Raw genomic sequence first — 281297 nt, forward strand, 5'->3', positions numbered from 1 at the left:
CCAAAACCACGCCGTAAAGACTTACAAAACAACGGCAGGATCAAAACCTCTCATCGTAGCCGGAGTAAATTACACGTTTGATTGATTAAAAGTACACACATTCGTCTGGGAGTGCGGTACGCGACGAAGCAACAATCTCAACCGACATCGGTTACCGGTGTTTCCGCTGACAGCTGTGTCGGATCGACGTACCATCCTGGTTGGCGCCTAGTGTACGGGTGCCTCTTTCTTTTTCGTCTGCTGTTTGTCTGTGGGTGTGTATGTGTGTGTGTGTAATTGATCAAATGTCGACACAAACGGGAAATAAACAAAGCTGGGACAAAATTCGAAGGAACGAGCTCCATAGCAGAGGTGCGTAAATTGCTCGAGGTGACAGCAGCGTATCTGAGGTGCTACTATACCTTCGCTTTAAAACGTCAGAAAACCAGGCCGACCCCTCGAGAGTAAGAGAGGCTGCAAAAAAACAGGAAACTCGACGCACTGAAGGCAAAACAAAGAAGAAAAAAATGTCCTCACGACATTGAGCATAACGGAAGGAAGAAAAAATCTGCTGGCGAGTGACGGTGTGAGACATCGTCACGGAACAATGACGGCAAGACGCCCGACGGCACGTCCTGAGGCTGACAACGTTGCGTAAGTAATTACAAGACATCGCACAAAATTAACCGAATATGATTTCCCTTCCATTTTTTCTCATTCGCCTCGATCTCTCTACCGAGTGCTCTCTTTTTACCGGCATCACTTCACTTGGCACCATCAACGAGCCATCATTTTTCAAGGATTTTGGCAAAAGGTACTTCGCCACAGCAAAACTTCAGACTCTCCCTCTCTGGTAGTATGCGGAGGTATGTGTCAGTGGCAGCGATGACATTTTCGGTGGGCAGAACACATGCACACAGCGTAGAGAAGAATAATTTCCGGCTTATTTAAAGTTTAGCGAGCAACTTTTTCACTTTCCGGGCGCCCTTTGGGCCCTTTTTTGCACCTCGCCGGATCTCTCCCAGACTCAGTGCTCTAGGTCCTCGCTCCTCACTCCACGCAGCACAATTCGTAAAGAAATCGTTGTCTTTTGCATCATCACACCGGGTTTTATTATTCTCGTACGTACCAGGGTAGTTGTAAACGTGTAGGAGCAGTAGGACGAAATAATTTGATCACTTCCGCCCAAGATACGTGGTACGTGCGACATTTACAGACACTCAACTATTCTCCGTCCGGAAAAATGGGAAGTCTTCGTTCCCCAACCTCGAACTTTGGCTATTTCCATGCTCTCCAATTCTTTTAAAGATTCTAAAGCAACACCTTCCAAACGCTCATCCTTGGTTGCATTCACCAGGGGAAAAAATGGCATCTGTTTTATTTACCCACACTCCATGGAAAAGGTTTTCATGTGGAGAAAGTATCTCACGCCCTCGCAGCATCCGTAATTTAGCATAATCACATTCCACGGCGTGCGACCACCGTGCCCCAAAATAAACTAATTCGTTAATTCGGTTAAGTGTGATTAACCGACGATGGTACGTCAGTTTGCCTGCGGTGTTTTACCTTAATTGAATTAATCCTCCTCCCCCAACCGACAATCCTGGTAAATGGTGGCATAATTAACGCTGCACGTACTTTCAGCGGCGGCTCAACGTTTAGGTCCTTGCGCGCAGGCAAGGTCAGGTGCCTCACCAGCGGAAGAACTCATAGCTTCCCGTTCACGGCATATGGCGTTCAGTGACACAAAACAGGTTAAAATTTTAATTAGATTCCATGCCTCGCTCGACCGTGAATTGGTGGGAAAAAGGTCTTTCCAACTACCCCGGACGCTCCCGGTGTGTGGTTGGAACGCCACTTTACATTTGCGGTTAACTGCTATATGTTTCTATGTGTATCTATGTGTGTGTTTTTGGAACCGATTACCCTCCGCAAACATCTCTGTACATCGCACGCGAAAGCAAAAGCTATTCTCACGCGTATTACAATGTTATAACAGTGTGCCTTATACCTGATGCCTCTGATAAAATCCTCCCACAGCGATAGGGGAAAGGTGCCAGACCAGACTGGAAGGTAGGAAGATAGGAAAACCCGAAGAGGAGGGCTTTGTAAAAACCACATAAAATGCTGTTAAGAGCGCGATGATGATAGGACCTTTAGGTTTTTGAATTGCTTCCTCTCGTCGGAGTCATCGGCGTCGGGGAACTCGCGCGCTGTTGATGGTGTAGGATGGAAGTGTTGGCATAACGTGAGGAACTTTGGTGAGCTGAGGTGTGCGTGTGGAGTGATTCCCAATCGCTTAATTTCAATCGTGCAGTCGTGCACACCGAACAACCCACACTCCATGAATCTGCAGATGTCTCACTCAGGAACGAGTGTTAGCGTGCCAGTTAAAACAGACCCGGTTTCTGCCACTCCGTCTCCTAACCGACCTTTCCGACAACCGTAGCCTCTGCGTACGATAATGACACTGATAAAGATGGGTATCTTTTCTCGGGCAACCTGTGCCTATGCACAGGGTAAGGTAATAAGTACCCTCTGTTACGGGGCTTGTGTCCTCGCTATCGATATCGTTACGTCCGTCATTAATTTCGATTTATTTTCTCGCCCCGTCATGCAAGTCCACACCAGACAGGCCTTGCCAGGGTTCCTCTAGGCTCTGCTCGCGTCCCGCTAATAGTCGATGAATAGTGAATCTTTATTTAATGCCTTTTTGCCTTTACTTTACGGCTTCCAGCTCCCACATTCGCTCACGGTCCTACCTCTAGCCAGGCGACTTTCTTCGCCATCCTTACCGCTGACGTTTGCTTAGCTGCCAGGATCGAACGTACCGCTTCTTCCTTTTACGTGGTTTCTTCCTTCCTTTCTTTTTTTTATTCAAACAACAAAAGGTTTGCTATTTACACCGTTTCGCATCCTTCATCTCTGCCGCATCTCAGCCTCCTTTATCGATTCTCCAACATCGGTAACACTCCCCATCGACCGTAGGCCTCCCCGTGCCGTGTTTTTTGGGCGCGACAGAATGGCGCCCTCCGGTGTAGTACTGCACGGTACTGCTGGCAGCAGGCTGTCCCTGTTTCATCACGAACGGCCACACGCTAACGCACATTTGCGAAGGTAGCTAATGTGTTTATAAATTATCGGGCTACCACTACTTATCGCAGATGACGTGGCATACTAACTCGGCAGCAAGGGAGCACTTTGAGCGCCGTTTGACGTTTGACGTTTGTCGTGCACGGGAGGGACGGTGCGAATGGGAAAGGACGAACCAACCAAAAAAAAACTGGAGTCTGAACAGCCTGATCCAAGCAGCCCGATCTTGTCAGATTTACAATGCTGAGGCGTATTTTGCGTCATACGCTTCCCGTTTGACTGCACCCTACGCCTCCAAAAATCCTTCTCCACCAAGTCATCCGCCTTGGACTGTGGGAGATATATAGATTCCCTTTTTTCTTGCTGCTTTCTCGCCCTGCCTGTTAGTCGCTTCAAGGCCGAACGAGGCCAGGTCGTTGGGTGAAAGAGATTCAGCCTAAACAGCCGGCCACAACAACAGCTTTAATGACTTTAACGAAAATGGCGTCGACACCGACGTCATGCCGTGCGGCTGTGGTCGGTTTTACGCTCGACCGGCAATCGAAACAGGATCGATTTTCGATTCACAACGCTGTCGTCGTTCCAGTGATTTTTGTTGTTTTTTTGTGCTTTCTTTGTCCTTTTTAATGTATTCTTTCACTTTCTTCAAGTTTGAGTTCGGTCGCCCATTTCTGTGTGTGTGTGTGTGTGTGTGTGTGTGGAGTTATAAGAAAATCCTTAAAAACAGTAATCGATTTGACGTTTTTGATCGAGTTTCACGCTTTGCTACACGACCCCTGAAACGGACACATCCGACTGTCGCAGTCAAGCATGCACTAGGTCAGTGGAAGTTGGAACAAGTTCTGGGCCAACTTTTAAAATGAATGACAAGCCGGAACGTCACCCAATCTACTACACCCAACTGTCCTGTCGGCGACAGTTGACTGGAAGCGCAAACGAAATTATTTAAATGAATTGATTTCTATCGGGACATTAGCTGGGATGTCGTCCCTTTACGTCACGTCATGAAACGTAAACAAATGCCAAACTTTGGGATACTAGTACAATACAAGCTTAGTTGGTAAACAAAGGCATCAATGCAAACAGACTTAACCGTTTGCGAGATGACATTTAAAGAAGTTAGTCTAGGTTTTCTGGCTGGACGCTTTAAGAATCACTAAAACTGAAACTGTACAAAGGCGCGCAAGTATTAGTTTATTAATCGTTTTGCAACAACAAAAAAAAGTTAAACCCCAAACTCCCCTTCTTCCTCACCGAGTGACCTCGCTTGTCAACACAGCGAGCGAAACAGAAACAAATGGCGTTTCTGTCCGGGCCAGAATTTCTGTCAGCTGTCAGTACACCGATAATGGTGTAGCGAAGGATTTAAGCAATTCGATTGCTTTCCCATTCCCCGAGCACTTGCGCACCAAACATCGTTCCAGTTTTGTCTTTCTTCCCTCCCAATTTCTTCCCCCCCCCCTCCGCTTGGTGGCTCTCCGACAATCTCCGGCTTTATCTCCTGCAGGTCTCCGACACAGTCCTTGGTGTATGCTGGTCCTGGGTGTGCCTGGGTTGGAAAGTTCATGGCCCCTGTTTAATTCTCTGCCAAACCTGCTCCATTATCTTCACCTCGTCCCCGTCTCTTCTCACCTGAACAATCCCTGTTGGCCTCCCACTGGCCGATGTGTTCGTGTATAGACGGGCAAAAGATTATTTTTCGTGAGATTATTTTCAATTTCTGTTTACACTCGGCATTAGCAATATGGAGCACCTGCGCAAAATTCCATCCATCCATTTATTTGCACCCGGTTCTGGCCGGCAGGGCCACACTGCGTCGGTAGACCCGCACCTTTGCCGCCCGTTTTGCCGACTAATTCGGCAGCACAGAATTGGACATCCGTAGGCACTTTGGAAACTTTTCCTCAATCATCAATTCGCTTTCATTTGTTACATTTTGTTTTTTGCTCGGTTGTCCGTGCTGTAAAGTTGGCTTTAAAATCGGAATCTGTTGAAAGTAGGTTGGGCGAAATCAATTCACAGTATTGAGTTACATTTTAAGACGGTGAACTGTACAGAACCCTCAAACACTCCCGTGATCGTAGCATACTGAGAAGTCAAAGGAAATGGACGAGGATTCTGGTAATGTGTACCGCAGTTGCAAATTTTCATTTTGATCCCGAAACAGAGCCATCATCACGTGTAATTTGTCTCCGTCTGTTGTTAAATTTACAAAGACGATAAGGGACATGTGCATAGACCAAACAAAATCCATAAAAAAGACGAACAGAATCTTTCTCCATTAGACTCGCCAGCACACACCGGGACCATTACCCGGTATGTCATCCATTTGCCAAGATTGATTTAAACGCTTATTGCCACCGCTCTTGTGCCGCGCTTCTTGAGTAGAAATGCTAATGATGATGTGCTCGTTTGACATAAAATTTCTCCACACGGTGCAACAATCTCGTTAACGCCTTTTATTGCAGCGCAACGAGCGCCGCTCGCATGCAGGGACCGAGGTTTGCCAGACAGACCGACAGGGTAGGAGATGTGCCGCAATGTGTGAGGTGGACAGGTATAGAGGTTGCAATATGCTTCCAGTCACGACCCCATTCCTCAGGGGCGGTATAAATCCTGCCCATGTGGTACTCCTTTTATGACGGGAAACCCCATTTCTGCTGACATCGACAAATCCATCATCCGCAAGCCACTTCCAACTTCCTGCACGGTGTCCCATGTACAGGACGCACAGTGCGGCGGATGTCATGGAAGTGGCTTTAGACGGTGCTTGATAAATTGGAACATTGCATAATTTGATTGGTCTATCATTGGAATTGAACATCCGCACACCAACACACATATCTTGCATACTTACTGCCATTTCTAATTCACCGACTCTATCTCCCTTCCCATATAACGACTGCTTTTCTCAATAAGATCTAATATATTGCATTGAGTGATTTGAAATCTGCAAAGGTTGCTATTTTCCGTCTGGGAGATGTACATCGGCCCGGTTTTTTTCACCCTTGGAAATATTACACCAAGATGCGGTGCACAACACCTGCTCACAGCTCGGGACTGCCATGGGCCATCCCCACGCCAACCTCATGCTCGCGAGACTCCGAGACTCTGGCGCCAGGTTGATTAATGCATGTACAGGCAGCGTGACGGAACTTTTCCAATGAAATTTACCCGCACCTACAGTGCGCCGGGCTTTTACCCGTGCCTTGTTTTGCAAATGATCGATGTTCCAACAAATAACCTTTATTAAACTGATTTCCAATTCTGTACAATCATTTAACTTCCCATTTTTCTTGCCTTTCGAGCTCAATTGAAAGCAGTGCAAGGGGTGGGAGTGTTTGCGTGAGGGCTTTTGAGTTTCAGTAGCTTTAAGGATAGGTTAACACTCGCTCGGTTTCTGTCACTGACGTGGCAGGATTCGCGAGCGTACTGCATTAGCGTACCGTTGACATTTTCTTAAGCGTCCACATCCTTTAGCCCGGTCCATCAATCAACGGTGGTTAGCGTGTCACGGGCATAACTTGACTAGGCCCTCTCCTGGTTTCTCCCAGGCCCTGCTCCTTGTCAATTTTCTACAGAATACTCGCTTGCTTAAGGTAACATTAACCTAAACGCCTTCTTCTTGTCCTACTAAAAGCCTGATCTGGAGACAAGCCAAAGTGTCTATTAAGTAGGTGTTCGGGCAGTAGCAGTTGGTTTTATAACTTTTCCACTTTTTTCTTCTTTCTACCCCTTTTCCAGCGAATGTGAACACCGGTATTGGACCTCGAGATCGTAACGAGAAGTGGTTTAATTTACGTTAATGGAGTATGCGACTGCTAGATGAGGCGACTGATGAGTTGAAATGATGCATGTCTGCGTAATTGAAGTGGTAGACATAAACGTAAGGCGCGCTCGTTCCGCTCTTAAGCTGACGCCATACAATGCGGCGAACAAACAGGATGGCGCAAGAAAAACGAAACATATCAAAATCAGCCTCACTTTCTTTGTTGCCAAATGCCAGAACCAGTCACAACAAAGGGGTATACTATCTGCTCGAGCACTGGCAAATTTATATCAAACAATCTCTTTTTCTTCGGGTTTTATTTCATGTTTAACTTCTTTGTGCTACTGAAAGAGACAAGGAAGGTACAAGGATGAGTATGCTGGGTGACACACTCAGCCACCTACGATATGTTACTTTCCTCTTAGCGTGACACATATCCTTTGAGTTGCAGATGTATCTTTGACTTTGTTTTACGCCCTATTCTACTATCAAGCAGAGAAACGTAGAAGTAGATATCGAATTATGTTCTTCCTTCAAGAGGTCACGTGGCTTTGTACCGGATTCACGTACCAAATTGGAAAGCCTGTGTCTGTTGAACTGAATTTGAAGCTCAAAAAAAATGGCACCATTTACACACCAGGCTTAAAAAAACCGAAAAGAAACGTCTCCCAACAAAGCTACATGCAAGGTACAAATGAAAACCACTGATAATGTGTGGTGAAAGAAAAAATCGTCTCCATTCCGTGACTTTTGCGCGCCAATTTCGGTAAAACATGCGATAATGCTACACGTACGATCTACTTTCAGGCGGAATCTCTTTGATGTTTCCACGCGACAGAAAGGATGCTAACAAAAGTCATCTTTAGGCTCCCAGTAGACCAGTAGACAGTTTTAGATACTTTTGCACAACCTTTCACTGTATTTGGGTGTGCGTGTGACGGTATGAAGTTGTTTTTTCCTGAGTAAAGGCAATGATCCAGTAATGCTTTCCGGATTGCGGATAAACGGGCGTTAAAACGTTTGATGTCGTTTTCGTTGGCTAATGAGATAATGCGTTGTAAAGAAAGTGTGTATGGGAGTGTTTTGTTAAAATAATCATCATAGTGTATTGTAAAAAATAGATACTCAAAACTGAACATTACTTTACATATTCTACTTAACATTACATACACTCACATGTATACTCAACGCGAAGTTGGTGTTACTGTTGTAAAATTACACTTTTATCATAGGGCGTTAAAAAAATTCTATATTAGAATCCAGCACTCTACTCAAAAAAGGATTGTAACGTACTCTGTATAAAACCTTTTCAAATAAAAAGCGCTTTATTAAAAGTCAATATAAAGAAATACTTTACTCACTTAATTATCTTTTCATAGCAAACAGCAAAAGAAATTTAAGTATCATAATTTTTTGCCCCATTCAAGCAAATGCAAAACAGCCGTTTGATGCATGCAACCGCTTTCTACCGAGATTGAATGCCAGATTCTGCCAACCTCCACGAAAATTTGAAGAGCTCTTCTGCCCCACAAAATAATCAATAACATCTGTTGGAGGACAATGCTCAAGTTCAACTGTGAATTCAAGACGCATCCTGAAGGTGCTGGAATGTCCCAAATTCGAGCAGATGCCCTGTACAAAGGTGCTCGAACTCTATCTTGCACCAAACGATTCGCTGATATCCTTGCTGTCAGGCCAAAATCCTTGTACAGTAGATCGGGAGCAAACTTGCACAAGGGAATTTTGTTTTCAAACACAATGGAATGGTTCGTATTTAACGTTGAAAGAACTGGTTGATGCAGGTTGCCGAGATGAACTTGTAGTATGTTTCAGCTCATTATCAGCTTTGCCCAAGATGAAGTGGACCATTTATTGGTAGAATTGAACTCAGTTCTTATTTTTTCTACACGGCTCAAGATTGAGTGGACAGTGTAAAGGATGAACTGATCAATTTGTGAAACATTTCAATGACTCAACATTTAGTTCTACCAGTAAATTGTCCATGTATTCTTGAGCAGTGTAGACAAATGGCAAACCATTACTAACTTATCTCACCAGCCCTGTAACACGCTCAAACATTTTCTCCTGGGTAGTGGAAATTCCTTTTTAAATCACTGTTTCAAAGCAAAGGTAATGGTCTCTTACAACAAACGTTAATTTGAAAAACGAAAAGGCAGTTTGCTCGAAATATTTCCTCGATTGGTAGTATCGCAAAATATTTCAGTCAAGAACAATTTATTGTTGACAACTTCGGAGCTCATGTGAGCTTCATCGTACGGAAGGCTCGTTCTGCTTCCAAAATGATGCGTTCTGATATGGGTATTCCTTCGAAAACTGTTCCAGACTATTGCATATGTATCGAAGGATTCCTTCCCCACACTCCTGCCAAATAATGTTGATCAAAATTTACTTGAACTTGTTGCACAACTGGTAGGGAATTTTCTCTTCTGAAACATTTCAAATATGCGCGTGAAACATTTCAAAACGGAAATATTTACTGATTGGTGAAACGGCTCCTATTCACATTACATTTTCCCTCGTTTGATATACAAATATGTTTCAAAAACAAGTTCATATGAACTGTTTTAAGGTTTTTCCACGTCTTAATAAATAAAACAATAATCCTTTAGAGCCTTTTTCCGACGATGAGACCACCACCTCTGCACCGTTGGGCCAATATCTATATATCTCGGCGCACCGTGTTTTGACAGCTGCTGAGGGCCCCAAACTGTCACAACACCAAACTCGAAAGATACCGTATCTGTCGGCCGAGTGTACGGCGTTTCGCTGGCCGTGTTATCCATCCACACTTTCTGGTGGTACTTTTCCTGTGGTTGGCGTGGTGTTGCGTTTTTCGGCCCTTTTTGTTTCTTATTCTCATTGCGCGAAACTTCTCACAGAAACTTAGCGCTCGGTAGTGCTCTAGTGGACAAGTGCGGACAAAATTTTCCAGCTGAAGGTTTTCAGTGTTTTCCCACCCACCTTCCACCACCCCCCTTCTTCCACATCCCACTTTCCACTTCTCAAATTCTGTCACACACGCTATCACCTTCCACCTCTTCTTCTTCTTCTTCTTCTTCCTCCCTTTGTGTGTGTGTCTCGTTTTGTTCTCGTACGACAAGTTCGTCGGGAAATCGTAAAGAAAGGGAACAAAAGTAAAACGGCACACTCTGTGCGTGTGTGTAGCGGGAAGAACAAGAAGAAATCTAAGCCAACACACACATTTTCGTTTCAATTAGCACGCGCACCGCCTTTCCAACCCTTATCACATTTACCTCCCTCACTGCCCCTCAAGAACCCGAAACCCACCCCCCAACCCTCTCTTCATTGCTGGGTCGATAGTTTGTTTGGTTATCTTTACCGTTAACCTTTTTACTAGTTACTTTCTTTACTGTATCTTCTCACTTGTACCGTTTGGTTGGTTTTAGAAGCTAGGCAGAGTTTGGATTCTTCGTTCCAAGCGGAACGCCGAAGGTTTTTTTTTAAAGCTAGAGTCCTTGCTACCCGCGTTTTGTCATCAACCGGAAGAGGCAGGGTGCGGTGTGGGCCGGGTGTTGTTCTCTGTATGTGTGGTGTGTGTATTCGTATTCTTTGTGCTCAAGTGTTAAGTGTACTCTACTCGTTTAATCGAAATCCCCCGAGATCTCCAATTCCGGGAGCTGTCAAAGCGATGCCGGATCGAAGATATTAGCCAAGAAAGCGGCATCCAAACTCACCAAACAACCAAGAAACAACCAACCGAATCCAAACCAAAGCAGCAACCCCCGTATCAACCCCGTGTCTCTTTATCTCTCTCATTCTCTCACTCTCTCTCTCTGTCTATCTCTATTTAACGCTGTCTCAATCGCCGTACTCCTGTACCACCTGTGTTTGATAGTAAATCCAGACATTTTGCGATTTTTTGTTGTTTTAACTTATCATTTGTGCTAGAGTGTGTGCAGTTTCCTACACTGCCGGGCATAAGTGTAGAGGGATTACACGAATCATTCATTTGCGTTAGTTTTCATTTAAAAAAATACGGAATGTGATAACTGATACCCGTCCCCACGTGTCTCTCACACACATGGTTCATAAATTGGAATTGTTCTCTACACGCTCCCATACACACGCCAACCGCAAAACACACAACCCATACCGATGCATACTAGCTAAAAGCGACACACAACACTTTGCCCTCAATCATCTTCTCTGCCATTTACCTACCTATCCCGTATGCTGTTGTACACTGTTAGCATGTTTGATGTTATGCAAAAAAAGAAGCACACTTCCGGGAACAAGCATAGAAAAATCACCAATTTGTGCAACCCTTTAAGGACATATATAAAACGCCACCCTTTCTTCTTCCCTTTCTTCTTTGGCACTACCCAAAAGAGGCCTTTTGGGGGGGGCCTGACACCATTATTGCTGGGCTTCCTTAAATAATGTTTAAGTCGTAGCTGGCAACATGGTTCCGTACGAGATTCGATATCCGGTCTAGTCGTGCGAGAAGACAGGCACCGTTATCGCCTCGGCTACCAGACCGTCCACTGCGCTTTACTGCAGAAGTAGCAACAAAAGCGTTGGTTTTTCGATGATCAGTGAGAGGGAAGACTGTGCACTGAAAAATCTGATCGAACATTCCTAATTCTTGTTAAGCAAACCCCGGGAAGCATCGCCCATTTCCGTTTTTGCAGACACATGTTGCTTCCGATCACGTTGTCCGTCCGGTTTGCTAGCAACCGGATTTTCCAAATTCAAATTTTAATTATTTTATATTTTATCTGATTACATTTACAGACCAGTAAAATCGAAACGAACGCTGGAATAGAGAGCGAGAGTGAATAAGAAAAACTCAACACCGAAGGTCAAAGAAAAGAGTTTTGTGTGTGTGTGTTTTGTTTTTGTTGTTGTTGTTACTGTTGTTACAAAAGTACAAGTATTGTTCCCCATTTTGTTCGTCTAGTTGTAAAATCTAGAGAAGAATAGGAAAGCAAAACTTCTACACGAAAAACAAAAAAAGCAAATAACAAATTATAACAAAACTAAACAGCGTCCAAGTAGCCGTCAAACGTTTGCCGGTGTCGTGTTTTGTACCGCTGCACAAGTGTTATACGAAGCAAAAACAAGGCAATATAGAGAAAAAGAAAACCCTCAAAATCACACTAGAAAAAAGAGTTAGCGCAAGATGCTTCTCAGCCGAAATAAGTAATTGTTGATTTTACTTTTCGTTTTTTTCTTAATTCTTATACTCCTTTCCCTGTTTTCTTCATCCAAGTTTTTTTTTCTTTTGTTTCACCCTACATTTGATGCAAATTTTCATTTTCTGTTTTGTTTTGTTAATATTTTGTGCATCTCGTAGGACAATTCATACCAGTGTGTTTAACCTGACCATCCCATCATCTGTAGAATCTGACAATACCGTCTGTAATGCTACTTGTTAGAGCCACACTAACACACATGAAAGCATGCGCACCTTACACGTCCTTTTCCTTCTTTCGTCCTTACGTTGCGACCATAACATAACATCAGCAACACGAATCGGAATCGCCCCGTCTTTAACGATCAAACAAGTAGTACCTCACTGACTCTTAACAACCACCACCACAATACCACCCCGAGAATAGAAATATGTGCTAATGTTAGCTTGTCGTTTAATTTGTACTCATAGTCACTTTTTTTTTGTTTTGTCAAGACAAGCTTTCGAACCCATCATTCCTTAAAGAAAATCACTAACTAACCATTCCATCACTAACTATCTGAGCCCGTTTGTTCGCTCCCTACAGAAGCAATGAAACGCAGATTTATTTTTCTTGCTATGCGAACCATCTTGCCTACATAGTTAATGTTTGTCTTATCCGCCTCCCCAGACTCGGAAGCATACGTCCGGCGAAGCATCTGAAGCTCGACAGCATGGACGCACCGGCCACGTCCGATATCGTCATCATCAATGGAAACTCTCATCCGGATCTGGCAAACCTGATTGCGAAGTATGTACCGCTGCCAAAGAAAAAACAACCAACCTCCAACGAATAGTCGCAAGTCTTCGAAGGGAATTTATCGATCAAACGGAGCATTGTGACCTTCGACGAAATCATCGCTTACTTTTGGAGCGCGTCGGCTAGGAAGTGCAGCAACATTAACATGCTTTTTCCGCTTCTTCTCCCTGCCCTTTCATGTGCTGCTTCAAGTCGACTGGGTGTGGCAAACGGTGGATGTGCGGTTTATCACAAAACGAATCGCGAAACGATGGTCGAGATTGGCGATTCCGTGCGTGGTAAAGATATCTATATTATACAGACCGGCACAAAGTGAGTTTTTTTTCTCGATTAGCATCGGAAAATGTTTGGGTTTCGGGAATGGATTCGGGATGTCGGAGACATTGAGGCTTTGCCTAGGGGATGGAGACTCTTGAAGCTCTTGGAATAAGAAGACCTTAGATTGGGATGGATTTACTGAGGTCCTTAAGATCCCTTGAATACTTTCCTCTAACGAATTATTGTCTCTCCAGGGCTAGAACGTCTTATTTGTAGTAATTAAATTTAGATTTGTGTTTTTATATCTTTGGCCGAAGATATCCCCTTTTCTTCAGACCCTTACCTTCTATTAATGGCATCCTTGATTAGATTTTATACGTAGCTGTATAGTCAGAAAGATCCTTCGACCATTCCACAACTGAAGCATGCTCCTTATAGCAAAAATCACACCATCTATTGCAATGCTTTTTTCCGGTTCGCCTTCGCAACAGAGACGTCAACAACAACATCATGGAGCTGCTCATCATGGCGTACGCGTGCAAAACCTCGTCGGCCAAATCGATCGTTGGTGTGATCCCGTATCTGCCGTACTCGAAGCAGTGCAAAATGCGCAAACGGGGCTGCATCGTGTCGAAGCTGCTGGCGAAGATGATGTGCACGTCCGGCCTATCGCACATTATCACGATGGATCTGCACCAGAAGGAAATCCAGGGCTTCTTCGACTGTCCGGTAGATAATCTGCGTGCCTCCCCGTTTCTGCTCCAATACATCCAGGAAAGCATCCCCGACTATCGCAACTCGGTGATTGTCGCGCGCAATCCGGGCTCGGCGAAAAAGGCCACCTCGTACGCGGAACGGTTGCGTCTCGGGATTGCTGTCATACACGGTGAGCAGAAGGAATCGGAAGCGGACGAGGTGGATGGGCGCAATTCGCCACCGACGTTGCCGAAGTCGCGCACGATGGACGTGTCCGGTGGGGTGCCGATCCATCCGGCAAAGGAAAAACCGCCAATCAATGTAGTGGGTGATGTCGGCGGACGGATCGCCATTATGGTGGACGACATGATCGACGATGTGCAGTCGTTTGTGGCGGCGGCTGAGGTGCTGAAGGATCGGGGCGCGTACAAGATCTACGTGCTGGCGACGCACGGACTGCTCAGCCAGGATGCGCCCCGGCTGATTGAGGACTCGGCGATCGATGTGGTGGTGGTTACGAACACGATACCGCACGAGATACAGAAGATGCAGTGCCACAAGATTAAAACGATCGATATCAGTATTCTGCTGGCGGAAGCGATTCGCCGCATACACAACAAGGAATCGATGTCGTATCTGTTCAAGAACGTCACGCTAGAGGACTAGACTCGAACACTCTCTCACACCGGCACACCACTCCCTCACGAATGCGTGCTTTTCTTCTGTTTTCACTTACCCTGGTGTCTTTACTTTATATATATAAAAAAAAATCGCATTTACACGCATTCACCGCAACCGCCCAGTGTTGCTAATCCTGCACCATAACGAAGAATTGTAAAAAAAAAGGAAACGTTAATCAGGCGTGACAGCAGGGACCAAATAACAGCAACAAGCAAACAAATGTCCATCTTCCCAACGCTTTTAACCCTGGCATATTCTTTCTTCTTTTAATTCGTCCTTTTATATTGTGCTATTATTGTTTTTAACCACCATTTCCTTTTCATCGTAACACTTGCTTAAAATATCCAAAAACAAACACACTCACACGCATGCAACAAAGCTCATGAATATGATAGTATAGTCAATATAGTGTAGCGATTTAGAAAGGTAAGGATCTTGCTTGAGGCAACGATCTATAAACAAACAAATTATTAAAAAAAGGTATCAAGAAGAATAAAAATCACAAAACCATAATACAGGAAGGGAAGGTATGTGCATAAAAAAGGGACACGACGCGCCCCAACATAGGAACAACAAAAACCTTATTGTACCAACCATTTTGTTTTCGTTCCTTTTTTTCCTTTCTTTTGTTTTTTTTTTGGTTTTCTACGGTTTAGGAAATGTAGAGTACGAAGAATGAGTAGGCACGATCTGCACTGGATCAATAAAGTACACTGAATGATTTTGGAATTTTATTCCGTCTTTTATGCGATAAAATGGCGGCGCGCACGTGTGTGTGTGTCTGTTGCCTGGTGCGCGCCCGAAATTTTGGACTAGGATTATTACACGAACCGAAAACATTAACAGCGGAAAATAAGTTTACACAATCATCCTTCTCCTTATCCCCCTCCCTCGTCACGCGTTCCCTGTTTCACTCCCATCCAATCCCCCGTCAAGGAGCCATTGAGAAAATTGTACCTTTTAGTTTTTAGCTTCATCGTAGTTTTACATTGCCGTTTCTTCAATCATTTCAGATGCGACAGGGAGTAAAATGTTCACTGTAAAATGACAGGGAGTAAAATGTGGGTGTGCGTATGAGCGTTGTGTGTGTGTGTGATTGAGTAACATTTGTTTTACGACAAATTATGTAACTGTTACGCGCAACTAAGGTTCCTCCTGGACTTTTGGTCCATAACACTTAGGCGTCATGTTGTTTCTTTCTAGTTGCTTTTTCCTTTTTTTTGTTTCTTTTTTGTATCGGAAGGTTTCAACATTTCTGTATTTATATGCATTTCACAGGGGATTTTTAAAATAGTTGTGCTCCATGGTGTGCTGATCGTTTTCGTTTCTTTTTTTTTTCCTATCGGTGATTTCCAACGATTTCCATTCCCGTGTGCCAGTCAGCTCCGACGCAGATTGAAAGAATTTGTTAGTTTGTGTGTGTGTGTGCTTTTTTTGTGTGTCTGTGATGTGTTGTTGCTGTTCGTTGTGCTGGTTTCTGGTTTTACATTTCGCAGATTACCGTCGCCAGCCGGAGGTCTGATTCGTCAGCCATGCGCATCGTAACCATTGCCTGGTTCGTGAACCGTCCGCTCGAGATCAACCGGACCGAGGTGGTGCCGCACAGGATCGTCTGGTCTAGGTCCATCCGGCCACGGCTACGTCCACAGATTGTGCTAGCACGTGTGAGCTGATAGGACGGGTCTAGTCCAACGGAACCGCCAATTTCGAGCTTATCGTCTACCCGTACACGTTCACACTGAAATCAGACAAATAGAACTATTAGTAGACATTTCAGTAGCGCATTTTCTGAGTTTAAAGCTATGAATGATGTCTTAGCAAGGGTTAAGGAAGCTTCAGGGGACAGCATAGCTAGAGTTCGCTAACTTTGCGATGGAATCCCGACCAAGCTTATCTTGTACATTGATCCTGCCAATAACTACGAGCAGTTACGCAACGATCGAATCTAGCGATAACTCTGTAAAACCCTCTTTGAACTACAGCCCCCACATAGCTACAGCAACTTACGTAACGGACGCTCTCATTGATTTCGCCTACTTCCAGAGCGATGACGGATACGACGGCCGGAAACAGTGCAGTCAGTGTACAGTTTCTACGCTGTCCATAGTTACGCAACATGTAGTACGGTGCCAAACCTTCCGCCATGATGTTGCAAGCTGCAGGAAAACAACAAAGCAAAAGACAGAGAGACATCACGGCAATTAGAGGGTATATACCTATCAGCCGAAGAAAGTTGTGTGTCCTTACGTTTTGGATTGTGATGGAATCGGGCAGACAGGACGAACGAGCCACGCTCCGGGATACGATACTGCACCAGTGCCGCGTTCTGGCTCGATCGGAACACCCATGCATTGGAGGCGGCCGAGCCGGTCTTGACGGGCCACGGTCCTCCGGTTTGTTCTGCGCAGAATTCCTGGACTCGCAGCTCGAGTGGTTTCTCGTGATCGCGCTCACCTGGGAAGTACTGCCCATTGAGCTCCCAGCCATCCACGAACGCCATCAGTCCACCGGTACGGCACTCCACGTTAACCTGCTTCATCGTAACTTCGATGGTTTGGTCCGGATTGGCGACAAAGTACACACCGCAAACGCTCGCAGCGTCCGGCAGCGTGTCCGGGTCCAGGCTACCGTTAGCAACCCCGTCCGTAGACAGTTCCGGTGACAGCTCGCCCGGTGACATCCAGTGGGCGCCATGCTTTGACGTCGATCGGACCGGCGGTAGTTTGACGAACGAAAATTCGCCCTCCTCCGACGTGACGTGCATACAGTCTGAAGCAGAGGGGGCATAATAGGAGAAAACAACAAATGTAGCGTAAAATTGTGGTATTGTCGTTAGCATTAAGCCGTAAGAAGTCAAGAGCAAGTGGAACGCTGTCATCTGCACGCGAAAACTGCTCCGTCCGCTTCAAGCTCCCTCGAGGCGCAACGCGTGTCACGCGTTCTACGAGTACACTTCAAACTTCATCCTATCCGTTGCTCCCTGGCAGGATTGCAAAGCTGTGATCGGCATGTGACGCGTACATCAACCGCCCCCCCCCCCCCCCCCCTCCACCCCTAACTCTCGCCCACGCGCACGTCTCATTTTTCGCCGGGAGAAATATTGGAATTGAAGTGCAATCGAGACAAGTGCTTTCGCAACAATTATCCCCAACCCAGGTTTGCTAAGCTTTGCTACTTACCCGTGATGAGATGTATCTTTTCTTGCGGTGCCGTCTGCTCGAGCTCAAACGATCGCCGTACTGCGTGCCAGGCCTGGAAAACAAGAGAGGAAAAAAAAACAAGCAAAAATAGGAAAATGCTTAAAATAGACGTATCACTTAACGCTCAGCGCAAAACTCTACGACCGGCAAAAAAGGGTTTCAATTACAAAAGTCATCCGTAATCCGTAACGGCAAATATAGGACAAGGACCAATAAATTGCTATCGGCCAAAGGAAGTAGGACTGTTCCCGTTCCTAAGCGCTTTGTTTTGTTAGGATTGCTCGATGTCTTTTGTCTCTGTAATGGGTCTCTACCACACAGCAACTCACTCCCACGGCAAGAAATTATCCTTTTAAGGAACACAAAATACCGCCTAGTTTCTGTTCCCAAAGGGTTCAGCCGGCATCTCCAACAAAGCCAAAATGTCAAAATTGATGGCCGAAAAGAAAAAAAAAACGAACGCTAAATGTTACTTTTAAATTAGTTTTCCCCGTCGGGTTTTTTTTTTCATTTGCCTCCCTGACGAGTAACTAATTTTGCGTCGTATGAGAAAGCTAATCTCCCATCCATCTCTCCAAACAAGGGGTCATAAAACCAATTGCGCTAGCGAAACACCCCCGGCGATACGGTCCCCGCCATAGTGAAAAAACAAAATGTGAAACAATACCACCACAACCGGAAGCGCACCGTTTTATGTTGTAATTAATTCGCGTATTTTTATTCTTCCCGTAGAATGCACAAAAGCGAAGGTAAAAATTAATTGCAAGCACCAACAGGAACCAAACCCACAGCTGGTGGAAAACAGGGCCTTTTTTCCCATTACCGGTACCGGTTGGCGAACAAAAACCCGGGGAAAAGGTGTTTAATGGCGCCTGGGCGAGCTGCGGTTCGGAAAAGTTTACACCTCTGCTTTCGGTCGCCCTGGAGCGACAACGACGCTGGACACCGGGACGATTGCGCGAAACGCGAAAATGAAACGCAAATATAACACATAATTAAATTGTGCACAAATATTCAATTTCCTGGCCAGGGTTTGCATTCTCGCGCTTTTCCGCAAGAATGCACGGCCGGGCAATGAGGCCACGGTGGTGGAAGTTCCGAAGACGGGAGGAAAATGCGAGGATCCTTTTATTGCGGTTAGCTATTTTCTGTGGTTGAGCTGAGTGGGTACTTTCCCAAGCCAGTGGAAGAGATCCTAAGCCGCACTTGAGGCTAATTTAATGTGTGTGTGTGTGTGTGTGCGTGTGTCTATCTGTGTCGCACTTTATTGCAATTTACAAAACATTGGTGGTATTAATGGGAGGAGGTGTGGATTGCTGGTGGCAGTTTTAACGGGAAGAGGGTGGTTTATTATTTTACAACTGCGAACCGCTGTAGCTTCAGATTAGGACATTACTTTCTGCCACTCTGAGCAGACTGGTTTTAATAACGGCTATGAATGAATCCTCCGAGAATTGTGCAAGGTGTACCATCAAATTGCTCTTAATATAGAGTTATAGTAGAGCAATTTTTATTCCATGCAGTGAGAGTGTTAGCATCACTAAGAGACTAAGTACGATTTACAGTGGCGTCATCTATTAGGGAGTTGCTTTATTGGGAAGACACATTTTAAAAATTCAGTGTATTTTACGTTCCTGAGTGTATGTTGACGAACATGTTATGCCTCTGTGATGTGTTGCAGCCTTGGAGCAATTGTACAGTAAAGAAATTAATTGTGTTTTCACTCTACCAAGAGGTTATCGGCCCTGGAGGTTAATGCCCAGAAGTTTTTGCCCCAAAGATGCTTGGCAGGTGATTTATTCCGAGAAGGTTTGCTCCAAAAGAGTTGAAGAACGCTACCAGCCACAACCATGCTTCGACTGACTTCGAGCTAAACTATTCATGGTAGGTAACATCGCTGTTAATTGAATTTCATTAGAGGCTTCAGGTGTGAAATTATCCAAAAGCTTTGCATTGGATAGTTGCATCCCAGATTTGGTTACGAACCTGCCACGTGTGAGCAGATAGGTAAGAGAGGTAATACTACGAACCCATGTGAAACAGTAATATGGACTGTATATTTAATTAGCCGCAGAGGACGTTTTTGACAAACGACATTAAGTTGGAAGTTTAAAGGAAGAACATCGAACAGCTATAGGTCATAGATATGGTAATTATGTAAGCTGCCAAACCATTTCTTTACGTATGGACGTCCTATCTCAGAGATATCCGAAGGCTTTTCCACGACCTGTCCGGGCGCCGGTCTTCAAACGGCAGAACCGGGGCTCAAATTCCATACAGACCGCCTTCCCCGTAAGCAGGGCTGACTACCTTGCTACGGGTAAAATTATGTCACAGAAAGCCAGATATATAAGGCTGAAACCTTTCGAGGTTGTAGTGCCAAAGGAAGGAAGCGATCTGATCGGGAAGTACTGGACCGAGGCTTTGAAGTTCCTTTTGAATGAATTGCCTACAAATATGGCCATTTCATAAGAGATATTTTACTATTTTGGAGAGCGTAACCAAAACAATTTTTTATGGCGTAATTCTACAAAAAGTGCTACTACTATAAATCAACACCATAGACCGCACGCATGATTGGACCTCGGATCAGTCGGGTAATGCTAACGGGAACCCTAAAAATTCAATTATGTAGAGAGGAACCATTTTTCAAAAGGAATTACTCATGGTACAAGTGCTCAATCTTGGCAATCCCACTGCGACCGAGCAGTCCTTTCTGAAGTACCGGTAACAAAATGCAAATGAGGTATCGAGCATTCCCCTACCGAACCCAATCCCTCCCTTCTTCCACAATTTGAATATGGGCCGACCGACCGAATTGGGATGCAAATGCAGAAAATGCCCAACTCCTACAGGCTACTGGCTAACAGAGGAGAAAAACGGTAGAAATCCTCCCCGACCCACGCACAAACCACACACACACACATGGGTACACTTGCTCTTGTGTGGAGTCATGTTGATATACTCGTCACATATGTATGCGCTCATGAAATATGCAATAAGAAGTTTGGAAGGTTAAGTGGTTCCTTTTTCGTGGTGGAAAAGGGTGCAAAGAGGTGCGAGAGGAAGGGAGAGAAAAACCAAGAGGCGAGGCGTAACACTGATGTAAGCATGCATGGGTGTGTACATATGATATGATAGGGGGTGGTATATGAGTGTGTGTGTGTGTGTATTGTGTGTGTGTACGCCCATATATGCAACAGGTGATGCAACGCGAACAATTGGCCCGGATTGTGCAGATGCAACTGTGTTGTAAAACTAGACTAGGCGCTTGAATGAAGGAAGCAGAGCCATGAAAGACATTATCCTACCTTCGCCTGGAAGCAGAGGATCAGCACCTGAAAAAACAACATCATAACTCCGCGCATCGCCATCCTTTCGCTGCTTCGGCCCCTTCCGCGCTCGCTTCCGTTCGGTGGTTGCGGTCGTTTGCTGCCGGTGAAAAGATGAAGTTGGGAAAGTGACGAGTGAACGGCGAGTTAAAAAGCAACTCAAAAATAATCATTTTTCCAGCTGAAACAGCACCACGGTGCGTGGTACAATAACACGGGCACTGTTGTGTTATGCATTACCTCGGTTGGAGTGTGCTTTTTTTAATTGACTCGGGCTAAAAGAAGTTTTTAAAGAAGTGCGCGACACTGTTATACGTTTTAAGGCTCGTTTAAGTTGAATGGCGGAAATAAAAGGAAGATTTTGTCTTAATAGCTGCATACATTTTTTTTTACTTGGCACTACAACCTCGTGAACTCTCGGCCTGCCATTTCTGGCTTTCTGCGACTTGATTTTACCCGTAGTAAAGTAGTGAGCCCTACGTACGGGGAGGCGGTCTGGATGGAATTTGAACCCCGGTCCTGCCGTGTGAAGACCGGCGCCGTTATCGTTTGGCCACCGGACCGCCCCCTGCATACATTTAGGCGACGTTATTCTTCAAAAGTTGTTAACTTTTCGCAAAAAAAAACGAACCTTTTAATGAAACGCATTGCAAATTATAAACTCGTCTTAATTTATGCAATCTGGAGTAAGTACAAAATGGAGTAAGAAAACCTCTTAAAGTTTGTTAGTTCAAGTTCTTCAAGTTGTAAAGTGGTCAGGCTAGTTGCATACATTTATGCGATATTTTTTTAAATTATTAATTTTTTTGCAAAAAAAATTGTTAAGTAAGAATTGTTTTAAAACTAGGTATTCGAAATTACCACACGCATAAATGTATGCAATCTGTCTCACAAAATCGTTTCACGAATACATTGATAACACAACTTCTAAAAATTGTTTTGAATAATAATTTTTAAGTTCCAAAGCGATTAAAAGATAAAAAAAACAACCACCAAACTTACACTGATTGTTGAATAAAATGTATGCACTTTGTTTCAGTTCAATTACAAAATCACAATGAGAGCGTCGTCAGTTAGCCACCTGGTCCTGTTTAACCACAAAGTGGTTCGTTTTTGTACTGCTGTCTTTCGTAAACCATCCCACTACTCGATCATTCTGCACGATGATCGCCGTGCATTTTGTGCATGCATACGCTCACTTACTCACTCACAAACACTCTTCAACTACCGTTTCCGGGCCAGAAAACTGTAAACAACACACAAGTTTCACCCAGATACACGCAAATTTGAAGCAAATTTTGGAGCGTTCGAGTTTGATCGAAGTTGATTGCTGACGGTGGTCTGCACACGCGACAATGGTCGTTGTTCCACTGACCGTTGGCACACAACTGGCAGGCGACTGGTGTCTTGACTGTTCACAGGGATACAACACTGGCACTCCGGCAGCCTCCGGTCGAACAGTATCAGCGAATGCGACCCAACGGCGGCGGTTGGTCCCGTTTTAAAGCGTACGAGATTTGCTCCGCTCTATGTGCGCCCTCTTCCTTCCATGCCTGGATGTGAGTCTCTTTCACGCTTTTTCAAGAAACACCAGGCGTCTCCATCGATTGCAGCATCATCATCTCTCGCAACTGGTTGCGATGCTGTGTTGTTTCCTTCTCGCGTGTGCCAGCCTTCTATTGCACTCTCTGTAAAGGGCCACATAAACCAGAAGTGCGTGTCTGAACTTTAACTTTACGTCTTTCTCTCGCACTGGGTCTCTCTTTCCTATCAACGACTCTTTTTGTAGCGTGAAAGCTCCCTGCGTGATTTCACGATTCCTCTACAGGGTTTACTAGACTTAGGGAGACTGGAAGAAGCTTCACTACAAGATAGAATATTTTATCCATAGAACACAGTTAATTATACACGGGAAAGCAGAGTCCGATCGGTAGATCACGTCATGAAAAGCAACACCAGACAACCTTTGGGAAAGAAATTATTTTATTGTAGTATCAGATGTTTTTACTCGCAAAATTAATACACTCCGTACTAATATTTTACTCTTTCCCTTAGATCTTCAAATCCGCCTTCTGCCTCCGGGAGACAACCCCTGCACTAACCAAACCCATATGGGAATGCTACAACAAGTGGATAGACCAACAAACCCTCGGATGGTTATCTAAGTGGTAAGCAACTCTTCAACGAAGCGCTACGCAAAGCACCATCACAAACCCGAATCGGCGAATCCAAAACCCGAATATCGCTTTTCGGTCATCATGCATTTTTTCTTCCTCACGATGTTCGTGTCGTTTTCTTTCTCCTCCGCTTCACGTCATACTGCCATACGCCTTACAACAACGTGATCCGATTGCCATACGGTTACCGGAAGCGAATTGGAATTGAATCAACGAAGGAACGACCCAAAGAGCGCATCTCCTTGTACAGGGTTTGCCCTGCTTCAAGGGTTTTTCGGAGGAAAACGGATCGGTGTGGGGCACAAATTGCACTTTTTACTTCTGGTGTCCTATGCTCAGTTGTTGTATGTGTGTGAATGAGCAAGAAAGTGCGAAAGGACGCGCCAGGGAAAGAGAGAGGTGAAGTGAGTTTGCAAAACTTTCACTCCAAAATGGTCGTATCACACCTTAGGGTGGATTTTTTGCCTCTTGCGGGCGAGGAAGGGAAGGGAGGGGGAAGTGAACTGTAACGGGAGGATCGCAACTCTCGGGGCACAACAATAGTCAACAGCTAGGCACGGTGAACTGAAGAGCGATAATATTACAACACTTTGCCCGATCTAATGATAAATGTTTGAGAAGGAATTTGCAATTAAACGCTCGTCCAAAGATGGCGAAGCGTCCACGGGAAGGAGAATAGGGCAGATAATAGGAGGAAAGGACAACGAAAGCTATCTCTGCATCTATGAATGTTCGTTTGTGTTTGGACGGAAATGAACTAGGTTGAAGCGCTTTCTAATGGATCCGCTACTTGTTGAGCCTGCAATAAACGGAACTGCAGGATCCTGGGCCAAGAGATGATGTTTACGAAAGAAGCGGCGGGGGGGTGGGGTGTAGAAGGGTAGCAGCAGATGTGCAAGACATTGGGCCAATTTGTTCCCGATATCGAATTGCAACTACTCAACTGTCCTCTCCTCCCAGCTTCCGACGTCCAACTCAGCTTATGATTGGTCCAACCGTTGATCCTGGGACTGTCGCCCACGTCAAAGGGAAAAACTTTCCCCTGACAAAAAAGAAGGAAATGAAACCACCATAAACACACAAACTCGATGGAAAAGTGTGATTTCCACAAATCGAACGATCGATTGTTTGGAGCCATAAGAAGAGGGGCCGAGTGTGAACGTCCGGTGACGAATGGCGGGAAAAAGGATATTTTCGGTTTTTATTACCCTGCGCAGTGAGATGTTTCTGGGATGGTGGGCGGTACGGGAGAGTCTGGGTAGCGAGGAGGATAGAGTAGAAACAATGATCAGAACCAATAAAAAGCACCAACACTCAAACTGATGAACAACGGCCACCCTGTCCATAAGCAATAAATAATCTATATTTGCGGGTTTTTCGGCAGCACAAAAACACAAAATGACACTAATGACACAAGCGAGCTATAAAAAGCGGAAGCGGAACTCAATAAATAAAACTATAACAGCTCTTGGCGGGAGGGGGAAAAATGTAACGCAACAGAAAAAATAGAAATATTAACACAGCCCGTTACTGATGTCCAAGTGAGAAGGGCAAACTGCTAGCTAGACGGCTAAAAAATGGCGCCAACGTACTGCCACTGCCGCGTGGTCCTTCCGCGTACAACGATTCAGCCCGATCGTACATCAGCGGTACGGCATGCGGATGCTGGTGGAACGGTGGCGGTGGATGGTGCGCCGGTGCGGGATAGTGATCGACGGCATGGTACAGCCCATAGTGCACACCAGCTGATGCCACCTGGCACATATATACCAGTGTGGGAAGATTGTGTTTCGGTAGCGTCGACGGATGTTGGGAAATAGAAATAAAGATCATTAACGTGGACAATCGTGTGGCGGTTCAATGAAGAAAAGGAAGTCCGTGTGTACTGCGGCTCGGGCAGATGCGACCGTCTACTACTTACAGCGCTAGCTTACCCGTTTGAGGCCGTTAATGGAGGCGAGCAGCAGGGCCAACTTTGCCATCAGGAACGCTTTGCCGCTGAGCGCGGTTAGGAACTGGAAGGCTATCGGGATGATAAACATACCGAACACCGTCACACCGAATATCATCATCGGTATCATCTGCTGCCGGCGTCGATGGCGTCCTGCAAACAATTGCCGAGATATTAGATCAGGCGCAGTGAAGTTGTAGTCTCATTACCACCGTGTCCTACCTTCATTCTCGGCTGGAGCTGTCAGTCGATGTTGCCCTCCAAAGCGTACCGCCAACACGGTTCTAGCGCTTCGCTGTCCATCTTCCTGCTCTGGGCCATTCGGGAGCGATAAATCAACTTCCAGTACGTGAGTGTCTAGCAGCCGTTTCAGTGCGCTCAGTACGGAGTTACTCCACGTGCTCCCAACGGTGCCATCTTGCTCCTGGTCGATATCATTTGTTGAAGGTGACGCCCTGCAAACAAATCGTACAACCTTTGTTTGGTACAGTTTTCTTTCCGAAACTTTTACGCTAACTTCAACTTTACTCGCTGTTGCTGCCCTCCTGCCGTTCTCCAGTGCTGCGCACAAGATGGACACCATCCAGAAGCACTATTCTTGGCGCATCCGAAAGCTGATGTACCGCGATAAGGCTCTCGTTCTTCACACAGTCCCATCGGGATACGGCAGCACGACGCAGACAGCTCCGTACCAGATCACCTGCCTCCACGGTTAACTCGTGCACTATCGAACCGGATACGCCCAGCACCGTCAGCAAGCTGACGGCGATCAGCACAAACACACGCGACCGTACGGTTGATGGTGGCATCGGTAATCGATACTACTGTGCGGAGCAATGGCCACTACTCTCTATCTGTCAGTGAAATGCCACGTTTACCGTAAGCACCGGTCGCTTTTTATATCGACTGTGCTGCCGATCGATGTGCAGTGTACCGTTTCCGGAGCGATAGTTCCGGTTGGCCGGATTTATGCTGCTTCCCACAACACCAGGTTCTCGGTCACTCTAATTGGCATGTTGGTGACTGTTGGAGTACTCTGGAATCATTGAACGGGTCAGAGCAAATGACTGGTTGTTTGACATCGTTGAGTGATTCGCTGGACATCTAAACTTAACCCTTCGCAGTCTAGCATGGGTACGCAAACGAAGAATGCACCATGTTTAGCATCGTCAGAATACTAACCATACTTTAGTGAGGGTTTAACGAAGATTTCCATCTCTAATGTCCGTAATACTTAATCATCCCTAACGTACTTGCTCGACAAAGCGTTATGAGAAGTTATAAATAACCCTGTTTGTTCATGGCGCGCTCTCAGTTCCCTGGTACGATTTGATACACACCATCAATCATCAAAGTAACCGTGTGCGTTTGAAGATACACGAAAACACCATCAAATACTCATCTACAATCAACAAGAGTGCTAATTCTTCTTCTTCATTGGCACTATAACCTCGAGAGGTCTCGGCCTGCCAATTTCTAGCTTTCTGTGACTTGATTTTATCCGTAGCAAAGTTGTCAGCTCTGCGTACAAGGAGGCGGTCTTCTGGATGGGAACAACCGGGAACTTTCAACCCCGGTCCTGCCGTGTGAAGACCGGCGCCGTTATCGCTTCGGCCACCCGACTGCCCCACAAGAGTGCTACAGTACTACAAAAATTGACAAATGAGAGCTCATGCCCTTGGTGATAGCGAAGGACCTTGAGAGTTTTCCATCCACCTTCACCTGACATGTGATGTGGGTCATTGTCATTCTTGCAATCCTAGTAAGCCAAGCCGGAATTCCGAACGAGCTCGTTGTGTCGCATACTTAGACATGGTTATCTTTCTCCAGGAATTACCGCATGGCGAAGGTATGACCAGCGGTTGACTTCCCGTATCGGAATTTTCTCTGATAGATTGCAACAATTTCTTTGGCGAATAAGACAAGAAGATTTCGTAAATTAAGTAAACTACCCAAAGCTGCAGTGTCAAAGAAAATGACGAAATACTCAATGATGAAAGCTTTTCTCTTATTAGTTATAATCATTTTATTTGTCTACTTATCGGACTATTTAGCGATGAGGTGATTCTGTTTCATTTCCCGTTTGTAGTTTTGTTGTTGCTGTTGTGTTGCTGTGTTGCTTTTGTGTGTTTTTGTCCCCACTTTCATCTCCCTCCCCTCCTTGCCCTACCTTGCCCTGTTCCGTTTCTTGGTGTACACCTACACCACCATACATCCCTGTGGGTGTCGGCGTGTGTGGGTATTCGCTTAAATGTGTCTAGAAATGCAAATGATAAACCAGAATGTGCCCGAAATAAGGTGAAATGCGGAGAAAAATTGACTTTTTATTACTACTCCTCCCAACCGACCAAATGCTCTGCCCCTGGCAAACTGTACTGTAAAACAGAACGAAATAAAAGATTCCGTTCTTTAGAAAATAAAGGCAAACTTCTTGAACCATGATAAACCGAAAAGTAGTGGAAAACAATTTAACAAACAGCCCTCCGTCCTTCCTTTCAGGGCTGGCAGGTTGCTGCTGGCTGGCACTAACACGCGTCTCCGTGGACATACTAGCTACGATTCAATCCCAGAATTGCTTCCATGGTGAGATTAAGGTGAGCGCACATGCTTTTTGAGGTGAGATAAATTCGTTTGCATCGTTAACACTAACAAACTGGTTGCAATAGTCACAGCAGTGCGTTAGCAATAGTATTCTGTAGCAGCAGCAATAGTAGTTGTGGTGCTGGTGGTTGTAGTAGTAGTAATAGTAGCAGTGGTAATAATCGTACAAGATATATTTGTTGTTCGCGGACACTGTGTTACTGTGTATAGGTATGTCTGTGTGACTTTCAGCTTGCGTATACCTCTTCCTTCGAGAAAGTTCGATATCGTAACTAGAGTAACGGCACACCACCAATCCTTGACAGTCCGGTTCCGGCCATCCACGATGGCACGATGGCCTTATCATGACGCCTGACGCTTGACCAACGGGCTGCCAAAACGAGGCAAACTCAGCCCAAACTTTGTCTCGATACCGTTCAGCATCGGTAGGGCCGCCTGATAGCCACCGATGTGGTCCGGATTGACCCGGGTCAGATCAACCTTTGCCTTCGCCACATCGGAACCGGCCGGGCGCGATCCACCGAAGTCTACGTAAAGCATGCGCTGCAGCAGCTCGTACGTCACAAGCGTTACACCAAACTGTGGCGAAGATCGGAACACTCGAGCTACGGTGATAAAGAAAGCAGCAATTAATCCATCATTCCACATTTGGTACAAGTGCATCCCTCGAAACACCTACCGACTGTTCCCTTCCAAAAGGCACGCGGACCCTCCTCGGCCATAATCTTTCTTGCCGCATCCATCACCCCACTGTAAGTGGTTTGGCCGGTTCGGGCTACCACCTGTAACCGTGTCTTGATTACGTCCGCCGGCGTCACCAACGATGCCGCCGGTATACCGGCAATCGCACCCGCCGCCAACAGTGTCAACGGATGGTTGTAGCCTTCGTCATCCGCAAACGCTGCCTTCGTATGTGCGTACATTGGGAAGTAGATGGCCGAGAACGGTACGTCACGGAGCAGACAGGCACGGGCACCCTTGTACAGCCCGAACAGACCGAGCTCGCGCACTACGCTGAGCGCCCGCACCTTGGCACCGCCCGCAATCTCACCCGCCACCTGTAGCCGAATTTTTACTATTTCCAGCGGGTTGGTGAAAATTACTTGCGATCCGCCGGCCTGTAGTGTTGTGAACAGGAAGAGATGTAAGGTGAAGCACACTTGCCGGTAACGGAAGCATTATTACTTACACATGCACCAGCAAGCACCTCGCCCCAGCGCGGAATGTTACCCTGCTTGTCCGTTAGCTTATCGCGCACGAAATCGTTCACCGTCAGCTTGATGGCTTTCTCCGGTGCGACACCCATCAACTGCGGTACCAAACCACGATACAGTCCCAGGAAGCCCTCGTGACGGATAACCTATAAACGAGCGTGCAATCGGGATAAGTTTCAGGAGCTCATCGTCGCCATTTTATAGCTACCTTTTTGCAGCAGTCCCACGAGTTCCGGTAGGCGACCTCCCCGATAAACGAACCAGTACGCTGGTTTTGCATGCGTGTCTTTACCAGATCAATTGGATAGACAGCCGTTGCACCGACAGCTGAAAAAAGGAAGAAGAAAGGCACACTTATTATATCGATCGAAGATGGGCCATGAGCTATGGAATGGTCTTACCTCCCGCAACCGAACCAAGCGTAAACCGATACGTGCTCTCGAGCATCTGGATCAGGAAAGACCGATCGGCGGGCGATTCGACCGCTTTGATTTCTGCCAACCGATGCGTTATGTTTTTAATGTAGTGTTCCGGCGCAATGTTGCTAAGATCATTATACACGATTCGTCTGTCATTTGGAGCAGGTGCGATAGAGGGAAGTAGAAAAAAGCGAAACATTAGCACATTTCGACGGATTATTCTGTACCGGCGGTTTTCGATCGGCAGACATGCTGCAGACTCTACGGTAACAAAACCATTTCTAGTCAATTTTGTGTCTAGGTTCTAAACAAGAAATTCACATTTATATGATAGTTAGTAAAAGCGCATCTACTATAATAAGCCAAAATGAAATGTCATAATAATGAGATGTTTGTGAGGAATCCCGAAGGACTTTTCATTTAATTCGTGGCGTTTTGCTCGGGACGTTTTGATGCACACATTTGAAAGATTTATATTTCATTTATCCTATACACAAAACCTTTCAGTAAACGCCACAAATTAAGTTAACGAACTAAAAAAAAACACAAATAATTGAAAAATAGAATGAACTATTTTTGATGCCCAGTGAATGAAAAAAACGTGATTAAATAAGCTGTAAAAAATATGATACAAAGCAAAACTAAAACAAACACACAACTGCAGAACAAGAACACAAGCACACAAACTAAATCCATCCAAAACCTCTCGCAGCACGATACAAAAAAGCCAGAAATCAAATCAAAATCATAATTCCATTGTTTTTGTTAATTAATTTCCTCTCATTTTTACGGATTTTTTTGTTTGTAATTGTAAATAGTGTACTAAAACAATACAGAAAGGCATTTCACTTGAAGGCACAACACGTGATTTTGTGCTTTTTTATAAAAAAAAAATTTGCTATTACAGTAAATGCGAAAGAGACAAACAGGTTTGTTCCAAATGCATAGTTTGTAATTTTTTTTAAATGTTTGTTTTCGGGTAAAAGGTTTCGGGAGGGTATTTTGCACTTGCCTATTTTTGTCTATCGTTTTGCTTTGCCGCCACCAAATGGATGTACTACACAAACACAGTTGCATGTGGTTGTCGTTAGTATATCGGGTTAGTAGTTGATTTAGAGACGGTTGACGGATTAGTTGACAGTCATAGTAGTAGTTGTGGTGGTGGTGGTGGTGGTGGTGGTGGTGGTTGTGTGTGAGTGTGTGAAGGACGTAGATTAAGCGTTTATGGTTTGTAATGATTGAGTTAGTTTCGCGGCAGGTTGTGCACGATCATAGATCAAAGAGACCGGAGAGACGGAGAGAGAGAGAGAGAGAGAGAGAGAGAGAGAGAGAGAAACGAGAGACAATAGAGATATGTATGATCATTCACCGTTTGGCAAAACAAACACACGCACTCATTTAAATAAATGTACAGGAGGAATTTACTATATAATCTCACTACATCCAATTCAATGTAACGTTCACATTGGTCGTCACGTCTTGTCGTTTTTTTTTGTTTGTTTTGTTTTGGCATTTGTTCGATCTTCAATCAGTGTGTCAGAAAGTTGGTAAGGTGTGATTTTTTTAACACAACTGGAATGTGAAAATGTATGTGTAATATCAATCTGTTTAAATGACGAAAGGCGAAAGAATTACAAGAAAACATGTAAACAAACGAAAGTGATAAACACACAAAGAACGCAATTAACGTAACAGAAGGTGAACATAAAATCACAATCACAAATTCACAGAGCAGAGAGTAGTAGTAGTAGTAGTAGTGGTAATAGTGGTAGTAGTAATAGTAGTAAAGATGATGTGTATAAATGATGTTATATACCTTTGCTATCTCTTTAACAGTGTTACCAAATGACCGAACGGTGAGTACAAGTGTGAGTGCCTGCATTACTTAACGCCTCTCAAAGTCTCAAATCAAAGGATCAACGCTTGCAAGGCATCCGCGCTTTTCGGCAACATCATTACATACATAACAGGCGCCAGGCAACACAGAACATTTTGATTTTTGTTGGTGAAAAGAACTGTCTAACAACATTGAGCGATTCAAACATATGTGCAACAATGAAACTGTGATGAAGCTAGGATAGCATAATGCAGAAAACGTAGACGACGAACACGGGCACGTTGACGAGGACGACGACGACGACGACGATCATGGGACGACGATGGGGTGAACGACGTATCATGAGAAGAGATACATAGAAATAAATATTAAGAGAGAAAGAGCGATGGACAAACAGGAAAGAACGGAAGGTTAAAAGAAAACGTGGGTAGAAAGAGGGTATTTTTAGCGAAATAGAACTGTTAAATATTTTAACCTCTAGTTCGAAAGGTTGGTTTACACAAATTTAATGTTGGAAATCACAGAACCAGTCAAGTCTTCTTGAAGGATTTAACAAGAGTTGACGTTTTCTTCTTCTTCAAAGAACCAAACTTTCGCTAACGGATAGGAGGTAAAACTGAATTAATTCATAATCTTATTCTCTTCAATCGTTCCTCTACGATTTCACTGCCGAGTGGTTTTTACAGTTATTACAGTGATTAAATAATATGCCGCCATTGTCGCTACATGGAAATATTAAACAGGAAGCAGGGGACGAAATAAGTAACCAAAAACCAAAACCACACAGTTGACACTGATAAGCACAACAACGTATTAGAAGAGACGTTCACAGGAGGAGCATGTGATGTTGATGAAAATCTTTATGTGAGGAAACGAAAAATAAAACCAAACCGGAACTTGAACAATCTGGACATTTTATGAGAAAGGTGACACGGGAATGGGCGTGTGAGGGAAGTGGACGCATTCAACATTACAACCAAGGCGGGGTAGTTTTTTTTAGGGAGGTTTCGATTTCCGGGACGGCACGTACCCACTTTGATGAATCACGCCCGTCAGCTGATACAGTATGTCAATCTCTAGCGGCGTTATCTGGCTCATCGTTTGCGCGGAATGCAACAGTTCGTCCTTGGTGATAGGTTCCGCCCGGTTGCCACTGGTCGCGTTCAGGTAAATGCGCTTGATCAGTTCCATATTGTTGAGCAGCGAGTTAAATGCCATAAAGTAGGGAAAGCTCACCCGGTGACCTTCGGTAACCTGAAAATAAAAACAACGATGAGAATAAGGTTCAATTCGCCTATGCGTCATTGTGGAAATAGTGGCAGACGACCGTACTTACCGCAATCAAATTATCGCGCACCTCGTTCGTCAGCAGGTGCTTCTTCACGTTCACCATAATGTCCTGAAAGTCGAGGGCCGAGATAAACCCGGAACCGGAGGTGTCCTTCAAGCGGAACGCCTCCATCGCACACTCCTCATGGAAGTCGTGCAAAAATTGGCTAAACTCGACGTAATTGATCACACGCTGCCGGTCCTTGCCGAAGTAAAGCTGTATGAAAGGGCCGTCCAGTTTGAACGGGATTTTAGCGTGCAGATCTGTCTTTTTGAAAACATCGACAAACTCACTGTACGTGACCGAGCCGTTACCGTTACGGTCGAACAGCTGGAACGCGGTTTTGTACAGGGCGTCCGGTGTGCAGAGCAGACCCTCGAACGCTTGAAATTCGGCGAACGAGATCAACCCATCCTTGCTGGTGTCGGCAATGCCGGCGATCAGTTTTATCGATTCCTACAAGGAGAGCGAGAGAGAGAGAAAGGAGAGATAGCTATTGGCGAACAGGGTTCTTTGGAAGGATGATCTTCTTTCTCGCCCAGCGATGATGATTGCATGGATGCCCTTGATACTGATCGCGACCGAGAAAGCGATTTGATTGAAGATTGATAGCGCAAAGTGTATATGGGAAAGGGGGGCGGTTTTGACACGACGATACAACCCAGTCACCTCATTGTACGATTGTCCAAGGAAATTCTTCACGAAGTCTTCGCTGGTCATGTACGGTTCGCCGTTGATTTGTTGGGTTGCATATTTGCCAAAGATTTCTCGCAGCTTCTCCGTGGACGCACGCTTTATATGCATCGGATTCTGTAACGAAACGGGGAAGGTGAAAAAGAGGGAAGAGAAAACTCATGAAGGCAACCATTTCATTAGACACTTGCTGTTAGTTGATAGGTGTGAATTTATATTTCTGTTCGTTCTTCCGCCCTCGGCCAACAGTACTACGCTCCGGACCGGCCGCGTTCATACGCAGAGCAGATGGGGCGATATTAGGAGAAAAACGAACACAAACAATAAATTATTGTTTTATTTTCGATGCCACTGCATTACGCAATGGACACAGTAAGGTTAGGTTATGTAAGTAAAGGTTGCCGAGGGTCATATCCCATCAGCACCACCAAAACCACTCAGGTGTGTTACACACTTTGACATCCTTTTCCTCGGTCGACTTTTCTTTGGCTGCTGCCGGATTAGTCATGATGTTGGTTGGAGGTTAGACACAGGACACACAGACACACAGAAAACACAGACGGTGGAAAATACGGGAAACGGGATACGCAAATGTTTAAAACCCGTAGGGGACAAAAATCGACGCTTTGGGGGGCAACGGTTATTCCCGGATTCTTGGCTACTATATTCCCAGCACTTCCCGAACTCTGACTTACGGACCACACACAGACCCAAAATAGGAAGAAATTCGAGTTATTACACTATCTTAAATAACTCCCACGATATTAGCAGACAAGGTTTAGCAAACCAAACGAACTTGTTGATCGCTTTTCTTGTACTTCGGAAAAGCGCTAACGTTCTTCCTCACTCTCACTTGCGCACGAGATGTGTAAAAGGGGCAAAGGGTGTGGAGCTGATCGAAAACGGACCGAGAGCGACTCGATACTTCGGTGTGCGCGCGATTTATACTGGGCGGGAAACAAGCGCATACTGTGAGAGCTGCTGGTGGAAAACTACCGAGCATGTTCGCTAAAGCGCAAGTGTTTTTACCACTGCTTAGCAAAAACTGTAAGCAAGCAGCAAAAAAAAGTGATGGGACGGGACAGCACGCTCCTAACAAACACAAGCGCTAACGCGCGCGCACTTGTGCGATCCTGTCTTGTTATTTTCCCTTTTTTCTGGGTGAGAGTGTTTTTCCTTCAAGATTCACCCGACCTGAGAAACAACTTGCGAATCGGACGTTCGGCAAATGCAACCGAACGTCCTCTTTTACGCCTGCGCCAACACCACATCACGGTCGCAGTGCGTGAACCCGTCGTCGTCCCGTCACCATCGCTGGATACTCGCTGGCCGCCACGCGCATTTGGTCTATCTTTGGGACTACTGCCACTAAGTGTGTGCAAATTGTGCGGTACCACAGTCACAGTTGCGTAAGCTAGTTGAGTGAATCAACTTGGGGATCTGCCGGCTGATTAGCCGGTTCTCCATCCAGTGTAGCCTCGCCATACCTGCAGAGAATGAAGCAGAAAGCGTGAGTTCGAGTTTTTTTTATGGTGACACAAAACTAAACAACTCATCAAACCGTGGTTCGAATCAGCAACCGGAAGAGTGTACCGTGTACACACGCACGCCTGCAAGGTGACCTGACCTATCTCTAGCGGTTTGGTAGCGTGGTTGATGGGTGGCGATAAAACTGATATCAGCACAGCTTCTCTGGACGATAAGACGGTCTTTGCTGACAGCAGCAGAAATGCGTTAGGTAATCAGTTCTTTTCAGCTTTTTCTGCCTCGGAAAACTTGGAAGCTTGGAAAACCATGTTTCATGGTGAAGATAGGGCAAAACAACCCCATTCCAAAAGGGTAAAGGTCAAATAGCTGGCTGGCTATCAGTTGAGATTAAATTAAATCGTACAGGTGCTTCTCTGGCAAGGAAGCTGAGATAGATCTAGGTCGGGCATTTCTGTATTCTTTGGCTTGATTTTACACGAAGCTAGATAGACAGCACTGGATGAGATTTGATCGGCTTTCCGGCTTGTTAGAAACTGGGACTTTTTCACTTCCCGTTCCGTCTAGTGACATACTCGGTCTATCTTTCCGGAATTAAGAAATTTAGCTAGAAAATCATTTTTCGCGTTTCCGAGTTCCAGAATCGCTGCAAAAGGAAAATGATCAGCAAACAAGCAAAAAACCACCCCGCGTGCTGGCTGCTTGCACCCTTAAAACGAGTGAATAACAACCGTCACTAACGTCATATCTGACCTTAAAGTAACCGCACCACCGGAGATAGTACGGCAAACGGCGAAGGCGAAAAAACAACAACATTCATCAGCAGACCTAAAACCCCTGTACAAGTAAAGGGCGATGCTCTGGTGCCGGGGACCCCGGGGCACGGTATCCGCCCGACTGCATCTTCAATCCTTCCAATCGATCATCGTCTGTTCCCGATTGGCGACTGTCAAAACTGTCCCATTACGGAGTACCGATGCTGTGTGATTACGGAGAGATCTTGTCTGTGGAACGCTCTGTGATTCATTGGCTATCACACTGGAGGTGTCTCCATTTCGGGTGAATCCCATCAGCAATAATCGTCCTCACTAGCGTATCCTCAACGACGCTTCTACACCTTGCCAGACAGTTGACATACACGCCGTCTCGGAAGGTCAAAGCGGATGTTTTCGTTCGCTTTTCTTTTTTCGGGCAGGATCAATACACGAACACATGTAACAACAGAATGTTACATTTCCAAAAATCCCACACCCACCCCCAGCCATTTACCTCCGTGATTGGTCGCGATTCCAGCTTCATGGTGAATATTCTCTCAGGTTTTCCCGGTCGTGCTGTTCGTCGAGCCGTGTACACGCACACACCGCACACCCGTGGTCACGTAAAAGATTGCTGTAACTCGTCTGGTGGATCTCGGGCACGGTGCTGCTATTACCAGAGAGCACCCAGAAAAGTCCCGTAATCAGTACGACCTCGACGACGATTCTGACGACGATGACGGCTGAACCCTACCCTTCTGTATGGGTGGCAGTGACGTTGGGTGGTGGACGGGTGGGTGGGTTACCGCGGCGCTGGAAGCGTTTTGTCGACGTTTTGTTGTGTTGTTTTTCTTTGATCGTTGTTAACAGGCTGTCCGCGCGGCCCGTAGCACACGGTACGGGAACCACAAACAACCGCACACACAGTGACACGCGGTTTCCGATGCACGGATGGCAATAATGATTTAATACACCACAAAAAATATACACACTTGCACGGAGGGAGACTCGCAGAGAAAATGTCGCTGTCGTTGTGGAGCGGAAAACAATCGCCAAAAACACGCACAGAACACCTACTTCCTTCCGGAATTTCTCCCGTTTTTCCCGTTCTCTCTCCCTTCGACCCTCTAACCGTTATTAGCGTGTGTGCGTATGTAGAGTGTTTTTCGATTCGTACTGGACAACACGTCCAACGTTCCGGTGGCCGTGCTAATCGCTTGCTAGAATTGAACTGCCAGCAAAACCGCCTTGTGTCAATGCCGAACAACAGTGTGCGAACTGATTAAAACCCCTTCATTAGTTTCATCTGTTTGTTTGCTTTATTGCGGGGATGAGCCGTACGGTAAGAGGAGCCGGTCAGACAAGGCAAGACGTACTCTACGTCTGGCAAACTTCACCAAACCCCCGCGTGCTGACTTGATCGGAATTAGTCGCTTCTCTATTGTTTTGCCCGTTTTGCACAATTGTTTTTATTTCTGCCCTTCTCCAGCTCCGACAACTGTCAACTGGAGAGCGTGCGTCCGCTGTCAACTGTCAAATGGCTGGAATCCTTTTTTGGGTGCAAGGATTTGCTTTTGTTAACTTGCCAGGATGAAATAGCTTTCCTGGGAAATTATCACATTACATGTAATCATTTTTATGAGCGTCGAAGCTCGGCAAAGTCCAATGGAACGTCTCGTGTTTCCACAAGACCTGAGAAAACATGGTGATTGGATGGTGTGTCACCCAGGCTACAGCCGCAGCAGCGTCATCAACTCACGGATGAGGCGCTATCAAAGGGTCATAACTGATAAAGGCGCGTGTGCATCACGCTAGCCGTTTACACTTTTTACTGACTGATTTTTTTTCTTTCGTGCTAGACCGGCGAAGCAAGCGGGCGAGGAAAAGCCTATCATGTTTACACGTATTTATATATATTTTTTAACGTGAATTACCTATACTTCAAGCGCGCGCGCTTTTACTTTTCGGTCTTATCATTTTGGACAAATACTGCGGACATACGCTCTTTGCTCACTTGCTGGGAGGGTGGTGATCCTTCGGATTCGGTTGGTGATGTTTCCGCCGCTGCTGCTATGCTATGCTATGCTATGCTGTTCACCCCGTGTAGCCTTAGCGCGTAGAAAATGACTCACAAAAACATGCTCGACGTTGTTCGCCCGGTCGTCCAAACAGACACAAAAGCAGCTCTCCTTCATTGTTCAAAACACGAAGCAAATTTTGATTCATATTTCACCCGCCTAAAGTGCTTTCCATTACAACATTCATTATTTATCACGCGTTCATGTCGCAGACAGCAAACATCATAATTTGGTTGTTCGAAGCGTGGTGCGAAACGGCATTGTGTTGATGAGAGAGTGTTTCCGTAGATGAGAGAGTGTCTGTGTAGTTTGTGCAGGTAATGGGATGGGTGTGGGGAAGGAAAACGGGTAACAGGCGCGACAATTATCAACAATTATACGTTTATAAGCATTACACACATGCACACAAACACACACACACACGTAGCAGGTAATTTGTATGTATTGGGCGGCAATCCGCTCACGTCCTTCCGTTGTGCATAACTGTGCTTTGCTTGATTTCTGCATGTACGTAAGCATAAGTACACTTATTTATCGCAGGTCAATCACTCTTGCTCCCACTGCATCGCTCAGTATGATGTGTTGCGCTTCCTTAAAAGAAAACAGAACGAAAGCATTAATTCTGGCGCTATCGATCGACCAGAGCAAATCCAAAACGGTTTGATCCTTCTGTACGCACAGTAAATAAAGCTTGACCGGTCGGATGCGGATGAAATCCCGTTTGTCGACATTGAGATATGGAATCCATCCCGTACGGTGTGAGATTAAAAAATCCAGTTCTGTGGAGAAGAAAAAACCACGCTTTCCTTTAGACTGGCGAAGAGGTAAACCACCTACACATAGCTGCAACTTACTCTCGATACTTAGGTGAGCAGACGATCGCGATTGCTTCCTCCAGCATTAGCTGATAAGAGCAGTGTGTGTGCAAATCGACGGATGAGAGAAATGCCGTCTGGGACGGGTGTGTCTGGAAAGGTGGGAAAATAACATCAATAAACCCGAACCAACCAACCAACCCGCTTCCAATCTTTTTCCTTTCCTTACATGTATCCACCCGAGCGTGATGAGATTGTGCCGATCCTGTATGACCGCAATCTCCTCCTCGTTCATCGTGTTGCAGCTGTCCGATGTGCCGCTTTGCTTTGGAAATATCACATGAGTAATGGTGAATCTGGTCTGCACCAAGCTGCCCGCCAGTATAGCGCACGTTTCCAGATTAGCAGCAGTGTTGGCGGCGGCCAGTTCGAGGAACTTGGCCATCGTATCGGTCGGTACGATAATCGACCGGAAGCCGGTCATCGCGACCGGTGCGGCGGGCAATACTGGCTTTAGCGAACGGTCGAACCGCTTGTCCTCTCCGGCAAGCAGCAGTCCCGTCCCGGGCAATCCTGTGGCCTGACTACGGTCCGTAAGGAATTCGCTCGGGTACAGCACCTGATCGATCAGCTTGGCATCGCTGTCCGAGATGAATGCAACGTGGCTCGGGGCACTCGGTGCGTACGGTCCCATCCCGGAGGTGGTCGGTTGCTGTTCCGCCGCCTTGGATGCGGCTGCCGTTGCTGCCGCAGCTGCTGCAGCAGCCGCCGCAGCCAGCTTCCGTGCTTCATCCTCCTTCTCTTCCTGTTCGGCCTGGAGCTTCAGCTGCTTTATGTACAGCTTGTACTCGGTCGTATACTTGTCCAGCAGCTTCTTGCGTATCTCTTCCGCCCGCGGCAATATCTTTTTGATCTTTTCCTTCGTCTGCTGCTTGTCCGTCGGCGGGACCGATTTGTACCCCGGATGGTCCAGTATCAGCTCGACAAAGATTGTCACGAACCGCAGATAGAAGGTGAACGCTTTCTCCAGATTACCTTCGCGCAGCGAACGGTCCGCCGTTTCGACGATCTGATTCCCGGACCGATAGTACCGATTGATGGGCATGGTCGGATCGATCGAAACCCGCTGACTGTCGGCGATGAGCTTCTGAAGCCGCTGGTGCGGTTCGATCGGTCCCATCTCCACCGAATGCGACTGCTTCACGGACATTGCTTACCCGGAGTGGCGTGTAGTCGTTGTGGCGGTGGATGGGTGACGGTTAGGTTTGCGGGGCGTTCGACGAAACTGGTCAAGCTAAATGCGTCACATCGAGGTTGCTGTGGAGAGCAAAATTGCAAGCTCCAGAATGAATGGACGAAAGAAAAAAACCAACACAAGCGCTGGTTGAGCGTATCTATTTACTTTTCTTTCCTTCTCACCTTTGGTCGATTACTCACTGGCCACAGGTGCCATCGTATGTATGTGGGAGATCCCTTGTGCAACGATTGTCAAATGCACAGCAAAAACTCAAAACAACAACAAACGGATGACAACTGAGATGTGCATGTGCGATGTAATGCCTGTTTTCACGGCACAGCAAGCGGGATTCGTGTGGTTATACCTTTAGTTCCTATTACATTAGGCGCACATTACTTAATTCTATAGCTTAGGGAGAAATTTCCCGTTTTTATGTACTCATAAAATGGTAAAGCAATGCCCTAGATTGGGGTTTTCTCCGAAAATCATTTCTCTCTCATCTCTATCAACCTTGGGCATAGGTTTACGCACCAGATGACACCACCGTCACTGACAGCCCAATTAGCTCCGTCTCACTCTCGCGCACAGCCCACAGGCGCACGGAAACGTCAAACGGTGGGTCTGGCTGTGGATGAAAGCGTACCTACACTCAATAAACAAGCCCCGCTTGTCAGCGTACTAGGTGAGATACCGTGGGCCACGGCAGTAACACGCACCCCGTTAGGCGTATGGCAGAAATTGACCGTCTTATCTCCTTATCAGTGCCCGTGTGTCCTAGATTTGTGCACCGTTCCATCATTTCGACGTAAGTATAGCGAACGGTGCCGTAGACCCGGGCCGTTTCATCCGGTTCGATCGACTTTTAGCCTCATCTTGGCTGCAGATGGTTTCGGGTTGTGGACGGATCACGGGTGCGCTGCATAACCCAGACGACACTGTACCTACCAGTCCAGTGCATCAGTGGACCAAAGCGGAAAGCGTCGGAAGGGAAGGGAAGGCAGGAAAAAGAAAACAACCACCGCTCACGCATCGCATGCGGGTGAGCGACCTGTTCTCGGGAAGGATGAATTATCCATCTATTTTTTTTTGTGTTCGGTGGAAAATGTACACTACGCTCCTATCCGCAGCACATAAAGAGAGCAAGCGTTGATTAGAACACACAGGAAGAAAAGTGCATTGCCCACAATACTGGGGGTTAATGCGTGAGCGTGTGTGCGTGTGTGTATATGCGGTGTGTGTGCGTATTTATTTTTCCATTCATCCTGCGCTACTTCAAGCATAGAGCGACGGAAATACGACGGGTGCACTATTTGCTTTCTTCTCGTACATTTACACACACATACACACACACGCACGGACGAAAGATTCATATCAATATAATCGTTTCCACACATAGCTGACGCAGCGTTTGAATCAGGAAGGGGAGGGGGGAGTGAGGAAAGGAAGGGGAAGGAGGGTGTATAGGGCTAGGAGATAGAGAACAATTGGTTTCTGTTTTCTGCACTTGCAGCATTTTCTCTATCGATATGTACAATTGAATTCTTCTAAAGACGGTACGAATTGTAAGGGGAGTCCATGTGAATGTGTGGGTGTGTGGTTGTACAAAAGGGAACAGTTTTGCGTATGTGTGCGGCAGTGTATTGTGTGTTGTTTAGCAGTTCGAACTAACTGTTTTTCTGTTTCTTGTTTCTTCCTCTCGCTTTCTCTCTCTCGCCCATTTCCGTACACTATCTTTCCTTCTCTTTCGTTCTCTCTCTCTGAACGCAGCGTATAAGAAGAGGTACACACGAGTGTATGTGTGTGTGTAGGTTCGCGTGGCTCAGTTGTGTGTGCGCTGCAGTTTGTCTCTATCGGTAGAGTGCAGGTAAAGCTTGTAGCGAACGAAAGAAAGAGACAGCAAAGCAGCGGCATCAGAAGAACAGGCCATAAGCTCCATCCTGTTCGCACTTGGACTCGCAAGGAGAAAGTGAGAAAGAGAGAGCGCGCGCACACCGAAGGAGAGAGCATCACTTATATCACGTCGCTCGTTCGCTCACTCACTCACTCACCCGTCCATCAACCGATATACGCACCATCGTAAGAGCCGTCCGTACACGGAGAGGACGCACAGAGCGCAAACACAGCTCAGCGCCGAGCAGCTAGTTGGTAGTCCCAGCATACGTACACACGGTCCGTTGCCGCGTGTGTGAGAGGAAATCCGTGTGGCGAAAAGGAACAAAAAGAAAAGCAAGTGTGCAGTGTGTGCGACCACCATTATCACCAATCAAACGTTTATCAATAATTTCAACTGAAGTCCGTATTCCACGTCGTACGGCTACGACGCATCGTCTATTGCAAGATTTACTCCATTACACATTCGACGCGGCGAAAGAAAGTGCGACGGTTTTTCCTCGGTTTGTTGTGTCTGTGTGTTTGTGTGTGTGCGCGCCAGTGTCGGTGTGTGTTTGTTGCGCAGTGTGGAAAGCTAGCGAGAACGGGACCGTCTTGAGATTGGCCGGAGGTGGCCGCTAGACTCGGCACATCGGGAACAACGGACGCCGGATCCACGGGGGTCAAGCTTGGCAAACGACACACGATGGCTTGACAACACCGGCCACCGACAAGGATATCCGGGGGCATCTTGCTACACTGCGAAGGTAAGTGCCGGTACTAAACACTGCCTACATTACGCTCTCTGTAGTGATTTGATAAAGCGTGGACGCATTTTGTTGCGTTATCACCATCGGCTGACTTCATGACACAATGGGATCGCCACGAATTGTCTAAAAAGTAAAACAGAATAACATCACTACATCGTCGCTGAGCCACCACCACCGGCCAGTGATACACCGCTGATAACGAGATACGTTCCTACGGTGTTGCCTGGATGGGAGGGCGAAAAAATATACAAAGCGCACACCACGAACGAAGAGTCGAGCGTTTCAGCGAAACGCGGTTTTGTTCATCGGTGGAGAGCCAGCAGGTTCAGGTTTCAGTAACGGTCGCGCTTCAGGAAACGGAAGCCGATACAAAAGAATAGCGAAACCTTTTTCCCCGATTTTTTTTTCTTCTATCCGGTAGGAGTACGCGACCCACGAATAGGAATGTGCCCGTGTGTATTCGATGTCATTTAACTGCAACTACGGACACGACTAGGCTATGTCGTTGAAATATGAAACATACGAGAATGATTCGTTTTTGATCTATTTATTCCTACCCTTGCCGGATGCCATTTTTGCACCAGTTTGCAGAATAAATAAATGTGAGAACAGAGGAAGTATGTCGCCGATAGATAAAATTCTACAAACGTCGGTGGAATGAGAAAGTCTACAAGTTTCACGAAAAGAAAAGTTTTACGTGTCAGCATAATAGAATAGATATCTCTGCTTCTTCTAATAAGTTCTATACTTCGGGCCTTCATACCTCGAGAGGTTTTGTGGACTGATATTACTGACTTCTTTGACTTGATTTTACCCGTAGTTGGAGAGTTAGTCCGATATCCAACCTGTCCTATCCAGGCAAAGTTGCTATCCGGTCCTGCCGCATGGAAGATCGCTACTTTTGCTTCTTCTCCAGATATCAGTACTTCTTTGGCGATATGACTTACTAGGTCGTACTGGGCATATAATTAAACTCATCGATGTCACGTAGCCTGCTAGTCAATCCTTGTTCCGTAGGATTGGATGGGATTTTATGCCTGGTCTTGTCATGTGAATGACCGAAGCTGCTACCAATTCAGCCATCTTTCACTCAAAGGCTCGAAGCCGATGGTCCCCTAGCTTACGCTATCAATTGAGATCGAGCAACCATGGTCAAACAAGGTTAGTTTATTACGTTCGAAAGACATCAAATTTATACCCAAGCTAAAAAGAGGTTGTTGATCGTGTGACCCTTCCAGATCACCGGCTATAGCCGATTCGGTTTTTTTTTCGCTCTCCCATCTGAAGAAGAGCGAATATAATAAAATCTTCAACTGCATCTGAAGCTTACGAAGCTTACGGTGGGTCTGGAAGTCATGCCCTACTGCACCTTGGCCCCAACGAACAGAACGGTCATCTCAGCAGCGGAGGATCAGCAGATCCTCAGCCGAAGCTTCCCTACTCCGCTCAACAGCGGTCATACGATCATTAGAATGTGCTGAACATACCTGAAGCGTAGAACATTTTCCAAGTAAAAGCAGCAGCAAAGGTTACAAAAGAGCGGCAAACAGTTATTTTTACGATAGCCATGGCTAAGGTGCAAGCAGATTGCCATAATACCGTTCTTGAACTTGTGGAATGCTGCTTGGACCTACACCTATGCTTCTATGAATCCGTTCTTTTGCTATTTCAACTTCTGTGATCTTGATTTATCCGCAGCTTCACATGGCGATCATTCGCATCAATCGAACAATCAGTCCAGATGCGGGTTTGCATGCATGTCTGGCGCCGATACCAGTAAATCCTAAGGGACACACCACAAAGGTGCTATAAAGCGTCTAGGAGTAATATAAACCGTAATAGCACGTTCTTACTGCACTTGGACGTAGAGCTCTGCAGGTACCAGCGGACGTCGATGTCGTCGACCATAGAAAAGACATAAAATTAATTTGACATTTAAGATTGAGTGCGCCGTTTATTGGGTTTAGTTGTGCATGTTAAATCGATGCAATTCATACTGGTCTGGTTAAAAAAAAATAAGACTTTGCAGATGAAATACGGGACCACTACTGTTACGTAAAACCACTTAAAGTCGCATTAAACGGAGCAGTAATTGGAAAATTTATGGTGCAAAATTTTCGATAATAATTTTATTTTTATCTGCTTTAGCAGCTCTTATCAATTATTCCTGGTCCTCGACCTGTCTTGACCCAACGGCGCATACCCAGCGCTAAACAGTAATTTAAATGTACGTGACGCATTGGCTAATTCAGCCAAGCGGTGTGCATTGTTGAATAGGCTGTAGGGTTTCTGCATATTGAGAGATCTCTCGCATAGCGCATACGACAAGCATATGCAAGCCTTTCCCGTAACGTTTTGCACCTTGAACATCTGGCCGAAGATAAAATATTTAATCCGATGATGTCTAGTTTTACTTGTCCGGCCAGTACATATAAAGAGCTAAACAACATTTCTGTCGGTAAATAAATTGAAACACATAAAAAGACTGGCTAACTGGCTCATCATAGACCTCACTAAGTACCTGTTCAAGGAAATTGAGCTAATAATTTTAATCCTAAGTAGAAACCTAAATTGTGCCGTTGAGGAGATTAGTTTTTAATTACCAAACTGCCAGTTCCAGTTCTGTTCGATTGGCGCCAGGTACTTGCACACTTTTATCAGTTATAGGCACGATGAAGTAACATTCTTTAAAAGGTACAGTTTGCTTTGCGAAAACAATTACCAGCGATTAAGGTGCCCTCATTCATTGCCCAGTTAACTCGTGCAAACTCGCGCGTTTAGTTTCTAGGGGGAGTCTTTGAGTCATTAGACGTCTTAGGTCTCGTCGTTCTTTTTATGATTGTTGGGTTGTACCTGTAACGGTTTGAACCAGCAGGAAAATGCATCTGCTTGGAATGGAAATGCGCACAGTTTCACAACTTACGACAAAAAAAAACATTCCCCCAAATGGCCGATGTTTCGACTTCGATCACCTAAATTCTATACCACGATTACGATTGATCCCCCTCGATAGTGTAGGGAAGCGTTGATGGATTTAGAGCGCTTGTTGGAACGTTCGCTTAACGCCTGCCCGGTTGCTTGCAGCTGAAGCGAATTACAACCTGCACCCCCGGCGCAAAGAGCAGCTGCATCATCCGGAACATTGCAACCCATAAACACAACCGTACCACGACGCTCGGTCGGAACAAACGCCTCGCGATAGATTATTTTAAAAATTTTTTTGTTTTGTGTGTGTGTGCGTGTTTTTATTTTCATGTTCCCATTTTTACAGCTGGCCATGGCACCACCATCGCCGTGTACCGTGGCATGTTAAAGTTATGCTTTTCCGATCAGGCCGACGTTGCTGCCGGATGGTAACGGAGACGGGTCCGTTCCCGTATATATAGAACTTCGCTCATCTTACGACGGTTTGTTACGTGAAGGGGCATCATCCGATTTTAACGCCGTTCACGTGTGTTCACGATGTGACTGCGGGATGGATGGGCCCACGTGCATGCAACCCCGGAACCCGTTAGAGAGAATCATAGCGAGAGGTCGTAAGGGCGGAACGAAAAATCTCGGAGCAAAAGATTCTCTAGCAACACCTTTCGCAACGGGATGGGGCGCTAGTTGGTCCGGAGGGGCCCATCGATTTCTGCTACCGGACTTGTCCACCACTGGACGCGCCGTGCGCCCGGTGGTAACGTTAATGCATTTCTTTCGCAATGCATTTAGACATCCTTTCGAATGTCGTTTCGTTATGCATTCTTTCTCTTCTATTTTTTCGTTTCTAACGGCATCCTGGCTCCATTCGATTGTACGAAATGTATTTTGAAGAAGAAGAAAAAATCGTAAGGAAATATTGCATCGACTGCAGTGAACGATCCGACGGACGGCTATTGGCACCGTGTCAGCGGGTATTTTAGATGATTGAATTTTATCTTTCCAACATTCACAACCCTGTTTTGTTGAGTAGTTACTCACCTAATCCCTAACCCTAATAAATACTCACCTGCAAAGACGGGTTCGACATTTGCATCTCACCGATATCTCCAGCAGCAGCGCACCCAATAACTATGGAAGCGAGAGGGCAGCAGTAGCAAATCTTCGTTTTGCCGTGTTCCGTCAAGCTAAATTACGTTGATAATATTTCTGCCTTGCGGAACCGGCGATAATGCAGCGCGCACGTCTCGAGCGCTATAAGTTCATCGAGGTTTTACCGTAAGATGCATCTGCGGGCGCAAGCTTTTGTACCCCTTTTCGCCGGTTCCCTTTCTGCGTACGATGGCTGCCCGGATTATGGCTGGAAAATGCTATAAAAATGTTTATTTCCTTCCGTGCTTCGCTCGTCGCAGGGAGTTTGGTTTTATGCATTCGAGAATGAATATTTCACAATAAATGCCGATGCCCCCTGGTGTGGTTTTTGTGCATGGGTTTTTCTTTATTGTTTAAGTGCATTTCATTTCATACTTGGCGCTCATCGCTTTATGGAAGCTTTTAAAAAAGGGAAGTGTTTATGGGATCTTTTCCTAAATTGAAAATGGCATTTATCGTAGGGAAGAGGTACCCGTATTGCATAAAACCTCTGGATTCTGCGAGACAATCTCATGAGTTTTTCGTGATTTGAGATTTCTAGCTTCAAGTCCTACGGGGTGTGGATAGTAGTTGCTAAAAATCCATTCAAGTTACCAATCAGCTGTTCCACTGGTAGAGGTTTGTCCTAAAAACTCTTCTGGAAGATCAGTTGGGATTTCCTTCGATCGAGGACGGGTCCATCACCGCAAAGATCCATTCCAAAAGCGCCATTCACTGCTCTTTTAAAGTGATTGTCACATGGGACGGCTTCGTCTCAGATATTAGACGGATGATATAGTCCACCTCAGACAAATTTTCACCGTTAGGACGGTTTGATTCCCCTGTGTGAAAGTTGATGCATCCTCCAGGTGTGTTGCTGTTGCAATGTACTATCACACAACGCGGCGAATCTCTGGACACCCAGAATCTGTTCCCTGTTAGACATTTTCGCCTTTCTCCAGAGGCTAGAAGATGTAATCAAGCTTTTGTCTCGCGATATTCCTTCTAAGTACATTCTCCACGTAGATGGCTAGCACCATGACTGAAGTAGAAAGCTCTTAACAATCTCAGCATCGTCCGTCGTCACAGGTGTTGAGTGCCCTCTGAGTGGAGAAATTTCCTTGATCGGTTGACAGCGATCAACACGTGCGTATCTTAGCATCGGAAAATAAAGATATAGTATATTATATATACTATATTTCGCCATATATTTTGTTTTGGTAAGGCGCAGTTTCCAATTAGCTTAGCATTGGCGTTGGGACAGCAAATAAACCAGAAGTTCTCCCGAGGTTACAATACGAAAAAGAAAAAAGTCAGGGAAATAGCATTTCTTCCGATCGCATTTCTAATCATTCCTACCATCAACTATCGCGGTTGCGCCGCGGTTGCAAATGTACAACATCCTTATTTTGTATTTATTTTCAACTAATTATTTCTTGTGCCCGCCTTATCAGCCGCATTATTAATTTCTATTGTTCCGTACTGTGGCGCATTGTAAACATTCTAATAACAATCACATTTCATGCACTCGTTTTAGGAAAACCACGCCACGCAGCCGTTGTAGCAAAAGCCGTACACAAAACATAACATCAGCAACAAAAAAATTAAGCCGTGCCGGCACAAGAAAATAGTGCAAGGTGCCTACCTGACGAGCGGCATTTCAGTCAGACGCTCACACATTCACTCACATAGACACGGGTCCATGTGGCCCAGTGGAGGCGGTGGTGGCAACGGCGAGCAGTAGAGTGCCAACCAAAGGTTAATGCGCAAACAGGCGCGGGCGCACAAGCGAGCAGCAGGCAAGAGTGTGGTGGAGTCGTGAATGCAGCAGTAGCAATAAAACTCCGATGTCGTAGAGTGCAGGAGCTTATATCGCGAAAAGCGCTCTCTAGGCAAGCATCTGGTGGAAGGTGCCGTTGAAACACGCAGCGGCTAGAGCGGTCCAAGTAAGAGAGCACATACATAAAAACGGCAGTGCACATGCAGCAGCCACATCGGTCACAGCAGCAGCAGCAGCAGCAGCAGCAGCAGTCGTCGTCGTCGCTCGGTTCAGTGTGGTTGCTACGATGCGAAAGCTAAGCCTGAGTACGGGCGCAGGTATGTCACGACAATCGAAAAGTGCGCCTCAGGCAAAGAAGGTGATGCCACCGGCCGTCCCCGACATGTACGGTAAGATCGGGATGAGCAACGGTGGTGTTGGTGGTGGTGGCGGTGGTGGTCCACCAACGGCAGTGATCTATGACACGGGTGATGGTGCTGGCCGGAATGGTGGAACGGCGGTGGTAGCTGGTACGGTCATTCTGGAGCATCATCAGCATCATCACCAGCCGACGATGGAAATATCTGGACCGGCCACAAACCAGACCGGCAGTTCAGTGGCGAGTGTGGTGGTGAGTGGAACTGGTGCAAGTGGTGGAGTAGGAGTTGGGCAGGCGGTAGTAACAGCAGCTGCACCGTCCAGCTTGATGCTACGTTGCGGCCCGGACGGTATCGTAGACTATGGTTTAGACGATCAAGGTATCGATTTGACGCAATCGCCCGGAAGGGACAGTCCGGTATCGTTGTCCGGGTCGGCCGGTTCCGGTTCGCGCCACTCGACGGCCAGCCTTGATTCGGGGCGTGCCTCTTCCTATCTTACTGGCGCTTCCAACTCGTCCAATCGCAGCGTGAGTGGTGTGGGAAGTTATGGTGTCCTTTCATCTCCCCGCTGTTCCGTTAGTTCTTGCTCGATCGGTTCCGGAAGCGGAGGTGGTCCTTCCGCGGCAGGTGGCAGTGGTGGATGTAGCCATCGGCTGAGCAACCATTCATCTAACGGTAGCCGAACCGATCACGACGTCATCTCCGAGTGGCTGATGGAAATTCACTTTCACGAGTACACCTACCTATTTCTCGATGCCGGCTACGATCTGCCGACGATCGCGCGTATGACACCCGAAGATTTGACCGCGATTGGCATCCGCAAGCCGAACCATCGCGAACGGCTGAAGCGCCACATCGACGCACTGAAACTTCCGGACGCGCTGCCCGGTTACGTGCCCGGCTCGATCGACGAATGGTTGCGGTTGCTCCGGCTGGAAGAGTACGTACAGCCGCTGTTAGCCCAAGGCTACCAAACCGTGCACGACGTGACGCAGCTCACGTGGGAAGATCTGGAAGACATCGGCATCGTGAAGCTGGGTCATCAGAAAAAGATTCTGCTCGCCATCAAGCGCGTGAAGGACATCATCAGCGGCAAGATGATGGGTCTTACGGCACCGTACGGACTGTCGCCAACGATTGCACCACGGTCGCCGGCAGCCGGACACGTACGGGCCACCCATTACGACGATCTGAGCATCGGACTGCGGTCGTCCGATTCCGCGAAACAACACCAACACAATCTGGCGGTGGCCGGCTCGTACAGTACCTTTCTGCGGCAGCAATCGGCACCACAGGCTCCACCACCACCATCGGCACTAATGAGCGGGGCCGGCGGAAGTGCTCACGTGAACGCGCACCACAACCACCACCAGATGATAACGTACCCGCACGTACACTTTGACGGTACGCAAGCGATTTATCGACGCAGCTCGTACGACGACAGTGACATAACACCGACGAACGAGAAGTCTTCCGCGCTGCTCGCACTGTCGGAGGATCACCATCACCATCATCACTTCATTGGACCGCAGCAAGGTTGGATGATACATCCGCAAACGCAACAGCAGCAACAGTTTGTCCCGCAACAGCAGCAGCTCGTTCCGCACGCACAGTCCCCATACTTCCAGGGCGGTGGTACACTCCCGCGGCAGCATCAGCGCAACGGCTATGGCGTCCGGTTGGCACTGCTCGGTGGTCCGCCGACGACCACCTCCACAGGTATACGCCCAATTGCCAAGATAGTGGCCAACAACCTGAAGCTTCCAGCGCCCGCCCTAGTGGACGGTGGTGCGACGGGTAGTGGTGGTGGTGGTGGAGGGCTGGAAGCGGGAGATGCATCAGACTCGGCCACCTATCCGGTGCCGATGCCGATGCCCCCACTGCTCGGACAGATCGAGAACGTCGAGATGGCTACGGCAGCCCTGGACGCGATGCATTTTTCCAACTACACCAGCTCGCCTTACGCCGTCCAGCATCATCACATGCACCATCACACGCTGACGCTTGTGTCGAAGGAGCCGTCCGGTACGCCGGGTGCTACGATTGCAGCTAATCCATCCGTACCTACGATCGGCCCACCACAACCGCCGCAGCAGCAACAACCACAGCCACCCATCTATCACAACACGCATCAGTCGATGCTGCTGCAGTCGCACTCTCAGCAGCAGCTACTCCATCATCACACGACGCCCTCGTCCTCGACCCAATCGACTCCATCGCCACCAACCCTAGGGCAACCACCGGTTGCACCGCATCTTTCACACGCATACGGTGGTGTGTACGCGGGCCAAACGCTGCAGACAACTGTCGAGGTGCATAAGGTGTGCGGTGGCAGTCAGCACGATAACAAATCCAACTCGAGCCTCGAATCGATCGATCAGATACCGTTTGCGAACGAGAATGCGGGCACTATCAAGCAGCGGTCCTCGCTGAACCGGATGGAACACCACTATCTGCCAGGTCCACCCACGCAACAGCATCCGCTACTGCTGCCGACCCTTTCCTCCTCCTCTTCCTCCTCTTCTTCCTCGCTGACAGGTTCGATCACGACGACGCTGGCCACGGGCTGCATACAGCAGCTGTCACCGTCGACAACACAGCCACAGGTGCAGGCAACCGCCGGTGGTGGTTCTAGCAATTCCGCTACGACGCCTGCACCAGCAGCAACCGGAGCAGTAGCACCAGCCGCAGCACCACCGGCTGCATCAGCAACCGTTGTTGCGACAACAGACGAATCGGCAGCTGTGCCAACGGCGGCAGCCTCGCAGGACATTTTCGGCACCAACGTGCTGAACGATATCGGGAGCATGCTAGCGAACCTAACCGACGAGCTCGACGCCATGCTGGAGGAGGAAAAGTGTGCTGGCATCAGTGATAATGAGTAGAGCAGGTTTGATTTTTATGTGGTTCCTCCTCGTACCGATGAGTGTGTGTTGCGTGTGTGATAAATGCGATTAAGCAGGAAAGGTGACAAAACGTCCGGTACGTGTGATAGAGAGACAGATTTATAATTGTGTCACCATGAATTTTGGGATTTAGAAAAACATTAATGGAATTTTTGCTTTTTTATTCCTTTTTTTTTTTGTCCTTAATATTCCCTTTTTTCGATCCCACTATGTGCTGACTTGTTTGTAAACACAATCGGGACTGTGGGAAAAAAGAATTCTTTCTGGTGCAAAAATTTCATTTACGCGCACATTGAACTCTGTGGCAAATGAACTGACGGTATGAAAATGAATGAATGAAAGCGGAAGGTAGCAATAGGAAGGATTTTAGCATAGTTTAGCGCACGCATTTACGTGTATGTGAAGTTTTTTTTAGTATGATTTTTACGCTATAATGAATTAATATTTCCGAATGAAATAACACTGGGTGAGAATAAGCATTTTTTTGGATATTATACGTTCGAATAGGTTGCTTTATGAATATTCTTTTTTTTTCTTTTCTTTGGTAATGCGCACGCACGATGCGATAACAGGTGTAGATGATTTTAGATCGAGAAATACTAATATCTATAAATGAAAAGCATGCGTGTTTGTGTGCCCAAAATTCCGTTTCTAGATCTAGAACAAGTAGCAAACCAGGTTGAGGTCATGGAAAGGAAAAACTGTACTAGTATTGCCAATATGTGCATGCAACCGAACCAGCATTCCCATCCGTGGTAGATAGTAATGCGATTTCTTTTCAATTTGTGCAGAAGTTTAGATAAGATAACAGCAAACACGTTAGGGCATACGAGTGCAACCTGTGTGTGTGTGTTTTTTTCCAACATTTTTTCTTATGTTGGTTGGAGATTATTCTGCATATAGGACGCGAGCTCGTACGCACACGCAACAAAAAAAGGATCTTTTTTTTCTACCGTTTTTCGAGAATGTGGAATAAAGCACGCTAAAGGACTTAAAATGATGTGTTGATAGGATGTAAACCAGGAGGCAATATTAATTTTGATTTCAATTAATTTACAGAGTTGAAAGCAAAACTGCTTACGAGGAGACATGCGAAGAAAGCGAGCCAGAGAAATAGAGAGAAAGAGAGACTAAAGCATACGGTTGGCAGAAAGCGAAAACAAACCCATATCTGTTAGGCAGAAGAGAGAGGACATACCCGGGTCGGGTCCGTCGAAACATTCATTTATTTACTATATTAATTTTAAGGATTGTGTGTGCGCGCGGATCGGTGCGTGTGCCCCAGTCTAAGAAGTTTCTCTTCTCCGGGCTAGAGTTGTTACAATGTTACTCATGAATGTTTACATCTCCTTCGTGTATTTTAATTATCTCATGCTCGTTTTAGGTGCGCACTATGGGCTAAAGCAACACACGTACTTCTCTACGTACTGGAAAATGAAACGAAACGTTAAAAAAAAACAAATAAGCTATCTAATAATATGATTGGTTCATTTTGCTTGATTTAGAACGCAAGCAAGCAGCTTATAGGGAAAGTGGCAGCTCGAATTGTTAGTTCCCGACGATATCCCCCTTTTTTATACACATACCACATACCACACCTAAACACATACCTTTAGAAAGCATATACGAGATATAGAAAAGAAACATTTGGTTTTCCCCGTTTTCCTAATCCGGAACCCGGATAATTCGGGTCCCTAGCTCCTGGGTCAACGCCGTTCGTTTATAATAAATTCTTTCCTCTTATGAGCGCTGAAGGGAACATAAGTAGTAGGTGTAGCTATATTAGTAATTGTAGTCTTTATGAAGTGGAAAGCAGAAGGAAGTAAAGGAACCTCATTTTCGGATTCGGATGAATACTACAACAGTAAGGGATGTATTAACTAGGCGTTGTAGAGACACGTATGCAGACACGGAGGAATATGGTGGTGTGTAACGATGTCCTCCACGCAAAGAAAAACAATCCCTGATTGTTTGCTGTGAAAGAGCTTTTTTCATGGCCAATCGTGTGTTTATTACGGAGGATCGCGGTGATAACGCAAACTTAAGAGTAGGTGTGTAGAGATTCTTGAAGATTCCAATTTTCCGTTATTACTAACCGCCGGCGTTCCCGTTTAATGTTAGTTTAGTTCAATTCTTTTTTCGTAAAACCTTTTATTCCATTTCCGCCCAACTCAACTGCTTTCTGGCACAAACAACCTCAGGAGGTATACAACTTCAATTCTTATCTTTTTGATTTAAAATTCGTGTAGCTGGGAGAGTTTCCCCAACAACAGTGAGACGATCGAGCAATCTGCACATAAATCCTTCAAACCTTGTAAACCTGTAGCGTAATCATTCATCCATATCTCCTCCCTCTCTCTCTCTCTCTCTCTCTCTCTCTCTCTCTCTCTCTCTTTCTCTCTCTCTTTCCCCGTCGCTTCCCTTTCTTCTCATCGATAAAGGATAAACAATAATGATAATAAACCAGGGACAGAGCAAGCTGAAAATGCTGCTTACTAATGTATCCATTCCTATAGGCACGTGGTAGTAGATAAAATAAAATCGTAACCCAGTCCAAGGTCAGGTGTGCGTTGTTATGCCATCCCCCGTTAGTAGACGCAGCAGCAGTAGAAGCATTTTCGCATCTTCTACAAGTTTTGTGTACGTGTGTACGTGTGTGTATGTGTATTGTACTGTGGTGTCCTCTCCAACAAAATTACAGATCTCGTTGATTTACAAAACAAAAACAAAAATTTGGAGCAAAAGAAGGGAACGGTACGAATAATATAGCAAAGAGATAATATGCGGTAATAGTAGAAAAAGAAAAAAGAAGCCTTTCACCGTTCCGGGAAAAACCCCGAAGAAAATCTTATAGAAAGTAATACAAAACAAAAAAAAAACGATAACACGTAAACAACAATAATTCTTCCGACATAAGAAAAGAAAAACGGAATCAACTGTGTCCTGTGCGTGTGCGTTCAGCAGTTCCCAGGATCCAGCATCCAGGGTTTCTCACAAAACTTCATGTCGAAAAAGAGGGCACAGGATGGCAGAACAGGAATGTTATAGTAGTAGAACTTTTAGAGGATATTACTCACGTATTAAGTGACGCGGTACGAACGTTAGGCAAAATATACAAACATCCCGCTCTCCCGATACAAGGCAATAGGAATAACATTGCGTTTGGTGTAAGGGAATTCTATTATGCGGGTGCCGTAAACACCTCGAAAAACAGTGACAGGAGATGATAGTAAAACATGCAAATGCAAATGCAAACTCAATTATTCCGTCGATTTTTTTAAAACAAACAATACATACATTCCTCCCGCAGCATCATCATACACCAAACTCCCATACAAGCGTAATACACTCGAGGGTGATAAAGAGACATAAAGGGAAAGAGCGATAAAGGGGGAGAGATATATACAATGTGTACTGTACAGGGAATATAGGGTACGCGAGCGTCCGGCATCCTTTACTTTTGATACGCAGAGGATCAAAACGGCTCAGGCAACGTCCCTAGTTTTAAGTTTCTCGTCTCCCCATTTCCAATAGCTTCACATGCGCAGTTTTTGTCATATTTATTCATCCACCTTCCTAGTAGGTTTTGTGTTCAATGTTTATAATTTTAAAAGCAGCCAGATGTTTTAAGGAAGGAGAGCCGATATGAAGATAGTTTCAATGTTTAAATTTTACACGTTCCCCAGCAACTGAGGAGAGATTTCACATTAGACACGACGACGAGGACGGACTTCAAAAGCACGTCCCTAGCAAGAAGATCTATTTACTTTCCCCTTTACGTTTCAGTTTAGATTTTTTTTACGCAACGAAGCATATTTTTATGTTTGATGTGTGTAACCGTATGTGTGTGAGTGTGACAAACGCGGTCGGGGTTGAATTATCTGTTTTCGTACCTTGTAATGTGTTCCTTCCAATTATTCGTTTGTGGCTCACAACGCAACAAACGCGTCCGAAGGGTTTATTTCGCCGTATCTTCATAGGGTATTATTTTCATTCCATTGTGGCAAAACGTAACGATTTATGTTTATTAAATTTTGTTTTGTCTCCATTCCTCAAAGATTTGCCTTTCGCACGAGGCAAACCAAACACCCACAAGCTTAACGGCAATGCAAAAGATGAAAATGATAATGATAAACATAAAAAAAGCGAAAAACATCAAAAGCAGCTCTGCAACCACCGGCATGGATGGAAAAGCTTCCGTTCCAGGTGGAAAAGAAATTTATTTCAAAGTGATGTTGAGTAACGGATATGCAGCTGATGTATAGGAAATGGGAAAAAATAAGCATTTCTGCAACATGAGTAAACAAAAAAAAAGCGATTGGAAGGACGATTTACACATAACAAAAGGAGGGTGAAAGCGCGGCATATTCTTCAATACAAGAAATTTCTCACATGAAGGAACAAAACGAAAAAAAAGAATAGAGAAAAGGAAAACAGTAATCATAAACACAGGAAGGTACATTAGGAAAACTTACAAAAGTGCGGGAAAAACATGAAACGAAATGAAGAGAAAAAATCGAAACACGTAGCAGCATACACAACGTAAGCAAAAGGAATATTGTAATATTAAATACATTTGAAAAGTATATATGATACAATAAAAAATGTAACAAAAAATCAAAAGAGAAAAAAAATCTGTCCCGTTTTGAACTTGTGTTTTTTTCCAACTACGAGGTAATTTTAGGTTATACTAGAGATTAGTGCATTCTACGTGCTCTTGAAGCTGAGTCATGACGTATTGAACCAAGTCCGAATTCATGAAGCTTGGACCACAGACATTTTGACTACTTGGCTTCTTGGTAGGCAGTTTGATCGACGATGCCTCTTCGATCTCTGACGGCGAGGTCCAGTCGACGAAGAATGAAGTTGTTTGATAGATGGAACCATTAGAAATTCCTCGACCCCGAGGTCTTTTCGGTGGATGTGGAGTGGTTTGAACGATGAGGCCTAGTTGACGAAAAGACCTCGGTTTTTCTACAACAAAGTCTCTTGATAGAGAGGAAATAGTATTTTACATTAATCTTTTCGGATGTGTTATTGTGTAGTGTTGATGCCTGTTCGCCGAAGGAAAAGTCTGCAGATGTTTGGAAATTATTTGAATAATTTTATTTCGAACATAATTCAACCGTTGTGCTGTTCGGTTTTGTTGTTTTTTTTTTGGTTTGTTTTGTTTTCTTTTGTTTATTTTATTCATTATTCATTATTCGGCGTTTGTGTGTGTGTGTGTGTGTGTGTGTGTGTGTGTGTGTGTGTGTGTGTGTGTGTGTGTGAGTAAGTGTTTTCATTGTTTGCTGTGTTTTATTTATTTTGTTAGTAGTTTTTGCTTCAATCATCGTTGCATCCAATCCTTTTACCTGTTTCGCTTCAACACTTTTTCTTACTTTATCTGTCTTCTGTCATTGTTTCACTGTTTCCAATTTTCCTGTTCATTTTCTTTCTTTCTCTTCTTGTGATGCTTTTCACATCGTAGATTTCTATTTCTTTTCCTGTGTATTTTTGTCAGTGTGTGTATTTGTGTGTATGTATTGTGAGTGCCTCTTTCTTTCTGTCTAACAAATCTCGCTTACAACCATTATTGAACGTTTTCAAAAAATGCAATGATTGATTTATGCTCTCTCACTATGCAATCTATGAAAAGTTGCCCACCAGCCAGCCTCCTCATCCGTCTCCCTACTCCGCTCGCCACAACACAGCCTGCTGACTGTCTCCCCTCTCCTGTTGGCACCTTCACACCTCATCGGCTTCCTTCACTCAATGTCGGGAGCGTTCCGTCCCGTCCCCCGTCTTTCTACATCGAAGGTATTCGTTTTAGTTTAACGGCTACTTGTTTTCTGCTTTTTTTTTCTTTACTTCTCTTTTATAAAATGTGTATGTATGTCGTTTTGCTTGTTTGTTTCTTTTTTTAAATTACCTTCAGATTATAGTGTTTTTTCAGTTTATTATTTTAGTTTTGCTTACTTTTTCCCCCCGTTTTTTGCGTTAATTTTCCACAACTCTCACACCGTTTGCCAGTTGCGCAATCAAAATTGTAGTTAAATAAAGTGCCAGGCATCTTCACCGGGCACAGAAGGATGTGCTGTTACGCTGCTCGCCGAGGAGTGCCACAGCGCGCGTGACTGTGGGACTCTGGGGTGGATACTGTTTTTTACAAGAATATTCAGCGTTCGTCGTTCGCGGCCCGATATTTCGTACTATTGCGTCGGATTTAAACACGGGATCCCCCATTCAAACTGCGTGTGCTCGCTAACGACGGGCCTTATACGGTAAGAAGTAATAGTATGCAAACATTCGAAACATTCGGTGTGTATGTGTTAGCCGTTAACGCCTGGATTTGAGCCAGAATTCGGTTTTCATGCCGCCATTTTGTTTTCTTATTTGGATTGGATTTTGCACGAACAATTCACTAACGTTTGTCAGAAGTTTAACTATAATAATTGGAACTGATTTATCAACTTGGTTGGTATAGGTTAGAGTTTAGTAGTGTTTGAATCTGTAGCTTGTTTGTGTGTTACAGTGTCGGGGTTGTTTAAGTGTGTGTTTTGTATGTATTTTTAATTTAAGTTTAACACGGTTGTTTTTTAGAGCCATTTATTTAGAGCAGCGACGGTCGCCATCTTACGGAGGGTGTTTGACACGCCAGCGAAAGGACCATCGTTTTGGCAAGAGCTTTGTTGTTCCAGCTAAGTTTAATTCTTCTGCCTTCTGGTAGTTTGTCAAAGTGATACGAGTTACGAAAACAAATACAACAAAAATGCTTACGTTACAGTAAGAAGCTTCCGTTAGGCATGTTTTAACTACTAGTAAACCAAAACTTTCCTTCATTGATTCTAATTTAGCTGCGTCAAATCGGTTTGGTAAAAATATAAATTATAAGTAGTTTAACTTCAGTACACTCAAATAAAATATATTTATTTTTTAATTACATCCCAAAACGAATCACTGGCGAATTTTGTGCCATATGTGTTGAAGCCTGAAAGTATGAAATTTGAGAAGGCAATGAGCCAACCCCCGGGAGAGTCAAAGCTACAGATTGTAGATTTGTAATTGTGTTGCATATTGTTAGGCGCTCGCACATCCCGTTTTCAACGCTAAAACCCATCAGTGGCTTGTAGTGAGATACTCACTTTTGCTATATTGTTGTTAGAATTACATAACTGTGAAGTGTAGAGTATTGTTAGTGTTCAAGTATGACAGTTGGCCGCGTAGTATTGGCACATCGTATCGTGTAACAGTTTTGGGTGCGCGTTTACGAAACTCTTTTAGTTGCGTGTGCATTTGGCAAATGGCAGAAACATTGGTTAATCTTTTGACTGTGTGTGTGTGTGCTGTGTATGTTTGTTAGTTTTGTGTTTGGATATACGGGTTTCGCGCTTCCTTACAGTATACGTCGCATCTTACAGTTGTTGTAAGGTTAATCAACCACATAGAGACTAATAGTCTGTTAAATAGTTGCCTGATTAAAGGAGTAACGTAAACTCTTCCAACAAGCTGCAGCTCGGGACGCTCGCTTACGATGCTAACCTTATTCGTACTAGTTAAAGAAATGAATTGACTATCGGTATCAACTAACAACTAATGAGTATAACAGTGCTGTAGAATCGTTTCTTCATTTAATCGTAGTTCCATTCCTGGGCTGTCAAACCAAACCAGTATCGGACAGTTGTAACGTTCTTATATATGAGTATAAAACATTCAGAATTTGCTATCCTTTCACCTTCGCCAAAGTATATTAAATTCAGTTTCAGCATTGTTGTGAGGGAGAGGAAGGAACAAATATTGCTAGGACACGCTTGTCGCGATTTACAACACGAATACACTGAGCGCGCTGAACCTGACTTTGGGGTCTTATAATAGTCTCGCTCTTTCTCTCCCTCTCTCACTCTCTCGTGTTCTCTCGATCACGATCTCCTTTTTGGAGTAACGCAAAGCACGGTTTCAAACCGTGCTTTAGTCTCTTGCGCGTCGTTCTGCGGTGAACTTAGTGTCCCGTGTACCGACTCTGATCTAACAAACCTAAAACAACTCGGTGTCCGATATGTGTAAGTGTGTGCGTGTGTGTATTTTATCCTCACGAAAGAGGAAAGATAGAAGCAAAGTAGGGCTGGAGTTGGAAAAGGTGGGCGGACGGGATAGAAACACAGTGGTATTGTAAGTAATTTGCACTACTCGTGATTAATTTGCTAACGGTTTGGATGAACCAGGGTCGCTAACCTTCGAATTGTTTTCCTTTCCACGACCTGCCACGACTCACTAACACCTAGGCGCGCACTTCGACGTAGAACGCCGACGGTGACGGTCACCGCCGGGGTATTCCGAACGCGTTTCTGTGTTTTAATTTATCGGATTTAGACATTTATGCTTTACTTTGTTCGTTCGTTTCTCTTTATTTATATTTATATATACTTTGGTTTAATATATACTTTTTTTTAAATGGTAATTAAAATAGCCGTGTGTGTCTTGAGTGGGCGTGAGAGTGTGTCGTGTGCCAGGTAAGGTGTGAGAAAAAGTTTGGCGTTAGAAACGTGTAGGTGTGTGAGTGAGTGTTGATGTGGTTAGTAAATTGATGTGCTAAAACAAACTCTAATCCTATGCCTTTTCCATCGTCTCGAGTCACCTCAACGAAAACTGTACGTAGTCGTGCACACATTCTCGAATCCGCTTAATCTCAAGGTTTCTTCACAAAACTAGCGAAATAGTAACGTTAGTAAAAAAAAAAACAAAAAGAAACAAAACGAGAAAAAGGCGATGGTGACGAGTGAACTTCTTTAAAGCCCGGATTAATATTATTTAACTATCAACGTAACTTACAGATCGTATCGTGTCTTTTTTTTGTTTTGTTTCGTTTTCTTATTGAAATCTCTTTTTTTCGCAAAAACTAACCCATGCGGGCGAAAAGAGCAACAATGGTAGCCAATTGGAGTTGCAACACATGTTGGCGCTTCGTTTATTGTTCATACATGTTTTGCCCTTGCAGGGAACCTCTGGCCTCTGTTAGGTTTATTGGCATGGTGGTGTCCCTTTTGTTCTGAAGTTTTGTTAATCTGTTTATTTTTAATTTTGGCCGAAGATGTTCAGCTACTGTGAATTCAAGTTCGAGCACTGCCGTGCATTCTGTTCTTTGAATGGGTAGTGTTGGGTGATTAATACGGTTTTTTTTAATAGTTTGATATCGCTTATCTGTTTTAATCTCTCTCTCTCTCTCTCTCTCTCTCTCTCTCTCTCTCTCTCTCTATCCCTCTCTCGCTCTCTTACTCACATTCTTGTTTTTGCTTTTGTTTCTTTTTTTTGCTGGAAGACCGGTTTTATTCAAACGATAGCATCCTCTCACCTTTCGATACGTGTGCGTGGGTGTGTGTAGCCGAGAGATTACTTAGCGTTGGTGTATAATTTAGTAACAACAGTAGTGCAGTTTAAATGGCTGTATGTGAGCTGGGTGCTAGTGTGTTCATGTGTGTGCACAAAGAAACATGTGATATACACTGGAAAAAGTGCCGTGTACACTGATTATCGGGAGATCGTCGGGTGAATATCGGGGAACCGCCAAGATCATCCATTCTCGCTGTTCTAGTGGTTAGTAAGTTGTTTGTTTTATACGGTCGCCAAATATCTGAACCTAGCTACAGTACGGAATGCGTCATTTTTTAGTTTGTGTTTTTAGTGTCTTTAGTGCGTGTGTGTGTGTTTGTGAATGTGTTGCGTAGTGGTTAGATAAGGGATCGGGGCGCTTAACCAACGATCGTTGCGTGTGTGGAAAAAAAGGTGAGAGAGCGGAGTCTTTTTAGTTACGCCATGATTGTTTACTTTCGTGTCGCCCTCGCTGGCCATGTTGCATGTTCGGCGATCCGACCTGTCACTCACTGACAGGCATACTTATAGTATTGTACTCGTCTATCACTACTTCGTCACACGATCGTGTGTGTGGCTGTGTCTGTGCGTGCCTCTCGCGGTGAGCCACCGGTTTAATAATGGAGAAAAATGTTTAGTGTGAGTAAGAGGTGCGGTACTGTCAAACGTGTCAAACCTTTAACGTCACGCGTGCGTTTGACAGGTGTCAGTTCTGACTCCGGAGATTTCTTCGCTGGAAGGATATATCGTCCAGGCTTCCGTTTTTGCGGTAAGTAAAGATTTCACTACACATTTTTCACGGCCTCGCCGTTCCTGTCAAGCGACCAACGATCGGGTTTCTTTTGTCTTATGTGAAGTTTCACCCGAGTGTTGGTCGGGGAATTCGGTGTTGCTTGTTTTTAGTTTTACTGATTTATTTTACTTCACTATCGTAATCTGCACCCTACCTCTTGTCACACGAATTTTAAATGCCACGACTCGCCGTCCTGGTGGCTTTTGATTATAAATATGCACTTTGTTTACTATTATTTTAGTGTTGCTTGATAGCTTTAGCTTAACGTTTAATGTCCGGTTCTGCACGGTCTTGCTATAATTGTAATACCACATGATGTGCTTATGTACTAAACTTTTGATTTAACAGTTGGCTTTTTTGCTAATGCTTCGTGTGTTTTTTTAGTTTTAATATGGTTTTTTTGCTGCTTTTGCCCGTCGCGATTTCACTAACGCCCGAGTTCGATTCCCCATAATACTACGAAACTACTCGTGGTTGTTCTCTACCATTTGATGCTTTGATCGACCCTTCGAGGTCTCGCTCACTCTCACTCACTCAACCGTTCGTCGGCCAAGCAAACAATGCTTTCGTTTCGAAACGTGGCGGCCTTAAAGGATCAAACTTTAGTTTGTTTCTTTGTTTTTGCTAGGAGTGTTTTCATCTCATGCTTTTGATTTGTTTTGTTTTTTTTAATCTGTCACACTCTGTTGATTTGACCTTTTTTTTAGGATTTTTTTAAATGTATAAAAATGTAACAACAGTTTCCGCCAGGATTTTTAAACTCTTATGTCACAGTGTCGGCGCGTGTATTTGTGATTCGCAGTATTTTTTTATGTTTTTGCTTAGTGTTCGTTCCAGATTTAGATGTTTGTTCCTTTATTATTGTGGTTTGGCTTTGATTGAAGCTCCGGCATATGGGCGGGGTGACAGCGTTGGGGGGGGGGGGGGGGTGATTTTCTAGGAGATTTGGATGGGGGGAAAGGAAAGGGTGATAAGAAAACTTGTGTGCAACACAATTTGCAGAGAGGTTCCGTTACTTTGCCATTAAATATCCGTATTACAAACATCGTTTCGATTCAAGTTGAAGATTTAAACAAGCTGTTTTTGATTGATTGTTTACTCTTCTTGACAGTGTTTTCCTTTTTGATTTTTAGTTTAGTTTTGTTTTGCTCTTAGTAAGTATGTGTTATAAATATGTGTGTGTGTGTGTGTGTTTTTTATATTTTCTTTACGTACGGTGTAACGTTTATATGTTGTATAAATATGCTTACTTTTTGCAGGTTATAGTGTGACGTTTTATTTTTGCTTTTCTGTCTTTCTTCTTCTTATTTGTAACGTTTTACGCCGGATTAGTATTTTTTGCTGTGTGAGTGTTTGTTAAAATGTATTTTTAATTAACTTCTTGTCACTTAACCACTGAGTCCGGATGAGAGAGAGAGAGAGCGTGGTGCATTGTTTTGCCGTGTGTTAAAGCTAGCCACAATTACATTTTTGTTTTGCAAAGTAGGAATCAGGAGGTGGGAGGAAGCAGGAGAGCAGGAGGGAATCGTTGCTATTTTGCAATTTGTTGTGCAATGTCGAGATTGATTGCCAAAGATCGATTAGACAGGTTAGACAGAAGGGAGTAGCGTTCAACATGTCAACGTTAAAGTGACCAGCGTTAACATTTTTTTCTGCGGCAAAACTTTGTTTAAAAGTGAGGTCAAGGATAAAGATATCCATTCCATGTTTTAAAGGGGTAAATTGTCCATTACGCGTACCACATCGTTTGTTATTGGTTTTTGTTTAAGCATGTCTTTATGCTTTTAGTTATGGCGGCACAGTTTAAGCCATCGCTTCATTTGATTCAGTTGCAATAGAAAATGGGTGTTTTGTTTTTACCATCTGCAACGATGTGCTACTTTACGGTCAGTTTTAATTAATTATTTTTATTTCTATTTTTTTTTGTTTTACTCGTTTAAGGTGAAGCCATTTTGCGTGTTTTTGCAAATTCTTTTCGAAGTAGCCATTTTGTTTTAGATTGTTACGAACAGTGTTGGTTGTTTGTTTGTCGTTTTGTTTTGCTGGTTATTTTTCAATGTATCTGATAGCCTTCTGTCAATGAATCCCTTTTTCGTGTTTTGTTTTGTTTGTTTTGTTATTTTGTTTTTTTTTGTTAGTGGTTATCACAGCATTTTTCTTTTCATCTGTCACCATTGTTCGCGCACCGGCTTTAAACTTTGCCTGAGCTGTTGTTCAAAGTCCTACCGCAAAACATTCCATCTCGCTTTCTCGCTTCCTGTCTCGCTCACAGTTACTCCATTTGACGGTTCACTACCACACACAACAGGCGCCGAAAAAGTGTTTCAAATTTGACGATTATTATCTGGGCGACGATATATTAACAAAACGTTTAGCTTAGTAACAACTACGTAAAACGTTGCGAACGTGGGACATTTTGACGTAAACTTTCGCGGCCTGGCTACGGTTTTTCGAAAATTGAGCTACTAACTGATTTCTGTCCTTTACTTTGCGGGCAATCCGATCGGGCAAAGCATTTATCCTTCCGGTGCGTCCATTATCCCTCGCCTATTTGCTATATGCAATTTCCTCCTATAACGCCTAACGCCTACTACAGCTAAACAGAAAACACAGTGAACCGATTAGTTTAAACCCGACTTGCAAGAACGTTTTGCTTGGCAGAAGAATGTATCAATTGAAAGCATTTCGTAGTTCTAGGCACTGTAAAACTGTCCAATATTGTTTTGTGTGGTGTGATGGGTTTACGTGCGGCCTACTACCACCGCACTCGTGCACACACTTCTACGGTGAGCGAATCTCACCTCCACATTTGCCTATCAACGGTTAATCAGTGCGCTGATGCTGAGGCTCGCTCACACTAGCCTGCCTTTCTGTCTATATCTCACTCGCTTTCTGTCCGTATGTCCGAAGAAAGTCGTCACGAATGGCAGTGGTCTCACCTTATCAGTTGGATGAGCCAGTGACGTTTAGCCGGTCAATCAATCAATTCTCACCATTCTATCTGATTTGTCTCGCATGTTCTCGCTCTGGCTGAGACTGTATTTGTCCCTTTTTCTTCTCAGCTTTCTCTCGCATATTACTCAGTACCTAGATATTTTTTTGCTGGCTTTTGCCTACCCATATACTGCTGTCACTCAGTTTGACGTTTCTGGAGCCTCCTGTCAGTAGTACGTAAGCTAGTTGGAAGAACCTCATAATAAAGGGGCCTGGGACCTATCGGGGGTTTGTTTTAGTACATTTTGGTAGTTTGACTAAGAGTTCCCGTCTACAGGGTGCGATTTGCTTGTTTCTATGCTATCAAGAATCGGGTTTATTCTTGTGGGTTTTTGCTAGCATCACAGTTAGCCAGCCAGCGCACGGTGGACTGGTTTATATGGGTTTGTCGAATTCGTTCTGCCTGCCGATATCAGCGGAATAATGTTTTCTGCTGCCGATCTGACACCTTCTGTTGTACCCCATCGGGGCACCAACGGATAGCTACGAGGATTGATGTATTGATAAACGGATGATTTTACTGCCCGTATTCCACGCGGTTAACTGGAGAACAACTTTGGTGAAGAATGCTCAATGAACAGCAATAGGAAACGATACACTTAACACGAACAAGTGAGATAAAACTTCTTTTACACAAAACACTCGGCTAACTGATGAAAGTTCTACACACGCTACGCTTCTGTCAGTACTGATGCTGTTACTCAGAACGGCTGTCTACGGTTCGGTAAAGTAATTCGTATTCTCCAAAAATCTATGACTAACTTAGAGAGCGAAGCGAACGCTTCAAAGCTTCTGCTTAAACTACCATATGAAGCGATATAACCAGTAACGAACAGTTTCCGAAACTCGAACCTATATTGGAACAATGCCGTAATCGCTGCTAGAATTTGGAAGCTGGATGATATCTCCTGCATGTCTGCAAATTAAAAACATGTCCTCCTAGCTATATTACGTGACTGCTGCAACACACATTCTGCCCCACGTAACCCTCATACTCGTACCAGCTTACCATGCATCGCCGTGCTGCTTACCCCATTTTGCTTTCCGGCTCTTCGTGTGCGTTCTTCTCCTAGGATCAATTAGCACAGCCTAATAGGATAGGTGGCGCCACTGTTATCGGTAGAAATGTTAATCATAGTAGTTGCAATTAGTAGAAGCATTAGTAGTTGCTCTGGTGTGTGTTTTGTTTTCGCACTCTCTTCCCATAGTATTATTAGTAGTTGACGTTAGTAGTATAAGTAGTAGTGGTAGTAGTATAAGTAGTAGTAATAGTAGTTGTATGAACCAGTAGTATTAGTAGCACTAGAAGAATTTCTTGACGGTAGTTATGGTACTCGGTGTAGTCTTCCATTCTCCGCAGCTTCGCTTCGGTAATGCGCTGTTGCGGCTATTATTGAGGTGTTGTCTTTCCGGTCTTGAAGTTGAAGCTGCCTTTCCGTTCTTCTCGCAGCCCACCCCCCCCCCCCTCCTCATCATCTGAACATAGGGACTTGGAGGATAGGAAGCTTCGGCCTCCCGTATCGACATTCTCCTTTCTACTCCTCCCTTCGCCGTCTGCCCCACGTTTTGCAGTGCAGTTTTATGTGCGATGTGTGCTTCTCTGTCATACTCCAGCATTTCTCTGTCTCGTTTGTAGTGTTGCTGCCTGGAGGTTTTAGTTTTGATCGCTTTTCCTTGCTAGCGGAGTAGTGTGATATAAAAAAGAACTCTGCATTGTCGCAGAGAGTCGCTGCTCCTCCAACATCTCAACCGTTTCGTAGTCTTCATATCCACATCGTATATCAATTATCGCAATCCGTTGTCTGCACCCTACATTGCAGTTGCGTCAGTACCTTTCTATTTTCTTACGTGTCGCTGATGAGCTTAAAATTCTTCACGAAAATGTACACATACCGTCGCAGGCGGTAATCGGCCACGTTAACCAGCTGTGCGAGACCGTAGGCGAGTGAGTGCCGTTTGCGTACCAACCACCAGCACGCCACCAGTACGCCGCAGAGCAGTACGAGCAGCAGCAGTAGTAGTGGGAGTGGGAAGCAGCAACTCTGTAGCAGCTCGTACGCGAAACCATCATTGCAACCGCCCTCGTGCTTATCGTTGTTAGTGTCCTCGTCGTCGTCGTAATCGTCACCCTGTTGTCCGTGGTGGTGCGTGCCGGGATCGATGGTGGCGGTGATGGTGGTGAAGCGGGAAGGAAGGGTGGAGGTGGTACGATCGTGCTGACCGTTAGTGCCGGTGTGCCGCCGTGCTGATGGTTGTTATGAAACGATAAAGTGCGGCGCAGAGAAAAGAACAGCCAGCGTGGCGATGATCGTGAACAGGGTGAATATGATAAGGCACAGACGATCGACTACCATGGCGGCGAACTTCCATTCGCGCGTGATTTCGCCACTCTCGTCCTCCTTGCGGAGCTGTAAAAGCATGTGTGTGTGAGAGAAGAAAAAAGACATAGATTAAGTAATGCTAAACCAAGTAGCGAGCATGGTAGTGTAGCGATAATAATCTACTATTTTCAATCGAATTGCATAACTACAGACGATATCATCTGTTGCCTTCCGTTGGCTACTTTTGATTCAAAGTATGCAATTCGAAAGTCTAATTAGTATAAAAAATAACATTGGTTATTAGTAAAGTAACAAAGTTTATTACTCTCCATGAACAAAAATCATTTCTCTTTTGTTTTGGTTTCATAACGCCTGATAGTATGCTATGATAGTGTATATTTTAGAAGCTAGTTTTAGCGTTTTTTGCGTGGATTCCTAGACAAAATTAAAATATTGCCTACTTTCAGGCTCATGAAACTAAAACAAAGCTCAGTGATGAGCATCTGTGAGAAGTAATTCATCTACAGTGACGGATAATAGAATAAGACCATCAAACTATCAAACGCAATTACAATAATTAAATTTTCTATCCCAATGTGGCAGAATGGTAAAAAGCGAATCAGAGACGATTTCCCAATTGGTCCAATATATCTTTGTTATCTCAAGATCTGAGTTTTACAAAAAAAGTAGATTCGTCAAATATCAGCACCATCGCATCCTATTGTCCACCACTGCATAATGAGCAACTTTGCTTAAAACGCTTCATACAAGAGACAAATGAAGTCTAATGACTTAAAGTCGCTAAAAACTAACCAACCAACCAGCCAACCAACCAACCGACCAACTCGTTAAACAAAAGATATGTATTAAAAGAAAACAAACCACCTGATCGGTGATGTAGCGTAGCTCCTTCAGTATCAGCGCTAGCTCGTACTCGGCGGACGAGCTGAGACAGGTATGCGAGGAAACGGTTTCGTGCAGGCGGCCACCACCAGCACTAATCGTACCGAGACCGGCAGAACGTCCGATCGTGTCGGTCGCACCGATCGGCCCTACACTACCATCCTCACCCTGACGGTACACGGTGCGGTAGTATGTGGGGTTATGTGGCAGCGTGTTGCACCGGTGATTGCACCGGAAGTCGTCGTCGATGTCCAGAACGTTGGCGAGCAGTGACTTGGAGGACCTGCAGAAAAGTCGAGTGTTAGTCATATTGACATGCGCCATAGCCTTGCGCCAAGGGCGCAAAAATACCAACCGTTCACGCATCTCCACCTCCTGGAGTTGCTTATTCTTTTCGTCCACTGTTGGACGGCATGGATGCGGGTAGGGTTCTCCCGGTCGACTCATGCGCAGGATGAACGGTAACCAGATCAGGAACACAACGCGAATCTAAAGCGAAATTACTTGTGGTTGTAAGCGAAAACGGCATTCGATGGTTGACAGTCTGCTGCTATACGTACCCATTCAGACATTTCGTGCGTGTCGGAGTTACGGTGGTGATAGTTCAGGATCAGGATCGTAGACACAACCGATGAGGCAACCATGAACATGATGCAATTGAAGTAGGTTCCTTTGTGGGGCGTGTGATATAAAATGATTTAGACAATGATGAAGTCGGAGTCGTTTGCAAATATAGTACAGACGACGTAGGCTTACCTAGGAGAGGCACTGCGTCTGATGTTGCCGGCATCGTCTCGGCGACCATGTTTAGGAAGACAGTGAGTGATAGCAGAATTGTGACACCTGCAATTTACGTGTGAGTGTGTTAATCGTAGAAAAATCTTTTCGCAAGGTCTTTTACAAGATACAGAGGAGAGTTCTTTTGTCTCCACTGAGTGTTCTTAAGAATATGTAATTTCCAAAATCCTTGAGTGTATTTTATCTGAGAACTGTTCTACTGTAACTATTACTTGGATCATTGCATACATTTAGGGGCTGCCAACTCGGCATTCGTATCATGCTGAGTAGCAAGTACATTAACGTTGTATTTTTATTTTCAATTTTCTAAAGTAAGTCCCTCCTGTCAGTCTGTCCAAAATGTCGGTAATTAAAGATGGTGGAATTTATGTTTAAAAACCGCCCCATGGCAGCCCAGTTGCATTCATTATGCAGAGAGGCTTTCAGATGGATGTTTTTTGGCGGTGTAGGATTGGGACTGGTGGCGTTAGCAATGTGTTGCAACGCGCCAAAAGATCGATCCTGGCCGGTTGCGGCAGATGAAACAACAAGCAAGAAAAGCGAACAACCACTTTCGCATTCCACAGTAGAATCCGGTCCGGTCGTCCTTCGTCCCTATGCCACTTGGCGTCAGTTTTCGGGACTGGGGGGCTTTTTTGTGTCTAGCGCCATGCGACTGATTTCCGATACTGTGGAATGCTTTGACGGTGGAAGTCCATAGGGGGGAAATTTGAAGAGTGTGTGAGAGAGAGAGAGAGAGAGAGAGAGAGAGAGAGAGAGATTGTGTGGAATGGTATGCAATTGCATTGGACATTGGGGTTATCGTTGGCAAATTGCCATCTTGAGCTCTGACACTGCCAGCATCGCCAACTCCAACAGGGACGAAAAAGCAGAACAGCCATTCAGGGTCGCCCGTAAGCAACGGGCAGAGTTTGGAGAGTATGGCTACATTGTCCCTTACACACAGACACACACACACCTAGGAACCCCAGAGGAGCGATATATTTTATCGATGGAAATGCAATTTCGGACCTAGGGACACGGGGACAGGTTTTTGGTGTTTCTTGTATAAAAAACCGGTTCAAGCGGGAGGGTCCTAGAGGTAAGAATGGGAAGCTGCCGGTTTCGCGGGACATGGTTGGTATTCATGGTGCCCGAGCGTTGTGCACATCACTGCGTTGCTATAATTTATAGCAAAGATAGCTCGTTTTTCATTGAAATATTTGTGCAAGCCGGCGAATTTCCCATGCATCCGTGCTGCGAAACACGAGGCAATGGGAATTTTTGGTTGGCTCCGAAACGAAAAGCAAATCATACGGACTTACCGTATCCAGCGTTCTGTACGCATCGGGTACGAGCACGGCGGGCAAAGATATGTCACTTGCAGGTAGTGGAAGTCTTGGGGCTACAATAATTTTCCCTCCCAGAGGCTACCAAGAAACCTTGAGATAACCATGGGCGGCGACTGTAAGGTTACTTACCGAGCGATAGTTTTTCGCCGGAATCGGGTGGAAGCGTGAAACCCAGCAGAGCCATCGAGGCGATCAACACGCACGGTACGATCAGGTTGAAGAAGTAGTAGAGCGTTTTACGGCGGATCAGTATCGCGAAGGTGATGTCGATGTACGGTTCCGGGCAGCAGTTGTAGTAGATTTCGTTCCGCTTCCCAGGCACGCCTGACAAGATTGAGTCGCGTCTCGTAAGGTTACTTACGTGTTCCAAGTGGCAACATTGGTGGTAACATCTAGCACCCTATACTAGTACAACTTACCCAGTAACTCCCATTCTCCGTTAGTGATGAAGCTGCTAATATCTCCTCCAGATTCATCCTGAAGTTGTAGATCAAGCTGGAACGATAGGACAAATCACATTACTGGAGGGTAATTTCAAGCAACAGCGAACCTCTGGCAGTCGACAGCAATTCCCTAAAAATGCGCATCAATAAATCTCTTCCCGCAAAAAACGCTTTACTGACGAAATGAGTCCCCCCCCCTCCGCCTGTCCCATAACTCAGCCCGTTCTTCTCTCCAACCGCGCGACACGTGTGCGTGCATTGAATAGATAAACGGGAGAGCTTATTAAAGCGTCAGTTGATTGTTTCCCAATCCCGTTTACATCTGTGCCAAGTTTTTAAGGCTCTAAATTCAGCAGTCCCTATATCACTGGCGGCTCAAGATTCAGAAGGGCAAAGGCAAAGAAAGAAAACTCACCGGCTCACAATGAAACCGGTTTGAGAGAGGCAGGTTTGATTGCGGTTCATTTGATTGTGTGGAATCTGATGGTATGAGGCATCACTGACATCAGTCAGATGCTTTCGGGTTCGGTGATATGGTGGAACATTTAATTAGTTTCTTCGAGTGACTAGTCTGACGTATGTAGGAAAAATAAAATTCTGCTGCCGGTGAGGTTTTCTTACCGACACGTACTTCTCTAAACCACACCGCAACCACAATCTGACTTTTGTGCCTCATAAAACACGCCTAACCTAACCTCAGATTTTTCTGTTCGTTGCTGTACATACCGATGGGAGCAACGTTCGGTGAGAGATGCTGGAGGTGAGGGTTTGCCTGTGAGTCGATTTCATGCTCGACTGATAAAATTGAATCTAAATTACTGGCACCTTGCTATGATCGATAGTCGTTAGTTATGTGTCTGACAAATCGACGTTACGTGACAGACAGACAGACAGACATCGTCTCCTTCTTCCGAAGAAAAATGGCACATGACAACAACTCGTTCGGTTTAAATACGTTAATTTCAATTAATTATTGACTCGGGTTTATCACACTTCCACCGCCACCGTCACAGAGCACCGTTTCTAGTCCGTGTTGTATTTTCCCGGAAGGATGGTTAGTGCGGCAGTCCATCCGCCACACCGGATGTTGAGAATTCCGGGGATCGGGTTTCCCCGGGCGAAGATGAATTACAAACTCCTTCCGTCCCCTGTGGATATTGCATGTAACATTGCGTTCGAGGCGCTAGTATACGTGCCGGTCCCCTAGAATACGTCCGAGCGGCGATGAGGACACGCTCGAGAAATTTAATTTGCCATGACTTAATTTAATTGATTATTTACACAATCATCGTTACACTGGACCCGGGTTTCAGTAACGCAGATGGTGATGGTGTGACGAGTGGAAAGCGAGAGGCGAAAAGTTGCTCCGAAACAATCAACCAACAATGCTAACCACACTGATACTACCGGAGCGTTGCGGAGCATTATGAGAGGCAGCAGGCTAAAGCTATCCATCAAGGTGACGTTAATATCGTCCCATCGCACCACGAGATTTCCCGCTGACGAATGTCAACTGATGAGTGGAGCAGATTTTTTTCATTCTGTTCTGTTTAGTAGCTTGATTGCGCCCCCGGTACGGCACACGCTTCTCGCAAACGGTTCCTTTAATGTCAAGCACTGTTGGAGTGTTTAATGGGTGAATGAGGCGTATCCTCTTTTGCTTTCATATTTTCAGCAAACAATAATGGAAAAAAGGCCTCCACCTGAATGTTGAGCATTTGAGCAGTCAAGTAGGCAAGCAATTAATTATTATTGTTTGTAATTTTACACAGCTTTCCTATCACGGTACAAGCTAATTTATTTGTTGATATTGGTATTCCCTTGAATTTTATAACTCTCAACGGGGACACAACGCATTTGCTCGATTTCTGTAAAGCACTTGGCGTCTCCAGCAATTGATTTTTATTTCTGGATTTTTTTTAAATTTCCAAAACATTCATTCACTAAACAAAATTAAATAGGGCAGTTCGAAATTGACTTGTGCAGTCAAGTAGGCGATCAATTAATTCTTATAATTCGTAATTTTGGCATAATTCCAAATTCTTATAATTTTTAATAAGGTTACAAATGAACCAACACATTTGTTCAATTATAAATTGTTTGTTTGTTTATAATAAAAATATTTGTTATATTATAAAGCAGCTTTAAATATTTGTTATATTATAAAGCACTAAACGCCTCCATGAGTAAAATTTGTATTTCGTCAACTACCAGGCGTCTCCATCAAAATCTTATTATATGCAATAAAACATAATTCCATCTCATTCTCTTGAACTAATTGAGTGAAAACTTATTAGCACACGCGCTGGGAATGCTTAATATAAATAATATTTGTTTAAATAATAGTTGTGATGTAATAAAAGTCTGGAGTTGCCATTTTCTTCAACCATACTTTGCGTTTCTGATTAAAAATATTATATGAGGTATAAAAATGCCCCGCATCAAAATTTCCTTAACTTCAGGCGAAAAAAAACTTGCTATAGTATCTATGACAACTCTGATGGTTGTAGGAAATGGTCAGATAATTTTGAAAATTTTCCTGTTAAAAACTTCCCGAACAAATGAAACGGATGATTTGGAGAATTGGGCCCGTAATGAGAGGCGTTTTTTTACTGTCTGACCATTTTCGTGAACTGATTTTATGTGTAAATCTCATGCAACAAGAGAATGTGACACCAGTTCGATCATCAACTACCAGGCGCCTCCACAAGTAGAATGCACTAGTAGAATGCAGTAGTTTGAAGAAACAAAAAATATTATTTTGCAATATCAGAAAAGTTTCCGAGCTGTAAAAAAATCTGTTATTATTCAGTCCAAACGGCCTGGAACATTGTTAAAATTATTAGTAATTGTTCTTGTAAAGTGATATCTGCTTCAACATATCAACTGTGCGGTTTGTTTGCTGTTTAATTTTGTTAATAGCTTACACACACACATACACATTATACGATACGTTCGGTAAAACCATTGAGTATATTTGCGGTTTTCGATTCCATTGTTGTTGAGTCTGGTCAACAGTGCTGCCCAGGCGTACACCTGTGCGCTTTGCGAGCTTAACAAATTGACATTTTGCCATGCCCGTAAGGGTCGGACCTGGTGCTAAAGGGGTCATCAGTGATGATGATGATCATCATCATCATGCGCCTCAGAAACGTATTGAATTTTCCGATAGTCGATTGAAAAGTTCGCGCAACACATTGCCCATTCTCACAGAATGGTAGAATGGTTTGTGCAATCTGCTGCTGCCGCCGCTGCTGCTACTCGACCACCACACGATGGGCACCGTTTGGGCATAAATCTCTATTATGGTTCCGCTTTTCCACTGCAATTATTGTAATATCATTTCCGCATTCGAAACGTGCACGTACATACTGCTGCTGTAGTACCAACGTCTCGTCGTTCTCCACGGGACGTTCCCTGGTTATGCGGTGGTTCAATATGTCCGCCGCGATGCAAAACCTCCATCGTCGCTACATGTGATGACGGCGAAAATATGCATACCGCGCGTCACAGTTCTGCTGCTATCCCGGTGGAAAATGGGTATAACTACCTTGGGCCTGGTTTGGGCTCTGCCATGGTGGCTGATTTTGAATCGCGCATTTTCAGACGCTCAGACACTCACACAGACACACAGGCAGAGTCCTAAGCGTGCTGTGCAATCTATTTCTAGCAGAGTCTGTGTGGGTGTGTGTGTATCTGTGTTAGTATTCAGATTAAACACGCTGAAATCAACGCCCAGAAATGCGCATCAGCTCACCACCAAAAGCATCCTTTTATGTCTGCAACCATGATGACATCGGGATGAAAATGGGATGTGACCCCAGATTTGCTCGTACGAGAGAAAGAGAGACATAGAGTGGCGTGGTTTTTGTGGAAAAATAATCAATTAGAACTTTAAATTGAATAACAACATTATAATCCCTGCCCTGGCACACGAACCCGCTGCTCCGATGTCATTCACACATACACCGGGAAGCGTGGGAATCCTAAGGGCAACAACTGCTAACTCCAAGCAATGGAAGTAGGCTCCCGCTTCCGTGTACGTGAGTGTTCTGAAATTGGATATCCATGTGGGTGTCAAGTTCCCATCTGGTCAAACGTGGTAGTACGTCGGAAGGTCCAGGTTCTTCACCGTCGCTTGCATCGCAAACGGAAGCTTCCCCGGCAGGCGTATGTCACTTGGGACGCTCGAGTGGCAATCGAGAGGATAACCGCATGCATTATTCCTAACCCGGAACGACCTTGCGAAGTTCACCATGGCGAGCTGCATGGTGCGATAATTGCAGATACAATCAACACAGACTCCTATAGCGAGTCACTCTCTCTTGTTCGCCTTTTCTCTCTATCTCTTTTTTTCCTTCTTGTCAAAAAGCGCTGCGTTCTCTACTACTATGGCACTAGAGCACTGACACTGACAGCACGCAGCGGGAAATGCTATACCGGGTCAGTGTCTGCAGTCACCGTTTGACAGGTGGCAAGTCAGCGTAACCGCGGACGCGGATACCTACCTGAAACCCGTCGTACGTCCACGAGCCGAACTTCATCTCGCAGCGCTGATCGTCGAACGGGAACCAGGTGATGTCGATTTTGCAGGTAGATTTGAAAATTCCCGGCGGTACGTACAGACAGGAACCGTTGTTCCGTACGACCACGTTGGTCGGGTACGTCCCATCGAATCCTTCGTCCGCACTGTGGAAAAGAACCAGAAGAAAGGGGAAGAAGAACGAACGGGTGGGGGGTATGATTTAATCTCGGTAGCTTTGGAATGTGTGTTCATCAACAGTGTGCTATTTCTGCAAAACGTCTGCAGCAGTACGAACGTCCATTACCCGAGGTTTTTGTGCCTTACATCTTCACATTCGGCATCGACCACATTTGAGCTTTTCGCGTAGAATTGTCTTCTCTTCAAACGGGCAACAGTAGGATGGTTGGGGTGGTGGTAGGAAGAGGTGTATGGGGGACGAAAAAAGAAGTGAATTTCCCACGACGGCGCAAAAACTACAACGACTGGTGGCAATCATACGCTTCACAAATCTTTACGCCAGTCACATCCAGTGGGTCGAATTACGAGCAATTTCATGCTTCTGGCTAAGATGTTCTCGAGGTTTGCCCTTCTGTTTTTCGACACCACGCACACATACACCGCACCGATATAAGTAAAAGAATTGCTGTGTGTGTGTGTGTGTGTGTGTGTGTTTGTGCGGTTTCTCTTCACCATTTGCCCCTGAAATGTAAATGAAACTCACTTACGCTTCACTTAAGACGTAATTACCATTACAGCCGAATGCTGCTACGTGGCCAACGCCGCCGATCACGCATCTTCCAGTCCAGCAATGTCGACCGACGAGGCACACTCTCGCATTCCTACCGGAACCCGCGTTATCCGAGTTGGCATCCCATTCAATGGAATTTTATTGCTACCGGGACGATATTTTGCTGTCGATATGGTTGTGTTCCGCGTATCCGACGCAGACGCGGAAACTCCTCCTCGGGGGAAATGGAATTCTTCAACGAAAAACTGTGACCAGTTGTAACCCCGGGCTCAGGTTTTGGTGCCGGGGCTCCGGACCACTCTCTTGCCGCGCAGTGCACAACGAAAAACCTTTCGCGTAAGATACGGCGATGGGCAACACAACAATGGTTGCACCATAAGGAGTGTGTTTAGGCTGAAGATGTACCTACACTAACCTGCGGGAGAAGGTGTGCGGCGAGTGGGAGCTGGCTGAGTGAAAGATTAGTGTAGTGCGGAAAAGCAATATACGCCTTACCGGGCGAAAGCGACACTCTCGGAGGACAATTTAGCCGGATGGAGATGGAGATCGTGTGTCCCTCCTGCCGGTTGGTCTCCTGAAGGAGATTATGGAAATGAGCTTGAACTTCGGAATTAAATTCTACGGCGAAACCTGATGTGATGCTGTCGTTGCTGTTGTAAGGTTCTCCCTGGTGACGAAGTATTCGGCAGGGTGCGGTTGCTGGCGCGATGGTGTTGCTGAGCAATTGTTTTAGATTCAGCATACATGGCAACACCGGGACCGGATCGGGGGGAGAATATTATGAAATGTTGGCTTTATAAGTTTATTTCTTCCTATTTCTGGTATCCATATTCTGACGGTGGTTCAGTATGAGAAGATAAAAAAAGTATAGCGAAGAGAAAAAATGTCCAAGGACTCCCAAAGTGAAGATATCCAATGCCGGGAGGACATTGGATAGTTGACTCGGAAATCGGCAATTTCCTGGTTTGATGTACACCGGGCCGCGTCCCGTTACATATACACGGCCTGAGGATAGCGATCCAATGTGTGCACGTTGGTCCTCGAAAAATAGCGCGAGCGCGCGCGAGATGCAAAAGGCAGGAAATTTAATTACAAAACACAAGATGAACTGCTCTAACCTATCGCTGACGCTGTTTCCCACTTCTTTCGTTTGCTCGTCTCTCGTGTATCGTTTCTTGTGGCGTGAGGACGCTACGAGAGCTGGGGGAGGGGGGGGGGAGTTGGAGAGCGGGGCGTAAGGAGGCTACGGAGTGATGACTTTAGCAAACACCCGTGTCCCCCGTCCCGAGCACGTTCTGACACACCGTACCGACTCACCGACCGTTGTGTACGATTTGCCGTATTTGTTTACCTTCAGTCAGGGTGTTTAATGATGGAAGAAGAAAATGGCGCACAAGGTGCTATAATCAGCAAATCCAATCAGAAGCTATCACGAACGGAACAATCCCGACAGAGGGCGCGCGCGTGCCTCCAGAACGGTTGAGCCAGCAGAAATTAAACACTGGCACTTCATCGACGGTGACTTTGTTTGTAGATTTGATAGGATTTTCTTCGCCATTTTGTATGCGTCCCTACCAGTATCCACGTTGGCTTTCGGTTTTAATCGGTTTTTCTTTCTGCACTTACACTTTTTCCGGTTGGTATATTGGTGAGGGAAAAGGAGGATGAAGGGGGGAGGGGGGGTTGGGGTTGGCGGTGGCGTAGAGAGAAGACGCTTTGTGATGGGTAGGTGATTAGCTGGATTGAAATGACAGTATCTTTCGCCTACCTGTTGTACATCAGGACATCCGGCTTCCAGAGGCGATGCGGTGGTATCCGTAAATCACGCACCCCACCATACTCGGACGAGTTCCATCGGACGTTCATATCGTTCCACTCCTGGAAAATGCAATTAAAAGTGAGCAAAACACTGTGTATTAGTTTTGTTGAACTTTGAGCTTGATTTGCTGATGAGCAGCAGATACCGATCCGCGCTTATGTTAGCCGCTCACAGTATCCTCGCAAAAGTGCGCAAAAAGTTTTTTTTTAAATGATAATCAAGAAAAAAGATTACGCCTAGATCGACTAGGCGACTGTTGGAGGGGAGATACCGCTTTTGGGTATGATTTATTCCTATCGAGAAGTTTGTCTGCATACTGAGCGATACTGAGTACTGAGCCAATTAGTGTGGTAGTTATTACTGCTCTGCAGGATTACTCGGCATAATCTGATGATCTGGATTTAAAATTAGTTTTGGAATGAAACTATCACTGGAAATACTGTTTCAGAATTATAATTAGCTGTATTAACGAGGGGTTTGTTTTTGTAATTGGACAGGACTAATTTAGTGTTTCAAATATAATAGTTCATAGGAACGTTGCAGGAGCTAATTGGACGCTTAGCTGCTTGTTTTTGCCTGCCAGGAGTGGCCAATCAGGAGGAGAACATTTGAATGAGGTACAACATTTCACTCGTCCGAGATTTATTCTCACGTACATCTAATCCCTAGCTTCACGGCTATTTATTTAAGGACCGTTTGAGCCACAACTAGATATTTTGGTATTAAGGCAAAAAGATATTGACACATGATGTGCAATTAAAACAAACGTCAAAAAACCAGGAAAACAAACTACTGACGTCATGGTTCGTTATTCGATCTCATCAAAAGTGGTACAGGTATTAATGCTTGACTGACGACTTTGAGGTCCATGAGCGTGGGCCAGTTATTTAGACCTGTATCAAATCCCACCAGAATCACAGGACTCTACTAACGGACTTGGAAAGCCAGCAACATATGTTCAAGAGTTCTCGAAGATGAAGTTAGGGCAACGAAAATAAGAAGTCCATTCTCTTGGAGGTGGCCAAACCTTTGTTAAGAATATCCTGGTCCTTTCTCTTCTCGGAGCTGTTCAAAGTTCCAAAAAGTCTTGACCGATCAATTTTGTCATGCAGTTTGCATAACTTCAAGGAGACCTTCCAAAGAATGCTTCTCAAGGACCGATATATCACACCAGAGTGCTAAAACGGTCATGTGAACTTAACTAAACAATTAAAAACAATTTCATCTATTACGTGTAAGCTCGTAATCGACACAGAAACATAAAACTTTCTCCAATTAGAACGAACTTTTACTCGACTTTTGCTCGATACGAGCTTTAAGAGCTCGATGCTACCATCAGTGCGGTAGCGTGAGGCGCATCGCATTTGTTTTATTTTTCCCATTGAACGGCAGACAAAAAAGTCCTCCCAACGGTACCATTCGGTAGAGATGGCGGTTTTGGTTTTCTTTTACTGTCACATCATTCACAATAAAATTTGATACCCGGAAAATCTGAAACAAGCAGCAGCCGAAGAAGAAGCCGCACGCTCGCGTGTCTTGATATTGCGTTTTTTTTCTCTCTGCTACACCAGCTAAGATGCTCTAGAGGTTGGTGAGGTGTGGAGCGGGTGAACCGGGTGGTGCTTGAAGTATATTGTTTTTTTTTGGTTCTACTGAGCAGATCCTGCAACAAAAAAAAAAAAAAAACACCACTCGAGCCGCAACAATAAACATGAATTAGATAGTGAGCGATATCAAGAAGCATGGCGAGCGAGAAGGAAACCTTTGTTGGCTTTTCGGTTCGGTGTGGTGTGTTCGGAACAATTGAACAAGTTTCGTGTACAAGTTCCGAAACGATTGAAAGAGTGGTGCTCTCACAAAACGTTACATATGAAATTTACTGACCGGTCTGGTTAGGCCCAAAATGGGGCTGTCGGTTGGGACTGGGACTTTATTTCTTCCGATTTTCGTCCGCCTTGCGCAACACGCCTACCAATTTAACCCGACCAGGACGCGGGGCAGAAACTAAAGCACAGGCACGCCATTTTGTGTCCGGGAGAAAAAAACCGTTTCTAACGAGGGAATGGGATTGTGTATTATTTTCCACTTTCACCAACCGAAATCTTTTTATTTTTTTCGTAGCTTACGATTGTGTCAAGAGCTAGAGAGTGAGAGAGAGCGAGAAAGATAGAGCAAAAAGGAAGGCTAATAAATGGATGAAATTGTATTCACTTTAACCCTTCTGCTGCCGGCAAGAAGTCCCGAGTGTCCTGAGCACCCGTTTCGCATAGTTGACCACCGGTTGACGTATTTCCGGAGTGCTTTTATTTTTGGCCTCTTTATTTCCGTTACCCAGGTCACAGCCGTCCCGAAGTTGGCAACTTTTTGACCTGAAGCGAGCGTTCCCCAGTTTAGCTTTCGATTATCGAAAAGGGATTGGAAATGAAATGTATTCTTATTACACTAGAACAAAGGACAAAATTAGCCCTCGAACCCCTGTTCTCGGTTCGGTGTCGCGAGGCAGAGGATAGTAGACGAGGACCAACTGGGGCGGGAATAATGCCTAAGTCGGTGCTGACAGGTCGACAGGGCACGTTAGGGGTAAGGAACGGGCGGGCAGTTCGACCACCAAAATCCTATCCAATAAAATTGACCGGGTCAATGGTTTCGTGGCTAGCCCCGGAATGAAGATCACGGAGGTTTTCTCTGCAGGTGTGTATGTGTGTGTGAGTCGGGAAGCTGTTGCGGTTACGAGAAGACAACGGCAATGATACGAATGATAGGGCTCGCAAGGTTGGAAACCAAAAAAGGATCCCACAAAATGGGTTGGGTGGAATTTGTTGGTTGAGTTGTAAACACAAAAAAAAAAAACAAATACAACTCCTAAACAAACGGCAAAAAAGAACCTAGTAATGATTGCTATTTCCCAACGTCGGCAATGTCCGCTTCTGGGACCGATGACTTGACGCGGCAACCGTGTTTTGTGTTTGCTTTCATTCGTGCTGAACCGGAATGAAATAAACATGATGTAATAAAATCCTGTTATAAACGTATTAAACAACGAGGCCTCAGCTGTCAACAGCAATGAGGTGGGGAGACAGTTGTTTTGTGCGAGTGATGTTGATGGGCGCGAGTGAACGAGTAAGGAGCTTTGATTCGCTTTTTGTTTTATGGTTTTTTCTTCTTTTTTTTCCTCCCCCTGTTCGGATAAACCATCAAAATGGCTCGTTCGTATAATTGAAATGATTTGATTAACTTACACATTCCCGCCTGACAGGAAGAATGAAGTAAACTAATGGCCACACAAAAAAAACGCTGCTAAAAATGCAAAGCGAGGACTTGTAGGTTGCTTTTGTTTCCCTCCAAATGATTGGTTATGTAAGCGATGGTACCGTGAGTACCGGGACCGAAATTGGAGTCCACTGATTTGACGTGTAACTGACAGCTGGGAGTTGTCAAAAAATGCGGTAAATGACGTTTCGGTGATTTTGTGTGCTGGAGAAAGAGCAATGAATACACCAGATCACTAACTGTCACACACTAGGATGTCTATTGATGTAGTGAGAGAGAGAGAGAGAGAGAGAGAGAAAGAGAGAGAGAGAGAGGGAGAGTGCGAGCTGATGCCCAGTTATTGTACTAATTTGTCCAATTCCTGGGAATGGGATGAATTCCCGCCCCAGGACACAACCGTATGTACTAGCTGTGAAACGTAAGATTTTTTGTTGTGTGTTGAGATGTTCGGGGCCAGTATCTCGTCCAACGGTGCGTGTAAATATTGAAGATTGAATCTTGCGGGTTATGGGGCGAGGGCATATCCAGCAGCATAATATGTAAACTGGATTGTGTAAAGAGACGACACAGGGGATGCCTGATAGCCTACCCGATAGCCTACCGTATAAAGTGTCATGGTAAATCCAAGCTGTCTCGTTCCCCGTTCCTTCCGTCCTCCGATCTCCCTGGTCGATGGTTAAGCGCGACCAGATCAGCACGATAACAAGCGAGAGAGGACATCTCCCCGTGCAGGAATCAGTGGTATGCAAAGATGGCTGGCATGGTGAGTGGAGGATCCCCAAACAACGAGGAGGATTTGGGATGAGAAGATATGACGGTATGATTTATGCATATTTTGGCATAAAATTTTCCCTTCACTTTCCTCGCAGGCTCCATCCTCGTCTCGCTTTCTTTTGCCGTGGCTGGGTGCCTGCTAGAGTGGCCATTGCGCCACACGACGTGGACCATTGCGAGAGTGCGCTTTGCGCTCCATTTGCTCCAGAGTTGGTGCGGTTGGAGTCTTTTGTTCTGTACCGAAAAGTCACGTCAGCCCCACGACACAGGATCGTTCCACGCTCTTCCGTGTCACTCCTTGCTCTTCTTTATATCGCTTTCTCTTTCTCTCTCTCTCTCTCTCTCTCTCTCTCTCTCTCTCTCTCGCACTGTACACCGTGTACTGTACACCGTGTTTTTCCCTGCCCATGTCTTTCGGAGTGGATGCTTGTGGACTTGCGTTTTCCACCGTACTTGTAACTCAATAAATTAAATGAACAATAAACGACGGTTCTAGACACGAACGGTTCACACTTTTCCTGGTGCTTCTCCACATTTTTCGGGGTGCAAATTCGATGGGAAGCCCGGGAGGGGAGGGGGGGGGGTGTATAATTTTCGTTTCCACAGGCGAGAACCGCTACGAAAAGCCACGTCCCGGTGTACAAGTTTTTGGGCAGCCGCATAACCTGCTCACTTCACCCGCATCACTCACTGCCTGACCCGCGCATCGAACACTACCAGTACAGTAATAGTTGGTGAGGGCTCACCGTGGGAAATTCGGTTATACACCCTTTTGTCGGACATGCCGTTCCGGGTCCGTTGGTACGTAGTAAAAACAGGTCACAACCTTTTTGCCTATCCTTTGCTCCGGAGGTCACCACAGTAGCACACTGGGATCGCTTCGTGTTACCGACGCAACTTACCAGCGGACAGGACTGCCTGATGCATCCTGGCGTAGGGAGCGCTTGAAAGATTGAAGTACTGTGTGTGAGGCTTAGCTACGAGCTTTTTTTTCTTTGCTGTTGTAAGTTTTGTTTTGCCGTTGGAAACCTTTCGGTCCTTTCCTGGGGTAGTAGATCATAATCAGCCGCGTATGGTCGGGGAGGAGACTTTTACAACATCCGGACATGTTAGTATTCCATTTCCAAGTCATGAAGGGCACCCGGTTTGTGGAAACGCACCCGCAAGAAGTTCCCGCCAAGTTCTGGAACCTCCGTTACCCGATAAAGAAAGTTCAATAGGCATAGGTACGAGTTCTAGAGTACTTAATGTAGCTCGTCTGTAAGCTCCCGGTTACGCGTAAGATGCTTACCGGTGAGAGGCTTAACAGTTGTTTTTAGTCGCAGCCGAGTTTGACTGTTTCCGTACCGTGGACTTCTGTTTCCCCTTGACAGCTCGTTTACGTCAAACGGGAAATGCGTAGCCGTCGTATCTGCTCACTGGCAGTCTTTGATGTGTTTGCCGAATGCCGATGCTTAATGTCACCCCAAGGTCAACTAGCTAATAGAGGCAGGAAAGGCTCCGGATTTTCGGAATGGGTAAACCTTTCCCTTCAGTAGGACCTACCATCAGTGTACCTTGGTGAACTTAAAATCTACACACATTATACAAAAAAAACTCCTCCGCTTCAACAGTGATAGCGTGATGAGAAGAAATGGCTGTTGTTACCCATTTTTTCCCTCGGTTTTTGTTGTGTATTCTGGCAACTAAATTTGGGGAGAGTTAATTACGTTTTTGAGTTAACGGAATAAATATATCTCGCTTAGGTCACAGGCAGGGAAGAGTGAGCTGTGCTTTTTTCCACTCCTTCTTTTGGTGTGGAATGTGGAACATCATCCAGTAAAAGAGCGGGTCGTATATCTTCATCACCATCATCCAGAACATCAGTTTCTGTCTTTCCGCGACAGGGTAGACAGGGCGTGTGGACGAATGGGAGGGTTTTGCAGCGAAAGGAGAAGAACCTAAAAATATGAGACTGAACCACGCTACTGCGATGTAAAACGTTCTGGCAGTACTGGGCTATACGCCTGTTTTTAGGGCAACTTTTGGCTGGGAAGGATTTCTGGGCTTTAATTCTTAATCCTGCCGGATTAGGTAACGGCGAGATCGCCTAACGCTGTTAGCCACGCTTGAACGATTCATTTACGAACGCTAATTACTAGGACGATTTGTGTTGAAAATTGGTTTCTGCAAAGCACTCACTGGTTCTTGGTAGTGGCTTTAGTAGCGGAAGTAAAAGTAATTGTGGGAGCTAAAGAATAGTGATAGAAAGTAGATTTAGAAGTAAAAGTAGAAGTAGAAGTAGAAGTAGAAGTAGAGGTAGAAGTAGAAGTAGAAGTAGAAGTAGAAGTAGAAGTAGAAGTAAAAGTAGAAGTAGAAGAAGAAGTAATAGTTACAGTAATAGTGAAGCTTTAGTAGCATCTTCTACCAGTTGATTGGGCTATGGCGTACGCACCATCGAAATCGGCACCCAAATGTCATCTTTGACAAATTTCGCTTTGCTTTCCTACACCCGTTCACGCATCCCCTGTTTCCCTTTAAAAACAAAATCTTTCAACCCCAAGGACCTGTACTGTTCACACGCCTACGCAACGGTGAAAAGCGATGGGAAATAAATCTAAAGTGTTCTTGGTTCGTGTGGTTATGGGAAAACGGAAGAAAAAAAGCGAAAAGGACATGACAGTCACATAAACTGAAACACAAAACAAACAAAACGTGTGGCACAAAATATTAACTCTAGTCCTTGGTTCGGAAGGATGGTTTCCACGAAGCGCCACTCGGAACACAAAATGGGAAATAATGTAAAAATTGAATTATGAATCACCGGAGAATACTTTCTGCCGTCTCACGGTGCAGTGTGTGTTTTTTTTTCTCTTTCGCCCTCGTGGACACACGCTAAGAAAGGAAATGCGTCGTCTTGCCTAAGATAACGCGATCCGCGAGCGTGTCGGTTCGTTGTATTTGTCTTTTGTCGTGCCGCTGCTTGTCCATCCTCACCCATCTCCATCTCTGGGTTGGGCTTTGGGAAATGGTGAAGTGCTACTTCCTATTGTTTTCTACCGAGCCCGGTTGGTTTCGCGTCGCTCACGAGACCGTGTGCAAATGTTTTGTGCTGTAAAAGTCGTGCAGCGTTTCGCTCAAAATACTCCAGGACCAACACTGAGCGCACTAAAAAAAAAACTCCGGTGTTAATATAGCGTCCTGACAAAGTAGTTTTGTAATGCAAATTGCATAACGCTTACGGATGAAGAGCGCTGACAACGCTTCTCCTGCCCCTGCCTGCAAAGTATGCAACCCGCGTAACAACGCGCTCTCACCTGGGTAGTTGCGCTAGCGATTGTGTAGTGTAAAAAGGTTTTATTAATTCATCTGAGCAAAAATAATAATACCGTGCGGCAGATAAGCAACGAACGATGCGGACGGTGTTGCCGATCAAAACTTTATAGCTTGGTGTACGGGCAGAAACAAAATGGACGCGCAAATACCGAGCACGACACAATGAAAGCGGAGTACCATTCCCAGGAAACAAAACTTTAATCATTAATGCTACTTGTAAAAGCAGCAACACGTTGACTGTCGAACTGGGTGAGATGAGTTGAGGGGTAAAAGGGACTTTTTTTCTTCTTCTTCTTTTGCCTTGATCTTTTTTGTCATCATACATCTCGGATGGCTGTTGAGAACTAAAGCTAGTATCCAGCTTGCTAACTCTGCTTCACTTTAAAACTTGTTTATTAAGTTTAAAAACTTGCGCTCTTAGAACTCAGGTGAACCAGGCACAAACAGGTGTCCAAATCTATAAAAAAGTCTTCGTCTCGGACATATACACAACAGATAAACAACAGCCAACAAAAAAAAACCCGATCCAGATCTTAACATAGGAAACCCAAAAAATCGAGCAACTGTCAACGGCACGCACAACACTGTAAACTGTGAAAGAAGGTAAAACTAAGAAGGCGTGAGTCACGAACCTTGGACCCGGTGACCCGGCGAATGGAACGGAGGCAACCCAGTGCAGTACACCGGTTGGTTAATCTAGCGGAACTAATACCCGGGTACACTTTTCCGGCAACCTTCCCGAACTGGTTTCCGGTTGCCAGGAGGACATCGCCTCGAGGGCTTACAAAAATCGCCGTTCCGTTTGAGTTGTCGGCAGCGTGACCGGCCAAGGTAGGGAAGGATGAGCTGGAGTTCGGAGAGAGCACAATTTTAATTTTTGAAGTAACGGTTTGCGGGACATCGCAAAAGCCCGTGGAGCCCGTGGAATTGGTTCGAGGTTCTCCGAGCATGGAATTATTCTTTTTCCAGCGAAAGTTTCCGGCATAGGGCCTGCAATTGTTCATGTTCCAGGGACGGCAAACCGGGCAAGTTGTTGAGTGCGATGGAGCGGAATCTGCGAAGCTTGATCAGGATTGGTAGTTGGATAAAGCTACACAACAACAAAAAAAAATCCCTTCTAGCGAACAAATCAACGATACGGGCTTTCGTTCCAATATCCCTTTTGCTGCCGAATGCTGCCCAAAAAGTCGGAGAACACACACACTCAAGGCACAAAAAAGAAACGCCATCCTGAGCAGGTGACATCCTGCCGTGTACCGGAAAAGGTATTATCGGACAAAAGGTATTCTTTACGATATTCGGACAAATAATTGGTACCGGGGGTTCGGTGGCCCTGTGGGAGGAATTTCTTTCGCAAAAAGCTTAAAGGATTACTGCCAGGAACCGTTGCCCACCGGTAAAGGGGACTAGAGGCCACGCGAGGTATTCACTATCGTGTCCAAAACATTCCGAAATACGGTGCGGCGCACGGAATCGTAATCTTGTGCACATTTGCTTCACTAATGGAAAACTTCCTCGCAGTGACCGTGTAGGGCTTTGTGGTGTCTTTGAAAGTACTAAAATTCTTTAAAAATGAAGAAAAATGGGCAAACACCGAAAATCCTTGATTATGTGATCCATAGGAGATACCGGCTATTGATGAAGTGCTCCATTTAATCATGGTGTGTTCTTGAACATTAGAACACGCGTGTCGGGGATGTGGTAAACATCGAAACTATTGGGCCATTTAGTACACCGAGTGCTCCTTTCTCAGCGAGAGTCCTCGAGAAGAATTCCCTTTTTTTCCTGGTGAAGGCGGCGAAAAGTGGTTGATGAATTATTCCGCCACTTTAGCACAAGTACTTGAAGCTTCGTAAACAAGCAAATCTACGGAACTTCTTACTCCGCCCCGAGCCGCCCAGGTTCAACCTGTGTAACGCGGGTTTGTGCTAAGCATCTAACACTTCTTTTGATGTTTGCCTAAGGTAGCAATCCTTCAACGGGGTTTCATCGCGGGCGTGATTACTACGAGTGCCGGCACTGACGAGCTCGGGAACCACTTCTTCACTGTGGCTCCTCATCGGGGCGCGCGCGCTTTCGTGCCCGTTTAGTGGCCAAGCGTAGCTATCCCAATCCAACTGCCGTCCAGGGAGGCAGTCGGGTGGTGCCGGATGTTCGTTGTCGTGCAAAATTAATTAATCGTTTTATTGCATTATTTATTTTACCCTTCTTTGGTTGGTGTTCCTTTCCTTCTGCGGTGTGCCCTTAGCCGGCACGCTGACATAAGAGGTGGAACTTCTAAGAAACTCCACTCGAACCACTCCACTTCACATTATTACAGCCGAGGTTAGGGTCGTGAGTGCGTGCCTTTGTGATGGTGTGTATGTGTTTTTTAATACTTTTACTGAAGGAACAGCCAACTTTTGATATCGATTTTGGGATAACGATTATCGTGCCCAATTCTCTGGAATAAGAGTTGCCGTTGCCGAATGTAAAGGACCTTGTGTGTGTTTCAAGTTTCCTTCTAGAAGGGTGAAAGGGCAGCGGCACAGCACAGCTGGCCAGCTGCCGCGGGGAGTCTAATTTAGATGAATGATACATTTTTATTCGCTGCCTGCCGAAAGCAATCATTCCACGCCTTGATTGGCAATTACGCATTCGGCAGCAGGCTGGCAGCACTGCCCGTGGTACGGATGGGTACCGGGGGCTACCGAACGACTGCGGCGATATGATGATTTATGACCGACCGACCGGTTTCTGTTTGCTCAGCTGAGCCTGCCAGTGGGGCGATGTCGATGATGGCGTTTCATCTCGCTCGCTCGCGCTATCTTCGCCCTACGGAGAAGCTAGCGCAGTATGATAGTTCCGTGATGGAGTGTAAGCCTCTGTTACTTCCCATTGCTAAGCTGCCAAGCTATAATTTATTGTAGCTCATTTTTTGTTGCGCTGTATTTCGGTTTGTTATATTCGTGGTGGGCAGCAGTTAAAAGTTTTCGCGTGAATGAACCATCAAGAAGTAGCAATTCTACTGAGCAGCGGGCTGCGACTGAATGTCAGAATATTTGGACTTTTATTGCCACTGGAACACTGGAAACCAGATGGTCCATTGAATGTTGTGCCGTGAGCGTGCATTGAAGCGTGCATGTAGAGCAAGACAGCAAATCACGGTACTTAATTATTGGTCGGATAGCCCCTGGATCAACGCTCCGGCAGCTTAGGACTCGCACATACATCAATTAAAAAAGAAAGTAACGCTCTCACCAACACCCAGACGAGTTATTTATCGTGCGTAATTACTAACAACTAAGTCCTGGTGGAAAGATGCCAACAACTTTGACTTCACTATTTGTCGGGCCGGAGCTATATCTTGTCCGCTTCGTTCAGGGCGAAGTAATCCGTTCGTCAATTTTGCTTGATAAATTAGCTTGGCTCAAGGTTTCCAGCCCAAGGAAAGACGGCATGCATGTAGTACCCCGAGAAGTGCGAGGTGATGAATCGAGGCTCCGAAAGACAGCTCCAATCAACAGCTATGGACAATCAATATCAATAAAACAAGACACCCCGTCATCCCCGCGTGAGGTACGCCCACAGCCTGCCGAGCTGTGCTCCAGCTTTTCAGACGAACTTTTCGCCGGGTATCTGTCAGCGTAGTGCTTTCGCTTTATGACAAAATCCGCACCACTCCCATCGCTCATTGTCTTGGGCCAATTATTAATGGGCCATGACTTTGGGACTTTGGGCTCCGGGCTTCACGGGAGAACGATACGGATCAGGCCCGCATCGCAGGCTCATGCCGCGAGTGTGGATGCCTCGGTCTGCACCGGGGGGGAGGTGGTTGTCTTGGAGAAGTTGTGCGAAAACCTAACCTGAAAAACCGCACGTTGTCTTGATCTCGGAGATCCCGGGTGCGCTCGTGGTGCGCTCTCGGGTGAGATATGGCACAAGCAGACGCGGTATAAGCCCGGCACACGGTCCAATTCCAGCGACGTGGCCGTACAATGGACGTGCACGTGCTTGCCGAGTCCGGTGGCAATCCAAGCCGTAGGGCAACACCAGACCTTGCGGGCCCAAGCCATACCGTGTGGTACGGTGTGCCGAAGCGCAATAATAATTGCGTTCTCTTCGAAACTCCCATCCCAGCCGCCGACGGGTACACGTACGGTATTCGAGATATGGGAAAAATGGGGCAAAACTGTGTTGGATCAGATTTCTTGCGCCTAGGCGTCTGGCTTTGATAAATCAAAGCAACGAAATAAAGCGCCATGTACCTTCCACGTCACGGTTGGCCCAAACGATACCGGATTGTTTTGTCATGACGGTAAGGAATAGCAGCATCTATCTGGCTATCTATATATAACACAAAACCAGGCTCTGATAACGACTCCATTCTTACACCACACGAGCCAGGAATGGGATTTATTTGGCGTGCGGCGCCTTGGCGTAAGATACCTCCGCAAGAAGACAGTGGCATCACATTACCGCTGATTGATTAAGTAATGATGCGGTGATGTCGATGGCTGCACAAGATACTCCAGGATGCCAGCACGCTCCACATCAACGCGTGTATGTGTTGCGGCATGCATGAAATTACTCGCAAAGTTGATTGCTGCAAATTAAAATTCCCACATTGTGTGTATCGCTCACCTGCCAGGGATTTCCTGGAGCTGTTAGCTGCAAGAAGTTTGATGCTTAGCTTGCCTGAACCAAAAGCGCAACTATTCGACACGCGAAGCCATAAAGAAAGTCGATGCTATTTCCCATGGGAACGATGAAGGCAAAGATGAACGTGTTTTCGAACAATGTTATCGCTGTTTGGAAAGTTGGCGAGATTTTGGGCGATATCGCGTGCGCTAGAATCCTCTTCCTAATCGCTTTTATTTCCCCCAAACGATCGTTCTTAGTTGTGAAGCAATTTGTCAACACTCACGCCGTCCTGATACGTTGAGTATGGCACGCGTAATGCATTACTCTAACAGTTGTAGTGCGGTTTGCATATCAACAGGGGCGGTTTTATTAATTGCGCCCAAAGTTATTCAACATTGAAACTCAACCGATTAATGCGATTTTATATTAGCAAAAAAGCGACTTTTTCAAGAGATTTTATTTAGCAACATTTAAATTCAGTAAAGTAATACGATGCAGATAAATAAAAGTACCCCCAAAATCACTTTCGCTAAGATATCAACTTCGTATCTCATTTGCATAAAATGCTTTTCACAATATCCTTCCCCCTTTTACACCGCTCGTTCGTTCGCTCGCGTTGCAAATCAACTACCCTTGGCGAAAGAAGCAGTTTCATAAAAAGCGTGTCCCGTTGATAAATTTCCTCCAAACACTATCGCACTGTGGCTACTGCTAGGTTCATTAACACAGCACGGCCAACAGTGGCAGATTTGCATAAAAGTTTTATTTCACACTTCTGGGATGACTTGAACCATCGCAGACCGCTTCATTAGTGTTGAAGCTGCGTCCGGGTCATCGACCCAGCGTTTTGTGCGCTCGGCGTAATGAATGTTGCCATCGTTTTTAAAACATTTCACTCTGCACAAGGCGAACAAATGTCACCGAACGCTACCATAAATTACATCACTAGGTGCTATAAAACGGCGAACGGCTCGCTTCGAAACCTTCGACTCGTGGCACAAGGCTCTAAGGTTTGATGATAGACGACTTGATTGAGTCTGCATTGACATTCGCTTGCCTGCCGCTCGCTTTTTTTTGTCTCCCGGTGGTTGAAAATTTTTGGTTTTGGTGACAAATGAACCACAAAGGCTATTTTATTTTGTATGGAAAGGCAAATAATACCAACATAAAGAAAAAAAACGAGAAACATGGAGCACGCGCGCAACCGACGACGGCCAAACTTTGTCGTTCTCGGTGCCGCACGGTCACCGGATGTTGTGACACCGACACCATAATGATGCGTTGTGTTGGCGGTTTTTGCTGATACCGATACCACCGATTCTAGCCGGTCGGGAAACGGCCGTCACCAGACTATCATCCCCTTTCGCGAGGACTTCCAACCGAACACCAGTACCGGGCTAATGTAAATTAATTTTTTTTCGGGGGACACAGAGTTTGGCATAACCGCGCTCTCAACACCTGGGGGCCGGCTCGTCGCCTAATGCACGCTTTTACCACGCCACGTAGCTCACACAGCCCTCTGAGGTTATGCGTATTTTATCGGATTATTTATAGCGACCTTTTTGTGTTCTTCTTCTTCTCGCTTTCCCTCTTATTTCCCATACTGCACGGCGACCCCCACTTTGTAAAGAAGGAAGCTTTAAATGGATTGGGGGTTGCTTTTTTATTTGTTTGCGAACATGATGATGTGCGCATGTGAGTGAAAAGCCCGGCTTGTTACACCTCCGATATACGCGGCGAAGCTTACACTGGTGTGTAAGAGACCGTCGTTTTGACATATAAGTTGCATAACTTTAGGCAAAAATTCTAAAAATTCTACTTCTGCGAACAAAAATACACAAAATTGTACACACTTAAATTTAAGCGGGAATATCAAGCGCCTAAAGTTAGGCAATTCATACGTCAACATTTTCCTGTTAACAGTCCCTTTCTGTTGGTTTACCTGCTTCATCTTCGTTCTTCGTTTTGGGCTCTCGTCCTTCATTTTGGGCGCAAGCTATCCATTGTCGTCGGGACAAGGTGACGAGGTGATGGACCTTTAATGGATCTATAGGAAGGCCCCATTGATGATACATCAAGGTGAAAGTGCTACCTGCTTCCTCTTTATGGGATATTCTTTCGTCGCGATCCATTGCCTGAATGCCGGTGGATCAGCGGTGGACCGAGAGGACGTGAGAACGGCGGTGGGCGATAATGTTTGCGACAGGTAATAATTTTGAATTATGGATGTGGCCACCATCACCAGCAGTAGTAGCAGCAGCAGCAGCAGCATATACCGCCGGTCACCATGACTTTTTCGGCCGGCGGCTGATGCAGTGTTGCGGTTTTTCTGGATTTTTTTTTGCAACCTCTACACACGGGATCGAACCCTAGCAGAAAATTGAGGAGGATTGTTTGAGCTAACCAACCGAAACTACCAAAATCGCCCTCCGTCAAAAAAAAAAGCGGACATATAACACTGTGCAAGCGGAAAAACGTGCTTATTTGGGAGTGTTTGAAGAACGTCGCGCGGAAAACCGGCGGCCTCCCTCTTTGACCGGAACCCGATTGCTCTGGCTGGCGTTCTATTTCACTTAACGCCTGACATCGCCACCAGTAATCGAGAGTGAGTGAGACTTCTTCCTTTGCTCGCTTGGAATTTTCTCGCGGGGATTTATCGCAACCGTCAAGCGGGAGTGTCGTCGTTTTTTTTCCTTTCACTTTCCTTACGCCGTATCTTTAAAGCGTCCAATCGAGTATTGTGCCCTTGCAGCGTGGAAAGTTTCAAGTTTTGGAGAGTTTTTTTCCGTTCGCTAAGGGTTCGCTACCATTACTTTGGGTTTTCGGGTCGGGACAGTAGTGGGTACAGTGGGTAGTGTAGATTACACAATTGACTGTTCTTCCCTTTTTTTCGTAGTTTTCCCTCTAGCTCTCCCTTTCTCTTCATGCAATTTGACCCAAATCGGGGAACTTAGGGTTTTTTTTTGTATATATTTGCTGCTTCAACACATTTTTATCTCATGCCAAAGTTATATTGCCACTGTTAATTCGTAGTGAAAATTTATGCATCTTTTCGGGCTTCACTCCGAATCAGGCTCGGTGAAAAAGTTTCATCAACCTGTCCTTTTTGTAGTTGCGTAAATGTGTGTGTGTGTGTGTGTGTGTGTGTGTGTGTGTGTGTGTGTAGGGGAACCCCCGTACTCGGGGTTCATCAAGGGAAGAACCGGCAGCAAACGGTGTTCTTCCCCCATGGGAGTGGACCCGGTCGGTAGTGTACCTCCCGAAAGAGGTTTACGGTTGAGCAAAAGGAAGGTTTAGTAGTTTTTTTCTTTTTCTTTTTTTTTGTAGCAGTCGTTTGCTGACCTCTGTGTTTTATCTCATCGGGTGGGTACGCTGGGTGAATGTGCGGGCATTTGAAATAAAACTGAAAAAATATTGGAGAGTTACTGTAGTTCATCGTAGCTTTTTTCCCCCTTGTGAGGCTCATATTGGAAAACTTTATGACGTATAAAGCGCCCTGGTGTGGTGTTAACGTGACGAAAGCGCTTAGTGAACCCGCTGAAAGGCTAGAAACAAAAGCGAGCGATTTGAAGGCCAATAAATGAATATTTGTGCAGATTGCATTCTTTTAGGCGCGATTGCTGCAAACCGCTCCCGAAAGTATGCAATGTGTAAGAAAAGTTGAGCATTTTTCAAAATTTTTAAAGCGACGTCCATGGTACATACAAAAAGGAAAGGCAAGCCAAGTATTCCATTTTCCACCTCATTTTATGATAAAGTGAAAAAATAATCTATTTATACTACTTTCGGTAAGAAAAGCTTGTATATCCATAACGTTTTGCTCGTGTTTCCCCGTTGGCTCTCCCACTGTGCACCGCTGTGCTACATCGACCGTGCCGAATGGGAAGCCTTTATTTATCTGGTACCGTCCCATCTCTGACCAATAGAGTGTTCATTGGTACCCCACCATATCCTCAACCACGGGGTGGGACGGGTTTGATGAGGCAAACGGATCCAAAAAGGGATGGTATTTTATTTAAGATTGCCCTCGCCGAAAGATCCCATCGTTTGTGATCCGGCCGGCCCAACGGTGTTTGTGTGTTCTTCGCTTTTTTTTCTTGGTACGTCGCCCTAACCTTCCTCGCGACATTCGCAGGACACTCGGTCTTCCTGGACAGCACACGGACCAGCCACTGGTCCAGTGTCAATCGGTGTGGACAAAATTGAACTGGGAGATGTTCAATTTGTTTGGATGTTCAGATTTAGATAGACTTTTTTCTACCTCTTCGTTCCTTTTCTTTCATCTTCTTTTTTTCTCACTTTTGTCAGCTCGCTCATTCAAGTTGAGACGTTTATGTGGGTGTCATCATAGCTGTGGCAGGCTGTTGAAAAGGGCGTTAAAAGGGTTTCTAATCATTTTCCTGCATGTTGTGTGCTGTTTCCGTGTCCAACGTTTTTTTTTTTTTTGTTTGCTGTCAAGGCTGCTGCCGGAGATTTTTGCGTGGTGATCCTTTTCTCTTGTTGGGGCACCTTTACACAAATGCCATGGTATCCTTCAGGTTCGGTATAAATATTTTCACATATTTTAAGTGATTTTTTTCACTAGGTTTCGGGGTGTCTCGTTCGGCTGCCATGCTCCGAGTTCTCACACCTCTTATTCAACGGTCGAATGGCACGATTTTTTTCTTTCTTTTCGATAAAGCGAACATCGAGCGACTTTTCTCAATCGGTTACGCCCGGATTGCTGCTTAAGAGGGTACGAGCGGAAACCTGAAAGCAGTCGTCACACGGTGCTTGCTGGCTCGTTTTCTCCACCTGCACCCACGTCGGAATGGCGAGAAGGGAGAAATAAGAGCCTCAAAAGATCAATCGAGAAATCAATTCTATTACAAAGATCATCGATCATTAGGGTGATATCCCTTTCCGGGTCCGTCCCATAGCGGTGCCGAAGGTGGGCGTACTTCGGTGGGCGTCGCTTGATTGGAGCGAACGAACGGAAAACCACGCCAAACAGATAAGGCAGCAGACCACCGCGCCTGAAGGCAATCCAATCGAAGGTCAATTGGAAGCCTCCAATCCTCCCCCAACCCATCGATACAGGTCAATCGTAAAAGGGCACGATTAGCCTTTTTTGTGTGCTCTGCCCCCTGTACTACTACTGTTGGATACTCGCCCCTAAAAGCCACTGTAAAGATGTCGTCACCGAGATAGGGAAGGATCTTGACTTTGGGAAGAAGAAGTTTAGTGCGGCAGCACTGCCAAGGTCAATCAGCAATTCAGCGCTTGTGACTTTTCAATGTCGAAGTCGAAACTGCAAAAAAACTTCGTAGGGAGGCATCAAACTCGCACACTCGATTGAAGATGCGAGATGTTGCGAATCGATTTCAGCGTACCTGATGCGGTAAAATGTACCTATAGAATCTTCCAGGTGGGCAAACCTGGAAACAAAATGGATAAAGCGTGAGAAACTTCAATGAGATCTCATTTAGCATGGTACAATCGACACTAAAAAGGTTCCTTCTGCCGTAATTTCCATTCAATTGGACACTCGCGGGTTTTTCGCGTAGTTGAAATAGAAGGAGCAAAAAAAACTACAGGTCCACTCCAACATTCCTGCACATTTAGCTAACGAGACCGAGGCATCAACTGATTCAAATCACCACAACAGCCGTAATGCCAATCAAAAAAAAAGCCAAAAAAAGGCGTCCCCCAGCTCGACATGCAAGCCACGCGCATTCCCGTTGAAGCACTTGTCAAGCCCATTGCATACATTCAGGCGAAATTTAATTTTTTTTTTCGCTCGTGCTAGGCTCCCATCCGTTCTTCTTTTCTTCAATGGTGATCCCTACCACTGATGTGATTGATGGCATAAACTCTGGGAACCATCGTGTACTTGACAAGCGCGCACAAAGTCAGACGCGCGAATAGCAGTAGTAGCAGTAGCAGCAGCCCGGGTCCATGAAGAACGTGGGGACATTCGGGAAAAAAATATAAACCCCAATGCCCGTACGACACACTCTCTGACGGGGTAGGTCAGATTGGGGAGAGGACGGTAGATGGCGCTGATTTATAGTCCACTTAAAGTGACAGGTCTCGTGGAATCGCGGTAACTCATCATCATAGATGGTGTGTGTGTGTGGGTACTGTGTGGTGTCCATGTGGCTTAGCTGAAGGCCGGGTGTCGTACAAAAGTGAAAACGATGTGAATACTGAAGCCATTCGCAATGAATGGGAAGCTTGGACCGTTGTACCGTACTGGCGGTGTTCAAGAATTCTTCCTCCTCAGTTTCAACTCCTTCCAAACCCGCTGGTCCTAATCTTGCCAGTCAGTCAAGGTGTGTAGAAGCGGTGGACTACCGAAGACATCCGTGTTGCCAACTAATGACCGACCAAGCTAAAGTGCACTCCATTGTGGACGTCAAGTGGGAAACACTCTGCTGCTCGTCTCGTTGCCAGCTCGTGTGAGACGATTTTTTTTATCCTCGTGTCCAAGATAAAGAAAGGAACGCCAAATCACTGTCGGGGTTTAGTTCCTTGGAAGTACTCCGGTAACTTATTTGCAAGTTTTAACGCCTGTAGTACTGCATTATGCATTTCGAACTCCCGGGCAGATACTTGAACCGGACTTTAACGACTTAACCAGCTCGACAAGTGAGGTGAGCCTAACGTGCGGTAATGTTGAGTTTTGTAGATCAGTTTTAATTGGTAATTTTAGCCAAATGAAGAAGGAAGACGTGCTCTCGGTGTGCTTTACTCACTCGCTGGGCCGTAAAAACCTGGTGCTCGAAAGAGAGCAGCTAGTAGTAACTAAATGTAGGCGCTACCTTCGAGCAGGGCAAAATGATTGCGTTTGATTGGAATCGGCACACAATCGAAATGATTGTGTCTCATAATCCACGCTGCTCGGGGCAACTCAGGATACCTCGCACAATATGATGGCAACACGAACGATCGTTACATTAGAGAAATGGCCAACTCGCACTCGCAAAAAAGGGCATCGTAAATCCGGGAAAACAACGGGTCGGCAACATAAAATGGGACGAGCGCAGTGTAGGCAGTGTGATTGCTTTATACAGCTAGCGTTGCTAGGCTACACGTAGATAGCACACACAGACCGATAGGCAGACGGTAGCAACGTAATCATCATAAACTGGACATTGTTTCCATTTTCCTCTCAGGCTCAATCAGTTCTGAAGGGCACTTCTAACCCATCCACGGAGTGGGAGGTCCCCGGACATCCATCCCATTTTGGGCAAAGGTTGAGCACAGTTTAAGAGCCTTTAAAGTGATGGCGTGTCAATGGGAGCATCATATTTTATCTCTCGTCTCCTCGAGCCCGTTTGCCCAGACACTGACGTCTAATCCACCTGTAAATCTCGACCCGTCCATCGTCAGCACAGGTTGATTAATTTCTTGTCCCGTGTGCTCTGGCCAATAGGGTCACCAATAGATAATTACTACTATTCATCAACCCGGCCGGACATCATCATCAGGCCCGTCTACACTTGTCTGTTGAAGGTGGTAGAATATCAGTAGAATACCAAGCTCTTTGTGAACAGATAGAGAGAGAAAGAGAGAGAGAGAGAGAGAGAGAGAGAGAATGTATCAAAACAGCAGAAAGTTTTTTAGCAAAAAGTTTGGCAGTATGAGGGACCTCGCAGACAAAACTGACGACTCCCCCGACTACCGAAAAAAAGTTGTCTATGGCATGGTGGTGGTACGTTGCAGGAAGCCATTGGCAGCAATTAAATGTCACCATGTCACGTCAGCAACAGCATCTGTCATTAGTGAACGGTCGATTCCGAGATTGTTTGTCCATTTGATTGCTGGACGATTGCGCTCCACACGCGTTGCCTTCCGTTTCACTGCGCGTATCTACGTGGTTGTGTGTGTTTTTGGTTGTATTTTCGCTTTCGTTACATTGATAAACATCACTGTCTTTTTTCTCCTCTTCTTCTTTTGTCTTCTTTCTTCCTTCAGAGGAGTAGAAGCAAGAGGATTGTGAGGGTGACAAAACCAATCCGACTTTTAATTGACGCACGTTGCGCGTTGGACGAACACACACACACAGATTGCCACGGGTCACGAGATCCTGGTGACTGCTGTTGATCAATGCAAACGTCAGTTACGGACATCGATCGGCACAAAGTCCGGTGTCCCGTTGCCAAGTGGATGAAATCGAAACATGATATACCCCGCGGGAGAGGGTTGGCGAGTTGGGCGGAAAGACGAGGCAGAGGTTGTTAGGGGGAAGTAATTACTGATGGAAATCAAAATGAGAAAGCAGCAGCAGGATCAATATATCCGGGTATTAGGTTTTAGTTTCTTATTAGATCGAACTCCAACGTGTAACGGTACGATAAGTGTGTCGTCGTTATTGATAATGTTACTCAAGCGATGCTTAGAAGGTGATAAGATTGGCTTAGGAACGTCTCCTTTGCCGTTGACATTAAGGAGATGTAGTGCGCCTGAATGTATGTGATTTGCATTGCAAAACTTATTAATCTGCATTTTGTATGTGGTGAGAGTAGCTATTCTGAACAAGCTTAAGAAAGCCATTTACCAATTCAATCAAGAGTATTGTAGTATAGATGCTTAAACAAAGTCTTTGAAAGATACTTTTTATCAACGTGTGGGCAACATCGTATGCAGACGTAAGCTTCAACAAACTAAGTCTGACATATCGAATTTAAATTTGCAATAAATCAAATCGAATGTCTGGAAGCAGTACTTACAGAGTTAATTTTAACGAACCAGATGCCAACAAGCGTAAGCCTTTTTTTTAGACCACCTTGGTTCTGAAACGTTGCATCAGTTTTTACATCAGGTGTAGCATGTTGCAAGCCGGAAATCTACGACCGAAAGTTATCTCAAAGAAATTATAGTAGAAATGAATGGCTCCCACGTGCGGTGACACAAATACTCTAGGCTCTAGGTAGGCATGAGAAGTTTGAAAAAACTTTCAGCACACTTAAAATATGACCGAGTCCAGTGGGAATGGTTTCGCATCCAATGCTCTACAAAAGGCGTCTGAGAGCAATATCGGAAAGAAGCTGAAGTTGTACAAGATGTAGACAAACTTGTCTTTGCATACAATCAGGCGCTGAGTAGCACCGTTTCCGAGCCTTATGGGCTGCTAATATTATGAAGAGAATGAAGATAAATATGGTAAACTCATTACGCTAGTACTTACCAACTTCAACCAAATATTCGTGATGAGGAGCTGATTTTTCTCGTCCTGTGGTAAGAAAACAAACCAAAAAGAGATGTTACGATTAAAAGCCGAACGAACTTCACCTTAAATTCTAGCTCCTGCAGCTTTCCACTTAGCTATTTAAAGCGGCAAGGGTGTTAAACGCCATTAACAAGCTTTTGACAGTTGTTGCAGCCATGTCTTCGCCGAGGTCTTCACTTAATGTAACGTCCGTTAACTTCAATTACTGCACAGACAAGGCAAGGCAGCGAAAACGATGGGATATGGTTTTTTTTGTGCAAACGAAAGAACTGACGCCCCTTCACCATTGGCCAGCTACCTTACTCCCCACGTACACCCCCCCCCCCCTTTCTTCCCCTCAAACCCATACCCGTCTATGCGCGCGTTACTTCATCGTTTGGCAAGTGCGAACGTGACTTTCGTCAACAATTTTTTAATCAAGATCAAACCGCTGAGCGAAATTTTCCGGGTGATGCCAGTCCCCTATTCCCCATGTTGCATGTCGTGACGGTAATTTGGCGTCTTTACGACACATCATCTCCCACGACATTCCGACGTTCTCGCGTGGCCGCGCGCACAAGTGTCACCGCACGCGCGCCAGGGTGCGTGCATTGTTTTTGCGTTGTGTTGGTTTTTTTTTGTTGTTGTTTTGTTGATCGTCGTTCATTGCGCTCTCGGCGATGGGTCGACAAAACCTTCGCCAGTTGTTGTCACTTGGTTCCGCTGTTCTACACTCCCTGGTGTCCTGGGTGCTTAAATATGTGCCCTACGCAGCGCGGCAAAAGCATATCCCCGGAAGGCAAACAACCACCCACCGATCCACTCGGTCCCCAATCATGCAATTCGCGGAATGTGAATTTTGAAGAAAATTTGTGCTCTTTCACTCAATCCTTCTTCTGCAGCTGCGTCCGCGAGGCGTGCGTATCCGGTTTATGGGTGCAATTTCTCAGAACGCGTTCCAGACGCGACCGGTAACATGTGGCAATAGGAGGGAGAGTTGGGAGGGTGGAGATAATGGTTAAAATGAAAAACTTTCCGAGTGCGTTGAATGCCAAAGTTTTTCGCACAGCGGCTTCTCTCGCTCTCTTTCTCACTTTCTCTCTGTCCCCGTCGGTTTATCGTTCCTTCCCACCCAGGCCAAAGCCACCACCAACAACAACAAAAAGGGTCGTGGTCTTTCGCGACTTCCCTTCGACATGGGCAAGGGCGAGGACTTTCGCCCGGAGTGTGGGGGAGTGTGAAAGGGCGAAAAGTGACGAAAAGTTTCATCATCTTCCTATTTTCCACAGCTTCCCCTATGCAGCTGCTGCTGCTGTTCCAACGGAAGAAATCACGTCCCGCATGTGTTTTTCCTGTTCCCTTTTTTGTTGGGAGCTAGAAATAAGAGTGTCGCCCTCAGAGAAGGCTGTCAGTGAGGCCGACGTACGCGTCCCGCATTTTGTTGTTAGTTGGAGGGGGGAAGAAGACCATATTTCAACCATTATTATGAGACACGGGAATGTAAAATTATCGGCACGACTTCCGCAGAACTCTCGACAGAACGACATAGGAAATTGCAACTCGCAATCCCCAACAAAACACTGCTTCGATGACGTTCGTTTAAAGATTCGAACCTACGACCGACCTCCGCCAGAAGGATGACAAACGTAACGTGCCAACTTCGACAGCAACTCGGTAAGTACATTGTTCGGAATTTTTGCACCATTCTAATGTCCTACGGCCTCGGGACACCCATGGAGAAATGACCAAGTCACTCAACGCCACCATTGCGTTCTGTGCTGGAAGTTTGGACCAGCAGCGAAGGCAAAGTTCTAGCCAACAGAATCCGATTACATTACGCCGTGACTCTGGGGTGTCTGTATGGGGATGTGATCACCACCATGACAAGCGATAGTGCAAAGTTAGGTCCTTATATCGCTAACGTTATACACTTACGGAAGCAAGGACTTTTTCTGTCGCTCCCGGTTGGGCGAAACAACAAAAAAAAAAAATGCCTCCCAGAGTTAGGAGCACAGTAATGGAGAACGCTTCCCCGGATGTGGTAGGCATCGAGCATGATGAATCGTATCCGACTAATCGGAGACCACGGGACTGCATTATGGGGGGGTCGTTTGTTTCGCCGAAGTTGGCTGCTCAGAGATCGCGTCAGGAAGCAGTTGCCCCAAGTTGGCTGGTATTTTTTTTTCTTCTGATTCCTCACCAAAGTTGGGCAGGCTGTGCTTCTACTTACCACGTCGATGATTTGCATCAAAGTCAGACCAAAGCTGAGCTGCAGCGGGTCCGACTCGTTGACGACGGGCCGCTCGAGCACGTTGTAGTTGTCGAGCAGATGGTGCAGCAACCGTTTCTCGTGGTATCCGGCGTCAATCACTGGAAGGAGAAGAGTAGGGAACATGAATAGAGAAAGGCAAGAGAGTAGCAAAAAGGTCATCGAAGCGATACTGTTGAATTTAGAAGCGTCCGGCAGGTTTTCGCTTGTTTTGTTTTAGTCTTACGCCGTGTAAATCTATCGCGAAACAAAAATCAACAACTTTTATTGAAGCGAAAAGTGCAAGCGCATCTGCCTCAACGGCACTGTGCAGCTATGAACGCTGTGCGGTCGCGAAGTTTGCCTGGAATTTCCTGGTTCGTATCAGTGATCAGATTCCAGCGTACGAAAGCCCAGGCACGATCCGAGAACGTAAAGAATGAAAGGGCAAAAAAAATGGTTGGTCCCTCGAGACATGCAACGACGGTTAGAGTTGACGTCTCTAACGCTTCGCTCCCGAGCATAAACCGTTTATGGCGCTACCTGTCGTCCACCAAGCGACCAACGTACCAAGTGTTCTTATGCACGCCCAACAAAAGCACTATGAGTGGAAGAGTAGAGCGTTTTCGTTAAAGAAAACACACCGATTTTGCATCATTTGTGTGCCGCGAGCCAATTTACACCATTATCCCCTCGACGAATCCGGCCTACAGCTCGTGGCAGGATGGTGTCGTGTCTTGAATTAATCTCGCGGAAAAAAGCGATGGCGCTTACGCTGTTTTTTTTTTGCACCAGTTTTTCTCAACGCCTTCAGGTGAGGGATGCTAGAACAGGGGTGAGTCGTAGCAGGAGTGTTAATTTAGCGCTCAGGCGAAGTAGGCGCACCAATCTCGTGAGCTCGAAGGATGACTAACAATAAGTAACGATTAAAAGCGACGTTGATTGGGGTGAACTCGTGTGTGGGTGTGTCTTGCACGTGTTTGAAGCTGCTTCGGGTTTTTTTTTTGCTCGGAGAAAGCCACACACATCGCAAAGTGATAATTAAAAAACAATGGGTCTTTTCGCTCAATTTGACAGCTGTCATTTGCGCTTAGTTTATATTGTTGTGTTTATGTTAGGCTTGCTTAGCTTTTATAAGTAGCGTTGATTTAATTTTCTGATCGATTTGATAATGCGAGGACTCATTTTAGAGTCTCTGTGTCTTAGCTTACATACAACAAGTTGCAGCTCATACCTTTGAGACAGATGTTTACAACACTAAAGGAAGCTAAACGATGTAAGTAGTACGATGTAAGCTCAGCGTCCGCCAAAACTGATGAGGATGACTTAACGGCAGACTACATCAATCGATCGAGAGCGGATCAAATAGAGAGAAAAATGAAGTGAGCTGTGTGGCATAAGAGAGCACCTCTGTTTGAGCGAAGCCGCTCATCAACCGTATACGACTGCGGAACGAATCGTACGAAACGCGTATGTTAAAACAGCCATATAACATCTGTCAAATGAACAACCGATAAACCTAGTTTTACGATTTACTTGCCGCCCATCCTCACCTTCCTGGAATGATTCAATCGGACATTCCAACCGAAATGGACATTGACCCGGACATATCTAGCACGGGTCGAAAACCCAATAAAATTGTCGTATACCCCGGAGCGGGGATTTTTGACGCGAGGCTTCGCACGCTGAAACTCTCTGTGTTGATGGAAAATTGCATCGTTTCGTACCATTTCCATCGTGGGAAGCATTGGAAAGCGGAAGCTTTCCCCCTTCCAAACCATCCCGAGCTATAGCCTTGCGCAATATCTCGCTTATAGCCTCAAATTAATATCCTCGTATCGGTTGCTCGTGCCAAAAAACCGCAACACACACAAACAACGATAGAACGAGGCTTTAAAACACGGCACATCGAAAGGGGACACGAGGGACGCGGTGCGACGCGCCAAAGGGTAATCTATTCCTGGTTCGATAAATTAAGTGGGCCCTCCGGCGGGTACGGGTACGGGGACGGCAATAATAGGATTGGTTCGGCGACTGCCTCGCAAAACCCATTAGCTGTGAAATACTTCCTTTCGCTCGCAGGTCGCCGATCCGATGGAGATTTAGCATTTGTTTCGCGCTGGAAACCCGGAGATGTGCGCCCGCAAATTTTGCCTAACGAACAAAAATCCCATGAATCATTGCCGTAATGTCGTAACGCACGCCCGCCCCTGGATACGAGCCAATGGCGAGACAATACGAAAGTTTTGGTCCATTTCTGGTGTGTGTGTGTATGTGAGGCTTTTTTGTTTTAATAAAATATATCATGCTGCATGCTTGCAGTGGCTCTCCCCATCTTAACGTCGATTGCAATTCGCGGCAAGTTCGACAATCTCAACCGAACGCGTTCGAACGAAGTTCCAGCCAGCTGTGTGAATTTATGGACCAAACGGAATCGATTCCCAAAGTTGAAGAAAAGGAAACTATTGAATGGTAACTTTTGACTGAGTACGCTACGCGACGCCCTCCTGCTCAGAAGATGTGAAGGGAGCCGTCCTCAGGACGAGTCGGTGAACAGCGGGATATGGAAGGTGGAACATAATCTTCCTCCGGACTAAAATAAACGACAGTTGGGAATCAAACAAATATACTCCCCAAAATAGAGGCAAAACCGACAAGTCAAGGAAACGTCAAATCGAGTAAGTTATATTTTTTTCATGTGCGAGACTCACGCTTTTCAGCGATTTGCGAAGAAAAAAAAAGAAAGGAAGGAAGTTTTTAAACGTTTTCAAATCGAGACGGGACCGGATGCTGCCACGACGTTTGGCTCGCTTTTTTTTGTGATGCTGTTTTCCGATTCTACTTCGCTACACACGGGCAAGAAAAATCAAACCCGAGCGCGCCGAACGTTGATCGGTTTCGTTTGACATCGATTTTTTTTTGTCTCACGGCTCGTTCCATGTGTAATTGCGTTCGTGTGTATTTGTGCTTACGGCTCCATAAAATGCCACATTTAGCGCTGCCAAAGTTTTTGAAGTCTGCCTGCCCGCCCTAGTCAGGGTGGCCAGGATGAGGGTGAGAGATTGGCCTTGCGCTGAGGTTTGCCAATTAATTTGCATCCCTCGATGGTGCGCGTTAGCTGACTCGTTTCTGTGGTGGTGGTTCGCTCATTCATTTGTCACGTTCAATGCAAAATTCAACGCAAACGGTTTGATTGGAAAAACGTGCTTCAATGTTGGAATGGAGAGTAGAGGTAGAAGAGAGACGGACAGAGAGAGAGAGAGAGAGAGAGAGAGAGAGAGAGAGAGAGAGAGAAAACGGCCGAGTGCACCGACATCGATAACTGCGGATCGAAGACGTATGTCAGAAGAGTTGGGGAGAATGGGGACGCTGGAAGAGAATTATGCAACGGAAATGAGACGACCTCAGGAGGTAGGTAGTTATGGTAGGCAGGTTACAGAACCCGACTGCTGCTGATGCTGTTCGGTTTAGGGTGACTAGAACATATATTTTCGCTGCACGCCAGGAGACAACCGGCAGACTACCCTACACTTGCCGGATTCGAGAGGTTCGGCCCGCCCCATACACAGATGCTTCGACATAATCTAGTTCTAGGGAAGAGTGTGTTTTATGATAATAACATCTGCCAGTGACATCCTCGATGTTCTGCATGGGAAGCGAGACTTGGCGCTTTCGGGGTTTGTCGGTTTCCGGTCTTCATTTCCTTTTCGCCGGTTTTGGCGAGTGTGTGTGTGTGTGTGTGGGTGGCGGTTTTGTGTTAGCATTTTTTTTTTCGGTCGTGTAGCGTTGAGAGCGGAGAAACAGACATAGATTTGAAGTGTGCACTACGAGTGCGTCGTCCTCGCGCCCTTTCATTGCGCCGAGATTTTGGGCGAAGCGACCAGATTTACCCAATCGGATATGGTGTTTTTGCACGAGTTCCTAACAAAATGCGATGAGGATTTGGAGTTTTTTTTTGTGAAGCGTGTACTTCACTTTCCAGAGTGATATTGTTTGTCAGTTTTTTTATGTTCTGACTACCCCAATTTTTGAAGGATTTGCGGGATCTTTCAAACTTTCAGGAGAACTTCCCAAATTTTAATACAGCTCACTTTAGAAAGTCTTCAGGATTTCTTTAGATTTTGTCGGAGAGTTGTGCTCACCGAGCAAAACAAATTTTGACCAACAGTTTTATTCGTCCAGCGCTTCTTGATGTGTACTTCACGTTCGCTGTATTACACCCGGAAGCCGGAAAGATGCCTGCAGATTGCGAAATAATGATTCAGCATCAAGCATGGAGACATCAGCCCGCCACCGGGGCATGCTTTTTTTGGTGTGTGGCGATGGTGGTGTTTGATTTGAAATTCAATTTCAACCCTACGGAACCCCTCTCCCGCACTCCTGCGTCCTATCACGGGTTCCATGATAGCTGCATGAGAGAATGCAAATATTTGGTCAGTGGGCAACCATTTCAGCTGTTTTATTCTCGTCGAGGACTTTTTTTACTTCTACACTCTGCCTATAGTGCCCTGCCGCGCGTGGATTAGAAAGTCAAACAGAATGGCGCTTAGGTTGGAAGAAAGCGTTACAATGGATCCGTTTCCTTCTTCGTTTGCCTACTATGTGTTTGTGTGTGTGTGTGAGTGTTTGCATAATCTTCCCCATCCTCATCCCCAGTCAATGTACTGCAGTCTGTCTGCTGTCTGAGGAATTAACATAAAAATAGCTTACACTTGGCTAAAGACGGATCCTTGGTGGGAGTATTGTAGCTGCAAAAGTTGCACCAAGGTTTGTGGGGACAAGGAATGGGGCAAGCAACCGGCTAAAATCCGGAATCCATTAGTAGGTCATCAATCCAGATCAAAAATCCGTCCAAGTTCGTCAATTCCTTCTGCTTCGTCCAACCAACCTTCTGTTGGCGATACTGTTTGCATACTGCTAGGTTTAGCATTATTGGCATTTGGTTTTTGTTTGATTTGCCACCGGTGGTCCGGATCAAAAGATGGAGATGGATAGTGGTTGAAGTGTACAGGCCAGAAAACCTCAATTTGATGCCTTTTATGTCCCTCTGTTGGGAGTGGGATGTCCTCTTACGCTAGGGTTTTATTATTGAACTGCTTCTAGACAGCATTCGTTCACAGAAATTGGGTGATAAGAAGATTTTAGACCAGAGGTGACCATTGAGGACACAGAAGAAAACTCGTTTCATGGTACACTTGTAGCAAAAAGGTAGTAAATAGAACTTAACAGTTCCAGCAAGTCCTATATCCTTAATGGAGATTTGACGTAATTTGAATGCTTGACAAGGCAAACAGCTCTTTTGTTCCACAATTTGCTGATCCGGATGCAATATAAACACCGATATCTCAAAGTTGGCTGTTTCTTGCAGTGCAATGTAAGCTCTATTCTGTAGGATCTGCTTCCTAGCAGAAATCCCAAACGGGTTCACGAAGTACGTCTACTTGCTGGACATTTTAGAATCAACTGGGTGAATGCTGGGATCAGAGGTCAACTGCTATGGTTAATCTATGGTTTACAACTCTTTTACCTGGACGACGCTGAAGCTCCAGGAATTTGCCTGAACATTTGAAGTCTTTCACGACATTTTTAATTAACACCAACAACTTTGAAGCTGCTGTTCACAGGGCAAGTTGATAGCTTGACTAGGTGTGTGTGTGTGTGTAAAAGGTACTCACTTCTAGAAGAGAAGTTTTTTAGAATTTAAGAGGCTTACATTGATAATTGAAAACAATTCTTAAGAGTAACTTTAAAAATTCAAACGGGAAGGATAACAGCTCTTGTAGATATTGGAAATCCCAAATAAAGTTGGCTTGATTTCCCTAGTCTTTTCATACATGAGGTCTGCAAAGTATTTGAATCATCCTATATTTGAGCATAGGTCGCATGCTCCACAATCGCCAATATAATTCCTATCTCCAGCGGCATCTTTGTGGCCCTACAAAAATCATTGTAAAACACACTCTCCACTTTAACGAGAAAAGCTATTCCAAGAAATGCTTCATGCTTCCGAAGCGCACATATTTGTGCGCTCCGGACACGTGTACACTCTTCAGGGCTTAAATCTGTCAACGTTTAATTTAGGAATCTTATGGTATCAACAACACTCCAGCGCGCCAGATAAAAAGGTGGCTCTCTCGTCTCTACAGCATTGATGTATGGCTAACATATACGCACACACGCCTAGCGATGTGGAACGAATGTGGGAGAGCTAATATTTCATCGTATTAGTACGATTCTCACCAACCAACCAAAAAAAGAGGGGCACAAGAGGGACACAACCAAAAATTAATAAATGTCCAATTCCCTTCCTTTTAACCTTATCCACCTCATCCACCTCCGAAACTCTCGTCGCCGTTCCTCCCGTAAAAAATTATCCCATCAATTTTCTTTAGACGTCGTCAATTTTATTTATTACTCCACCATCCACCTTGCCCATTTGGTTTTTATCTGAGCGAGTTGGGTGATATTGCAACATCAAACCACTTTCGGTGAGCGCGCGTGAGCAGGCTTTGGGATATAGCTTATAAGTATGTGTATCTGTGTGTGTATAACGGGATCTAGGCTTTGCTCCCTTAAGGAACTCCTTTTTGTTGCCGTAAAGTGGACGCCACAACGAAGTTCTTGACGCACAATGGGTTCGCTAGTTGTGGGACCTCCAGGCCAAGAGGTCGTAAAATCAATTAGGCTCGATTCGACGTTCGAGCTCGTTGAACGGAAGCGAGCGGCTGCCCAACCCAGTGTGTTCAGGGGTCCAGGAGTATCGAAGAATTCTTGGAAAAGCTGACGAAGACAGCGTACATCGAACAGAACACTGCGTGACGCCAAAATAGCATAACGAAATTGCCGATTCGCCAAGCTCAATCAGTGGAATTGAGCGCTTCAACGGCGGCATATCTTTATCGTGTGTCCATGTATGTGTGTGCAAGACGTTTATGATTTGACCAACAAACAACAACAACAACACATGTACCAAAAAACGCAGAAAGTTTCCTCATATCCGATGAAGAAAAAAAATGGAGGACATGAGACAAAAGTAAAAACAACAAGCAGCAAGTTAAATATTCTATGCGCGCTTAAAGCTTTCTCGATCTCTCTGCCTCGCGCGAATAGATCCGAAGGGAAGTCTTCACAGTTCTCGCGCTTTCTAGTGGAGCCTCCAAAGGCAGAGTGGACTCCGAAATTCATACCACCAACGCGGAAAAGCATTGGCGTTTCCGTTCTGTGAATGCGTGTTTTCAATTTGCTCGCTGTGTGTGTGTACGTCCAGGCGTTGTGGTGTCCGTTCGTCCGCGCCATGATTTTCCCGGTTCCGGGCTACATTAGTCCGGAACGGGAAAGAAAGGATTGGTGCGCACGCGGGAAGCAAATTATGAAACAAGCCACATCCTGCCCACAGGGACACAAGCGCACGGGCGCTATCGGGCCAGCTTTTTCCGATTTGCCAAATCCGAATGCCTACTCCAACGAAGCAAGAAAGAAGAACAAGCAGCAAAAGGCGACGGAATGAGCTGTGGAACAGGAGGCACAGATGCAACATCTGTTTAACCTCATTCCGTTCAGCAGCTAAATAGTTCGGCTGTTTTGAAGGGAAAATTTGAAATGAAATTCGAGCGCGTACCGGTGTGTTTCCGTACCATCTCGCTTCGAGTTTGTTACGAGTTTTTTTCTCCTATTGCTTTGCCGTTCACCAAGACTCCCGCCCTGTGGTGCCTCGTGCCTCGCTGCCACGCAGTCACTTTGCGAAATGCACAAAACGGTTGAGGATTATTGCGCCGTGCACAATCGCTCGCAAAAACAACCTTTCCGTGTGTCGGATGTTGATGATCTGATCGACGCTCGAGGAAAGCAGCGCAGAGTCTTCAGCCGAGTCAAGCGATTGGGAGGGCTGGAAGGAGTTCCATATTTTAACAACAACCCTGCTCCGCTGGCTCTTCTGCTTCCGGTTGCAGAATGGGTGCTTTCCCTTAAATTTTCCATCTCCAGCCAGGTTCCGGCGTCCTCGTCGTCCGGTGTCTGTACTTTGGACTGTACACGGACGACCCAAATGCAGCCCAAGTTTATGGGTGTTAGGGAAAGCGATGTGGTGTTTGATGTATTGCTGGGTTTTGCAAAAAGGCCATCCAAAGTCTAAGACCCGTTGCTCCAGCCAGAAGGCCTGTGTAGACATTTTAACAGCAGGACCTACGTCATAGCGGCGAAAAATGGCGGACCAAGCTGACAAGAAGCAGCCAGCCAAGTTTCCTTCCCCATCCAAGAAACCTGTGCTTTTCCTAAATTCGTAATCTGCGTGCTCTGTGTTTCTAATCTTCGCTTAGTGTATTTGTATGCGTGCGCTAGAAACAAAACAGCCAACACAACCATTATGTAATTATTTGCAAAACCTCTCAGCACGGTCCTGTAGTCGTCAATCATTCTCCAACAGGCGCTGTTCGCCATCGCTGACAATAATTAACCGAACCGAACGGCAAAACCGAAGCTGTCCGCAACTACACTAAGTGAAGGTGACAGGTCGGTTGGCGGGTCTGCTTTGCGCCTGCATTTAGGCAACGACAACAGCAAAAAAATCGTTCACTCTCGTTCGGTTTTTAGCTAAATCGGGTCGGGTCAGAGGCGAAATGACACTGCAATTCTAAAGTTCTTGCGTTTCGACCTCTAACTTCCTCCCCCCTGCATCCTTCTGCCGTTCTGTGCTTCGCTACTAAAAACCCAATCGATTTTCCAACTTTTCTAACGAATGACTCGGTGCAAAACCACTTGGCACACTGTACATAGGCAGGATTCCGTCGATCTCGTCCGGTTCGGTTTAACAAAAGGCTGTTTTTTGCTTCTTGCATAGGTGAGTCAGCTAAATTAGCCATCAAGGGGCAGGTATTGGCGTTGGTATGGGAAGTATGCCACCTGGTTAGCTGAGTTAGTGTCTGTGCTGTAGTGTCCGGTAGGATGCTGTCGAATAAAACTCTGATTTGCTCCACCAATCATCATGGCTAAGGTGGGCTTTGATTTTACGGGTAAGGGTTTTAAAAAGAATAAAAAAGAAATGGCGTTAGATATTTTTGAGGTTTGTACCGATATTGTGTAAGTTGCATAACCGTAATAACCCCACACGCCTGAAGGTATGCAAAACGCATCGTTTGTGTTTACTTTACACAACGATGAAGGTATTTAAAATTGTTCAAGTAAAATATTTTTGTATGATATTCGAATTGTCGAGTAATACGGCCTCTTCTATTAAAAAAAGTGAAGCGCCTAAAGTTATGCAATTTATGCATAAGCCAAACAATCTAACTATTAATTTCAAAAAACCATATCATGTTACTCGGATTTTTGCAGGATGAATCGATACTGTTATTACTGTGCATTGTTAGAGATGTTTTCAATAAACATCTGTAAATCTAAAAGTGTTAAAAATGACATTCCTTCGGGCAGTTTTGTGAAGTTTTACCAACACTGTGTTTGACACTTGTTTGGTTCTCGTCCGGGCAACGTAAACTCTTAGGCGCGCATGTACCTGACATGACGTTCCGCGGAATTGTAGGGCGAGACTCCACTCCAAAGACAAGGACCAGCGGCAATTCGGCTTGGCTGGGCCCATTGGTTGATGAAGGCCTTGATTCGATAAATGTTTAATTATCCGTGAAGCGATTACGCTTCTACCCTACGTGCCTGAGTTGATAATTGAATTAATCGTGTATCGTGGTCTACCTTGTCATGAGACGCGCTCCCGGCGTTTACGTGTACTACGGGTCCGCGTGTTGACCGAGCTCGCGAAAATATCCGCCCTTCACGCCAACTCCCCCATCCGAAAAAACCCTTCGCACTCCTGTTCCAGCAATCTGTGCTGAGTCTCAAATATATGTCTAAACGTTCCCATCGCACTGGTTTCGTTCTCCAGCAAAAAAAAAAAAAAAAAAAGGGTAGACAGGGTGTGTGTGTGTGTGGGAGGTGAAGTTTACCGTCGCCCATTCCTAGCGGTAACCGTTTTTCGGACATCTTCCCCTGGGGTGATGGGTGAGGCGAAGTTGGTTTTTGGGCACCCCGTGTGTGTGTTGGTTTTTGGTAGCTTGTTGCGCTATTATCCGCCTCGTTTGTAATAAAAACATTTTTATTCAGCGGCTTCCGCACACATACACACACACACACACACCCAAGTCAAACAGACGGTAGGCAACACTTCCGCACGATAACGCCTCTCGAGGGTTGGGGGGTTGAAGGTAAAGGAGTGGTGAGAAAAGAGAGAGAGAGAGAGAGAAAGAGAGAGGAAGAGAAAGGGAGTAGAAGAAAGGAAAATCAAACAACACTTGCTCCCCGGCACACATTAGGTCGTTCGGTAAGCATCACCCACAACTACACAAAGAGTATATATGTGTGTGTGTATGGGTGTGTGAGAGCGAGAAAGAAAGAGACGCGCTAGTATGGCTATGATTCGGAAAATCTACACTCTCATGCCAAAGCAAACAATCTAACCGGGAAGTGCTGATACCGGGGTTCCGACACTGCTCAAGGATCCCTTGACTGCCGGAACATCCTACTCGCCGGTTTCTTGAAAATCAGACCAGAGTCCTTTCCCTACCTTCAGGTACCTTCAGACGGCGTGGAGGCTGCAGGATCCAGCATAAAAGACGGAATAAACAAATTTACGCTCACTCCCCTTTTCATCCCTGTCCCTTGCATACCCCTATCCAAAAAATCTCAAGGTTCGGGGGCCTTTAATAAACACTCATCTTGGAGGGGTGGCCACGCCACACATCTCTCATCGCCATACGTTTTTGTTAACCACAAGGTTTAGCAGTTTAGAGCGCACGCTTTTGCGAGCACAACGAAGGGATAGGAAAAACGCTGTCCTTGCATGCCCCAGGACCCGGAGTCCTCCGCACAACAATAGCATCCTACACCGGAGTGTAGTAGTAGCAGCAACAGCAGCAGCAGCAGCAGCAGCGGGGATGTGTTTGTTGTCTGTTCGCTTTATCGCTTTGACGCACCTCAAAACCGGATGTGCTGATACGAACCACGACTCCTGCTGGAGGAGGTGGTGATGCTCATGGTGAATGAGAGCGACACGAAACCCTTTGTGGATTAGCTTCAACCGAGTGAACGCGCTCTTTACCCCAAATCCATAATCAGCAAACACATGGAATGCTGTTGTTGTTGTTAGTGTTAGTGTGTTTTTTTTTGCTTCTTCTGTTGCTCCAGCCAGAATTCGAGACTAGTGCCTCAGATCACAAGCACAAATTTGCTTAATCTTTCCTTTTTTTATCCCCAATTTTTGTATTTTTTATAGAATCGGTAACACTTCTCCACCAGGGGGCGCTGATATGCAGAGGAGCTTGTGAAAGCCTTCGGATGCCTTCGCACGAAGCGTGGCGTGTGGATATTAATTTTGGAGAACATTTTAAAAGCTTCCACCAGCAAGACTGTCCCGTGTCGGAAGTTTGAGCCGTTGTTCCGAACGCTGGTTTAGAACACACGCGTGCCCTGGAACGACCATTAGTGCAGACCGCGACGATTCTCTAGCGGCGATTCTGAACCATCCAATAGGATGCCGACAAATAAAGTGCTCTACAGCCAGGAGCTGACATTAGATTCGGAGCAGTTACCGAGAAGATTTTTGATGCTATGATGAGAAAAAAAAACACACACACACACACACAGAAACTTTCATGTGGCGCCTCATGCGTTTCAAAGAATGTCCGAGCCGAGTATAAGAAGAAAGATTTGGACGTTAAAGAAGTGTTCTCGGAACAGAACATTTTTCTAATATTCCCTCTCTCTCTCTCTCTCTCTCTCTCTCTCTCTCTCAGGCACACACACTTCGCAGCAGTACTGGTACAAAGCGGAAAGGGATTCGATTTAATCTAATCGTTTGTCCCCGATTAAACTGAACTGCCATTAAAAGCAATAAAGCGACCGTGAATGCGAGAGATGTAGAACTACGACCGTGAGGAGTTGGAAGAAGGTGGGTGGGGAGTTGGGGAGGGGAAAAGCGAACAAAAAACTAAAACGCTCTATTTGGACGGTTTGCCGTTTGCTGTGGCGTTCGTGCCTGCTTTCCTTTTTGCTGCCAGGAACAACTTTGATGGGCCCTTTATAGCGTTAATCCGGACGCTGTTCGGGATATATAGTGGGTGTGTGTATGTGTGTTTGACCTGGTGTTCCGATGTCTGCACCGATCTCTGATCTTGCTTTCCGGAGCGTGTATCTTTAAGCTGTCGCAGAACCTGCCAACGTCTATTGAATGTGAGGAAATTGAGAACGCTTCCTAAACCAAACTTCTGCTCCATCTACTCCCTCATCCACCAATTCTATCTATCTGACGGTAATGTGAGGGATGGTTCAGATGAGATTACAGTCAGGTGGATTTTGCTCCCCCTGCCAACAACTTCCCAAAAGCCGTCAGTGTGTATCGGCTCAGCGGCACATCATGTTGGCAGCCATCTTTATTTTTGCTTCGTTTTTTTTTGTTTGAGTTGTTGCTAGTTGTTGCCACGGAGGTGGTCTATCTAGTCATGGTTGGAGAAACCTCCACATTCAGACTTGGCCGTGTTTGGTGGCTGTTTGGCCGCTGAAAGCCGTTTTGAGGTTATGTTTGGCTTACTGGGGCAGCAGTAAGTAGTGTGCAGTTTTGGGGAAGCGCAGAACCCGTACTACCTTTTGCAACACATCGTATCCGGCTAATCCCTACCGTGTTTCCTTCCCTTTTCCCTTTCCTCATCACCTTACATCTGTTAAGCGCCGCCACGAAAGAAATAAAATGTTTGCCAAACAACCACCAAGAAGATGCGATGTCAATGGGCGCACCGAACCTACCGACGAAAACAGGTAGGAAGTCGGTAGGACAGGTAGGAAGGCTAGAAGTCGGTGTCGCTAGATACCGTCACATACACACCGCAAAGGAGCTCCGAGCACTGGTGAGATGAAGGGAGTACGCGTATGTATGTAAAATGCTGATTACACGAGCCGCGTAGTCACTAACACTGAGGACACGCTATACTCATCATGTTCGCACTAATCTCTCCGAAGGGTAGTCCATCAAGCAGACACTATTTGTTGGTGTTGTTTTTTTTTCGTGCTGGTCGAATGGAAGTCAATGACATACACGACAACTGACGTCTTTCACGACAAGTATCGAACGTCGAAAGATGTCACGTAGAAACCCAAAGCGATCCAACTAGAGCGCGGCAAGGCGAGATAGCGGACGATAGCTATCGTATTCCTTCGCCCCATCAATTCACTCACTCAGCGTCGGCACACGATAAAGAGGTGTCGAAGCTGATACTTAATCCCATGCAGCAAGCAAGACTTCTCCATTTCGGGCATTTTGAATCCTAAATTCTGCCTTCTAGCTTCAAAGTCTCAATGGAAGAGTAACGAAAAAAGGCGAAACCCTGAAACTGGAGCACTATACCAGACATTTTTGGGTATGGTTTAGTTCTCGCGGAATATAAAACCCCATCTGAAGATGGAGGACGCATCCCCCTACTGTTGGAAAAGAGAGCCAGCCCGTAATCGGAGCGTTTGCCGAGATGATTCCCGATGGGATGAAAGCGATACTGTTGGTGGGTACCGCCACAGTATCAGCGCAATGTTCCCATTCCCAAAAATGTTTGAAACGATTCGCCTTACACGTACCCGAGACGACGTACTCCTGTCGGTCTCGGGTTGTGTAAGGTTACGGTAGCCTGGAGGGGCTCTGGGACAACAACAACACCACGCCAAATATCACCAGGACGACTTTTCCACTTTTGTTTTGTTGGTTTTTTTTTGTAGTTGGTGTTGTTGTGTCTGTATCTATTTCCATTTGCAAAGAGATTTGCAGATCCGGAGTATGCTCCAGCTTTTTGTACGTGAAGGAGCTGGGTGAAATAATGCATATTATATAAAGAACTCCCTTGCTTCTCGGTCTTGGTTTGTTGTGTGCATCATCCAGCCCGCAAACAAACAAAATCCAAAACAAAAACAAAAAAAAAAGGAACATCCCCAGTGTTCCGTTGCCCACAATCTCGCGGTGTCGAAGACACGTTGCCCCTTCCGTTGTCTGCAGCCGCATGAACACAATGGAGCGGTTATGACATGGCACATGGCAGAGGAGTGTTGTCATTCTTACTTGCCGACGCGCCACAATGAAGGTATTGTTTGCCTTTTTTCTCTCTCTCCAGTTTTTGTTGTTGCCGTTTGCTGTGTTGTCTAAATAAAATGTCAAGACAGAATGGCAAAACCAACTACGGTGTGATGGATGGTGCGTGCAAGAGCGGTAGTGGTTGCTTGTTTAATTTCTGAATGGCATTGTGGCAGGCGAAACAAGTGGGCAAATATTACTTCGAAACAAAACTCGCACAACGCTCTCTTGATTCATTTCGGTAGCTTGGAGTTTGTGCACACTGAAAACTTTCCTGCTGCCCAAGTGCTGCCACACTAAAGTGGACACTGAAGATTTCAATGCTCTCCTACCGGTGCCGGTCTCCACCAGTCCAGACTTTGTGGGGCAGAAGATATCCTGTGGCCAATCGTAAAGAGAGCATACTCCAAAAGTGTCCAACGTGCAGGAATCGGAATCAAAGCACCGGTCCTTGCCGAACGATTATCTGCATCTTCCTCTCCATTCTGGTGTTGTACGTGTTAGATGCATCCCAAAACCATTACGCCATAAATTCTGTGCCGGTCCACACCATACCGGGAGATGATAGGTATTACTTTTCTTTTTTTTTCGTTGCAGCATCACCTCGACCGTCCCTCCGCTATATACTACCTGTTTAAATCCTTCCAAATAAACAGCCTTTGCTATCTGCCCAGCCCCATTTTCCCATCTTGCTGTCGAGTACTTTAATCGCACAACGCCCGCTCCGCCTAACCCCGAACGGAACACCTTAAAAGTTGCAACCGCAAAGCGTCGGTAAGTCGACAACCCAGCTGCCAGGAGTTCGCCGGGGTGGACTCCCTTCTCCCTCGTTAGCTGGTGAAGATGAATGAACTCTTGTGCTCATGGTGCATTCAGCAGCGCATACAGTAATCGATGTGAGTGTGTGTGTGTGTGTGTGTGTATGTGTGTCTGGTGTGTGCCTGTGTGACTTGCACTTGCGGTGAAGAAATATCGACCGGGTGTGCTCTCCATTCAAAAACTGAAACCATCCAAACACAAGCACCCGCACCACGAAAGGAAACATTCTTGAAACGCACCAACCCCTTTTTCGCACAGAAAAACCATTGGACGAGGACGGAGGAGACCTGAGACGGAGCAGAATCCTGGGAAGGGGTTTTGAGAGATATTCTGTAAAGTAACGGACTGTGTGCGATTTTTGTGCTCTAGATATCGGTTAATGGTGGCAGAGTCGAGAGTTGTATACCACCTCAGTGTATATACCTTCACATACTTCATGCTCTCCAGCGTTAAAAGTGAAATGCATTCCTGGTCCCTGGGTTTTTTTTTGGTAAAGAGTTTGAAGATGCTAAAACGCTTTTAAAACACTTTTTTTTTTGGCGTGTGTGTTTGTGTGTCATTTTTTGCTTGAGTTGGTCTGCTGTTCACTCAACTCCACCACGAGCATTCGAAGGGGATCTGAGTTTTTTGTTTTTGTTTTTGGGTGAGCTCAGGAGACAGAGTTTTTCGTGTTCGCACTGCATTGGCCAGAGCGTAACGAATGCCGTTTACCATTCAGAATGACAGCCCGAAAATGCACTGTCACTTTTGGCTTATATATTGCAAGGAATGTTTCGGAAGGTTAACACACACACAGCTTGTGTTTGGAACACTGGTGTTTGGACAAACAATGGTTAGTGTGCATGTAAGGTGTAGTTTGTTGTTTGTTGTTGTTTTGTTTCAAGTTTGCTCTCTTATGGATGATCTCTAACTGTAAAGCGTTAGGAACTTTGGTTATGGTATTAAAACTGGAGAAAAGCAAAAAAAATGTCTCAAAAGTCCTCCACTGTACAACTCCGGAGAAAAGGTAGCTTAAGAGCTGCGAACGACATAATCCTGACGATGACAAGCATCCTGCTGTCATTGCACGCTGTTGTTTAGGCAAATGAAAGTGTGTCTGTGTGTGTGTCTTCCGCATGTCTTCCTATCTCCTCACGGGATAAAGACCCTCGCATTTGTGCTAATGTGCTGGACAATGTCACCGATTGCATCACCAATCGAGCGTTGCTTCAACTCGCTCCAATTGGCTTCCCGCTGTGTTGTCTTTCCGCTTTTTCGTCGTCTCACACACCTTCATTGCTTGTGGTGCAAAGATTTACGGGTTTCTGAAGATTCTGCCAGCATTCCTATTTCCGACAGCAATCTGTGATCTGTTTCTTCGTTACCTCACACACATACACATACATACACACACACTATTCTACCATAGCATAACCATCATCGCCCTCTTCTAGTTGCAGTAGCTGTCAAATGCTTGCACATAACCATTCGCCCGTACCGAGCTAACCGTTCGCTACAGCGAAATGGTAACTAATTGTTGCTGATCACATGACTTGGTGAGATGGGTTTTCGTAAGGGAGTTAGAGAGAAAGAAAAAAACGCAACACCAACGACCACCACCAACACAAGTCGCCCATGCTGCTGCGGTGTTGTTGTACTGCGTGTCGTGTATTCCTGAGTAAAGCCAACCGTGGTACCGTTCCCTCTCATTATCATTGTTTCCGTCTACTGCTAGGCTCAGATTGGAGCGATCCCGCTCCTGCTTCCAACAAAACAAACTCACTAGCTGTCATCTGCAGCATCGGAAATAGTGTGCGTGTTTTGCGAGGAGAACCGTTCGCCCCGAAACCCCTTTTCTTCAACACAACACAACACAACCAACCACTCGAACTTGCTGCTCTGGTCGGGAGGATTATGTTCTGTGTGTTGCAGCCCCATTGCACAGATAGCAGAAAACGTCATAAAACCTTAACACACATTCTCCACAGGATGGATATTCGCTTCGGTAGTGTTCCGTTCCGTGTTTCCACACACCGGTCACATGGTCTCAGTTGTCGGTGACGCGACTATGTGCGTGTGCGAGAGAGTGTGGACAGCAAAGCGTCGGTTTCTGCACTGTGTCTTTACAGATTATCAGAACCTGCCCAAGCAGGTTCCCTGGTTTGCTGCCGTAAGTGGTTCTTCAACAGTTAACTGCCGTTGTTGGGGATTTTTTTTCGACGGGTTTCCTACACTCGGTCGTCCTACGAAGAAGTGGAAGAAGCAGCAACGTTCGTTCCAGTTGCTTACAACTATGTTTAATTAAATTTCCTGTAAAATGTGTGCTTGTGTTGCGCTTCCGACGGAAAGCTGGCTGCCCGCTACCCACACCATGCGACTCGCAAACCACTTCACCATCCTCCTTAATGGATTCTTTCTCCAAATGATGTAGCAATCAAGTGCAGGCCGAACAGGTTTCGCGTTCGGTGTGCGATTCCCGCAACGGGGCGAGGAAAAAGTAACGAGAATGGGAAAAGTAAAACACAACACGGCGTATTTTAAACGGCTAAATAACGCAAACAACAATTTTATCCAGCTCTGCACACTTGCCTGTGTGCTCACTCAGGCAGTTTGGGAATTGCGATCGAGTTTACATAAACGATTGGGTCTGTTTTTCAACACCGTAGATTAGGCAGGTTGCAGTTTAAGTCCAGCTTAAAGCAGACGTTCGCATGTCTACATTGTAAGACTTGCGGCCATTTTCGGGAGGAGGATACTTAAGACTATCTTTGAAGATAGGAGAGATATCCATGCTTAAGCACGAGTTTGAGACTGGGACATAGAGATGAGCATGTCGGGCTAATACTTCAACGAATGTCAGGAAGCAAGATGATAATCAAACTAGTTTAACTGAGAGGAGGCTCGTTTGAGATAGTTGGAGGCTTGAACGTAAGGCCAGTCAACCTACCTCAAGAACTAAGGGACTACGAAAGTCCGGGAAAAAGATACTACTTGAGGACTAGCTTACAATAACTGATTTACGCAGGTGTAGTAGAGATGTTTTCAGGTCATCCAATACTTTCAGTCATCCATTTTTCTCCACTCATACATATAAAAGATTTGGACTCTCTCAAAACCTCGATCTTGAGATCCTATCAGTCACCTTCGAGGGGAAGATTCTCAGTGGGAATTTTTGGCATCATGTGTGGGAAAAGATATTAGAGGAGTAGCGCAACTATGATGAGCTCTACGAGGTGTACAAAGATCTCAATATTGGCGTATATGGCTTTAGTAGGCAAATCATGTTATGAGAATGATACCGGGCGACCCAATGCCCGCTTAAGACTTTAGACGTCAACAAAGACAGAAGAGGCTCAAATTTGAGATAGAGTGAAGGCGTAGATGCGTCCACAAGAATAGCCTAGGTATCGGATTGGCAGACGATGGCGCTAAACCATGAGCGCTCTAACCAGGACTGCAAGGCCCAAACATGGTTATTTCGACCTGACAAACTCTATAATAGTTTTGTAGACAAGACAAAGAGACAAAAAAATGCTGGACACTGCTCATATACAGCGTATCCTGAGAGCATCTTATGTTTTTACTGCTTATCGGTTTTTTTCTATTACCGTCGCTATTACCGCCTTACGGGAAAGGCGCTTCCCACGGGAGTAGTGGAGAAAGTGGTAGCAATTTTTTTTGTTCCTTTGCTTGTGTGTTTATTTCCAGCTGCCGGTAAAAAAGGCGATACTTTGCAGTGAGGGAAATAAAAAGTCCAGCCGGTCGTCATGTTCTGCGTCCGAGCATAATGTTTAACTTCGTTTAACAACGAAAATGCCATTGCCACAACGTCGTCTTCATCGCTCTCAATTTTCTGTTCTCCTGTAGGTGTGTGTGTGTGTTTGTTGTTGTGAGTATGTGTGTGTGTGATGGTGAAACGACAACGAGAAGGACGAAATCTAATTAAAACCAACGGATATACTTGCTTTTTTCGTTCCCCATTTCCTTCTCTCTCTGTTGCCTTAGTGCATTCTCTCTGTTAACCTTATGCCCGGTAAAGGGCGGAGAGATTAATTTTTGGTCCTGGTAAAAGATTATATATTTTATTTCCTTGCCCAAAATGCGCACAAAAAACATCCTTCACCCGTCTAACTAGCTGTCCCGTTTGTCGTGCCGAAGGAACAACCGTATTTCTGTATTTATTTGAATTTCTCTGCACTCGCTCGACTCGAGCCGAGATTCGGTTTTTTTGGCACCATTCTCCCACTTTTTGTTTTACTACCAGGACTCTCACCCAGCGCCATGATTCACCGGACGTGGCCAAACATCGATTTTTAAGTCCTTCTGTCTAAGCTTTTGGTGATTTTTTTTTTTTGGGTGGAGGCTGAGTCCTTTTTTGTTTGTCTTATCGCCCCCAGAGAACGGAAGCTTCCGATGTCTCGCTGCGCGCGTTATCGTGAAAAGCGTACTCGAGAAATCGACGTGACATCCGATTAGCATCGTTCGCTCACACAGCGCACTGATAATTAGAGTGTCGAGATAAATTAGATTCCTCGCAGCTGGGCTAAAGCGGGTGGTTTAAAGCCTGGCCGGTTGGGTCATCTCGCTTCAAACCGAATTAAAATTGTTTCACCATAGTTCGCGGCGGGGATGCGACAAAACTTCACGCGCAGCAGTACGGTGCTTTTGAGGTTCGGGGTTCCGGGAGTCGATTAAAAATTTATGATTATTTAATCCCGGAAGGAGCATTTCGTACCAGCGGTTGGTGGCACGTGCGACACGGAGTGTGCCACCGAATATCCCGGAGACTCATTCCATCGAATCGATCGAGAACGGTAGCAAACGAATGCTGGCCGAAAAGCGCACGTGGCCTACTCTCAATTATTTGGGAACCTCCCGAGGAACCTTCCCGACTGCGAGCGTTTATTTGTTTCTTGGCCCGAGCGAATTAATCAACCACAAACCGGGGCAGAGTATGAATTTTGAATTCATTTATATCTGAAAACGAATCGCCTGTGTGTATGTGTCTCAATTTGGACCACTGTTTGTCACCTTCACCGGTGGGACGACTATCTGAGGACATAATTTCGCTTTGAATAATAAACGCCCGCCGGGGTAGGGCTAGGCACTTCAAGTGTACCACCTCCACCGGACCCATTCTCAACGCAAACTTCTGGCCATCGGCAATTGAATCCGGAAACCCTGGTAGCAAACCGCCCACCGTGTCAGCACGGTGATGTAGGGTAAATCTGATTACCGAAACATGGCGAATATTTGTTAGATGCTCAATAGACCGTCGGCTGACTATTACTTTCAAACCATTCATTCGGCTAATGGTGTAGAAAGATGACATTAGCCCCGGAGTACCACGGTACACCGGACCACCAGTAAAGCTGATATTCGTTTTCGTTTTTTTTTTTGTTCAATTATTGAAATGGTCCCAACAGTTTTAGTAAATTGAATTGAGCACAAGAAATTGAAGCTCGAATCGAATGGGAATGAGCAAAACGTTGGACAGTTTTGTGGCGTAATTAAATTTTCTGGAAGTGACGTGATGCTTTAGAATTTGGAAGATGTTGTAACAACTGTCAAAACTGACAGAAAAAAGTGACAGATGTCAAACTTTGTACAAAACAATCAAGAATCTCGCTCGACTCTAATTATCATTGAGAACGAATCAGTGAGGTGAGACGCCTGTTAGTATGCAAAGCCCTTTTTGAGCCGGTCGCCTGGTCGCCTACAAGGAATCTATGTAGACATAAGAAGACTTATTATCTTGTTCAAAAGTCTAGGAATTCATTTCACCAAACTTTAGACCAAGCGAAAAAAGCAAAATCAATCGCACCAAAATATCGCTCAAATGTATATCCCCAGACCCTTCAAATTGGTGGTTGCATCTTAAAAGCTTCTTAAAAGCGATCTATTTTCCTTGCTGAAATTGATCCTCATTTCAGATTACCCTATAGATCCATATAATTCACTCAGCTCATCGAATCATTCCCCACGCTCTATTGTCGGAGTCGGGTCCATTGGCCCGTCGGAAGCCGGCAGGCAGAATAATTCGCTTGCAAATGAAATGCAATTGAATTTTCATAAATTACATCACATTATCGACGTTTTCTAGCATAGAAGAGCGCTGCGGGTGTCCTATTGGTACACGGGGTCGGTCGGCGAGCAAATTTTGTTAAGGGTTGGGCGTAGAATGTAAAGGGTCCGCCTGCTAGGAAAAGCAGGAGGAGATCGTTCGACTGAGGACCCTACTTTTCTTTCCATCGAGTAGCTAGCTTTATTGCGGAGCGATTCCACACAAAACCCGCTCGGGACGGTGAGGACTCGTGTTCTTAGAAAGAGTATCTTAGCCGTGTCTGCGCGGCAACACACACAAATCTTCCCGTATGTGTTTAGGATTGTGCTAGTAATTAGTGGTAATGGTAGAATTGTTGGCGAAATTTGGCATTCGCCCCCTGGGAGTCATTAAGCGGATAGAGTAACTTATCTTCTCCACAACCTTTTAAGGGTCCCGACCGCACTTGGTAGGATTTCACAGTTTGAGGAAAACGGTTCGGGAACGCTTCTTTGACTAAATCGGATATTGGAGGGAGCTATCGGTCGACCGTTTCGATGATGCTATCAGAATGTTATTGGTTTTGAAGAGCATGGAGAAATCAGTTCTCCATAATAAAGCCCTAGCGCTCTGGTATGAGGTGAGAAACGACCGACGAACAAAAAAGCACAGATGGAGTTCGGGAAAAAAGCCCTCACACATAAAGTTCGCAACCTCACACCCTGGTATAAAGCGCTTATTACATTATTAAAATGCTCCGGGAAAACAATTCCATCTACCGACCCATCTCACCCCCCCTCCCCCCCCTTCAACTCCCCCCTTAACCTACAAATTGCTGGGGGAGGTGGAAGAGATGGTGAGCATATTCGATGCAAAATGCGATCGAGTCCCACCTGCACCATCATCCCCGGCATGGGGATTCCCTCTCGGAACCGTAACCCAAAACCCCGGCTTTGCCTACATTCAGGCGGTAAACGTTTTGACCTGAATATTGATCCCTCGTGTTGTTGGGTGCAATCTGGGCTGGGGAATTGTAAAATAACGATCGACCGAGTAATATTCCCAGCATTCGGATTTTTTTGCTTGCCTTTGGTGTTGTTGTTTGGCTGTTGTTGCTTTTTTAACAGCCTCGCTGGCTTAAATTATTTAACCGCATCGGATTTGTGCGCAGCCACATCACATGCGATTGAGTCCGTTGGGAGGCACTACACATATACACACGCTGACGGTGTAAGTCCGTGTCGAGTCTTCCCTCGGTGTGTCCTGCTTTTGGCAGCCTGTCAAGGGGCCCGGATCACTATTTTACTTCTCATTTCCTTCTCAGGCTTTTGGCCCTTGGGCGACTCAGCTTTGTGCAGCTCTTACCCTTCTCTTACCTTTCCCAAACCCGTCCTCACCCCTTCTGCAGTCCATTTTTTCTTGCGGAGAAACGGAGTTCTTCGAGGCAATCATTGATCCGCAATCCGGCACCTGCCACTGACCTGGGACACAGTACACAAAAAAAAAAAGCCTGATAATCAACGTGGGAACATCTCGTCGCACACAAAAGCGGAGACACACTCACATCCAAATACAGGAAGACGTTACGAAAAGGGGCAAGAAAAAATGCTTCCAATTCTTCCCCGTAACGACACAAAACCCTAACAGCCTAAATCACTCTATTTTGTGTGTTTTGCCTTTTTTATTCTACTATTCTACGCCGTAGAAGCCTCAAAAACTCTTGCCAAGAAGATTGGTGGCTCCAGTGCTTCCTTGCTCGTTTGTGCCAGCCAGACCAGGCCAGCCAGCACTGCTAGGCTAGCCATTCGGGACCTAGCGCACATTTTACAGCTGTGTTTTCCGCATCTTCTTCGCTGGCGGCATCGGACCGGGAAGACCAAAATATATCAGGGCTATAAGGGGCACACAGGCGCCGGCTACATCATGCACATTCGGTGCGCCGTTTCGGACCTGCAAACTGCAGAGCGTCACCGCAAAACTATAAACCAGGACCAGCGCGAGATATGAGCGATACTGCGAGCCGACTAGTCCGTGGTGATTAATAAAGACGAAATCACGTCGAAATCACGACGGACCTTCAACGCTTTTCGTTTCGGTGGCACACGGGAACCGTTTTTGTCATAAATGCGGTTAAGCTGAGCAGTAAAACCGGGAATTGTTTGGGGCACGAATTTGCATGTGCACTTGAGTCTGTCAGACGTTTGGGGTGAAATGTTTACGAGCGTGCGATTTGTTTATAGTGTTAGTGTGCATGATACGAGATTTCTGAGATGAACTAGCAAAGTACGAGCCTTTTGAGGACCTTGCTCAAGATGAAGAGGAATATTTTTTTGGTAAAAGGCCAGAGTACTGCCAAATATCCAAAGTTGACTTGCTGGCCCAATCCAACGATTAGCCCTGCGAGTCCTGCTTCCTAAGGTGAAGCCTCAAGGTCTTCAACATCTCTTAAAAGAATGAGCTTTCTTGCATCCTGGCTGCCTGAACTGTTGTTCTAAGGAAGTCCTCGTTTCGAACATACTGTCAGTCCAGAGTCCTACGACTGAACTTAGTCAAGGAAGCCATAAATAGTAAGCCTAGAACTCTTATGGCTAAAGAACCAAAAAAGAAGATATTGAGCTCGTTTTCGGCAGAAAAGCCTCTTAACTGACCTAGCACCAGCTACGGTCAGCTTGTACCAACAGACGTTTTAGGCAACCTTCTATTGAATTGCCTTATCAAAGCTTTCCGCAGCCAAGAAGGAGTCAGAACTATCAGCTTAGACTAAGAAAGATCTGTCATAAATTCAATAACAAGAGAAAGTCAACACATTTGCTGGATTTTTCTTGAACGTAGTATCCATGTAGGTAGATGTTGTAGATATATCTTTATCATCCCCCATAGTTGGTCTATTTTTTAAATACAACTTGCAAATAGTCGATACACCGTACTACTTAAGAGTTTATCTCGTTCCTTAGGAACATAGTATGGCATTTCGAGCAAACTATCGTTCGCATTGCATACTGTACGTTACTGTTCGTTTCCACGAGTCTCTTAAGTAGCCCTTTTGACAGGTACGCTTGTTAGTGCTGTGCCATTAAATATAACAGCGTCTGAAAGTATGCAAACGTGAAGTCCGCAGTTCCCTTTTAGCAGCATTTTATCATAACACGTACCTTTTTTGTGACAAACGTTTACACACGAACTGCTCATATTTGCAACACATTCATAATGCAATCACTTTGGCAAAGGGGACCACCATTTAGCCATCGTTTCAGTAACATTTCACACTGAGCTTGAAATATTCAAGCATGTTCCGTTCATAATTGGAAATGAGACGCAACCGAACTGCCTGTTATCGTTTCCAACTCTCACAAAACTCCAGGTTCTGGAACTGTGTATACATGGCTATGTGTGTGTGTGTCAGTGTGCAAATAGGTACGAATGTTCCAACTTTGCACGATCTCCACAGAATCCTCTATTTAATTTCAAACAATGGTGGTGCCAGCTGCATTGTGAACTTCCGGAGCATTTCTCCCATAACAAGGCACATTCGGTTCACGTCGTCTTTGGGATTGGTCCTGTGCTTCACACGCTCCGTGCCCGTTACACACCGTTACACATAGCGAAGCCGTCAGTGTCAGCGGCGCAAGGTGATGCTGCTCCGGTAATGAGATGTTATAGCGATGGAAAATCGGGAAACTATTGGAATGATTCACAATATTAATCAGAACCCATCGTGATGGATAAGGGTTTCGGGGTCCTGTGAGAAAGGCTTAGATGGAGAACAGAAGGGGACAACGTACACACGAAGTCGTATGGAATATTACGCTTCCTAACAATGCGGACTTTTCCATCCGGCAGCTGCTTCCGCTATGCGAAAAACGGGAATCGTTCCTTACACTGGAACACAAGAAGGAAAAAGAAACAGGAGGAAAGAAAAGAATAACAGCCATATCGAAGCGTACAGAGCGTCGTTATTTTTTTACTCATTTCGATTTTTTGTTGTCTCCCCAACACGACACAGCCATAGTAAAGTCAGGCCAGTTTTCGTCGGCGTGCTGTCGGCCTTTGATCAGCCTTATGCGCTGTTATAGTTTTCTGCATTGTGGACAGAAAAAGGCCGGGAAAATGTTACCACTGCTAATGGAGATAAAGAACAAGACACACACACGCACATAGAGGACATAGACACTGAAGATTAACGTGGTCCCAGAACTAGGCCAGCCGCAGAGAGCTGAGACGCGACGTCAATGTGCGTTACGGACCCGTCCCACAGCATCAACAACATCAAGGGATAGAATTCACTATGATAAGGCATCCCGAAACGAGTTTTCCTACTGTACAGGCCAGATCTCCGGGATTTCCGTTCGGAGAACTTCGATTGTTGGCCATGGGCACGGGCAAAAGAAATGCCGAATCGCTCATTTCACTTCCATGTAACCATCTCCTCCCGCTCAATCCTTGGCAATGGGGATGAAAGGTGAGGTTGCAGACTATTGGATCTGTGAGACCAAAGGACCAAAGGTCCAAATGAGGCACCGGAAAAGGGTAAACAGGGGTTGACACGAGAGCTGCATGGAGATGGGAGCAAAAGTTCTAGCATAAACTCACCCACGAACCAGCATACCTCCTCACCACCCTCTCCAACCCCATTCCCTCCCATCTGCCCTCTCCAGCCCTTTTAATCTTCCGATCCCGATGTCGGTTTTATCGCGGACAAAGTTTAATAATCAAAAGCGAGTGCGCACCATCCATGCGGGTGACAATCGGACCAAAGGTTGTAACAGAAAACCCGCCCGACCAAGCAGAAGAAGCCGAAGAGGAATAAAAAATACAACATCGAAGCGCCGCTCGCCATAGGTTGGTCGTTAATTTCTTGGTGAGCCTGAGTCCGGGCATATTTCGTGCCGAGGGGTTGAAGTTGGAGCCAATCGAAGTGTGGTTATCTGAAGGAGCAACCGGACAATCGACCCTTAGTGTAACCTATTTTAGCCTTTGTAGCTCCCTTTATTTTCCCGCCGTTTGTTGCCACGACTACAGAATGGACATTATTGGAATTGACATCGGAACTCCCGAAACCTACAGATACCTCCGGAACCAAAAACCGGGATCCTTGTGTGATTCTCCTCCTGCTTCGGCCTGCCGTTACTGGTGGAAATATTACTAGTCGCGTACAGGGAAGGAATTCTCATTTTGAACATTCGGCACCGATTTTCCTGTGGCAACGCGACCGTTACCTGACGGTTTCTCATCGACGGATGTTAGAATTTTTCATGGCTGCGGAACGCTTAAAAGTATGCAACGCTCACTTTATGCGCTGTATTTTAAGGAACTTTTTTTTTGGTTCACGGTTGGCCGAATCCAAACAGAAATGGGCCATAATTTCGTTACAAATTAGCCTGCCCATCAAGGGGCACACGGCCATACTTTTGCCTGCCTGTAATCTTCGCAAATACATTGCACCAGGCACCGGGGCACCACTCGCACACATAGCCTCAAATACATCTCAGAGAATGGATGAGAAAAGTGGGCCGGCTGCTGGAAATTTCTCCCTCGGCCTTGCGAAGAAAAACAAATCTCCTCTTCGTGCCGCACCGGCTTCCCCTCTTCCCACTTGGAATCCCTTTTGCACCATCGCATCGAAACGAAATGCATTTGGTGTAGCACATGGCCCTGAGAACGGCAAGAATCGGTACTGCACCGATACGCTAGGCTGATGTGCAGCGAACCGGGGATGGAAATAACGAAGCACACACACACACACATACAAAGCGAAAAAGAAATGTGACGTATTCAGCTCAAGCATCCTAACTCTTTCTGAGAAGCACACAACATAATCAGACCGAATCCCTGTGCTAACTGCCCGGCCGGAGACGTCTAGGGGGCAGCGTGGTGACGGCGGTAGTCGGTGGAGAAATGAATGGTGGGTTAGGTTCACAGAGGACCGGTTCCCGAACAAGCACATCATCAGCATAATGTAATCAGAACGTAATCCCCTCAGTGTCTGCTTGGAGCGCGCGCGTTTCGCGTACCTCTCGGCTGTGTAACCGAAACTCTGTAACCGAAGCTACTGAAACCTATAGCCCATCTTCCCTCTCGCCCTTCCTCCCTCGCCCTCTATCACAACAGTGATGCGCATTTTCCGCCTTTTTCCCTTTTCTCTAGCATTATTATTGTGTGCTTCGGTTTTTTTTTACATCTAATGCTGTATCATCGACTTGCTTGCCACCGCCCCAACGTTTGTTGTTGGTGGGCTTCATCCGCCAAATCCAGTTCATCAGTCTGGTGGAAAACTGCTTTGGTGCAGTTAGTGTTGTTCTTATTGGTGGAATAATGCTCAGATCTTGCTGGTCGCGCGTGCACATCGCTCGCGCTATCCCGAGCGCCATACCACTGGACCGGCTACTAATTAATGGCATTTTAGTCTGCCTCGTTTATTTTTTTCGTCCTGGCAGCGCACAGAACTTATCGCTATGATACTATCGCACAATCGGGTGGGTGCAGTCAAAAAGAATTTTACCCCTTTGAAAAGCTTGCAAATTATCTAAATATAGCCCCATTAATTTTAACGGTGTAGTTTTAGAGTTACCAAGCAGCAGATACAAAATATGCACAATTTTCCAGTATTTTGAGCATATTTTAAAATGGATGTGATATTCTAGAATTTCTAGAAGAACTTGTGTCTCAGTTAGATGTTCTTTTTTTAAATTAAAACTGAAACCTTCGTAGAAAAATATTTATGAGTGGAGGCGGTTTAAAGAAGAAATAATCATAGATGGAGGCGCCCAATGATTAAAAAAAGCTAGTTATTGGGTTTTTTAGAATTTTGCCAGAGTTGTGTTTGTACATCTTTTTACAATTTTGCAGTTAAATTGTTGCGAAAATCTCATGTAAATTGACTGGTAAAATTGGTCTCCATTAAATGAATCTGAGTTTGGGGTTAGATTTCATAGAGATAAAACGTGAGTTTTGTTTTTTTTATAATTATACGAATTTGTGGAAATTTGTTACGATCCAGCTACGGGTAAACTTAAACTTACGGAGCTCAGAAACGGCAGACCTCTCCAGTATATTTGATATTAGAAATAGATATTGGAGTTTTTTTTTTCATCAACATCCAAGCCACTATTCATGATTTTTCAAAACCAAAATTTTGTTTACATTTTGTTTTGGTGACGTAGAAGCAAGGCTTAATTTTCGTGCACGATGGTTATGCATGGAGGCGCCCAGTCCTTCACGATTATTTAGCAATACTAATTTGCTTTTCTTTTCCTGAATGGATACCTTAAGCAAATCTCGTAAAATTTTTATGTTTGTTAACCGTCTCATAGTTTCGTTAATAAGATACTATTTTCAAAACATAAAATTTATTCTTTCTTGCCAACTAGGGACTTAATCCACCTTTAATTAAGGCACAGGGTACCCTTAATCCTTCGATCGATCAAGCTGAATCTATAAGCTAGAGTAAGATCTTACAGTGTATAGAGGGTTTCTACTTACCAGGCAACATGGCGGCAATTCCTAGTATAAGTGGTAGTAGCTGCCTCACGGACAGCAGCACTACCGCGGTGGCAGTGCTGGCTGTTCCACTGCAGCTGGTGACGATGGTTTTGCTGGTCCGGCCGGTACTGGTGATTGTGGCACCCTGACCGACCACTCCCGTCACAGCACCACCGGTCGCCGCTAGCGTGCCAGCCGTCGCGATCGATGACAGCCGGGCCCGCATCTCACTAACGCCGCCGGTACTTAGCAGTGCCACTAGCAGCGCGACTAGCCCGAGGCCAGCGCTGAGAAAGCCGCTCAATGGCGGCGGCCAGCTCGGGGCACCGGACTGATCGTGCGTAAAGATGGCGGTTCGGTAAGTGCCGCTGCTCGAGGGTGCAACGGCGTGTTCAGCTGGTGTGGTTACGGTCGCAGCCATTGCGAACGAGATTGCCAGCAGCAACAGTACCAGCACCGTCACTACGTACATCACATCCATGCTGCACGTCCGCTAGCGTCGTGTTGGTGGTCAATGTGCTGATGAGGGTGACGCTGATGCTGGTATTCGTCGTCGTCGTGGTAGTGGTGGTGGTGTCAGTGGTGTTGGTGCCGAACGGTGGTGGTTGAGGCGTAACGCGCACACACACCTCAAACCGCTGGCCGGCTGGTAGTGGAGATGGTGGTGAGCCGTTGCGCCTGGGCCGGCTCGTTCTGCCTTCAGGCGGCTGCAGAATTGGGGTAGGGGAAGCAGTAAGGAGTGAGGTGGTTGGAAGGGGTAGGGCAAGTGGCAGTCGGTTTGACGTATATAGGTAAGTTAGATGCGAAGACAGTTTGTTGTTTTTTGGTTGTTGTTGTTTGTGATTTGACAGTTTTTGTTGTTGTTGGTTGTAGGTTAATAATTGATTTAGGGATTTTTAAAAACACGGCGCGCGGTTTTTTGTATTTTTTTTTGGTTTTTAGAGTTTGTTAAGAGTTTGTTTGTTGCCCAGAAAAAAACAACAGAAATTGTTCGTGCAAAGTGAAATTGTTGTGTGTAGTTTTTGCAAGTAGTGAATCACCATAACAAAAAGGATTTAAATAGATGTATATATTTATAGATAGATAGAGAGAGAGATACGCAAGGTGAGCGAAAAGACAGGTAGTTGTTCGTGTGTTGATAAGGGTAAGCGTAGATATTAGGGAGTGTTGCAGTAGACGGAGACAGAGACAGAGAAAGAGAGAGTTAAAGAGAGAGAGAGAGAGAGAGAGAGAGAGACAGTGATCAACGAACAACGAACTTCGGTGTTGGACGATGTTAGACTTTTGCTTGGACAAGGAGACAGTTTCCAAGGGTCGTGTCTGGTTCTAGTAGTAGCAGTAGTGGTGGTGATTGTGGTGGTATTGGATAATTTGTACTAAACAACTTAACGTGGTTTAACAAAAATATTACGCCTACAACACAGTGACACTCGGTTTCGTTATAAGATTAGAGATTTGTTGTGGGGGAATTCTGTTGGGATGTTGTTTGTTTGTTGTTTCTTTTGTTTTGTTTGTTGAGAATGTAAAAGAAGGGAAGGACAAAATGAACGTGCGTTATTTAAGTTAGTTAACTAGATTATTACTTGATTTTGTTTAAATGTGTTGCTTCGCGCGCTTCACATCCGTGCCTCGGGGTGTTAACTCTTGCATTAAAGTATCGCTTCCGATTAATCCCGGTTTTAAGAATTTTTGGGGGCTTTCGCTCTCTCGCCTCGTTCTCGTTTGTTTGTTTTTTTTTTTTTGTTTAATCGCGTGTGTCTGTATTTGGTGTTAGCTGGGTTGGAGTTAGATGCCTTTTAAGGTTCGGTTTTCTTTAAGGTTTTTTGTTGTGTTTTGGGGTGAGGATGTTACGTTTTATTTGTTAAAACGATTTTAGGCGCATTAGTAGCGAGGATTTGTTATTAAGATCATCCAGTTACTTCCAGAGATTGCCGCATTGCTCCTGAACCGGCTTCTTGATATCAACCCGAATCCCTTACACACGCGATCCTCTCTTTCTATCCAGAGAGCTCACGTCAGACGACTGGTTGAGATTCTTGAGAGTTCTCTTATGTATTCTTCGCGCCTTCTTAACACCTTGTCAAAAAAGGGGTGTGGGCTTTACTTTTTATACTCTTCTTCTTCTTACGCTCAAACTTTCAATGACACACACACACTAGTTGGCGAGAGTTCCGCAGGTAGGCAACAAATATCCAAACATCAAACACCTAGCCCTGTGACTTAACGCGATACGTTCTCAATGGTCGGTAAGCAGTGTAACATCATCGCGATGGTACTGCGACAGCCAGTTGCTTTGCTGTAGGCCTACGATTAGCCGCCTGCTACAGCTAAGACACACGGCCATGTCTGGACAGCTAGAAACGTTCTGTCACATTCGGTTTGCGTCCAGCAGTGGCTACTGTTTGTTGACGAGTCTGTGTCAGTGTGTGCATGTGTGTGTGTGAGTCGCAAAGCTTTTTTTAAGGACTCTGAACTGTGAATTCGTTTTCGCACAGGCAACAGCACTTCAAACGGCAGCCTGATGCCGGCGGCTGGTCGGCCAGCCTTCTTATCGGTTCTCCTCCGTGAGACAGACTTTGCATCGGCGTGGATGGCCTTAGTGTGGTGTACGTGTGAGAACAACCGTGTGTGTCGTATATTAGTGCATTGGCTTGTTCTTGGTGGCGCTCTTATGACCGACGGCTTCTGTAGGTGATACAAGTAGTGATGTTCGTGGTAGTTGTAGTAGTAGTAGTAATGGTGCTAGAGGAGTATGTTGTCACTGCTTCTGCTGATGCTGCTGCTGCTGCTGTTTTATCATGTTTCGTATTTTTCGCTTCCGTTTTTTCTCTTTCTCTGTTCTGTTGATTAGCTGTGACGTGTCTGTTGGGTTCAGTTTTGGTTGTGTTTCATCCTGGGATAATAGTGGATGACTAGGCCCTCGTCATCGCTGTTCGTTTGCTCGTGTTTTAATTCTTGTCTTTCTTCAGTTCTTAGTTTCCTTCAGCGCAGCCCCTTGTGTTTGGCTAGCATTAGCCAGACGATCAGTGTGTGCGGGTGGACTCTCTGGATGAACGGTATGTCCTCTCGTATGGGTTGTCGTTTATTTTATTGGAGTTTTGAAGGTTTTTTGGATTTTAAGTTATATTTAATGCCCTTTAAATGCGCGCAGAGAGAGCTGTTTAATGTGTGGGGTATTTAAACGGGGAGCTTTTTTTTTGCTTGGGTTGTTTGTTGTTGTTTGTTGTTGTTGTTATTACTGCTATTGACTGGATTGAGAATTGAGATTCACTTTACTTCATTAGTGGCCCAGCAGCCGGCACGAACCGCCGGGATGGTACCGGGAGCCGTACGAGTACCGACGCGAGTACGTACGCGCGTTGCAGCTGCCATTATTCCCGTTGCGCGCTCAACCGCCGACTACTAGACGGGCAGAGTTGCGTCTGACGGCTAACCGGAAGCGAACAGCAGGAAGAAAACAAAACAAAGACAAACTGTATAACATATCAGGCTCACGGGTGGGATACACTTGGCACGGGGGGAGGGTCTCTCTGTCTCAGCGCACTGACACTACCTGTCAACGGTCCGTGAAAAAACAAAACAGGTAAACAAACCCACAGAAAACGCTAACTGATTATGCTAACGAAACAATCAAAGAGGTCTGATGCGTTAGTAAGTGTCTTTTTCTTTGGGAGTTTTCTTGCTGATTTTTAACACTTTAACAGGACGACTAGGCGACACACACGAACATACTTTTCATAGTCGTTGAGCTTGTTAACACCGCACCATTTGTTTGCCGATCGCCGGTACACTGATGGTGATAATGGTGGCGGTGGTGTTTGGTGTTGGTGGGGTGAAGTCAAGAAGGAAACGCGGATGGACGCGGTGGAACTTGACGCGACTTTACTTGCTACTTTGGGCGCGCCACTTGCTACTTGCGCGTCACGATCGTCTCTCTGTGGGCGAAACAAACACGTCAACAAATCAGCAACGCACACAGGCACGCACTCATAGACACACCGAACAGAAAGTGTCAAACGTCAAACGCGGTGTAGTGTGTAATATTTTGGTGTTAAGGTCCTGGTCCGAACTGTCAAGTGATAAGCTGTATTGGTTGTTACGAAAGCCTTAGTAGGTGATTGTAGTGTAATGTGTGGTGTGGGAAGGAAAAATGTAATGGTAAGCACTTAGCAGGGAAGGAAAAAAACTTAACTAAAAAGAAGCAGTAAAAACTTTGCATAAATTGGCGAATTGTAACTGCAAATCAATATAAAAATGGCTGCTTTGGCGGAAATAGATTTGACAAGATGGCCGATCGAGAGGGTCCTCGAGGCGTGAGAGTATTGCACACTACAGGTATACACACACACACACACACACACACACACACACTCACAAACGGTTCCAATGTTGCTCTAGTGCACCTCTGGCAAAGTTCATCAAAACCAAGACACGAACAGGCCACCAAACACTACCCCGAACATCAACTCCTGCACACGATCGCTAAACCCAGAGCGGTTGATAGTAGTGGTGTCTGTATGCGGCGAGGGAGCAAGGAACAGGTGCATCACCGTGTGCCATTCATTGTCCCTGATGTGCTGATTGTTGCGGCGGTGTGTCCACGTTGCAGGTACCCACAATAACTCTCGGTCACGCTTTCGGTGCAGTGTGTGCCGCAGAACCGCTGCAAAGCATACCCGCCGGCTAACTCTGTGTCTCTACGTGTATGTGTGTGTTCCCTTGGGTCAGTGAGCGCGTGCCTTGTGTAACTTGGTCCACACCGCACCATTTTGCCGACCGGGAAAAGTGGACGTGTGTGTATCATATGTCCCAATTGAAGATCTTACAAGCTTTCCCAGCCGAATCGAAGGTACAACAAAAATAACTTTCTGCCCCTAAATATAGGCAAACCACACGTAATGAATGTGGTTTAATGTGATTAATCTAGTCCATTACGCGTGTTTAATGCGTAAATTGATCCACACATCACACACTCAGGACAATTAGTACTTAAAACTAGTACTTTCAGGCTCGGACAAGAAAAAAAATTGGACTAGTTCTAGTTGTACGCACTAGTGAGTGATAGATGCAAAGCGCATATCAACCCACCAGAAACCATTGTCGTATAATCCTTTTCAAGCAATGGTATGGCTGTTTGTGTGTTTGTGTGTGCATGAGTGTTTGTATTGGAGAAAATGTTCTGTGTAACGAATCTAACTCCTAGACAAGCACGTGTGGCTAGGAATTTAAATCACTAATCGCGCGCGCAACATTAAATGCCGGCATCGATAATAGAAACAACTTCATCGACAGCGAACGGGAGGGAGAGGAAAACAAAAAGGAACTATGGAAACTATTTTTAAGCGAGAAGAACATACACACACAGACACAAACACAAAAAGAAAAACACACACACAATAGCTTGAGGCACACAAAACTGTGGAAAACCTAGTGGATTTTCCCTCCATTCATAGCCTGTTCTATCTGACACACGTACACAAACACACACATACACACACGCACTCTGAGGATTGTGGTTGATTGTGATGCACGGGTGGAAATGGATTTTCTTCTTTTTTTTTCGTGTCGGTACGAAGAAAAGCACACCACGCTACGTATGGGGATAAAATGCACGTGCACGATTGTGTTCTGTGTCCTTAGCGCGATTTGGACTTTCCACGTGTTTGGTAACTATTGCTTGTTCTTCCCGGGAGGTTTTACTGTTCTGTTTGGCTTGTATGTACTTGTGCGTGTTGACGACTGTTTTTGTTTATTATTGGTTTGTGCTTGTGTGTGTGTGTGTGTGTGTGTGTCAGTGTGAATTGTGAATAGTGTGTTGTACCCGGGGCAGTCGTCGGCTTCCACCGGACCAGCAGCAGATAAAAAACCCGTTCAGTAGGATCGAGCCGCTACGTTTAACTGACGGAAGGCGACGGTTTCGCGCTGTACCGAACCGAACGTTGTGCCGTGTTTCGCACCAACCGTTCGTAGGGAAAAACAGCGTGTGCGTGTACAAAAGCGATAGTGGGAAAACCCCAAGTACGGCGGTAGGTTTGGAGTGAGCGATAGAGAGAGAGATAGAGCGAGCGTGAAGCGGGAAGCTGCTTCAGCCGAGTGTAAAAGGAGCCAACTTCTTCGGAATGTCGGTCACCGAACCGTGGAGGAAACGGGCTAAAACCACTGCACACTGCAAGGAACAGGGCACACACACGCACACACACAGCACAGGAGTGCAAGCGAGACACCCGAACGGCGTGAACCCGAACGACACGATCCGAAGCCGGAAAGCGCGTCAGAGTGAACACCAGCCTGACGTTTGCGCAACGGGACGAGTAACGGTTCGCATAACGCCCGGTATTTGTAACGCCTACGTCATGGTGCATCCGCCATGCTTTCCCTGGACCGCCTCACTGAATGAACATCTCGGCGATGCCTTTGAATAATGGCGGTAAAAGCGTTCGTTCCTTTCGCTTGCTCTACTGCTCCCTCGTTTCGTCCCTTGTGTCTGTGTCGAATGGCGCAAAATGATGACGTGTCACACGGGATAGAAAACACGAACAACGGGGGAATCGCAAGCGAGCAAGAGAGAGAGAGAGAGAGAGAGAGAGAGATAACGAGAGGAAGCGAACGACCAAAACCGACACAAAAGGGTTGTGCTGTTTCGCGAAGGGCGATTATTCTCGAGCCTACGCAAAGCCTGTGGCCAATCGGGTATTATGTAATGCAGAAATTGCTTAGCGAACGGTTCCCGCGTACGCAAATCTAAGCTAATGCATTGGGTTGCAGTTCGTAACGATGGGAAAAACGATTTGCCCGGTTTTCCACACACGCATCATCGGTTTCCACAACTGGGAATGGTTGCAGGTTGTGCTTCTGCAGCTTGTGTAATGAATCATCTCGATGATAGTGACGGTAAATATCATCATAATCATGATGAAACGATGATCGTTCCCTTCTCCTTCCCTTCCTCCCGCTTGTTGTCCGTGCTTCTGTCTGTCGTTCTGTACAAAAAAAAACTTCGTTTACCATTGATGACGGGGAAAAGGTCAGTACCATTGAGTGGATGAAGTAAATAGAGCACAGGGTGGGAGAGAGGAGAAGGGGTAACGGGTGAGTGTTGGTGTAGAAACAAACAGTTCTCTACCACCCGAAACGACGCATCCGAATGAAAAACCGCAATGTACCACGTGAGACAAAATCCTGTCGCACCAGCAGCCTGCCACGCCGCCCATTCCCGGTCTGCCATGCCGATCGGTCCGATTCGTACTCATAGTTCACACACAACGTGCACGATCCACACGAGTTCATCCGAAGCAGTTAGCAATAAACATCCGAAACGGTGAGAGCCGAAATTTCAATTCGTGCCATGAACACACGGGAAGCCAGTCTTCGGTTTACGTGCAATATTGGGAGGTATCGATGGGCTTTTTTAGAAGTTCTAATGGTGAGGCTGTTTTAGTACAATGTACTAATTGCAGCGCGATGCAGCATGGTTAAGATGCTGTGTGGTTGTAGTTCATTCATTAACTTTCTTGCATAGTACGTATGATAATGTGTTGTAATAAAAATATATTTTTTATACCATATTACAACTTAAGAGAATGAGTTATTAAGGACGATAAAAGTGATGAAAATAAGATAGAATAAAACATCTAAACGATCATTTGGATGTCTAACAATCCACTAGGCCTATCCATTGCAAATCACTAGGCGTCTTGATCACCAAACACTACGCGCCCCCATCATCAAATACTAGGCTTCTCCATCACAAAGTACCGGGCGTCTCCATCACGTTGTATTCTCGTCATCCACCAGGCGTCTCCATAACTGAGCACCTCCACAAAAAAAGAACCGAAAGAATTGCCGTCCTGCTACCCTTCAATCTTGGATCCGCCTTCAGAACTGAATAGCTGCATTTGCACTGCAGAACCCTTCCAAGCTTCTATGGATTAGTGTTGCACAATGTATCGCTCGAACGCGCCCCGCATCAATCAAATCCCACCCAAATAGCCTTAAGGCATAGCGGCATACGGTATGCCAATTCTCCCTCCCGATCCAACTGGCTACCCCCAACCACCTGGTGGGTTTTACGTTTTGATCGGTAAAAAGTACGCCGGGGTAATACCACAAAAACCGACAAACCTAGTCGATCCACAATCTCGTACACTCCAACTGCTGGGCAGTACCTTGGTTGTGTGTCTGCTTTTCCGTTTTGCGTTTTGTGCGATTACGTGGCCAAGCATTGGCTTTTCAAGCTGCCAAATCGGCATCCGAGGCGAAAGAAACAGATCCACAGATCATCGAGGAAGGTGGTGCTTTACAGTGCGAAGCATAAACAAATCGGTGTGGCTGGTGGCATCCACCACACATCCCGAGATGGCTGACTTTTCCTGGCTTGACTGACCAGGTCCTTCCTGTTCCCCATCCAGTAGAAGGCATTCGAATGTTGGAATATTTTTTGCCAAGCATTAAAAAAATCCTTAGCTGACGATAGACAAAGCGAGAGTGAGAGAGAAAGAAACAGAGGGCGATGCGAATCTTCGAAGGCCGGCGGCCATTCTTACTGTTGTGGTGTGGCGTGGAACTTTCGACACACGAGCACTTGAGCACCTTCTCCCTTCATATTTTGGCGCATTCTTTGCGGCAAGATCCCTTTTTCGGAAAGTATTTTTCCTACCGATTCGGTTGAAACTGTTTGTAAACGCTTCGGGCGTAACTAGGGTAACTGGCCACCACCGGCCAGTGCTATGGAACGATGATGATGGTTTTTACTTTGTTTTTGTTTTTTTTTTTTGAAGATCTCCTTATTTTTTTCAATTGCATTTCTCGCTTTTTCCGCTTTTCGAACACTTTTTCTGGGTAGTTGTGTGTGTATTTGTGTATGTTTTTCTTTCTTCCAATGTTTCTTTTCTCCTTATGCTGTATCGTTCCGAGCACTTGAAATTCATCTCAAACTACTCGGTTGAAAGTTGATTTTTGGTTTTTATAAGCCACCGCTATTGCTGCTGCTCGCTGTTGCGAGAGAAGCTGATGGAGAACGTATAATGGATACCGTTTGGAAGCAATTGCATTTGTTACGACTTCTTCCCGGTCTGCTGCTTAGATTCAATTGAGTTTTGAGCAAACAACACAATCGCCCCACGAATGCTTCCATATTGCTTTTTCAGGGGTTTCCGAGGAGGTAGAAATTCGAACCAAGGGTCGCGTTGGTAAGCTTTAAGCCCACCTGGTCCCAGCAATATGCAACAATAGTTCACTAACGCCTGCCGCAAACTAGTGACTGTGCTCTTCTTTACTTTCAACATCAACGAACTGCAACCCAAACACAAACAAAACACAAGAGAACTCTACGGGCTGTAAACCCGAAATGACTGTAAAATAAAAATAGTAAACTGTGAGCAAAAGAAAAAAAGAAGAAAAAACCAGTGGCCACTCAACGCCCTCACGTAATGCACTGGGAAAACATATTTTCCCAGTTTTGCCGCAATGCAAGACGCTGCCATTCGGAGAGAACGCTGAGGCGAGAAACAGAACCGGAAACAGTGCAAAAGGTAAAGTGGTGTGGCGCACACAGCAAACCCTTGAACGAGCATAAGAAACCAGAAAGCAAAATGCCATGCACAGATTCCCAAGGTGTTTTTTGGGAGGAAGGGAAGGAGAAGAATGAGAGGTTAGTCCGGCAAGGGAAGAGGTGAAGATATTCTACCGGGTGCGGGTTGAGGCATCACCTTCTTTTTCAGCTACCCGAAAAAAGGGCTTCTGCACTCGGTGTATCCTGGGCACGGCGCCAATTACGGTCCACCAGAACTCTGCAGAGCTTCTTGTGCTCCGAGTGTGGTGGAGTGGAGCAATTTCTCTTTTTCTTTGGGAAATTAAAGCAGGCACAACTTGGCAAGAATGCGGGGTCTCGATCACCAGATCCCACCCCCTGAACCACCAGTGCTTGTGTAATGCGGCTGAAAAGGATTTCGAGCTGTGGGTTTTGTTCATGATGAATGTTTTAAGATCGTGGGCTTAAAATGCTTAAATCTCATCCCTTACGCCCACAAGATGCGTTGGCTTTTGATTTTTTGTTCTAATTTTCGACTCGTCCAAGCCATAAAACAGATGGAAAAAGTGATAACGCGCTTAGCAAAGGTAATATTGTCACTGTGAATTGCAGCAATTTAGGCGTGATTCTTTTTTCCTCTCTGGTAAATGCCAGGAAGTATGCAATTTTCATGTACATATGCCGGTGCTGCCTAAATTGATGCAATTTGGGCATCACTGTCAGCTCAGTTGTTTTTACTCGCTAACAAACCAGCCATTTTAGGGGAGTATCTGTTTTTTTTTTGTGCTCAAATCGTTTGATTGAAATAAGAAGACAAAAAAAAAGAAAGACACAGTCCCTTGAACGCGACGTCAATCGCCGGCGAGCAGTTGCAGGGCACGTTAGGCAGTGGGACAGTTATTCAAAACAGTTTGCGACAGAAGTAGCAGTAGGCAAACACCACCCATGCACACGCTAACGAATCACATTTATCCGGTTGAGTGAGATCAAGCGAAGCACGGATACGATGGCGTTGTGCCTGCTGCCAACAGTGCGCTCACTGATTAAGCAAACTGCTGTGAAATGTAGCACCCTTTCACCTTTGCGTCCCTATCTCTCCTCACCTTCCCTTCCCCCTTTCCCCTTCGTAGCGTATAGGAGGGCAGAAAGGGGATGAGCAGCGCGCAGTATTGGGAATTAAGAATAAGCTAAACAAATATTTCTTCAACCCTTTCGCTGGAACCCGGGACTCAACACCCTGCTCCCTGCTCTCGAACCCCATCTCCTTCCTGCCATACACTCATTCCCTTTTATCAGAATTGCAGGTTGGTCGATGGCACAGGATTCCGTGCCAGGACCTGGATTTGTGCTCGGCAGAGCGGCAAATCACGTACCAGCAATCCTGTACACAGCCCGTCACCTCTTCTCGATGCTGTAGCAAACCTCTCTACCAATGCACCAATGGCACTGCTATTGCTTAACTATTGTTTCCGATAATCTTTCAACAGACTCCGGGGTGAAGAAGGGTTTGTATGCATCCCGGGCTTTTGTTCCTCCTTTCGAACCCCCGAAAACGTGCCGTTTGCTTTTCCTATCGATCAACGCAAAGCAACATCTGCAGCTGCATTATCTGCATCCATAACCCGCTCGCGTGTGTGTGTGTTATGGTGCTATAAGGTGGCTGGAAGTGTAGCACACTGTTTGCCTATTTGATTGTTGGCAACTTTGGGGCACCATACTTCTTTTTTTCCCCACCGACACCCGGATTGTGTTGTTGTTTGTGTTTTTATTTATAATGAGCTCGATACTACTGCAATGCATTCGATGAGGGTGGTGGAGAAAAGGTACACCATTGGATTGGATGTTCTTAAAACCCCTTTGAGAGCTTCTACAATATTCTCTGCGTAAAAACCGAAGAAGATTTCCTTTGCATTTTTCTTTAAAAAAATAATTTGTTTTCTGGATTACTATCATATTTGAAGAACCCTGCAATTTATTATCTCTTCCGAATCAATGGTAAAATATATAAAAAAATACATTTGTTACACGAGAGTAGGTGTAAAACCCTTTTAAAACAAAATAATATTGAGAAGGCGAATATTGCCCTCATACGAATAAAAGCATTGTATATAAATATTTTGTTTTTAATTTTTAATAATAATTTACATCATACTTTATTCTACAACGCATTTTACCATTCCAAAGCTAAACTCGCAAATTAAATTTCAAACGAACCGTTACATGAATATGGGATCATTTTCTACCGGTGACCATTTTTGCATAATTATCGCCCATCGCGTATTCCTTCGTAGAAGAAAAGCAAAACCCGGCAAACGCGGGGGACCGAATTCGTAATAATCCTTTTTGCAAATAATTCAAACCATTTGCCAAAGCAAACGATCCCCTCCAGTTTCTGGCCTGCTCCATTCTCCAGTCTCATCGCTCACCATAGATAGGAAACACCGTTGGAATATCGTTCAGCCCGCCCGCCAAAATCAGTGCCCGCGTGACAAACCACACAACCCCCGCCCAACCAAACCCTCCAATACTCCTTTCTAGACCCGTCGTAGAACCGGTTTGCTGGCGCGAGATGCATTGAGCGAAACGCGAAACACCGATGTACACCGATTTGGGATGCCACACGGAGATTTTGGCAAAGGTACAGCTCATTTACGTGCGCACCGTACGGGTAAGGGGTGAAGTAGTGGTTCTAGTGGTAGTGAGAAGGGGGGGGGGGGTGGGAGGGAGGGGTGCCAGCCGGCACGTACATTAGTCCTTGATGACCTTCCGGAGCGTGTTAATTACGCGATACCGACGAATTAAATTCTTCAACACGTATAGATATTTCCATATGCACACATACGATCGCGGACTGGGTGGCAAATGCAACGAAAGACACACCGTCGAGACACAGCGTGGGCCACAGTTATCCGGACTTCAATTGAACGATCGGAATATTTTAATGATAGAAAGTACTCAGAATCGTTATCCATTTCCCAGTTAGTATATCAGCTAAGAGAAGAGAAATATTTTGATATGCGTATTGCATAATTTTAGGCATCTTTGTTCCAGCTATAAATTCATTTATATTCCAGTTAGTTCGAACCCTCGTAAGATAGGTGTATAATTATGACAGCAATCATTTAGTGAAGTAGAATAGGAAACAATGTTGAGCAAAGCAAGTAATGGGTTGAAAGCTTCTTCTTCGGGTATTTTAATTTCCCGGTCGTGATTTATCTGTAACTAGATAACTGGTCCTACCATATGAAGGCCAATGCCACTATCGCATAAACTGTCGAATAAATTGAAGGAGAACGACTTGTATCGCTACAGGGATAACACTCTCGTTGTAGATCTTTGCAATCATATAATGGAACTTTATGTACAATGAGGCGAGATCTGAAGTTGTGTGGAACTGCAGTGGAACTTTACAATCAACTGAATGTGAAATAAAACATATCGGACTCAAAATTGGTTCTGAGCAATACGGCCAGGCCGTTCTTCATGAATAAAAAAAAATTGGTTCTAAGTCATTAACTAAAAACTGTAACAATCCTCAGTGTCCTTGTTCTAGCGCATCTCACTGTACGTATAACTTTGTGCAATCGAAAAATGTGGAATCGGATACTACGAAAAAAGAAACTCACCCGAAGTAGGATGCTTGTATCATCTTTCGGACCAACTTTGGGCACTCGGCCTTCAACGATGCACACGCACAACTGCCCATATCGCTGCTGCCATTTTGCATTTTATCGTTGTTCTTCTTCTGCATCATCTTCTTTTCGTTCTTACTTTTCTTCCCCGCTCACAATCGTTGAACAATCTCTCTCTGTCACTCTTGTCATGCTGCTCGATAAAGCATCAAACCCGGTAGCGCACTAGATTATGCATTGTTTAATTAAAATCGCCAGCCTGACAAGTACCGTATGCAGTGATGTCCTTGCAATATTTGCTTCAAAAAGCACACACACACACAGCCAGACACACTTGCAATATGTGGGTGGATTGGTTCGGTGTCGGTGCATCGTGTGCGCGTGCACGTATGGCCAGAATATAAATGATATTCCAACATTTACCGAACGATTTGGACATCGTTCAGGGGATCTCCTTCCGACCGAGTTTCTGGATTGGGTTGTATGCCTAGGGGCCAGATGTTGCGGGGGCAGGCATGAAGGAAGTGTGCAGTGTTAGTTCCAGAGTAGTTCTGGTGAGATCGTTCGTCTCGGTACGGGAAGCTCAAATATGATTAATGCAATGAATGTTCATGAATAATTGCTGGCCATTTCTGTGTTCTGCCTGGTCGGCCTGCCCTGGCCGGGATGCAAGTGCAAGTGGGTGACGATATGGGTAAACAAATATATTAGCCTCCGGTTGCAGACAAATAGCTGTCGACCGCGAAGAAACACAGCCAACTGGTGGTCCCAAAGAATGGAAGAATAGAGCAATCGCATCAGAGTGGTTGTATCAAAACAGCGCTCGAGACACTTTTGGGGCAGGTTTAATTTATATGTGCGATAAAGTAAAGCAGGAATGCTTTACAGCTTCAAGCCTGTTTTAAGCTCACCGAAGCCCTGAAAAGCCGAAGCGAAGGATGTCAAGATGTCTGCCTGCTGAGTGAGGTACATACACGTTGGTTGGCCAGTTTGCGATTTCAATGCCCGACACCGTGGGTAATCGGCACGAGTCAACATCTTTTTCTAGAATCGCGTAACGCACTGTAACGGTATGTAACGCATCCTGCTGAAATCGAATAGAGCCCAGCGGACAATCTAGAGTTTTTTGTTCTAGAGTTTGGTGTTTTTGTTTTTTTTTAAGGACGTGCTCCAGCGACTTAGTTTGAGGAGGTCCTGTGGCCGTAGTACTAGAGGTAAAGTTACAGCTACAGATAAGCTATGTAAAGGATTCAAAAAATAGAAGGCTGTGATCTTTTGAGCTTGTAGTACCAAAGAAGAAGAAAAACTCATCGGGATATTCAATATCTTCTTGATCAGATCTTTTCTACCTCCCAAACAAATGCCAAATCCTCTAGGTTTTCTATGAATCGTACTGAAGATATTGGATCTAGGGCGCACAAGTTAGTAGTATTTTTGAATTTTGAATCTCTAAGTTCAAAATAAAGAGTTTGCATGACTGGGAACCCTTTTCGTCCGATTTCTTAATGACTAGTAAACACTTGGTTTTATGAGGTAGAACAACTGAACTTAGACCAGCTCAATAACCTAACTTTTAATGAGTTTACTCCATTGTCCATCAATGTACTCCAAACAACCCAAAAAGTCTGTAACTAAGCTTCAATTCATCCAGTTAGGAATTGGAGTAGAAATCATTCGAATCCTTAAGCTTGTCGCCTGGGCAGGAAACGAGTCCGAATGAACTCTTACAATGAACACTCCGGAACACTTTAGTACCAATCGTATCTCGATGTACTAAAAAAGGGCCGGATAAACACATCACATCGGCGTTGTTTCGATGGCTTTCGGGTCCGAACAATTGCAATGCAGATTGTTCATCGTTCGGATTTCACGCTGAAAGAACCTGGAAGGGGAAGGAACCAAGGTTAGAAAGAGTGTTGAGCCCCTCCGCTTTACTCGTCCCTGGTGCAGCACGCAGAAATGAACCTCTGCTTCTGCAGATAGCTTATACTGCCTTGTGTGTGTGCGTGTGTGTATTCCATGTGCTAGCCATGTGAGTATTATGTATGTCATCATCCCGGTGAACCTATCCACCTGCCAGGAAGCCCGTTCATTCTTGCGCACCGAATCGATTCATTCATTGATTATACTTCGTGCTTCGTAGGCAGGCGAGTTGTCAAACGTGTGCCTTGCCGAACGCTCGGGCGAAACGGTGGGTGCAAGGTTATGCATAGTTTCACTGTTTTATTCATTGTTTGCTTTGGCTGCTGCTTCCGCGCTGCTGCTGTTGCTGCTTGGTCTGATCTCCCGATCGGTATCGGTGCCGGGAGTTGAATTGCATTTCGACACTGATTGCATTTTTGCTGCACAGCATTCCACCATCGCGCCAGCGTTGCTTGCTTGCTACATGGCGGGTGCTTAAGAGAAGCACATTGTACGAAGCACATACGAAGCGAAAAGTATGTCAAATGTTTGTAAAGCTAATGTAAAAGTATCTGACAGCCTCGCTCTTTTTGCATCCCATTCCTACTGAATATATTTCATCGCCTGAAAGTATGCCATTTGCAGCACAAAAAAGCCTTAAAGTCATCACTAACTGCTTTACCCCATCCAACTACAACTATCCATCTGTTAGTAGACACTTTATTGCGTTAAGATCTACAGCGAGCTAGAGCGAAAACTTCAACACCAAACACTAAACATCGGTACATATGGTGTACGGCACATAGTAGTGCACCGTCACGCGTGGTTCACTTTCGGTCACGAAAGGTAAAGATCGTATCCATCAGAAAGATCACACCATTGATGACGGCTATCGACCCCTTGGTGATGGCGAGATCGCGTGTCCGTGTGCGGAATGCGTGCTCCCACGCCTCGATAATGAAGACACCGGACGTTAGAAAACAGGCACACCCGAGCAAGCTGTAGAAGATACTCAGCCGACGATGAAGATGAGCCTTCATAAGGTAACCTGGAAAGCACACATACACACACACGGCACTGTTAACCGAACCGAACTGTATCTTGTCATGCACTGGGGTACCAGTACCTGCCATTATAGTGAAGAGAATGACGATGAACCCACAGAAGGTCCCGGTGGCGAGAAATCCCGTCACCAGATCACCATCGTCAAAGCTGTAGTAGTGCAGGGTGGTGCAGGTTATTGCCAGCGACTACATGGTACGTAGATTGCAATGGAGACATGCAAATTGAAGAGAAATGAAGGTGTATTGAAATTGAAGATTGATTGAGGAACGATCCTTTCAGACATTTTGGTCCTGAGTGTGAGTGTGTGTGTACCAGTTCGAGAAACTTGATGATCGACAGTGGTGGGCGATATTCTCTCGCTGCTGTTGGATGTATGCCAGGTGGTGGTAGCACATTATGGTGTAACCTTGGCGGTGGTACTATAGCATTCTCCGACATTCTTATCGTATGACTTGCTGGGACCTAAAACACAACACGCACTGAGATTTGCAAAGAGTTTTTGTAGCGCAACTTCCACTCAACACACCGGATACACTACGGTCAAAACAGGAACTGCTACCTTCTAGACGACACACAAAACTAACCCCAACACACAAGGGTTCGTACTTTCCAAACATCCCAGATCCCAGATCTAGCTCAACAGCATGTTGAGTAACGCACACGCACACCGCCAACGATAGAGTGCTGCTGCCGAATGTCTGGAATTTTGACGTGCGATTAAATCTGACGAAACTGCACGCTGTGGCAGTATCAGAGTTTCGCTATTAATTGATGGCAACAACGAAAAAAGTAACTCTCCAGTATCGGCCACGTGGCCACAGTAATACCCGAACTGTTGCGTTGAAGTGCTGCCGAACTGGTTGGGTTTAAATTTGGACCGTGTCTTGGTGGACGGCGCTGCGAATGGATCAATTGAACGACGCAACGCGTTTCAAGATCAGTCCTCAGGCCGAGCGACCGACCGACCAAACCTCCCCGGCACATATCGAATGCTGCTACTATCTCAAGTGCTGTCGTGATGTTGCTGATCCCAATTCTTACTACACGACGCACCCTTTTATCTGTTACAAATAACTTTGTTATTTATTTCACTGCTTTTCCACCCGAGGCATTCTAACGAAATAGTGCAAATTCCATCACATTGATTCGCCGTATTTTATTCTATATTTGCATTCCTCGCTCTTGTTAGAGACGTAGTTATTGGATTGAATATCTCACCATGGAAACGTTGGGATAATAAATTAAATGAAAATCGATGGGAGCAACAAAAAAGCTCTAGGTAAGGGACCTGTTTTTGTATCCGTGTCGCAGCTCGCAACTCCCGGTTAGACGTACCTCGAATCGATACATCCTAGCTTAGCTTCCATCCGAGATTCGTTTCCATCATATACCGGATGCGGAGTGACGGAACAATATTTCAATTGAACTCAGTGACCCACACTCCAGCTTCAGATCAGGTCACTTTCCATACCCCGGAACACCGTTCCAATCGATATCCGGATCGACCTATTTTATGTCCCACTGTTTACCTTTAACTTTTTTTTCGTGCAGAAATTCTCGCAAGGTTATGTTTCATTGTTTATTGACACATATTTAGAGTGTTTTGTCGCAACTTCACTCTGGTATATTATTAAGCGGCAGAGAACAGACCTTATTAATCAGACGTTTTGATATTTACAGATAAAAACCATTAATAACTCAAAATTATACTTAACCTAGTTCAAATTATAAATTAAACAACCTAAAACGGCGAGAGTTCTCTTCATAACTTAGCTTTTCATTTTACTCGTCAAGATGGCGAAGCTTTCCATGGGAAAGCTTGCGTGCAAAACATAATGAAAGCCTTTATAAGCTTTATTCGACAATAGATGGCGCTAGTAGTGCTTGCATGATTTTTGGCGCTATTTTATTTGAGAGATGTTTAATAACGATCCACCATCTTAAACATAATTGAAGCGAATAACAAAGATAGAATGAAGAAAACCTTGAGGTAGAATATATATTTGTTAAATAACTTTTTTTTATTCCATGGAGATTAGCTTGGAAAATCCCAAGACCTTTTCATTTTCAAATATTATAGACCGTTTTTTTTATTTCTTGGCAAACTACAGGGTTCAATATAAAGCTCTATTATGTTTTTCAGAATCTTACTTTACTCCAGACTCGCGGTGGAAGCAACCACGCGCAATTAAATTTAAAATAATAAACAATCGGAAATGTTTATGTTCTGAATCACTCGCACGTCCGTCTCTAGTCGACCGTGTTACCCTTGAGCGAATATTTTCACTCTCTGAGCTATGATTAATTGCATAAGTTCTCTGCTTCAGCAATCTCCAAATTCTTTACCTTTTTTTAACGAATGCACCATTCTTTAACATTTTGTATCAACTTCTTAAGATATCCTTGTCTCGGCACCAATGTATTCTAATATCCATGTTTTTAAATCCTTCAGCTTTGTAAGAAAGTTCCAAATTGGCACAGAAAGGCCACTGTTTTGTGCGTTGAATTACTGTTTCCGAATATCATCTCCACCACGTGGCGGTGACACAATACACTTTTCTAGATGCGGATCAGCCTTCAGGGTTTCCAAAAAAACATCACCACAACTTACCGCGGAAACGAGAGCAAATAGCCAGTTCTCAACTATTTTTAACCGAATATCCAAAACAGTGTTGCGTCGCGGTCGTCGCACCATAATACCGTCTTGATCACCTTGATTGTGTGGTGCGGACCACGACAAACACAAATCATGCGATCTCGGCCTACCGCCCTTAAGCAATCGCCAATCCGATGCCGTCATCGTTGTATACCTGGGCCAGCTCAGCCGTTTCTCCAGGGCATCAGCTCAGCCTTGTCTGATGAGCTCATCTCTGATTTACTCGTGCAGTAGAACGCTAGAATGATGATGCCTTTGTGTGTTTGCGCAGTTCCTGTTTGATTTCGGAATTGGGGTGGTTCTCGCCGAAAAACACTGATACTGATGGACCTGGCGTGGCGTTGCTGTGCGACCAAATTTGTCTTGCAAATAAATTGGAAGACTCGCGAGAACTGAGCGCTAGAGACGAGATTCATCGTTACAGACATTTGTGTGTGTTTTCATCCCACAGCTGGTTTGATGAGACGTATCCATAAACCTCGCTTAAACCAACTCCTCCTCTATAAGATCCTCGCTCTCCTACTCCTGATTAACGGCAAAGAAAATTATGACAGACGCTGAAAAGAACGCGACGCTAACGGCCTCGAATTCGAACGATGAGTTCGCCTGCCAACTCGCTCTATACTTCGCACGCCCGTGAGATATATCCACAACATCCATCTCAAACCCCCAAACAGAACATAACTCCAAGGTACCGAAGTTCTCCATCCATTCATCCATCTGGTATCATGGTTCTGCGCTTGGTCGAGCGCCTGAGCGGAAAAAAGCATTCGTGCACGCGCGCACTCGGCCAGACACACAAGCACATGAGGTCTGCTGCATGCATACTGCCGGATGACATCATTCGCGGGCGCTTACTCGCACTGCCATCGCACACGCATCGGCGAGCACACACTGGGCTCAAGCGTCTGGGTGACCCCCGGAACAGGCCCCAGTTGTACTCGAAACGTTCAAGCAACCGGTCGGCTTTTACGGCTAGTGTCATCGAAGTGTGCCGCAAGCATTTGTTGTTGGTGTCTGCGAATCTGTTTGTTATTCGGGTGTGAGGAATTGCTTCCGTAATAGGACCACCGAGCTCAACCGACCGAGTGTACCAGCGTCCCAACTTCAACCCGTAGAATTTGTAGAACGAAACCAAAATCAAAACAAAACAAAAATGGCCATTGCTCGATTGTCCATTGTTAAATTCCTGGAGTTGGTAAGTTCAGGGACTATTGGGGCGGCACTCCCTGGTGAAGAATTGATAGTTTTTAATATTTTATACGGCTTCATCCCATCCCAACTCATCCACCCCATCATGCAAGAAGCAAGAAGTTTCTCCTCCAGATTTCCCACAAAGAAAAGCCAAACCCTTGTGCCAAAGAAAACCAGACATCGTCATGGCGTGCTGTTGTTGAACGGTGTAGAGTTTTTATTTTACGCCTCAGTGAATGCAAAACTATCAACAGCTATCGCCTCGCTTTAACGTCGAGCTTGTGTTTTGCTCTCCTTCTTGCCTTCTTCTGCTTCTCCTTGTCCTCGCTCGCCTCCTATTCTACCAGCATTTTTGGTCTTCAAAGATCTCCCCATCCCATCGCTCAACGGTAATGTGTTTTTCGATCAGTTTATTTGTGCTCCATTGTTTACATGTTTGTCCTTCAGGCCTGCCTAACATGCCGCACTATTTGTCTTAGCGGTATTCACAAGAGAAAAAAAGGGTTGCCGATTGGGACAGGGTTTACGAACACCGGATATCGTGTAACAGCGCATTCCGGAAACCGGAATCAAATTACGACACCATTTGTCTCGGTCCATTTTGAAAATAAACGGGCAAACGCAAACCCTCGGGGTTAGACAATCGGAGACAAGCTGAGACGAGTTGACCGAGGGTGAATATTAAAAAGTAATTAGAGAGTTCCGGAGAACCCATAACCAGCGACATATTTGGGAGGCAGATGGAAATGGATGGGCCTCAAACCTGGATACCCTGAGCTGGCGGGAGCTAAGAAGAGATTGTAAACACACTCGGCCACCGCCACTTTGCGTGTGTCACCGGGCTTGTGGTTGATTTAATGATCGATGACATCACCGGACGCGAGCAGGCAAGATCGTGCTTAAAATAAGCTAATACAAACCATTCGCCGCACAATAGCCGCAAAAATGTTGGGGACGAAGGCGTAGGTGCAGAGCGGATCTCCGCAACACGCATTGACGGTGGATGGTTTTCGCGCCTCAGTTTTAGGAGGTGGCGCAAATACGTGCTACCATTTCTTTGTGCGTTTACTGTTATTTGCTCGGTTTTGCTAAACTAAAACAATGGTCAAAGAGTTGGTTGGCTGACCTGTACACCGTGCGCAGTGTAGTTGAAGGTCTTCTACTCGTGCAAGACGCCACCATTGTAAACATTGAAGCCTGGAGGTTGTGTCCGGTCGAGTTATGCCATGAACATTGATGGACAGGGTCTCATCAATATCGAGTTTTCACACGTGGTTGAAAAGGGCGTTTGTGAACTGCGTTTCGCAAATCTTGCTGCGCATCTGGTATGCATCGCCGACACACGACCAGCGCGCAACCGGTTCAACTTGACCCAGTTCTGGTCAACGGGGACCGATGTGTAGAAGGGTAGAAGCGTAGTGAGCAGCTACATGAAATACATCATAAATGAGTAATTTGTTTCTTTTATTGCTTCGGCTTGCGAATTCATAATAACAACAGTTCATCTTTGTGTGTGCGAACGTGTGTATGAGGAGAAACACCGCGCTATCATCGTTTCAACTACATAAAGAGCATCAGCTCGTTGGTAGATCTTTCTTAAAGCCTAGATCCGAATGGGAGACGAAGAAGTGAAGAGGGGGATACAGGGAGATAGAGCCGTTGCATGTTATCTAGCGGACGCCATTAAAGGGTCAGCTTACTCATCTTTACTGATAGGACGCATGTTCCGACACACTAGAATCTTTTTGCAAAACAAAAGCAATAATCTGCGCCTTCTGCTGACCTCCAGGCACTCGCCATCACCTGTGTGATCCTACACTACAAAAGCCTGGGTGAGCGAGATGACATCACCAAGCTCCTAGTGGCTGGCACATTCGTCGGGTACAGTGTGATCCTTATCGCCCTGTTCGCCGGTAAGTCTCACTACCTTCGCATCAGATCATCGCACCACTAATCCTCATCACTCGCTCTCCCGCCTAGGTTACTTGCTGAGCAATCCCGTCAATAAGAAACTGGACCTGTTCTTCAGCCTGATCGGATGTGCGATGTTCATCGCCTCCGGTGTGCTGATTCTGAAGGAGTGGGAAAATAGCTGGAGCTCCGACACGAAGAAGATCGCCAACTTCAAGGGTTCGCTCGCGATCACCAACGGTTTGCTGTTCTTCTTCGACGCCATCTTCACGCTGCGCGACTAAATCGCGGTCGCCATCTACAAAAACTTTTCCCGCCTTCTAATGTGCTATGATAAGAGTTGCGTTTTTTAGTTTTGTTTCGGTTATTTGTTTTAATGTACGTAACCCTCATCAATTGATACGCAATTGTTAAACGCATCCACCGGAAGTTATGGATACGCAAATATGTCTACCACTGGAGAGTGACACCATTTCACACATCATTACTGGAACAACAAAAACGATTTGCGATAAGAATGTTTTTAACTCATCCACAATTTGCCACATTTGATCAAGATCAAACAGAAACCCGCGACTTCCCAATCAATCCAAAGAACGTGCCACGTAACTTTCGCAACAGATGGCGCTACAGTACGCATTGAAAGCGCTCTGTGCATATCGCTCGGCAAACTTTCAGGTGCATCACACATTGCGTGCAATGTAGATTCGCATCGGAAATGTTTGCACACAATAACAACGACACGTCTAGAGGTGCGCCAGTCGTCGTGATTCATTTATCTTTTGATTTTTTGAGGGAGATACCCTCCTTTTGAGGGAGATACCTACCTTTTATTTGTATTTGTGATCTAAATTTTGTCTCGTTTGCTATCACACGCTAAATTATCACATTTCCTAATCAAGAGACGACAGTCGATGAATCTCGCAAAATTACCTGTCTGAAGATTGCACGGACATCAGCTTTGTGTCTGCTTTCAGCTTTCTCTACACGGTAGGTACGCGGTCCAATATCGCTACACACACTACTGCAACGATTATACGCATTACCTCTAAAATATGATATTATATCTACGTTTTGAGTATGTACTCTTTTGATATATGTGTATGCAAAATAAAACTAAATGTACAAAAAAAAACTAAATCCTTCACACAGGCCTCTAAAACAAATCCCAACTAAGTCGCGGACGGGTTAGAGAATAACTCAACTCGAGCTTTCCAACTCTGCAAGGATTTCTGGGAACATCTAAACCCATTGAAGGCTTACCAAACAAGCAGTTCAACAATGCCAATTAGTCGCAGTCCGCACAGGAGTTTCACCAACGCTCGTTATAAAGTTTTGTACATTCGCCCCAATAGGGACCGACAGGCCTGTCAGCCCCAGTAGGGGATTGGATACCCAATAGGGGATGTAATCGATTACTATCTCCGGCCAGCGCGAAACAATGCAGCCTGTCCATCGCCCGGAAGCGGAATGCAATTTACATCGGCGAAAGAGCAACATTAGCCTAGCAACGCCCCGGGCAAACGAACGTTGTCCGTCCATTCGAGGGCTTATCGAAACACATGGCTGGGGAACGAAACAGAGACGAGATGTGGGAGGGGAAGAGTTCTATGAGTTCTTCAGATTTTGCGAGCAGATGCACTTTTTATGCACCTTCCAAAAGGGAAACCCGATATAAAAAGGTACAGGAAGGTACGCGGTTTGCATACCTTCTAGGTGTCCTTTTTTTTTTTAGGGTTAAAGCCTGTTGGTGGAAAATGCATATTTTAATATACTCTCGACTTTTCCCGTAGCTCTAGAAACTGGGACTATTCCAACCGAGAAAGTTCCTACCAAACAGAGGGTGAATCCTCCCCGGAGTTTCGAGTTTTCGGTAATTAGTTGTAAAATATTTCTTTTAGCCAACCAGCGACCCATGGTAAGAAGGGTTATTGAGGTTTAGTTAGAATTGGTTGGACTACTCATCCTCCGGTGTACACCGGTGTACACACACACACGCACATAAACCCTTCCGGCTCGTCAAAACACGCGAAAACCCCCTTTTTCCAGCATCCCGTACCAAGCCTGCGGGATTGTTGGGAAAACCGGCTCTACGCGGCTTCACAAGTTACCGTTAAACGTAGATTTTACTTACTCTCTCTCTCGCTTGCTCGCGCTCTCACTCTCTCTCTCTCTCTCCTCGCGATGTTTTCCCCCGAAAGGCGACACACCCAAAAAAGGGTTGGCCACCGGGGGCATTTTTTTATCGGCAAACCTAACAGCAGTAGACCGGCACTTGGCCATTTCGCTTCCACGATCGTGCAGCATAAGTGTACCAGGGACTACTATGCGGTTGCACACCTACCGGTCTCTGGGAAAAAAACGGTTTTGGGCAGCTGGATAAAAAGAGATAAACCAAAATAGAACAGGGAAGAGAAAAACGGCATCGTCCTGCGGTTTCGAGATGATTACCCACTCATTTCATCGAGTCCATTCGCCGAATACCTCTAGCAGAGATGAGGAGGAGATTGGATCGGGAAGGAGTGGATTTTGGAAAAGGACACCCCAAGTCCGCTAGGTGCCAGTCAAGCTATTTGCTTAAAGCGACGAACACGCATGCGTGAAATCACGAGAACACGTACACAGAGAGAGATAGAGAGAGAGAGAGAGCGGCCGACACCCTCAACCTAAGAATCCTTTTTGAACAGCGTGCATATGCAGCGCGCTAGTGTTTGTGAGCGGAAGAGACAAGTGTATTGCCTTGTGGCTATGAACAGGGAACCACCGTGTGATGTTCGTGTGACACACAAAAAACTCACCAAGTAACACCTTTATATAAATGTATATATATATATATATATATATATATATATATATATATATATATATATATATATATATATATATATATATATATATATATATATATATATATATACATATGTATCTGAAGGGTGCTTTACTCGAAAGCGAGCGAGAGAAAAAAGAGAGAGAGATGCAGCGTTGGATGTACTGGACTGACTGGAAGAACATCAGTCAGCATAACCTACAAAAGGCAATAGACTAGCAGGATACTATGAAACTCCTACGAACGTTCAAAATAACTAGCTCATTAAGACCTGTTTTCCATACTACCAAGCCCAATCCCTTCTTAGTGTTGGTGATGCGCAAAGGAACCGGATATGACTTGTACTTTCTTCCCTTGGAGTACTCCCGCTCTCTCTCTCTCTTTCTTTCTCCCGTTCTCATTCTTTCGCAACATCTTTCTCGCTCTCTCACTCTCTCTCTCTCCTTTACACCGCTTTTCTTGGTATTGGTAGTAGCCTGAATCCTGGTGGCTTCTTCGTTGGCCAGTACGCTAGGCATACGAGTCACAGTTCGCATCAACTTCAATCCAGTGTATATTTTCCCGTGCTAGACAAGTTAATTTTTCGTCCGTTCGTATCATCATCTTGATTTTGCGTTTTGATTTTGTGCAAATCTTTGATTGATATACGTATACATCTATATATACATATATTTATATCGAATTACAACCAAAAAATCTTCCTATCAACCGAAACCGACTGATCAGGGCCTAAAGAACAAATTTAAACGCAAAACCAAAAAAGGTACGGATCCCCTTCTACCATTGCTTCCAGAGACCAATTTCGCCGGAACTCCTCCTCGTGGTGTTCGTCCCGCTGGTGGTGGTGGACAGCTGGAACCTTAGATTTCCGGAGGAGTTCTAGGGCTCCACTTGCTAGTTTGTTTGAGTCTGCCTTTCGTCATCAGGTCATTTTCTTTTTGTTTTTTTTTTTACCCATCAATAAAGGCCAGATCCAGCGTACTGAGTTGGTACAAGAGTGAGTGTGTGTATGCGTGCGCGCGCGTGTGTGTGCGTGACTGGTGGGGTTTTCGTCAGTGAGGTACTCTAAAAGGTACCACAAAAATAACCCGGCGCGCGTGCGGCTCCCTGCTGCTGAATGATCCCGGTGATCCTGGTACTGGTTGCGGTGACATTTGCATCCTCCTAACAAACCCCCGACGTGACCTTCCTTCACACTGTAAGTATACGAATGCCTTTAACGTCTTGGTTAGCTCAGTCGCATCCTGATGCAGCGGTAGGAATAAATTTAGAGGACCAATATGTAGGTGAAGATGTAAGAATTGAGAAGCACTGTTACGAGGAGAATTGGTAACTCCTGGAGACATCCTGAGTTTGACTGATGGATTTACTTTCTATCCATGCGCACCCCTCCCTCCATCTTGGTTAGTTCCTAGCTTGTAATCGATCCAAATAAAAAGCCCTCTAGACAACCATAAGCCCACGCATCTACAGCATCCTGATGTGGCCCGTTGTAAGGTGTAGAGAGTCTGCAGGATTCAGTAGCCGCTGCGTTGAACCACGGGCGCAAAATTCTTCCAAGAGATCAAGAGAGAGCCTTGTTCGAATGTCGTTGGTCGTCATGTATGTTGGGGCCTGCCTGCTAACAAGGATCCACTGAACGATAGCGTGAAACGTGAGCCAGAATTAGTGCTGCCCCCCATCTTAACGGTCCCAAAAACCGGCTAAAGTGCACTCTCCCTCTCTCTCACACACACATCGCCGTCAATCCTAGCGCAGCGACAGTAAACAGGGAAAGCAAGTAAACCTTGTTTCGTCCGAACTTCAAAATTAACAACAAAAAAAGCGGAAGACCGAAAGAGCGCACAACCGCTCTCAGATACGTGAGAGAGCGCTCGCACATGTATGTGTGCGAGGAAAACGCTTGGACCCGGGCCAGTAGACTATGACTTCGCTCGTTTTCCTGCCGTGAAACAGGCTCGCGCGCTGCGTGTAGAATCACCGAAAACCCCTTCCACGAGCGGAGTGCGTGACGATCCAACAGTCTGATTTTATCCTCTTCACGGCGCAGGCCAGCGTGTGGTGTGTGAGCCTTCCGAAGGCAACGGAGCGTACGGCTTTAGGTGATAAGGCAACCAAGTAATATATATATATACATACATAGGATATATACACCAACAAACCACATTCCGTGAAGTTAGGCAAATTTCTACCAGTGAAAACCCACATTTTTGGATGCACTTTCGAAATCGCGTTGCGGCAACTGATAAGCGTGCTTCGAACGGTGACAATTGTTTGCCCCACGGTCGTGCTATTGTTTTGCTGGTGTGTAGTTTAGCAAGGCAGGAGGCAGAACAGCACAGCAGGTCCTGCTGCGTTCTCGATACGAGGTGATCTAGAAACGGGTCCTACACACCACACAAGGGCGTGAGGCGTGACGTGTGAGGTTCGCCGTTCGAGCACACAAGGGTAACTGTTAAGGCAAGTTTTTGGTAAGTGTCAGCGACCTCCGTTGCTTCTTCTTCTTTTTCTGCTCGTGTAGTTGTGAACTTGTTCCTTGTGTTGGTATGAGCCTGTATATCCTGTTCCCTGATATAGTTGATTCTAGTTCAAAATTGACCCCTTCTAGTTCCAGATATTGCTGGAGCTTCTCGATGGTTTGATTAAAGTTAATAGGACCTGGTGTTCCGAACTATGTGAAGAAGGAAAAAAGGGATGAGTGGAAGATATTCACAATCATTGAGAGAATTTTCACTCCGCACGGTTTTAGGGTAAATCTTCCGACAGCACTAATACTAGAGCGCAAACTTAAGAAAAAAAAACTGCACCTCTGCTTGCGTTCGGAACTCGAGTGTCGGTAACGAGGGAGGAATATAGCGGCTAGAAATGGTAGGAAGCCGTGGGCACGCGCACATACAGCTAGCTAGCTAGCAGAACCGCAAAACCCTAACCGTGATACAGCACGTGTGCCGTTTTTGTGTGCCCATCTACGTCCGGTCTGATCCCCCTTTCGCAAGTCTCTACAACCGAGTAGGGCGTATCGGGCGTTAAAGGCTATATCACATCAACCTCGAAGGCACGTTACTGTGCGACGAAACAAGTGCAGTTTATGCATAGATAGTTTGATTTAGGCATGGTACGAGCGACTCCTTGACACGTCCGCTGATGTGTACACCAAACAAAATGGTAGACGGTGAAGAGTTCTTCAACGGGTTTTAAACTGTATTCTTCCTCCCATAACCTCAATATGCTTCAGCATGAAGGAGCTTACAGGGCCTCCCGAAGTGGCAACATTCTAACCTCAAATCTCAATTTATGCTAGAATTGCGTGGTAAAACCTCATTTGAACTTTTACACTGCTTTTTGGACGCTCCCCAAATTCCCCCATGTATATACATGCTAGAATTTGGGTAGAGTTCTAATTAAATAGTTCCCATGCTTGAGGTTCAACACAGAGTTACAATATTTTGGGGGATTGCCAACCAGCCTTGGACTTATCAGATTAAACACCTCAGACCGTTGTAAATTTGAAGCCGATTGGAGGGTCTCATAATGTCCCCCACCTGGTGAAAACATCTCTCTAATCTTAGAACTCCTCCACCTACTCTATCAAAAATCCAACTACTAGAGAAAGAAAACACAAACCCTACAGTAAGTCCTGGCAGGGGTTGGATGTGAACAACTCCTTAGCTCTGCGAGCAGAATCCCCTGGCAATGGGAAATAGGTCAAGCAATGGGTTGCACACAACGGTCCTCGTTCGCGTCTAGACGTGCAGAAGAGCGCAACTACTGCTGACAAGCGGGCACTTGCACGGTATGAATGAGAACACCGGCCCTAACCCTTCGCTCTCCCCTGGCCATTCTCTGGATTCCCAGTGCTGCATTCCCTCCTTGCTAGCGAAACCACACCAACTCCCTGGTACTACGTGACAGACACGCGACACAAACATCCATTGAGGATGTGTGTGTGTGTGTTTGCGCGATATACCCTGAACTGCCAGGCGCGGCTCTTTAATCAGGCTTCAGGCAAATCGCATTCCCATTTTGTGTTTGCATGCGTGTGTATGTGTGTGTGTGTCCACCCCCGTAGAATGTTCGAGGAGAATTTTCCGAAATTGCTGCCCACCGAGTACGACGAGTGCGAATGGGAAAGCCTCCGGATATCCTTGCATTCTATGCTCCTAACGCGCTAACGTATGTGTGTGTATTTGCTGGTGGGTTTTTTTTCATTCTCAAGTGTCGACGCACTCACGCTTGCCAAGTGTACCAAGGAGGAGGCCTAGCCATGCCCCAGCGAGAAAGAATGTGAAGGGTGGATACATAAATCTTTGCACACCTACACAATTACACACACACACACATGCGGGAACTAGGACGCGGAAAGCAAAAATCCTGGTAGTGTCCACCACACAGAGTCACTCGCGATTCACACACACATAGATATAGCGACAACAGTACAAGAATTGCATAATTTATCATATATTCTAGCGAGCGTCAGAAGAACAGTTCCAGGGCGTTTCCATCGCTGTACAGCCAGGGCAGAAGCAGGGTCTAATTATCTTCGCCTGATCAAAAACCGCCCAGAGTCCAGCGAACTGGAATAAAGTTTTCGTCCTCAGTATGGTAGTATGTGTATGTGTCTGTTATGTAATGGTTTGGTTGCTAAGGACCGGTTTTACACTTGCATATGCATGTGTTCTGCAAATCCTTGGAATATCTTGCACATCACAAGAACAGGAATACCTCATAGTCAACATTAACTTCAACTTCAAATGTATTGTGCTAATTGACTAGCTGATTGACAACTTCTGCTCGCTTCAAGCCACACAAGTAACGCAAATTATAACTCTTCATTGGCTTCCGATTCATTAAATTTCGGTCGATTCTAGGGTGTGTGTGTTTGTGGTTGTATTCGTAAAACATTTTTACTATTTTATTCATTCAGTTCTATGCATTCAGCGAAAGGTGTGGAGCACCCCGAAACCACAAACACTCACGATGTGGCGTGCTGTAATTAACAGTGTGCGATATGATTTTAACACCACCCCATTCAACCATACTCCCTCGCCTCTCTCGATATCTCTTCTTTTTGAGCTCTCTCTATCCTACTCACACTACCACCAAACCCTATAAAACATCATCGCCCTCTAGCAAGCAAAGAGCGAACTTCCGATGTATTGCATACATTTGGGCGCGGACTTTCCCTTTTCATACTACGCTCATGAGCGTATGTGTTTGGGTACGAAAGCCGAAGAAAACGCGAGAGAGCGAGAGTATGATCCTTTTGGTGCTCGCTCGACAGGATAAAACCTTTCGCGTGTACGTGCGTTTGTGTTTGTGTGTGAGCTCTAGAGAGAGAGGGAGAGAGCGAAAAAGTGCGCGCGGTCGACTGTTGCGAGAGCAAAATTGGTGCGCCGTCGGATAAAAATTTTATCCCAAAAAATGGTTAGCACCAAGCGATACCGGCCAGTTCTCTCCGATCTGCTGAAAATGACGAGCGTCCTCCAGTACGCGTAGTAGCGCTTCGCTTTCTTCTGTACTTTTAACGCCGGTTGAATGGTTGTTTAACGAAGGCAAACGCCGGATGAGCCTGCATTAGTTCGGGCAAACCATACATACGGCGATAAGGCGAGAAAGCGTTGTTGTCCGGTGCGTTTACTGGTTCTTTTTTCGTTGTCAACTTTCACGGTGACTTCAAGTGAGTTTGTTAGGCCTGCCGAGACCAAAAACTGGTTCTGCACAAAACTTCTGGTAAAAGTTTTTTTTTTTTCGCGTAGAGTCCTCAAGAGTAGGTGGGTTTTAAAGAGGCAGCAACAGAGGTGACTAGCCAGACCAACGAAAAAAAGTCTTTCATTTCCTTTGCGGCCTGGTTCTTGTTCTGGTGTGCCCGCCTGCAAGAAGGAGCAGCTACGCGAGTGCGCATTGCCAGCCCGGAACGTTGAAGGAAGATAGGAAAAAAGCAAACCCCGTTCCGTCTCCGGTACGGTGTATGGTGCTGGTGGTGCGATCGATTTTCAAAGTCCTTTCGCCGTGAACTGGGGTGCTAGAATGAGAAGGGCCGATATAGAGCCCGTCCGGGAATGGTGTAGTTTGTGCAGAGAAGTGAAACAAAAGTACGCCCTTACCCTTCGGGAACAACGGAACATCGGTCCGTTCTGTCAGGAGATTCGGTTCAAATTTCACACCACACCAGTACTAGGGATATGTCTCCGTCTCTGTGTGTTTGTACCCTTTGAAGTGGAAGTTATGTGTGTATGTGCGCGCAGTGTGCAACGAGCTTGATAATAATACATTTTGTTTTAACAACCCACATAAATCCTAAAGTGCTAAAAGTCGTCTATGAAGGACACATCAAATCTAACCTCACTTTACGCTAACCTCACTTTACTTGCAGATACCAGAGACTTTGGTTTACAGCGACGTATTTCCTTGACATATATACACATACGGAAACTCACATAAACACACATACAACCAACGCAAGATTAAGGGTTCTATTACAAGCGCATCAAGCAGAAACGGAAACGATAAAAGCTCCTCGAAATCCAAACGACGGAATCTTTTCCATTGCACGGATTATTCGTGTCAACGCGGAGCCAAGAGAGATTGAAAAAAATCAGCTTTCAGACTCAAAAATCCGCAAGGAGGAACAAAACAAAAGCAACAGCAAACGAGACAAACAATATTTACATAGGAAATAGAAAACATCACAAAGAGGAAAACAAAATAAGAGCCGGAAAAAAGGAACACCGTGAAGAAAAAGATCAATTGCTTCCTATTTACAAAATTATCCTAGTAAAGATTAATTATATAATCAAACAAAACAAGGCAAACAGCAAGTATTAAACAACAAAAACTCACACACAAGCGCCAAGCTAGCGTCCAGGAGATCTACTAATCCCGGGAAAGAGGTAGTGTACCCATCCGCATCATCCTTTCAACCACACAGAAAGAAGCGCAAAGTGACTGGGCCTGAACACTTATCTTTTGTTTACGCTTATCTTATCTGCAGATAACAGTGTGCGAGTCCTTCTACCTGACTAAATCCAAAACACATCCTACAAAATCATCTACACACACACACACACACTCAGGACGACAACAGAGTCCAGGACTCCAGAACAGGAGATCAACAAACCGACGACAACAACAAACACAAGGTGCAGAATCCGGGACTCCGACTCCGGCTGGCCTTGCACACCCGGACTTCCAGCAGATTGTAGCAGCAGCCATCCATACTCCAGCTCCAGCTCCAAAACCCGCACCGCACAGTACAGTTCCAACAGACACGCCAACAGCACACACCAAGGTACAGTGTGACAGCCGATAGCCGAAGTGACAGCTGCACGACAATCAACATTATAGCATTCAATCGAACCAAGAGTGAAATTTAAAAGACAACAAAAGAATCGTAGTAGGCGGACAACACGCGCACGCCGCTCCCGACATATTTTCTATCGCCATCCGCGCCCTCCGACCTCGTCTCCTCGTCCGGAAGCCGGTCCCGTGTTAACGCGAGAACCTTCCATCGTGTGGGTGAATATTTCTGGAAGGCAACACCCCGGAACCAGAAGCAGCTTCCCAGGCGTGTGCGCGCTCGTGTGTGTAGTGTGTAGAGGGAATCTACGTGAAGACGAAGAAGCAATAACCCTGCAGTATTCATTCCAAACGGTACCAACCAAACAAAAACTCCCCAATAACCACCCCAAAATCCCCGCCAAACAAAAGAAAAACTGAGCAGTGCATGCAATAATTACACAGCAGCCATTTTTGCAAAATTTGGCCAAGAATCTTAGGGAACCCGGATCGGTTTTTCAGTATCATACACTAAAACTAGCACACAAGAACAAACATTTACTCCCGTCGTAAACGAGCAACGAAGCAGAAGTAACGGACGAGCTATTAAGTGAGGGTCAGGTATTTGCCAGTTTTTAAGTGCGAGTGTGCAATGTGTGTAAAGTTGTAAAGAGAATCCGAGGAGACCTTTTAAGAAAGTGAGTGTGTAAGTGCGAATACTTTTTTAAAACACAGAAAAGCCAAGCAATTTAGCAGCGTGTGGAGGAGCGAGACATCTAGTTATCTTAGGATTTATAGGACGAGGCAACGTATAAGACATAAGGATACACACGCACACAGGGTGTGAAGACGAAGGCCGTATCGCGTGTATTGGCTGTTTGAGCGAATTTTTATTACGAACAAGTGCAAAGCGCTTTTAGGAGGCAACCCAGAATAAAGAGAGCAGCAAAACCCAGTAGCAAAACAGGAAGCTGCTCTAGTAACTAGCAAAACTACTCACCTCGAGGGTAAGAAGCAAACGGTGACAACGTGTATGTCTGTTCAGATTCAGACGCGGAGTACCTAAAATCCACTCAGCTGTAGCATCGCTGTAAGTCGCGAAGTCGCGCGAAGCATCTAGTCATACACCTACTCCCGACGTGTGCAAGTCACCTCGGGACAGCGAATCCAGCTGTAAAACTCACTTTCCTAGCCAAGTACGGTGACGGTTTTAAAACGCAAACCAGCAAAGGCATACCAGCGAAGACGATCGTAATAGCAAGTGCGAGACGTTCGTGAGCGCGCGCGCTATAATATAGGCAGCAGAACAAATAATTAAGCAACAGAGAATCCATCCATCTTATTAAGATTAGCGAACACAGTAGTACCGCAGCCGGCGACACGATGATCTCGAACGGGTTGGAAACGGTGCAGCAGAATGGGCGGTCCGGTTCGATTGGCAGCGGCCAGGAGGATAGCAAGACGAACCTGATCGTCAACTATCTACCGCAGACGATGACACAGGAGGAGGTAAAGTCACTGTTCTCCAGCATCGGCGATGTAGAGAGTTGTAAGCTGATCCGCGACAAAGTTACCGGTAAGTATCGTAACATTGTGCCTGCACGTCGGCACAATATCGCCTCAGCCTCACAGCTGCATTCAACCTTTCTATAGGGCAAAGTCTTGGGTACGGTTTCGTCAACTACCATCGGCCGGAGGACGCGGAGAAGGCAATCAACACGTTCAACGGGTTACGGCTGCAGAACAAAACGATCAAGGTGTCGTTTGCCCGGCCGAGCTCGGACGCGATCAAGGGTGCCAACCTGTACGTGTCCGGTCTGTCCAAGAGCATGACGCAGCAGGACCTGGAGAATCTGTTCAACGCGTACGGGCAGATCATCACCTCCCGCATACTATGTGATAACATTACCGGCCTATCGAAGGGCGTCGGCTTCATCCGGTTCGATCAGCGGTCGGAGGCGGAACGGGCGATCCAGCAGCTGAACGGTACCACACCGAAGGGTGCCTCCGAACCGATCACGGTGAAGTTCGCCAACAATCCTAGCAATAACATCAACAAGGCGATCCCACCGTTGGCCGCATACCTAACACCAACACCGAACCTGCGCCGCTTCCCGCCCGGCCCGATCCATCCGCTCAGTGGCAGATTCAGGTAAGAAACCATACTTGGTGTGAGAGTGAGGTTGCGTGTGTGTGTGTGTGTGTGTGTGTGTGTGTGTGTGATGTTAGAATAGTGTGTTAGTGTGTGTCGTGACACATCCGAACCTTTCGACGACTCTATCAACCGAGAAGCTACAATCAAACACTCAAAAGAAGCACTCAACTGCCAACATCAAGTCAACCTGGTGTTGTATTCACACTCCTAGTAGATAGTCTCACACACACTCACGCACACAAGGCCTGACCTTAAACCGTCATAAAGTTATGCAACTAATTTAAGGAAACCTACCCTATTATGGCCTTGCTAGCCATAATTAACAAGGCGCGTCATCCATGACGTTTGTTTCCTTTCGCGCAGTCTCTGTCGCTCAAACACTCTCATCCTCACACTCTTCTTTTCTCCCTTTCTTTCTTCCATGTAAAGCCTGCCATCGAACTTTAGCCGCTACTCGCCGCTAACCGGCGACCTCGGCAGCTCAGTATTATCCGCAAACGCAATCAACGGATCCGGCTGGTGCATCTTCGTGTACAACCTCGCACCGGAAACGGAAGAGAACGTGCTGTGGCAGCTGTTCGGTCCGTTCGGTGCGGTCCAGAGCGTGAAGGTGATCAAGGACCTGCAGACGAACAAGTGCAAAGGGTTCGGGTTCGTGACGATGACCAACTACGACGAGGCGGTCGTCGCCGTCCAGTCACTCAACGGCTACACGCTCGGCAACCGCGTCCTGCAGGTTAGCTTCAAGACTAACAACACCAAGTCGAAGGCCAATTAAAAATGGGAAAAATTTTAAGTTTCTTTAACACCATTCTTATCGCTGTCCCGCGCGAGGACGGGTCGGGGTGTTGGTGTTGGTGAATACACTCGGTTCGGCTCTCCAGCAAGCCGTGGTTACCGTTTACCACACGCCCCTCGCCCATCCTTCCCATTCCTTCCCCTGAATTCCTCTTTCTCAGGTTATGTTCTTCTCTTACGAGAGTTGTAGTACCAGGTGCCGCAGTTAGGAAAACCAAAAAATCTATCCTTGGTTGACGTTTACCCTTTTTTTGATCCGCCTCAAGCAACGATGAACAAAATCTGGAGCAGAACAAAGGAGAACAAATAGAAAGCTCTCCAAAAACCGCCCAAAAATTGGGCAGGATTGGCAAAGTACATACTTTGCTGATGAGGCTGTATTAAGGCACCGAGTTTTAAGGCTTCGTGTTTGTTAATTTTACAAACATTTTTCTGCACACCAATACGCACATGTGATGTACACAGTACACACACATACACAAAACAGAAGCCAGCAAAGACACGCACAAAACGGTGCAAGGCATGAGGGTGGGTTTTATAGTGATCACTTTATTGATACAGTCGACAATTTGAGTCGAAAACGTCAAACGGTAGCCAGTGGTACGTACTGAACCATTTTTTTTTATTTATTTCCGTACCCACGATATTTATTTATTTATTCCAAAGACCCAGTTTCGCCGAGTGCTTGTTTTGTCCTTCCGTTTTATTAATATTTAAGTTGGGTTGGGCCCGCAATTTGTGCAATAACTATTTAACTTCTCAACCATAACTAACACGTCTAGTAGCGATAACCGATGAGATGCATTTGATCTGGAAATGCACGAAGAACAACAACTGGTGACACGCGTCACTAACGAACATCGCGTCATTTTTGTTTTTTCTGCTCCCCTCGTAACCTCCCACCTCATCCCAGCTCCTCTTCCTCCTCCCGTGTCCCATTTACCCTAAATGGTACCCTAGTGAAATTGATAAATTAGAGTCAAATTGCCCGTCAACGCTCAAATAATCTTTGTAAAGCAAATATATTAAATGTAAATGATATGTTAGAATGAAAAACAGAAGAAAAAAAACAAAACGGAAGAAGCAGAATTATCCCTAAACACGCGTAAAAGCGAAACAAATGCGCTTGAAGAAAGAGAGAGAGGAGACAGAAAGAGAAAAAAGAAAAAACGGCAAAACCACAACTAGTTTTTACTACTAACGAGAGCTGTCAAAAAAGACAAGGGAAAGAGCAAGTAAACGGTGCTGTGATGTGTCACCGTCATGCACGTGTACCCCATAAAAGTGTTTATATCGAAAAAACCCAGTCTAGAACAATGTGTATGTGCAATAATAATCAATCTTTAATGAAACCAAACAAAACGAACTAACGAAAACATGCAAAACGCTGGCGGCGACATTTGTGAGATAAGAGAGAGAGAGAGAGAAAGAGCGAAAGAGAGCAACTGTGAATTAAAGTAATATATAGTTTAGTGAAAATCCCATACTAACAAAAAAAATGTCACCTGGGGACGGTGAAAACAAAACTGACGCTCGTTCGGTTTCTCCCGGAGCACGGAGAAACAGGGACACTTAAACATACTCACGCAGACAACCCACGAATGGCAGAGTGGATGGCGATGAAGAAACGTTTTAAAATTTTTGTTTTTCGAGCTGTGGTGAACTATTTGCGCAATACTTACAATATTATGGCCCCTGCTCAGGGAGGCCCGTTTTGTCTCGTATCTCGTTAGGTTAGGTTCTGTATTTATTTTCCAACCCCACGCTAATGAATAATCTCGTGTAAGTGTATTTATTTATTTATTATAGCGCTTAGTATATGTGCGTCTAGTATCACTTACAGACATACAAAATCCACACACAACCACAGCTAGCTTTACTGGTATTTACTAAGTTGTCACTTGTCAGATTTATTCCACGCTCGGATACTAAGCAGCTTCAGCAGATCAAAACAGCGGGCAGGTCTCTGGGACGAAAGTCTCTCATTTTTATCTTTTATATACTCACTTACACATTCTCTTATCTTATTTGTACTCTACTGTTTACACAACCACACACCACTAAGTAAGCCTGATGAGTATTTCTTCTCATTCGAATGCGTAACGTATTATGATTATTCTCCTGGATGTATTTTTGTGCATTTTGTGTGCATTAAACTTATGATTAATCTCGGCTTGTTTCCTCGAGCGGCGCAGAGATATACTTGCATGAGCAAACAAACATAACAGCAGCAAAAAAAGCAGTGCACACCAACACACTAGAGCACAAACGAAACCGGCAAAAACTCACACAAAACACAAACCAATACGGACACGGAATGTATTACGTTCCATGTACTTTCTTTCTATTTTATCCATTTAATTCTAATTAATCGAATAATTGTATCGTATTACCCCGTATTGTAAAACACGCAACAACTAAACGAAAAAAAAACACACACACTCACACGCATCTAAACAAAATGGCGAAACCCATTATTATGAATAGTAATTTATCTTCACTCAGTGCACGTGCGCTTCTCTTCCTCTCTCTCTCTCTCTATCATTCTCCTTTTTTTATTCTCACTTTCAATCATCGCAAAACGCGTTATGGCGAGAGGGAAAAGGAAAGAGCGATAATGTGAGTGAGACAAAGAGGGAGAAAGCGTGCCTGCTTAACATTTCGGGTAGCTTCTTAACAAGGGTTTACTCGCGATGTGGGAGTATTTAACGATAAGTTTAAATAAGATGTTCAATAATTTAGCACCTATGTTATTCCTAGTATGAATATGTGTGTATGTGTGTACGGAGAGGTTGAAGGTGACGTGATGGCCTCGACCTCCTTCCAAATCCTCTCCCGTTCCCCTTTACCTGCACCAAAAGGAAATTGTGTGACGGAAAAAGGTTTGGAAAGGTTGAGCAAGCGAGCGAAAGAGGAGACGAAAAGTTTAGTAGAAAAATTTCCAAATTGATACAAAAATTAATTTGAACGTTAAATGAATCTTGTACGATGTGTTTTAGAACTTCCCTCTCAAATGTGTTTTTTTATCGGTCGGTGTTCTAGTTTTGCCAGTTTTGACAGCTAACAACGTGAACTTCAACAACTGACTTACTACTACCTGATTACTACTAACATACCAAAAAGGGGCTCTTCCCGGAGTAGTATATCACCCTTTGGGACAGCAACAAAGTAAGATAATGTAAACCAAACGCCGTGTGCAGAAGAGGTGGAGGAGGTGATGAAGTGTTTTAGTCAAGAATGGGCGAAAGATCGCGCAAGCGAGAGAGGGAGAGCGATACGAGATATCTTTGTAGTAAAATTTTCAATTCTGTGACTTTTTCACCCTTTTTGCCCGCATGTGTTTTTTGGTCCTCTTCTTTGTCCATTGATGGGTTTTGGGATTCGCTGAAGTGTGAGGAAGAAACTGAGCTGCACGAAAAAAATCGAGCAAAAGCTAGAGGTGACGTCGAGGCGAGAAGCATCGCGAAAACTGGAGCAAAAACCTAGTGGGAAGAAAAGAAGGAAAAAAAACAAACAAAAGCAAAAAAACTTTAATTCATATTTAGCCGAACTAAGTTTAATAAATGAAATCTAATTGTGCTTAAAAAACTAATCAATTTAATCAATCACTTTAACCTGTATTTGAGAATATATGGAATAATCGTAATATAATTTAAAGAGAGCAACCAAACAGCAACAAAATGGCGGAAACTGTGTAACGTAATTTGTACGGATATACCATAACGCACAAGAGGATACTAGCAGCGTACACTACACACAGACACACAAAAAAAACTCTCCTGATCCCCTTCGTTCCCGTTCTTTTCTCCTGCTTGATCCAGCTACTCTCCTGAATCAAACTGTTTTCCCAGAATTGGTAGTGTTATGCGTTTGCCGTATGAGTTGGCTATGTTCTCAGGACAATGTTACAGTCAAAAGGAAAAGCAAACTAAGCAAAAGAGATGTAGAAGAGACGTGCACCACACATACACCTACACCTAAAAGATGCATGTTGTTTGTTTGTTTTTTTTTTTCTGTCTTTCTGTGTATGATGCAAACTAATAAAGGAAATTTTACTTTTGTTTCCCATAAGTCCTATAGTCATGTTGACGTTTGCTAAATTATCAAGTTCGCAAAATGGCTTCCGTCCTCGCGTTCTTTTTTCCACCCTTCAAACCCTTCACCTTCCCATTGATAGTCTTGCCAATCAAGACACACACACACACGCAGTGCATATGCACTGTACAGTCAAACGCGATGAAGCAAATGAGTTCTAAAAGTTTATCAAAATCAAATGGGAATAGAGAGATTTTTGTATGAGAAAAAGGCTTTCGAAATGAGGGAGCGCGTGGGATGAATGTGAAAGGACGAGGACGAAATGAAGTCCTAGCGTGCACCACCTACAAGTCTGCATACAGACTCACAGATCCCCACACCAATAAATATACACCAAAGCAATGCGTGCCATCTTGAAACGCACAATAAGGAGGGAAAAGGATAAAAAAGCGAGGAAAAACGGAAAACTACAAAAATCATATATAAAAATATAGGAACGAAATTTTTTCTTCTAGTCAAAAGGTGCTTTTTAGTCAAAATTCTCTACCGATGGCAGAAAGTGAAATTGGGTTGCCGCATAGTTAGCAGAACGTGCACAGCATTATGCTATTTAAAAAAAAACGAAGCTACTAAAGATCGGCGAACGTGCAGTGAGGCAAAACGATGAGGGGGAAATATTAGCTAAAAGAAAAACCAAAAACTTAACTTACTTTATACAATGTAATTATTGATATCTTTTTTGTGTTGAAAAAATGGTGTAGTTACTATGTGATGAGATGAGCACATACAAGATGATAAAAAATCCGACAAAAGTCTTATTTAAGCAAATGATTGCATGCCTTTTGTCATATGCATTACATGCATACATCTATGCGCAAAAAAGAGTGAGGTTGATTATCATCGGGGTTTGTTCATCTCTCCCGAATAACTAAAGCATACTTGCCATTTTCTTTCACGTCTCTCCAGCATCCTACCAATACATTCTTGCATGAAGTGGGTTCTATTTTCGGTTTAATCTCCGTCACATCGTCACGCCACGCAACTAAAAGCAATGCATGTGAATGTATTCCTTGTATGTTTACGCAAACTTTCACACACTCAGATAAGTTAATGAGCATATAAAGAAAATGGCTCCCCGAGCCCTTTTGTAAAGCCTACACATACCTACCTATATTCAATGCCATGTCAATGTCACCCCTTTATTGAACGTTATTATGTGTCTTCAAAAATCAATTACCTATATCTTCGATTCCTCGATACCGGATTTGACGATTTGACATAGAGAAAGTGTCTGTATGATTATAACAATGTGCTCGAGATTTAACAACAATATGGCGGAGATTGCTTAAAGTGTGCGTTACATCAAAATCGGTTATTGATATGAACATGGAGACACTTGATCTATTACCTAAGCAACGTTTTAATGAACAACAACAACTATCACAACATTCAAACACACACACATACAGGCAGCCCAAAATAACTTCACCACACACACACGTACATACTCATTCACGAGCAAAAAAGCGAGAAAAAACAGAGAATGGAAACGTGTACTAACTACTTCTTACTGAAACTACTAACCACTAACTAACTACTAAACTATCAATCAAACCACAGGAGATAAGGAATCTGTTAATGTTTATCTATGTATGCGCGCGCAAGTGTGTGTGTGTGTCTGTTCGTGTAAGAAGAAGAAAAACACATTTCAACCAGTATAGCGAATATTGAACGAACCAAAAACGAAGTATTTACCACACTTTGTCTCCCATTCCTCCCAATCAGCTCCTGCCCCTAAAATTTAAATCTTCCCTTTTGTAACTACAAAACATCAACAAACACAAAAACCATAAAAGACGAAGAGACTGTTGTAGTGGTGGTAGTAGTTGTGTGGCGGTTTTCTGCTCCGATAATACGCTATTTAGCAGAAAAGTGAACAGATTTGTGAAGGATTGCTGTCAGCAAGGAAGGAATAAGTAATCTACCACCCCAAGCCCCCCCCCCTCCTTCCCACTTCTCTTGCCTCCCCTGCTATAGCGCAAAACTCCCGAAGGGCAATCGAAATATACTGAAACAATTGGAAGATAATACTAAATTTCGTATCCTTCTTTATCTATGTCTTGTACTGTTTAACGCTTTATTATTTCAGTATCTTGTGTTAAAAAAATTGGATTACTATCAAACCCTTATTAAAAGAAAGAAATAGCAGTGAGTGTGTGTAATTTCGACTGCTTGTTTAATGCCCAGCTCGAGAACGAATTGGTAGATCCTATATATCACATGAACACAGCAACACTAGCTTATACCATTTAAAATTCTCTAAATGTAGACTGTAAAAAGGGATTCGCATTTATTACTGTCGTTTTTTTTTATGGTTCATGTTTGTCATGCGCACGTTAGATTCAATCATAACCAACTTAGTTTGCCAACATTTTGTGTGATTGTCTGCATACTTGCTGTTTAGAACTCCGTCTCCGTCTAAGTGTATGCGCGCATAGCCATCGGTGTAGGCGCATGGATGCTAACAGTTGTTCTGTGGTGTAATAAATCACCCCCGTCCCAGTATGTGTTTGTATGTTGTGTTGGATGTAAGCTAATAGATTCGGGGTGTATGTATTTTCTCCTTCTTCGCCCAACGTTTGATAGACGTGGCGGTGACAGCTTAAGAAAAGAAGCACTATGCAGAGGAGCACCGAGAGCAGAAGCGAAAGAGAACCCATTATAGAAAGACTGGACTGTTGTAAAAACTATGAACTGATGAAAGTGTAACCCAGCCTATCCTTGTGTTTTGTAGATGTGAGGCAAGGTAAAATAATCTGTGTGTAATGATATGTATTCGTTCAAACGGAAATAAAATACCAAAAAAAAGGTTAATCATGTAGAAACAAAGGGATCCTTTTAGCTTCGTGCGCGCTTGCGTAAGCCGGCTACGTCCGTGTCCAAAATAAGGGAAGAAAAGCAAGAATCAGGCAGAAAGAGAGAGCGAGAGAGAGAGAAAGAGAAAGAGATAGAGAAGGGAAATATAACTCAAATTTTTGAACTATTAATCGTTATCCTTCGAACGGACGGACAGGTGTGCTTAGGCAAATTAACATATATACAAACGTAAATGAATTGTAGGGGATTTTTTTTTATAAAACTCATTAAAAAACGCCAGCACAACATACACAGTGTGGGGTGAGGGACAAGGTGGGCCATTTTTAAACTCAACGCAACGCGCCCGTCTGTATATGATATGGTTTGTGTCCTACAGGTAGCTAGCATTGATCTGATTGGTGGTATGGATCTAAATATGCAACTTAGCCATACACGCGACTTACAGGTTTTTATACATGTATAAAGGGCAACTTTCAGCGTGGCACAATATGTACACATACACACAGATGCACATCCAATTTGAAGTACAAGTGGTGGGAGAGAAGATAGATTTTCCAATTATCCAACAAAAAAAATAATAAAAACGGGAATCGAATCATCCAATACAATCACAGTGCAATACAAATATAGACTAAATAATCCCTTTTGTGGCACCATTTAGAGGTCCATAATGTCGAGTGTTTTAGCGGCGAGCGAACGAGAACGCGAAAGCGGAATCGGGTATTGAAAAAAAAAGCCGTTGAACGTTTTTTGCTGCGTTTTGCGTCCCTTGCAGGCGTAGGGAACAGTAGAAAGCGCCGGCATGTATGCAATTTCACAGTAACACAGTTCGGTATTAGAGGCTTTTTCTTCTCTGTAGTAGCCGCTCTTTGGTTTAACTGATCTCTATTGCCCAGCTATGTATGTGTATGTGTGTGTGTGTGTTTTAAACAGCAAAAAAAGAAAGGAAGACTTCATCGATGTGTGTGTATGTGTAGATGAAAACTCCAGTAAGGCATAACGGTTTTGACAGTTATAAGGCAACAGAAGAACACCAAACACGTTTTGTGGAAAAAACAAACGAGTATGGACGAGTGATACATAAAAGATAACTAGCATTAAACCCGTGACAAAGCCAGGTATAGTTGAATTTTGGTCGTGCGTTACTGAGGAGAGAACAGTCGAGATCCAGTAAGATTGTACACTTCAGGCTAAAAAAATCTCCCCAAATTTTTCTGAAGAATCTGGAGGATCACTCTTCTCTGAAGTCGGAAGTGTCAGAGCGTAAAAAAAACACTACAGAAACAATCTCAGACGTCTGGGAAAAGGAAATGAAAACCTAAAATACCAAAAAAGCGAGTCATCGAGTCTAGTGAATAGTAAATGTCTTCAAAATTCCCTCCCCAATACAAAACTACAGCAAGCATGGAGATAACGTATCCTTATAAGTTAAGCATGAACAGATTGTGCCCAATATCTGATCTAAACAGACAAAACTAGGCAAGTCGGAGAAACCGGTTGACTGTGGGTGTAGCTCTCGGGGTGCCCTAGTTTTTTGGACGTAACCGTGAGTTCGTCATTCAATGTCAGCTCTTGAGCATTATACGTCGGTGTCGTACTGTATGTGGAATTTGTGTCGTTACTGCTTTATCCAGCCTGCCCTCTTTAGGGTTGGAGTTAGAACCGGGGAAACAGATCGTACTTCAGTTCATCGTATGTGAATACTATTTCCTTCCGTTTTTCTAGAATAGTTGTCCCTTTGCGTACTTTGTTTTTTTTCACCTATTTCTATCTGTCTCTCTCTTTCTTTCTCTCGCTCTCTCTCTCTCTGTGTCTTATTCTTCAGACATCCTGACCAGAGCATAGTCTAGATAAATGTATCAAACAAGTGGGTCACAATGTACAGAAATGCTACAGAAAAACCCCTCAAAAACTCTGGCAAGGACCCTGGAAGGACAGGGAAAGAGATACAAAGAAAGAAAGATGGAGAGAGAAGAGTATAGGTGCAATTTAATACAATAATCGTGCAACAGACAATTAAATAATGCAACATATAAACAAACACACACACACACAAACACACAAGAAAATATGAGGAAGCGAACCGATAAACAATATCAGTATTCAGCGTGATGAAAATCAATTCATTCGATCAATGAAGAGCAGAAGGACAGCAAAAAAAGGAAAGGAAATAAAGGAAAAGCTAACATGTGGAGAAGAGTAAAACATTCTATTACAAATAATGCAAGCATGCATGGAAAAAACGAAACATTATAAAAAAATACACACACCTACACACACACATAAAAAGACAACAAAATTATGTGTAATTTCTGGGAAAAACAAAAACCAAAACAAAGTAAACAATTCGGTAATAAATCAGAAAACAAAGCAATCGTGTTCTGGGGGTATTATGAAGAATTGAGAAATTATTTAAATACTTTTAGTTAAATAAAAGTGACGCGTCTGTGGCATTTAATTACATTGCAAATTAATGCCTCCCCTTTAATTATGCAATCCACACTTCATTCTCTCTCGGTCCAACTTTGTCTCTGTTTTGCAGGGAAGATTTTTAAAAATTTCCCTAATTAATGCAATGCAGTAAACATCCCAAAATGTGCTATAAGTGACAAGCCCTGTCGTTGATATTGAATTGGAAGATGAAAGATTCCCATTTTAATCTCCTCCACCTCAAATTGGACGAATGAAGTGGCTGTAAAAAAGTATGCAGTTAGCTGCACAAAATGTTGCTTTACAAGCTCGTAGCACAGGTACGCCTCCTAGCGCCTAAATTTATACATTTCTTTCCGTGCTCTCACATACGATCATGTAATTTTCCTACATAACATGTCTCTGCCTCTTCTGCGCTAAGCTAGCGACCTTACCAACAGACAACGGCGAACAGGCGTTGAAAAAAGTGCATTTTAAAAATAGCTCACTCTGCAGCATCCTTCATTCGCTAATCATTTGTATCGTACCGACAGCGGCATTACACAATTTCTCTAAGTGGACGCCGATCAGCGAGAAACGGTGCTACAGGCTACAGCGAACCCGCCACCTTTCAATTCATAAAACGGTCGTTGAGAATGAAATTTGTGTCGGTAGGGGATAGAGGAAGCAGAAGGATGGCCATTTTAAATCGGTGAATCGAACACATCGGGCGGGAGAGAACGTTGGGTACAACAGGATGCTGGCAGAACTAACCGAGCCAAAGAAAAAAAAAAGAAACAAAATCACTCTGGAAAACCTTTTGATCAGATAAGACTAGGCCACTAGGTTCGGCTTTTAGAGGAAGAGGTAAGAGAGATATAGCACGACAGAACGAGAGCGTGCGAGATTAAGGCACAACGTGTACTAAGAATCCAACAGGACGCGCATGTCCATGGTGATGCATAGCGAGGGATATTCGACCGAGTCGGCAGAATCCACATCCTTTTTGTACTTCGGGAAAAATGACTCTATCTCTCATTCGCTTTCCCTCTCTCTCTCTCTCTCTCTCTCTCTCTCTCTCTCTCTCTCTTCAGACCAGAGACTACTGACATGCGCCCATCTCCACGAGTGCGCGCCCTCTTATCGGACGGACCACGATGTCTGCCGAAGTTCGAAAGGCGGCATCGATCTTCCACGGTACGGTCAGCAGTCAGCAGCTTGCGTTGTTATCAGCAACAGCGGCAGCAGCTCTGCCGTACGGTGTAGCCTTACCCCATCATCGCCAGCAGCCAGCCGAGGACGACTGCGACGACACACAAACCACCCGTGGGTAAGTTAGTGCAGGCATCCTCCCGCGTCCTTCCCCTCGTCTCCCTACCCTCCCCCATACCGCTGACAAGCGCTCTCTCGCTCGCGCCTCAGCATCAGACACGTGCAGCAAGCGACAAATCCTTTTTTCCACGCCGAACCACCCATACCAGCGCATCGGCGTGCACACCAGAAAATCGATAAATCATGTCCGCAGCAACTTACGCCTTTTGCTTAAATGTATCGTTCTTTTCTCTGTCATCCAAACCATACACAACAAATATAGGCGGCAGAGTAGTCACGAGTCACGAGGACTCTCGCAAAAGGAGGCACATACACAAACAGACAGGCACACACACACCGACGCAGTGAAGCTCTGTGGAGTCGGAATCCGCTGTGTAGGTGTTGTGGTAGTGTCACAGATTCGACCTCAGATAAAGGAGTGTCCCGGTGGTTTCGTGGTGCGTGACGGTTCGTGAACAAACGGTGGGCGTGCGTGTGGCTGTGTGCACGCACGCAAGTTGCTGCGTGCTCTCAATGGTGTGATACCCACCTGTCCATCATGTCGTCCAGCTAACTGTGCAAAATCACACAGGCTTCGGTGCCTTTCTCCCCCAACCCCCTTGCTTCCCTTACTGACAGCAGCAGCGGCAGGAAGGCGTTTCCTCCTCGTGGTGTGTTTGGCTTTTTCGGCTAGTCTGCCAGCGCAACCCATCCTTCCTGCACAACCGTACCACTGTTGTCTGTCTCTCTCTCTCTATCTCTCTCCAACACACACACTTACACACACCTATACAGCCAAGGAGGTGTATGCTTCGTAATACCTGGTACGAAGATTCGGTGATGTAGTAACCTTACTGCTCAGTAAAATAAGCAATTTATAGTCATCGGTCGCCGTCAACAGTAGTCTTCAGACATCACACCAACAGAAGTAGAGGTAGTCGCTCGTGAAGAAATAGGATTTCATTCACGTGTGCGAGAAGAAAGTGCAAAAGTAGTTACACAGTGTGGAACGGAGTTTTCTTGGAAGTACACACACGCACACACATATATACGGATCCGGTGGGTGTGACAGGGTTGGAGCCCGAAGCTGGGCTGGGTTCAACAACGGAACCGCGTGCGTGAGGCGTTGGCCCTCGTGACGCGGCATACATCGGAACAAACGGGTAATAGAAGCGGATAAGCAAAGATGCGTCCGAGTGTGCTGATCCTGTCAGTGCTGTTGGCACTGCAACAGTACTTCGGATCGGGTAAGTAGCTCACACGACAAAACAACAAAGAGGTCTTCGTGTGATATATGTTGTGTAAGAAGTCCTCAACGGAGGGATGTTACTAGACGTTCACTCATGTTTCTTCCGCAAATATACATTCCGCACGACTAGGATCTTGTTCAGAAGATGAGGAACGGCTGGTGCGGGACCTGTTCCGTGGATACAACAAGCTCATTCGTCCGGTTCAGAACATGACACAGAAGGTGGATGTACGGTTTGGACTCGCTTTCGTACAGTTGATCAACGTGGTACGTAGTGCTCAATGCTCATAGTCTTCCCAGCCGCTAACGCTAATTCTTCACCATTCAATTCCCAACTCTTGTCCAACAGAACGAGAAGAATCAAATCATGAAATCCAACGTGTGGTTACGGTTGGTGTGGAGCGACTACCAGCTACAGTGGGACGAAGCGGATTACGGTGGTATCGGTGTACTGCGGTTACCTCCAGATAAAGTGTGGAAGCCGGATATCGTGCTGTTCAATAAGTAGGTCTTGCCTGTTCTTCTATCAGCTTAGCTTCTGCTGTGTAACCCACAGTTAATCTTGTCTTTTTTTTTCGATTCCTTTCTATCACGATCTCGCCATCTTTAGTGCTGACGGTAATTACGAGGTGCGCTACAAATCAAACGTACTGATCTACCCGAACGGTGAGGTCCTGTGGGTACCGCCCGCCATCTATCAAAGCTCGTGCACGATCGACGTCACGTACTTCCCGTTCGATCAGCAAACCTGCATCATGAAGTTCGGCTCATGGACGTTCAACGGCGATCAAGTATCGCTCGCCCTGTACAACAACAAAAACTTCGTCGATCTGTCTGACTACTGGAAGTCGGGAACGTGGGACATCATCGAAGTGCCCGCCTACCTCAACGTGTACGAGGGCAACCCAACCGAAACGGACATCACGTTCTACATCATCATCCGGCGCAAGACTCTCTTCTACACGGTCAACTTGATCCTTCCGACGGTGCTGATTTCGTTCCTCTGCGTCCTGGTCTTCTACCTACCGGCTGAAGCCGGCGAGAAGGTAACGCTCGGCATCAGTATTCTCCTGTCACTGGTTGTGTTCTTGTTGCTGGTGTCGAAGATTTTACCGCCCACCTCGCTGGTGCTGCCACTGATTGCCAAGTATCTGCTGTTCACCTTCATCATGAACACCGTCTCCATTCTCGTGACCGTGATCATCATCAACTGGAACTTCCGAGGACCCCGTACACACCGAATGCCAATGTGGATACGGTCCGTATTTCTGCACTATCTACCGGCGATGCTGCTGATGAAACGTCCGCGCAAAACGCGCCTCCGCTGGATGATGGAGATGCCGGGTATGAGTGTGCCGCCCCAACCGCACACCCATCCATCGTATGGTTCGCCGGCCGAGATACCGAAACACATCAGTGCGCTTGGTGCGAAGCAATCGAAGATGGAGGTGATGGAGCTGTCTGATCTGCATCATCCGAACTGCAAGATGAACCGGAAGTTGAACAGTGGTGATCTCGGTATCGGGGCGGACAGCTGCCGCCGGGAGAGCGAAAGCTCCGACTCGATACTGCTGTCACCGGAGGCGAGCAAGGCAACGGAAGCGGTCGAATTTATTGCCGAACATCTGCGCAACGAAGATCTTTACATTCAGGTGAGTGAATGTGTCGCGATGGATGATGCAGGTCTACTCTGTCAAGACCATTTCTCCACCTTGGTTATCGTCAATGATCAATCAGTCTCCATGGTCCTGTAGAACCTGTGCTCTACAATACCTCTCTCATCACTTATCAATCACAAAAATTATATCTTAAAAAGTTCTTGGTCCCTAGGATTACGAATGATCTGTATCCTTGAAGTCCCTGTACAACAGCAATACGGCCAGGCTGTTCTTTATGAATAAAAAAAAAGTCCCTGTACAACATCTGTTCTATGGATATCAGATCTAGAAGATCGTAAAGATGTAGTACTCTCCATCAACTACTAATAATAGTTGTGTATCTCTCTCTTTCTCTCTCTCTCTCTCTCTCTCTCTCTCTCTCCTTTTTTCCAGACACGAGAAGATTGGAAGTACGTCGCGATGGTGATCGATCGGTTGCAGCTGTACATCTTCTTCATCGTCACCACTGCCGGTACGGTTGGCATACTGATGGATGCGCCGCACATCTTCGAGTACGTCGACCAGGATCGTATCATCGAGATCTACCGTGGCAAATAAAGCCCCACAGCAAGCAAACGGGGACGCCCAACATGTCCCGAGCTAATTGAGAAACCACTCCACAAAAAATATATACAACTCCTGAGCATACGGGTACAAGAGATCATACGCCACAACAACAAAAGCCTGTCGAAAACCGGATGTAGTGTCCTGAGAAGGTGAAACCGTAAGTATGGTTCTTGTGTAGCCCGTTATCCTTCTGCGGAGGATGAGTTCCCAAGACAGGTTCCCTGCAACGTACCCGATTAGCAAACCCCACGCCACAAAACCAAACTCTACTCTACCAAACTTCTGGAGCAAAAGCCACTTCCGCCACTACGACGTGGAGGACACAAAACAAACCAAGTTGCCCAGTTGCACTTAACTTACAAAACAGTGAGAATATTATTCAAGCAATGAACAAAACTAGAAATATACACACACACAGGACACACACTACTTGTTTTGCAATAAAACCGCCACTAGCGTGATGATCACTGCCATCACCGACTAGACGGTTTCGCTGCCTCTGCCTAAACCGTTGCTTAACGTCAAATTGAAGAGCAATCCTTGAAGAGGTTTGAACTACGCACCACTCCAAGTAAACAGAAAACATCAAACAATTCGTTTCCGGTATACAAGCGAAGCAAACAAAACAATCCCGACAGCAACAGCAATAGAAGCAAAACAAAAAATGCGGTAATGCGGGTATTTGCAACAGGACACACTCACACTAACTCATACACAGACACATACACACACGCTAGCTGCTCTTTAACCTCATCGTAACGCGTAACGGGCACCTGCTTGGGTAAGAAGGAAGTTAACTTATAGGGGAGTTGGGGCGCGCAAGACTCTCCTAAACACGCCAACATACACACATACACAGTAAAACAGTAATACGTAGAAGGATAAAGGATGGATGAAATCTCATACATGCCGGGAAATGTAGAAGAACGAGGTGAAAGGGTAAACGGGTGTTGGGGGGTAGTGAGAGGAAGTGAAGGAAGTGAAGGAAGCAAAATTTGCCAAAAACAAGAAAAACAAAAAGGTCGTTGACTGTTAATTTTTTTATATCGAATAATCTTTAAGTAGCTCAATATTAACTATTCGTTGACATGTCAAAGGACCCAGCCAAGGTTTGGGCGAGTACAGTGAGGTGATGTATAGCAAAAATACAGCAACAGATATCACTAATGAAGAAAATGGAATGAGTCACGAGAAGTGAAGAGGGAGCGGGAGGATGAGTAGGAGAATCTGAAGAAGAGACGAGGCGCAAGAGTAAAGGAAGTAAGGACATTGTCAGGGAGATCTCGTTAACTCAAAAGGCAATATATGTAGAATGTTTTTGTTTGTCTTGCGCAAAGTACTCTAAAGGATGGTCGAGCATTAGACGGATGAGCGAGTAAAGAAAAAAAAACTAGTCAACTGCAATTTCTACAAACAAAACAAAACGAAAACGAAACGAATTGTCGTCACATTTAAAACAAATCATTTGGATAATAATAACACACGCGAGGAGAAGCAAACAGAACATAAACAAAAAAAAAGCAGAAGCAAACAAACAAGCTCAACAAGACTATTTAGGCTATGCGTGTGTGTGATTGTTGTTTCACTTAAGGCACGACAACTGTGCGTGTGTTTTTGGTATCACATAACGAAAATAAGCTCGAGCTTAGTTTGCGGCAGTTAATGCAGTTTGTTGCTCAGATCAGTAAACAGGTGTCTCCATGTTTGTAACAATGTGCGATTCTTGATATAGCCCTTTAGGGTCCTTTAGGGAAATAACTGACATCTCAGAACATTCCGGAATTAGGACAGCCGGTTAATTCCTTCTTTTTTGGCATTCAAACTCAAGCGGTCTTGGCCTACCATCGCGGGTCTCCTTGACGTTGAATATATGAATGATTGAATATATGAATGAATATATGAATGAATATATGAATGAGTTGATATATAAATAACCCTATTCCTTGACTGAGAGATCCTACTTTTCGGAAGTAGGACTTAACTTTGACAACCGGTTAAGTCCTTCTTCTTTGACATTCAACCTCAAGTGGTCTTGCCTTACCATAATTGGTTTCCTTGACTTTGAATATGAATAATCATAGTCCTTGACTGAGAGATGATACCTAGACTATGACTGGCTAGATAGATGATGACTGGCTAGATACCAAGTAAACCTGTCGGATATTGGAGTTGGAGCACGAAGTTGACCAAATCGCTAGGTCTCCGCATAAACTTACTATTTCACTGTCCCAACATTTAACCGCCAACAAGGGATCATTTTCTTGGTCGATCAAGTCAGTATGTCCTTCGATGAGATTCAACTCGGGTCAACAGGAATGTAAACATGGAGGCACCTGCTTCATGAACTGAAGAACACCAAGTAAAAGAGCAAAGGATAGTTGGATTTTTACTTCCATTTTCTTTGTATAGTTATTCACGAGTTGTTCAAATTAGTAGAACGAGGGGTAGGAGGGCGAAAAAAAAGAAAAAAAAACGAAGTCACTATCCTCTCAGTTGAACTATCTAAACTATAAGCAATTGTATCTATTGAACACAAGAAAGCAAAAACAAAACGAAACAAAAGCAAGCAAATAACACACAAACAACAACAAAAACACAATTTGTAAGTTAACTGTCCTGTGTGTATCGCATAAATCTTCCTATTAACTAAACAAACGAAACAAAAAAACCCAAAATGCAACAATCGACGGGAGAAGCGAAACCCAGGCGAAACAAAACGAGTATTTTATTAACGTCTATACATCACAACTAGCATTTCAAACTAACGTTTATGTGCGAAAAGGCAAGCATAGTATTATCGTAATGAAAACGAAAATAAAACGAGCAAAGCAAACAAAATAAAAAAATAAAACATTGAAGCCTACGAGCACAGACACACTCAGAAATAGATTTAACAACCAACAAAAAGAACAGCAAAAACACACACACATGCTCAAAAAAACCAACCCACTCAACAATCGTATAACAGCATCAAGCAAATTACACTCATGCGCGTATTAACGTATACATCAACCAAAAACCCTTATACGAACAGCAAATTATAATATAAACATAGGACCCTATAATAGCAATGCATTACGTTGTAACTACAGCAAAATAGTGAATGGAAACCGTGGACGTGGGTAGACGAAATGGGGAGGGGGGAGGGTGGGAGGGAGAAGGGAGTAGTTAACCTGTGGGGGAGCAGATGCGAAGGGAAAGGCAGTACCAGTTCTGCGGAACAAAATCCTAGGGTTAATGTACTACATGAATGTTTTTCTATGACCGTAAACAGAAACAACAAATAGCAGGGTGAACAAAAAATCGAAAACGACACACACACACCCCTCTATTGATAATGCCAATCACTCCAAAACAACAACAAAAAAAAAACAATAAAACGTAACAAAGCGTAACAAAGCGTAACACAGTGTAACAAATCGTAACGTAATTTGCCAATCGAGAAGTAGCAAAGCAAGCAGCGACAGAATTTCCACCAACAGGCACGCATTAAACACGTACTACTTTTTTCATCGTAAATTGCGTGAATAGGTGAGAAAGAAAAAAGAATCTCTAAAGATAAACAAACCAAGAAACGATAAAAAAAAACAAAAAAGAAGGAAAAACCACAAGAGCAAACAAAAGAAAGTAAGAATACTTTCAGCACAAAATACTCACAAAACACAGTGCAAAACGGAAGCAAAACACACACATACAACAACAAAAAAAGGTAAACCGTGATATACTATTCACAATAATTTAGTAAATAATAAGCAAAACAAAGAAGACGTGCTTTGTAACACAAGTAACCACGAAGCCGACGGTGTTAGCACACGAGCGTTTGCGTGTAACAACTATGTTAAACCGTTAAAGGCAAGTAACTAACAAAAACCAAAACCCCAAATCGAAATCCGCTAGGCGATGATGAGATGTGAGGATTGAGTAACATGAAGATAAAAACAATGCAGAAGAAAAATGCACACGATAAATACGATATCCCGTGCAAGTTAACTTAAATAGTATAAAATGTGGAAAATTGAATAGCAAAACAACATTGGGCAGCCGAAACCACAGGAGAAGCAACCACGGTAGTAGATGTAGGAGTTTTCCGAGGATACAGTTGACGCATTTGGTGAGTTTTCGCTCCAAATTATGATGGATGGAAAATATCACTCTGAATGAATGAATTACCCTCAGGACCGACGTCGTTTGGCCAAGGATCGATCAATTGAATGGATCCTCGTCCATATTTGAAAATCAAGCTCACTTCGATTCAAAACTACCCGATTCTACCGGTGAGGTTTCGAAGCGAAGCAGGTGTGATTTTTAAAGGAGAAGAGATTCGTCAGATGCTGACTGCTCACAGAGATCGAATCTCGGCGAAGAAAGTCCTTGTTGAGACGACTAATCAATGCTTCGATAAACACGTCCATTGTACCCTCGAAAACCTCTGTACGGTTGAAATGGTCCGCAACGCATCTGTTTACACATAGGATCTGTTTGGTTGTGCGTTATTACGTTAACTCGTTCGTACTACTTTCCTCTTTACACCGGATTTGAACTGCACAGCCGTGGAGAGGAGTTAGGAAGCGTTAGTAGGAAAAAATGGAATGTTACTTGCACAGGATTGTTTGAGCTTTCCTAAAACAAATTCTATCACTGTTTCGTTAATACACAAAATTGGTTTTAGGTTTATAAAAAAAACCACACTTTCATATAATTGTTATCTATTAGAACAAAAACAAAGATGGCGCCTCTTCCAGTGCCATCAGCAAACATGTTACACAGAGAACGCCATTCACAAAGAACCACAGGTCCTTGATGCACTTGACCCACACGCACACACATACGCACATACACAACCGTAGAGTAGCATAAGAGGAAAACATAGAAGCCGCATTGTTCGTGGAAAATCACATCTCTCAGTGCGTTGGGCACAGATTTTTTTGTTTGCCCCGGTGTGGAATAATTGAATCGATCAATTAATTGCCGTACGGTCTTAATGTGCATGTATTTGTGCATGTGTGTGTGTGTGTGCGCGCGCGTGTGTGTGAACGCACAGATTTTGTATCAGCAAATGGCAAAGCAGAACGAAGGCAAAACAAAAACAGAGATCGCATGTGTGTGTGGTTGTAGGTTTGCTGATTCAATTAACGAACATTACGAGTAATATATTGTATTGGATACACATTTTTAATGAAACATTGCAAAGAAAAAAATAGTGGATAATTTTAACAAAAAAAAACAACAACAACAAACAAAGACTATGACACGGGCTTCGGTTCTTCTTTCATTATAATTTGATTTGCATTTGCATTTTTGTTTCTTAGATATTATTACATTTAAATTTACACATTAATTGTCCTTTTTTCTTCCATTAGCGGGGTTTTTTCTTAATACAAAACCAAAAACGGATGTCCGGAATCTCAACAACCCGGCACTGGAAACCCAGTTAGTGAGTTGGAGGGAGGCCTGGCTTTTTTTCTTTTTTTTTTTGGGGGGGGATAATAATACCTTTGATGGTATTGGAACCCTTAGGACTGACTGTTTGGTTGGTTCTTTGTTTCCTCTTTTCAAACCATTGAACAAAACGTGTGAAATCGCATCCGTTTTCCCTCAAATGCATACCTGGCCCGGAAAACAAAGGACATCAAATTAAGAACCTTCTGAGGACCGTGATCTCTTTGGATCTCTCGAGGACCCCAACCGGGGACGAGGTGACGAGGTTGACTATTTTAATAAAATCCCACCTATCTCGGCAGTCTACCCAGCCCCCACCAATCCACCTATCCAAAGCGTGCTTCTTAAATTTTAAAAACAGTTCACAGTATCAGGCGCAAACCACTCGATGCCTAAACACGCAGAGAAACGTTCCAGAAAGATGAGGATGTGTGTTTCAGTTTGCCAATACACATATACAGTGTCATTCGGCACATAAAACAAGGGTGTCTCCATTATTTAAACAATTGAACGATTGGTAAATTGATTTAGAGCGGTCCGTCTGATCAGAACCATTCTCCAGTAGCAAGGACTTCGACTATCCGTCTATGTGCTATCAACATGTCTAGTAAGCAATATGGCCGCCAGGTCCTAGCAAACGGACGTTAAGCGAAGAATTCCTTATCAAAACCGCTTATTGTTTTAAAAGATGGATACACTTGTTGTTGAATGAACCGAAAACATACTGTAAAACATTAGAAGATTAGTTCTCTCTCTGTACACTTCTCTCGTCCGTCCGCAAGCAGCTGTAACCTAAACACTGACTTCCTACTACATACAGGATCATGCGTAGGACGATTCGGGCTGGTGCCGGTTCTGGTGCCGCTGGGCCCGCAACTCTTTGCGCGTTTCCCGTATCAACTGTTTCGTGGTGGTTTCGTCCGCATCGTCCCATCCGTTCCTATCACCTTCGTTCCAGTCTTCTAGTTCGTTCTATACGGAGGTTCAAGGGAAGAAGAAAAATGTTTGGGTGTAACAATCGAGCTGAAAAAAAAACAATGCTGCATTCACTCGCTCTCAACTCACCACAACAGGAATGTCAATTTTGGCCACCAAACGGCTAAAATCGCTCGGCGGTTCCGTCTCGTTGGCGATACAGATTTTCGGCTGCGAGGAGATCTGTGGCGCCATATCCTGAAAATAGTCCACTTCCGGCTGCGGTTCGCTCGGGGACGGTGGTTGCGCGAGCGTTTCCCGGTACCGCTCGATGTGTTCTTCGACCGTTTTCGGCGAATCGTCCCACGAGTTCCAGTCCTTCTCCGGCACGTTCTTACCTTGCCCGCCGGCACCACGCCCGCCACCCGGATAGCGGTCGACGCTGACCGTATTGAGCACCTCGCACTCACTGGCCGACAGTTTCCGGCGGCGTGAAAAGCAACACATCGCACGCTTCAGCACACCGACGATTGCTAGCAGAAGTTGCCGGATCCGGTTCATCACTAGCTCTGTGAACATTCTTGCTGCTATTTGGATACGGCTCTTCCCGGCACGGGCGTTGAACAGGGGCAGTAGTTGGCTAAGTGAATCTGACACACCTACAATGGTACAAACATGGGATTAGTTTTCTGGCCATTTTATGGCGATCGAAAGCAGGTTCGGGAAGAAGAATGATACGATTTCCAGGCAAGGGGATTCCAAAATCAAATCCAGCACACTCGCCGTACTCGGATTTCTCTAGCCGCCGAAGCAAAGCTCACACAAAACAAAAACAGAAATACTTACACAAAGGTGGGAAATGCGTCTAGAATCCTTTTTCCATTTTCCCCGTGTTGGTTGGGGCACTTATCTGGGGGTTGTTCTGGATTGGCAAATGGTTTTCAATGTTTACGTACCATCGCGATTGCCCACACCCGTTGACAGCTCGATCTGTCAAATGCGTGCACATACATATTGGGTTTGTGTTTGTCTTCTTCCACGGTGTGCCAGCTGGCCATGGTGTAGGGAAAATTCTTATAAGAATCTTATTTGCTTATGTTTCGGGCCTTCGGAACGCCTTCTGAAGCCGATTAATGTTATTGTGACGCTAAGATTATGTTTTTATGATGAACATTATGTGAATAAACATCAACGAACAAAACAATGCCAACCGTCCAGGTGTTTTCTGTTTGCAGGTTTGTATATAACTCTCTTTCACATTTTTCTCTAAATACGATGACAAAATTCCACCGAAACACCGGTGAAAACCGGACAGGAAAATAAAGGTTTGGTGGGATGTAAATAACAATCGGGGCTCACACACATTCACGCCTATAACGCACCGGAACAAGCACACGAAAAAAAAACAATACAAAATTTATCAATATATATTGCCAAGCAGCTAATAAAATACTGATAAAAATCTAAATAACACATCCCCGTTTGTTTCTGGGTTTAAAACACACCGCTACGATCCTCCCAAGACCAGCTGGCTTCACGCGCAAACGGTCATTTTAAACGGTAAATTTCGAATGCATTCTCGCAGGTCTACCACATCACGATTACAAATAGTGCGCTACGATTCGCACCAGGGGAGCATGATTTTTAGCAGGTAACAGCGGAACAGGCGTTCCATCCACAACACCGGCTCGAATGCACAGGCGTACTCGTGTCGTCTCGCTCTGGTGGCTGCGGTGTGTTGAGAGAGCCTGTTTTTTTCTTTCCAACGCGAAGTACCAGGAGCGCAGCGTATGGTCGCGTGTGTCGCCCGTGCCCGGGAGTGCCCCGAGTTCGCGAGTTCGCTACGTGAAGATGCAAAAATCGTACCGGATTCGCTCTAATAAGTTTCACCATTGAACAGGAGCGCAGGAAAATTAGGAGCATTCCGCGCCGGGTAAAAGTGGGAACACGTCCGCAGAGCACCAGAGGTAAAGATGGGAACACGCCCGCAGAGCACCTGACGTGAAGGTGGGAACACGTTCTTAGAGCACCCGGGGAAAACGGTCCGAACCGTTTGCACGTTTTTAAATTGACCAAGCGCTACAAAAATATACGACCTGAAAATATTTATTTTTTTTCTCATTTTCCATCGTACAAAAAATATTTCCCTGCTAAATTATTACATATTTTAATAAACAGAAATGATACATATATTTATTTTCCACTTAAACTGTATTTTACTTCATTTATTTTCTTTTTTTTTATTCATAAAGGCCGTATTGCTTGAAACTAAATTACAAAAATTGATAAAATTCACGATGGTTTGGAGACATTTTCTTCTCCAAACCGTGAAAGGGCACCTTATATCAGGGTGAGCTCGGTCATTCATTTTCTTTCGGTTGGTATCACAAAATAATTTAATTACGGCACGCGGACAGCCAACGGTCAGTTTGAAAATCACCCGGAAGAACAAAACTTTCGACAGGGGCTATAGCAATTCCGTATCCTTAGCTGTAAATTTTGTTTTTTTCCCGGGAACTCATGAGGCGAAGGAGGCTGCACGCTTACCCATTCGTCCATCCCAGGCTGCAAGGAACATATGAAAAGACCAAATCCCTCTGTTTACAATACTAAGTCAGCGAGTTCATGAACTTTATACGGCTTTTTACCTAATAATAAATAGTAAAATCATAAAAAAACATATAGAAAACTCATGTCTTTATTTAACATGTAAATTTTATTTGGTTTTAAAAGATTTTTCATTAATTTTCAATTTTAATCAAAAAATCGAGAGTAATGATATTGTTGATATTGGTTCCCTGATCAGCGATTGTTGTTGTTTTGCCTGTCAGACTGGCCGACGCGCTACAAAAAGAAAACTTCTATCCGTATAAACAAAAATTTTCCGAGAGCTTCTTAATTACGTTTTTGCTCAGTGCCTTCTAATATCACCAATCTTGTAAAAATGAGTGACCAATTCAATAAACGAGTAAAATATAATTCATATTCGTATCGTTATCGCGATGCTACAGAGCACCGAGCAGCTTTGCTAGAGCAGAATGACGAAGAGCTAGTTGCAGGAGGAAGTTCATTCGGTATAAGACGGGCAAATATCATTGTTAGTTTCTTTTATAACATGGCATATGTTTTGTTTTCCAGTTATTGGAAGCAACCAAGGCGCAGGCGATGCACCTATGGATTATCATTCAGAAGGATCTTCCAATGTGATGGCAGAAGAAGCCGGTGTAACGACAAGCGAACCTGAATGTGATGAGTTTGTTACGGACTATTTAGTTGAAAGCTCTGACGATGAAAGAATGGACACAGAACGCACAGAAGGGTATGATGTAGAAGCCGAATTACGTCGATGGGCAATATCCACCAATCAATCGTATAATTCTATAAGTCAAGTTATGGAAATCATCTTCCAAAGAACTTTGCTGAAGACTCATCGAAATGGCTCAAATGAAGTTGTAACGATAAACGGAAGTCAGTATTGGTATAACGGGATAAGACGATGTCTGCTCAACGAACTAAGGTGCGTAGCTAATAAAAGTTGTTAAAATAAAATAAAATAAAATAATAAAAGCTAATAAAAGTTGTAAGTTGTTGTTAATATTGGGGATATACGATGTAAATTGGTAGCTGTTCCCCTTTCCAAAGAAAATGAGTATCAATATGTTCCATTAATTCATACCCTCGTAGGCTAATATTTTCATTTCTTAGATAATAAATAATTAATATGATTTTCTTTCTGTATCGTTCTTTTTAATTACTATAATTTATGGATTATAACATTTCAAAAATTTACATATTATACATTATACATTTTTCATGAGTTTTTATTATTAACATACATATTACATCATATTACATGTATTAAAAAAAATAAGGACACTTAGTTACTGAAGGAACTTTATAACAAAACAAAAAACACTAATAATGAGAATGTTGATGTCTGTGGTGCGTGGATTTAATCTTACCTTCTAGGTTCAGTCTTTGGCGGGCATGCTTCAATTTATTTTGGAAGAATGTTTTAATTTTTTGAGGAGTTGGAGTTACTCCGTGAAAGGTTCCAATGTGCTTAAATAAGGCAAGAATATTTTTATATCCAAACAACGGAATTTTTTAGTTCGGATGTCCAATTCCCGTCCAGCTCATCTCTATAACAAACTGTCTGGCAAATATGATGTCCATCGCTGAATGAAGCCTTTCTTCCGAGCTATCTGTTGGCAGCTGGCATTCCAGATATTCTTCAAATTCTTTTTTATACTGCTGATCATTAAGCTGCTGATCCACTGCATCCAACATTTCTTTGGATGCGATCGGTTCCCAGTTGAATGAACTATTTGTTACCAATCCTGGACGAGGAGAGATTTTATCTAAGATCAAGTCCAGCTTAGTTTTAATAATTGCTTGATTTTTCTCAACAACTCGAACCCTGTTGGCGTGGTTAGTTTCTATTTCATTAAGTTTCTGGTCCAAATTTGTAATTTTTTTTGTCATGTCATCCATTTTCTGTCCAATTGAAACTAAAAGATCGCGCAATCCTGCGTCTATAGAAGATTTTGTTGTCTCTAGATTTATGGGACTATTGCTGCTTATGGGTTTGGAAATGTTGGGTTTGTTGGATGCGGAAAAAATGGAATCCGAAATGGATGCGGGAACATTGCGGTGAACGATGTTTGTTGCAGGTTGGATGTTCTTGGATGTATTTTTTGCCGTTGGTAGTTGTTTTATAAAATCTGGATGTAGTGTTGGTTGTGATGAGGAAGCTGTAACACAACGATGAAAAAAAAAATACATATTACTCTCAATACTGCTCCCAATCTTTCAAACGCATGCCGAGAAAACCATACAAACCTGCGGAAACACTGCGGTGAACGATGTTTGTTGCAGGTTGGATGTTCTTGGAAGTATTTTTTGCCGTCGGTAGTTGTTTTATAAAATCTGGATGTAGTGTTGGTTGTGATGAGGAAGCTGTAACACAACGATGAAAAACAATACATATTACTCTCAATACTGCTCTAAAGTTGTATGAACCAATATTTTTTTATACCTGTAGGCTGCGGCTTCTCGGATAAAACATATTTTCCGTCTCTCATATTGAGCACCACAATCTTGCGTGGTGTGCTAAATGATTCGCCACATCGTTAAAACACGAACAAAGAGATAAATATATTATACATCGAATCCTTTGTTACATGTAATTTAAAAATACATACTTTTCCATGTTGCTTGGTTGCTTCTCTTATTGGATGTTTACGTCTCGACACAACACAACCGCAATAGCTCACACGGATCAGATGGAGGACAAGCAACTCGGTAAGTACAAGTTCAAATCAACTTATAACCCTATATAATTTATAACACAGAAAAAGATACGAAGGCCACCGGTAAAGGGAGGGTACTACACACAGCTATGGCATATGAATGAATGAATAAGTATGAATTTTAAATAAATGACAGCTACAAGAAAAAAAAAAGATTTTTTTCGTTTTTACTTGCTTGAAAACGTCACGTTTTTATTTTCTTTACCAACCAAGTTGTATACATTAAGACCGAGATGTATACATTACCACGCCATGACAGTTGGTCCGATGAGGTGTTATTAAGACGTCTTTTCGTGGTCTTTTCGTGGGTGAAAAGACCACGAAAAGACGTCTTTTCATCTGTCATTTGGAGCCTGGGATGTGTCCAAAGTGCACATTCGCGCGGGAAATCGGCCAGCCGAGATCCGGGAGATCTCGCGAGGTTGGTTGCATGCACATCTGGCCCGTTTATAGGATGTCGGTCGTCGCCATCGCTATAATACACGATACATCCGATTGGAAAATTGCCCGGGAAAATGGTTTCCCTCGTTTTTCACGCTTTTGAGGTTTTAAATATCTCTGAAAAAATTATTTTAAACGTAAATACAACATTTGCCTGTTGAATTCCTGTGGAAGCTAGCAGGGATTCATTTTATACCAAACTCTCAGTTCGCAGCGAGTCCGGAAACCAACTTTTTAAAGCGCTCGACCACAGCACAAAATTCTGTAACCGGAAAACGTACCCAAAAGGTTGCTACAAGACGCAATCGATACCAAGAGCGCAGCAATCCCAGCATGTTGCGTGTGTTGCGCACCGACAGCACATCGCTTGACAGTTGGTCCGTTCTGTCCGGGCCAAGGTATGTAGATATAGAAGGTAGAGTTGTTTAGAGCAAATTGACATTTCTCGACCTGACATAACAGTTCTGTAGTGATCGAGGGGAAGGGTATTGAGAAGAGTGATGGCAGCGTCGGAGGAGGCGCCGGTGGTGATATCGCTTGCGATTTTTTGACGAAAAATGCAACCAAATAACGTCAATCTTCTGTGGAACAACATTTGATATGCGAATATGACCCATAAATTAGCGAAATTGCTCAAGGGATTGAGAATCGAGGCTGTTTGTTCATGTTTGTTGCCCATACCATATGATTTTGTAAACAAACTCTGACATAACTCGACTAAAATGTCGCCCTGTCAAATCGATAAAAATCCACCTTCTAAATACATACACCTTGGTCCGGGCGACATCACCGAGGCTGGGGAGAAAAACCATGCGTATCTTGAGCGAAAAAAGACCGATGGCCACAGAGCACCAATTTGTTCAAAATGTATCTATTTTTGCCTACATTATTACATTACATTATTAAAGTGCTTCCTAAATTGTTTTTCGATTATTATTTTTCCGCAAATACAAAAACAATTTTCCATTTCACTTTCTCCCGCCTGCGATGGGCGAGGTTGCTTTTCGGCGTAAAAAATTGTCGCTGAAATCGCCGGCTGTTTTCGAGCGAGGAACCACACGGCGCTGCGAACTTTGACGCAACTGGTAACGAGAGCGCAGGAAACTGAGGAGGTTGCCGGACATGGTACTGGCGCGCTAACACGCTCGCTGGTGACTGTAATCATCTGCTTCCGACCCAAGCCCGGCTCAAGGACGGTCGCTCGCACAGCCGTTGCAGGTGCATGTATCGTTTAAATGGACCGTTTCGTCACTTCATTTAAGTCCGAAAAAAAGTATATCGGTTTTTTCAGCAGCCAGTATGCCTCGCCGTCCGTGATTTGCGAACGAAATGTACGGAACACACGATGTGGCACGATGTCGCGCCGTGACGCAATCCGCGAGCCGGACAACCTTCATCGGACCCGTTAATGGGCACCAAATGATCTTCAACGAGTCCACCGGTGCTGAGAGCGCATGCCGTGCGGAGGTGTCTGTAACCGCCCGAAGCTTTCGCCCCAGACAGAAACAGCAATCAGCTGTGTGCGTCTTGAGCGCGACTCGCTTCTATTCACTCGCTCCAACACGCAACAACCGCGAGACTCGTCGCGCGTCATCGCAGGAGAAAATGAGACGCAATCCCCAGTCGGTAGCTCGGTCCGATCCACCTGCTACCGAACCGTACCGCGTTCTGCGCTCCTGGTCGCGTGAGTTGAGCGGCCACAGCACTTGCTGGGGAAATTTCTATTTAACACAATCGATGACAATTCTGTTTGCCCTCTCCCCAGCTTGGCCGGCGTCATCGGGATTGATCGCAGCAACTGCAGGATGCTCGCCACGACTCACTCGGTCGGTCGTCCGGCTCGAACCTGGCAAATAATAGTGTTCGCTTGGAGCTAGGTACCATCGGAGCGTGGTGGATGGCTGCCAGCTCCGAAAAGGGTTGAACGCGATGCCGGACACGTCCAGCAAACGGTATTAGAAACCTGACCATGTGCTCACACGGCTAGGAATGCAGGCGTTGCAGGAGGCAAGCTCGCTAACGCCACCTTTTCTAATGCACATCCTCCATACTCTCGCGTTGAGTGTCTGCTGTTGGGATGTAGAAGCGATAGTTGTACAGTCACGTCCGCCCTTTACGCTCCAAACACCGCACCAATCCCTCCACCCTGCACCTAAGCAGCCAACCGGCACGCGATCGACGCATAAATATAGTTTTTCTAAGTCCATGTTGCTTAGAAAACCGATTCTACACAGTCACCAGGAGCACAGAGCTAGTTGGAGCTAGACACGCCACGCAACTATCTCTTCCGGTCTAATAGTGTACGTTGCGCGCACCAGCATCGTGCACGAAGCATGCGAGCAATAGGCACACAATAAAAACCCGAACCCGCAAAGTGCGAGAACGAACGAGACGCTTGGTTGCGTAGGCCTGCTCTGTTCTTCATCTATTTCTAATGCGCGTTGTGCCCTTTCGCTGTCCTTTTCTCTTTTTCTAAAGCCTGCGCACTAACAGCTCCTCTCCACGTTTATCAGTGGTTAGCAACTGAAAGCAAACTATCGGTGTTAGTTGATTCGTTTTGTAAAGTTGCTTCTTTTTCCTTTCAAAGGTATCTTTAGGATACATTAGTGGGAGTAAAAATTGTATGGAAAATATTTTCATCTCAGTAGCTTTCTCTTTGACGCCTTTTTGATTTTCTGTTTTTTTTTTGTTTCTCACCAGGACTTCTTCCTCTTACGTACGACTATAATTAAGTCATAGAAACCAGTAATATGTCGCCAAGAGCTCTTCTGAGCTGAGTAGAGCGGTTTAAAGGGGGCTTAAGCTCAAACTGGAAGACGATCTGTCCCGGTCTGGTTAAATCTCGCCTCTGGTGTGCCCCTAAGCTTAACATTACTCATCAGTGACTTGTTTCACATATCCGTGGCTTTATTTGCTCCCGAGGGAGACTTAAATGCCACATTTGGTAAGGAACCAATTTGCCCGTCCGATGCAGCTTACAGTAAAAGCATCTGATTGCGACGACCCATACCCAATTATGCACCAAAAAGACGTTTCTGCATTTCAAGCCATAACGAAGCAACTTGCAACCAAGCAGACATACACGGAACGGACGGAACTACAACCGTCGCTACTATTAAGACGCATCCATCACCAGGGGCACAGCAAATGCAGCAGATAGCGTGTGTTGCGCACACGAGATCCGGACGGGTGGTGGTGACATCAATACCGGCGATGGGACAAACGTATCGCTCGCGACACAGCTGGAACGCCATCGTCGAACAAAACAAACCCACTTGGTACAAAATGCGCTATGGACAGAACATATGTTTCGTTTGTTGCTTCCTATGTAATAAAATGTTATTATTATCTAATTTTTGGTTTTTACGCAAAAAGCCTACAAAACGCATGTGTATTGCAGCTGGACGCGACTGCTGTTGCTGTGTCACGCAAACTCGGCGATGCGATTAGACCGGTGGCACTGCTCCATCGTAAGGGTTTTTTCGTCGTACTGTTTTACAAAATTTGTATGGGATTTGAGAGATGGCCAAGGCTTAAGATTTCCGTCGTACGATGGAAACATTTTTTTTTGTTTCCATCGTACGACGGCCAACTGTCAAATCCCATACAAAATTTGAAAACCCGCACGTAGGAGCTGTGCCACCAGTCTGACGGCGATGATCAGACGACGTTGTGATTTCGTTTGCTTTGACGCAACTTCTACCAGGAGTGCAGGAAGCCCTTGCAGGTTGCTGCACGCGATAATACATGGCAGCAAATTAAGGTGAAATAAACCCAGATTGCAAGCATTTTTACGCAGCTTTGTTGCTGCAACAAGCTCTCAAAATAAACGCACAATTTTATGACTCAAAAAATAGTCAACATTTTGTTGGAAAAGTCCTCAAAGCTTGTGAAAAAAGTTATTAAAAATATTTTACAAAACAATCGAATAAAATTTTTGCAACATGCGACGCGGCTGTCCAGCAATCGCTTGCTCACTCCTGACCTGAGACAGCGCAACCAACGCGCAGCATCCGTTTGTCTCTTTTGCACCACCAGCCACACTCACCGCTGGTAGAAGGTACCTCCTGGTCACATGCGACCCTGGTGCTGGTATAAAATTTTGACCTGCACCAAAACAAAGTCGAAATGCGCGCCTTTTTTTCGCAACACCGGCGCAACGCAGACGCGTGCGTCACGGGCAGCTCTCACTTTTCCTGCGACCCTGGTACACGATGAACGATGAACGACTTGTTCGCTGCCACAGCCGATGAACCTGGATTTTTGAGCCGCGTGTCGGGTTGCTGCTTTTCTGCAAGGGCTGCTTTTCTCGATCGGGGCAGAGCGCTCCGGAATGGCACCGGTCGAACGGTGGAAATCAATCGATATTGGAAAGCTATCGATACCGATAACCGATCAGCTAAAGCCATCGACTCGTCGAACGGCTATCAGGCGTGCAGGAGCGTCGGAAGTCGCAGCAGCAACACTGGGAAGGGGGGGTTTGTGCGTAAACGTGGAAAGCGAGAAAATTCCTCCAACCGAACCGCTAGTGAATGCAAGGCGGGGCAAAAAGACGCTCGGATGCGGAGACGGCGAGAGTATTGTTGCGTCTTGGTGTGTCAGTATCAGCATCGCCACTCTGCCTACACCGACTGAATGGAAAACCGATGCGTACAAAAGGGAAAAGAGAGCATCCCCAGAGTGCAACGAACTTGCGATAACCTCCTCAAATTGGTAATGGTAGGAAAACAAAGAACAAAATGGAGTAAGATGGTGTTCGAGGTCTCGCATAATCGGTCGTTTAACTAATTTTAGCCCAACAACACCACGAACTCACATCCGGCACACAAAGCCGAACAGAGGCGCACACATTCACACACACACACACACACACACACGGGGGACACATAATCATGAAGCTACAGATTTTTCTCGAAGCTCTAGGGCCAATAGCATTAGATTGAGGTGATCTTAGATGCAATAACAACGCTACAGTGTATCTCAGCTTTTAGCACACGTGTCTCCCCGTTTAAAACAAATGAGTGAGCAATCTCCGCCATATTGTTTTTTTTTTTATCTCGAAGCAGACATTGTGACAAACATGCAGACACTTGTCTAAAGCACTGTATTGCGTCTTTCAAAGCTGTTTATACCACCTTCTATTACGTCATTACGTGATGCTGCTGCTGCAGTCTAGCTGGTAGGCTCTCCCTCCTGAGGCCGCGGTGGAGGGCAGGATGGGGTGGTTTCATTTGATTGGAGAGAAGGGTGTGTGGTTGATTGGTTGCGGTTGTTCCGGGAGCTCACATGAGCATGGCTCGACCATCCGACAACGAGTAACCGCAACGCAGCGTTGGCAACCTCATCTATCTGAAGATTTTCATCCCTTCATCTGCTCTCTCTCTCTCTCTGTCATCATTATTGCCCGCTCTCTTTCTTTCTCGATGTTGCGTAGAGAGCGCTGTTGCTGCTGCTGCAGAAGCATCCCCTGTCGGAATACACCCCATGCGATTGCTCTCAACCAAATATGGCGATCAATATATGCTTCCCTCCATCTCACCACGGTACATGCGCTGTGGCGTGTACGCACACACAGGCACACTAATTTGTAATACATCACTGGCAGAAGAATGTTGCGTTTGGGCGAGTACGTGTGGGAATGGGTCCCCCTTCCCTCGTTCATTTTTTATGTTCATCTATTGCTCGCAATGTTTACACAACCCTGCTCTCGTGGTTTGCAGTGAACAGTGAATGTGCAAGACAGAAGAAACACACACACACTAAGATACAAAAAAAATCCAATATTTCACACAGTGGCAAAGAACAGGATACGATGCTACTTGGTAGCTTTCGACCCTCGGCGAACGTGATCATGCGCAACCAAATCGATCAGGAAAGAGTCGTTGTCGTCGTGGACGCAGTTTCATTGGTTCGCGGTTTTGGTGATGTATCTTGCCAGAAATTCTGTTCAATGATTAAATGGACGATCTTGTGGTATGATAGCTTCAAACTTCCAATTGCCCCTTGAATCTTACGACGCGACTCCGTGAAGATATCGGACGACAGACAGCAGAAAGACCTGCCCAAACTTTTGCTACTGCTAGCGCAAAGATCAATAATCGTTTGTACTCTACTTTTTCCAACCACTCATTGTCGCCTGGTACACCGTGCCGGTAGCGTATTGATTTTTGAAAACCTTTCTTCCGATTGCTGCCCACACGCACGTGCGTATTTGCGTTTGCGGTGTAAACAGCAGTACAGTGATTACATCCGACCTGGAGGGATGAGGAAGCGTTAACAAATGCCACCACAGCAAGCGATTAGCGACGGCTCGACGGAATGACGTATACCAGTCGTTCTAACCAAATTAAGTCCACTCGGGATATGGTCCTCAAGAACAAAAGCACACACGGACATTAAGATTTTCCTTGCTTTACGGTTTTCGGTGGTAAGGTCTTAGGGCCTTACCGCCCCCTTGGGCGCATTAAAATGGTGCTGAAAGACCTGACGGAGACCGAGCAAATCCAATTAACACCGTAAAGATGCGTACGGTGTAATTTGATGACCGCGGGCAGGAAGTCATCAACGGCCGACCGACCAGTTCACACTTCGGTCAGTGAGAACGAACAACCTACTGTGGCCTAATTTAATATGTTCGCAAGAAGTACCGTTGGTGGAAGACGCTCCGCCCTAATTGGTGTCATTTCCTTCGGTTTCACCGTCACCATTAATTTGGAATAGTACTTTTTGTGTGTGTAGTCTGTACATTGGATAAGAAAACTAGGGCATATGCGGGTAATTTTGTACGAGAGTACAGTGAGCGCGTCAGCAAATTGAGGACCTCGTCTCGATGACAAGTTGATGATCATTAGCAGGCTAATCATGAAAACTAGGAATTAGCTCATTAGATGAACAAAATTAAAAGATTTCTTCATCAGGGTTAACGAGATCCACAATGTCATCAAGTCACCGTCTTGCTGAAATTAAAAACTAACTCCACCATGCTCGTTCTGTCATAGTATCGTCTTATATTTAGCTGTTCAATTCATTCAAGCTACAGGTTACAGTTTTCTTGTTACAATATTACATTAGATCGGGTTTTTATGCTTTGTTTACAGGCTATTAAAGGTATTGACACTTATACTAGGATTCAAGACACAAAAACAGAAGGCACACGCCAAATCGTCAAAACAAGTTAATCCAAGAAAACAGAGCACGATAACTACACTTTTTTTCTCCGGTATAAGGCATTGAAAGGAATTTATGAGTTTGATGAAGCGATATTCAAAGAACTGGTTTTTTTCCCTGCTTTCCTGCTTTACTTCCATTACTAGATTAGTTTACGTTTAATTTGGCAATGCGTCACTTACGCCTAGAATCATCTTTTGTCCTGACAAAAAAAATCAGAAGAGGACTGCGGGCAGGATAGGGGTTGGTGGAAGGATTGGGGAGGTCATTTAGTATCAAAAGATGACTATTTTAATATCATTTTAGCAGCAACTCTTTGCTCCAAACTAATCACGTCACTTGGTGCATGCATTGGCTTTCGTCTTGTGTTTGTGGCCATTTTGTTTGTTTTTTTTTTTTTGGTTTCCAGAAGTCCTCCAGCTATTTTGCACACACGTTCCTGGGGGTGTTGTAAATATGGTTTCAACAATTAGACACACACACGCACACAAAATATGGACACGCAGCTTGATTTTGTCGCTTATCTTACTTCGTTTCAACAGTTTGCCAGCGGTAGAATTTGTTATCTATAGTAGTTCGTCTGCAGGCAGAAGAAGGCATTTTCTTACTAGGCAATACGGTAGTTACGGCATGGTAGTGTTCCTTTTCTTCGGGTCGGTTTGTGGTTTTGGTTGTATATATATTTTAAATTGTATATTAAGGCACACGAACACATTGAAAAAGGTACGGATATCGTGTATGAAAAGCGAAGGAAGGAGATATAATAAGAGTAGATATACTGCACACACTAGAAATCAATGCAAACCAATCATAACGCCTTAGTATTTTAACCCTTTTTTTTTTGGTTTTCCGAGGAAAGAAAGGAACAGTATGCTACACACAAAACTAAACCAACGTCACAAGCATTCCTTACATATGCTAACGTACATGCTAGACTTCATCGTGAAGTAAAATGTAAAAATAACCGACCTGGATATAGGCCGCAGCCGTTAAATACGAGATTCTTGAAATGCAACTTATTTCACTTAAAACAATATCTATTACGAGATACAGAGATAGAGAGAGAGTATAGAAAGAGTAAGAGAGAGAGAGAGAGAGAGATGTTTAACAACAATCACTATCAGGGCAATAAACAGAATTCAAATTCAAACTACCGGTACCACTATACTACTAAAGAGAGTCTCAACGCGAACCCAAATATTTGGCAACAAAATAACAGTTCAAGCTGATCCATCGGCAGACAGCTCGAACCCGTAAGCATAATCCACAATCGGTATCCTCTTATGGCGGTGTGCCTTACAAACGTTGACTTTGGACGACTTTCAGAACATTTCCAAGGCGGTGCACATGGATAATACTGTCACCAACAGTATTAGGATTGGTCCAGTATGGTGGACCTCACTACCACCGCTAGTGATCATGTCATACTCGTGTACGAACGGTGTATCGATAACGTGGATCAGCCCGTTAGTACATTCCACATCGGCACGGAACACAGTGGTCCAGCGGCCCGTTTCCTTCCACTGGATGAAGTACCCTGTGAAGTACAAGCGGACAAATATAAGCATTGAATAGTTAAGGACCATGCCAGTCCTCTACTTACTGTTGTCTTCTTCCTTGACGCGAATCTGTAAGCTCTCGGGACCGAGCGTAGGCAGGATGAGTGAGTCGTGGGACATATTCCGAAGATCACCCATACTAAACACCCGATCGGCAACGATCAGATGTTGCTCCAACACCAGACGAGACTAAAACGAAGGAAGAGAGATACCGAGAACGTTACTAATAATCTTACAGATCGAGAAAATCATGCCCTAGCATACCTGGTCACGGTTCCGCACAAAATCGTCGAGATTTGCAGCCGGATGCTCAATAAACCACTGAATCCAGGCCTTGTCCCTCGGTACGAAGAACGTAAAGCGTTTGTTCGTCATGTTGAGCTGGTCGTTAAAGTGGTTTAACTTTCCAAAGTGATACGTGAGACTGGTCATGAAGAAACGAAAGAAAACCATTCGTACGAAATGAGAACTAAGAACACCGATACACCATCCTGAGTGTGTGCGCTGAGAGAGGAACTTACTTCAACATTGGATCGGTTTCAAGCTTCTCCTGCATGGTCATGTACGATACGCCGAGCATACGGTCGATGATGTGAATGTAGCCATCCTTGGTGGCAATATCGCCCAGGATCAGGGACGCATTAACACCTCCACCCTCGACAGTGACACTTTTGGCGTGAGTGGTTCGGTTTTCGTTCAGGTTGAAGTAAATAAAGCGCCGGCTGCTCATGGTTGGTATTTGGTAAATCTAGTGGAAAGAAGGAAAGTTAGTATCCTGAGAGTGATCCTGCCTTGATGTTAGATAGATCCTACAAGATATTCCGCTACTTACATGGTTCTGATTGTTACGCTTTATTTTATCGATCGTAATAGCATCCGGTACTACGTGCATCAAAAGCACCTCGCGCAGTTTCTTCCGATTGCTGTCAAGAGGAAGAGAATACGACAAGAAAGTTAGATCCAACAGCTTTGAATTTTTCTCCCTCAACCTCATCTCTTACCTCATGAAGTTTGTTTGCATCATCTGCGAAACAGCGTCATCCTGCGGTACGAAGATCGTCATCTGGTTCATACCTCGCAGTATGTTCAGGAAGTCTGGTGCATAATCCTCAATCAAGTCCCGAAATTTGGACCACAGTGTGTGACTGTTGTCCTGTTAAGATATCGACGAAAACGAGCATGTTATAAGCGTCTCTCAATCAGCGAGATGTGTGAGAGTGACTGTTTACCGTAAGCATCTCAAGGCCATGCATATCGACAATGACTAGTGGACGGTGAATCAAATGCACAACACCATTGGCAACTGGGATGTTTGCCTTGACGATTTCCGCTATTACAGCGCCAGGAGTGAGTCGCGAGTTGGAGTACATTGTGTTGGACACCACAAACACTAGAATTTAAGATGGCAGAACAATCAGGAAGATAAAGAGAGATTTTTCAAGATGTAGAGCATGTAGGAAGGTGCACATACCTCGCGCATTCTTGCCGGTGTCGTGCCGGAAGAAGGTTATCGTTACCCGTAGATCATCCTCAAACTGGAGCGTCTCCAAAGGTTGTCCATACGGAGCAGGCGTGGTGAAAATGGCTTTGTTCGGTATGACATGCCCATCAATCACTCTCTTATCCACCATGCTCAAGGTGGGGTACGGTGGTACCTGTAAGCCGAGAACAAATCAATACGGCGTTGCGTTACGTTAATAGAGGCTCCGCAACGATTTCGCGGATGTATGCCCATTACCTTAAAGCCCGTCTCGACCGGTATGAAGAAGGTGGAGATGCCCGGTTTCTTGAACACTTGGTCTCGCTTCAGGTTGAGTATCTTTTTCCGGAAGGATCTAGTGTGTACAAAGAGGATAGGAGAAAATGAATTGTGGACCTCGCCCATTTTGTATCCCGATATATCCCCAACACGTACCGCACCCGATGTGGCTCAATGTTGATCGCCTCCACGCTCTGCAGGAATCCGAAAGCATCCGGATTGGGTGTATCCAGCGTTTTGTTAAACACCGTCGTTATAGGCGTCAGCACATCGTCTATAATGTGCAGAATCTGTTCCGGAAGTTGGTGTAATTAGAGCCCCTGAATCACGAATGACATCAGCAGTAAAATCCTGAGCCCACCTACCTGCGTGTAACCACGGGTGTTTTTAAACTCCATATTGGAACGCTCCCGGATAATCTTCGCACTATTAACGTACAGATCCTCCTGCATGCCGCTCAGCGGGCGTTTCCTGGTGATGTACAGCGGTGTACCATCGTCATTAAGCGAACGTACCGTATCGCCGAGCTGCGATAACCGTAGTGGAGTGGACGCTGCAAGGATGGAAGAATGGAGAAGACGACCAGTTAGTATACAAAGTACATCAGGTTGTAGCCTTCTGCGAATGCTTACACATGTGATAGTTGAGCATCGTCTTGTTGTTGAGGTACCGCTGGAAGGCTTGATTCGTTGGTGCAAATATTGTTAGTGAATGGTGGACTAGCTTCGACATGGCGATTTCATCTCGCTCGATTAACGAGTAGAACTGGAAGAGTTGCAAGCATTATATTACTAGTTTGATTATTCTACGCCTTTAAGTAGCTCAATGTGATAAAATCCTGAATCGTCAATGCTACATCGTAGTGGAGTATACTCCTTCCAAAAATAGTATTCATTTCACTGCGTCACCCATGCTCCATTATTCCAGAAAAAGCTCCCATGCCAACAAAACCATCGAAATGTCGCAAAACAAATAAAAGCAGTAGATCTCTTTAACCTACTTCGCTTACAACCACTCTCTGTAGTCAGCGTAACCTCGTATCGCTTATCCTGCATGTGTGTGTGTCAGTGTGCATATAATTCACCAGTAAGAAAGCATTCGATGAATCCCCAAGCGTGTCTAGTGTCTTAGTGTTCTGCACCTCGTCGCTTATTTTTTTTTTTTTGGAGCTTAGTCACTCACCCCAAAAACGGACGTCCCCTCGACAGTGTGTAACCCAATCGGTGGTGCGTGAGTGTGCGTAAGGAGGACATGCTGGCGCCAACCAATTTCTGGTCGGAGACTTGTCGGTCGCTAACGGCAACGGATACGGATACTGATGTTGGTGAGGTGAGTGATGGAAAATCCTCATTCCTCGCTTCTTCAGTGGTCCCCTACGTCCCCCTTATTGGACAAATTTCTCGTCACTCGTCAAACGACAGGAGGCAGATCCGCAGTTTACCCAAGCGGTGGTGCAAAGGGGGATGCGGAGGACGAACAAGGAAAGCGAGGAAAATATCGGACTAGGACGAGAAAACTATCATGCCTCACCGCACAACAGAGATGGCGAACCTCCAATATCCGTACGTTTCCCCCGTTTCAGCACACCACAATTCAAAGGACATGAGTTGGCGCCAACTGCTCGCCACGGCAAAACCATAATGAAACACAAGCCGTCGACGGGATGTGTGTGGGTTTTGTTGTTGTTGCAAAATAGTTTTCCCGCTACTCTCGCTTTAATAGGGAATATTCGCGTGCGGTGCAAGGAATCGCCGAGGCTTGGCGAGGGTTGGCCAACGGGAACACGCTCTCGCATTTCATTTGATACAGCAGAAAAAAAGCAATTTAAACGAAAAGATTGTTGATGGTGGTAGTAGTAGCAGTGGCTGATTGCTGGTGATTGTGGCCCTGTCCAGGATCAAACTATCCCCTGTGTTTTCCCAACAGTTTTCTTCCCACTTCAACTAACCGAGGCAAGTGTTTTAATACAATCGCGTGTATCTAGCAGAAACGGGGTCGCGCAGCGAGCAAAATTTATTCCACCCCTTTCCTGTCCCCCATCCTCCCTCCCAATACCCCCTCGCTTGGTATTCCACTCCGCTACCAAGTTCCGATTTTGAGTCATCAGGGAAAGGACACGCTTTAGGGGAAGCGATTGTGCAGTGTGAGTCACCCTTCGCCGAGGCCGAGATGATTTGCATTGATTTTTGTCTATTTCTGTACCCTAATATAAACACATCCCCACACACACACATAAACCGAAGCCCACCCTCACTTGCCCTATTGGAAGTCGAAGTGTTAAATTTAAAACACTCACATTTGGTTCGTTCGAAATTAAGGTGGTCCATAGAGAAAGAAAGACAGAGTACATCCTTTGCACGGATGGATGGGGCCCGATTCAATACAGACAAATGAAATAAAGCGTACAGGAGGTGCTGTTTGGTGAATAGAGCGCTCATATCGCTATCGATCTAGAATCTGGCGATTGCCACAAAATGCCAAACGTTTCCAATTTTAAGTCACGTCCAATATCTGAACCGAGGGTCTCATGTAACTTGATTTGAAGTTGGAGTCTGGTGACTTTGGAGATAATTATCAAACTTTGGAGATAGTTATCAAGGATCATTGCAGTTGCGGCATAGTCTATTAAACGGGTTTATCACAAGTTAAGAAAGAGAGCAGCAAAAGGAACTTCTTGGGGTTATAGGGTCATAGTCTATTGTCTTGGACTTCAATTCAAAAGTTCGTCACTTTAAGTTTCTCAGAATTTTCGCAAATCCTCTTCAACTAGGAATAACAAGAACAGGACTACTTCCATACAAACCTCGGATAAATCTGGATCATCTCTCATCCGAGACTCGAGCGTAACGGACGAGGACCGTGACACGGTCCAAACCAACGGAAGCAGTTGAAGGCACGCACTAAGGAAGACGAGATACCGACCATACTGGCCACCAGCGCAACTCATCGAGGATCGCCTGCTCGCCATTACGCCACGGTTGTTGAGCTATTCACTTGAAGCTGGCTGGTTGGGTTTTATTTTGTTTTTGACAGACGGTACCAGATCTTGATCCTGGAGATGATCGTGGATTTCCTGGAGTTGATCGTGACGTAGTGGGTGGGTATTGGTTAGGCTACCATCGCACACTTTCCACCCTTGAAGAACTAACACTACCGTACACCGGAGGTTACGAAAACCGGTTCTCAACTCCCCGGCCGAGGTTCGGGAGGAAGCAACGAAAAGGTAGAAGAAAGATTTCTAAGCCCGTAATCACGACCGGATACGGACGGTGGCCACAAAAACTGAAAACAAACTTTGAAGGGCTTCTGGTTCGCGTACCGTTCTCACTGTTGCCACTGGTCCGCCCGGAACGTGCCAGACATAGCTCTCTGCTTCGAAACACACAAAAGAAAACGGAACCATACACAAACACACACACACACACGCCGTCACAAAATCACACTTGAGCGGGCGCGGTCAAGAATATGAAGAGTGAACAGGTTGTTCTCTGGACGTTCTGGTCACTCCACGCACCACACGTAGGTTCTCGTCCACTGACACACCAACAGAAACACACACGCGCGCACCAAGGGCCTGGTGAAAGCAAAACAATGCACCAAGAGGGTTGCTGCGGGTTCGTTACGCACACCCGAACACGCCGAGCGATGGAATCGAAATGATGTTGCGGTACACTTTGACCGATGTGCAAACGTCCGATGCTTTTTATGCTTACCACAAGCGCTACTGCTCACCAACACCAGCACATTGCGGAGCGTTGGTGAGTTTTATTTCAAATACTTTCGCCTTATTTATTTAAAAGCATGTATAACATGATTTTTTTAGTATAATTTAAATATTGATCTTTTGCGAATTGAAGGAAAATGTTATAAAAATGTTTCGTAAATAAAGCTGTCTGTTCTTAGCTTTAAGCTCACTGTACAGCGAGGCCCTTACAAACACATACACAAAGGCTGCGGGATTATTTACAGTCGAACAAGACGCTGTAACACCAATAATGGATCGTCCATAAATAGCGTAACGCTACCCCCTAACGTAGCAAAGCGTTACGCTAGAAGAATCACCATCGCTGTTAGAGGAGACTGATGTCTATGAGATTATATTTTTACCACAATTCCACATTCCAGGAAGTATTTAACAAAACAAAAAAAGGAAATCCATCTCTCAGATGGCCCTTCACCAGTTAGGTGGGATTGGATAAGGTACTTCAATACTTGCTATTTTCTTGACCTGCTGCAGAAGTCCTCCATACCGCTCACGGTCTAGTTTCCTCCTTTGGGTTGAGCGTCAGAAAAAAAGACAGATAAGCTCTGCAGCTTATAAGATTTAAGAAGAATTTGACTCATTTGTTCACTCCCTTATGTTACAAGGAGGTAATTTATGGACGATCCCTAACCCTTAATCCTAAAAGAGCTGGAATGGAATGCAGGAAGCTTTTCAAGCTTGTTTGAGCTTTCGTTTATAGAAGAGTTTATTGGGGCGGTCCGGTGGCCGGACCGGGGTTCAAATCCCATCCAGACCGCCTCCCCGTACGCAGGGCTCACTACTTTGCTACGGGTATAATCAAGTCACAGAAAGCCAACAAATGGCAGGCCGACACCTGTCGAGATTGTAGGGCCAACGAAGAAGGAAGAAGCATCGATCGTGAATGTTTGTCAACGACAATTTAAGGCGTTTACTTCTCTTATCGAGCAAGTCTACAAAATCGCCCAGAAGTTCCCAATAAATCGATAAATTAATTGCACATTGTCGTGTTGCTTTAATTTCTCAATAAAATCAAATCATACGCCACATAACAGCTCACAAATCTAAATGGCGGCAGAGTGATCGTTACATTTTTCGCTTACATTTTATTTGTTGATGTACTATTGTGTTTACCATAAACATTCGATAGTGAATAATTTAAAAACGTTCACGACTGGTAGTGGGGATTTGCCTCATACATCATCATCATCATCGTCATCTACCTTCTCATTCAGGGATATTCCTTATACGTCTCAAACTCTTGCTGCCATTTTTTTGCCGCCAAAGCTAATCGGAAATATGCTTAACATAAATAATAAGAATAATATAAAAATAGAAACCGCGCATTTCCATCCACCGGGGTGTGTGTTTGTGTGATGGTTGCATCGGACGAGTTATAATAGTCAACGCGTCTTAGATATCTTCGTTTCGCAAAAATAGGATAAGATTTTCTTCGAGCTTTTACCAAAATTTTCTTCATTTCCAACCTGCGTGGGTGTATCATTTGTCCTCAATTCTACAACAAGCTAAAGCAAAAGCTTCCTCACTATTCCGACACGATAGATTTTTCCGTTCTCTTCTAGCTCCTCGCCTCGTATGATGTGATGTGTTCTAGGCCTAGCCTACTACATAAAGCGTACGCAACACAAATCGCACTGTTCCGCAGCATAAAGACCGCCGCACGCGGGTGCTGGTTTTCCTGACTGGTTGGCTGACTGACTGTGCCTTGTCAATATGGAAAATAGTTATTAAAAAACAAACACAAAAGTTTAAAAACAAAACCCGAGGGGGAAGATATTGCTACCGATGTTTCGATGGCTACCAGGAAATTGGGGGCGGGGGAAAACGAAACAGTAAAAAGAACGCAACCGTAGTCGTACAATATATTAAATCGAACGGAGCATCCTCTGGATGCGTGACACCATCCATCATCACCATCATCCGTATTGCATTGCCCTGATCTTAATCTTATACATCTTCCGAGCATCAGGCAGCTTCAGGCAAACAGTCACGATAACTGGCGGTCATAAATGATGTGATTAAAACGAATTAAAATTTTGCTTGTCGTCGCTTCTTCTTCAGGTCACGGAGACATACGCACATGCACGCAAACCCGCACCCCACACAACGACTACATCACATACCCTTGCGGCGCGATCCGCGCGCTTGAGCTCCAAATTGGTTTGGTCGAAAGCGTATCTATGTGAGTGTGTGGGTGGTTGGGTTGGTGGTGTGTTTCTTCTTCCTCTTGTTTTTTTTTTGCGGACGCCGTTTTTTGTTCCGAAAGCCATGGTAAGCATGCGGGATTGATGGTACTATATCGTCTGTGTCTCCGTTTTGTAGTTGAGTAAACCCGACATTTTACTTGCGCTGGTTAAGACGCGCCTGACGTACTGTGGACGAAGGAAGGAAGCAAGAAGATGATTAGTACCATTTTGATTGAGAGTCGGTGGCCTTTTTTTTGTTTGGAGTAGTAGTGGCAAATGCAAAACAAACAAAAACATATCAAACTCTTAGTTATTTGTCATGCGGATGACAACAGAACATGGACGAAGATCTTTAGCTTCAAGAGACACAATGAAGTTATGGTGGAAACAACGCCACCTCGATCCACGAGTTCTCAGGTTTAAAGAGGGGTTTGAATGCTGCAATTAGCGGATTAGGCAAATTTGACACAGTCTATCAAACTGTCAGTGATGCATCAAAAAGATCAGCAGCATTTAAAGGTAGTGTTAGAGGATGCGAGGTCTTACACACTGTACATGCCATTCTCACTTAGTAGTAGTAAAGGTGTCCTTGTTAGCTAGCTAGATAATAAAACTACCTGGTTAGATCTTGCTGTTAGATTTCTCTTACGAACTACGGACAACAACAACACACGCACAGAGTTATTACCAGCAGATAGTAAAGTCAATGAAATTATAAAAAAACCGTCATACACAATCGCAGTAGAGCTAGTGAGGTCTCTCGCGTTCCCAGGATGGCCGGAGCAACGTCCGACGAGGGATGTTGATAGACACGCGACAGCAGCTAGCTTCCGTCTTCTTACTCCTCCTCCTCCACCAGGAACACCGTCACCAGATCCCGACGAACCCTTGTCGCTGACCTCTCTCATATATATAGACTCAAAGACACACACAGACACACGCTCGCAAGAATGGGGAATTTACGCCGGTTTCCAATAACGAAACGAAGTTGTGCCAACACGAAGGACCACACTTGTACGCTGCATACATTCTGCTATATTCTCCCTCAAATTCCCTTCTTTCCTTCCCTTCTCTCAACCTCCTCCTGGGGTGAGGCGGTCCAACAATGGTTGCTACCCACCCACAATACCACCCACGGGCGATGATGTGCTCACTTAAATATTCAATTTTAATTCAATTTTCAACTTTAGATGCAATATATATATTCAACGCTATACATACATGTATACAATTAAGGTAAGCAGCGGGCACAACGGGAAAGTTTAAAGAACCAAGACCACCACAAAAAAACCTAAAAAAAAAACAAATTGGGAAAACTCGCGAAAACAGAAACGGCAACACGCGATCGCGTGTGTAATATTTGCTTATAATATTCCCTTTGCCTGCCAGTAGTGCTCCGCTGTCAGCTAGGGCGCTTTCCGGTACGATGCGGGGATAGTAGAGAGGTTACAAGTAGGTCCTACAATTTCCGTTCTTGAGCTACTGGCACAACTACTGCAAACACTAACACCGGGCAGGACAACGGAAGGTGTTAAAAGGGGGGCGGGGGGGGGGGAGGCAAAAGTCTGAACTCCTTTCCCACTGACAGGTGTCGGCAGGACCTAAAGCCTATTTGATTGGTAGCTATGATTGGTTGTTTAATTCATACGCACGCTCACTCTCTCTCTCTCTATCTCACAACGATGGACAGCAGAACCGTTCACCTCTCACAATACATCCACCATGATGTTCCACCATGATGGATGAAGGATGGCATGGTGAACGCCTTGCTGCAATTGCGCTAGAGGGCGTAAGCGTTGCATGAGATGAGTATTATCGGTACAAATGTGTGTGTTGAGCTTGGTAAAAACTGTATACATAGAATGAGCAAACGACGCAACCAGCTATTACACGCTACCTATACACAATTTCAAAATGGATAAAACCAATCAACAGCAACGGAGTCTCTCTTCTAGATACACTACACGTATGTGGTTTTTTGTGTGTGATGTCATAAGGATAAATTTATAAACTTCCACAATTACAAAAAACATGATACAGAACGCTTTCCAGTAAAGATTGGAAATTTACAAATAAAATTTTCATCGCTTCTCTCAACTTCCAAGGAACTATCCGATTCGTAGACATTGGTGTATGGGTAACAAACAAACGAAACTAACAAAAAATCTATATGAAGTCCTTACTACGTTTTTAGACTCTTCTTTTTCTTTTTCCTTGACTCACTACTCTTCCTATCAATGAAGTTAATATTTGTAGCTTCTGCTTTTTGTAGTATGTATATTTTAGTTCGCCATCTTACTATCTCTCTCATTTTCTGCACCTCTTCCAATTTGTTGTATGGTTACAATATAGCAAAACTCAACACATTCTTCACAATCCGCTCCTCACACAGAGAAACCCAGGTCGAGCCATAGAAAATAGCCAATAAATGAGGTAAAAGGTTAGAGGCTGGTTAGAAAGGTCCAAAATAAAAGTATGGAAATTTTTAAAAAGTAGTTAATCAATCCAATCATCCAAATAAAAGAGATTACTTAAAAAGAGAGAGAGAGAGCTAGTTGTTCCACATCTGTCAAACATTTTCGAAAAATCCCTACTAAAGATGGCAGCTTGTATGTACGAAAGTTTTCGTATTGCCACCAAACGATCGCTACCAACAAAACTATCCCCGTACCACCATGTTGTTTTTTTGTTAACGCATACACTCTAAATTACATTCTTTGCTATCTTATAGTGTGATCTTCGTGCTGTGAGAGTCAAACATCCCCATTGAGAAAGAAGGGAGGAAAGCATAATGGATGGCGGAAGCCAAAATGGCAACACCATAACAAGTTTGAAGTTTCAATCGCGAATTCGGCGGCGTTGGGAAAAATGTAAGAATAAGAAGAGAAAAAAATACAAATAAATATAAATCATCGTGTAGCTCATGCCGCAAAGAAAAAGAGAGACAGAAAAGAAATAAACAGAAAGACAGAGTAGTAGAATTGGTAGTAAAGGATTGGGGAAATAAAACAAACTTATTTTTGTTTAGAAAAGTCATAAGTAATAAGTGATATAAAAGGAGATACAACCAAAAAATAAATGAACACAAGCGGATAAAACAAACGCAGATTAATAATCGAAGCAAGTCATCAAGGATAAAACGGTGTAGGAACAACAAAAAGAAAACAACAACACAACGGAACAAACAGGATGATTTTGGATGTCAGCAGAAACAAGTCAAACAGCACGATAGGAGTTGAGAGAGAGGAGAAAAAGGAGTGAACGAGAGTGTCCTCCTCTTCTTCTTCATGACAACAGCAGCAGTTGCAAGTAGTTGGTGAATAATTAATGGTGATAGGTAGAGATACGATAGACGGAGTCCAGATTCGCACCCGGTCACATAGTAACAAGCGGTAATTGGAACGGCAGTGCACAAAACAGGTATGGGAAAGATGGAGTGAACGAAAGTAGTTGGTAGAACCCGTGCGCGGAACAGAACGAACGAGATGGAGAAGAAGGCATTGGTGTTATATCGGATATACTTCCGGGTAGGTCATTGGAAATGGTGTGATGTGTGATAAGTATAGGATGCGTGTGTTTAAAATTGCTATACATGAATATATACATGTACGATACGGCATCAGTCCGTAATACTTAATAAATAAATGAATATATACATGAAAGTGACGAAACTACAAACAATAAAGACATGCAATTGGTAGATGTACTATACGAAACAAACAAACAATATTTCTCAACAGGACAAATATACAGTGTTTCTCAGGTCATAAAACAAGTGTCTACATGTTTAAAACAATAAGCAATCTAGATCTTATTGTGGTTATAACTCTAATCAATGGTGGATCAAGCTCCTTGGAGCTTATGCTCTCTGTCGGTACGAATGAGGACGTTTCTTTAAACCTGGAGACACTTGTTCGATTATGTGAGGCACACATATGCACACATAGGCACACAACAGCAGAGATGTAAAACATAAATTGTGAAAAAGCTCTCATTATTATAGGTTATGTGTATGCTACACCTTTTGAAGCTTGTCATACTCTTTGTAGAGACGCAGTTCCGTCTCACGAACAGCCATAATGGGAGGTTTAATGAGCAACGACCTGAGCAAGGGAATGCTCAGACCGAAGCAGAAAGGCAGATTAAAACACTCTTCAATGCAAAACAATTGTTGACTTCAGCAGTTGGTGAATTGTTGGTGGTTTTATAAAGTGTTACAAAGCACAAAACAACACTAGGGACCACAGTAAGAGCAAAGGAGTGAAGGAAAATCGTTAGAGGCGATAATAGAGTATGGCAATATATAGTATACCTCCGGGCAAGATAATCTCCACTCAAGATTTTTGCGTTTTTTTTTTCATAAAAGTATTATGTGTTTCGATTCCATTTTATACACACACACACACACGCACACACTGGATCAAAAACTGGACCAGTTTTGTAGTTTTCTTGCTAAGCTCTAGTAATTTTACATCTCCATAGCTATACTCGTTCTCTTATCCCATCAGTGGGTATCTGTAGGAGAGTGTTCTTTGGGGGGAGGATAGGTTCGAAACAAATTCTTTGCTTCGATTGGCCCTCCACTCGGACTCGGGAATCGAAGAACCGAAGAACCACTAAGCGTCCCCAGCTTCACATTGACAGCTGTCATTAGTGGGAGCATCTGGTTGCTTGTGTGAGGTAGTAAACTGCGCGGATTGTTTCGTTTTCTTTTATAACTTGTTGCTATTGTTGAGCCGAGTAATAGTGGTAGGTAGAGTAGTAGTAGTAGTAGTAGTGGTGGTGGTGGTGGTGGTGGTGGTGGTTGTAGTGATGGTAGTAGTAATAGTAGTAACAGGTCGTGAAGAGTGTTGATAGGGGGAAGAAGAGGTTCAGTAGACGAGCGCGAGATGATCGCATCGCCGGGACAACGTGTGAAAACCCCGCGCGGATGGGTCGTCTTTGCTCCCTTCCTCACTGTATCATGGTCGTTTGTTTCCTATGCATGTTTTGAAAAAATCTAAACTGCAGCCGCTGTGAGAGATTTTTTCTTACTGGAAGTAGGAAAAATGGGGAAAAAAATACAAATGAAACAAAATAAAAAAACACACACACACACAAACAAACGCAAGAATAATCCTGCAGGTGTGATATAGATACGATGTAACAGTAACAGATATACAGAACAGTGGGCATATATAGTAGGTCGGAGTGGTCTTTTTATGGTCCTATTGGAGCACAGCGTTTGGAGTGTTTCTATTGGAGGATCTACGTTGTTGTTCTCGCAGGCGCTTTTGTAGATCCTCGTTGGAATTCGCTAGAATGAAGTTACATCGATCACGCTAATGACAGGCCAAGACATCATCATCCAGATTCCAGTATACAGCAATGACTATCCAGCCATGCGTAAACTAAGTCTAGGAAGCCAGTAATGGCATGCCAAGACCATACTAATACATCCTCCAAACGCTTCCCCCCACTCGTCAGGTAGTAACATGAGACCTACAGCTATATGTAAGTGTGGTGAGGTGCTGCGTGTAGTTTAAGCAGGTGTAGACACGTGTATGTGACGGGTGAAAAATACATTTTATACAAATATTTAACAACGAAACGTTTACACTTTCCAACGACGTCTCATAGACGAGAATTGGTGGTGAAGGGCGATATCGATTAGATACAAGAACATTCAAAATGCAACATCATACTCATGATGACTTACGAACGATGGCAAAAGATACGTTAAACTAAATAGAGAATATATGCACAACCATAATAATAAGAGTAACGCAAGAAATCAGATTACATAACAGAAGCACACCAAGTGTCCAAGCATAACTCTGAATAGGATGAGATACTATAAGTGGTTTGTGTGTTGGAATTAAGATCTCGCTTCATTCATCCTGCTGTCACAAGGAGTGGAGTAGTTGTATGATGTAGTGATGTATTTATGTGAATATTTAGATGTGTTGCCTGGCCGCCTCGAATGAGGTATCCCGCACAGGAAGTTGTACAGTTGATGTTGAGGAGAGAAGAACAACAATTCACCAGCGACAGAGTAGGAAAGTTAGAACTGGGACATTGGACACCTTTGTTTTGCCCCACGTAGGGAGCGCCCTGTCGTACGACAACCTCGGGATGAAGTACTGGATGTATTCATTAGATCTCTTCATGTTTAACCGGATTCTTCTATCTGTATATGTGTTTATCGCCGTATTTAAAGAGGTAGAACGGGTTCAACTGGGACTTGATGTTTAGGGGGAAAACAGCAGGGAAATGAAGGACTGGTGGGCTGGTAAAACATAGACGTTGCGGATGCGCCGTTTAAGAGGTGGGAAACGAACACAACGACCAACCATGCACATGCACCGCGCATATAGAGAGGACAGGTGAAACAAAACGGAACAGTAAGAACGATTCGCCGACGAAGAAGGCAAACGTATTCTAAATACACTAACTCACGCACACACACACACTATGGGTATCCTCCTTCAATGGATAAGCGATACAAACATCCAATGCAAGATGGCGATGATTTTGTTAGGATGACATGTTTGAGAAGAAAAAAACTACAAAATAATTTTATAATAAAAAGCGGAAAACTAATACAAAAATACAAAACTCACTCGGCTCATAGCAAAAATATCTCTAGTCCTCGAAGAACCCACACGGCGATACTATTTAGAAACCATTATCTAAATCTACAACAAGTTGCAACCATTCTGTACTAAGCGAACAATTAGAATTGTTGAAAAGGGAGAACTGTCTTCATACAAAAGCACAAGAATCAAACTTGGTTTTTCCATAAGTGTCTCCTGTCCCTCGATGGCTAATCGCAACTTGCAACCTTAGTATTATATCCCGGCTCGTGACACAGCTGTCAAATCTTACTGCTAATGGTATCTGCACACCAGTCAGGCGTACTTAACTCAACGATGAGCCAACGAAGGGAGAGGACAGTACACTTATATGCCCCAAAACTTTAGGTATTAGCCAGCGGAAGTGGTAGAATTAGCAGTGGCATTGTGATAGAAAAGAGAAGAACACAGTACGCTGCGCACGTTTGCGAAAGACTTAGCTCTCTATTGGGAAACATTGCCATCAACATTATCCTTAGCATCGTGTCACGCGCAATCTCTTGGTGAGCTTGATAGTTAGCTTGGACATGGCGAGCGGCACACAGAGTGATAGGGTGCAATAGAGCGACGCAGGGTGAGAGTGAGTTTTCTTGAGGAAAGAACCGACAGCGCTTTGGCAGCGTTAGGGCTGGCACGCGCGCTTGGAGTTACTGCTGCGCTTTTGCAGATCTGGATTGTTCATTTTTTTTGCTTTTGTATTCTTGCGAGAGGAAATAGTGTGTGTGTGTGTCGGTGTTGCAGTTCTTTGTTTTGGGTGTGTTTGGGGTTTTGGCCCACTCCATGGCGAACAACAAATTACATATCTTCGTCGTCGGACGGTGGCGGACGGATCACCACATTGTCGGGATCTTCCTCCACGTCATAGTCCGCCGGTGGCACCTCGACCTCCGGTTCCTCTTCCGGTTCCTCCTCCACGTCGGACATTTCGGCCATCTCCTCCTCGATGCGAACCGGCCGATAGTAACTGCCGCGGGACGAGCGTCCGTCTCGCTTATCGACTCGAACTGTCAGATGAAGGGTAGTATTTGGTCGATGAGTAGGGGAAACGGGGTGGATGGTAGTTTGTGGAGAAGAGAGGTAGAAGATGTATGTGGGTGGGTTTATTTGGTTGGGAGCGATTTGTTCGAGCAGAGAGTGATTTTTTATTTGTGTGTATATGTGTGCATTTGTTTAATTTCATTTTTTGAGGCGAAAGGCGTAACATGATTCACAATGAATAAAGAAAAAAAACAGGAAAGGAGAAAGGGAAAAAGGTGACACGAAAGACATAGAGAGTAGGTTTTAGTTAAAAAGAAGAAACAACAGAAGACAAGTAGTAAAACAAAGAAACGTAAACGTAAAACCTAGCAAAGAGGCGCCGCCCACCTAGCGTACATCCGTCAAAATTGAGAGAATTAAAGACGACATGACGATATAAAAAAGTTCGTAGTTTGTGTCGTGAAATTCGTAAAAAAACACATTTAACAGGAAGAGACAGAGAGAGAGAGAGGGTGAGAGCAAAAGACAGAGAGTGGAGTGAAGAAAACACAGGGAACAGACGGATAATTACAAGAGACAATAAAATGACACATATACAGATAGATGATTAACGCATTTAACTACATCGTTGAGTGAGTGTGCGCACGCGAATGCTTGTGATAAAGAAATGAAGATAATGGCAGGACCAAAGGTTGCTTCTGAGGACGACTCGAACAAGGAACATTGTGGTTGTGGTACACGTCGTTACTAACGCATTCGACTTAATGCCATTCGGAAGTGTTAACTTCACGCAAATTAGATACGCGTGCCCCGAGATGCATACGACGATGAATTATCCGTGCAAGATATTGTCAAAAACTGAAGAGGAAGGGACATTATTAGAACCACACACGTAGAAAACACTTGAGGAACCTCATGCAAAACCCGAACAGGAGTTACGCAAGTATCCGATTTTGTTGATAGGAGGACAACGTCATCCTAAGTTAGCGAACGGTAGAAACAGAGAGACAAACAACAGATCAGACGAACCTGCAACATCAGACGAAAGGTCAGACGTGTTCCGACTGGGGCAACCCTACACACACTATGAGAAAAAATGGACTAAACAAGGAAACGGGGAGACGATGGGCGAGGAAAAACAAGAAGAAATGAAAACAGATTCCATCCACTTCTACGGAAGCTCCTCCCAGCTTCGTTTCGTTGGGACCGGCTCGGTCGGCATCGGTACGTGCAAAAACCGGTAGTACGGTATCGGATGGCAGTGTTCCGGATCGTCTGGACCGATAGAGAGTGAAAGTTGTTGCCGGATACACGGTTGTAGCAGAAAAAGCATAAGAGAAGGTCAGAACATGAGGTCAAGTGATAAAAAGGCATACATGATACTATAATAGGAGCCAGGGTACGTAACTTCTAATGAACAACAGACACCAGACTAGTGGGAAACTTCCGATCATCCGAGAAAGCATATGAGTATATTAAAACTTTAGGCTCAAGTAGCGCAATTCACCACTAACCCCTCAGCTTTTTATCGCTACTAATACTGAGAATACTCTTATCAAAGCGTTCTACAGGAAAATGGCTTGGGTTTCTTGAGAAATCCAACCCTGCCCTAATCCCTTCATAAGAGATACGCAGACCCAACAGAGGCTAAAATAAAGATGTAAATAGACGTAAAACGGTACGCGCCGTGCGGCCCGTGATGTACCTGTCCCAATATACTCACTTCTGTCAATGTTACGCTGCAGATGGGCGGCCACCCGATGCCGGGCGTCATTGAACTCCAAATGCAAACCCAGCCGCAGCAGGGTGGTATTCTTCTCGACCAGCTCCGTTATCTCCATCTCGATCTTGTTACCGAACACTTGCGATCGCTAGTCGTCGAACCAGTTTGAGCCCGGTGAATTTGAGTGTCGAGTTGATTGGTGTCGTTTGATAGTGTTGATAGCATGGTGAGAAAAAAAGACACACACAGGTTAATATCGTGGCGTCGGTTTTGCGATGGTTGGAACGGTTCCTCAGTCGGCGGAATACCTGGTTCGAGGCACGGAACTCCTCGATTGTCATCTGGGTTAGAAGGCTCTTGACCAGCGTCACGATGACAGGTGGGCTGATGAAGTTCGTCTCGACGTTCAGCACCCGAAGCGCGTGGTTCTGTTCGAGGGCGGTGGCCAGCATCAGTGCGGTACGATCCGTCAGGCCAACGTTCGTGAGCGACAGCACCTCCAGGTGTGTGTTGGACTTGAGCGCCTCGAACAGTTTGTCGAACTGCTCATCGGAGATGGTCTAGTGGAAAAATGAGTATATTAGTATACATCAAACTTCGCATGTACGTGCTTGACTGCCTTTACCTTAATGTTGTTTAGATTCACCTCCACCAGCTTGCTGTCGTCGCTCTTGATGCGCTGGATCGTTTCCTCCGGATCGGTCGTGTTCGGGGCCTCGGCCGGGAAAATCTTCGGTATGGCAGACTTGGTAATGCCGTCCCAGCCGAGCCCGACCGGCTGGCCTTTGTTAAGCAGTGAGGCATGGTATTGGTCCTGGTTCATCATCGAGTGGAAACCAAGGATGGCAGCCAGATCGATGATTTCTTCCTGCGTCGCATCGGTCAGTGCCTGCTCGTACTCGTCGCCGAGATCGATTGCGATCTGCTCGTCGGCTGCCTGGAGCTTTGCCGCCGGCGGTGGTGGTATCCACTACAAACGCATGATGACACGAGTAATTAAAATGTTACCTGAATGTATGCAACACAAAACAAGTAGGTACCTTTTTGCCACGAACAACACCCGGCACGAATGGTTCCAGTTCCGGACGGTCCGGTGTTTCCAGCGCTTGCTTATTAATATGATCGATCAGCTTCTTCCGATCGAGCGGCCCAGTAGGAGCCTTATCACACTCGTAGTTGGTACGCTGGCTCGGTGGCAAAAACGAATCCTAAAACCGAGAGATAGAAATTGTTAGGATGAGGTTTTAAGCCGCAGCATCTCTGCTATACTAGCATCACTTACGTCCGGATCAACCTCCTTCGCGAGCATGGTAATCTCCTCCGGCGAAAGCTGGGCGAGCAGCTCGTCCACATCGATATCGTCATAGGCGCCGACATCCTTGCCGTACAGTTTGGCCGGTGTCGTGATGGTTTTGGTGGTGGTTGAAGACGACGTCTAGTAGGGGTCCCCCAGTAATGGATGACATCATCATGGCGAGCAAAGAACATGGTAAAGCGTAAGAACAAAAAATGTCGATTAGTTTCGATGGAAGTAATACGTGGCCACACAAAACACATTGGAATGGAGTACGTTTGGAGCGTCCAGCCCTCTCTAGCGTGCGCACAGACACACACACACCCTCACACGCATGTGCGCGAGTGCGTTAGGGATAAAGGACGCAAATTCATAGCGCCTGCAAGTAGACACCACAGAAATGCACGTCACGGGTCTTTGTTGTGTTTTCTTTTGAAGTTGTTGTGGTTGTTTCGTTAATGTCACCGCCGTTTGTTGTCGATTATATGGTAAAACACAGAAATAAAACCAGGCCACATAATAACGCACGCTCGCTCGCGATTAGCACTATTAACAAGTAGCGGGCTGATTGGTGTGAGTGTTCATCATTGAGATGTGTGATGTGTGTCTCTTTGTGTTTGATTGTGTAGGTGAAAGGAGGAAGACGACGGAAAGGGGTAAGTATAGTGTAGTGGAAGTAAGAAGTTATGACAGATGGAAACAATAATAGGTGGTAGCCTCCATTCCAGCAGCTTCACGCCTGCTATGACAGCATAATTAAATTGAGCCTCTTCGCCCACCCACATCCGGAGCTGTTAGCGATCTTCCTCCGACTTCTCTTACACATTTCTCGCGACCATCTTAAAACGTTCCCCGCACACCAACGAAGCAGCATTAGCGCAGTTGAATGCTTCTCTAGATTCGAAGTAAATAGGGGGACTCGCCCCACTCTCTTTGCATGTTTTCGCGTCAGCGACAGCCAGGCAGCAAAGTAGCCATGTTTTTTTATTGCTTCATGCTCAACTCATAAGGCGGTGGTGAGTGAGGTAAGTGTACTCGATTGGCCGAGCCACAGTAGGCACAGAACTGAGCACTGAGGTATGAGGGTCATGCCGATGATGATGATGATGATGATGATGATGTGGTGCATGTGCAACACAACGAAACATAACAGACATGTTGTCGGATTGGGGGCTCAGACATGTGAGCGGATTGGGAAATGGGTTGGAGAGGGGATCCCGTATGATCTCACCCTCACCGTGCATAACTCCCTTCTAAATCTAGTTTTGTCACGATCTACTTTTCCTCCACTCCAACTAGAAAATCCTTTCTACTCTATAATGTCTTTACGGTGTCTAGTTCACGGCACACTCGTCAATCCCATTTGCAAAGACTTGTTTCAGCGTAACAAACTAGAGCGGGGGAAAAGCTATTAATCGGGGCGCGTATTTAGATTAGCTGGCCATTTTATTCCAGTAGTTACTAGGCCGGAGAACATACGGTCTTTTGCTCTGCTTTACTGAGTCATAGATCTGCTTTACCAATTAGATTTGGGTAAAGCTTAGAACCCATAATTTCTTACATAAGAACCAAAAGGGAATTCCTAAACATATTTCATTTTTTAGCAGATTCTACTTCGATGGATCGCTTGAGGATTTTAAAGTGGACGAGTATCGGAGCTCATTTACACGATTTCTTAGTAATGTTCGAGCCTCTTCTGGAACTTGGTTCAAGATGAAGTAGACAATTAACAAGTTGACCTGAGCTTTGTCCCACTTTCACTGCGATATTTTAGGCCTCATTAGTTCTTAAGCACCATGTTCCAAAGATTATCCAATTCTAACTGCAAATGATTCAATGAGAGCCCCTTGAGCAGAGGTCTAGAAATAGCTCTTATCTCACCAAGTTTAAAACTTCGAATCCCTATGCTTCCTCAACGAGCACCTTAGCGCCTTGATGTATGCAATATAGTAGATTGATTGAATCAACACAATCCAGTTTTTGCCTACTTACACGTGAAGGGTGTTGATTGCAAATTCCAACCCACAAATCTTCACCTTTTGCGAATGGAGAGAACTTGTAAGATAACTACTCATCATTGCTGACCGATATGTGGTTCTTCTTGTGGGGAAATGAATGGTTTCTCGTTCGTTTCTCCCGCATTATCTCATTGTTGACCGAGATAAACAGGAGGCCTATCTAATCCTCAATAAACGCGTGCCACAATCCCTCCCCCCTCTCTCACCCGCTTTCCCAGCTCCCTTTTTTCGACAACACGTGAGTGGATTGTAGTAGTCGATTATGGGTAAGAAAAAAGAGGCGATCTCGCAACACTTCAGCATAACCAACAGCAGCACCATCCAAGTCGACAATATGAATTAAAGAAAAAGGGGCGAACACACATAACTTTTTAGCAACAGCCACAAACTGCATGCCAGTGCAAACAAACGATCAATCAATAGTAAAAATACTCATTTGTGTGAAGAGCGAGCAGACAAACAGAAAAAAAACACTAAATCCGTTAATGCAACACACACAACATGATCGCGAGACCCGTAATTTCCTGTACTTCAACTTTAGTACAACATCTGTTGGTAGTAGAAGAAGGAGGGTAGACCAGACCTGTTGGGCAGGGATGGTGGTGGATGCAGCTGGTTGCAAGGTGCAGTTAAAATGCACATGGTCGAACGAGCTAGCCGTTGCGGTTGTTGTTACTCAAGAGTGTTGTTTGGACAAATAACGAAACGGCACAAAAAGGCTTAGACAACTTAAAAACACATCATTCCTTAGATACATAAACACGAGTAATGCACACACGTGTGTCTTTCGCTACATTCCGTACATTAGTCGGGCTGGAAGAATGAGGTGAAAGAGGGAGAGGTTCAGGTACGTGGGGTATTGGTGGTGGGGGAGGTCAAAACATAAATTGGGGTGGAAATTATGATTACGGTTGAAAGCTTACCATGTTGCTCTAATAGAGTAGAGGTAGAAAGGAGAAGTAGGTAACGCAGGTTGACTCACACGCACACACACACACACTCACACACACGGGCGCGCGTAATCTGGGTGTGTGATTGTAGCTTTTTGTTGTTCGATTATTATTATTTTTTTGCTTCCAGAGCAAAGAACACACCCTTGTTTGGTTGCCTTTTTCCTTGATTTGATTCCTTCCTATGAGTACCTCACTATAGTACCCGTTTTTGGTTTTCACGTGTGTGCCCGGGCACACATACAATACAAAAAAAAACCTCACAATTGCTTTCTCTCAAATACACGCACACGTGACACACACAACCACACTCATACGGCAACGAGAACAAACAGGACAGGCTGGTGGACGTAGAAAAAGGGGCTTTGTTACTTTACAATCAAGGGTGGACAAATGTTGAGACTTTTGCAAATATTATGAGACCAGTGGCGTAGGTGGCAGAGTTGTGCGATTTTTCGCAAAAGGGGACGTTGACTAACGGGTATAAAATCTCGTCTGGGAACGTATCTCCCGGTAGGAGCAGGACTGAGACTCTATGTGTTTAGCTAAAGGTACAATGAAGTCAGGGAAGCCAGATATTGACAGGCCCCAAGCCCTTCAGGAGATGCTCAACCCTCAGGTTGTGTGTAGTTGCCTAATAAGAAGCAGAATATTTCAGCAAAATTGATGCGCGTGTGTGTGCTGTGTGCTTGTCTTGTCGCACAAGCTGTGGACAACACCACCCCAACCAATACAATGAGGGTTGATGACGGTGTCTCCCGTCTTACGGGGCCGCCGATATCAGCGGCTTATGCTGCGGCTATATGCACAAACGGGGAACAACAGTAGGTTGGGTGGGTGTTGGAGGAGTCCGCGTTTTCCACGCACAATCGTGTGGAGCAGCGGTTCGCGGCACTTTCTTATCAGAAACCACCACTCCAGCGAAGAGTTGTGTCTTGCTTTCACTGGGACCGCAAGGTGGGATGGTGGTGGTGAGAAGCGAGAAGGAGAAAAAAACAACGGTATTTTCGGGGCGCGTGTTATGCTGGCGGAAAGGTTTTTGCTTTTCTTTTACTATCGAGGTTATGAAAGGTGGATAAAACTGCATCGCGCATAAATGCACCCGCCAGTAGTTATGCTACTCGTCGGACAAAAAAAGGGTACGAGAGCGAGAGCGAGAGCGAGGTAGCACGCTCTCTCTCTCTGTCACTCCTTTTGTCAAACAGGGCTTGATGTCATTCGTCGTGGTGCGAAGAAACAACAGAGCAAGCTTTATTTCACACACATAGAGGCACTAAATTAATGCGCTCTGTGTGGCTGTGTGTGAGAAAACAACCGCAACATAAAACGGTACTTTGTTTCTTATTGTTTCGCATCATTCGCCTTCATTTTCGGCTGGTGTTGGTCCGTGTAAGATTTTCTATTGGTTGCTGGAAATAACAAGCACACGCACACACAGAAGCACACCGTCCAAACAATGCCACATACGGGCGGCTGCTTTCGCCAAATGGTAGGGAATCACAGAATGGAACCTAATCGAAGGGATAAGCTGAACGTTTGCCAATCACTGGAGATACTGGAGCTACACACTGCCAGTCATCAATCGACGACGGTGATGACTTCACCACTCACTACACACCCTAATACACGCACACAGGAGAGACAAGTGTCGATCTTTTTCAAATACGCAACCGACCCCGTCGCACTACACACTCGTTCGCAACTGCGCGACTGCTCTCGGTGTACACGGTTCCGATGACGTTTACCGACTGACTGGACCGTACCCGCGAAGCCTGCTGTACCATGACTACACGCGTACGTTCAGTACTTCGAGAGCGCTTGGGCAAAATCGATCGGACGGACGAAGCCACCACCCTTTTCTTATGATTACCAAGCGAAGCAACCACTGCACAACAAATCATTGGTGGTGGAATTAGTATCCGCTTATGTGTGTGCGTTGAAGAAGGGTAGATGTGGTGGCTCCAGTCTGGAAGAACTCTGTAACAACATCAAGAGCAACAATGAACGACAAAAAATGCTTCCCCAAATTCTGTGTTGTGTTTATGTTTCTATCTCGCTCTTACACATTTCGGTTAGTACGACCGAAAGCCGTCAGAAGTTAGGTGCCGGTGGTTTGATAGTTTACAGTGCGGTGTTGATTGCTGCAAGGCGTATCGGAAGACGGAAGTTCCGCCCGAGCTCGGCGGAAAAATGTATGCTTCGTCGGAAAAGCCGTTACATTTCCTTCTATTTTTAATTGGAAGATGGAAGCTACCAACATTTAAAGGCCTCGATGAAGGCATGATGGCAAAAACCCTGAGGACCCAGCTCTTTCAGTAAGCCCAAAATTTTCAAGGTTCGTTTCATCTCGTTCAGCAATTCAAAATTATGCATGCGGACAAAAAAAAAAGAGTGGACGTAAGATTGCAAACAAAGGGAATCGTGAGAAGTTGGCCCGTAAGATGGCGGGCCGGGTGAAGCGTCCGCATGGTCGGGCATGGTTGGAGGTCACACGCGAAACCTCTCACTCGCTAGACCCAAGAGATGTTACCCAAGAAGGTAACGTTTTGGAGCTCCGTACCGTTCTGACCTTACACAACCGTGCCCGGAACCATTGACATCAATAAAGCGCAGAGACACACGTACACACACATCTTCAAGAACAAAGCAAATTGACAACATTGACCTTTTGTCCCCGTACCGTGCCGCCGTGGGAAGGTAACACCAACAACAACATCTTGTAAATTCTGGTTGCGTTACAACTGATCCGAAATAGTCGCGTCCAGCGTAAAGGAAAAGAAAACGGTCTAAGCAACAGTTTCTACAGCATTAAAAGAAAGGTTGAAAGATAGGGATTCGGGAAGCAGTACAACTGCAAGAATACATTGCGCGTGTATGTGACATAGAAATTGCGTAGAACAGATGGGAAGAATGTACAATGAAGGCGGCGAACGTGTAATTGCTTTTAAAGATGGCGCTCACATCAAGTACTCTAGTCACCGCACGCGTGGGCAGCAGTGGCGACGTTATGCGTATAAATCCCCAAGCCAAGAACGGTGCAATAGACGAGCAGGAGGAAAACACACACTCTATTTACACAGCCAGACTGTTCTCTCCAGCTGCAGCCCGCAAGTTCCCTCAAGTGGGGGGCACGTGATTCCTCCCCGAAGGAAGGGGTGGCGAACCCGGCGGCGTTTTGAACTGGAGAAGGGCCTGGCAGGAACTGGAGGGACAGATTGGAAGAATTAGCATGGGTTTTGCCTGGGCAGAAGCGCATCAAGTGTTTACTACTGGCTATCTGTTGGCGTTCTCATACGGCGGGTCCAACGTCTCAGAAGTGCCTGTGGCGTAGGCAAGCATCGGCAAGCGTACTACATATTGCACTCGCCTACACTGTGCACATCACACAACTAGCGACTAAGAATGCTATCACTATTTTTTCGCCATAAAAAAAAAATGCTCGTAACTACACTGCTGGCCCTGATGTCGCTAGCAAACACTTCACAAAAACTGAACTCTCTTTCCCTCCCTCGCTGTTTCCCTTCATGCTTCAGGAGGGAGCAGTGGAAGATTTGCAGAAATTGGGTCCTCGCCTTTGGAGCACATGTTCCGAAGCAAATGGCGTAAACGCAGTGTTGGTGCAAGAGAAGAGGAAAATGGAGCTGTATGGTCTAGTTTTACAACATCAAATGAAGGAAGTTTGGAGAGCAGAAATACATTGTGTGTGTGTGTGTGTGCGTGTAGGTGAGTGGGTGTGTGTGGCTGTGTGTAGGGTACACCACTACGGGCCGATTGTTTGTGGCTGTGGGAATAGTGGTCGGGAACACTAGAGAGCATTGGTGGCACACACACACACTCGCTGTTGTCGTTGATTGATTAATTCTATTGTGTCATTGTAGTGTGTAGTTGGCTGTTGATAGGCGCACCCGGGGCTACGTCGATCAATGCTGTTGTCTCTTTACATTTATCAGTTTTTTTCGCGTTGGCAGCTTGCTTGATTGAAGCCCAGCTTATGGCACAACTTACCTAGATGGGAGAACGGGAGTAAAGGTGTAAGAGAAATAAAATAGCCAGTTAGAACATATTGCCCACGTGCGTGGGAGTCAGCAGACGGGGTCCAAGCAAGCGGCACTAGTGCAAGAGTGATGGGAGCATTCAATGGATATTGGATATTGGTGGAGCGCTAGTGTGTCCATAGTTAGGCGACTAGAGGCGACCAGCCTGTTAGGGCATTGTTAGTGAAGCGGTTGTCGACCACAGAATCCAAAAACTGCACCGGAAATAGCTAGCGGTAGAATCTGACCAATTTCGAGATTTTTGCGTTTGATTCGGTTGTACTGTTGTGGCACACGCAAACGCAAATCTGGTTGGAGTGTCGGCTGGTGCAAGTTACATAAGTATCTTTAGACTCGAGGGTGTCGCCCGTTCCGCTGCGCAATGTTTAGCAGCTTCCCGGGTCTTGGGGCGAGAGGTGTTTTGATTAGCACCGCTCCTCTATCACCTTTCCCCTTACTCAATTTCGCATCTTCCCATAAACGCGGTAATAGTGTAACATCGAAATAGAATATGTGAGCCAGAGACGATCCAAAGTCAACACATCCCAGAGCAACAACCAGGAACTGTCCGACGACCGACGCACAATAGAGACGCAGTAGCAAAGCGCAGTTCTTCATCGAAACACCCGACCTGATGATGCGATCTCGTATGCCTTCTAGTAGAATAGAGTTGGGGAAAGAGAAGATGAAGCAGGGGGGGGGGGAGAGAGAGAGAGGGTAGAACGCGAGAAGAGATCTCCCTCCCTAACAACAACCAAAACAACACGCACACAAATCATCATTTGCCACCCGTGTTTTTGGGAAGTGATGGCAGAGTGATGGGGGGCAAGCGTAGGGCGCAAGATCATTTAGCGAAATCGAACCGACGTTTTCGCCGAACATCCCTGCTGTGGTTTTGAACTTGTCCATCGTCGGCTACCACCATTGTCGTCATTTCGCTGCCAACGAGACATAACCTTTCACCGGAGACTTCACGGTCCGAGGTGTTTTTTCTTCGCTTTTGCGTCTCGTTTCGCCCAATTCCCAAACGTCCGGTCGAGCGCACGACGTCTTGTTCAATTGCTTCGCCCTGTTCTCGGCGATACAGACACCCACACGGCGGCTGGTTCGTCCATCATCAGGCCATGGTCAGAATTACTTCGCTGCACGCTGGTAACAGATGATGCGCAGCAGTGTGTTCCATCTGTGTCCTTGTGTCCTAAACGAGGGCAGGTACGGACAACCGACCCCTGTTTACGACAACGACGCAGGCGAGGTTATGTTTATCCACGGCCCAGCAGGTCTATCTCGTGGGACAGTAAATTGTGTCAACACCTGTCAACATCCTCTGGAGGTCATCAGGACCCAATCGTCGGGTGTTGGCTTAACGAGCTTAAACGAGGAATGGGGACTCGTATCAGGTTGCCCGGTGGCGTGATCCCGCGATGCACCGAAACCTAACAGCACATAAAGTCGCAAATTGCGCCGATTGATGTACACGGGGTTGGATCTTCATTTCCTGACCACGCAAATGTGCGCGGGTGCCCAATTTATGGGAACAAGGTGCAATTGAAAGTGAACACACCGCCCAACACAGTGAAGCGCCAGTTAAAGTTTTTGCAACATCCACACAACCACCGCTACACATCCACCTATCACCCCCCACCCACCCACCGACCCACACACACATGGGGAGCCAGTAACGATCGTGCGACAGATGCGGAAGATGGTGCCGCCATATTGCGTGTGGGCAAAATATTGTGAGGTTATGAGCGAACGCGGTGCTGCTGGTTGGTTTTCAGCTCGTTACGCTAAGATGTATTATCTATATTTAAATCTCTACGGTATATTTAAAACAAATAGGCAATACAGACCAAAAAAACACACACACGCATACAAGCATACATCGGTGTTGGCCAGTAGCGATGTGCGATCTCTGCTGACGATCTGCGCAGATGATGTTCGGCTGTCGTCCGCCGGAAAACTCCCTATACCTATCGGGAGGTTTTTTCCTCCCTCGGTGCTTGCTTTAATGCGCTTTTTTGTACCACTCTTGATCTGCCTCCGACTGAACAGAGACTCCATCGCGTGGTGTGTGGGAATGCTCTGGCCGTGTCACCACGTTGACGCCGATCAGTGTGTGAGCGCTCGTGCGTGCGTGAACCGTCTCTCTTTTCGGCGATTATGTGCGTGTGTGGGTATGCGAGTATGGCGCCGATCGCCATCGCCGCGCACCAGTCGTTAAGTCACCGACGGGGGCCAGTAGAAGAATCAACATTTAAAAATAGTCAAACACTGTAGCCTGTTGTTGTTCGATGTTCGGTCCGCGCTTGTATGCATTGCGTATACTACACTCTTGCGTGCGCTAACCGCTATTGTGGTGTCCCATCAGCAGCAGCAGCAGCAGAAGCACCACCACCAGCAGTAATCGCATTAAAAGCAGCAGTAGACAGACAGAGAGAGAGAGAGAGAGAAAGCATCCCACCCAGAAGATCTGAACTGCGGTAACCTTCTGGTAGACTAAGGAGAGCTCACCGCAAGGGACAGAACCAACAGTATCTCAACCTCTATTGAGCCACACTTTAATGCGGCTGTCTGACTTTTGAAGCGAAAATGAACAGCTGGTGATCATAGGGCGGTATATTCAGACGATGTGTCCCAGTCTTTCGCTGGGTTTAATGGACAAGCAGCCGAGACGCTGGAGTATATATCTGTAAGTAGGGTAGTAGACGATGGCAGCACTTTTGCTGGATCGAGAGAGCGAGAGATAGGGAGGTAAGAAAAACAACAAGTAGATAGAGTGGATAGCTTATTCAAATCGAAGTCAAACGAAAGAAAAAAACGGTATGTGAGAGAGAAAGCAGACACAGCAGCTGCTACTAACGCTGGGGACCAAGATTATCCGTCAACCATCAAGAGCATCTACACACACGCACACACTCGACTACCGCCTGCACCAGGGTGCCAGGACCCAAAAGTCCTTCCAAAGCTATAAGGCCCACACCAGTAACGGACAGATCGACAAAGACCTGCAGCTGCCGTCTGGTGAATCCGGAGATGGTCTCAGGAGCGGTAAGCGAGAGTTGCCATCGAATAAAGAGATCAAGAAGAGCAAGAAAAAAGGGCAGCAAAAAAGTAAAAGAAAGGCAGTAACATAAAATAAAACACTTAGCCGAGTTTGGGTAGAAGCGTTTGAAAATAAATATACTACAAACACACAATGTATTGGAAGCGGCTGCAAAGTGCGCAATCGAGGATACAGAGAGAGGGAGAGAGCGAGAGTTGATGTTAGCGGATCGTGACTTTTGCAGCATCAACGCAGCAGCTATAGCAAATAAAGCAAGCATCACTCTAGCCAGGCGGAGGAATGGCTGGCAGCTAGAGCAAGGACGCGGGTTGGAGTGGCAGTGGAGGGCAAAGAATCCAACTTCCTTTACTTACTTCCTCGATTTTGAAGGTGGTCACGGACTTTCTGGTGACATGGTGCGTCTCCTCGTACTCCTCGTACGTTTCGGCCATGATTGGAAATTCAAAAATCCGCTTTTCTAAATCACTTCAGTATCTATTTTTATATAAATGGCCTCTTATATTAAACGGATGTAGTTGTTCTGGGAGGGAGGTGGGGGGCTCGAGTATCTGTATATATGTGTTTCTTTTCTCTTTTCGCTGTAATAAGCGGTCGTTGGCGTATAGAAAGATATGGGGAAATTATAATAGGTGGCGTTTGTGGACTTGCTAATTTGAATGAATTATTCGAATGAGTGTGATACAAATACCGTGTGTGTTTGTATGCGTGTGGGTATGTGTGTGAGTGTTGGGGGAATATATATATATATATGTATATATATATATATATATATATATATATATATATATATATATATATATATATATATATATATATATATATATATATATATATATATATATATATATATGAAAGATGTCTGACACAGGTGTTAATTTCCGTTTTCGTCCTCCTCAGCGCAACTACTCCTTGTTTTGCAGTCTCCGCGAGGTACTCCCTATCCACATACTTATCATGTACTCTAGCTACTTGCCACCCTCACATAAACATACACACACACCCTCGGATACGCGCACACTATCTGTCCCTGCGAGTTCCCGCACGCGCTCTAGTTCCTTCCTCTAGGCATACTCTAGTCCAATGGCGGATAGAAGAAAAAAAATCAGACAGGATGAAAAACACACGCGTGTCTGCTGGATACATAGAGGCGATTGTAACTGACCGATTAGTTCGAACGCACACCCGGACACCCGATCTCGATCCCGCCCGACCAGCTAACTAGCCTGCGCAATATCATACGTCACAGCTCTATCTCTCTGGCGCTTTTGGTGGTATTTGTGGCTGCGTGTGCGCGCCACCCGGTGCGTGTGTGTTTTATTGATGAGCGAGCGAACGGATGGATGGATTACATAAATACAGAATTTTCCTTCACTTCGCTAGGCCACACTGGGATTATCGCTAGATATTCGGTCGGATTGTCCTCGCCTCAGCCGAACGCACAATGGGTGTGCACGGTGGACAAAAACAAACGCGTTATCAATGATATCAGACAGGCGCTGAATGGGAAGTGTAGTTCAGGCAAAATCGTGGAACGGAACACACATACAATCAAAGAATGGATGCGCGCTATCTGTGTGTGTGTGTTTGTGTCAGAGCGAGAGAGTGTAGTGTGTTTTGGAGCGTTGGAAAACTGTCCATCCACCACGTTGCGTAGATTGTGAGCGTGCTCTTGGTAAAAACTCCTTTTTTGGAGTTAAGCGATGAGCTTGTCCAATCCGCAGTGTCCTTTATAAGCGCTGCCTGTAAGATAGTTAATCAGTCCTTTGCCTGTAGCAACGGCACACACTGACACGGGACAAATGAGAGCGCGCGCACGCACAGTTACGGGCACTATAAAAAAAACCCTGATACAGACAAACACACACGCTTTTTCAAGTAAATAAGATTAGAGAAAGAAATTTCGAATTGAACGCAAATAAACAAAAATAATTCGGAAATTTTAAACAAACAATTAAAAATGGTGGTTAATGGCGTTTGGTTCCCTCCCACTTTGACACATTTGTACGCAACTGCACTCAATCACCAGCGTTTTTCCTAGCCTTTTCACTCTCACACTCAGTATTTCTGATTTTTCTGCGCAAGCACTTAATCCTTGCTGTCAAACGTGCTATGCTGTAGAACGTGAACTTCCGGTGGGAACGTTTGATTGTAGTTTTTCTTTTCTTTGTATTATCGGGATGAGGGTAGTCAGGACGAGGAACCGCTGTCATCCGTTTGATGCGATGATAAAACCGCCTCGATAACGTTCGGGAACACTAACACATACACGCACACGAGACCAAGGGACACGCACAGACGAAGGACACGTATGTGCGTACGGATTAAACCATCACGATTCCCGGTCGTGCCGAATTATTTCTGGGCGGATCCCACTGGTGTAAGGCACACAGGGTGGAGTAAGAAGTAACGCAAACAAACATACACACACAGTCACACGCGCGCATTCACACGACCGTTCCTGGTGAGTCCCCGGATCGAGCGCAAATTCGTCACTGTGATGATGCACAAAATACACACAAACACACTGCACAGAAGGGCAATTAAAGGGTGACTGGGAAAAATACGGCAGCGATAAATCTTGGATCCGGTCAGGCAGTAACGAAAACGAAAAAAAAAACAACCTCGTTAGGACGGGAGACCGCGTTTAAGCAACTAGCAGCAGAAACGGCCGATCGAGCAATCGAGCAAACGATCCAAAACAGGTTCGTCGCGCACGATTTTCCAAATCTCACGGAAGCTGCACTGCTGCAACGACACTACTACTCTGGCCTTACGCTGGCACCGGGACACTAACACGGCACGGTCGGGCGGCTCGTTCCACAAGTGCGGTTTCGCGCACGCGGTGAGAATTCGTGAGCGGTTCAGCGGTGCCGCGCACAATGGTCCACTAGGCCAAGATTCGTGTTGGATGTCTCACTCTGAAAAACTGGTTTAATTAGATAGAAAATACAATTACGCCCTTCCAACTAATATTGTGTTAAATACTACTAAAAGAGGATCCCTCAAATATTTATAACCAAAGCAAATAGGAGAAAAAAAGCATTTCCATATCAAAAGAAAATCTAAAATGTATTTACATATTTTTTTTCGCCAACCATATCCCATAGTGCGCACGCAAGCGAAAGGAGAGATTGTGCGCAAACCGACGCGAGAATGCGCATCATCATCAGCAGAACCGCCGGGGGAAAAAGAAAGAAAATCTTATCGATTTCCACTACCGAAGCGATTCTCTCTTCGCACTGGGACGGAAATTTCAGGCACGGTGAGCGTTAGCAGAAGTTTTTCCTCTCGTGGAAAAACCTTCGCTCTTGCAAGACGGCAAAGACAAAGCGCGAGTGGAAAATTTCCATTGAAAGATGAGCCACAAATGTTAAGGATAACAGATACGGCAAAAGGGAGAAAATGGAAAACACCCATTTTTTATCCGAATTGCATTGGTACCTGCTTTTGTACGTTCGTAAGCATCGTACCTGGGTGAAGCTCGTTTGGTTTACTAAGGAGGATCTTCACTTGCTATTCACTCCGTGCGTGGTTCAAATCCCGAACATCACGAGTGCTTTAAAAAAGGGAAAGGGTTTTTGCTTTCCAGAATTGACTTGTCTCTAGCGCATAGATGTTGTACCTAATAAAAGGTTTTTGCAATGATAGGTTGCATACATTCAGGCGCAAACGTGTCGTTTTCTCTCTCATCGAGAAGCGAGAGGTCAACGCTCATAAAGCGCCCTCTTCTTGCTGTGTGTTGTGTTACATCACAGATTCATTAGTCAAAAAAACATCTACGGACATGTTTCTTTGTAAGTGTGTTTGTGCGCTAACGCTGTGCCGTGGGAAAAGCAAACCAGCACCACCCCTCCCGCGACTCTCTTCAATCTTCTCAAACTCCCCCCCCCCCCCCCTTTGCTCTTCATAAATCGCGTGTGTCAATTTTAGTTTTCTCACGACATTGATTTTCCTCTGTGACGTGCGCGATGCAATTTTCTTATAATAAGAGTAGTTAGCAGAGGGTAGTTGGGATGGAAAGCAAGAGGCATAAAAATCTCTCCCACACACATACACATAGAAACGGAGGGAGTACAAATAAATTAAAATTGGTGAATGATAATTGAGGCTCAAACGTTGGGGACGTTGGGCGCGATGGGTTAAATGGGGATATAATGTGGGGGTGGCATACGTCAAATGTTTGAAGAGTTTTCCAACTGGTCGATTTTTTTCCTTCCAACCGGCGAACCCCCCCCCCCCCTTCTCGCTTCATTTCCCTCCCCGTTTCATTTCGATTGATCTCGATTGCTCGCTCTCGCCTGCTGCGTTTTTTGCTTCCGTTTGTGTTGCTTTTCTTTTTTGTTTTTTTTTGCAATTTTCCATTCTGGTGCGCAGATTTTGCTTCCTGAATTTTCTATAATTGAAAAGTGGATTTCCACTCTCTCCATTCCGAGGTGAGGAGGGAAAGGAAAAGCTGGGGAGAGGTTAACAGCGGGCTGTTAGTTATTCTTTCTCGCTCCAATTCGAATCGCTTGCCATTCTCGGTCGCTTGTTTTCTCGTTTTTGGGGAGCAGGAAAGGAAAACTGCCAGACTCTGTTCTGCTTTTTTTCCTGTTTTTTTGTGCAAAGAAAATCGTACACCCCCTTTTTTCCATGCCCGCAAGGCAACCAGGACCAGGGGGGAGGTTAGAAAGTGTGCCGGGCTTGGGACGCGCAAACGGCTCAGAGGTGGATGACATATTCCTGGGGCAGATTAATGTTAAATCGTTTGAAAATTTTCCATAACTCATCCTCATCCGATATATCCCGTGTACGAACGTCACCGGGCGAACAGAGCTGGTATCCCCGGGTTTTGGAGTGGATGATGGTATATTTGTTCTGGTGGCTCGCTTTCCATCTCGCTTATCCTCTCCAAACTGTGCCCCACCGTACATCATCCACAGTTTGCCACGGATTTTCCTTTCACAACACACACTTGGCTATTTCTATCGCACTCGGTGTGTTGGTGTGTTGGATTTTGCATCGCAAAAATGAATCCCCCACACACGCACGCACACAGTTAGGACACAGTCGGTAATTTGGCACAGTGAAACACTGCACCTCCATTTGTATCTATGACGGATGGTACAATTTCAATTAGGGATTCTTTTTCTAGCATCGAACCAGGCGCGATGCAGGGAAGCGAGGTAAGGCAGGCCGGACAGCAGATAGTACCCATTAGCGTACATGGGGGCTGTCTATTTTTCATGTTAAATAGTGCATTTGCACTAAAACATTCATGTTATTTATATTTGTTTCTGCAACTTGAACCTCAGCCGCACTGAATGAGTTAGAACGAGCCGTGTGTTTGCGTTGGACGAGCGCGTGCGAGAGTGAAAAGAAGAGAGATGAAATCGTTGAGAGAAAGGTGAAATGGCATGAGACAAAGATCGATATTTTGTGGCTGGCCTGGCCTGCTGCACAGCTTCACCAGTAAGTCTTCTGCCGGGTTCAAAAGCTACTGTCCTCCATTCAAACCGGTATGTAGGAAAAGCGGGAAAATGGTTATGGAAATTTCTGAGTAGTTTTTCCCCGAGTGGGCAAATCCTTGCGCCCGGTGCGGTTGAGGTTTTATCGAATGTCTTCAACAAATTGCATGTACACAGATTACATTGTGTACCTGGTGATGTTTGTGGTGGAACTTGGATTTTGCAGGGTTAGCTTCATCGGTGCCGCTCCATTTTGATTCAGATATGTTACAGATAAAAAAAACCAAAGGATTATAACCAGAGATAATCTAGAGACAACATTTGCTCCCTGTCTTGTTCCATGGGACGAAGAGATATTCGGAAACTATCCAAGAAAATTTTGAAACGGATGATTTTCCATCACTTTATACATAGTGGAGATCTGTTGAGTGGTGCAACAGACCTCCACTATGTAAAAAGTCGCGGAGATACGTTGAAGTTAAGGCCCCCTATGAAAGCATAGCCAAGATAAAATTTAGATAAAATAAGTTTTGGTAAAACAGGTAGCAACCAAATCAATATTTAAAGAATTAATTAAATCTTAGGTCCATTAAATAACCCTCAACAAAAATATTGAATCTTTTACCTTTGATCACTGGTACCACAATAATTTTTTCGCTCATCCCACTAACGCATTGGTATGTTTGATTTTGAATCAAACGTAGTGTAGTGGCAAAAGCACTTACCGAAAGTAGAGGTTGGTGTGAAACTAGCGCATTTAGTTATTACGATTTTTTATACCGCATTGTGTTAGCGTTCGAGCGGGTGTTGTGTACTTCAGCGTAAGTAGCAAGTGTTAATGAGCCGAACACCAATTGCGCTACTTTGCTCGGTGTGCTGATGGAGACTGTAGTTTGCTAGATGCGGTCGGGATTTTATGACCGTAACCGTTCGGCTCCGTTGCTAATGGAATAGGCGGATAGAATAACAATCGTTCCTTCTGGGATAGTTGCATACTATCTACTCTTTTGTGGGGATATTTTTATATTAGCTTCAACCGCCAACTGCAATCAGTAAAGCAGCTGAAATAAATTTAAAATGTTTTGTACACTGGTAAGCCTCATTTATTGAAGGAGTAACCCTGCCAGAACAAAAGGAGCAAAAGTTCGCCTTTAGAGTAAGCTCACCCATCCCTAGCCTATATGATGTGGTTTGCTCTTCGACAACAGCAATCGGTAGAGTTGGTACTATTCTAACCGCACGCATCGCACGCTATTCTGTAAACATGGTCCTGAGAAGAGTACACTGTGATGGGGGAGCAAGGAAAACAGCGGAGTTTGAGGCTCGGAGTGTGTGTGGTTCGGGTCAAGAAAAGTAGCCCCAGCTAGGCCACTCTACCCACTCGAGCAAACATTAGCTTTATTGAGCCCCGAACCTAGAACAACCGGAACCCCAACGTCACTTTCAGTCGAGTGGCCCGACTCCAAACAGAACAGGTCTCGGTAAACCAATCTGTGACTGTGTCCCTCCATGTGTGCACTGCGCAGGGGGAAAGTTTTCCAATTTTCTCGTTCTCACCGCAAAAGCCGTTAGCACATTTGCTGCTACCAAACTGTACGAAAAACGGCCCCCCGTTGCATGTACGGGATGCATCCCGGGTAAACCGTGCAGCTCCAACACGGTACGGGTGGGCACATAGACGACGCATCCATAACTTCGCGCATAAGAACTCCTCGACTTGCCACTTTGCCAGGCTCTTAATTTGATTGCTTTCGCACTGTTTTAACTTTCGCCCACGGGTGATGAGCAGGAGCAAGATGTTCAACGCAAAAGGAAGATACTTCCACGTCCCAATGGATACTCGTCCTTCTGCTCCCAGCTTCTCCAAGACCCTTTCCTACCCCTGTCCGTATCCGTAATTGACCTTCATTGGAGAAGAAACAAAGTAGCGCCAGAAGACTGCGGAAGTTGGCTTTACAGATTTTCCTTTGCCACTTCTTCCTGCACTGCGTCTTCTTCCTGGTGTGTCCCCAATAAAAGAAACCAACACGTTCTGAGGATTTTCCGGCCCTTTTTTAATGCGTTCGCTCACGGTCTCGGCGAACCAGCAAAGTCGGTTGTTGATTTACGGTTGTAACGCAGAAGAAAAAAGATAATTCTGTGCAGAGCTCCAGAAATGGCAAACAAAGCCAAACCCGAGTTTCCGTAACGCCCGTGCATGCGTGTGTGTGTTTGTCCTTGTTCCGGTGGATGATTTTTCGCGGTCGGTTTCGTTCTCGTCTCACGAGTTTTTTTGTTCGTTGCCTTCTCCGACCCAAAATTTCGGTTTCTCTTGCTGGGTGGATCGGCAAGCGTCTAGCTTCTTTATTGCAACTATAACAGGGCCCGGGAGATGCCGGTGTGTAGTGGCCGTACGTGTTCGGTTTTCCAGCTGCCTGAGCCACTTGAAAAACACGGACATTAAATTGTTGCGCTTTATATTGCTTTTTCACGAGAAGTCTGTGGGGTGAAGGGCGTGAAGAGGAGAAGGCAGAGGAGGAGAAGGAGGGAGTTTATTTTCGCCAACCCACTCGCTGAAAAAGTGCGACGACTGACTTCAAGGAGACCGGGCAACACACCCGAGAGCCGTACAAGGAAGATAAATAAAACTATTTTTAATCCGATCAATTAGTCAATGTCACTCGTGTGCAGCTGACGTTCTGCCGCGAGCTGCCGCTTCTAAGGTTCGGCTTTGTTTTAGCCGTACAAGGGGCAAGGTATTGCTAAAGGTTCGCTTTCTAATCTTCACCACAAGGGAGGATCTTACCCTAGAGAAGATCTTTGTGTTCCAACGAAAACGAACAAAAGCTGGGACCGGCACTCCGCACTCTGGCAGAGTTTGTGACAGGATCTTGCACATCTATACCGTTCTAGACGACGACGATGATGCCGAGTGTTGGGTAGGATTCGGGCTTTGTTGGAGGCAAGAAGCCATTACTTTGCCACAAAATTTACCACCACTGTGCGCTTAATGAAAAGGTACCTTCAATTTCCATAAAAAAAAACGCCGAAGCTCTCACAACCAGAAATAACGACCGCTGGGAATATGTAGTTATTGCGGTGTTTCGTTCGGCGTTGGGTTCACCCGGCGATATTATCGATTTGCTGCTGTGCTGGAGCCTGTGCACGGTGGTCCAGGTTCAGGCACTGCCACCCCCACAGACGGCCCTCACCCCAATACTCGCCACTGCCGCCCAGAGCTGCTGAGCTCCATTTTGCGAACTTCCAGTGTTTGTTTTGTTGGAGCGCTGGATAGGGCCTCGCGCCTGGCCTATACACAAGTTCAGCTTAGAAAGATACACAGAGACACAAAAGTACAACAGCAGCACCTGGTAGCACATTTAATAGCCCCCCACAGGGTTAGAATAGAGCAGGTGGGGAAAGCGGCAGAAACACGTGGCGTATCCAGTGGCAGATGTAGGGCGCGCGAAGGCGAAATATTGATCATCTGATGGGATGGAAGGATAGGCAGGAAAACCGCTGCAAACACGAATTGCAGCGCAACGTGCAACAGTGTTGTGCAACAAAAACAAAAACACTCGCAAATGTAGCACAGGCTACCTCGGCAGCCCTTACAGCTTCATCCTGTTGGAGCCTTGGTGGGCCCTTGGTTGTTACTGGCAGCAAACCCGGATACTCATCAGTTGGCTTTTTTTGTTGTTGTCACTATCCGAACACTGGTTCGAAAGGTATCCACCGAAGTGTGGCGAAGAGCTTCGTCCCTCTCCTCCTTTCCCCTTCCACTTGATAGCTATAAATGAGTAGATAGAAAGGGAATATCTGGAGGAGCGATTGGACGAATTCTAAAAAACGCTCTAACAAAAGAAGGTGAACGTCTTTTGTTGGTGGGCCAGTTCTCGGCGATGAAAAGTCTCTGCCAAAGCATCGACATCCCACTAGGTGCGGCACTGAGAAAGGATTAGTGTGCAGGAAGAAGCAAATTAAGTCCCCGGGTGTTTGTTGGTGCCTTGCGCTAGTAAAGCGTTGTTGCGAGGAAGCCTCATAAAGCCGGACGAGAACGATCATCGGTGTGGGCCTCGTTAGTACCTGGTCGACGGGGGAGAAACTATTCACCCATAAAAACTTCATCGGCTTTTTCGCGGCGTGTGGCAGTGTGTGTGTGTAGAGTGTGTGTGATCTCCCAAGTGCAATAGCACACGCGAGTCTTCTTGCAGAGAATAGCGCATGGGAACATGGGAAACCGCGATGATGAACGACGAGGATATTGTTGTGGAGGATGTTGCACGATGATGATGATGGTGAATGGTGTGTACCACAGAAGGTAGCGATAATGTACACCGGTGTGTCCGCTATTGCCACACCGTTTGGATGGGTAAAGAAAATGAACAGACTAGGTGAAAAACCGTGTTGCCAAATGGGATTGCCATTTCCCGTACGGTAGTGGCAGAGGTACCCGGGTCGGGTTACCATGAATTCTCAATGGATGCAGGACTTGTACCGTGTGGCTGTCTGCCTGTGTGTATGTATCTGTTAGCGAAGGTTTTTGGTCAACGATTGGGTCGACGTGCTTAAAAGCGTCGACGGAGCAGAATATGGTTTGTTGGAGACTATAATGGCTGGGACCAAAAACGGTGGACCGAGCGAAGGGAAGACGATGGATGGAGCGGGGTTAAGTTTAAACGCGAGCTATTTTTAAACCAGGGATGCTTCGGTAAAGTATGTTAGTAAAAAGCGTGCATGTATGTTAAACTGAGCGAGTGGAGGTAGTACACTGCTGTGATGATTTAACAATCGTGTTGTACTTCACAAAAAAGGACGAGCCTGACAACGCCAAGCAGGCAGCTCATTAGCGTATATATATACGCAGGTGTATATTACGTGGAGTATGTGCGTGTCGCTTGTGTACAGGTGCAGGTAAAGTCACGCTGCTATGACAATTAAACACTGCAGAGATACAAGCACTCAACTCATTATGTGAGTTTTCCAGTTGCTTTAAAGTTCCTGACATTACCTACAAGAAATGTGCATTAAATATTGTGCGTTTGTAGTATGTTTTCTCAAGAGGGCTTGAAGATAAGAAAAATGGGCTAACATATACAAATCTACCAAGTAAAGGTACCAAGAGTTATTCCCATGAAAAATTGTTCCAGAATTCTTAAGAAAAAAAAAACTATCCTTCAATATCGGCAAATGGGGTAAATCTCGTAAGAGCAGCTAGAAGACATCTTAAAGGTCCAGCTAAAGCGACCGGAGAGAACTTCAAAACGTTCGGCGAATAATTAGGAGCAATCTGGTCCTAAGCTCACTTTATTGCGATTGTACGAATTGGCAGTAAAACCTCAGAAATATGTAGTAAGAATCTAATCCTGCCATGATTAGAACTTGGGAGGATGCGGTTAAAAATTAGGTGTGTCCGAAAGTTTCCCACAGATTCTGACCTCTTGTGCTGTAGGTTTCTGGGATGCCTTCTCGGACAGAAAATTCCTGCTAGGGCATGTCAGCCATTGATTTGCTGAACATATTTATCCCAGATAGTTGGATGGTAATGGATACACCTATTGGGACCAAAGACCTCTTGAGATTGTAGAGGCAAACAGAAGAAGATCCTTGCAATAGAGGATTTTATCCAGATAAGATTTGAAGATCTCTTCCACCAATTCACAGGTTTGCAGTAATCGGGTAGCTCGTCAAAGCCGCTACAAATGTTAGGCCCAACCCCAAATTGCGTGACCAGATATCAGCCTGAATTACAAATGAGTTCTAAGGCTACGTATGCAGAGCATACTCAATCGAGATTAGAACTCAGAATAGACACCAGTATTGTTTTTTTTTTTTAATTCTATACCCTACCGACTACACAACCTTTGAAGCTAGTCCCCGGTGGCAACTACTACTACTACTTGTCTAGAAAGTGGAGAACTGATTACTATTAGCATGCCTATAACTCCTACCTCTGATAGCATCCGCAAAAGATGATAATCAACACCACAAACACCGCCGTAAAAACCAGCCAGTACCGTAAAATGAAAGGAGTCATTAGTGCCCATTACTTTTGCGTCAACCTTACCTGACTCAGGTTCGTAAACTCCCGCTCTCATACCTCACAGCACCGATTACACACGCCAGCGTTTACTCGGGGAAGTCCGGTTCCCCGGAGCCTGGACTGAAAATCCCCTCCCTCCCTTTCGTCTTCACCCTCCCTCCATGCCAATGTTCGCCCGTCGTTGATACCATCGTTCGAGAGCTCCAGCAGTACGGCGCTCACTCTCCGATTTGTCGACGGAGCAAGATGCTCGCACATCAGCGCGCAGCATACGCTCCGGAGGCAGCCCATACCGTACGGCCTCTGCGTTCGTATCAGCGTGGCTCTCGCAACGGGCAGCAGGCAACAGCAAAAGGCTCTTTAGCAGCGGGCCCGCTGTACCGATGCGTGGATGCAAAGGTCGGGCTTAGTGGTTGATCAGGCACGCTTGCGAGAGGTCGAATCGAAGTTAGCGAAATTCGTGTACACGCTCCAGAGCAACAGAGCCCAACCAGGCAACAAACTACCAACCATTCGTACACTTTCACACAAGCCGCAACATACATCGGGGTACGCGATAAGCTGTGGGCAGTGGTTGACCCACACACAGGTCAGTTGTGGTCCCAGGGTAGACCAGTGTTCCCGCTAGTCGAGGCGCATTAGTGTGGTTCCCGATAGTCGTGTGTCGCTTGTTGGGTAGTTGTCGCTGTGTTTTAGACGTGAAGTGGTGTAGGTACGTCAGGTTCACTTCTAGCTCGGGACTGCCCCCTCTACTCGGTGCCAGTGCAAAGTTTACCTTGGGTCTACGCAAGCAGATCGCTGCCAGTTCATATAGTCACACAAAAAAACACCCAAACGTCTCTCGGTTGTGTTGTCTCGTTTCAGTGAAGCGGAAAGCGCGGTCATCTAGTGGCACCATTTACGACATTTCGGCAACGGACAAAAACCCACAACACTCACCAAGTCCAACAAGTGTACAGCGACAGAGCTCGTCTGAGGTACTTAACGCCCGCATTACCATTTGGTTGGAGTCATCCGTCAATCAAACATCAGAAAACCCGTTCGGAGCATAGCCAGCAAAAGGGAAAGTCGTTCGATTTTGCAGCGGATTTTGGATTGTTTTTCGGGGGGGTCACTCGGCTAACCAGATCGGCGTGTCTGTTTGTGTGTGTGTTCTTGTGAATCTGTGAAATTTCTGTGCGTGTGTAGGGCAAGGTCGCAAAACCTAGACGGTGAGAATTGGCCCAGTAACGCCGTCGCGCCGTACAGCTCAGCGTATAACAACAGACCACCTTGAGCCTGTTTCATACATAGGCACCTGCAGCGCGCACACATAAACAATCGTGCAACAATCAACCCGTCGTTACGCACATCGAGCTTTGCAACTTCAACTTCGTCGTGTTTTCTTTAGAAGGACTGGTCTCACTGAACCTAGAACAACAACAGTCCCGAACGATGAGCGGAGTCGACGACATTCTGGCGTACAAGCGTGACTCTAAGGAGGATCTCTATGGGTTATTGAACTGCAGCGAAACGTCTACAGTAAGTTTTTTTGGAGAACCAATAACTTCAGACCAGATTATCCAACTACCATGGGCAATGAGAAGGTATAACTGGCGGCACAAGAACTCCGGAGGTTCTAGTACCTTTCAGAGTACCAAGAAGTAGGACCTCTTCACAATAATTTCCTTAATCAATTTCTCGACGATGAAGGTGTAATTCGAATAAGTGAACCCATAATTGAACCAAGTAATCTAGAAGGGGGACCCCATTTACAAGAAAATCCTGGAAAAATTCCAATCAAAATAGTAATTCCAACCCGGAATCCATTTATAATGTGGCTCACCCACTTCCTCGTGTTTGTGATTGGCAAAGAAATGCGCTTCAACCGTAAACATTTCCATTTCCCACTTCCCAGTGGTGGCACCAGGCGGAAAAGCTGTTTTTCTTTCCATTTATGATATTTGCTTTAGCGCTTTGTACTCAATGGCGCTCTCTCCCTCTCTCTCTCGCTCCTGGTTTCCGTTTCTTTTTTTGTTTGCTCCACCGGTTATTGCTTTGCTCCTTTTCCCGATGCAGTGGGAACGGTTTTGTGCAGTGCAGCGCATCTCAAGAATGGCCCTGGGATTTTGCACACACAATCACGACAGTGCCATCGTTGCAGTGCATCTGCATGTTTGTGTGCGTGTGTGTGCGTTGGAAAATATGCACACTAGCACAATATGAACCTCAACCTCGCTGAAACCCACGCTCTGCGCATTGTATATAATTATTTGTTGCATTCCCCGTTGCAGCAGTCAGCGAACCAAAACCTGCCAGGGTAGATGATGTTCCTTTGTTGCAAAATTGGTTCGTCTACAGTTTCGACAACAACGGTAAACTGTTCCATGTAATATTTTCTTTTTTTCCTTTGACAAGTGTTCACGACGAGGATGTTCTGTTCTGTTTCTTCTACTCGCCAACATCCCCAAACCGCCTCGTGAACTATCTTTCGAGCTCAGCACTTCCGCAATAATCCGCAATTCGTTGCACAAAGAGTACGTCTTTCAGGGATATCCTGGACGTATGTCGGGACCAATAAGCTAAAGACCTCCCTAACCTTCTCTGCCTCACACACACTCACACGCAGAGTCCTACCATCAAGAATCTCGTGCATTTTTTTATACATAAATGTATAAAAAACCCAGGAAGGGTAGGGTTTTTTTACGGTAATATACAACTGGTGTACATTATTTATGGAAACGTTCTGTGGCGAGTCCTTGGACCTCGCCCGGGGAAGATTTGCACCCCGGAGGGTAGCGATGTAAGTGCAATGAATAGAGTAAATGGGAGAAGGGGGGGGGGGGGGGTGAAGGAGCTGAAGAAGGAAGGACGGGGGGGCGAAAGGAAGAGCTGTTAAATGCCACTGCACATGACACAAGCTGAAATTCATTCTTGCTTTTACCATTTACCAGGTCCGTCGTCATCCTCCCTTCAAGGTGCACATGTTCACAACGTGCACTTTTGCGCATCTTTTACTTTCATTCTCAACCTCTCTCGCTTTCTTTCTCTCTCTGGCTCTCAGCCGATGTCATTAATAATGTTCTTTCTGTGTGTGTGTGTTTTTTTCTGTGTCCCCTCCCGACAGGTCGACCAAATCCAGGCCGAGTTTAAAATACTCGCGCTACAGTATCACCCGGACAAGAACGATGGTGACAAGGAGTCTGAGGCCAAGTTCCAGCAGCTGAAGGTAATGTTAATGATGATGATGATGATGATGATAAGTATGCCATTTGATGCACTCAATATACCTCCATCACCATCCTCGCCTTCCTTACCCCTTCCTGCATCTCATGCACAGCTTGTTGTTTTTCTCATTTCCTGGACTCCATGGAAATGACCGTTTTTTGTTTTTGTTTTCGCCATCACGAACGTGTCGTCATCTAATCATCACCCATTTGCTCCTCACAGGAAGCGAAGGAGATCCTGTGCGATCCGGAAAAGCGGGCCAGCTACGACAAGTGGCGCAACAGTGGCATCAAGATCAGCTACAAGAACTGGCTCGGCATGAAGGAGCACGTCCAGCAGAGCATGCACTGGGCTATCCCGAAAACGAAGGACCGGATGCTGCCGGAGGGTGGTGCAGCTGGTGGTGGCGGTGCCGGTGCCGGTGCCGGATCTGGATCGGGGCTGAGTGCGGCCCAACCGAACCCGGCCCATCGGCGTGCTTCGGAGGGCGGTGCGGCACTCTACTACGGTGGGCGTAAGGGTGAGTGGGGTTCAGAAAATTCGAGCGAAGTCGTCAGCAAGTTCCGCAACTACGAGATTTAAACAGCGGAACGAGGATGGAGGAGTGCACCCCGCTTGGGGTTGAGGTGATCCACAGAGGAAAAGCTTTTGTCTTTGAAGAGTCCTTGATGTCCTTGATACGTACCTCCACATACACACACACAAGTACACATGCACACTGCCTGCGTCTGCTACTCCCTGGCGGTGGGAAAGAAACACTAAACCACTCATTGAATCTTTCATCTCTTTCTCTCTAACTGTCTCCCTCTCGTTCGCCACCTGTCCGATTACCTCTCAACCTCTAAGACCACATCAACTAAGGGTTGCGAATTTAATGAACTCACGGTTGAATTGATAATTGGAGCAGATACGTTTCCATGTACTCTGTCTACTTCAGCGGACGGTAAACGTCCATGAATGTGTGTGTATGTGTGTGGTATTTGTGCGGTTTTCGTATTCAGCACACGCGGAGGGTTAATATTTTATCCCATCCTTCTCCGATCCCACTGCCCCATTTCGTCTGCGGTTCGAGGCTTCCTCCTCTATTTTGGCAAGGAACGCCCTTTCCGTTTTCTACCACATTCTACGCTTTCCGTCGCTGTAAACCGCCTCAGTAACTCATGTGTCACCAGCCTTCAACCAGCCCTACTACAGCCCCTTCCATTCCCAGTCTATCTGGTGAGGATGAAATGAAAATTGGATGCTGATGCTGATGATGATGATGAGAATCCTTGAGAAGCTATGCAGAAACAATACAGGCCCTCACCAAATATTGCTTCACGGGCAACGTATAGTGGTAAGAAAGTGAGCTTCAAAAGACCGCAAGCAAGGGTTAAATTGAAATTGATTTTTGTGCTCAAAGAAGACACACAAACTACTTACAATGGCGTGTAGACGAAGCGTACCGATGTGCGTAACACTTGGGTAATTGAATAATTAAATGAATTTGCTCGAAGAATTAATTGAGTGAAGAAGCTGAGGATGCCTATTATAAATGGGGCTGAAACGCAGAACAAAAAGTCTCTTAAGAAAAGAGAATTAAATAAAAAAATTACACACACACACACACACACAGTGAAAAAACAAACATTCACTGATGAATTGCAAGCTGATGTGCCCAAAAAACTATGTCGGGATCCAAGGATCAGTGTATTCTGAAGTCTGCAGGCTTATGTGAAAAAGAAGAAAAAGGAAAAAAACACAAAAAAAAGAAGAAACAACCCCCATCACCCCACTCTGACGCTATTTGGACCCTGAAACGTGTGTATTCCTGATGTTCTTCCCTTATTCTCGTGAATTGATGTGTTATAGTTGTTATATTGTTGTTGTTAAACGCACACACTCACAAAAGGAAACAAAAATGAGAAAAAAATCCTAAACACGATAAGGCGAAAACTAAAAAAAGAAGGACGACTAAACAAGAGAAAAAAAAATCAAGATAATGTACGAAGAAACGAACGAGAGAAGATAGGCAAAGAAACACAAACAAGATAAGAGCGCGACAAAATGACATCAGTAAAAGCTAAAACTTAGGGTGCTAAGCACCCGTATGAGTTGATAATGATGTAAGACGACAAAAACAATACAAGAGTAATGATTTCCATAACAACATCACGGTGTTCTAAGAACTTTTCAAGCAGCTGTCGAAGAAGCGGAAGGCAAAAACAAAAATGAAAAAATGAAAGTGAATTTCGAGACATAAGATGAACTAGATAAAGTGAGAAAGAGAAACAGAGAGAGAAGAAAAAGCAAAACAAATGTCAAAGTTTGTAAAAGATACAAACAAAGAAAAACAAAAACAATCAGATGAGATAAAATACAAAATGATCTGCTCTTTTGCTTTCTATTATAAGTATAGATACATACATATATTTATATACAAGAAGAGGCAAAAATGGAAAAGAAAACCCAACATGAAACTACTATTGAAACATCACACAAATACAAAGAAGAATTCCCTTTTTGTGCAAGGAAAGCATATTTTTGTTACCTAACTATACCTAATATACGATATAGAAGCACATCCCGGATGGCAAAATAGAACAAAAAATGGAAGACAAAACAAAATGTATGACATTGTATTTAAAACTATTTAAACAATCAAGCTGTGTAGATGATAATATACTGATATAGAGATATACATACATACACTACCGTAGACATATAGATTTATTGATGTTAAATGATGAAAATGATAGTCTCTCTTAACTCTTACAACTGCAAGTAGACGTGCGGGTGCGAGTAACTTATTGCATTAATGTTTCGTTCTTTGTCGTAGGGCACAGCTACAATTGTTTTAGCGTGTAAGTGAGATTACTATACCGTGTGAGTGTATGTACTACAACACAACTCTATTAACACACTGGTTGCTGTCCATTTATCAATTCTCTCACACAAACACACATACATATTAGTAATGGAATGTGTCACACATGATAAACCTCTTGTTGGAAGATTACACTTTAAAGAAAGAAAAACAAGTAAGAAATTACACATACACACACAACTCAAAGTTAAAAAAATACTAGGATGTGATGGACGGAATGTGTCCCTTTGACAAAGAAAAAAAAAAATGGTAGCAGAGCGCTGCTCTCAAAAATTGATTGACTTTATTCGGAATGACCTTTATAGAGAATTTGGAGATCCCTTTTACACCCGCGTGTTGGCAAAACAAAATTAAGAGAAAACAAAACATGCAAAATGTACTGTTATTTTACACAAGTTGGTGGTACTGAGATATGTATTGCATTGCACTTTGAAAACAAACAGCAAAGCAAAAGCAAAAAAAAAACATATAATAACAAATCAAAATGTTTAAGCAAAAAATGGTAAAACACATAACACAAACAGCACACAAACAAAAACTCACACTTTAAAGCACAGATCTGGTGCCTGCCAAATATCTGTCAGGATAGAGTATTCTAAACTGTAGCCTATATACTGTCTGGACTGTCACTGCAAAACAAAAGCTGTCACGCTAAAAGCAAAACCGTCGGATACTATTTATAAAACTCTATTTTTCGGCACTTTGCGCGCAGCCCAACGCTGCAAGCGAACAAACACAGGGTAACGATGTGAATGTAGTAGTCATAGTAGCGAAAAGGACCCACCTTACACACTGATACCACCACCCCTTAACACGCACACATTCTCTCAACCTCCGGGCCGATTACGATTGTGATTTTTGTTGTTTCCTGGGGGCCGATCGTGTGTCCTCGACATGATCGGTTTGTTTTAGTATTGCCTTACGGTTTGTTTTACCTGTGCATACATATATTGCTGTTTAAAAAAGAAAACATACACACACACACTCAAATAGTAGCTGACCACAGAGGAACGAACCCCATAGCCCACATATACTAAACAACCAAATAATAGTAAATTCTGAGGAGCGAGTCAGAAGCACTCAGCACTTGTCTCATTCCAAAATACGTGCAACAAACAGTAAAAATGTGTAATAGTATTAGGTGGATTTTTTTTGTGTGCAAATAATGTTTGATATACTACATATATATACATATACACAGATGCAAACCAGGCAAAACAAAGTCTATACAACAAGCAAAGCCAATCTTCCTCAAGCAAGATAAATCTTTGAACAAGGCAAACATACACAAACAAAGAAACACGCATACAAAGAAAATATGGTAAACAATTAACAATCGTATTAAAAGAAAAGCAAACAAAACAACAAAAGAGAAAAAAAAGACACAAGTAAAATCGACAAAAAAAAATTGATGTAATGTTGGTGTGTGTTTCCTAATACCCAACCATACCACTCATCATCAGACACACACATACCCTTCCCGGTGTATGCGTAATAATTATTCCCGTGGAAACAAATACATTCATTCGGCGTTTATTGTTAGTATATTGAGAAATTTTGTTACTTACTTGGGTTGCTGCAGGAGTCCCCGATGTTGCTCATAGGTGAGTGCTGACCACTGCCAATCCGAGGTCTGGTCGAAGCTTCAGCGCCATCACTGTATCTCCGTTTGAGACTACCACACATTCTTCTCTCTCATACGCAGAATATGGCGAAGGAGTCTTGTGAGGCTGAAGTCTCTGCTTAGTCGCATAGGACTAGTCGTACGAACATTGTGTGGGATTTGACCGATGAGATCGTGCAATCAAAATTGTCATCCGAGCATATCCGTCAAATTCCCAAACAACGTTTGTACGGCTAGTTTTATACGATTGCTAAATCCAGGCAGAGTCTCCAATGGTTAGCTCGTGATTGGGGTGCGACTTCTCCAGTGTCCTCCATTGACAGCACATTTTCGTTGGCTCTAGTTGACTTTCTTTCACATAGCATTCCCTGATAGCTTCCATCTATCCCTTCTACGACTGGTTTCTTCCTATAAAGCGAGAGCTGACCTGCAATTATTTTCTCTATTTTCTCTTTACCTTTGCTTCCTTGCTTTTAATTTTACGTAAAAATGCTTTATTTCACAATTTTAGTACGGGAATTTCTTCCTCTCACACCACTTGGGGCTTGCTTTGCTGTTTAGTTTCTCGATCGCCTGAACACACGTCAAACACGACTTTAATTTGAACGGTGTTGCTACAACAACTCCTCCTTCAAGGACGCACATACATCCCATTTTAAATACATCCTATCAACATCTCTCCTACCTTTAAAGCTTCAGCTTTTGTGTTAAATGTTAAACGAATCCATTTTCTTCACCTTATGGTGGCGAAAAACATGGAGTGGTTTTTGGTGTTCTCTTAAATATGAGGCATGGATGTCGACTGGGTGTTGGTATGTGTTTCGATGACAAATGACAAGCAGAACAAGTATGGCAAGTGAAGAAAAAAAGGGGTTAGCAAAATTTACTAAGAGACATAACCTAGACGAGGAGCTGCGAAAAGGAAAAACAGAACTGATCTGGAAGTACTCAAAGCAAGCTCTCGTTAAATTAATAAAATTTCTGTCTCTGTCTCTCTCTTCGCCTAACTAAACTATGTATGGCCTCACTGTTCTTTTTCGTGTTTAACAATTTAAAGTTGGCACTTACTTAAACTTACTTCAAACATCTCGTTGCGTGGTTATAATTTGAAACTAAACACTATGGCAGATTTGCGTTTGGTATTAGGTCATGGTGGTAGGATGATATGCTGGTTTCGCTACCAGTTATACTATCAGAACTCTTCCTCCGAGTGGTCTAGCTGTAGCCCGCACGGTCTTCGAAACTCTTGTCCACGCTCATGGATCCATTTGTTCGATACTGAAAGAAGATATATACGGTAGTATTAGCATTCTATTTGTATCACTATCCCAACACTACAGATAAATACCCCATTTGGTGCCGGTAAGTACCGGACAGGCGGCATGCCGTGTCGCGTAGTCACCGCGGCCGGATGCGTGCAGATTAAACCAGAAGGCGGCAGTCCCTTTGCGAGGCCACAGAGCCAGATGCAGCGAAGGAAATACGGTCGCACCACCCTGTGTTACATCACTCATCTAAAACGGAAAATAAAAACTCATCGCTCAATTCGTCTCTCCCGTGGATATCCCAAATGACTCCAATAATCTTACGTAAAACAGTACGGTAGCGATACGATTGCCGGTACCGAGACTCTTGAATGCGTTGCGTTCCTCGCGCCTCGCAAAATCAAAGTGTGGCTCGTAATGGCCACCAATGCCGTAGTTTACAACCTGCAACTCTTCCGCCGTTTCCATCGTCAGCCCCGTCATGTCCTCAACACGCCGGCTAATCGTGCGGATCATCTCATCCTCCGCATCTTTCAACCAGGCCGACTTGCTGATGCGATAGTTGGCAAACTCTAGCTCTCCCGTTTTGTAGTTCTGCACCGTCGCCCGGCGGAACCGTGGCCGAGCGTACTGCTTGATGCGTTCGATTTCCCGGTCGGACATCACCTCGTGGTAAATGACGATGTACGGACGCAAATACGCTTCTTCGAGCTTTAGTGGACCGATCCGTAAAAATGGTGACGTGTTGGTGGTGTATCGGCAGACGAGCTGCGACCGTAGCTCGATTGGTGGTTGCTGTTCACCTCGGCACAGCTGCTCGTACAACTTGCGCTCGCTGGTGTCGTATACGTGTGCTGTTGCCTCTTTCTGGATCTTCTACAAAAAAGGGGACAGCGTTAACTCATCGTGTGCGACTCATCGTGTCGGTTACGTACCGTGGTGGTGTCAATCGGGACCTCCTCGCTACCATCGTCTCCACGCAGTATCTTTTGCTGGGCTTCCTTTTGCAGCTCCTTCTCATAGTACGCCTTGTTGCTGACGGCACGCTCGTGATCCGGTACTAGCTCGAGCAGTTCTTCCGTCATCGAGAGGGCCGTCTGAATGTTTCCTGTGAGTGGATCAGAATGGGTTTCTTGTTACGCAACTTAATCTCTCTCACCAAGACTACCATCATCGAACCTTGCTTAAATGTAGAGAACGCTAAGTACTCCAGCACATCCTCTTTGGTCGCGGTACGGTTAACCTCACTCGTTAGTCGATCCATTGCTTCGCGCATCCACAGCACCGTGTGATAGTAATCTCCATTGAGGTAACTTTGACGTCCCAGCTCAAAACAATCGCCGGCGGATAGTTTCGTACTGTACTGCACCCCATTAAGCATACCCCGGGCAAGGCTAGCCGTGTCCAGGTTGTACGTGTCCTGCAACCTCATCAGCGCAACTGCCGCCCCATTCAGATCCTCATCCGATGGGAACTTTAGCACACTCCGGAAGCTTGTCACGTTCTCGAGAAATTCCTTCCCAACTTCGTATGTCATAAGATTTTCTACGTATCGCCAGTCGGTCGTGAGACGCTTGGTCAGCAGAAACGCATTGACCGGATTCGATAGGTACGCACTCACGTCCCGGGCCGCTTCCGTGTGTTCCCGCCGATACTCGTGCACTTTTCTGCAGGGGCGATAAGGTGATAAGTGTTAAATTACGCCTCTACAGCATTTTAAATTGCATACTTACCGGCGCAGCTGCATCAGCTTTTCTTCCTGCGCTTGTACGTAACTGTCGAGATTGGTAATTAGTACGGCTTCCGTTTCGAGCAACTCTTCCATATCTGCCAACGCGGTAAACAGTTCACCGTCGACCGGTGGCTGCAGTAGCAGCAGGGTGATGCCGGTTGCCACCAACACCGGTAACATCTTCCCGTACAGTGTGGGATGACGACACATCACGACGATCCCGAGCTGGGGGAGCTAGCAATCGCAAATGGCTGAAAAAAAAAATAGATCAAACGTTGAGGCGTGCTACAGTGGATGCTTTATAAGCAACTTACTAAATTAACTGCAGAATTAAAAAGAACCTAGATCACACACACGCCCAATGTTTCTTGAACAGCTTCTTTACACGTCTAACTCTTTCAAGTCGTACCGACATATGGGGGCTACAACGGGCGAGATATGCTGATCTCGCCTCTGTATGTACTGTTTACGTGGTAATGCCACAGCGTTACGCTATGCTTCTACCGCATGTTGGTGCTGGCGTAACGACGATCGCTAGTGCTATGACCCGCGTCCCTAAGCGCGACTGCCGACCGCACACTCTTGATAACGATCATAGCATATTTCAATGCTCCCGAAGAAACACAGGAAGTGTCGACGTTGGCAGAAGGAACGTTCTAACGTCTGTGCTTGGTGGGAGATGCCAGCATGTGCACGATCGAACATAGACGATCTCTGGTTTGCTAGTTTATCCAGCGAATAATACGAAAGCACACAGATGCATCATATGGTGAACATATTAAGGCCATGACGATGTACCCTGTCTTTGGAGAAAGAACCCAATAGCGACATCGGTTGCCAACAAAGACCGGGCCCCGGGTATCAAATCCTATCCGGAGATTGTTCCTCTCGAAAGCAGTGGTCTATCGAGCAGAGGGTTACCACTGATAAAATCAAGTCAAGGAAGCTGGATTTGGTAAAGCCTAGAGGAGAACGACATCTCTGAGGTTGTAGTTGTGAGTCAAAGAAGAAGTAACTCTCTTTCCTTCATTTTCGATAAACAGTTGATTGTTGGTATGGAAAACTGAATCTTGGGTTGAAGTTGAATGTTGCATTAATTTCGGATATGCTTGATGTTCCCTTAAAACACACTTATACACTCACGAAGGAAACAATGATTAGCCTAGCTTTACTTACCCGTTCGGAAGGTTGCAAGTCTTTCACGTTCGCACTCAAAAGGGTGTTGGTCCGCGACTGTTTCCAGCTAGACCACCACTGTTGCTGCCGCTGGTAGACGATATGTTCGACGCAATGCTTCGTCTTGCACCAACAAATGCCGCTCGATATCTGTTACTGCACCTTTAGCTCTGCACCCAACTGCAGCAAAACACACCGGGAACGCACATTCAAACTACACGGCATACTATGACAGCACTGTACGACGCGAACAAACTAACCGAATGGCAACACGATTCCCTTTTTCACGATTCGCTACACAATTACCGTGCCAGTATACGGCTCCGTGGTGACTGCGTCCTGGCTCGGTGTCGCGAGAGTATGCTACAATGATGCCGTAATGCGTTACACTACAGTGTACCAAGGCTAGTGGGTTGCACGCCGCCAAATACCACAGATGCTACACCGTGCGGGGGTGTATGTAGGAAAAGGAAGTCTTTTTCTTCTTTGGCTGGTACGGTTTTGTTTTGTACTGCTCTCGGTGTAGTGTGTGGTGTTCCGTAGAGTCACGTAGCCATCTGTCATAAAACTCGAGTCCGGCTTCGTTGTTGTTGTTATGCGATCCTCAGCATGCAGCGCGATACGCAGATGCCATCGAAAGAGCGAGAGAGTGAGTGAGTGAGCGAGAGAGAGAGAGGGAGAGAATAAAATTCACCCTATGAAAATCTCACCCCAGCTGCATCAGCGCTTGGCCGGTATATGCACCATTGGAGGGAAAGAGACCGAGAACGCAGTTCTATAGTAGCAGGAGCAGGAAAGCATCAGAAAGTGAGAGAGGGAGAGTAGTTGCATTAGGGGTGTGTTTTTCACAGTGTATCACGCTCTTGAAATCAGCCGGATCACTATGGGAGCTGTACGACAGATATTTACCGCCTTTTTTATGTTTTAGTAGGACAGATCTCCGATTGGGATACAAAAACTGAAGTCACTGTAAAGTCGTGTAGGACTAGTCATATAAATATTATATGGGATTTGACGAATGAGGTCGGATGATAGTTTTGATTGCACGACCCCATTCATCAAATGCCCATACAAAGTTTGTACGACTAGTCGTATGCGACTGTGCAGTCACTCCAGCGTATCCTAATTGTGTGATGCTGTTAAATAAATGTCAATCAACATCGTAACTTTCTGAACTGTACGGTTGAATCCAATCGCTCTCCGGACAGTTTGTTGATTATTTAAAAATGAGTGTATAAGCTTTAGAACACATCAACAGGCATCAACTGTTCTGTGATGGTTTTGTATTGTGGCGTATGCGGTCATTAAGGGGTAGTCGGAGACTGATTGTCCATATACATACAGGTAAGGAAGCCTGAAGGGAGTAGAAGTCTTCGCGAGGTAGTAGAGCCAAAGGAGCCTTGAGAGGTCGTCGTTCTCCATTTTAGGGATCCTTGGCTTGGTTTACCTGTAGCTGGATGTAGAGTCCTTGATACGGATAGACGTTAGAAACCAGAGGCTATTCGACGCTTGATGCTGCCATGTGAGAAATTAATCTTTAACTTTTGACCACCCAGATGAGCCCAGTGTGCCTGATGCTGGTCATAAAACTATTCCATTTTCCTCTTTAGTGTTCCTGTATCTCTTTTCCTCGCTTGTCGCCATGTTGTCCATCCATCTCGCTTTTACTATGCCGCTTACCAACCACACACACATGCACAGAAACACACGCACACAACGGATGCGCTCCCATGCAGCATAAGCAAAACAGCAGTGTTATTGTTTCGGCTGTGGCCGAAAGGGGTTTTGTTTTGTTTTATCGCGTAGTGATTTGGTTCCCGTGAGCGCTGATAGTGTGGTGCTGCTGCCGCGTGTACGGGTCATAGTTTCGAGCAAAACGCTGCCATACACTTTCATCCCCTAGCGCAATCCCACCAGCCAAGTTTGTTCGATTCGGGGTGCGTTTTATAATTGTAGTGATCCCCGGCACTGTGGATGAAGACCACCACGCACGGTCAACGGTTTTACGAACGTGCAAGCAGCAATGGCACTTCGGGACGCGCACACTAACACTGCAAGCCTGCGTTCGACTGTGTCCGACAATCGCTAAGTAAGTCCTCCGGTTGTCTAAAGGACATAACGCGCTGTGCATTTCCGTGTATGAGGGTGTGTGTGTGTGTGAGTGTGTGAAATCAGGACGCTAGTATAATTAAGCAGTGCATCTCAGCAGTTCAAACTACAATCAATACACCAAAGGCCTCCATTTTCTTTGAACCGCACCTGCTACTGCTGCTGCTATTGCTGCTCCAAAATGCCCAAATCAATAGTAGGTATTAGGTAATGGATCGTGCGCACGATCACGGCCCAAACCAGCCAGCACACACCCAGTGGGGAGGCCCCGAACTGTTGAGGTCCCGAAATAACTGTTGGCTTTCAAATCTTCACAAACTCGTAGTTCCCGTAGGTTTGCCGATCGACCCGGGAAGCTTCTGTTGTTTTACCGGGCGACCACATGTCGGTATCCGCAAGACAAAGTCTCAAAAGCGTCAAACCATCAAACGACTTCAAAAGCCTTCAAAAGACTTCAAAAGACATCAAAAGACTTTAGGAATACGAATACGTGAACAGTAAAATACGTCCGCCATACGGCCATTACGAGCACCCTCCCGGGGAATGGCGATAATGACGGCTAATAATTAGCTTTTTTCTGCCTTTCCTTTCAGCACACGGGCGCGTGTACTCTGTGTGACTCTCCGTTTCCAATCACTGTTGGCCTTATATGACTGTCGGTGATGATACCATTGTGCCGTTTTGTATTCGCTTGTGTTTTAAATTTCTTGTTGAGATTGAGGGCTGCTGTTGTTGCTGCTATGGGTAGACCCCGTAGGAAAGCAAACCCGTTCACCGTTCACGGTGTGCCCTTCGTAGCTGCAGTCTGAATTTGACCTGCAGCCAAGCAGTTGGAGACCGTTTTAAACTTCCGGTGCAATAAGGCAAACTGCAGATTACTGATCAGCCTATCTCCCACTTGACAAGCGCTCAAGTCGAACGGATTCACAGTAGCTAGTCAGGATCAGTCACCTCGCAGGGGTTGTTTGTGAGGATTATAATCGTGCCCGATTACTGACGTTTTGCCGGTAGAGTCGACAGAGTGGCGAGAAGATGCACAATCCACTCGTGATGTAGTGCATTGTGCTCCCGATATTGGGAATTCTCGAGCGTCCGTTGTACGAAGCACTCGAAACGGCACGGTGGTGGAATCTCCGTAGTCACTTGTCTGATAAGATCCGTGCCTGTTGTACATATTATTATAAATAGTGGACATTAGACATCTTCATTAGTGCAAAAACAGCCCGGTGACGGTGAGTGTGCTGTTGCCTGGAGCGCTTGCTAGGTTCCAGTTTCAAGAGCAACTAGTGAGTTGACAACAGGGTGACTGTGTGATCGTGAAGAAAGGTTGGTAGCTTTTTTTTTCGTTTGGAAGGGAATCGACCACCGAAACAGGTCTTCGACATGTCTCCATGAGTTAGGAAAGCGGTGCATTTACACAACCCACACACGCCACACATATCTAAGGCCAAGGGCACCACCGTAGGGAATGCTAAGTAAAACTGAATCGATGCAAATGCGCATGTGTTGGCCACTCTCTGGTACGCGAGCATACGGCACACGTCGAAGCTCAATGAGAGCATGGCCAACCGTGCCAGTCAGTGTACGAACTCCCGTCTCGCGACATTTCACACCGCTGGAGGGAGAAATATGGGACACATGCGTATCAAAACCAACCCCGAACGGTGATCGTTCAGGTCTTCACTCTGCACAGCTAGATCATCGTCTACAGTGATGAATGTGAAAAAAAGCGATCAAATGCACCGGAAGAGACATCCACCAGAAGGCCTTTGGTAGTGCTGACGTGCAAAGAAACTCACCAAAAGGTTTGCATCGAAAATTTTTGAATATCGCAACCGATTTACCGAGGGTAGGTACCATCGTCCGTTCATCAGTGTGTCGGTGTTGCACATGTGGTAATCTCAGGTGGAATCGCGCATTACATAATGGCCGATACCCTACTAGTTTTTGGAAGCAACAACTTGCTCCGGCTCGCGGCAACTAATAATAGCGGGAGCGGGATGTATTGCAAGCTGCTTTGGTGTGTGTTTTGGTTTCAGTCTGGTCTGGTCTTGTTTGGGTTTTTTTTTTGTTGTTGGTTGTTGGTTGTGTCTGAAAGGGAAGGGGATCCAAGAGTTAAATATATTCCGGAATATTGAGCCGACCGACCGACCAGATTCGATTGAGCAGATTTGGTACAGAGTCGTTGCAGAGTACTGTAGATCATGCTCACTTGATACGTTGGATGGTAAGCTGGACTTAGAATCAGTTCAGTATGATGGACGCGTCTCTTACAATGTAATTGTCGCATTAAATTAAAATAAAATTTGAATAGCTGAGGCAAGAAGAGGTAGACATGGAGGAACCAAACAGATATGAGGTGACAGTTAGTAACAATCGAGTTGGGATGTATTAGGATGTTACGGTACGCGGTTACAAATAATGAGCAGTAGGTAGTCTCTGGTACCTATGCCGAGTCCAGCAGAACGCATAGCAAAAACAGCATTGTAATTTGCATGCAGAATACCGGAAATGACAGCTCGCGTGGTGTTTATCTTGCCTCTGATCGTGTCGTGTCGGCTCTTATCAGTAATCAATCGTTGTTCATGTTAACGGGTTCACTTTGACATGTGTTATACCCGCTTGTAATAGCGCACTATTGCTTTATCACCTCTCCCCAGGGGAGGTCTGTTGGGAAAGGAAGCTGCAAAGACACACACACACAGACACGCACGTATATGACCTACAGCCACTGCGTGGTTATCGTTATCGAACCGGAAACACACGAACAAGTGACGCATAACGTTCGAGATCTTCGCCGTAGGGGCATCATTTGCATGCAGGGGAATAATAACACTGCTAGCCGGTGTTCATGGTCAGTTCGAAGGAACAACTCGTACCGAAGGTTAACATTTCTCTCTCTCCCTTTCGTTATTGTTTTATCTGTCACCAGAGTCCATCCACGGGCTATCGACAATTTACCAAGGTTTGCAGTATGTCGATTATCGACGCTATTATCGGCCCCGTTTTCGTTTCATCAGCATCTCAGTGAGCTGTCGGACGTGTAGAGAGCTGAAGAGGTTTTCATCGGAGGAAGCGGAACTACATCCTCTACAATCAACCAAAAGAACCTGCAAGCAAACACAGAGTGTGGGATACGTTCACAAGGGAAGTAAGAGAGCTGGTGCAAAAGAGGAAGTTGTTCCGGTGTCCATCGTCCATCAAGCGGAGATCAAGCAACTCTGATGGAGCGACTTCAAAGGCATCCGCGTTGGAGTAGCACAGCGTCGACCAAGTGTGGTCTGATGTCGCGTTGGTTGTTCCTAGGAATGCTGCTAGCACTGACGATCGGCATGGCTAGCGCGTACAAAGTGGGTGTGGGACGAGCGGACTGCACTGGACCTTCGGTGGAAATCACTTTTGTAAGTAATACCCCTACTCGATAAACCAAGAGTTCTGGATCTCTCAAAATCTGAGAGTTCGTTAGATCGAAGAAGAATTAGAGTCCTAGGGATTCTTGACTATTTTGGTGCTCTCTGTGAAATAGATATTGGAAGTAACGATTTCCTCTTGTTTCAGATGGGCTACGCACAGGTGACGCAGCGTGGAACTGGCATTCATCTGCGCCAATACGCACGGTCCTTCATAATTGAAGATGAGACCGGCACACGGGTCGTGTTCGTCAGTGTTGATGCCGGCATGATGGGCCACGCGATCAAGCGCGATGTGCTGGCCGTGCTGCAGAAGAAGTACGGTGAACTGTACACCCACGAGAACGTCGTTATCAGCGGTTCACACACCCACTCGACACCGGGCGGTTTCCTGATGTACCTGCTGTACGATCTAACCACGCTCGGGTTCGTCCCGGAGACGTTCAATGCGCTGGTGCACGGTATCGCGCAGAGTGTCATCCGTGCGCACAACAACATGGTCGATGCGAAGATTTACGTCTCAGAAACGGAGGTGTTGGACGCTAACATTAACCGGAGTCCGTCCGCTTATGAGAACAACCCTGAAGAGGAACGGGCACAGTACGAGCACAACGTGGACAAGACGTTGGTGCAGCTGCAGTTCGTGCACGCACGCGATGGTACACCGTTCGGTGCGATCAACTGGTACGCGGTCCATCCTACCTCGATGAACAACACGAACCGGCTGGTATCGAGCGATAACGTTGGCCTGGCTGCGATAATGCTGGAGCAGGAGAGAAATCCTGGTTCGCTAGTTGGCAAGGGTGAGTTTGTCGGCGCGTTTGCGTCCAGCAATCTGGGCGATTCCTCACCGAACATCAACGGCCCGAAGTGTGAGAAGACGGGCCTACCGTGTGATGTACTGACCTCTTCGTGTCCATCTGGCGCTGGTGCATGCTTTGCGTCCGGACCCGGTCGTGACATGTTCGAAAGTACGCAAATTATCGCCGATCGGTTGTATCGGGCAGCGGCCGGGTTGCTTGGTACGGGAAAGTCTACCAAAGCACGTGAGGTGACCGGTCCGGTTGGGTTCATGCATCAGTACATAGACATGACAACGGCAGAAACGGTCGCCTTCGATCGGGCGTCACGTAGCTTGGTGCGTGTACGAGGCTGTTTGCCTGCAATGGGGTACAGCTTTGCCGCCGGCACTACAGACGGTCCGGGTGCGTTCGACTTCCAGCAAGGCACGATCACGGACAATGTGCTGTGGAATGCGGTCCGAGACTTTATTGCCGAACCGACGCAGGACGATAAGGATTGTCAGGCACCGAAGCCGATTCTGCTCGCGACCGGTCGTGCCCGCTTCCCGTACGATTGGCAGCCCAAAATCGTACCGACCCAGCTGCTGGTCGTCGGAGACTTTGCAATGACCGCTGTACCGGGCGAGTTCACGACGATGGCCGGTCGTCGGCTGCGTACGACAGTTGCCCGTGCCTCAGTAGCGGCCGGTGGACGTGATCTGCAGGTTGTGGTGGCAGGCCTGTCCAACATGTACACGAGCTACATCACCACACCGGAAGAGTACGAAATTCAGCGTTACGAAGGTGCATCTACGCTTTACGGACCGCACACCCTGACGCTGTATCTGGAGCAGTACAAAAAGTTGGTCGGTGCGCTCGTACGCAACGAGTCTCTGCCGGCTGGTCCAACGCCACCGTACGAGGACGACAAACAGATTTCACTTACGACCGGCGTCATCTTCGATTCGCATCCGCTCGGCAAAGAGTTTGGTGATGTGAAGGTACAGCCGGAACCGGTTTACGAGCGTGGTGCGACCGCTAGTGCCGTATTTATTGCGGGCAATCCGCGCAACAATCTAATGCACGACAAAAGCTTCTTTACGGTCGAACAGCAGCAGCTGGACGGCAACTGGACTGTCATCGCTACCGATGCGAACTGGGAGACGAAGTAAGGAAGAGTCGGGACAGGTGACATGAGATGCGATTATGGATACATAATGCTTGTTTTTCTCTCCGTTCTAGGTTCCGTTGGGAACGCACCTCCACCATACTGGGCTTTAGTGATATCGAGTTTAGCTGGACGATTGGGCCAAACACACCGGAAGGAATGTACCGTATGCGACATTTTGGCTATTACCGATACATCCTCGGCGGAGTCTATCCGTACGTGGGCATTACAAACACGTTCAACGTAAACTAGGGGATCTCATGAGGCGATGGAGGTTCCACTGTGCAGCCATACTAGCATTGAATTCGTTGTATCGAAACAAACATTTGAATGTAGAATTACAAAACGTATGGAGAAGACCCAGTGATGTCTTTTTGTCTCGGGACGTTAAGACCGTGGCAAACGTACAGTATGAACGAGTGAGAGAGGTAGAGTGAGATGCAAATGAAGAAGAAAAAAAAACATTCCATTGCTATCTTGTAACCAAATAGACTAGTCACTGGATATTCGCGCTTAGTTAGAAATTATTTTTCGATTACGAATTTTATATTAAACCAATACCTATTCCAAAATCTATTCGCTGGCTCGTGTTTTTTTTTACCGTTTTTGTGTTTGATTCTGAGTTGCAAAACCGAAAGGAGCCTTTTTCACATGAAAACCTGTCTACAAAGCTCGAACAGTTCTAAAAAAGCTTGCAAAGAAAGAGCTTTCTGTCAAAAAGCTGGAAGGAAAGCTTTGGATGAAAACTAGACATTTTCTTATCCAGATTCTTGCTATTCCAGCCGGTGAAGACAAATTGTCATGGTGAGGCTTTTATTGTACATAAGCTGCGCCTGAATGTTCAACTCAGTAGATCTCAGCCTGCTATTAATGAACTCTTTTTTATCTCTGACATTTCCTATCTTCTAACACCAGGAGGTTGTAATGGTGTAGATCTACCATTTGTGGCCAGTGACGGATCAAACCCTTGAAGAATCTAGGTGGAATGGAAAATAAGAGTCTCTACTACATCCAATCTGCTGACCACCATCATGGCCCTTCGAGATTATGTTGGTCTTGCAACCTCCAGGAAGTTCGCCCGGGTCTCGGGTTGCATAAAAAGGTTTGTAATACCATCTCTCTTCAGTGCAGTATATTGTCTGGTTTTATGATCGCTGTAAGGAGCTAGTCCTTACCAAAGATCCAATGTCCGAAGATTTGTCCTATGCTTTCCCATGGTCTTTTTCGGTGGCCCAAATATGTTTGGTTTTGTACTGAGGTTTTTTTTACGGAGTCTCAGAGCTCAACCAGAGTTCGGTCAGAGAAGAGCTATTGAACCTGAATGGAAAAGACACTCACGAGTACCTGTAATAGTGAGGCCAAAAATCCATGAAAAGAGTTTGACACACCTGCGCACTGATGCTGATGCTCCAAATAATATTCTTCCCAATCGTTCTTTACTATGTGGAACATTGGATTGATAGAGCCAACTTTTACTTATCTTGATTGCGAAATTGCGATTTGTGTATTCAACGGCAGAAAAATTCTAAGAAGAAGTTCTAAAAAAATGATGGTGCAAATAAAACTCCACATGTGAGCCATTATTTGTACAATGAACGGAAGAAAACAACAACCAAGAAGACCACCTACCTACTTCATCGATATGAAAAATCATAACACCGCTAGATAACAACGCTATCCATATCCCGAGTAGATTTTATCGTCCTTTTGCTCCAACCGAACCGATTCGATTGCCCGGGCACCGCTCAGTCTCACAGGTCCCACTGGGTGATTGATAGGTTACAGTTTATTGGGCCTTTCCGCTCTGTCGCCACTGCCGCAAATCGGAGGGATCGGGTGTGTGGGTGTATGACGTTGTCTCCAAACAGTGTTGAAATATACGCGACAAAGCCATAATCTCTCCCGCCGCTATGTAAATCGGATAAAGCGAGATGCAAAGCAGCTGTGCGAGACCTCTCATGCCCAAACTCCAAAACAGCGGCAAAGAGGAAAACACCAGAGATGAAATTGAAAAATTGGCGGTTAAGGTTGACGCAACAACAACAACAATGAAAAAAGGGGTTTTTCCTTCGGGTGACCCTTCGCGCCACTGGTGCCTAAAACACACAACCAACTGCCAATAAAAACGCAATATCCCTGCCACGCGCGCAACAAGCGCAAAGGGGTGGGCCCGAAATTTGCACAACCGCAACAATTGGCTTAATTTTTAATAGCCCTAATACTAATAGGTATTTGGAGCGAAGTTATGCGAAGGGTTCCCCTTTTCTGATAGAGCACAGACGACCTGGCATACCCAAACACACAGAGTGTGCGCCATTTCGCCATTAAGGGCAGAATCGTTCAATTCAATCAACGTTGGGTGTACTGCTGTCGTTGCGCAAGGTTGTGATAAATGATGGTTTAATTTACTACTTATGGCTTCTACCCCTGCATCTAAAAATATAGACGAGTACTGCTCCGGTTAGAAGCAGCCGACGCCTACTACGAAGAATGGCAACAAAATTAATGACAATAACAATTTAATTATCCGCTCGCCTCCAGACCTTGTTAAACTGTACCAAGAACACAATGACAGGTGTAACAACAGCAAAAAATCTGCGATATCTATATTCTAAGAATCTTTCCAGCAAGCGACAGCCAGGTACGGTGCAGGACACCGCTCAAGACCTGTCATTACTAGTGAAGATCTCACCATTACCACACTGTCGGTGCGCTAATGTACAATTAAAGTAGTAAGCTTCTGAAGTAAACGTGTCGAAGAATAGGATATCGTTAAGATAGCGCGCAAAGATGTGTTGGTGTGTACCGTGCACCCGTGATTGATAAGGGCGAGGGTCTAAGCTGAGAGCACCGATAGGCAAGAGAAGCTGCTCCAGCTGTCTCACGAGTACTGCTCCAGTTGGCTGGAGAGATTGATTCTCGGGCACATCCTTCCTTTTCCCAATTTGGTGCCCTACCGTTATCGGGTCTTCCTCTCTCACACAGACTCAGATACTCGTGCTCGTGTTGCTGTTCATCTTTAGCTTGTACTAAGCACACCTGTACTGATGGCTACACAGATTCTAGGGCTTGGGTGAGGAATGAACGTCTTCTGCTCGCGTCTGGTGTGCCATCCATCATTTTAAATCTGAACTCTCGCGCTCTCTGTCTCTCTCTGTCTCTCGCTGTCCCTCTGGATAACGTTTCCTTGCTGGTAGTTACGCGCTAGATTACTCAGGATTTATCATGTACTTACGAGCCGAGTGGGTAATGATATTTTATAGAGCATATGAATCACCCATTACTACTGGGAGATAGGAGAGGATCGAGCAAGACAAGAACGTTCGGGTGAAAGTGCTTGACGAAGGAGATATCTTGATTTTACCGGTGCTCGGCGAGTCCTCGTCTGCCCCGTCCATAACTGATGGTTATTTCGCATGTTATGTAATGTGTATGAATTTCCCACCCGGCTGAAACGTTCGACTGATGACGCTTCTTGAACAGCATTGCAACGCTTCCTCTCCCATTCCTTCTCAGGGTCGGTCTGGAAACAGGCAGGCCTGGCAAGAATAAATAATTCGCAGGTTCCCTGCCCGAAACAAGTGTTTCCGTGCGACTGTGACGAAAGAGATGTTGTGTCGAGTCTGGCGATCCACATCTGCTCTCTACTACTCTCCAACTCGCATTCGAGCAGCTCTCACACGCGTCTATCTGGTACGGTGCGTGCGTGAGTGGGGCCCTCTACATCGTACCGTGAGAGCGAATTTTCACCACACTACCGCAAACGGTAGGGCGGCTGTGATAACGAAGAAAAATATACCGGTATCGGTGTGTCTATGCGTGTGTGTGTGTGTGCATGTGAGGTGAAGACTTAAGATTTTCACCGTCACCAACCAGTTTCACTTTCTCACCAAAGGCACACACACACACCCACTCATATAAGGTGTTCCTGGTATACGTTAGACATCATCTACACATTTCGCTCCAAAAACGAACGGCACGAGGTCCCGCGTCCGCGTCCTGCGAGCACCTCTGCCTGCCAGATTAAAAAGATGCGTATACCTTCGCCTAACTCTGTGTGAGTGCGTCGTACGGAGAGCAACGGAAATGCTCTCGCGGAGCAAAACGTTGGCTTTGGCTAGATGAAAATAAATGAAACCATCCAACTGAGATCCCCACTCGGTAACGTGGGTCCGGATCGAAGCGAAGCAAAATTCGCAGTTAAGCACAAGGGCACAAGAAGTTCGGCAGGTCAGTCTACATCGGTGCCCAGAAGGGTGGCAGAGCGTGTGTGTGTGTGTGCGTGCGTGTGTGTGGTGGTTGCTTAGCTTTATCAACTAACCAGTAAGCCAGACTCACGCAAAACGGACCTGCGGAACACAGGGAACAAACAGACAAACAGCAGCAGCAGTAGCAGCAGAGGGCTAGCACCGTGGGAGACAAAAACCTCTACCAAAATTCTGGACGCGCCAGGACGCAATAGACTCTGCCCATCCCGTAGCTGGTAGCTGAACTCGTCTGGCTGGCACAGTACCATTTTTTTAAGCTGGCCACTACTCATCCGTTTTCGCCCCTTCTTCAAAACGCTTAACGCACCAGTGTATAGTATGGAGCCCCAACCCCAGGTTTGATGTTATGTTTTGCGCCGCAAAATGCTGCTTCCTCATCATCATCAGTACCCAGCCCCGCAACGGTGCGTTTACGTATCTTGAAGATTCGCCAGAACTCAAACGACAGTCAGCTACAAACTATCAACCCAAGCCCAAACGCATCAGCAAAGTCAGCAGCAGCAGCACCTGCCAAAGCTCCTGAACAGCTCACGGTGTAAGTATGAGAGACCTGGAAATGCGTGGGCGTGCAGCAGTAGCACTGCCTAGTACTGCCATACCGTGCCAACACAAAACAATGGTCCGTGAGCCTTTATGTGTGTGTGTGAGTGTGAGTTGCCAATTAGAGTTGGAGAACAGGCTCCCTTCAGGCTGATGGGCACACCTTGCTGATACCATCCTTTTCAATAAATCTATTAAATTCACCATATCTTGCAAAACATTTCACAATAGTTGCAAACCCTTTTTCTGATGTCATACTGTGATCTTGGCTTCTGTCTGATAGCAGGTTCTAGTGTAAAAAGTGTTGTTTGTTACAAAGAAAAGCTTACTCACACAATCACAGTAACGGAGGATCCTTGCCTGAATAGAGAGAGAATATCTCTCCAATTGATAACGCATCAACGGAACTGGTTCATGTGCTTTTCTCCGCAAATATTGGCGACTACTCTCTGGCGATTAGTGGTTCCTACTGGAAGGGATTCAATTGTTCCTCCAACAGTTGCAGGAGAGTCGATAGAAGTTCTCTTACACATTTCTCTTTGGGGAGGGGGTGGGTGGGGAGGGGGGTTATTTTCTTGCCCGTGTACGTTTTAAGGCAGGCACTGCCGGAGAATGCTCCATAGATCTCATTTTTCACTCTCTTTCGGCGATAGAAAAGCTAGTTAATTGGAAAATCCCATTCACGATAACAAGAGTCTGTAAAATTGAAAACTTTTGGCATGGACGCATGTCTGTAGCTTTTAATTCAGAAAATACTTCATTCACTTTAACTCTACCTATCACTCGATAATTGTGAAGATAGTTTTGAGGCCTCAAAAGCACCTGATAGCATGACCCAGCAAGCTTAGCCTGTGCGGTTATCGGTAACAGAGTACGGACAATGAAAACAACTCACTATGCTGTATTGTTTACCTCCTACGGCTACACAACAGGATCAGAACTCACGAGAGCACTATAGCGTTCTGGATGAGTGCCTCCCATCAGAGCAGCGGGAGAGAAGTGAGAGAAACAGAGCTGCGTTATCGGGAACAACTAACCTAACCTGTACACAAGATGCACGGTTACATCAACAGTGTTAAACCCACTGACACTATTTAAACCTCTAATCGATGGCTGGCCTGTGCGCCTTTTCTTCCTTTCACTATTTACTTACGGGGGAGCTGTCTGCAAGATTTGCCAATAAAGATGTCCATCTTTACTCTCTTACACCTTAGCGCCTTAGATGATTGATGGAATCGATTTTCGAGGGTAGAGTTATGCAGGACTGACAAGCTACAGAGTAAATCAGTCATAGGAGGTCAACAATAGTACTTCATTGGGGTGGTGCAGTAACAGCGACATCAGAGGGCGTCGGATTTCATATGGAAGAATCGGGAATCAAATCCTATCCCGATTGTCTTCCCGTTAATAGGATTAGCTATCTAGCTACATGGATTTAATAGAGTCAAGACATCGAGAAATGGCAGGCCGAGTCATCTTGAGATTGTGGAGCCAAAAGCACAGTAGGTTATAGGGACGATCCGGTGCATCGAATCTAAACAGTCTCCTCTTATACAGGGCATACTATCCAGCTACACGGGTGACATGGTAGTCCTAGACCTCACGAGTTTTGTAGAGCCAAACGAGGAGAAAACGAGACTGAGATAGATGACTCGTTCCAATACTGTGTTGGAGGATCTGTGCCTGCAAGGTGTAAACTTTGAAATTAAGCTTTTCCTCTTCTTTTCATTCCCATTTTACGGACAGGTGCATCAAAGTTGGCTTAAACAGCAAAGAAGCAATCGCGCCCGGTACCTGTACGTGACACAAATGTAGACGGAACGCAACGAAGTAAAGCGACCCGACACCGAAAGGAAAAGCAAATGCAATGAAAACAAGTGCAAAATAAAATCAAAACTACCAACAACAACAACAAAAACACACACGCGCAAATATATAAACAAAACAAAAAACAACAACAACAAAAAACCAAAAAAAAAAAAAACAAAGAAGCAAACACCATTACAAATACATTAAAGTACCATTCAATTTATGAGCATTATGCCTACGCAGGGGAGCCAACACTGACAAAGAACAAATAAGCAAATAACATTTACTAGTAATAAAAGTACAGCAAATAACCGTATACACCGTAATATAATAACAATCAGATAAGACACACAAAAAGAAACAACAACACTCATGCTAGGCAATGTAGCAATCAAACAAAACTTACAAAATCTACAACAACACAGCAAACCAAACCACCACAAGAGGGAATCATAAAAGCAAATAATAAAACGTTCGTAAAGCAAATAATTAAATCAGGAAAAGTAGATCGTGGTTCGAAGGTGAAGCGGTGCGGAGGCCGGTGACAGAGGAGACAAGCAACAAGCGGGCTGATCGGGAACAAGTGCTGTCAGAGGACGCCGATCGCGGCCAACCACACAGACATCCGCGATTGTCAATAGGCGAAAACCCCCGCACCGAACAAATCTAAGCAAAAGCAATAACCTAACAAATAGCAACAAACTTAGGCTTATCAGATGACTCACCTATTTACGAGTTTACCGAACGTCTTCAGGAAGCAGGCAGTGCAGCAGCGAGTAGTGATGGTGGTGATGGTGGTGTCGCTCTCGACCGTGTAAGTGTAAACCGTACCAACCGGAACAGGGCGCTAGATATTAACGATATTGTGTGTAAAAGATACCGAACAATCGGTGGTATCTTCCTCTGAGTGAGCTGGCAAGTGAGTGCGTCTGTTTCTCTGTGCGCGAGTGTGAGTGGTTTGTGATGCTAGAGAGCTGCAGGTGATCCTGCAATGGTTCGTACGTGAACGTTTAGGCAAAACCGAAAACCTAACTAACCTCAGAATAAAGCGACTCGGCCAAATGGCTACCGTTTCGCGTGCGTCGTTTATCGTGCGCGTGGGAGTTATTGGTGCGTGTTCGCGACCAAGCAATCACAGTTAGTGTTCATGCTCGTGCCCGTTCGTCTTGGTGGTTGTGCTATTGTGGGGCCGCGCCTATGGAAATATAGATTGGACGCTAGGGACGTGCCGGGACCGGTGGGCGCAATGAGCGAAATTGCGGCCGGACAAGCTGCTAGTAGCAAGTGTGCGCAGTGCAATAGCAGGTAGTGCCTAGACCATCGATCGCGCCGCGATCGAACAACACCGACCGTGCACACATACACCACATACCATACACACGCACCCACCAATATTACACGTGAGAGAGAGAGAGCGAGAGAGCGCGCGCGCGTTTTTTTTCTTCTTGGTCCGGTCCGGTGGCATGTGTGGCCGAGGTGGCCACTGTCGCAATCAAAATCTTCACGCATCGGACATCAGCGCCCCGAAATTTGACGGAATCGTAGTAGCAGTGGAGCGCGGGAACGAAGGACAGCCAAATAATACACCAAGCAAACATTCTCAGCAAGCAACCTACGCCCAGTACCTACCGAACACTGTTCATCATCCTTCACTAAGCCTTCTTCAGTGTTTTTTGAGTGTGATCGTGTGCCGAGTGTGTGTGTGTTTGTGATTCTATTTTGTTTCGCATATCGCCGCCCACCAATTACCGCAATCGTAACGCGGCACCCAAGGCAGGCACAGGTAGGTTGAAGGTACTTCAGTGACAGTTTCAAAAAAAAAAAAAAAAACAGAAGAACAAAACTCTCCGTGCTATATAACCGTTTCGATCCGAGTGTTGTGAAAGTACTAATCCCAGACCCCCAGACCGGGAGCCGGAACTGTTTCGGAACATGTCGCCTCAAGTTTCGTGGTTTCACCGGTACCTTCCGCTTGGTCGGTGCAAGTTAACCGAACGAAGACTTCCGGACCGGACGACGTGGTTACTGCTCACGCTCATCCTGATCAGCACCCCAGGAAGGTTACAGTCAACGGCAGCCGACGATCGGGGACTTCACAAGCGAGGTAAGACACTTGATCTTAATATTCACTGTTATTCTAATTCATCAGCTACAGAATATATTCTTGATGCTTAGGCTAATGGCTAACACATGGAGATGTAGTCTTCGGGAGACTCAGTTGAAGTATACTGATGGGTAGACAGTACAAAAACTTTGGTTGTATGCGAATCTCGCTATAGTGAGGAGTACACGTCAAGCGAATGACACTAAACGATCTACCTTAGTAGATTCTTTCTTGGCACTAAAATCACCAGAGCTCTGGGTATCTCTGGGTGTTTGGACTCCCTTGATTTAAATTACCCGTAGTCAGTTCTGCGCAGGCCTCCTGTAAGACCACAATAGACCAGGTGACAAGACTAAGTTGGAGGTGTCCTTGTCGCTTGAGTTGAGTGGATTTTACTACTATACTTCATCCGAAACTAGTGGAGCGCAATATAACGCTCTTCGAAGCAAATGGCTTGTCAGCAATATATTCTATCTGCTTCTCTTGAAGTTCTCAATGGAACTATGCAATAAAAGGTCTTTAGTTGCTGACGATGATGTCGGCTCAGATTTAATAGACGCAACGAACATTCTCACTAGATGTTGAAACTCTGCACAGAAACCAGCCACTGTAACTTTAATTCCAAGCTCCACAAAAACCTCCAACGAAGTTAGGCTAAGTACTTTACCAGGATAAGTGCTTTAAACACAATTATTATGCAATAAACATCCTGTTTGGTCCTTCGGTAAGCTCCCTCTGTTATAATTAAAACTATTTCACACTCACGCAAGATAACCGCGGCGAGTAATGATCTTGGGACGTACTATCCCATTAGGTCAGCCGAAAGTTTGACGTACGTTTTGTGTTTGAACTGAGGGTCGGTTTGGTACCGACACCGCACAGAGCAGAACCAGCCGAGGTTTGGTACGTTCTCTGGTGGATGGGTCGTAGTAGGACTCTTAACGAGCTTTGAAGTTTGATTGCGGGTCAAACTCGTTCTCGCACCGTTTTTAAAGCTCTAGAGAGGGAGAGAGATAAAGAGAGAGAGAGAGAGCGAGTTTTGTTTTGCTCATTTGCTGTTGTTTTGGCGTACCGTGAAACTCCTCAAAAAACACCGTGCATTATGTAGTTTGATTACTTCGGTTAATCTCTCATTCAACGGATGGTCGCCATTTTATAGGTCCCGGGGAATTCTAATGAAATGAAGTTATTTAATTCTTTTCCCGAGCTATCGCAAATATCCAGAGTAATAGCTTTTGCTGGGTAAATGAATTGCTCTACATATTGACATGCAGACAGCGTTCTTCATCATATGACTATCATATGAAACATATAATCAACCTACCCGCCAGACGCTCCATGCCCAGCGTAAGCGAATATTTGTGCTCTGAAATGAAATCTAATCGAAAACTGTGGGCCCGTTCCCCGGCCTGTGCGTTGCACGACTCACTGGTAAGGATTCACTGGTTGAAGTGTCTGATGTCTCTATGTTTTGAATGGTGATGTACGGCCGATGATGTAAACTGACCATGGAGCTGGACCTTGAAATGAAGGGCTTCTTTTCAGGAAGTATAGTTTGTCCTGACAGTGAACGTACGCTCGATTGTGATGGACAGGAAGCATCGCAATAGATGGGCACATTTAACTTCGCAACACAATTTCACGGCCATGACCATAGTCACGCTGCTTAGACTAAGTTGGTAAAAAGTTGGAACACATCGCTAGGGGATCTCCGATACGTCCAAACACTAATTGATTAGCTTACGCTAACCGCAAAACATGCGACGAACATTGTGTCTTTTCGTCCCGTGCGTTAGTAAGCGAAGCTGGCGATGAAAAATGTGTAATATCCGCGAACTTTTCCTTCCACCCTGAAATACCATTTGCTTTTGCATTTCCGGCCAAATGTTGATGTGATCTCACTGCTCTTTCGCTTCACCCCCGACGGCCCCTCGTCCGCTTCCCTTTGCCCATTACACTTTCCAACGCCACCACAACCGGGTGGACTCCATTAGTGTACGTTATGTTTCTGGTCCGTTTTATTTTTATGCTCACATAAATAACAACAAGCGGATAGATCAGGGGTCAGAGTCATTGGAAGTAACGAGTGTGTACAGCATAGGTCTCCACCACCGGGGCCTGGGGCGATGTCATACCGGTTAAGCAAACATACCCGGACCTGGCCTTTGGTTCGGTGTTGGAAAAGGAAAGAAGTTACAAAAAAAAAAAAAAAAACAGACAGCAAACGGTGTCCGTAACGCACATAGCAGTGCTTTAAATTTAAACAAACAACAAGAAAATGGTACCCGCGAATGATCGGCGCGCGTCTTTTCGGGGATGGGTTCGATGTCTCAGACCATCAGCATTCTCCATTTACACGCACATCCCCATTAGAGGGCCGTGCAGCGTCATCCGCCCAACGGTTTTTGGCAGCGCGTCTCGCATGCTTGCGTGCTGCCTACACCAAGGCAGAGAGCAGGTGTGAACGAAAATTTCCGTCTGAAGCGCTAGCATGTGAAAATCGACAACCTCCAGCACACACTCACACACACCCCGGGAAATGGCACTCATCACTCATCAGCTAGCCCCTGCCAGAAGTCAGGGGTCTTCATACTACGAGCGAGAACAATCTGCTATTACTGGAAAGAGCTCATACATGACAATTGCTTACCAACGCCTGCATGTATGCAATCGTGATTTAATTATGCGAAATGTTCTATTACCGAAACTCCCAAGTATCCAGACATCTAGAAATTCGATAGAATTCAATCAAAAGTTTTTTAGTAAAAAATACCTCCTCCTAAAGAGTCGAATATCAGCAGTGCTCGCAGAATAATTATTTGGATTCGTGTCTAATAGGCTATCGGTATTATCGAGCCAGGTTCTGATGGGATCTAGGACTTATTATTTACCTTATAAGAAGAAGATAAAGACAAGGAAGTCAGTAGTGACAGGTAAAGACCTCTCGAGGTTGTACAGCTAACAAAGAAGACCAGGATTAATTTGTTACTTCAAGTTTGACAGCGTCCTAGTCCGATGCACAACTCCTGCATGTATGCAAATGTGATGTTATATGCAAGAATATCTTGCTAGCAAATTTTCCTACTAAATTGCATAACTTCAGGTGCCGTGCTTTATTTAATGTAAAAGTTTACCAAACATTTTGAATCTATGCTATGTTTGAGACATTCTTTCAAATGATATCGCACTATTTGATGGCCCCTGATCTAGACAAACTTTCTCTTGCTTCATACCTTCTCTATCTTCCGCTCTCTTTCTCCCTTTTACCTCTCGCGCACGCTTTTCTCATCTCTCATCATCTCGTGCACAAGATTTTCCATGATGGGGTGAGATTGATTGGTGAATACTCGCCGTACTTCTGCCTGGTTGGAGCTTATATGGGCGGGTGAGATTGAGCGGTCCTTGGAGCAGTATATATAGGGTGGGGATGAATGGATCCTGAACTCTCGCGACTCATTTACATCGGCATGAGAAAGGCACACACTCGCACAAGGATGAAAGGCGCTTGCGCTGTTCAAGGAAATGAGCAAAAAGGTTTTCCTTCGCTTAAAAACCGTACTCCACTGATCAGCTACTTCATCAGGAAACACATCTAAGTCTTGATTTTGTTGGACATACCTTTCACACGATGTCGTGAAAAAAAGGGCTACGGCTCACGTCCTCTTGTCGCGCCAGCAGGAACTGTATGACTTCCCGTACTGTCTCTCCTTCGCTCTCTCTTTCTCTCTCGCTGAATGTATCTGAATCCTGATCTACATCAGAAGAGGAAAATGCATCAAGAGAGAGAGAGCCAACCAACAGACATACACACAGGGAAAAGTAGCCACATACATATCACCTGCCCGTGTTAGTAGGTCAGTGAGATGAAAAACAGTCAGTCAGCCAGCCAGCCAGCCAGCCAGCCAGCCAGTCAAGTCAGTCAGCTCAGCCACGCTTTTGACCGACTGGCCCCGGAAATAACCTTTCCCACTCTCGCGCTTACCTTCTCGTCTTCTTCTCGTCTAGCGTACACCGTCCATCCCACCCACCCCTACCCGTGACCTTTCCCCTCTTTCGCGGTGCCATTTTGTTCTTCCCTGTTTGGGAGCACGCCCGATAAGTAATTTGTGCAATTTTGTTGTTGCAATTTTGCAACTGTTGTTTAACGACAGGGGTTTCAAAGCCCTGGAGTCTAAAAGGGTGTTTTGAAGCGTTTCTTTGTTACTTTTTACCCTCGTCTTTTTTCGTTCCACCCATCACTCCCTCTTTCTCTCTCAAGCAAGCAGCAGCCATAATTCCAGCTGTTGCCGTGTATGATTTGAGGCACGTGTTTTTGTTCTAGCGACTCAGCTAAGTAAGGGAAAAGCTTTTTCGGGTTGCGACTATTTTGATCCTTTTTTTGCAAAACTTTATTATCCCTTCTATCTGCTCTCTCTCTCTCTCTCTCTCTCTCTCTCTCTCTCTTCCATTAATCTTTGCCTTCCTCTCCTTGTCAATCTCTCTCTCCTCTCTCTCTTCGGCTCTCTTCGGCTCTCTTCGGCTCTCTTCGGCTCTCTTCCGCTCTCTACCACTTCTATTTCACTCTCAGCCTCTCTCACATACACACAAATATAGAGAGAAAATGTCATCTCCATCTTCCCACACATCTACGCAAACGGGCACACATGAACGCAAACGGGCAAACAGACACACACACAAACACACACACACACACACACCACACATTTCTTAGATTTAAATACCTCTTCATCCTTCTTGCTCCCTCTCCGCTCGCTCCTTCGCAACCCCCCTCACCGATTCCTCCTCTTCCTCCTCCTCTTTACCCCACTTTATTTTCCCTCCAATAGCATCCATTACTAGGGCTTATAATAATTTGTGTGCCGAAAATTCGTCATAAAACATGTACCTAAACACTTTGTGTGCACGCGCGCGCCAACGCTATGTATACATCCGTCTAGGGTATACAATGTTTTCCTTTCTTCTTCTGCTTCTTCCCCCCCCCCCCCCGTTCCCAGCTGTGTATGTGTGTGGAGCCACGAAGGAAGACGCGTGGGAAAAAGGAGCCAAATAAGGCTACGTTAACTATTGGGTGGGTGCGCCTGGTCGCTGGTAGTCAAATGCGGGCTTTCGGCACAATCAAGCACACACACACACTTAGAAGTAAAACGGAAACGGGAATGTTTTGTTTCCTAACGAACACCTTTTTCGAAAAAAAAATAATAGAAAAAAAAGAGTAAAGTAATAATTCACTAACAACAGTTTTTCCCCACCGAGCGAAAGAAAAACCCCACCCACACAAAGTATTGACGAGGTTTATATTGGGTAAAAACCTCCGAAAAATTTACTACCATACGCTGGATAGAATTGTGAGAGGTTGGTGTTGGGGGCGAGCAGATTCAAGGGAAAGTGGTCCGGGATGGAGAAAATATCACGAAAACCATTTACATGTGATACCATAGCCCACCCCGCCCGCCCTCTCGGTTGCCATGGACACAACGAGGAAGGGGGCGAGGAGAAGGTGGAGAGGGGGAACAAGGTTGAGGCGGTTGGTGGCATTAAATGTGATGGAAAGCCACAAATACGCTGAAAGTTTTTCCGCTGCGCTGCTGCTGTGTGGGACCGGCCACTGTTTTGGGAAGTTTTGTTGTTGAAAAATGCAGAAAATGTTAATTTTTTCTCAGTTGCGCACGGCTCAGGGGGGGGGGGGGGGAGTGGGAGTTGAAATTGCACAAATATGAGACTAAAGGAAAGAAGAAAGTAGAACACCAACAAGAAAAAAAGAAAAAACGCGAAGCCACCGAGAAGCAGAAACATTAAACACCACTATCGGTTTGTGCATTGCGTTTTGCGTTGATATTATGCAAATATTGATAAAGTTGCAGCATTTTTCGCTACTTGTTGTGTTTTTTACAGTTTGCTTTTTGTTGTGAGGGGTTTTCCTTCGGCGTTGCTTTTTTTTCTCGTCGCTGCTTGTGTGCCTCATTTAGTGGTTTCTGTTTGGAATTATTATAATTTTTTAAGCCTTTACTTTACCGCGCTTTTCGGTTTCGGTGTTTTGCAGGGGTTTTTTCCTTGCTTCGTTGTTTGCTTTTCATATTGTTTGGAATCGATTTTTTAATTTATCTGTTACGAATATTGGGTTTTTCTTTTATGCTGTGTTTTATCAATATTTTCTGTTGAAATTTCACTTTTAAAACTACCGTTATTAATATTTAGTCGATTGATTGTAATTTATTTTTTCGAGCCTTTTCCCAAAAAAATGTGCTTAAGGGATTATTGCACACTCGCTGTAGAACATTGCAATCCTATAACGGAATTTTGCACAAAGTTAGGGAAGATTCAATTCCGTTTTGGAACTTTGCAATCGTATAATGTAATATTGTTTATAATAAGCGGAAATTTGGCATCCTTTGTCTGAAGTACAACGAGTAAAATTAATTAAATTCTCTAGATTAAATTGGATTAAAACTAAAACCAAACCGCCTGTATGACTTGACACTATCTCTGAACAGCATAAAACAATAGGTTCAAATCTTTCATACAATCCGAACCTGTTTCAAGCTTTTAAATACGTCAAATGCCAACTCAATTCTTTATGTTGAGTGGTTGAGTTGACCTGAGAAACCCTGTGTTAATTTCATTTTCATTGTTTTTGTTTTGCCAGTTTTTTTTTTTAATTTCTTCTTTTCAAATTTCCTTCAGTGCATGACCCCTTTTTCTCATTCAAAAATCAAAACAAAAACGAAACGATCCTACGTACCTTAATCTGTGAATAATTTTACACCCTTAATTGAGGGGGAGGGGGGGGGGGGGTGTTATAAATTCGTACCCCCGTTCTACTTCCGTTTGAGAGAATAAATCTGTTCGCCATAAACTTTTTTCCCTTTTTCCTCTTCTTTTATCGCGCTGCCAAGTACCTTCACAAACGTACTCTCCTCCCTTTTCGCGTGTGCGTGTGTGAACGCATGCATACGCAGAAATGTGCGTATATTTAAAGAAATAATAATTCTTGATGAGTATTCAACGAACCGGAGCCTAATGCTGGGTGCTTTTGGCACTCGACACGGTGGAGGGTCTCCACATCATCATTACTGTACCACAGCCGATTTTATTTTTCACACCCTAAGCACCCCCTTACCTCTCCTCGCACCCCCATTTACCTCATCCCCAAAACTTCCACCACCGTGTGTACCGTTTGGAGTTAAATTTTCCAATTTTGCGTTTTCCAATCTTCCACCGTGTGCAGTTCGCTAGAAAATTGGGTTTTTGGTTAAGAGCGGCACTCGCGCACTCGTGCCCATATGGTGATCTCGAAAAACCCCGGCCCGGTACTCCATCAAAACATCGTCAACGTCGTTTGCCTTGTTAAACGATTCCAAATACGATCAACCTTCCCGGTGGACGACTATCGTCGTATCCTCCCATCTTCTTCTTTTGCTTCTATGTGTGTGGTGGTGGTGTTTTTTTTTCCCCTGGTTGGTGTAAACCTCAACCCTCTTCCTCCACCCTCCTTTCTTTCACCTTCCGCAGGGCTTCCGATGGGTGATGGATGTTTTCACCCCCGTTGGCAACGGTTGCGACGTTCAGCCCATGCCCTTTGGACCGTGGACTCGTGACGAAACATGGAAACCAATTCTGCTACCCCCCGCACCCCTTCTCCCCACCCCTCGCACGTATCCCTTCTCAAGCATCCCTTATTTCATTTAGGTGAGCGGTTGGGAAAAAGGGAACGGAACTTCACTCGAGCAGTTTTTATTTATGAGCAATTTTCTATTAATTTGTCAACTCGCTGTTGCGCACTAGCGGCGATCGTCCCCTTGCTGGTCGTCGTCGTATGCGTGTATATGCATATGCGTGTGTATGTACGCGCGTCCGCTTGGGTGGTGGTGTGCGTGTGTATCAGTTAGTGGTGTGTGTGTGTGTGTGAGCATCAGATACCTAAATAGATTCTCGTACAGCGCTGATGGCTTTCGGTAGAGAAAGTAAGATTCTGTACCACTAAAACCTCCCCAAAAACGACACAACAGCCAAGCGAAAAATGAAAAAAAGAAAAAGGGAAATGTGGGTGAAACATATAGCAAAAAAAAAGGTTAAGGAAAAAGAAAAACGAAACCCATTTCTGCTCTGATTGGAAACACATAAAAATAACACGAACGTTAGAGGAGCGGATTTTTTTTTGGTTGTTGCTGCTGTTGCTGCTACTACTGCTGGTCTTGTTTGTTCCCTCCGGTTGTTTGGTTTGTTTCTGCGTATTGCTCGAATTGGGTTACCTTGAAATAACGCATTAATTGTTTTGTAAAAAAAAACACTCGCAAACACCTCCAGAAAAAACAGATATCACACTCAAAACAATAACAGAATTCGATGCATATGTTTCCTTTTCAAGGTCTCGGCCATTTTGAAGCTGTTGCGCGAAAACAGAGACACGTTAAAACATTTGATGCAAACAGTTTTCGTAACTTGGACAGGAAGGAAAAAAAGTATTAATATGTAGTTGAAATTTTGAAAGAATATCAAACTGCTATTAGTTTGTGGGTGAATCGCGTGAATTTATGAAATCACAAAACCCGTTACATCATGAGAAAAATTGGATAACTTTTTTGTATTATATTCGTATAGCAAGATCAATTTAACAATTTGCATTTATTTAAAAATAAAAATCAAACCTCTATCAGTTGTTCGTGAGAATAGCCGGATGTTATGCAATCTGCATCACTCCAGTGAACTACTTAACATATTGTGCGTTTAGATCCTACAGATTTTCATTTAAGATTTCCAAACACCCTTTCCGTAGGCAATATTTGCAAAATTTTATAAATAATTAAGAAGTATTTATAAGTAAGTAAGAAAAATCTCAATTTTCAGATCAAATGTACTCAATTGTGGTGGTACAGTTTTACTTCAATCTCTTATCTATCATTCCTGCAGCAAACCCCTCAAAAAGTTGTAGAATGTGGAATCATCAACTCAAAAACAAAAGTTAGTATTTAGCTTTGAAGAGAATCTATTACTTTCAACGGTGACTAGTTTTACCTGTCAGTTTGTAAGCAGAACTCACCGGTTTTCAGCCGAAAAGCGTCAAAAGGCATGCAGAAAACCAAACGGGCTCAAGTCGTCATAGACCCTATAGCCAAGCTTTCATGAAGCACTGGGCGCCTCCATCCGTAACTATTTTTTTTATGTCTGATTTACGGTGAAGCACTGGGCGCCCCCATCGGTAATTATTTTCTCTTCGTGAATTCGTGTGAAGTACTGGGCGCCTCCATCCATGATATTTTTTACTTCAATTTTAAAATTTATTCACAAAAGAAGGGCAGCGTAGAAATGAAATGCGTTCTCTTAATAAAAGTCTTGATAATGGTCTTGAAAATTCTTACCTGTTGAATTTCTCCAAAAATCGCCTACCTTTAGTCCCATGCGTTGTAACTCTGAAATTTGAAAAAAAAAAAACAGCTAATTATATAATTGTCGCTTGGTTTAGATAATTTGCTTTGCAAAGGTTTAAATTCTCTTGAAAATTTGCTTTATTTTTTCCATAACAGCCTCAAGATAATGCGCGATAGTATTGCAAGTTTTTAAAGTCATCTGAGCCCGTTTTTTCGCAGTTAGAAAGCTAAACCAAAAAAAAAACAAACGATTTCTGAAGCTACTTTATTTAGATAAGCTCATGGTACAGATGCACTAGAAATGTATGCAAAGAAATGAACAAAAAAAAAACAGTTAGATAAAAAAAATTTATACCACCTGGACGTAGTGATTCAGCTTTATCCAATAATTCCACCTACAATTTTGTTTATTCTCCAAACAAAAACTGTGTGCCTTGAGCAACCAATCAAAAATGAAAAATGGTATTTCTATTGTCAAACTGTGGAATACTGGTGTTTTAAACTACACTTCGATCAAAAGCCTTTTTTTACAGAAGCAGTCCAAAACATTTTAGTGTTCAAACCAAAGATACCACAAACGTTTTGCACTACAACAAAAAACAAAATTAAAAAAAAAACTCACACACACATACAGAAGGGGATTAATTAGCTTCAAAGCAAATCGCCGGAAGTGATGCAATATGCATTACAAAAGCCGCTGTAATGCTGTTGAAAGGATTCCTTTGTTGTATGCATTCCACAAATGTTGTTAATATCTCTTTGCATTGGGCGCACCATTCAATCGAATTTTACAAGCAAAACAGGGGGAGAGGAATCAATGTATGAACGCACTTTTATTTTTCCATTGTATTATTTATTTTTAATTACCGACTGCTCCAGAATCAGCAAGCCCTCACCAAAAAAAAAAAAAGGTATGCACCCAACACCCAATTCTAAAACCAGCACTAGTGTGGCTTCTTTAATCGTGCCAAATGCATTTCCACCAAACGCATGTTTACCGTCGATGGTGCTTCGTGGCTCGCAATTATTTTCCATGCGAAAGGCGAACACTCCCACGCGTCGGTCCGGAACCTTACCCTTGACCAAAGCTGCAAACCGGTGGCAAGGAAAAACTCACCCCCGGATATTGAAATACCTGCCCGTCCTTTGTGCGCAAAAAGGGTACCGATTCGATGGAAATGAAATCACCCGGTATGGAAGCGAAAGACAAGGACACCACCACCCCCACAGGACACGGCTGCACTGTGTGTGCTGTGGTAGTTTGCCCGGGATATAGATATAGGTGGCATAGGGTAAGTTTTCTGTTAAACAGCTTTCCCATCCGTTGTTTTTGCCGTGGTGAACGAGACCGATCCCGGGTGCGAACCGGCGATCGAATAAGGCATTGAGATAATTACGTGTTAATTAGTTTTCGCATAAACTATTCAGTTTTTACTTGTCCCCGGGCTCCAGGGGATAGCCCAGCCAACCACCTTCCCTCTCCGCTCCCTCATTCCCCTGCCGCAAAACCCATACCCCCATCGATGCAATCAAAACCAAATCAAACCGTAATCAGTGCTAGTAGCGAGAATTAAAGCAACAAACAACAGCGAGCGAAGGAAAAAAACACACACACCACTGAGAGATGCTTCCTTGTGCGCTGTTTAATAAGCACTTCAGCATTACTTCGAATAGATGGTGCGCAGCAGTTTACAGACTGATGTACACCGAACTAAACCTCGGGCACACACACGCATACACACACACACTCTGTGGTCTATTTCATCTTGAATGCAATGCTGTTGATTCTGGGCCTGCGAGGACTATGAGGCTGTAACTTATCCGTACCGACAACATGTTATGACGCTCCCACGTGTGTGTGGGGGCGAGAGTTTTTGAAGGGCACACGGTTGAGTTGATGAATTAATAAAGTTCTTGTATCTCTAAGCCTTTTTTTGTTGCTCTCTCTTCAACGTTCGCACACAAAGCACAAATAGTACGTTTGGAAAATATGCAGTGCCTCTAATAAGATAAACAAGTAGTTTCCGTGTACGGTAAATAAAACAGGCCGTATAACAGAGTCGTGTACATCGTGTCAAGTATCGTTTCACTTGAGAGGGATAAAGAGAGAGAAAGAGAGAGAGAGAAAGAGAGAGAAAGAGAGAGAGAGAGAGAGGGTGGGGGTGGGGAGAGGACAAGAGAACAGGAACAAAAAAAACTGACACAAGAGGGATAGTGAACAAATATTTAAAACTCCCCTGGAAACGTGTGTATACACGCCCTTTCTGCCGAATGAATCCTCCGAGACAAATGGTTTATTTCCTGTTCTAGTGTCCTGGGATCGAGGTGGTTTTTCTTCCTTCCTTCTTGCTTCTGTTGAACAGTAAAACACCGGAAGAGGTTGTGCACTCCCGGTGGTGCACATAAAAGTGTCTGTCGAAACGGTGAGCTTATCTGAGATGATGCACTGCACCCGCTTCTTTCGCCCTTTACGCCTTTTTTTTCTTCCGTACATAAATATATATAAGAGATCTATCCATCTATCGGAACCCCAGTTACCGCGATCCCTGTTCTCTCCGGTTAGCCGGGTACTGTAATAAAATGCACTTTTACCGTCCATTTCCAAGTGCACTGTCAGGTTTCGAAGTGGCATTACATTTCCGACTTTGCAGCGTAAACGGATGGGATGCAACGCGTTATCGAAGTAAAAGGGGTTGGAGGGGAGGGTGGGGGAGGCCGATGTGCAATAAGGTGGCATCAAAATCATGTGGGCAGCTGTTAGAGGCGAAGGAGGAGGAAGTGTGTGGGTCTTTGGCAATAAGAGGTAGTATCGTTGTTCGAGTGGCTACCTTAACCTCGCGAGATTAATAAATCAACCGGTGATCAACCAAAGGGGAGAAGAAGCTAACTCTGGCCAGCACTCGTTACGGGTGTCACACAAAGTGGGGTTCGCATTTTTATCCCAACTCCATGCGAAGTGAGCGAGCACCCAACGTTGGGGGGGATTAAAAAAAACGGTTTGTGACACTAAACTTGCGAGGATAGTGGAGATAATGGGTCCTCGCAATTCTTGATCAGGGAATTCAATATTTCAAAGATTTAATTGATGGTACGTTGTTGGAGAGGTGTGCTTGGCGGGATCAGAGCGTTAAAAAACATCTCCCACTTCCATCACTTCTCATTGGCGAGACCGCCCACTGCTCAGTAATGTAGAAGATGACGTTTCGGGTGCTTTGCAGCTGGCCAGTAACGTCACCAAACGGGTCAGGTTGGTGTGTTTGAGTGCGGCATACGTGATATCGGCCTGATATCCAAGAGTGGAGTGCGACCGTGGAATCCGCATTGCGTGTTCGCGTACCCAAAGCGTCACAAACGCAAAACGGCGCGATTTGTGACAAATCGTCGCCAGGAGACTACGCACCAGCTTCACTCACTCGACGCCCTGGACGCCATTGCGGGTAAAAAACTTTCTCTCACACACACACACACACACACACACACACACACACACACACACACACACACACACACACACACATACACACACACTCGGGAACTAACCTGCCTGCAATGGAACGCGACGGTCCAGCAGATGTTTTGTCGTTGTTGTTTGTGGCGTCGAATGCAGCGCAGTGCAGCCACACATAGCTGCCACACGCAATGGGCTTTTTTGAGGGTTGGAATTTGGTGCGCCATTTTGATTGCGCCTTGCAACCCCTTAGTTAGCCTTTGCTGGATGGGCAACAAGACGTTTTGTCTCAGCTTAAAGTTGAGTTTAATGTTGCGCTTGATTGCAGTAAACGCTTTAAAACACGCAGTGAGTGTATGAGGAACAATTGAACAACCCCTGTCAATGAGTCGCTTGCTCCTTTGGGAGTACGGTACGCACAAACTGCATCCAGCTTGGCCCCGATATTGGTGCGCCTATATGTGTGTATGTGTGTGTGTGTGTGTGTGTGTGTGTGTGCTTGAATTCGAATAGCGATTTACTCTTGGGAGGCCCGGTAGGAACAGTTGGTGGCAGGCAGAGTTCCCGCCTCGGTTTAATTAGGAGCAGAACTTTGTGTGCAAAATAAGACATATTGGTGCAGAAGGAACAAGGAAACCCATTATTGGTCAGGACTCTTCCAAGATAGCAGCACCGAGTCCTTTCGTTGCCTCACACTACCAGCAACCTCGTTTGATGGTTTACTATCGTTCCCCTATTAAAACCCCGGCAGGGACCTTCAACACACCCGGGATATGGACGAGCTTGACTCAGTTGCTGTCTTAATTTATCACGTTTATTTGTGGTTTTATAGTCGGCTAGGTTAAACACACACAAACAAACATCCACACACTCACACACACACACACACACAAACATCGAGGGAGTTGCCCAGGGCTTCCTGGGAATCCGAGGGGTCGGGGCTGTCGGTTGGTGATTCCAGTTCCGGATCTGTGATTAAACCCCGGATAGCGTCCGTAGAGAGCGAGAGAGAGAAACCTTCGGGGGCCTTAAGAAGCACTTCATGGAATTTTTGAACGATGCAGCTTGTGCAGCTGGCAGCAGCAGTGGGGGATAGTTTATATTTAATCAACCGTGCTTTATTAACTCGATTCGCAATATCAATTACACGCCTAACCTTAACCTTCCTATTTTGCTCCTTTCTTCTTACAGGTGAGTGATGTGCGATGCCTTCCTTTCCCCGGAGGCAACACAACTACCATGCAATCAATCGTGGTATACACGTGTGTGTATTTGTGTGCAGGTGGGTTCCGGACAACGATTTCTGCTACAAAGAATGAACCATTATGTTTACCACCAACACACTACCAGCACCACCATCAATGGCTGCTGTCCAGTGCTCGGTGAGTCCTCGTCATCGCAAACTTCATCATCCGTTCAAGGTGTTGCGAGTTGAGCAGGGACGCCACAATAAACTACAAAGAGCGTACAAACTTGTACACTTGTTCTTCAGCTCTAG

General features: G+C 45.2%; 20 protein-coding genes across 116 annotated transcripts in view; 9 read left to right on the forward strand and 11 right to left on the reverse strand.

Annotated features, from left to right (window-relative positions):
* The first annotated feature begins 9563 nt into the window (after positions 1-9563).
* On the forward strand, positions 9564-15185 carry LOC118517483 (phosphoribosyl pyrophosphate synthase-associated protein 2). Of its 22 annotated transcripts, none has more exons than XM_036063755.1 (6): positions 9564-9660; positions 11618-11684; positions 11871-12025; positions 12688-12807; positions 13009-13128; positions 13566-15185. In XM_036063755.1, the coding sequence occupies exons 3-6, from the start codon at positions 12006-12008 to the stop codon at positions 14434-14436; spliced, it is 1131 nt and encodes a 376-aa protein (XP_035919648.1). In that variant the 5' UTR covers positions 9564-9660; positions 11618-11684; positions 11871-12005; the 3' UTR covers positions 14437-15185. The 22 variants fall into 22 exon arrangements, with proteins under 22 accessions (XP_035919648.1, XP_035919587.1, XP_035919707.1 ...); XM_036063747.1 differs by having other exon boundaries at positions 9619-9755; XM_036063714.1 differs by having other exon boundaries at positions 9633-9800.
* LOC118517586 (corticotropin-releasing factor-binding protein) lies at positions 15143-22538 on the reverse strand. Of its 2 annotated transcripts, XM_036063873.1 has the most exons (7): positions 21986-22538; positions 21224-21258; positions 20963-21083; positions 17631-17703; positions 16699-17220; positions 16459-16607; positions 15659-16189 (listed from the first exon to the last, which is right to left on the reverse strand). In XM_036063873.1, the coding sequence occupies exons 3-7, from the start codon at positions 21023-21025 to the stop codon at positions 15935-15937; spliced, it is 1062 nt and encodes a 353-aa protein (XP_035919766.1). In that variant the 5' UTR covers positions 21026-21083; positions 21224-21258; positions 21986-22538; the 3' UTR covers positions 15659-15934. The 2 variants fall into 2 exon arrangements, with proteins under 2 accessions (XP_035919758.1, XP_035919766.1); XM_036063865.1 differs by lacking the exon at positions 21224-21258 and having other exon boundaries at positions 15143-16189; positions 21986-22534.
* Positions 22539-24466: 1928 nt separating this feature from the next.
* On the reverse strand, positions 24467-26241 carry LOC118517597. Of its 2 annotated transcripts, none has more exons than XM_036063887.1 (4): positions 25640-26241; positions 25334-25566; positions 25095-25264; positions 24467-24915 (listed from the first exon to the last, which is right to left on the reverse strand). In XM_036063887.1, exons 1-4 carry the CDS (start codon positions 25918-25920, stop codon positions 24688-24690), a joined length of 912 nt encoding a protein of 303 aa, XP_035919780.1. In that variant the 5' UTR covers positions 25921-26241; the 3' UTR covers positions 24467-24687. The 2 variants fall into 2 exon arrangements, with proteins under 2 accessions (XP_035919780.1, XP_035919789.1); XM_036063896.1 differs by having other exon boundaries at positions 25629-25892.
* An 864-nt stretch (positions 26242-27105) lies between these two features.
* Positions 27106-36947, reverse strand: LOC118517622 (calcium-binding mitochondrial carrier protein Aralar1). Of its 6 annotated transcripts, none has more exons than XM_036063944.1 (10): positions 35960-36947; positions 33182-33322; positions 32519-32968; positions 32213-32436; positions 30358-30402; positions 29328-29494; positions 29135-29253; positions 28902-29072; positions 28392-28830; positions 27106-28317 (listed from the first exon to the last, which is right to left on the reverse strand). In XM_036063944.1, exons 1-10 carry the CDS (start codon positions 35987-35989, stop codon positions 28055-28057), a joined length of 2049 nt encoding a protein of 682 aa, XP_035919837.1. In that variant the 5' UTR covers positions 35990-36947; the 3' UTR covers positions 27106-28054. The 6 variants fall into 6 exon arrangements, with proteins under 6 accessions (XP_035919837.1, XP_035919821.1, XP_035919829.1 ...); XM_036063928.1 differs by lacking the exon at positions 35960-36947 and adding an exon at positions 34693-34776; XM_036063936.1 differs by lacking the exon at positions 35960-36947 and adding an exon at positions 33660-33891.
* A 389-nt stretch (positions 36948-37336) lies between these two features.
* LOC118517659 (STAM-binding protein-like A) lies at positions 37337-39880 on the reverse strand. 4 transcript variants are annotated; one of them, XM_036064024.1, is made up of 5 exons: positions 39758-39880; positions 38568-39655; positions 38378-38490; positions 38203-38302; positions 37337-38114 (listed from the first exon to the last, which is right to left on the reverse strand). In XM_036064024.1, exons 2-5 carry the CDS (start codon positions 39546-39548, stop codon positions 38055-38057), a joined length of 1254 nt encoding a protein of 417 aa, XP_035919917.1. In that variant the 5' UTR covers positions 39549-39655; positions 39758-39880; the 3' UTR covers positions 37337-38054. The 4 variants fall into 4 exon arrangements, with proteins under 4 accessions (XP_035919917.1, XP_035919943.1, XP_035919937.1 ...); XM_036064050.1 differs by having other exon boundaries at positions 39741-39869; XM_036064044.1 differs by having other exon boundaries at positions 38568-39677; positions 39776-39857.
* Positions 39881-40227: 347 nt separating this feature from the next.
* Positions 40228-55929, forward strand: LOC118517608. Of its 2 annotated transcripts, XM_036063914.1 has the most exons (4): positions 40231-40380; positions 40442-40614; positions 41343-42211; positions 47805-55929. In XM_036063914.1, exon 4 carries the CDS (start codon positions 48334-48336, stop codon positions 51289-51291), a length of 2958 nt encoding a protein of 985 aa, XP_035919807.1. In that variant the 5' UTR covers positions 40231-40380; positions 40442-40614; positions 41343-42211; positions 47805-48333; the 3' UTR covers positions 51292-55929. The 2 variants fall into 2 exon arrangements, with proteins under 2 accessions (XP_035919800.1, XP_035919807.1); XM_036063907.1 differs by lacking the exon at positions 40442-40614 and having other exon boundaries at positions 40228-40380.
* A 466-nt stretch (positions 55930-56395) lies between these two features.
* LOC118517651 (neuronal acetylcholine receptor subunit alpha-7-like) lies at positions 56396-136630 on the reverse strand. 2 transcript variants are annotated; one of them, XM_036063983.1, is made up of 14 exons: positions 135010-136630; positions 132921-133123; positions 129189-132617; positions 100738-100877; positions 98487-98531; positions 77282-77391; positions 74749-74929; positions 70217-70292; positions 69927-70121; positions 68425-68511; positions 68229-68338; positions 68024-68157; positions 67648-67951; positions 56396-66852 (listed from the first exon to the last, which is right to left on the reverse strand). In XM_036063983.1, exons 3-14 carry the CDS (start codon positions 129667-129669, stop codon positions 66700-66702), a joined length of 2016 nt encoding a protein of 671 aa, XP_035919876.1. In that variant the 5' UTR covers positions 129670-132617; positions 132921-133123; positions 135010-136630; the 3' UTR covers positions 56396-66699. The 2 variants fall into 2 exon arrangements, with proteins under 2 accessions (XP_035919876.1, XP_035919886.1); XM_036063993.1 differs by having other exon boundaries at positions 67651-67951; positions 135010-136627.
* On the forward strand, positions 61273-152212 carry LOC118517738. Of its 2 annotated transcripts, XM_036034528.1 has the most exons (4): positions 61273-61296; positions 61361-61426; positions 150956-151079; positions 151147-152212. In XM_036034528.1, exons 1-4 carry the CDS (start codon positions 61288-61290, stop codon positions 151359-151361), a joined length of 414 nt encoding a protein of 137 aa, XP_035890421.1. In that variant the 5' UTR covers positions 61273-61287; the 3' UTR covers positions 151362-152212. The 2 variants fall into 2 exon arrangements, with proteins under 2 accessions (XP_035890421.1, XP_035890430.1); XM_036034537.1 differs by lacking the exons at positions 61273-61296; positions 61361-61426 and adding an exon at positions 148832-149170.
* Positions 61294-173205, forward strand: LOC118517673 (ELAV-like protein 2). Of its 10 annotated transcripts, none has more exons than XM_036064064.1 (6): positions 61294-61426; positions 112554-112708; positions 160278-160794; positions 160896-162755; positions 162833-163331; positions 163764-172047. In XM_036064064.1, the coding sequence occupies exons 4-6, from the start codon at positions 162563-162565 to the stop codon at positions 164110-164112; spliced, it is 1041 nt and encodes a 346-aa protein (XP_035919957.1). In that variant the 5' UTR covers positions 61294-61426; positions 112554-112708; positions 160278-160794; positions 160896-162562; the 3' UTR covers positions 164113-172047. The 10 variants fall into 10 exon arrangements, with proteins under 10 accessions (XP_035919957.1, XP_035919968.1, XP_035919977.1 ...); XM_036064084.1 differs by lacking the exons at positions 61294-61426; positions 112554-112708 and adding exons at positions 154407-154667; positions 154871-155102 and having other exon boundaries at positions 163764-173205; XM_036064120.1 differs by lacking the exons at positions 61294-61426; positions 112554-112708 and adding exons at positions 159334-159581; positions 159661-160135 and having other exon boundaries at positions 163764-173205.
* On the reverse strand, positions 144952-146588 carry LOC118517720. Of its 3 annotated transcripts, none has more exons than XM_036064180.1 (4): positions 145876-146588; positions 145629-145778; positions 145378-145501; positions 144952-145299 (listed from the first exon to the last, which is right to left on the reverse strand). In XM_036064180.1, exons 2-4 carry the CDS (start codon positions 145752-145754, stop codon positions 145079-145081), a joined length of 471 nt encoding a protein of 156 aa, XP_035920073.1. In that variant the 5' UTR covers positions 145755-145778; positions 145876-146588; the 3' UTR covers positions 144952-145078. The 3 variants fall into 3 exon arrangements, with proteins under 3 accessions (XP_035920073.1, XP_035920071.1, XP_035920066.1); XM_036064178.1 differs by having other exon boundaries at positions 145855-146588; XM_036064173.1 differs by having other exon boundaries at positions 145629-145795; positions 145876-146586.
* Positions 173206-174627: 1422 nt separating the features above from the next.
* On the forward strand, positions 174628-180149 carry LOC118517656 (acetylcholine receptor subunit beta-like 1). Its single transcript, XM_036064008.1, has 6 exons — positions 174628-174783; positions 175048-176011; positions 176144-176280; positions 176363-176517; positions 176624-177665; positions 178065-180149. Exons 2-6 carry the CDS (start codon positions 175951-175953, stop codon positions 178227-178229), a joined length of 1560 nt encoding a protein of 519 aa, XP_035919901.1. The 5' UTR covers positions 174628-174783; positions 175048-175950; the 3' UTR covers positions 178230-180149.
* Positions 180150-183389: 3240 nt separating this feature from the next.
* Positions 183390-185948, reverse strand: LOC118517711 (receptor-binding cancer antigen expressed on SiSo cells). Its single transcript, XM_036064160.1, has 3 exons — positions 185439-185948; positions 184743-185251; positions 183390-184649 (listed from the first exon to the last, which is right to left on the reverse strand). Exons 2-3 carry the CDS (start codon positions 185169-185171, stop codon positions 184500-184502), a joined length of 579 nt encoding a protein of 192 aa, XP_035920053.1. The 5' UTR covers positions 185172-185251; positions 185439-185948; the 3' UTR covers positions 183390-184499.
* Positions 185949-187335: 1387 nt separating this feature from the next.
* Positions 187336-189783, forward strand: LOC118502492. Of its 2 annotated transcripts, XM_036034734.1 has the most exons (3): positions 187336-187666; positions 187731-188109; positions 189637-189783. In XM_036034734.1, exons 1-3 carry the CDS (start codon positions 187537-187539, stop codon positions 189653-189655), a joined length of 528 nt encoding a protein of 175 aa, XP_035890627.1. In that variant the 5' UTR covers positions 187336-187536; the 3' UTR covers positions 189656-189783. The 2 variants fall into 2 exon arrangements, with proteins under 2 accessions (XP_035890627.1, XP_035890620.1); XM_036034727.1 differs by lacking the exon at positions 189637-189783 and having other exon boundaries at positions 187337-187666; positions 187731-188176.
* On the reverse strand, positions 188332-195709 carry LOC118502477. Of its 2 annotated transcripts, none has more exons than XM_036034716.1 (5): positions 195499-195709; positions 189797-189926; positions 189631-189704; positions 189435-189551; positions 188332-189346 (listed from the first exon to the last, which is right to left on the reverse strand). In XM_036034716.1, the coding sequence occupies exons 2-5, from the start codon at positions 189802-189804 to the stop codon at positions 188700-188702; spliced, it is 846 nt and encodes a 281-aa protein (XP_035890609.1). In that variant the 5' UTR covers positions 189805-189926; positions 195499-195709; the 3' UTR covers positions 188332-188699. The 2 variants fall into 2 exon arrangements, with proteins under 2 accessions (XP_035890609.1, XP_035890604.1); XM_036034711.1 differs by having other exon boundaries at positions 195481-195709.
* A 1619-nt stretch (positions 195710-197328) lies between these two features.
* On the reverse strand, positions 197329-204580 carry LOC118502356 (fasciclin-1). Its single transcript, XM_036034552.1, has 13 exons — positions 203634-204580; positions 201463-201595; positions 201196-201383; positions 200987-201120; positions 200810-200906; positions 200543-200726; positions 200301-200461; positions 200073-200224; positions 199904-199994; positions 199593-199819; positions 199336-199495; positions 199116-199260; positions 197329-199049 (listed from the first exon to the last, which is right to left on the reverse strand). The coding sequence occupies exons 1-13, from the start codon at positions 203796-203798 to the stop codon at positions 198835-198837; spliced, it is 2052 nt and encodes a 683-aa protein (XP_035890445.1). The 5' UTR covers positions 203799-204580; the 3' UTR covers positions 197329-198834.
* A 1057-nt stretch (positions 204581-205637) lies between these two features.
* LOC118502358 (tropomodulin) lies at positions 205638-230270 on the reverse strand. 24 transcript variants are annotated; one of them, XR_004905050.1, is made up of 11 exons: positions 230190-230243; positions 227811-228035; positions 220330-220697; positions 217377-217529; positions 217135-217302; positions 216720-217064; positions 216403-216654; positions 216095-216242; positions 211092-211812; positions 207512-209523; positions 205638-206965 (listed from the first exon to the last, which is right to left on the reverse strand). XR_004905050.1 is itself a non-coding variant. In XM_036034611.1 (9 exons), the coding sequence occupies exons 3-9, from the start codon at positions 220330-220332 to the stop codon at positions 214189-214191; spliced, it is 1278 nt and encodes a 425-aa protein (XP_035890504.1). In that variant the 5' UTR covers positions 220333-220697; positions 227811-228035; positions 230079-230250; the 3' UTR covers positions 213814-214188. The 24 variants fall into 24 exon arrangements, 17 of the variants coding, with proteins under 17 accessions (XP_035890565.1, XP_035890594.1, XP_035890587.1 ...); XR_004905046.1 differs by lacking the exon at positions 220330-220697 and having other exon boundaries at positions 230079-230250; XR_004905045.1 differs by lacking the exons at positions 211092-211812; positions 220330-220697 and adding an exon at positions 215401-215646 and having other exon boundaries at positions 230079-230250.
* Positions 230271-239243: 8973 nt separating this feature from the next.
* LOC118502632 (J domain-containing protein) lies at positions 239244-246361 on the forward strand. 2 transcript variants are annotated; one of them, XM_036035036.1, is made up of 4 exons: positions 239244-239638; positions 239791-240447; positions 242033-242134; positions 242356-246361. In XM_036035036.1, the coding sequence occupies exons 2-4, from the start codon at positions 240361-240363 to the stop codon at positions 242713-242715; spliced, it is 549 nt and encodes a 182-aa protein (XP_035890929.1). In that variant the 5' UTR covers positions 239244-239638; positions 239791-240360; the 3' UTR covers positions 242716-246361. The 2 variants fall into 2 exon arrangements, with proteins under 2 accessions (XP_035890929.1, XP_035890940.1); XM_036035047.1 differs by having other exon boundaries at positions 239244-239515.
* Positions 246362-247094: 733 nt separating this feature from the next.
* Positions 247095-281297, reverse strand: part of LOC118502616 (prolyl 4-hydroxylase subunit alpha-1-like) — an 87144-nt gene continuing 52941 nt past the window's right edge. Inside the window, exons 2-9 of one of the 4 annotated variants that reach the window (XM_036035020.1) lie at positions 276343-276393; positions 250797-251571; positions 249622-249871; positions 249068-249555; positions 248824-248996; positions 248213-248761; positions 247972-248137; positions 247095-247901 (exon numbers count right to left, since the gene is read on the reverse strand). In XM_036035020.1, the coding sequence (XP_035890913.1) occupies positions 247816-247901; positions 247972-248137; positions 248213-248761; positions 248824-248996; positions 249068-249555; positions 249622-249830 (1671 nt within the window). In that variant the 5' untranslated portion in view covers positions 249831-249871; positions 250797-251571; positions 276343-276393 and the 3' untranslated portion in view covers positions 247095-247815. Of the gene's footprint in view, positions 247902-247971; positions 248138-248212; positions 248765-248823; positions 248997-249067; positions 249556-249621; positions 249872-249934; positions 250560-250796; positions 251786-276342; positions 276394-281297 lie in introns of those variants that run through there. The other 3 variants (XM_036035010.1, XM_036034993.1, XM_036035002.1) reach the window with 3 other exon arrangements.
* LOC118502597 (neutral ceramidase) lies at positions 252580-258841 on the forward strand. 3 transcript variants are annotated; one of them, XM_036034980.1, is made up of 4 exons: positions 252580-252885; positions 255838-256306; positions 256464-258265; positions 258340-258841. In XM_036034980.1, the coding sequence occupies exons 2-4, from the start codon at positions 256130-256132 to the stop codon at positions 258515-258517; spliced, it is 2157 nt and encodes a 718-aa protein (XP_035890873.1). In that variant the 5' UTR covers positions 252580-252885; positions 255838-256129; the 3' UTR covers positions 258518-258841. The 3 variants fall into 3 exon arrangements, with proteins under 3 accessions (XP_035890873.1, XP_035890857.1, XP_035890864.1); XM_036034964.1 differs by lacking the exon at positions 252580-252885 and adding an exon at positions 252929-253101; XM_036034971.1 differs by lacking the exon at positions 252580-252885 and adding an exon at positions 253964-254231.
* LOC118502505 (disintegrin and metalloproteinase domain-containing protein unc-71) overlaps positions 262351-281297 on the forward strand; it is a 100212-nt gene continuing 81265 nt past the window's right edge. For 13 of the 21 annotated variants that reach the window (XM_036034889.1, XM_036034926.1, XM_036034941.1 and 10 more), the window contains exons 1-2: positions 262352-263068; positions 264820-266986. In XM_036034889.1, coding sequence (XP_035890782.1) covers positions 266815-266986 — 172 coding nt within the window. In that variant the 5' untranslated portion in view covers positions 262352-263068; positions 264820-266814. Of the gene's footprint in view, positions 263069-264819; positions 266987-281297 lie in introns of those variants that run through there. The other 8 variants (XM_036034792.1, XM_036034748.1, XM_036034785.1 and 5 more) reach the window with 3 other exon arrangements.

Source organism: Anopheles stephensi, chromosome X (genome assembly GCF_013141755.1).
Source record: "Anopheles stephensi strain Indian chromosome X, UCI_ANSTEP_V1.0, whole genome shotgun sequence".
In the NCBI taxonomy this organism is placed as follows: domain Eukaryota; kingdom Metazoa; phylum Arthropoda; class Insecta; order Diptera; family Culicidae; genus Anopheles; species Anopheles stephensi.

What these genes read in the sequence shown, in the direction of transcription:
- LOC118517483 (XM_036063694.1), top strand. Translation starts at nt 12,006, where the DNA reads ATGCTTCTCAGCCGAAATAA. An exon ending in CTGGCAAACCTGATTGCGAA is followed by an intron (nt 12,808 to 13,008) that starts GTATGTACCGCT and finishes TGCTGCTTCAAG; the next exon opens with TCGACTGGGTGTGGCAAACG. An exon ending in ATTATACAGACCGGCACAAA is followed by an intron (nt 13,129 to 13,565) that starts GTGAGTTTTTTT and finishes CCTTCGCAACAG; the next exon opens with AGACGTCAACAACAACATCA.
- LOC118517586 (XM_036063865.1), bottom strand. Translation starts at nt 21,025, where the DNA reads ATGGCGATGCGCGGAGTTATGATGTTGTTTTTTCAGGTGCTGATCCTC. An exon ending in AAAGATACATCTCATCACGG is followed by an intron (nt 17,221 to 17,630) that starts GTAAGTAGCAAA and finishes CCTCTGCTTCAG; the next exon opens with ACTGTATGCACGTCACGTCG. An exon ending in ATTCCATCACAATCCAAAAC is followed by an intron (nt 16,608 to 16,698) that starts GTAAGGACACAC and finishes GTTTTCCTGCAG; the next exon opens with CTTGCAACATCATGGCGGAA.
- LOC118517597 (XM_036063887.1), bottom strand. Translation starts at nt 25,920, where the DNA reads ATGCCACCATCAACCGTACGGTCGCGTGTGTTTGTGCTGATCGCCGTC. An exon ending in AGCTCCAGCCGAGAATGAAG is followed by an intron (nt 25,265 to 25,333) that starts GTAGGACACGGT and finishes AATTGTTTGCAG; the next exon opens with GACGCCATCGACGCCGGCAG. An exon ending in CCATTAACGGCCTCAAACGG is followed by an intron (nt 24,916 to 25,094) that starts GTAAGCTAGCGC and finishes TATATGTGCCAG; the next exon opens with GTGGCATCAGCTGGTGTGCA.
- LOC118517622 (XM_036063928.1), bottom strand. Translation starts at nt 34,761, where the DNA reads ATGAGTTGTTTAGTTTTGTGTCACCATAAAAAAAACTCGAACTCACGC. An exon ending in TTCTGCTTCATTCTCTGCAG is followed by an intron (nt 33,323 to 34,692) that starts GTATGGCGAGGC and finishes GTTTCGTTACAG; the next exon opens with AATCCGATGCATATAAAGCG. An exon ending in GCTTGGTTCGGTTGCGGGAG is followed by an intron (nt 29,254 to 29,327) that starts GTAAGACCATTC and finishes TCCTTTTTTCAG; the next exon opens with CTGTCGGTGCAACGGCTGTC.
- LOC118517659 (XM_036064024.1), bottom strand. Translation starts at nt 39,548, where the DNA reads ATGTCCGTGAAGCAGTCGCATTCGGTGGAGATGGGACCGATCGAACCG. An exon ending in TGCTCACCTAAGTATCGAGA is followed by an intron (nt 38,303 to 38,377) that starts GTAAGTTGCAGC and finishes TCTTCTCCACAG; the next exon opens with AACTGGATTTTTTAATCTCA. An exon ending in CCGGTCAAGCTTTATTTACT is followed by an intron (nt 38,115 to 38,202) that starts GTGCGTACAGAA and finishes TTTTCTTTTAAG; the next exon opens with GAAGCGCAACACATCATACT.
- LOC118517608 (XM_036063907.1), top strand. Translation starts at nt 48,334, where the DNA reads ATGCGAAAGCTAAGCCTGAGTACGGGCGCAGGTATGTCACGACAATCG.
- LOC118517738 (XM_036034528.1), top strand. An exon ending in TCCAGGCTTCCGTTTTTGCG is followed by an intron (nt 61,427 to 150,955) that starts GTAAGTAAAGAT and finishes GCTGACCTCCAG; the next exon opens with GCACTCGCCATCACCTGTGT. An exon ending in CCTTATCGCCCTGTTCGCCG is followed by an intron (nt 151,080 to 151,146) that starts GTAAGTCTCACT and finishes TCTCCCGCCTAG; the next exon opens with GTTACTTGCTGAGCAATCCC.
- LOC118517651 (XM_036063983.1), bottom strand. Translation starts at nt 129,669, where the DNA reads ATGGATGTGATGTACGTAGTGACGGTGCTGGTACTGTTGCTGCTGGCA. An exon ending in GGACGTACGACGGGTTTCAG is followed by an intron (nt 70,293 to 74,748) that starts GTAGGTATCCGC and finishes CTATCGTTCCAG; the next exon opens with CTTGATCTACAACTTCAGGA. An exon ending in CGGAGAATGGGAGTTACTGG is followed by an intron (nt 70,122 to 70,216) that starts GTAAGTTGTACT and finishes CAATCTTGTCAG; the next exon opens with GCGTGCCTGGGAAGCGGAAC.
- LOC118517720 (XM_036064180.1), bottom strand. Translation starts at nt 145,754, where the DNA reads ATGTCGGAGAATGCTATAGTACCACCGCCAAGGTTACACCATAATGTG. An exon ending in TCATCAAGTTTCTCGAACTG is followed by an intron (nt 145,502 to 145,628) that starts GTACACACACAC and finishes CGTACCATGTAG; the next exon opens with TCGCTGGCAATAACCTGCAC. An exon ending in TCTCTTCACTATAATGGCAG is followed by an intron (nt 145,300 to 145,377) that starts GTACTGGTACCC and finishes TGTGCTTTCCAG; the next exon opens with GTTACCTTATGAAGGCTCAT.
- LOC118517673 (XM_036064064.1), top strand. Translation starts at nt 162,563, where the DNA reads ATGATCTCGAACGGGTTGGAAACGGTGCAGCAGAATGGGCGGTCCGGT. An exon ending in GATCCGCGACAAAGTTACCG is followed by an intron (nt 162,756 to 162,832) that starts GTAAGTATCGTA and finishes ACCTTTCTATAG; the next exon opens with GGCAAAGTCTTGGGTACGGT. An exon ending in CCGCTCAGTGGCAGATTCAG is followed by an intron (nt 163,332 to 163,763) that starts GTAAGAAACCAT and finishes TTCCATGTAAAG; the next exon opens with CCTGCCATCGAACTTTAGCC.
- LOC118517656 (XM_036064008.1), top strand. Translation starts at nt 175,951, where the DNA reads ATGCGTCCGAGTGTGCTGATCCTGTCAGTGCTGTTGGCACTGCAACAG. An exon ending in TCGTACAGTTGATCAACGTG is followed by an intron (nt 176,281 to 176,362) that starts GTACGTAGTGCT and finishes CTTGTCCAACAG; the next exon opens with AACGAGAAGAATCAAATCAT. An exon ending in GATATCGTGCTGTTCAATAA is followed by an intron (nt 176,518 to 176,623) that starts GTAGGTCTTGCC and finishes CGCCATCTTTAG; the next exon opens with TGCTGACGGTAATTACGAGG.
- LOC118517711 (XM_036064160.1), bottom strand. Translation starts at nt 185,171, where the DNA reads ATGTTCACAGAGCTAGTGATGAACCGGATCCGGCAACTTCTGCTAGCA. An exon ending in AAATTGACATTCCTGTTGTG is followed by an intron (nt 184,650 to 184,742) that starts GTGAGTTGAGAG and finishes ACCTCCGTATAG; the next exon opens with AACGAACTAGAAGACTGGAA.
- LOC118502492 (XM_036034727.1), top strand. Translation starts at nt 187,537, where the DNA reads ATGAGTGACCAATTCAATAAACGAGTAAAATATAATTCATATTCGTAT. An exon ending in TGCAGGAGGAAGTTCATTCG is followed by an intron (nt 187,667 to 187,730) that starts GTATAAGACGGG and finishes TTTGTTTTCCAG; the next exon opens with TTATTGGAAGCAACCAAGGC.
- LOC118502477 (XM_036034716.1), bottom strand. An exon ending in CGAGAAGCCGCAGCCTACAG is followed by an intron (nt 189,552 to 189,630) that starts GTATAAAAAAAT and finishes GTTGTGTTACAG; the next exon opens with CTTCCTCATCACAACCAACA. An exon ending in TCACCGCAGTGTTTCCGCAG is followed by an intron (nt 189,347 to 189,434) that starts GTTTGTATGGTT and finishes GTTGTGTTACAG; the next exon opens with CTTCCTCATCACAACCAACA.
- LOC118502356 (XM_036034552.1), bottom strand. Translation starts at nt 203,798, where the DNA reads ATGGCGAGCAGGCGATCCTCGATGAGTTGCGCTGGTGGCCAGTATGGT. An exon ending in ATGATCCAGATTTATCCGAG is followed by an intron (nt 201,596 to 203,633) that starts GTTTGTATGGAA and finishes CAACTCTTCCAG; the next exon opens with TTCTACTCGTTAATCGAGCG. An exon ending in ATTGAGCCACATCGGGTGCG is followed by an intron (nt 200,907 to 200,986) that starts GTACGTGTTGGG and finishes TGTACACACTAG; the next exon opens with ATCCTTCCGGAAAAAGATAC.
- LOC118502358 (XM_036034591.1), bottom strand. Translation starts at nt 227,888, where the DNA reads ATGGCCGAAACGTACGAGGAGTACGAGGAGACGCACCATGTCACCAGA. An exon ending in GTGTTGTTCGTGGCAAAAAG is followed by an intron (nt 217,065 to 217,134) that starts GTACCTACTTGT and finishes ATGCGTTTGTAG; the next exon opens with TGGATACCACCACCGCCGGC. An exon ending in AGTTCCGTGCCTCGAACCAG is followed by an intron (nt 216,243 to 216,402) that starts GTATTCCGCCGA and finishes TTCGACGACTAG; the next exon opens with CGATCGCAAGTGTTCGGTAA.
- LOC118502632 (XM_036035036.1), top strand. Translation starts at nt 240,361, where the DNA reads ATGAGCGGAGTCGACGACATTCTGGCGTACAAGCGTGACTCTAAGGAG. An exon ending in ACTGCAGCGAAACGTCTACA is followed by an intron (nt 240,448 to 242,032) that starts GTAAGTTTTTTT and finishes CCCTCCCGACAG; the next exon opens with GTCGACCAAATCCAGGCCGA. An exon ending in CCAAGTTCCAGCAGCTGAAG is followed by an intron (nt 242,135 to 242,355) that starts GTAATGTTAATG and finishes TGCTCCTCACAG; the next exon opens with GAAGCGAAGGAGATCCTGTG.
- LOC118502597 (XM_036034980.1), top strand. Translation starts at nt 256,130, where the DNA reads ATGGAGCGACTTCAAAGGCATCCGCGTTGGAGTAGCACAGCGTCGACC. An exon ending in CTTCGGTGGAAATCACTTTT is followed by an intron (nt 256,307 to 256,463) that starts GTAAGTAATACC and finishes CTCTTGTTTCAG; the next exon opens with ATGGGCTACGCACAGGTGAC. An exon ending in GATGCGAACTGGGAGACGAA is followed by an intron (nt 258,266 to 258,339) that starts GTAAGGAAGAGT and finishes TCTCCGTTCTAG; the next exon opens with GTTCCGTTGGGAACGCACCT.